The sequence below is a fragment of the Aythya ferina genome (assembly GCF_964211825.1).
Source record: "Aythya ferina genome assembly, chromosome: 11".
NCBI classification, from domain to species: domain Eukaryota; kingdom Metazoa; phylum Chordata; class Aves; order Anseriformes; family Anatidae; genus Aythya; species Aythya ferina.
This window is the reverse complement of record NC_140307.1, coordinates 10,785,656-11,057,006: the sequence shown is the minus strand read 5'-3', so window position 1 is coordinate 11,057,006 and position 271,351 is coordinate 10,785,656. Positions and strand designations below refer to the sequence as shown.

Genomic DNA, 271,351 nt, shown 5'->3' with positions numbered 1-271,351 from the left:
GGAGATGTGAGCTTCAGAGAAAATGGGGCAGCTGTTGGGGGGTGATCACTAGAGTTTGTGGCTTTGGGCCTCTTGGAGAAGTGTGGGAATGGGATAACCAAGGAGATGCCCGGTCCAGCTGCTAGAATCCCACTTCCCAGAGAAAGGATTTCACTGAATTTCCACTTAGTTCACAACCCTTTTTCCCCATGGGGTGGGAGCTGATGGTTCATGCACAGCATAGTTGTACTTCTCCCTGGAGAAGAGCCCTGTGAATTGGAGCTGCCATCCTTCCCCAGAGACCCCCATCCCCGGTGGTGATGGGAGCGTGGTGTGGCAGTGGCAGGGGGATGCTGCACACCTCTGGGCTGCTGGTGGGGTCATTGGCATACGGCTGGCTTTGCCTTTCCCCAGCACTCAGCATCCACAGAGAGGTCTTACGGGAAGCCTAAGGCCACAATGATAGCTCAAGCTTTTTTTTTTTTTTTTTTTTTTTTTCCTCTCTCCTTTCAATTTTCTGGGTATTTCTCCTATTTTCTGAGGACAATGGTGGTGCAGTCATGCCATTCTCCAGACACCTTCCATGGAACAGGTCTAGGGGTGAGTTTTAGGTGCAGAAGCCCACAGCCACGTGCCCAGGGCACTGCTCCTGCCGTGAGCACCCTGCCCACAGTTTGAGAGACATCTTTTATCAAGCTGCTTCTGCTTCGCCCTGTTTGCAGTGATGGATGAGGGTGAGTCACCCCATCCAGGCCACGGCAGGGAGTGGGGCGGTGGGAGCAGCCCCTCTTGTGCAAGCTGCCTCACCATTTCTTGCAGTGCTGGGAGCCAAGGCGGGGACAGCGTAGGGATATGCTTAGCCAGGGAGGTGGCTCTGGGGACACATCAGGAGCCCAGGAGGCCACCACAAGGGATTTGTGCGCAGGCTGTTGGGGCCAATGGGGTAGATGTGGCGTTTGCATCCAGGTGTCACCATGGCCATCCCCATTCCTGGTCCCAAGCATGGACATGGACACCTCAGCTGGGGCCAGGCAGTGGCTCTGTTGTGGTGCAGCCCATCTAACATCCCCTATCCAACATCCCAACACTGGAAGAGGTCTGGGTGTCAGAGGAAAAGGCCTCCCGTTGGCCAGCCCAAGGGAAACCTGCTGAGATCTCCCCAGCAGAGGGTGCCCACCAGGTAGGCAGCAGCATGGTGCCCATGGAGCCACAAAGGTGATCACCACGAAGGTGATGCGGGGCAGGCACTTGCGGCTGCTGTGGAGCCAAACACAAGAGGAAAAGGCCAGGCATCTCAGCACGTGAGACCTGCAAAACAAGACCAGCCAAGAGGCCAGGGCATGGCATGGCTCCTCTCCCCTCCCTGTGACTGCTGCCTGTCTCAGCTCCTGACTCGTGGCCGCCATCCACGGCAGGCTCATCCCAGCAGCTGGGCCTGGGCAGCAGGCTGGTCTCACCTCCGATGTGTGTCACGCCGTGCATCACGTCCCTGCCCGCCTGCTTCCTGGGGAGCGGTGCTGGGGACACGGGGAGCAGCTCTGACCCATCTCTTTCACCAGCCACAGCTCCTGCCAGGCCTGCTACTGCCTGGCCTTAGCAGCATGAGTACCTTCACTGGACAGGGAGTGGAGAAATGCCCCAAACTGCCTGGGTTGAAGTTTCTCCATCTCCCTTATCCAGAGATATGATAGACTTGGCTCACTCTCTACCAGCAAATGCAGACCCATGGGCCGGGGCTGCCTAGAATGCCAAAAGCTAAACAGGCCAACCTGGATTATTTCATGCTTCATCCTAGTGCAAAACCCTGAAAGCAAGAGCATGATCCTGTGCCAGTCCACACTGCTCAACAGGTATAAAAGCTCAAAGACTTGTCCTTGCACACATATGGCTAATTAGAAGGAGGCAAGAGCTACTGTGATCTTCACTTCCAAGGCCAGGATGCTGCTTGACCTGGCCCTGGCAAAAGCCAACCATTGCACCAAGATCTTCCTGTGCGGTTGGTTTGCTCCAAGGAGCATCAGGAGTGAGCTTGGTGGCCAGGCTGCAGCATGGGGTGAGGGGTTGGGATCAGGCTGCCAGTGGGTAGGATCATTGCTGGGTGCTGGGATGCAGCTACAGGCCAGGGATTAGTGTCTTGTGGTGGAGACACAGGAGGGCTAACAGGGAGATGGAGCCTTCATCCTCCCAGAAGGAGGTGACAAAGGCATGAGGCTTTGGGACACATTTCATCATGGATTTCACCACCACAGCTTGGATAACCCCTTCCTGGAGATAACAGCCCTTCCTGTCAGCTTGACGTAGCAAAGAGGGAGCTGCCCCTTTCCAAGCTTTGCTGGGGCTTGTTTACGATGCACTATGTGGTAATTAGCACTTTCAGCCCATGCTGCAATTTAGAGAGAAGCTTTCTCTCATAATCCCTGCTGTTAGAGGCCTAATTAAAGCGATATGCATTTTTCCATGGAACTCCTGTGTTTAGCATCACCACTCCAGCCCTGAAATTGATGAACAGAGCTGTGCTACCCCACCTAGGATTCAGGTCTGTGTCTGAGCACACACAAGCACTCTACACCCCATACCCTATCTGTGGGTAGAAGATCATCAGAATATCTGCATCCTCCATCCAGGCAAAAAGGCCAATAGCACATGGTGTGATAGGAAACCATTCCGAAGAGGTGGAAAGCCCTGAGGGCTGCTCTGCAGTGTGTGGGTAGAAGTATTGTAAGATAACTTGCAACCAACTGCTTGCTTAATATTTAAATAATAATAATCATCATCAATAGGATCAAGGTAGTCTGCAAGCAGAGAGAAGGTTGCCTTAGCTTAGACGCAACAAATAGCTGCAAATAGTGCTGACTGCAGCTGGAACTGGTACAGATTTCTGGAGGGACTGTCGAAAGGAAACTTCCCAAAGTTTACTGGGAGCTTAGTTTGTCCTTTTCCTGGTGGAGGAAAATTGAAAGGAATGTCCTAAATTCATTTTTCCTAGAGCAGATCTGGAAGAAGGAGGGAACACATGCTATAGGAACAGTGCTGCACAAAGCAACTCCCATGTGCTACATCAAGTTTATCCCTCTCAAGATATTTTATAAACCACGAGCTTGAAGAAACAATTAATATATGAATATTTTATTCTTATTCCTGGTTATTATCACCATGCAGAAATCAAAACTGTGGCATAAGTATATAGAAAATGGAAATGACATTATGACAGACCTCCCCCCTGCACACATCATCACCCTGATGGGTTTTTGGGCCTTCTGGCTGCAGGAAGGCTCTTACCTGGCCGTGTGGCTGGTTTTGCCCCTGCTGCTCCAGAACCTTTTCCATCCGTTGAAGACTGACTTCTGTCTGCCAGGAACAAATGCTGCAAAGAAAGCCTGTAAAAAGTTTTTGTGGATCTGTAGCTGGGACAGTCTCTCTATCTCCCTCTAGCCTTGAGCAGCAACATCTGCTGCATGGACATTGTGAGACTGTTCTGAGCGCTTCACATAGGCAACCTTGGGTGAGACACAGCCCTGAGATGGCCCAAAGCCTCCCAAACTAGCAGAGAGATGCAATTCCCTTAGTGCAAAGAGCTGCAGAAATCACCAGATTTCCAGACACCATGTTTTATGATGTCCTTGTTTCAGTTGCTTGTCCACAGACTACCCAAATCCAGAAGAAGCTGTGCTGTTTGCTTGGGGCTTTCAGGTAGATCTCTGTCAGGCCAGAACCCATCCCCTGCTCCTCTTCAGCTGACTCTCTTCCTGGGGACCTCAGGTGGCAGGACCAGATGCAATGCAGTGCTAAATCCACGTTGGGGTCCCATATCTGTTTTTTTCCAAAGTGCTTCTGCCATGCTCCAGACAGATGGGAAGAGCTGGTACATGGCTTAAATCTCCCTTCTCGTCACCTCCCAGGTGAGTCCATCCTCAGTCCCAAAAGCTGACCAAGGAACGCTGGCCACATGTGCGCCGATGACAGGGCTGGACTACTTTGAAGAAAACAGTGCTGGATTCAGGGTACAAATCCTTGCTCTCTGCTCTTTGCCATTTGGTGAGATCCCTCTGGGCCCTTCTTGTCATCCTACCATCATACCCTTGATGGAGCTACCCAGATGGTTTGCAACCCTACTCTGCATTTTGCTTTGGCTCCTCTGCAGCAGGATGCCCTGCTCCCTGGAAATCATTTTCAAGACAACAGGGGTGCCAAGCACTGGACACCCACTTCTGAAGCTGTCTCAGCATTTGGATTAATTGGGTTTAACTTGTTCAGGTCAGATTTAGGTGGCCATATCAGGATGAGAGAGGCTTCCATGGAGGTGCATGAGGGGAGTGGCAATGGTGTTTAGAAGATGAAGATCATTTTTGCATCCTGATGACAAGCTGGTTTCCTTTCTGCCCCTTTCTCCCTCCTCTTCATTGCCTGGTTTCTTGGTCTCCCATGGAAGAGGGGTCTCAAAACACTGCAGAGGAAGGAGCAGACCAACCTGAGGCCTGACACCTTTGCTGAGGATGGAGGAGAGCCAGTCCTATGCAACTGAGCATGACAGGGAGCAGTTCGCTAAGCCTGGGACGCTAATGACACCAAGTGGTAGTAGTGAACCTTCAGCCACATAGCTCTGAGCCAGCTCCTCCTCACGGGGCAGTCCCACAACTGAATAGAAACAAATGTCAGGGGTGACAGTGGCTTATCACCTTTTTTCTTCTCTCATTTCACACCCTTTTCCCACCTCTGCAGTCATGCCATGGCCACAGGGGTGGGGGAAGTCCAGGACACCTTCTATGAGCACTTTGCAGACACCCATCCTCTGAACTGCCTCTGATGCTGAGGGTCTGTGTGGGTTAGGGGCATCCCAGGGACCTGTCAAGCCAGTGGCCGCATTACACCTCTGCTCGTGGTGTGCAGAAGCAGCCAGCACTGCTCTGAGCAGGATCTGGAAAACACTGAGGCACAAGAGCCTGGAGAGCAGGAGTCCAAGCTGCAACATGGAGGAGTGGCAAGGGGAGCAAATGCAAAGCTGAAAAAAACTGAAAATAGTAATAGTAAAATGCTATTTTCCCTAGCCTGGGTGTAAGGGCTTAGCCCTGGAAAGTGATGACCTTGTAAGTGATGGGAACTTACACAGCTAAGTGGTGGAGCAGCAGGCCCAGTACTGGGCTATGCAGCCTTCATCCCCAGAGTTTTCAAGACCCAACAAGACAAAGCCCTGAGCAACCTGCTCTGACCCCAGAGCTGGCCCTCCTTTGAGCAGGTGGCTGGACTAGAGACCTGCTCAGGTCCTCACCAGCCCAAATTATCCTGTGCTCCTAGGATGGTGCCCAAGGCAGGCTTCTTTCTGTGCAACACAGGGCTCTGCGAGGCCAACACAGCTCCAGTGGTCTTACATGGCAGCTCAACGTGGCCTGGATCTCTGGATCCTCTACCCAACAGAGACCTCTTGTGTCTTGACCTGCAGCCCTGGTGCACTACGTATGAAGATGTATGCATCCTCTGCCACCTCATGCTCAAGAGATGAATAGGTCTGGCAAGAAGTACCTGTTCCTTCTAGCTGATCTGCATTCAGAGAGGCTCTGCTCAGACAACCACCTTTCCTAGGTGCACAGCACCTGAATCAGTATTCAAATACTTATATTACGTTAACTGGCAATACATTAAGCTCCCCAAATAATACATTAATTTCCCCTCAATTGAGTCTGTTTTGCCTGCAATAATAATTGCTAAGTGATCAATTCATCTTTATCTTGGGGTCTGGGGCAGACAGTGGACAGACAGACAGGTAAAACAGAGAGGTTCCTGCTGGGAGAGGGAGGCTCTCACCTTGGTATCTCATGGCAGGTTTCTGCTGTGACATCCAGAAACCTGCCTACCTTCCCCTGAGCCTCCCTGGGCAAGCTGTGAGCTGCAGTCCCACTCCGTAGCACATCATGAGACAGCTGAGCATCAGGTCAGGAATCCCATAAGGCTGTCACTCCATCACACTGCCATCTGAGAGGCATCTGGTCTGCTCCAGCGTCAAACACGATAAGCTATGTCATTATTTTTCCTTGCTCATAATTAGCTTATAAGACAAGGCTTTGATACAGCTAACGGTAGGCAAGCTGGGGGTCACCCACATCCCAGCACACAGCAACGAGCTTGGGGAAAAAATAAAAAATTAACTGAAGAAAGGTGCCTCCCAGAAAACATCTCCCTCAAGTACAAAATACCCTACTGTTGGGGTGTTTGATGGGGAGCTCCAAGTTTTGGAGACAATGCTGGGGGCAAAGCAGTCATAGGACATTTGGTTTTCACCTGCCAAAACCAACCTTGAAATAGCTGAGAGAACTCCAACAGCTCAAAAGCAGGGCTGTAAGTGGGAGAAAAGATGCTCTTTTATTGGTCTAAAACCTGTATTTGGTGTGCATTTGCTGGCAGGCTCATTTTCTGCAAACATGATCAGTGCAAATGCACCTGGACTGGTTGCACCCACAACAGGCTCCAAACCCCAAGACTGAAGATTCCTGCCATGGCTTTCCCCTCCCTCTGCACACATCAGCACATGCCCAGGGTGGCTAGGAACACTCATGATGAGAAGCTGCTCACAGCCTGCACTCTGAAGGACAGCAGAGGAACATAGTAAACCCTGGGGTTCTGCTCCAACCAGAAATCACCGTGATATAGGCAAAATGCTTTTTTGTTTTCACAGGAACATGCTAATAATTTCTCCAGCAAGGAGGGTTTATAGGGTGCTTCAGTAGCACAGTGCTGTAAAAACTTACCCACGCTCACACTTTTATCCAACAGCAGTGAGCATATCCTTTTGCCTTCTGGTTGCTGAGATCCAGGAGCCTCCCTCCATTCCCCATTCTTCCTTCACAAGCCATGGGGTCAACCTTTCCACCCCCAAATAAAGTCTAAGCTGCTGTTTGCAAAGAGCTAATTTTATTTGCAGGGTCACATCAGATATCAAGAAAGCAGAAAACATACAGGAAATATACAGGGTGGCTCTGCTTTTCATACAAGCAATCACTATTAACAGTATTACAGAAAGAATAAATAAAAAGTGATGTTGCTACAGTAACCCACAAGGATTATGATCTCCTCCGTTTGCCGTGCATGGCCAAGCCTACAGACTCCATCCTCCACTGCTCTGCTCCTTCAGTTTGAAAAATACTTCTCCAGCACCTTTGTCAAAAGCCCGGTCTCCTGCAAGAAAAGGTACAATAGTGAGCCACTGGTCCCATATGCAGCCTTCGTTGGCATCAACTGCCTGGGCAGCATGGGGCTTAGCAGCTGGATCACAGCTGACATAGGAGGTGAGCTGTGCTGACACTGAGACAGTCACTGCTGTGTTGGGTTTCATGGATGAGAGCGGCCGCAGTGCCCAATCCAGCAGGGAGCTACATGAGAAGGCAAAAAAACACACAAAACACAGCAGAGAGAAGTTGTAGATGGATTTTTGAGGGATTGCATACTGCCCAGAGCTACACAGAGCAGCATTTGTTTTCCACCCAGAGGAGCTCTCCCCCTACCCTGGAGTCATCTCATTCCACACACGGGTCTCACCGTGGTTGCCTCCAGAAGAAATATTGCCGTGCACACAAGGAGATGCCAGCCCTTCCCACCCCCACTGAGGATCCTCCCCTCCCAAAGATTTGTCACACATAGCACTGGGGCAGCACCAGGACCCCCCTGAGCACAAGCCTTGCCTATTGCATGTAGTTGAAAAGATTTAAAAAAATATATATATTGTTTGCAAGCCCCTTCTGCTCTGTGAGACTTCTTGCATCACTAACCATGAAATACATGCTCCTGCTTTGGGAAGGGACATCGTGGGATAAATCCCACTGGCAACAGGTAGGAAAAACAAAAATACTAAGCCCTGGGACTTGTTTAATGTTTAGAGGAGCCCCACAGAAAGGAAGAGCCGTTCTGCGAATGATTAGCAACAGCCTCAGGAAGGGAAAGGTCCACTTGTTTTTTCATTAAGTCTGCATTCCCTTGACAGCTATCCTGCTACAAAGGACAGCTTGTGCTGGAGCAGCAGAGCAACACGTAGCACGTCAGTTCTTGTCCTGCTGACCAGCAGGTCCCAGTGAAGGTGGAAGCATCTTGGCTTTTCTAAACCATGTCAAGATGGAAATGACAAACCCCAAGTAGAGGGCACATGGAAAGTTTCACGATAAAAAGCTCTTAAGCATCGTCTTAGGCAGGCAGCAAGCACTGCCTGCAGATCAGTTCAGGCACACACTGGCTGCTGACGCCAGGTGTCCAACAACAGCCAGAGTGAGGGAGAAAGCAGTAAAAGTGGCAGAAATTTGCACTGGCAATGCGTCACCCACAGGAGCAAGATGTATAGTCCCACAGAAAAGTGTAACAAGAGCAGTGCTCAAAGGCACCAAGGAGAAGTAACATCAACCAGCAGCTCTGAGGCAAGGACACCCCAGAGGGTGAGAAGGCAGGAGGAAGGCAGGAACTGAGTCCAGTGAGGTGCTCAGAGGTGGTCGAAAGACACAACCAAGTGTAACGCCTGCAAAGAGCAGGGTCCCTGCTGCCACCAGGATGGCTGGTACCCACCAGGTCAAGGCAGGAGAGGCAAGAGGTTCTGGGAAGAAACTGTGAGGGACAGGAGCCAGCAGCACACCAGGCACCTAAGCTGCAACACCACCTCTCACACAGCCACCAGAGGCATCAGAGCAATGAGGCAGACAGCTGGCAAGTGCCTGCTTCATGGAGAGCCAAATTGCTCTCCAGCAATGGAGCTTCGACACCCAGATCACACACCAAAGGTGAATGTTTAACAGTGGGTGCTAACCCTGGCCAGGACCTGCTTTTGAGCACTGAGAATGAGCACGGCCATAGCTGGCAGAGCACAGGCACCCCCAGCTGGCAGCCTAAGCCACAGGACCACTGTTTGAGGAAACATCCACCCAAGTGCATCCGTGACAGAGCAGTGACAGCACGACTTACCTACATGGAGGAGATCCACGAGGATCACACATCCAGCTCTCACATCTCAGTTAGCTAATGCAGCAAATACCCTCCACCTCCTCAAAGGCTCCCCAAGGCTGGTTGACGAAAAGTCCAGGATCTGCAGAGCTTTCTCCTCCCTTGCAGCTGCATCTAAGGAGCACAAGCTGTGACACCGCAGTGGACAGCACAATGTGAGGAGAGCAGGATGTCTTCGGCCACATCCAGCTTCTATCCCTCTCTATCCCACTGGGGCTAGTTCCCTAGGAGAGCCTCAGTTTACCTTAATCTGAAGGAATCAAGTCAGGAAGATGCTCAAATAAACCATTCAGGCTGACCTTCCTGCAGCTCTGCTCCACTTGTGCCTTCCCTACAAAAAAGGAAATAGGAGCAAGCACTGCCTAAACCTGGATGACAGAAGCAGCTTTACCTGTATTCACTGTTACTGGATAAGCTCCTCAAGCAAGCAGCTCAGTGGTACAGCACACACAGGACCCACCTAAGTGGATTTCATCCCTTCAAGGCTCTCCATTACTTCCTGCTGTGAATAGAAATGGCAAGACACCAGGGAAGCATACATGAGACAGCAAATGGGCAGAACCACATGGACCAAGCAATTCCATCTCCATGTTTTAAGAGAGGATCTGGGCTCGCTTTGCTCCCAGTGGCTTAATTTTCCACTAGGAGTTGGGTGAGCTCTCAGGCAAAAGCCACACCAAGGAGCTAAAAGAGCAGAATTAGGACCTGCTGACATAGCTGATGGAGCTTCCGCTGCAGACAGAGTACTTGCCTGCTGCCTGATACCCACTCTGTGGCAGAATAGTTCACACCTTCCCTCTGCAAACCAAGCTAACAACACTACATGCCCCTTCTGTAATGAGGCATCCTGAGCACAGCAACACAACCACCCCAGAAGGGGGAATCAGAAGCCCAAGACCTCTCTGTAGGGCAGACTTTTCCCTGTACATACAAAGCCATGTCCCTCTTCGCCTTTCTCTACAGAAAGCAAGGGGAGGCAGGATTTCCAGGTCCTTGCGGTGGCTGGGTAAGGAGAATTATTTCTTTATGAGAGCCGCAGTAGCCAGCTGTCCTCCTCTGCATCTAGGAGGACCCAGATGCTCATTAACAACCCCTGGGCTGGAGATCATGACATCCCCTCCTGCCCAGCTTCACATCCTTCCCAAACATTTGGGACCACTAGCCGCTGTCCAGCTGGACGCAAGCCTTGACAGATTTATCTGCTCCTTTGTGGCTGCTCTGGGGAAGTAATTTAAGGCAGGTTAAAGGGAGCAAGAGGGGAAATAAACCTATAGCAGCTGTACAGGTGTTCCCAGCAAGGCTGGCTGTTGCAGATTAACATCACGACCACCTCCCTGCTCTGGGCATCTCCTTCCATATTAGTCAATATTCACCTGATCAGCGAGGTCATATTTTCCTTGGTTCTCATCCAAAAGTCTTTCTTGCAAGAGGATTTTCAGGAGCTCGCGGGTGAGCAGTTCCATCATGTCCTCCAGCAAGGCTCTGAGCGAGGGACCAAAAACCATCGGCACTGCGGGCTCTTCGGGTGACTCCAGGCGCGGGGTGCCCGTGACGCTCTTCTTCCCCATGAAGTGTCCTGCAACACAATGCACTTGTGTGGCTACACAAAGGGCTGGAGGAGCAGCAGAGACTCCGGCTGAATGACATTAAGCTGTTATTTGCTACCGCATGCTGACACCCCTCTGTGAGATGCACCAAGCAACCCTAATGTCTAAAACAGCTGGATACAATGCAGAGAAACACGGAGATCCCAGGTCCTCGTTCCACACCAGACCTCAGGGGATTGAAATTACCACCCCCAGGAGATGTCACCTGCTTCACCAGGGAGCATCACCTCCGCCCTCAGGCTCTCCAGCCACCTTCTGTGGGCATGGACCAGATGTCCCATGCCACCACCTCAAATGACAGCGCGACCAGAGAGCCCCCAAAACCTCCTCGTGGACGGGAACCACCCCGGGCCCCCCCCCTGCACACCGCAGCCCCGCTCCCGACCCCTCACCCCCAGCCGCTCTGCCCCAGGGGGACCCGCGCTACCTGTGGCCCAGAGGTTGCCGCGGGGGTTGACCTTGATCTTGGCCGCCTGGCTGCGGTGCTCGGCGAAGTCGAGGTGCACGGCGGGCCCCAGCGCGGCTCCGCACAGCAGCAGCAGGAGGCAGCGCAGCGCCGCCATGGCCGCCTCGGCGGGACCCGCTCCCGCCTGGCGCCTCCGCTGCCGCCGCCCCGGTTTATATACCACGGGGGGCGGGGCCTCGCTGAGCCACGCCCCCTCCGCCCCAGCGCGTGGGCTTCTCGCCACGCCCACCCCAACCGTTGGGCTCCTCGCGCTCCCCCCTCAGCCGCCCGCTTCCCGCCCTCGGCGTCCCCTCAGCGGGGCGGCCCCTGCGGAGCCAGATCCCAGTTCCCCTGCTCAGCCTGTTACAACTAAAGTAGCAGCAGAAGACCTGATGCGTCTCAACAAACTGAGCTCCGAGTTTCCAATCGTTATCCCTACATGTCCACATATTTTCAAATCCCTATGCCCTGTCCCTGCTTCCACCTTCCACATATAGCCTGCGGACGTTGGAGCTCAGTCACAAGCTCCCAGCTTAGCCAAGACATCTCCCAGTACATTTTTACCTGGTTATTGGGATGGCTTTGGAAGGTTCTGTCTTTAAACCTACCAGCTCTCCTGAGTGCCTTTACCCTTTTGGTCTGTGGCCTCCTATGGGAAGCAGATCTGTTTCCCAAAGCAAAGGGTGGCTGCTTGCCTTTTTAAGTCACTTCAGGATCTTGAAGACCTTAGCACCACAGCCACACCTGCCATAAATTATCACATTCCCCCCAAAATTTGTCTTTTTTGCATGAATAGGATAGAGTTGTGCATACCCAGCAACACCATGGATGAGGTTGTGCACACCCTGCCATGCCAGGAGCTGTGACAGTAAGGGCCTGAAGCAGTGACTACTGAATACAGTGAAATCCACGTAAAACTTGGTCAAACAGGACCCTGAGACACAGACTGTGCTTGGTTTCCTCTGCAACCCACAGGGATTTTAAGGATCCTCCAGGTTCCTCACTCACACCGAGGTGTTCTCAGTGAATAGCAAGGTGCAAGAGCAACCTGTAAGAGCAAAGATAAGTTACAGTGCCAAGAGAACTCACCTGGCATGCTGAATTTTGAATTATTCCTCTTCTGTGCAGCACACAGAGACCAGTGCCAGGGAGCAAAAGGTCTGAAGGGATGGGGCTGAGCAGGACCCGTTAGACCCCTGAGGCCCAGTCCCACCAAGAGGGAAGCAATGCAGGCAGAGATGGCCACCAGGTTCGGACAAGAGCTCAGATCATCAGGCAGGTTCACAGCAAGGACACAAGTCTCAGGTCAACCTAGCAATAAGGCAGGGCTGAGATCAAGCCCAGAAGTCAGTCCATGGCCAGGCACTGCTGAGCTGGAGGTCAGCACCCCCACTACATAGCTTAAGAAGAGAATGAAGACCCAGGGCTGAGCTTAAATCAGTTCCTGGGGCCATGAGCCCAGGTGGGACCCATTAACATCTATCAGTGCCCTCAGGCAAAAAACCCACTACAGTCCCCTGAGAGATTCTGCCAAATTTGCAGCTTCACCACTTTGCAGGGAGGTGCTGGCTTGTGGGGGAGGAGATGCCTGAGATGACCCAGTTCTCCTGGGAGGTGGCACAGGGGAGGCTTATTAGCAATGCCCTTCTCGGGTTTTACTGCTGCTAAAGAGAAAAGGTCTTGGGGAGATTCATTCCTCTGCCACAGCAGGGGGTAGAGAGAAAACTGCAAATGTAGTTTTAATGTTACAAGAAGAAAAAAATAAATAAATAAACAAATGATATGAAATATTCCTGCACAAGGCATGCATGCTTCTCAATTGTGTGCATGTCCCAGGATGCCAGCTGGCTGGTCAGGAGGTGCAGGTTTCCCCAGAGGTGGCTTTGCTGTCCTTGTGGGCTCCCTTTCTGTCGGGGAGGTGTGCCGTGCTGAAGGGCCAGCAGGCCAGCTGGGAGACATGCCCTGCTCGTGGGTCCCATGCCAGTGTTGCTGGAGGCCCTGGGCAGCAGCAGGAATCTCGTGCCTCTTTCTCTCCATGCTCCTTCCCTGACCCTTTGCAGCCAGAGATCTCCTCTGGATGTTCTCCTCTGCCAGGTGAGCTGAGGGAAGAGCCAAAAAGCCTTCAGGCTGCTCTCCTGGTGTAGCTAGGTGGCTGTGCCCACAGCTTTGGCTCTGCTGTCCCATGTCACTCCTCACAAGCCTTGTGGGAAGCTCTCACTAGCATTTGGGCTGCCTGGAGTGATGTGATCCCTGTGATCCCACCCTGGTCTGATTTTAACTGGATACAGTACCAGAACTAACACAGAACTTTCCTCTGTTTTAACCAGCAGCTGCAGGCTGTTAACTGCTGTGTCACTGCACGCGAGCAGCAGCGGGTTAGAGCGAGATGAGGAGATACCTGTAGGATTACGGAGAATGAAGCCGGGGATGAAGTGATGCCAATTACAGAGAGGGCAGAGAAACGAGTCGTGGGCAATTACAGCACCTACCCAAGTGTGACGGGGTTAAGTCCTGCTCCTGCAGGGCAGCGCAGTGCTCCTGGGAGATTAACTGGGAGGGGAAGGCAGCCTGAGGGACAGGGACTGTCACCTGCCAAGCAGCAGGAATCTGCACAGCATTTCAAACAGGGTGAAGGCTTTTGTTCTGATCTGATTTTAACTCGATGCACAACCGAACTGACACAGATCTTTCCTCTTTTTCAGCCGGCATCTGCAGGTGTTATCTCAGCCAGGGTGTGAGAGGAGGAATGGATATTTCTGATCCCCACGCTACTGAGGAGGGACTGCAAGGCACGACATTTCTAGCCAGGCTTGGGAAAGGCTGGGAAAAGGAAAGTCGGGGAACAGCTGCTCAGGGGCTTGGTGCAGGCTGGACGTGGGAGTATGATTCGTGGCAGCATGGCGACCCAAACCCCTGTCCCCAGCCACCAGCCTGCTGCGGTTTGTGATACATTTTCTGCTGCTGCCTTCCTTCAGCTTTAGTGGGCAGAGCTGGGCTCCCCAGGGGCTGCACACCTCCCCGCTGCGCAGAGAGGCAGCCGCTGCTTGGTGGCAGTGGGGGCTGGAGCCTGCCGATGGGACAGGCTTCGTCTGGGCCCTGCTGGGACCTCAAGCACTTGGGCAGGAATTGTCACCCCAGTCCTCCTCCGTGGCTTGCTCTCTGCAACTCAACAGTTCACTTTACCAACTGCTACCAGCCGCCAAAGAAATCTTCCCAGCTAATATATTAAAAAAAAGGCAGTACAAATTCTATTTTAGAAATTGATTTTGCCAGCAAAGGTCACCACACTGGCTTCCGCAGGTGGTTGCCTGTCAGCCACCAGCTTCCTGCAAGTGCCTTGCAATGGAGCCGGGGTGGACAGAGGTGACTCAGCATACGCTGGACTTCTGATAGATGGCTTTGTCCGTGAGGCAGTGTGTCTGCAGAGATCTCACCATCCCCTTTCCCAGCAGGATTAACCCCTGGGACAGGGCTGGAGCCACCTCTCTGCAGCCTTACATGGACCCACAACCTCCAGGAGCTGTTCCGTCTCACCCAAAGCAGCCTAAAGGCTCTAAAGATCCTTCAGCTTGTGCCGTTGGCTCCCTCTGATGCCTCCAGTTGGAGGAAACAGAGATGGTCTGTTTTGCTCTCTATTTTTCCCTAATGATTCTCACTTGTGATTTATTTTCTCGATGGCTACTGACCACTGAAATGACATTTTCATAGCACAGTCTGTTACAACCCCAGCGTTCCAGATGGTAACACTTAACTCAGAACCCGTTGTTTTATAAATAGAGTTAAAATTATTTTTTCCCCCTGTGCACCATTTTATATTTATGTACATTTGAATTTCATCTTTTTTATTGCCCAGTCTCTTTGCACAGTTGGCCTTCATCCACACAACCCTGAAAAACTTTGTATCAGCACCGAACTTCAATATTTGCCTTCTTTTGCAGATCATTTTTGAATATGCTGAGCGCAGTCCCTGCACAGCTCCCTGGTGTTTTCTGCTACAGAAACAGATTGTTTCCTCCTACCTTTTGTTTCTTACCTTTTAGCAAACGATTTCTCCCTCTAAAGACCTTCCCTCCTATTCCACGTCTGCTTCCTTTCTTTAGGAGCCTCTGCTGACGAACTCTGCCAAACACCTTTGAGAAATGCAGGTGGATGATCCCAGTGGGCTCACTTGCCCACACACCTCCTGAATCCTTCAATGAGCTCCAAGCTTACTCTGACAAGAAGTCCTACTTCTTCCCAGCCCACAGATCTGGTTTATAGCCTGCAGATCCCTGTGGCTCCAGCCCAGCCATCTCTCTGTCCCCTGGTGCCATGGTGGGTTTTACAGGACAGGTATTCGCCACAGCTAATAGCTTGATGCTTTCAGGTTTGTGTCGCATCTGGGTCTTTGTTTGACTGTGTCCCAGGCCTGGGTCTGTTGTTATTCTCTCAATCACTGATTTCTTCTGCAGGTTCTTATACTGCTGGTGTCCAGAAGCTGATGGCAGCACAGTACACCTGGGGTGTCCCCTTCCTTATCAAAGAGCAATGTTTGTCTATGTAGGGCTGATGTGAGTACTAACAGACCTGTGAAACAGGCACTAGTGAAAAATCCTGCAGATGCACCAAAGACAAAGCAAGTTTTCGCCAGGGAAAGCACAGCTACCTTCCCATAGCTATGCAAAACAAATGTATCCAAAAACTGCACAGCTAAGAAGGCCTTGCTAACACTGAGCTAAGATCGGGCAAACTTAATAGACCAATCTGGAAATGCCATGGTTCGTAGGGTTTAAAGCAAGGTCCATTTTGTGTCTTCGCTATTGAATTACACTTTGATACTTTGGCATTGACTAATGCATCTCCCAGCGAGGTGGCCAGTCTGGCCTGGGAGGGACTCTGAGCTGGAGAGCTCCAGAAACACAGCGCAGATGCTCCCAGGCCCTGCAAATATCTACTGGGCAGGCAAATGCATACTCAAAACCGATGGCTCTAATAAAAAACAAAGAGTAAAGGCCTCAAATCCTCCTATATGTCTCTCTCAGAGCTCCTGGTGCCAATAAAACCCTTAGCAGCAGTGACATTCTTTCAGCTTCCTCTTCAATGCTTCTCCAAAGCCAGGTCAAATTTAAAGTCCTGTCGTATGCCCGAGGGTCTGTTTTGATGCATTTGTCTCTTATTTACAAAAGATTAAATCCCTCTGTTACATTCATTCTTCCACAGGCAACAACTGTTGTTTATAAAAGATAAATCTTGAAATCTCGCACATCTTGTTTTCAACTCTTTTTCAATTTTCATTTAAGCAGTAAATGAGTTGTGGTTTTCCCTGAGGTTTCCCACTCACTCCACACCCACTGGACATGGTACAAATAACGGCTTTGCAAGAAGACTTAGAAGAAAATCTTGTTTTCTTGCAGGCAAATCCAGGCCTAGCTCAGAAGTGTCCCAACCAGAATTACGTGGCAGAAGGCTGACATCCCTGTTTGAGTGAAGTGAGGCTTAGAGAAATTAAATTGAAGTTCATTTTCTCTGCATTATTTTTACTTTTGTCTCTCTGGAAACTAAAGCCCTGCAAGGCTGGTTTCTATAGGAGAATGAGAGATTGGAGAGGAAAAGCGATAGCAAGATACTCAGCAGAAAGTGCTCCAGGAAGTGCTTTTAAATTATTAAAGAGAATGAGCAGAAAAGTCAAGAGATGAGGAGCTCGGCAGAGAGAGCAAGAGGTAGTGAGTGTGTCTGTGCAGTCCTGGACCACAGGGGGTAATCTGTCCCTAATTAGGCAGCTGTCTGTGCAGAGATTTGATTTCCCCCAAGGTTTAGGGAGCTCTGCTAGATCAAGCATTCAGAAGACCTGCTGGAATTGAACACGTGCATGAACTGCCCTGTGAGCGGGACAGCTTCCACTGCTAACACACGATGTGCTCAGCCAGCAGGACCCACAGGCAGGCTGCGCACCGTGGTGAGATGGGACTGTGCACGAAGGAGCATTTGTTGCAGGACCTGAGGGGCAAGTGGGGCCAAGGACACAGCACCAGCAAAGCCACACGAGGGGCTCCTCATGGCTGGGCAGGCTACCAACAGTGGTGCAGCCACCTGGCTGTGGCTAAGGAGATCCAACAAGATCCGCCTTGCTCCTTCCCACACACTGACTCTGGATCTGCTGTATTCTGGTGGGTGAGCAAGCAGAGTGGCTGCGTGCCTAGGGCAGAAGGGACGGAAGTATTGCAAGGGAGGGCAGAAGGTAAAGGAGGCAGGAAGCTATTAAATTGGCCCAAGACGCAATGTAGGTGCTGTTTCTCTTTTCCCAGCAGCCGGAGCTGAGACATGCGGACCAGTCATCTACTACACATCAGCCAGCACCAGGATCTGCTGACACGGATGGGAACCGAAGGCTGTGCCTGTCTGGCATCACCCAGGCGCACCTGGCAGTCAGAGGACTGGAACCAGGACATTCCTCATCTGATTCAGCCACTGAGTCACCCATACCGTGTGGGTCTTCAGCTGGGGAGATGGACACATCTGCTCTGCGTTGGCACAGGAGCTACCTCTGAGTGACGAGCTCTGCCTAAGCCACCTCTCCTCACTTGGCACCTCTGCTTAGCCTGTCCCAGGAGCTGCACGGTGAGTTTGTGGTCACGCATTTCTCTAGCAGGAAGCTGTCTTCTAACCGTACACAAACAAGGCATTGCCTTGCAGTCTTCTCTGAAGAAATAAGGTTGACCTCTTCTGGTTATAAAGGCACTAAAACCACCATGAGATCACCAGGTCTTTCTAAAGAAAGCACGCAACCGATCACTACAAATCCAACCTCTAGAATCGCCCTGCTAAGCAATACGCAATGGCAGATCTAGATGAAAACAGGGCAAAGCTGATCACTGCTTAACCAACAACTGTGCATTCAAGCATCATAAACCTACAAAGACAGCCTTTGTCTCCAGGAGCTTCAATTTTCAGCATGTTACTCCTTACAGCTCACTTCCCATCCATCGTGCTTTCGCTTAAGCATTCAGCTTTGATTTGAAAAAAGAGTTCACCAACTGAATTCTAGCAGTGATCAAAAACACTCCAGCACTGCTTTGTTCTGATGAGGCAGCTCCTGCCCATGAAGGAATCTGTACATTGCAGACCTGTGCCCTGAACTGCGGATGTGAAGGAGCAGTAATTAGGCAATGACATTGTCTACCAGAAAACCTGCTCTGTTTGGCTGTAACCACAACAGAGCCTCTGGCAGTCTTAGACCTGGTGGATTTTTTTTTTTTATTATTATTATTATTTTTTATTTTTTTTTTGTCTTTATACACCAGACCTTTCAACACCCACATACTTTACAAACAAATCCTATTCCTGCTGTGACACAAAGGTCTCCGTGTTTCCTAAGCCACCTTGAGATCCTTAAGTCTCAAAGGCTTTGCTGCAACTGGCCAGGCAGCTTCACCTTTAAAAGAAGAATAAAACTGAAATAAAACACAAAGACACAGCAAGTCCTAGCAGCAAAACCCCTGGCTCTGTAGGAGCACAACAGCACTCACCAGACATTACAGCATTAGCACCCAGCTGAACCAGAGATCCTGCACGCTCCGTAGCTTTTCTGCTCAGCAAAGCAGAATAAGAGATGGGGACAGAGCCAGCAGCAACTCTTTGTCATCCTGCCCCCACGTTCCCAGTTTCCAGCCTGTGCAGGCTCCTTCCTGGCACCTTCCCTTCTCACAGCAGCAGGAGAGGCATTACACGGATGCGGGATGTGATGTGGGAGGCAGTGCGGGAGCCGGTGGGAGTTCGAGCTGTGAGTGGATTAACCGCTTATTTATCCTCGCTCTAATTAGAGTCAACACTTCATTTTATGACTGCAGATAACACAGAACCACATTGTCAGCTACGCTGAGCTGAAAACAGGCAGAACAGGGGCCAGAGGAGTAATTTCCCAAATGGCCCCCACAAGCACTGAAGCTGGGGACTGCAGTGGGAAATACTCCACCCTTACCCCAGCCACCCTGCGTGTTTGAAAATCTCCCTGCTCAATTACACTGTGTGGCAACATGTGAGAGCAAGGCTGGGAAAGGCACACCTTCCTGCGAGAGCCTGAGCGTGGCCTTGCGCCCACATTTGCAAGGAGCACGTCCTCAGCCACACTGACTGCTGACACCTGCTGCCAGCAGCCCGCATTGCCAGCGGGGTGACCATGCCACGAGCAGGACAGGTGCATTGGTATTGCCAAACAACTGAAGTGACCACCTATCTCTCGGAGCTGGGGTTCTGCAGATGCTCTTTCAGAGCTAACCCTTACATCCTCTACAATCAGAATTCCTTTGCATTTTAGCTTTTTTGTTATTGTTGTTGTTAAATTCTCAGTGACAGTAACACAACTGCTCCTGTGTGCTCAGGTTCTTGCAAAAGGTGTGAAAGTGAGAGGACTCAGGGAACAGCACCTGCAGCACTTTCAGCAGGCTTTCGCTGAGAGGTGTTGATTAGCAGACTTCAGAAAAGCTTGACTCCGTCCTTCATATGATACCAAGTTAAAACAATTTCTGCACAAAGCAATTCAAGCCAAAGGCAAACTGGGGAACAGAGCCTCAGCTTCAACGCTACCTGCAAATGCAGAAACATTGCTCCAAGTCCTCAGGAAGGTGCTCAGCAGCCCTCAGAGAGAGATTTTATGTTCCCTCACTGCTGCCTGGGTTTGACTTTGACAAAACATTCCCTCCCTCACTCCAGCATCTTGGACAAACTGTGTCCGAACTGTCTTCTCAAGGACTCCAATGCTGGAGTGGCAGATATAGATTTTTATTACTGGGTAACGTTAAGTTAGAAAAAACAAAGAGCCACAAGGCCCAAGGCTCAGTGCTAGTGGCTGGACCTTTTTGTAGACTCTTAGCACTGTCCCAAATATAAGATACTTCCTTGCTGCAGCCTACCCAGGGAACAAACCACGTGGTTAAACCAACTGTCTCTACTCATTTTGGGATACCACAGGTCAGCACAGCTACCGAGTGTTAAACAAATGGCCCCGTGGTCGTGGCTAACAGCACAATCCACCCCTAGAGGTGGCACAAGCCTAGCAAGCTACGTATGCAGGAATCTGAAAACAGACCATAAATGCCCTGTTGGGTTTTGTCCTTAACCTTCCTGACTGCTTTTACCCTACACAAGCTGTGTGTGTGACAGCAGTAATCATCTTCAGTGATCCCTGTTGCTGTGCAATCCTAGAGCAGTCATGAAGAAGGGGAAATAGAGGATGCAGTGAAATGCACCTGAAGTAAAACCTGCTTTGAACTCTCAGCAGGTTTTGTAAGATCGAAAAGAGAGCTGTTGATCCAGGGAGAGCACAAGTGGGGAGGAGACAGGCTTCTGCTGCCAGGGGAAGCTGTCTAGCAAGGCAACCGGTAAGTAAACTGCACACAGGGTCAGACAGCCTGAGCTGGAGGCAGCAATTGCAGCACGATCCCAGTGGCTGTTCTCATGAAGAGCTGCCCTAACAAAGGGAAAGTAAAGTCTTTCCATAAGTCAGTATAGATAGCACAGAGGTAAGTTATAAGTTATATGGTCACACACTCCGTGCCAAGCGGCACAAATTTGCTTAGAAGCAGATAAGTACTGAGCCTCTGCTTTATATCTCCTCGTCAGACTCTCCTCTGACACATCTATACAAGCAGGATCACTAACCAGACAGGGAAGCTCAGAAAACAAGCAATTGCATGTGGCAATGAGTGTTTTCTTCTTTAAAACCTCTGTGTAGTTGGGGTTCAGCCAGAAAGTAGCTTCCAGATGAGCTGTAAGACATGGCCAGCTGTGGAGACCCAAATCCTATTTCTAAAGTGTAAAAAAAAAAAAAAAAGCCTATTCCATCCTACTAAATCATCCCTGCTAAACAGCTATGGATATTTCCCATCACAAATCTTCTGTTACTTAGTGCTTATGCACAAAGTAATCCTTTGTCATCTTCTGCCCAAAAGACATCGCAGTCCTTAAGCAGATTATTTCAGTGTGATTTACAGGAACACAGAAAAGTTGAAGAGATCTACAGCTCAGGACTGCTTATTCTCCAAAAACAAATGAGAGGGGCAGCTGCCGATCTGTAACGAGGGGACAAGTCAGTTCACTGGGCTCTAGGAGTCAGTCTGCGATGGCAAAACCCAACCTCGCACAGGGAAGCTGGGCAATAACAACGAACATGGCGGGCTCATACTGGGCGAGATGCAAAATCTTTATTCCAGTTCTGAATTGGAAAAAAAAATCACCTCCACACATCACCATTTGACAGTTCAGTCAGCATGGGGAGAGGTCTTGCCCAGTGGAGGCACAGACTTAGAGGACACAGTCCTGTAGGCACTTGGAGAGGAAGCTCAGCTTCAAAGTACAAACACTGAACAGTTTGGCTTAAATTTTTAATATAAAAACTCACTAAAAATGCTAAAATGTGACAAACCATTGGAAATACTGTGACAAACATTTGCCCTTACGCAGTATAAAACAAAACAAACCCAAACTTGCAAGAAGCTTTGAAATGTATGTTTTCTTCTTCCTCCCGGCACATTGGACCATCACCTACTTAAAATGTTCCTCTACAAAATCCATGGCATCTTCGCTGCGTACTTCACTGCAACAGGCTACTCTCGATGGACCAGCACAAATAAACCCAGTAGAAAGAGGACTGCGTACTGCAAGAGAAAGCAGAAGAGACAAGAGTGTGCACTCACATCTAAAGATGCAGAAACAACAGCAAACATACAGGGCAAACAGCACTCTGCACACCAAGTTCTCATGAGGTAATTTTAGCTGGGGTGGAAGAAGTGGGGAAAAGATTAAAGAACTCTTACCTTAAATTTTGGATAATCATTCATTAAGATGGTCACTATTCCAATATAGGGCACAAATCTACAAAGACAGAAATAAGAAGGAGAGTATTCAAGGTTGCACACGGAATAGGCACTGCTCTGTACAAAGGAAGTGCTTGCTGTACAAGCATGTTTTGTATAGCTAGCTGTTATGGTTAAACATCTTGGGATTCTTCCTGCCAAGCAGGAAAGCCACAGCAGCAGGCACTGAGTGGATATGCAACCCCAGTGCGTGTTTTAGCCTCTGCCTTCTTCAGCAGAGGTGCAGAAGCAGGCTGCCTTCATTCCTGCCTGATGGGGTTCTTTACCTCTACTAACATAAGTGGTGATTTTTTCCTATCAACCCTTTAGGTTCTTGGCCCTCAAGAGCTCAATGGCACCTTGAAGCAATCAGACCTATTGAGGTACTGCTGGGAAAAAGGTTATCACCAGTGCTCCCTTGCTTGCATCTTCAAACAGGCTAGCTTTCCTGAGGGCCACTGTAAAAGGAGCAGAGGCCTGGCCAAAAGGCAGGTTCCCTTGGATCGAACAAGGCAAAGTCAATCAAATTGCTCATTATGCGTGGTGTGCTGCAAGGCAATTCAACCCAGTTCAGCAGTCACCACCTGCAGCTTGTCACTAGTCCTATTTCCCCAGCTCCTTTCAACACAGTAAATCCACATCCAGGTGCCAGCAGGCTCCTAACGCCAACCACTGGAAATAAAACATGGGTGTAATAGCAGCTTGTTTTCTGAAGAGGGAGGGAGGGATAATTAGTATCAGGTTTGCAAAGAATCGATTTAAAATAAACGAACAACAGTGGACCTGCCTTGGGATGGATGGATTTGGCACAAAAACAGTTTAGCTTGTAGAAACCTTATCGACTGCTATAGCAAAGAGCAAAATCTAAACAGCCCTGAGTCAGCTATCTAATCCCAATTATTCTAATACTCTTGATGGTTAACTGAAGTGACATGCTTATGCATGATCTGGAATATGAAAAAAGCTTAATGGTGAGGGGAGAGGGTTTGGTTTGGTTATTGTTTGTTTTTGTTTTAATTTTACTGCAGTTATCAGGAAGACCAAGTTCTGTCGATATTGTGAGTACTGAAGCTCTTTTGTCTAACTGAAGGAAGGTCCTCAGGAAAAAGGACAACTCTTAGACCAAAAGGCCAACCAAGCCATGGAGATTAGAAACAGGTGGTTGTTTCCTCCTGTGAGAAGGAGGAAAGAAATACTAAGCAAGCATGCTCTCGGGCCTCCATCAACTGATGATAACCTGTACCAATTGAGAACCTTATCTTGCACACAGGGGATTCCACATTAGAAAGTCAGATCTCACTTCCCTGGAAAGACTCTGACTTGCAAAACAATTTTGATAAAAATTCTCATCGTGCCTAAATGCCTGAGCATGCACTGCCTTTGCACTGGTGTCCATTCAACGTCAAAATCTCAGGATGCAGCTCACAGCTTGACACCTTCACTTAAACAAGCTCAGAACTGAATTACCTTCGTCTTTTAACTCTTGGTGGTACCTTTTGAAACAGTCACAAAAACCCAGCAGGGTGAGTTCAGGGAGAGCGGGATTAACAGCCGGCGTTGGGGAAGAGCAACGCAAAAAGCTGCAACTTCCTCAATTTCACTTACCCTCTTGCTCTTCCTACTACGTCCTTCTTCTCCAGCCAATGTTGCCCTCGTTTGTACAGCCCTCTGTCATCAACAGCATTATTGTCTCCCTTTGTCAAAAATTTGATGTCACCGTTTTGCCTAGCAAAGATAAGATGGACAGATAAATCAGAGAAAAAGAACTTTTCAAGAGCTGCTTTAGAACAAGCATGTTGAGACTAACATAAAGATAATAAAGCAATTGTGTTCTTGATGTTTGAGCAGGATGAAAGACGGAAACTCTTGAGCGCAGAGGAAAGAAGATTGTTTGAGGGGAAAAAAATGCAAATGGAAGAATGAATTCTGGCCCAAGCCAAGCTTTCCTGCAGAGTTTAAGATCAGAACCAGCAGGATGAGCCATTTCTAGTGAAGGTGCAGCTATTGTCTCTCTGTTTTTGACCCCTCTCATGTTGATGCTTCTTGTGCTTTATATACATATGTTGGACTCTGGGCTCGGCACTACCACCCAAAATGTGATTCTGGCGTTCAAGGGTATAGCTCTACTCAGTAGCAGTCAGAAGCAAGCTGAAGCTTAGAAATTATTAAGAAAGGGGGACAGAACAAAACAAACAATACCATTATGATACTGTATGAACTCACGATGTGCCTGCATCTTGAATGCTCTGTGTAGTTCTGAACCCCCTACATCCTTTTCTGAAATGAAGAGGAAAACTGGCAAAGGTTCAGAAATAGTTAACGAGGTCTGGAACCATTTCCATACAAGAAGCAACAGACCAGGACTCTTCAGCCTGGAACAGACAGGACTGATGAGAGATATGATGGTAGTCCAATTTAAATGAGCAACTATCAAGCAGCTTTTCACTGCCTCTTCTGATACAACACCTAGAGGACATCAAACAAAACTCAGAGGTAACAAGTTAAAACAAGTGAGAGAAGGTGCAATGCATAACTAACGCAGTGCAAACTAAACCACGTCTCTCTGTGGTGGGATAGTTTGGATGGCAAAAAATTACATCAGTTCAAAAAGTGACTAGATATCCCACGTAAAGGAGTAAGTGGGGCCATTAATACAGATCTATCACTTCTTGCTCGAAACCATAATTTGCAGAAAGCAGGGAAATCATCACTGCACACTCTCCAGTTTTTAGTTTGTCCTTAGGTGAATTAGTTAGCTTGTCAGAAACAGGATCCAGTGGTAGACAAACCTTTGCTCTGACCCGGAAACAGCTGCTGTTATGCTCTAGCCTTACACACCATGCTTTGCATACTTCCCCAGGCATTTCCATCCTGCTTTCTGGACACCTGGCAATGCTTGTGTCGAAGCAGCAGCTTGTGCCACTGCTCAGAGATCAGCTGGCCCCTGTCATCTCCCTGTGTCACCTGAAGGCAGATGCTGAGCGGCAGCATTCCTGTTGCTTGATTCTGTAGGCTTGCTCACATAAACAACAGATCAAATACAGCATGGGAAAGCACGCAGACCTTCAGAGCTCCTACCGTTTTCATCATTTCCGAATACCAATCTGTGTTACTTGACATGAGAAGCTTGGAAGGGAAAAAGAGGAGGGAAAAAAAGGACAGATCTCTCTTCAAAGCACATCTGGCTCCCAGTGTGGGAACAGCAAAAACCCTAGGAGCTTACAGATACGGTCTGGAAAAAGATGAAGATACCCAAAGGTGCAGATAATGTAGTTTCAATTCTGAAAACTAATGGTGTAGTAGCACAACATCTTACTGGAAAGGTTCAATGCTGCATCACGAACCAGTGTGAGAATCTCTCAGTAGGGCTGCTCTGCTGTCCGAAAGGTGAAGTGAAAGCTGGTCTGGCTTTCCTGCACCAAAACCACTAAGTACCTAACTTCGCAGACTCTGTGCTTAGTGATAACGAATGAACCCCATTTCACTCTGAACATGAAGAAAAGGCTAGCAAGTAAAAAAACATTTTTGCACTGAAACAATAGTGATGTGAACTGGAACCCAAGCTGCCGCAAAATCATGGGCAACAGGGTTGTCCTGTTTACCTTCATTTTGACACCCCCATTAGCTTTCACAGAGACTTTTCAGTTTTCATACTGTCCGTGACTACAGAAAGAAACTGGACTCTGTCTACTCGGAGGACATTCCTGAATTCGAAATTCTCACTGGAAAAATATTCTTCAATTAGTGAGCGAAGCAACTGATACCTTAGAGTATGAGCTGCTTTCGATGCCCAGCTTCAGGTCACAGTACTCATTTTTCAGTTTTATCTTTACTAACCCAAGGGTTTGTCTTATTTTAAAACGAAAGGAAAAATACAGGAGAATGGCTTGACTTCACAACATCTAGGACTGGTACTATGGTCCTGTTACATTTTAATTAAAAAAAAAAGGTGATGGATACCTTAATACCTAGTGCTGAGATAAAGCCAGGCAAAAAAAAAAAAAAAAAAAAGGTGGTGATTATCTGGAGAGAAACTGTCACACTGCATGTAGATTTCTGCTCCTCCTTCCCATACACTGAGAGCAGAGAGAGGACCCTGACTTTTCTCGCCTCTTCAATCATCAGCCCATGCAGCAGCACCAGAGCCCAGATGAGGCTCTGATGAGGGGAGAAGGAAAGTAGTGTTTCACCTAAAAGCGTTCCCAAGACATCTCAAAAAGTGCATGTGCAGCATTAGATACCAGATTTACTACATATAACGACCTTATTTTGATTTTTAAATTAATGGTATCAAAACCAGTACTCTGAAAAGTGACTAAACCATCGTTGCAAGTTTTGGGTGCAGAACAACTCGGTACAGCAAACAATCTGTTCTGTCAACTGGGGGAGATGTCACCCTCTCTCAGCCAAGATTTAAGCTGAACTATTCACATGCATGACGCTGTTTGAGCTCGAAATTGGGTCAGACATGTGGTCTGCACGTCCCAGTAGCTGTGGCTGCTACGAATGCTTGGGGAGAGAGAACCTCCCCATCCCATCAACCTCATCTGTCTACAGCAACCCTCAAATGCCACCTTTACATGTGATTCAGGTGATTCACTAAATCTATGAACAGATCTCTGAGCCCTGGTACAGCTCTAGTCCATCCATAATGCAGCAGGCATTTACTCAGCAGAAGCAGGTGTTGGGACACCACCCAGTTGTTGCCCTCTTCTCAGAGCTTGCTTGAATAAAGAGGGATTTGGTTCAAGGTTTGGTTTTCACCTGAATCCCTCACGGGGCTGGCTCATATCCCCCTGGACTGCCCCTGAAGGCTCACAACTGCAGAAAAAGCCTTGCATGGAAAACCAAACGGGAACGACATTGTTTTTCAGTCCTTCAGACACGCACCCTGCTAAACATTTTGAGAATGAAGAGTACACAGTGCAGCACATCTAGGAGCCCTGAGCATAGCAATGCAAAAATTCCTACAGAAACACCCTGCCCCTATACGAGAGCAGGAACCTGGACCAAAAAAGAAGCTTTGAAATAGTAGCGTATGCTACACACAAAATGCCCTTCTTCCATAAAGTTCTACCTCTACAAACAAGAGTCACTTCACACATACAAACCCAGCCACACCTAGAGGAGACAACACAGGAATTTGGGGTGGAAACCATGGCACAGGAGACATTAAGTGACACAGGGAGCTCAGGATACTAGTACAGACTCCCCAGCTTGTGAATTCTGCCAGCTGACCCTCATAAGGAAACCAGAGGCCAGATTTGGTCTGTCTGAAACTTCGATGTTACTTCCGGCAGCAGGATACCTGTTACTGAACTTTCACCATTCTTTTAGCCAAGGAGATGAGGAAAAATACAATTAATTAGATAACTGCAAAAGCCACCAAATTTGGACATACTTCTCATGAATTTTCAGGACACGATGGACTATAGGAATTTCCCTTCCTTCTATCCTAAAGACCACGATTTCTCCCACTCTGATTGGATCTTCAATTCGGTTTGTTAGGAACAGGAGATCTCCTCTGTGAAACGCAGGCTCCATGCTTCCACTGCAAAAGAGAAGAGGAGCAATTGAGCAATATTTAAACACTCAGAATCAGGCTTTGGAGTTTATAGTCTTTTAAGAAAGATCTTGCAAGGTTCTTAACTTGGACTCATTAGGAAAAGAGCACTGCCAGCAGCCAGCGTTAAGAACATACCAAATAGGAAAAGCCTTCTGCTCTCTTCATAGTAACTGGGCTGACGACAAGCAGCAGCAACTCTGCCTCTGAGCAATCAGCTCGAAGTGCTACACTGGCAGTACTACAGCGATGGGTAGCATTTTAAAGTTCATTTTTTCGTACAGGTAGATACATGATCTTTGTGAGCAAAGCACTGAAAACATACAGGCATTTATATTCCCATCTGGAACAAACAGACGGGTGTGCTAAAAATTTGTTATTGTGATTCATCACTTTGCTTAACTGCCTCATCCCAGGCACCGCTATTCAAGCTATTTTTCTCCTGTCTTGTAAATGGCAATTGTTACAAAATACTTAACCTTCTTAATTCCAAATAAATAATGCAGCACAAAAGGAAACAATGAACTTTAAAGTACTGGGTGTACTTCTGTTTTATCGCAAGACAGTGCAGAAGCTGCTCTTCAGAAGATAAGATCGCATTGCCGAAGAAGGGACGTGACCTAATGGCCCCCGTCCTACTCACTGGGAGGTGCGGGGCAGAATGTCTCCCCTGAACTTCACAGATCCGTCAGGAGTGCCACCTCCTTCAATTTGTATGAGTCTTGCTAAATGGCACGCCGCAATTAACGCTGATGTAGAAACGCACCGAAAGGCCAAGGCAGCGACAGAACATGACCTGTGCAATACGCACGCGGCGCCTGACAGTGCCAGCACCCAACAGCTGCCTGAGAACGCCAGCAACGGGAATTTGTCCCAGTAAGCAGGAGGACACAAATAACAGCGGTAGTACCCACGGCATCGTGCTTTTGTGAGGCAACGTGCAACATCTGAAACACATTCACTGACAGTGGTATCCCTTATTTTCAGCCACACATGTATGAGGGCATGGCTACAGCTCACTAGAAGGCCAGGGAAAAAAATGAGCAGCCGTGAAGGGACAGATAGTGGATACTCGTGAGGATGCAACACAACACTAACAACGCTCACTGGGTATTTTAGCAGCAAGCCTGCTCCCACTCAAAGATAAACTCCTCCTCACTGTAAGAGTTTATTTCCTGGCACCTCAAAGATTTCAACCTCTTTTTACATTAATCCAGACTTGTCACACACTTCAGCTACTCGTGTAGCAACAAGAGAGGCAGGCAGGAGGTAACTGCACTGCGATGTCCTGCTGCTACAGCCTGTACCAGGGGGACTGTCAGCCACCAGCCTCGCTGAGACGTGAGCTCCACCACAAACTCTGCTTTCATACAGCGGTGATGCCCCAAGCAGTGGCTCTGTCAGTGGTGCCAGGCTCCCTGCTCCAAGGCCTTCCTTCCCCACGTCTGCCTTCACCCACACTGCCGCGCATTTTTCCACAAGTTTCGGCAGAAGCGGCTGGGTGGAGCTCCTGCCATATGTCTTTGAAGTCCTCTGGTTTCTTCCGCATCTCCTTCCTGAGGGTTACCCCCGTAACACACACGTTTGCCGGCTGACAGAAGCAGAAAAGTAAGATGTTATTCTTACATCAGGCAACACGTTCTGCCTACCTCCTCCACAGAACGGCTGAGGTTGGAAGGGACTTCTGGATGCCACCTGGTCCAAACCCTGCTCAAGCAGGGACACCAAGAGCAGGTCGCCCAGGTCCACATCCACGTGGGTTTGAAGATCTAAGAAGATAGACTCCACAGCCTCTCTGGGCAACTGTGCCAGTGCTCAGTCACTCACACAGCACAGGAGTGCTTCCTGACGTTGAGAGGTCCTGACAGTGGGCACCACCAAGAAGATCCTGGCTCCAACCTCTCTGCAGCCTCCCTTTGGGTGTTACTTCTTCTCCCCTCTTAGAGAGGCTCTTGCCCAGCCAGGGCCTGGTGGCTGGGCTGCAGGCAGGGTCTGCTGCTGCCGTGTGTCTTTAGATCATGATCATGTCTTTAGATCCTCCAGGGGGGGCAGAGAGCCTGGAGCACCACCACCACGCCCATGACCACAACCACGACCACCCTGAGCAGGACCATACCCATGCCCACGGCCATGGCCATGACCACCACCGTGCCCACGACCATGACTGTGCCCATGACCACAACCATGAATGACCGTGACTGCAACCACCACCGTGCCCATGCCCATCACCACGACTGTGCCCACGACCACAACCACGAATGCTGGTGACTATCTCCATGGCCACGACCATCACCCCATGACCATGACCATGACCGCGACCACCCCCCCGCCGCCCAGGCCGCCTCCCGCAGCAGACCCGCGGCTGTACCTGAGCACCACCACGATGGGGCTCTCGCTGCCCGTCACCACCATCAGCCCCTTCCAGATCATCAGCGCGGACGAGACGATCATGCCGAAGTTCAGCACCTGGTAGTAGAGCTGGGGGAAAGGGGGAAGGGGAGGGGGCGAGAAGGGGCAGCGAGGTCAGCCCGGACCCCACCGCCGGCGCCCCCCATCCCATCCCATCCCATCCCATCCCATCCCATCCCATCCCATCCCATCCCATCCCATCCCATCCCATCCCATCCCATCCCATCCCATCCCGGCCCCGCACCTGCCGGCGGTTCATGCGGCGCACATCGTCCAAAAAGTCCAGCGACAGCATCGCCGCTGCCGCGCCGGGCCCCGCGCCCCTTCCGCTTCCCCCCGCCGCTTCCGATCCCGCCCCGTCGGGGGGAGGAGAGAGGGGGCGGCCCCGGGGCCTCCCCGGACGAGGCGGGGACGGGGGCGAGGCTCCCCCCGGCTCCCTCGGTCCCTCCGTCTCCGCCCCGCCGCCGCCAAGCAAGCACGGACCACTGTTGGATGCTTTTATTTGAAATACTTTGAAGTAAACATCGTAGCAAGGCACAAACGCCGCTGCGGATTAAATAGGTTATGTGATGGCTTGGGAGTGCCCCCCGCTATCGTTACTCTACGTAGGCTACCTCGTAAAACATTCCCTAGGCTAATGTACACAGTATCAAAAAATACAAAGAGTCCAAACTGTTCGTATCAAAACACATTGAGACAAGAAAGTGAGCGATTCGAATGCAATAAGATAAATAGTTCTTAAATTATTTAAACATTGTCATAGTAAACAATAACGAGCAGGATTCTGGCTCAACATAAAAAAAAAAATGGTACAGGAGATAATTATATTACACGAAGCATGTGTGTGCCAGGGGGACGAGCGAGGGAACAGCAGGGACAGAGTCAATATGACCACGGGGAAATAATCGCCTCCGAAGAACTGGATGACACCGAGCCGGGGGGAGAAGCGCTAGGGAAGGGCTAGGGAAGGAGCTTGAGCCCAAGGGTGAGTGGCAGCAGGGGCAGCCCAGCTCTGCCAGCACCTCTCTGGGGACTTCTCCCCACTGATGCCACCAGGACACGGGCATCTCAGCCACCCAGAGACACTACGGTCACAGGCAGCCCTGGGAGGAAGATTTTCTGCTCCAGGGACCACAACACCCCGTCCCCATTGCGCCTTCCTGGTGCAGAGGCGAAGTGCCATACCCACCCACTCTCACACTGGATGACAGTGATTGAAACTCTCTTTCAGGGTGAGTAAGATTTGTGACATTTCATTAAGTTACCTTTCGGAAAATAAGGTTGTTATTTAGGGCAGTAAAATAAACGGAAGCTGGGGTACAGCTTGAGCCTGTCCTGCGGAACACAGACAACCTCAGATCGGCCAAGGGCAGTTCTGAGGAGTGTGTTCTGCTGAGACAGCATTATGAATTAAAATGAGTATAACAAAGGCAGGATGGGAAGAGAAAAATAAGTCATAAATAGGAGAAGAAAGAAAGCGAGACAGGGAAGGCAAGGCAGGGGCTCTGGGCAGAGGCTGAGGCAGCGCACACTCAAAGGAGGAGAGCTCATCTTTAGGAAACTGCAGCTGCAGAAAGTGCTCCTTGATCCTCAGGAGTTGGACAAGCTCCAGCGAGGATTCTGGCCCTGCTTTCCCTTTTCACCTCTCTGATCTGGCAGAGAGTTAGTGCTTAGGATGAAATGGCAGGGTTTTTTCCTTTTTAAATTTCCCTTACAAATGGAAGTTAACGGAAAGCAATGTCCATCCCAAGAAATCAACAGAATATTTCAAAGATTTGCCCCATCCCCACCCAGTATTTTAAGTAAAAACCCCCAAACAAAAAACCCCAACAGACCAAAAGGGTTTTTGTTTCATTTTGTTTTTGTTTTTAAGTCTTAAGAGACTTTGAATGATTGTTCTGAGAGGTGCTATTAGGACCCTCCACACCACACGTCTGCCTGTGTTCACAAAGAGCTGAGTCAGTTTTGCACTCTTTGCATTTCAGGTTTTCTTCTTCCACCGTAGTGTTCATCTCGCCATTATACCCCTCATGTCCGTTCTCATTCATCTCTGCCTGTAACTTCTCCCTTTCCTCTTCTTCCTCCTCCTGCTCCTCCTCCTCTTCTTCTTCCTCCTCCTCCTCCTCCTCTTCCTCCTCATCTTTTACTTTGTGAACGATGAAGAGGTGTCTGTTCAGAGAGATGTGAGACGTGTAACACAAGCCGCAGAACAAGCACTGATACGTGGAGCTGTCTGTCTTGTGCTGAGGTATGTGTTCCTGAAACTCAGTACTGATGTCTGTTGCAAATCCACATTTAGCACATTTCCAATGCGCTTTCAGTTTTTTGGCTGACGGCGCGTCTGAACCTGCAGTGGTCTCTGCCTGACCCAGCTCATCCGTTGCCATCCTCTTTGGAGATCTTGCCTTAAAAAGTAAGATGGAAAACATTACATTATTGTTCAAAACCATGTAAGAATAAGTCTTAGCTTGCTAAATTCCACACATGCATTTGAAGACCTCTGAGAGCGAATGTATTTATGTCTTTTGTTACAAACTAAATAATGGCATGCCTATGGGCTCTTCTTGCATTGTCTTCCCTAACACCACCTAAACACCTCGGGGTTACTGCAATGCCTAGTCCATCCTCCATCCCAACACACAGGATCTCAGATGCTGTCCTGCAAAGTGAGATGGGAGCTCTGGGAGGGGCTGGCTGGGCAGAAACGTGATGCGAAGGTGAACTTGAACATTTTCCCCTCTACTCAGGCATTTTCTTTGTGCCATCTCTCATTAACTCATCCCCTCTGTCTTACAATCCCACAGCGTGCCTTTCCTCCCACAAGGATGGCTTGCTCACATATGTCCCTTCATGTGATTTTGTTATCTCCTTATCCAGCAGGATTGTGCAGTCTTTGTTTTACACACACTTAGGCTTGTATTTGCAGACACAACTAGAGCTGTACGAAGCAAACTGCCCTAGACACATCAGCTCTGCTTCGAGGAAGCAGCCAACAGCTCATGGAAGTGAGTTCCAGGTTTCCCTTTCACTATGCCTGTGACCACAATACAAATACAGCATAAATACAGAGGGGACTCAGTCTTGGTTACAGTCCCTCTGTGCTACGGTACTGATGAATGACAAACAGCAGTAATAAGGAAAACCTACTGCTATTTTTAAAGTAAACGGAACAAAGAAACCCAGCCAGGCAATCCTGCACTCCAAATCAACCCAAAATAAAATCAGTTGAATGTTTGCTGAAAAAAAAATTGCACAGTCCTACTTAGGAGGAACACCATTCTCTTATGTAACATACAGTAAAAAACAAACAAACAAACAAAAAAACGAGAGAAAGCAGAAAAATGCACCATGCTCATACACCTAAATGAAACAACACCATGGCAAGGGAAAATGAGGGTAAAAACAGACCCAAATTAGTTCTGGTTACAAAGCAGCCTGGAAAATGGTCAGTTAGAGACAGGGCCACACATTCAAAAATAATTGAAAAATGCAAAATACATTGCCCTTGTGCTGCCACAGCTCAGCTGCGCTTTCAGTTCATATCACAACACTTCTAGAAAGCAACAAACTGTATGGAGTTTACAGAAGAGGAGGGCAATCTGCCCAATGGATGTGAGAGGGCTTTACTGCCACAAGGCTGCAGCTCGACACAACACCCTGAGTGGACAGCTGCTTGCAAGGTACACTTTAACAAAAAAATAAGAATATCAGTTACTTCTGCTGCGTCTCTCTCTGGAGCTTTTGCTTTGGCCATCTGGGATAAGTCTGGGTTTTTGATGCCATGCATGAGGCTGATGTGATTCTCCAGCATGAATGGCTGAGGAAATGTCTGATTCTCATCTGTGCAGTACCTTGGAAACAAAAAAGGAAGAAAATTTATTAAGGGAGATGCCCAACTGTTCATTTCATCCTAACAGCTCTTCGTTACGTGCCAAACCAAGAGGTGTCATTGAAGACAGAAGCTGGTGAGTAACGTACTATTAGATTACCGAAAGAGGCAGCAAATCACCGTTTTAATAATAAAATATTATCCCTGACGAATCTAGAACAGTTTAGAGCTTACCACAGTAAGTATGAATGAGAACGAAAGTAGGACACACATTATTTACAGTACAGTACTTAATAAACACAGGGATGAGGGGAGATCAGGCCCACTGTGATACATGCCACACAAGCACAAGGTAAATAATCAAGATGGAAAAAGAATGGGAGAAAAACAGCTCTCAGTTGAGAGACCTCATGACTTGTGGAACACAGGGGAGCCCTGCAGCAAAACCAGGTCCTGCACCCAGAACTCCCACACACCGGTGCAGCATCACATCCACAAGACCATATTTACCACAGCGCGCTTAAAATTCTTACAAAACCTCTGCACTTCCTGCCTTGATAACAAGAATCTAGTCAGGAACACTCACAAATGCATCATTTACGCGTAACCGCACCTTAAAACTTGGAAGGCTTCAAGAGGTGCCGGAAACCACAGTGGCATTTCAAAAGGAGATGTGGAAGGGTTGAGCCAGCTATTCACCGGCCCTTCTGGGTGACCAAGGTCTACTGCAAGTAAGTGCCAGGTCTCGCAGGCACATAAACCACCCCTCTGCAGCACGGTCAAGCATGCAGAGTATTATGATTAGCAACTGGGACACCCAAGATGGACTTTGTGCTCTTCTGCAGGCTGCCAGCATGACATAGGGACGGTCCATAAGCTATGCATTGACCCAAGCAATGAGGCAAGTAATATCAGACTTCTCTGAAATGCACAAAATTGCAGCTGAAATGTAGGCAGCAGGGGATGAAAAGCAGCACATCGGAGATTAAGTGTCTCTGGGCAACAAAGACATTTTTAACAGCAGACAGGATGATTCCTACTGATCTTCCAGCTTCTCTACTGGATGGAAATTAAACAACTGTCAGTAACAATATGAAAATACAGAACTGCTCACTGAATATTTCTGTTTTTTAACAGGAACCGGTTGGATGATAAATCAATATTTAATAATGATGGAATTTTTCTCCCTCATGAAGGCAAGATGAGAGGTTAGTAAGTGGCATTTATCAAAAATAAACAAGTTGAAAATCAAGCATTCCAGACAGTTTGTACTTGAGACTGGGAAAACCAGAGCAAGTTCCGATAACAATAACCAAGTACACTATGAAAGAAAATACATAAAACATCAGAGTATCTTGCAACTTGTTTTAATTTGGAATTCTTTTCATGGGAAAAGATGGGAAAAGTTGCTAAAAGATGCTTTCCTAATTATTCCAGTGACAAACTTGGCATGAGGGTGTTTAATCAAAACCTCCAGCACTGATTTTGCCCGACAAAGTTAACAGAAGGCAGAGGCCTACGCATGGCCAAGGGAGAAGGGGAAATCACAGCTTGAAATGTTAGAAGTGAGAGGACAACTACAAGACAGCACAATGGAGTCTCCGAAATACTTGACTAATGGATTCAATAACAAACTTCACTTATACTTCCTGGCCTTCACGTGGAAATTCAGGAGTAGAGGATGATGTGAAGTTAAGGCATCAGGACTGATACAAAGTGCCTGGTAGGAAAAAGAAAAACAACAGCACCCAAGCAAAAAAGGAAAGCAGCAGCAGAGACGTGATGCCTTTGAGTGCAGAAAGGAGCCAAAGAGGAATTCAGAGAGATGAAGGAATCACAAGTGGTAGTAATGAAGGTGATTTTTATAACAGCACTCTGCACTACCTAAAAGGGATTGAGCCAGTTCAGAAACAGGTTTTGGAAAAGACCCAAGGGACGGAGAGTCTTCCGCATCTCCTGGTGTAGAAGCTGTTCTCGGGTCTAAGGCACACACGCATAAAGGCAGCTGGAGGAGACACCAAGGGCAGACAAAGACAGGGTATGTAGATAGGGAGGAACACGGCCACAGAGGCTTGGTAGAGATGCACTGAGGTCAACTAGCTGACAAAGGGAAGACCATCCAGAAGACCTTGGATCCAAATAAAAAGCAGCTGTTGGAGACTCTGGCATAAGATTTTCAAGGAAGAGACCTAATGTGAAGGGTGCTATGATTTCACTAAGTCTTCCACTAGAACAATTAAAGAGGACACAACCACTGTCCAGTTACGACTTCATCAGCAGATTTTGAGAAGGAGCAACTATGAACTTGAGAATTAAATACAACCACAATTCACTTGAATTCGTAGCTGCGTCTGATGTGAATATGGCATGACCACAAACCCTTGGGTAAACTATGGATCCACAACTGCATGCTGAGAAGTAACAGAAGAACTGGACTCTAGGGTCTGTACGAGCTAGTAGGTTGGCACACCCCAGGTTATTTGTATGCAAATCCTTCCTGGCTAGACCTTATTTTCATTTTGATTCTTATACACCCCACTTGGAAAACAACCGATCCAGAGAGAATAGATTTATACAAACCAAGAGCACAAAAAGACCATCTCCAAAGACTCCAAAGACCATCGTCCACAAACTTAAAGCAGAATGAATTCGGGGAGTACTGGGAGCCAATGTTTCATTTCCTCCAGAGGCTGCAAGTCACAGCGCAGTTACAGGAAATGGAAAATGTATAATTCCTGGCTGGAAAATGGGTTGGGAATTTACTCCTATCAGGCCCTGTGGTGATACCAATCCTTCATCCATTTTTAAAAAGCTACTGTGGCTCACTATGCAATCCACAGACAGAGTACATGAGAGATGTACTCTTCAGAATAGGCTTTTAGTAATTTAAGTGCAGTAAAGCAATAGCACACTCTTCAGAAACACTTGCATTAAGCCAAGATTTTAGTTTAAAAAAATCCTGTACCCTACGTCACTGCAAACTTCCCTTCATACACAAATGTACTTTAATTCCATGTTTTTTAGAAGGATATCTGAGAACCTGAGACAGGAATCAAGTCCGCATGATTGCTCACTGTATGACTTATTCTGCAACAGTAGATGAGAACAGTTGCAGAGGCAGTTTTGTAAGCACTGAGCTCTGTCCTTAACTGACATTGTATTCACAGTTAAAATATGTTCACCGGCAACAACTTTCATTCACTGCTGATTCACGTAGTTCCTCTGAGGTCTCCAAATCCATTTTCCAATTTTGAGGTGCATCTTCTGAAACAAACCCAGGAAGCTTAATTCTCCACCACCCTGCAGTTTGCGCAGTCAGTTCTGCCTGTGCAAAGTGGTGGCAAGACCTGGTGCCCTAGATTCATTAGCAGTTTACACACCTTTTTTCCAAGGGGAAGGCACGTGAGTGATGCACAATTACACAAGCCACAAAGCAGCAAAGGATTGGCCCCAGATTTTATCAGCTGTTCCACAAGGGCATGCAACATAATTCTCTTTGCACCTGCAGATCTCAAAATCAAACCTTACCCTAAGTTTCCAAAAGGTATTATGCAGTCCAAATCAAGGACTTACTTTAGCCACCAAGTCTCTCATGTCTAAAATAGTCTTCTCACTCTCTCTCAGTAATTTCTATCCTGGAGTAGATTGGAGCAGACACGATCTATTACAAATAGCTCGGAACTTGAAAGATTAGCCTGCTATTGAGTAGAAATTTGAAACGTGGTATTTAGTACGTACCAGCAAGTGTAAACTTTCTTTGCTGTGTCGTGATTATTGCGGATGTGTCTACGCAGACTGTTGGAGGCGTTAAATGAGCGTTCACACTGTCGACAGGGATACCTCTTCACAGACTACAGAAGAACAGAAACATCTTTTAGTAACAGGGAGACAAAAGGTACTGACTGGATTCTAACTTTCCCATGCTGTACATCTGGACCTTACCTCTCACGTGCAGAATATTGCTCTTCCACTATTAAAGATCACTGATATTTTGGGGTTTCACTTATACTCAGCCCAACAGTTAGTTAATTATAAAAAACAGAATTAGTTAAAGCATATGCTTTTTAAAATTAGTATTATTAAATGGGAATTGCATTAGATGTTTTTGCTGTGGGCTCATTTCATTACAAGACCCTCTGCAGAATTAATTCAGGGGAAGGTCCATTCTCACCCAGACAAAGGCAAGACCCCAGTGCGAAGTACACATCTGCCAAGTCTACCCTTCCCTTAGACTTTTTAAATAAATACAAGTATTTACTGAACTATTTGGCAAACCTATAGAATTCAAATGGCACTCTCACCCTGCCCTAATCTTCTTCTCTTGATATTTGTCAGGTGGGCAACCTAGCATTCCATTCCCCCAGTCAAGCTAGAAGGAATCAAAGACGATGATCCAGATTTTGACAGCCTCTTCTCATGGGACTCAAAACAGGGTGATTCAGTACATCAAACAAGAAGTCCTGATGCCAAAGTACTACAAAATCTGGCACACACGACATCTTGGCCTGTGTTCTGCAAGCAAGTTAAGAATTAACTTGACAGAACTAGGTCAAGGCAACACAAGGCCTGAGCTGGATAAAACCAACAAAATTGAGATTTACGGTTCCTATAACGATACCTCTGCGCACAGCATGTATCTGTTACAGGAGTCTTCCCCAATTAGATGTACCATGATATCTACCAAATAATAGTGTCACTAGAGAGGAACTGTATGTCCTTCTCCAGCTTTATTTAGATCCGACTGTTGAACCAGCAACTGGAGAAGACATGACTTTCCATCCGCTTACCCAAACAACAAAGCCTGGCATTAGATGTAGTGGGAGAAGGAACAAAAAAAACAATAAGGTACACAGGTTGTGCAGTATATGATCAAGGACAGAAAGTGTGCTTACAACAGGCTACCTTGTTCTTTCTCCTGGCTCTACTCTTATTCCTCAATGAGCTGGCAAACAGATTATCAGTTTCTTTTTGCCTCAAATATTAATGATTATCAGTCTGGCTTGCTAAAAATGTTGTTACCAAGCTAAAGTGTTTCATATGAGTCCTTACCCTTCCATGACTTCTCTTCATGTGGGACACGTAGGTTTCCCGATCAGGAATCCACTGTGAACACTCCTTGCAAGTCCAACCAGTTCTTCTCAGTCTGGACTTGGATTCGGGATTGTGTCCTTCCATCCTCATGTCCTTCCTCGGCAGAGATGAGTGGGACGTCCCATTGGCTACTGACAGCTCCTTTGGTAGGTTATGAACCTGGTTCCTCGATGACTTCTCAGACTTCTGGCGAAAGCTTAAAAGCTCCTCAGGATTCTGAGGGACTCCATGAACACCCTGGACAACAAAAATAATCAAATCAAACATAACATTAATATATAATTTGTATAATACACCTTTATCTATAAATAACTAACACCTATTATCTAAATAAATAATTTAAGCCCCCCTCCAAACACTATGTTAGTGTCTTACTCTTGTATATTGTCCCATTTCCCCTTGAAGCTGGCTGCAGCGCTTTCCCCAACAAGAGATTTTCCCAAGAAAGACGAAGCTTCTATTTATGCTTCCTGCGTGACAACAGCAGCTCCTTGGTGCTGTCTGTTTAACATTTTGGATGAGCTCTGAGAACTCTGGTTAAAAAGGGAAGATGTAATGAGAGAGAAATGCTAATTGTCATTATTTCAAGAGCCTAAGCTCTAAAAACACATTGCTTTGGTAAATGCTGAGCGAAATGTTTGCTGTTATCTTGGGGGCTCCAAAGCTGCTTGATCTTTGCTCAAGGGAAGGGAAGAGACAACCTCTCAGTTTCTCCAACCTTATTTTCTTTAATTCCACAATGCCTACTGCTATTTACATTTTCACAGTTCAAAACTTTGCTCCTGACAAATAAAAGCAAGCACAAAGCCAGAAACCAGCCTTATATGGAATATGTTTTCAGGCTCTTTGGTTGTTCAACAGGCCAAAATCCCTGTCCCCCAAAAAAAGTTGTTTTAACAAAGAAAATTGAACATAAAGAAAATAATCCAGAATTGAAGAGCTGTGGGAAAGCAAAAGGAAATAAAATAGCAACATACCAAAGAAACCTCAAGAAATTCCCCTAGGAACAACAACAGCTCATCCACACAAAAGGATAATTTAGAGGTTTAATTGTGCACAGTAATTAATAACGGGTAATGTTTCAACACACGAAGGCCCCAGGCCTTTGGAAGTCTTTCCTCGGGTTAGACACCAAACACAAACTTCAAAACACAAAATCTCATCTGAGAAGACTGCGCTTTGCACCTGATCCAGCTGCTGTCCGCAGAAGCTCCTTCACGAAATCGCAGGGCAATGGCAGCTGCTCCGCAGCATGGCCAGCTATTTAGGGTAACATGAACACTTCACCTTTATCCCCATCTGGAACTCTCAGGAGTGTTTTATGAGCAAGGAGTACATTAGCACCCATTACTCCATTCCTCCTGTTATTACACCACTGGAGGAAAAAGAAAGGAGCACAGAAAAGTGAACTGACTTCATTGCAGAATCAATAACAGGACCCAGACCTTCCAACTCCTCTCTTATCCTTTAACAACGGAAAGTCAGGAAAGATGAGAAGCCACACGGTTTCTTTGTTTTTCATGGGGGCACAGACCAGACAACACCTCCTACAAACGCTATACTGCATAAAGGACTGGGACCAAGTAGAAGTGATGGGTTAATGCAATTACTACCCTGCCACAGCCAAAAAGCCTTTTTCAATTAAAATCTCAAAGACACGTTGATGGCCAAATACAGTGGTTAAAATATTTTACAAGTTTTGCACCAGCACCCTGACATCGACAGTACACAAACTGCTGCAGGCAGGTCCCTGGGCCTGGCATCTGCAAATGAGCTGCAACAAGCTGAGTACTTCAACTCAAGCCCAGCCATCAGCATCGGGGCTGAATGCCTCTTTGAAGGTCCCAGCCTTAATCTCAACTCTGTTTCCCCAGCTATAATACAGGAAGATTAGCAATCATCAACTTCACAGGAGGGCTTCAAATTTTAATTCATTAACACATGCAAAGACTTTCCAGATTTGCACGTTAAAGGCAAAGGGGGAGAGAGCAAAGTAGTAGTTTTGAATGTTTTTCTCTTTTAGGAGCGAGCTAAGGAATTGTCTGACTATTTTAAGTGTAAGTATAAACAAAGTCACCAATTAAAAAAAAGTCACTGTTTTTTGCTAATCAAAGGGAAATAAGACTTTGCAAGCTCTTCCTTCCGAATGATACCAGCAAGTCTTCCAAGACAATTTTCCCTCCAGTGTTGTTAGATACTGTGCACAGAAATATACTGACTGAAACAACAGGAAAACGTGGTGCTCGCATTCATGGTATAATTGAATCTGCAAGCCCTCATATGCATCCTGCTAAAAATCACCACCAAATGGGCAATAACGTGCTTTTCATACACGTATCATAGAATCACACAATGGTTTGGGTTGCAAGGGACTCGAAGACCATCTGGTTCCAACCCCCTGCCATGGGCAGGGACCCCTCCCCAGCAGCCCAGGCTGCCCAAATCCCACCCAGCCTGGTCTTGGGCACTGCCAGGGATGGGGCACCCACAGCTTCTCTGGGCAGCCTGGGCGATGGCCTCACCACCCTCTGAGTGAAGAATTTCTTCCTTATATCTAATCTAAATCTACCCTTCCAGTTTAAAGCCGTTACCCCTTGTCTTATCCCAAAGAGTCCCCCCCAGCTCTCCTGCAGCCCCTTCAGGCACTGGCAGAAGCTGTGAGGTCTCCCCAGGGCCTTCTTTTTTTCAGGCCAAACACCCCCAGCTCCCTTAGCCTGGTTCCATAGAAGAGGGGCTCCAGCCTCTGACCACCCTCGTGGCCTCCTCTGACTTGCACCAATAGGTCCATGCCCTTACGCTGGGGCACTGGACCTAGACACTGAGCTGTTGACCAGAACTCTTTGAGTGCAACCATCCAGCCAGTTCCCTACCCACCGAATGGTCCATCCATCAAATCCATGTCTCTCCAACTTAGAGACAAAGATATCATGGAGGACAGTGCCAAATGCTTTACACAAGTCTGGGTAGATGATGTCAGTTGCTCTTCCCTTACCCACCAATGCTGTAACCCTGCTGTAGAAGGCCACCGGATTTGTCAGGCATGATTTGCACTCAGTGAAGTCATGTTGGCCGTCACGAATCACCTGTTTTCCATGTGTCTTAGCACAGTTTCCAGGAGGATCTGCTCTGTGGTCTTGCTGGGCACAGAGGTGAGACTGACTGGCCTGTAGTTCCTAGATCCTCCTTTTGTCCCGTTTTAAAAATGGGGGTTATGTTTCCCTCTTCCAGCCACCTGGAACTTCACTGGACTGCCACAACTTGTTAAACATGATGGACAGTGGCATAACAACTTCACCCATCAGTATAACCGAACTACGAATGGCTGTGAAATCACTGCATTGCTTATTGCAATATGAGCTATTACTGTGGGAGTGCAGATTTGGAGCACTCTCTGGACCACCACTTCCACCAAGTTTTTGGGCTCACCCAGAACTATCAATCTTCAGACCATCTCCTTGAGCATCCCATGCTGTGCCGGGCCTGCCATGGAGCGGTGCCAGCAGGGACACACAAAGCAGGGGACCCTAATCCCAAAGGCTGGCAACTCCAGGGCAATTATTTCTGCCTTGGTCATTCTCATCTCATGATCTGTTGTGATTCTGCAGGCAAGTGGAGCAGCTGGGGAAGTGGCCAAAGAGCCAAAGCTGCTCTTTTTTTTTTTTTTTTTCCCCTGTTTGAGTTCCAGAAAGAAAAGATCCAGCTTTTCTTATATAAACCCAGCAATACTGTGAGCAGAGAACACTTCTCCCTGCCTCCCAAGCAAAGATAAAGCTTCCTACCAAGCTTAATCACTTCCTTGGTTTAATATAGAATAGTTTAACAATCAAAAAGATTTACATGTAGAAAGTACGCCTTTGTCACAAAGCTAAATTAGATATAGATGAGAGTAACTGCCTGCAATATTACCAACTAATTGCTCAACTGGTGTATCCAGATAATACTGTAAGTTTTTGCAGTCTATTTTTCCACTATTGCTCAAGAACCTTCCACTTCTTCAACCAATTTCCTTTAACAGTTGACACAAACTCTCCGTGAACTCAAAACTAGGACCTCGTATCAGTAAGTGGTGGGAGTTACCTACCTTAACGTGCTGCATTAACTGCTGTTTCTGCATATAGACCTGCTGACACTGCGGACACTTAAACACGCCCACTAACAACTTGTTGGTATTCTGCTGAAAGTGCTCTTGGAGCAGCTTCTTCTTGTTAAAGACAGTCTCACAAGAACATTTGTAGATCACCCTGGAACAATTTAAAAAAGAAAACTCACTCTCTCTTCGTTAGTTATCTTGAGAAGACAGGGGAAGAAGTTATCTTGGCAAGTTAACTTCAAAAAGGGATGGGCTTCTAACGAGGGCTGCGCTCCCAATGTATTGTCAACATACACCCACGTGGACCACCAAACCATTAACTCAACTGGGAAGAATTACAAAATGCCCCAGGCACATACCACAGCCTGCTAAAAATAAGTTTACTTATATGCATATGTGTAACTACCTACACGTTTGTGTCAGTAAGTGCAGATGGAGGGGAGCAGACCCACAAGTATACTAGCTACACATTACTTTCAATCCTGCCTTTCCATGCTCCCTCCCTTACACATTTTTGGCACTAACTCAGGGCTTGATACAAAGTGGAAAAAACAGGAGGTTTCTCTCCAGTGATTTTTTGGGGCAACGCTGCATGGCACAGCTTTCTCTTCCTTTTGAGTGCCAGATTCAGCAGTTACCCTGGAGACACCTACCACAAGGTGCCACTCTGACTCCTGATGGACAAAGCATAACAATTAAGGTCCTTTTACAGATGTAAACAAAACCAGGAGCCCCAACTCCTCTCCTCCTACCCAAGCAGACTGCATTCCTATCAAGGAGAGCACCCTGTTGTTAGGAACAAACCTCTGCCAGCAGACAGTGGCAGCTATTTTTCTGATATGAGGACAGAAACCAAAAAAAATGAAAAAAATGGGATGGAAAGGGGGAGCTCTGGAACTACCCAGCAAAGGAAAAGAACGGGTAATAACAAAATACTCACTGAGTCGTCTTGTGAGGCTCTCCTGGGTGCTGGCTGGTCATGTGAGCCGTGGTGCTGTCTGCTGACTTGAAGGCCATTGGGCAAAAAGAACACTTGTGGAAGACTTCGCAGTGTTTCTCATGAATGTGCACTTTCAGCAATGCGAGGGTCATGAAGACATTGCCACAATGGATGCACCTGGGGGACACATGAAGAAGAAGCTAAGTTAAAGCTGCAATATTGCTTTCAAAAGGCACACACCAAGGGAAAGCAGCACAGAGGGAGGCAAGCACCAGGCTATGGCAGGTCCTCGTTTAGTCTCTTCAGTAACAGCGCAGAAGAATCAAGGAGGAATACGATACAGGAACTCACAAGCTGGGCAGATCTTACAAATTGGCAAGTGAATGCATCTATAAAAGAAGCCTTCGGAGACTACAATGATGCAGAAAGAACAAAGGAAGATATGGTAGAGCAAAACGCATCCCTGTATCTCTGAAAGCCAAGTCTTTTACAGCTGCAAATGAAGAACTGAAGTAGAAGCATCTGATGAGGTCTCCAGGTAGTAACAAGCATCATAAAGTTAATCCCCAGCACACTCACACACACAAAAGAAGAATATTCAGCTAAGAAATCTTCAGTAACCCTGTACAATTGCTTTTTCTCATACTACACTAAGCAACAGCAAATGATGACAGCAACAGCAAAGATACTGAAAACAGCAACAGAAACTGATTAGGCTCATTAAAATCATTAAGACCCAGGTGCTGTCTGGATATCGCTTGTCTGGGAGCTGGGGGGACGCTCTGGGAGGACTGCGACGAAGCAGCAGAGGTTGCAGGTGGAGCCGGAGGGTTCTTCTTGGCAGCCTAAAACAAAGCCCTGGGGCCAGGAGGAGGGCCAGGGTCACCCAGCACGCTCCTGTGACAGGCCTGCCCCGAGATAGCAACAACTGCCTGCAGCCACACTACATTTAGGCTTCAGTGCTCCTCCCAAGCATCCACCCTGCTGCTGGGAAGCCACACGCCGACCCTGCAGGGGCACGTGAGGATGCAGGCACCTGCCCTCGCCTGCGCCAGCTGCAGGGGTCACCATCCCCGTGGCAGCACCCAGTCTGGCCCAGGACCAGAATAGCTGCTGTTAAGAAGATTCAGTCAAAACGAGCCGTGGCAGAGCTCTGCTCGAGCCAAACGCTGCGCGTCCTGACCACAGCAATGAAGGAACTTCCCCGTGAGGAGCCTGACTGGGCACGTGTGGGACCAACTCTCGTGCTGGCAGGATACGAAAGGCACGTAAGGGGTAAATTCCTCCAGCGAGGCTGGAGTTAAGCTGCTTTGTGAATGTTTTTTTCCTTCGTTCTGAGGTTTGCTGTTTGCCCATGGTGCTGTTAGTGCTCGTGTGCTCACCAGCACCGCGGCACGAACGCCACACCAGCGGCACCGCCGCAGATGGACCCCAGCTATCTAGCAACTGGAAGAGCTCCAAGCCTGTATCAAAAACAAACAAGCTGCCTGATTATCCTTCCCTCCAAATGAGCCTCCCGACAGCGCTTAGGAAACCAGTCTGTGCTTTGAAGTTGTACTTCAAAAGCTCCTTAGGCAGAAGCCAGCCCAAAGGAGCCGAACCCTCTCCCCCAAAATACACACAGAAACGCTCTTTTCTGGAATTTACAGAGGGAAGCGGTGACAACAGCTGGTATCGTCCTTGGGAAAACACGAAAATGCTCTGCTCAAGTAGTTCTGCCTTCGAGCCTGATCCTCAATCATGTGAGCCAGGGAGAGAGGCTTCTATTGTAGTAACACCAAGAACCCTGTTATTAGGGAAGAATAAATTTCCAAGTACAAATGGGAGAAAAAGCACTAACCCTGCCAGTAAGCTCTAGCTGGTACACCCAGGAATATTCAACAGGCTTCTTCCACAAACACTTCCTGAATCAACATGAAACGGTTCTGCATTACGTTCAGTTTTGGCAAGCACTAAAGACTTCATAAAGAATTAGGGATGAAATAAGTTCTAACTTGGGGTCAAATGATCACAAGTTAATTTAATTTATAGTAAATGGAAGTTTAAACAAAAGCCACTTTGTAATCAAGCATCCCAGTGCCAGAAGGACAAACTTTGATAAAGTAAACTAATTAGCAGAGCAAAGTGGATGGAGGATGTCAGAGGCTTGCCATGTAATTTCTGTAAATTACAAATTCTGCTATCATATCCCAAGCACGGGGGAATAGCTTGCAAGAGAAGGCTCCAGGATAGCCTCAGGGCAGGGAAGGGTGGCGTACAAGTCTTGGAAAGAATCCTGTGAGAGGAGATAAGGCTACAAGATGTTGTTTTAACCTTCTGAGTATTTCCTACGCTTTCATCACCCAGCCCCTGAACATTCCCGGTGGCACCAAGAAGGAAAAGGGGTGCTACATGGTGCCACATCTGTGGGGACAGCTGGACAGTGCCTGGAAAGGGGGGGAGGTGACACTTGGAGCCAAGTGGAAAGCAGCATTTAGGACAGTCTCGTTAATTTTAATGCTAAACTGCAGAAGACCTTTCTCATCTTCAATGTAATCCACACTTAAAACTCAAATTCAACCAAACCTGCTCCAAACTTCATTGGATGCATTGGGATACCAGCAGAAAACAGAACAAGGATTGATCAGAAAAACAAAACCAAACATATGTATTAGAAATTCAAGAAAAATGGATATCTATCGTGAAGCAGCAAAAGCTGAGCTGACCCTGGAGAAGATTTAAAAGAAATCCTTGGCTTTTCAGTTCTGCAAGTAACAAAAACAAAAAGAAAGAACAGAAGTCCCTAAGTGACCACAGGACAGATGCCATGGATTATCTAGATATCGTTCCACAACTTGAATTTATTTCTTCTCTTTTCACCAATGGCAATGACATCAACCCAGCAGCATGGGCAGGAAGGGTAACAAGGATGGCACAGCCAGACGTTCACCTACTCAGTGGACTCAGTTTTCAGAAATGAACTTCAGAAGATATAATTAGAGAAGTTAAAGAAACTTAACTGCTAGAGAAACCGGTTAAAGCTCAAACACCATAAGTAGCATTCTCTAGCTCTGTCTTGTTTTAGATCTTCATTACTGTCCCTAGCACAGAAAGCAGATATTTGCTTATGACATCTGCAGATGGATGGAAGCTGGCATTGCTGACAGGCATTAAGGAGGCATCATAAAGATATTACTGCATACATCTGGAATGAATAATGTTTAAAAAAAACACAATGTCACACATTTAAGAATCAGGAGCAACCTCTGCTGTTGGTTGCTGTTGACTGTGAGCCCATTAATGGGAAACAGAAGAGAAAGGACTAGCACTGGATCCTTGCTAAGAGAACAAGCTCAGGCCAGAGTAACCCTGTGACCCATTACTGACCAGGGCATTTCCAGGGATGGGGATGCTACACAAGTGGCTCAGCACAATGAAGCTACGCCTAAATTTGGGATTCTCAAGTGCCAGTGAAGTACAAACAACTACATTAAAACCACAACTAGTCTTCTGATGTCTACTCCCATTCACATTTTTCCATCTCAGGGAAATGTTTGTTTGCTTTTTCCAGCATTCTTCCTTCATCCTTCTCACAAATTAATTCGTTTTTCGAACAGCCTCAGTATCAGAGCCATTTAATTTGCAATCGAATTAATTCTTCATTGTGGGCTGTGCACCCTCAGATCAGATCCCACATGAAAAAAACTATCTAATTAAATTCAGAATCAGCTGGATACGTCTCTTGTCTTCATGGTCGAAAGAAAACGCCCTTGAAAACTTAAGTGTGATTTTAGAAGCCACACAGTGGAAGCTTCCTGAATTTGTAATTTTAAAAGAACAGCTCCAAGAGCAGAAATTGCCCTATGCACTCTGAATTTCATAGTATTTAACGGTAATCAGAGAAAAAACAGGACTTTAAGGAATCTTGAAAGGTCACCTAGTCCATCATTCATCTCCTGAGCAAATCATCTGCATCTCAGCATGAGCTGTGTTGCAGCTGAGGTGATCTACACATACAAAGCAGGAAAGGCTTGTAGGGAAAAGTAATGTCTTTTATTAAAGCAATCAATTTGGCTGGAGAAAAGACAGCACAAGCACACATATACACCACCTTGGGAGCCTTCCTCCATTTCTCTCAGCTCATGAGAAGCATTTGCAGAGTTTCAGGGACATACAATAAAATAATCTGTACCTTTCCTGTGAAGGCACACATCCCTCAGTCCATTATAACTGACATATATATAAGTTCTACCCTTAAAGAGATTTAGAGGATTAAGTTCTGCAATCTTTTTGCTGTAAATATCAATCCTGAGAGGACCGTCTGCAACGCGAAGTTAATACAAGCATCTTTCAACTTAAAGCTGCCTCAAAATCATTTCTGTGCTCAGAAACCTCCCCTTAAATTCTTTTAGTCATTTCCCGTTCCAAATGTGTTTCGCCCCACTGAGAACCACGTGGTCCTGTGACACATCCCCTTTTGCTCCCACCACAAGCAAGACACATTTCCAAAGACCCAAATCCAACTTCCCCCTCCCTCTTGCCACCCCAGCGCAGAACTTGTGGAGCTGGCACAAACCTGAAGCCGACTTTGCGGGAGTAATGCAGGCAGTTCTCCTTGACGTGCGTCTGGAAGTAGGCAGAGCGGCAGACGGCCCCGCACTCTGGGCAGCAGTACGGGGACTTGTGAGCGTGGATCCTCTGGTGGGCGCAGTAGCTGCACTGGTTGGGCAGCATCATCTGGCACACTTGGCAAGTCTGATGGAAGAAAGGTTATGTTATTTATTTATTTATTCTCTATTTGCTTCCCCCCCCAGTTCATCCTAGGAATCTTTCAGGCTTAGGGGAAGCTCCAGCACATTCCCCTACCTACCTGGCATTAAGCCCTACGATGCACTGTGCACTGCCTTTGTCATCTTTTTCCACAACAAACCTAACAACTTTTCTAATTAGCCATTTCAAGTGAGCGTATCCATTCTAAAACCAAACCCATGTGATTTATTTCCCTTTTTTCTTCTACAAAAAGAAAACACCAACTTTCAGCTCTTAGCTCTGAAAACCTACGCAGCCACTGCCCTCATTTCAGCATTAGGACATCTGAGAAGGAAAGCACTTTCCTCAGCATGCCCACGTCCTGCACCCAAATCACCAAGAGCACAGACAAAGTCCCCTTACGCTGGCTCTGAATGCTTGCCACCGAACACAGCGCAGTGCTGCTGTGCCTTCCCTGCCAAAACCACACCTGTGTCTCCTGCAAAATTTCTTCTAACTGGACCAACTCTGAACTTTTAAAGAACACGAGCCATGTGTGCTATGATATCCTTATAGGTATTGCTTGATAACCTTGTATTGGAAATGATGCAAAGACGCTTTTTCTCCCTGTTTCCGTGCCTCGTACGAAATCCAGTTTTTTCTTTCTGCTGTTAGAAGGGCCTCACCTGATAGCAATACAGCTCTGCAGAACAAGCATCATTTACATGTACATGACACAGAGTTCAGTACTGTAACAGTATGTACGTGTGAACAGCCATAATAGATACCTACCTTCTGATCTGAGCCCTCTAGGAGCTTAAAGTCTCTTCTGTCATTAATAAACACATGCAAAATTATTCCTCTGCTCCTAACTCCAGCTCAAGAATGAGCTACAGCAAGCAGCTAATTATGCATTATCAAACTGGATAATTTAACTGCATCATTTCTTCCACTCCAGTTAAAGAAGGCTCTGAGGAAGGGAGTACATCTTTGTGGCCAAGTGAAGCTTTTAACATAGCACGTGTACACATAGCTGGGCCAGCCTAAGTCCTTCAGACTTCGCTGCTGGCAACCAGGGTAGAAAGCTGGAAGAGATTTGATAAAGTCTCTCTAAATCTGACAAAAAGTAAAATAAAACCAAATGCAGTGAGGGTCAGCAACGTTTTCTACACCATTGCTACTTCATGGAACATCTCTGATGCTCCAGTACGTAGTTAGAGAATTGTCAAAAGTACTGCAGGTATCAGAGAACATCATTTATAATAAAATGCACAGCTACAACAAATCCAAATTTTTTGTTTTGTTTTGGAGGGGGAAATAAAAGATTAGGCCCTTGAGGAAGGAGGAAACTTCAGAAGTTGTCAAGAAGTTGTCTGAAGACGTGATTTGAGATGTTACAAAATAAATTTAAAGCAGAAAAGATTTCCATAGGAAAGAGAAGAATGGCTGGAAGGAACTGTTTTGTAGAATCCCCACACAGACACCCAAACCTAAACCACATTCAAGGGCATTTTAGCCCTTCCCAAAATGCCCTAATTTCAGCAAGGAACAACAGCACTACTCAGTCATGGTCTGAACCCACAAAATATAAATGGCAATGGGAAAATGGGAAATTAAAATACCCCCAGGACCTCTAGGCAAGGAATATTTTAACTGCTGAGCTCAACCTTCAATTCTCCAAAGCGCTCTCAAATCACCAAAGAAGAGCTACAAGGAGAAACTGATGTTGAGGGCAGTCTCAGCTTTTTTTATTGTCTTTTACAGAATTTTTTCTAACCGGGTTTCAATTTGCAGTGAGAAGTGTCACTTTTTGGTGTTGCCAGAAGAGGACTCGTCAACTTTGACCCCACCTAGTATTTAAAGCAGACTCAGCACAAACACAAGCAGAAAGCACCTTTGCCCTCTTGTTGTAGCGAGAAATACTTCTCCACAAACCCAAAAAACTGCCTTGTTGAGGCTGATTAAATTTTGATTTTAAGGCAGCAAAGAGACAGCTTGGGGCTCACCTCTTGCATCCCAACGTGCTCTATCTGGCACCCCCAGAGGCTCCCTTGGCCCCTGGGCAACCAACACACAGAAAAACCTGATTCTTCACTGCCTGGAGTGCTTGTGCTTGATCTGAAACGTGCCCAAATCACCACTCTGCCTGCAGCATTCAAGGGGCTTTGTGGCTGGGCAGTGCTGCCTGGAGGTGTGCAGGCTACACACAGAAGCAGTGAGCTTCCCTACAATATGAAAGGCTGTCAACAACCCAAAATATGCTGACACAGGGTAGAAATGTTTGGGGGCCAGCTAGCAAGAGGCATCAACACTAACGGTTATCTTCCTCAGACCCTGCAACAGCAGGAAGGCTGCCAGAGAGTGCACATGCATGATAGGGAATAAAAAGCAAGAGTCTGGGGAGGATAAGGAGAAACGAATTTATTGCGACTATGGATGCCATGGCAGGAGCTGGAAGGATTCCCACACTGACACCATGCTGCAGAGTGGGGACAAAACAAAAAAACAACCAAGCCTCCGAGTTCAGATTGTCTCATGGAAGAGACGAGAATTTAGGGAGCAAACAGACAAAACGAAGAGCGATGAGTCACGGATGAATTAGTAAGAGTAATGAAAACTGTCATCTTTAACCAGCATTGCTGGTACTGTACTTGGGAAGAGTCAACACCGCTTTTCCCTCCCTGCTTCATCCAAGTTCTCCAAAGGACTCCAAAGCCACGAAGGTAAGGAAGATGTGCCCTCCAGATAGGTCAGTCTACCTGGATTTCCAAAAAGAGTTTTGCAATGCCCTTCTCTAAAGGCTTTCAAGGGAACTAGCTGCTAGGGCATACACAAAGATGACTTATGCATGGATAAATCACCGGTCAGAAGACAGAAATAAACAGCTCTTTCAAGGAGGAAGGGCTCTAGGAAAGGTCTGCTGGAATTTGGGCTCTTCAAAATACTCACAAAATATCTGGGAAGGGGAACAAACAGTAAAATGACAAGGAAGGCTGATGATAGCCTGGTTAACTCTGTGTACTATAAATAAGAACCAGTCACGAAGAACTGCAAAAAGACCACAGAGGACTGAGTATCCAGGTAAGCACACGGCAGGTTACGTTTGGCTATCGAATCAACGTGATGTGCATGGGAAAAGCAGTCAGCTTTACACATGGAGCAACAGCCTGCAAGCCAACCACTGCCACTACAGGAAGGAGACACTTCTGAGAAACCATCAGCAGTGATCTGCAGCAATTAAAAAAATAAATTAGATGTCAGGACTGAATAAAAAAAAAAAAAAAAAAAAGCAAAAACCAGCACAGGATGAGACAGAAAACATCTCCCCCCTGTACATAATGCCCACAGTTGACTCCTGTATGAATGGTGGTCACCTCCTTCGCTCCAAGGTACACAGTAATGCTGAAAAAGGTTCAGTGGAAGAAAATAAAACCGGTAACTAATGCCTTTAAGCTTATTCTCATCCTTTCCTTAAGGCCTGCAAAGGACTTGAGGCCAGAAATCCTGCCATTTAGCTGCCCAGAGGCAGTGCAGGAGCCAAGGGGCAGCCCTGTTTCAGCTCCCCACGTCCCTAAGGCTTCATCTTGGAGCCCAATTGGCGTTCTCTTTTGCAACGCTTCTGCTTTGTACGAGAAATTTTAACTTGGTTCCAGATGTCACATTTTTATCTCTCTCCTAGTTTTCCATGACTTTTCAAAGAAGTCTGGCAGCAATTTGAGACATTCATTAGTCAGTTATTTCTAAAGCGTGTTACCAGGATATGATTTTGAGTTGTGTAATGTCTGCGTTTCTCATATACTCCCATAACCTACACTTTAATCAAGAGTTATTTATTACAAGTTTTATTTAATTCTGGTTCGCCTGCCACACAGCATTCAGGCTTTTCTTTCAGAAGTCACAATCACACTCACAGAAAAGTGCTCAGAAGCTCAGGCACTTCAGAATACTTAATTTTATTCCCATTTCTATTTATTAACGTCTTCAGAAGGGAAAAAAAAACAACTAAAAAAAAACCTAAATATTCATTGAAGTAGAGTTAAGGTTAAAAAAACATGCTAGACCAACTCTTTCAGAGTGCTAACTGCAATCCTGAAGCCACAAAGGTATTCATAAAGCAGGAAACTTGAGGATAAAGCCCAGTTTTGCTGTGGGAAGTGTCTGCATAGAGACAGCATCATTGACCCTTCCACTTCATTAAAACAATTGACTAAATGACTGCCTCGCATTTGGTCCGTTTACAAGCATATTTTTGTCCAGCCCAGCTGTGCACAGCACACCGGATCAAAGTCAGAGCCATCTCCCTTCTCATACACTGGCAGCGCCGCAAAATCCCGGTGGGCAATCCTCCCGGTGGCTACAGACAAAGCCTGCAAGCAGCCAGGGCACCATCCCATTAACACCCCGCTGGAGGCTGAACCCGGGGCACGAAACCCTTCGCTTTCACTACTCCTGACACAAACCGAAAGGGAACCAGCTTCGGTGCAAGCAGAGACACTGCACATTGGGTTCAGACCCTCTGCTGCTACAGAGGGTTAAGGGATGCCGACAAAATTCATATCTATTTAACGAGAAGCCCCCAGACTCCTTGACACGACCGTTGTGTAGCTTCAGCTGAAAACATGGGGTCGTGCTGATTGCAAGGCATAGAACTGCGGCTACAAAAGAGGAAAAATTTCATAAGGCTAAAAACCTCTATGTTAAAAAAAAAATCATTAAGGACTCAGAGTGAAACAGTTAGAGGGGAAGAGAACTGGTATTTTTGGAACACAAGTGCACTTGTCCTTTACATATTCATATCAAAAATCCCCCACCAGAGGTGCCCTAAAGCCCCTGTCCTTCCCAAATCCAGCCTTTCAATAGCTTTTATTTTCCTGCCTTAGCAGAACTGAGGGGACAACCAACACTTCTGGCAGCCAAGGGACCGCAGGCAGTTTGAGCGGTGCAATGTAGATTAGCAGGATGTTTCTGCTATTAAAAAAAAAAAATTAGAAGGGAATTACCACTTCGTGTTAACCGTTAACTTTGCATTAGCTTTCACTTACTGCCTCACTGGGCTGCATGCCAGCAAGCTGCATCCTTCAGCACGGCTGGGTGGCACGCCGGCTCTGGCAGCCCGCAGCTCCAGCCCTCACCTTCAGCTCCACACCTCCTGCAGGCACAGCTTCTTGCCAGCCCACCCGTCTCTGAGCAAACCAGACGCCTGGAGGATGATTTTTAACTCGGATGGTCTCAAGTTTGTAACGGTGCTACGCAAAATTTTACCTCTGCGAGCAGAAGCGGCCAGCAGAGGATTTCTTCTGCAGTCTTTGTGATAGACAAACTGCATCCTTCCCCCTGGCTCTCTTTGAATAGGTATCATTTCATTAGCACGTTCAACTTAAAGATCTGAAAAGCTACAAGAGAAACCTGAAGTTATTAATTAAAAGAAAATTCTGGAACCAAACTGATACCCTGAGACCAAGGCATTCAAGTTTTGAAGGAACACGCAAGTCTAGCCCTAACGTGGACACTTTTAACCTCATTAACTCCGTACTCTCGCGGAGTACAAAGATACTTCTGTTTCCTTGGTTATAGCTGCCTGTTTTAACGTGTCAGCCCAGAGGGCCAACGCCACCACGGGAACCTGCTTGGCTGTCAGCCTAAAGGACTTAATTACAATTCAATGCGGAACTTCTCCATCTCTCCCCTCTTCGGCTCACTCTGGCTCACCCCCCTCTCCACCACGTCTGCTCTTTGTCGCATCCCACCTCTCCTGTTCACTCTCAGCAGTGCTCCTGCACCTTGTCCAGCACACAATGCTCCCAAACCCAGCATCCTTCTCACACCCTCCCAAGACTGACCCCTCCACACACACTCCTAAATATTCCCAAGACACCGGGGTGATTAAGCCCCAGTCAACTAAGGCGTTCAAGTAAAACCTGATTCCCTGGAAGTTAAGGCTCTTCAATAACCACAAAATACGTTCTTGTATTTGCAGCGAAGTGTGTAGCTCTAGGAATTGCCAGCTGTAGGGAACAAAGGAATTTCAATGCAAAATGAAGTTTCATGACACTATCCCACATGTAGACAATGCTGCATCAAACCAACCTAATTCTGAACGTTCTCAGAGCTTTTCTCCTGCTGTCAGCCCTAACTTTAAGAATTTCAGTTTCTACATCTTTTCTTCGGAGCTGCCAACCAACCACTCTGCCTCTCGTATTGCGACTCAAAACCTGAACTCCCAGTTGCTAAAACAACCCCTTACTGGATGACACTGGGCTTTCACATCCCCACTGTCAAGTCACCAGTACGTCCCCAAAGACTACATGGCACTTTTCCTTCTCCTTTCTCATGACAGTGACGTTAAAGCCCTCTGCTTGCCCTCCACCCTGCAGGGCAGATTTCGCAGAATTTCTAGGTTGGAAGAGACCTCAAGATCATCGAGTCCAACCTCTTTCTGCCCATCTAGTCTCTCAGCTCTGCTTCTTTCTTCTCACCCTGCATTTCCTCATGCTTTGTGTCCTATCACACACAGGAGGATGGCAGCTCACACACCATTTTTACTGTGATCTTCACCACATTGCTTTTTCACTGACTCCCTTCCTACTTCGCCAGCCAACTATTTGCTAATCCCAACTACAAGATCCCAGCCCTTCCACAGAAGGAAGGTTCGTAGGATCCCCTCCCTCCACCTGCAGGGCTTTGCCTGACCCAGCCCAGGACACCGTTTTACTCTTTGGGCATGTTGCTGGTTCACGGTCACCTTGGTGTCCCTCAGGACCCCCCAGGGCCTTCTCTGCTGGGCAGCTTCCCAGCTGGGTGCCCCAGCATGTCCTGGAGTTGGGTTTTGGCGGTGCTCCCCAGGGCAGGACTTTGTAGCTCTTGGTGAACCTCCTCGGGTTCCTGCCCTCCCACATCTCCAGCCTGCCCAGGTCCCTCTGGATGGCAGCAGTTTGGTGGCACCTGCAGAGGTGCTGAGGGTACACTGTACCCCATCACCCAGACTGCTAATGAAGCTGTTTGACAGGCCTGGACCCAGCCCTGACCCTTGCACGCTGCTAGTAACTGGCCTCCAACCAGCCTTTGCACTTGCACACCACCCCTCCAGGCCTGGCTCCGCATCCAGCTTCCAGCCCGCCGCGCTGGCTGCTGACCCAGCCCATACTTCACGGCTTTCCTAGGAGGTTCCTAAAGAGGACAGCAACAACAGCTGCACTGACATCAAGCTGGGCAGCACACACTGCTCCCTCCTCGTCTACCACGAGGGAAGGCCACCAGCCTGGCCAAGCAGGAGCCAGCAGCGTGCCCTTGCTGGGAAGGCGGCGAGCAGCGGTCTGGGCTGGAGGGAGGGGATGGATCCTGCCCTGCTCAGCTCTGGGGAGGCCGTGCCAGGAGCCCTGGGTCCTGTGCTGGGCTCCTCAACACAAGGGAAAGCTGGACAGACTGGGGAGAGTCCAGCAAAGGGCCATGGAGATGACAGAGGGGCTGAGCACCTCTCCTGGGAGAGGCTGGGAGCAGTGGGGATCAGGGGGAGCTTACCCGTGTCCGTACATAGCTGCAGGGTGTACAGAGGACTGAGGCAGGCTCTTAGCGGTGCCCAGTGCCAGGACAAGAGGCACCAGGCACAAACTGGAACATGGAATGAACATCAGAAGTGCTTTTTTACTGTGTGGGTGACCGAGCACTGGCACGGGCTGCCCAGAGAGGCTGTGGAGCCTCCCTCCCTGGAGATCTTCCAAAGCCATCTGGACACGGTCCTGGGCAACTTGTTCCAGGTGTCCCTGCTTGAGCAGGGGTTGGGGCAGATGGACCCTGAGGTGCCTCCAACCCAAACAATTCTGTGACTCTTTCAAGCAGATCCTTGAGGAGGCCTAAGTCTGCTCCCCTGAAATCCAGATCTGTGAACTTCTCCACACTTCCCCCTGCCCTCAGAATCCCGAGTGCTTTTGATTTTCACACATCCAACAAGCCCCTCATTGCCAGTGAATGTGAGATGCAGCAGAGCACTGGCAGCCCTTGCACTCGGGTCAGGAGGCTGGCACTGATGCTGTCCAGGGCTCTCCTGGCCTGCTCGTGCCCTCTGGTGCTGCAGATGTTTTGTGGACCTGCTCCTGTGAGCGTGAGGCTGCTGCCAGCTGCCTGTACAGGGCCTCGTCTGTTCTTCCTATTTTTTCTGCACAAACACCTGCAGTTCTTCGTGTACACTCCCCATGCTGCATGCATTGGTGCACGGGCACTCCAGAAGGGCACCTCCTCCTCCTCCTCCTTGTGCCCTTCCCTGCACCAGCAGGATTTGAGACCACCACCACCACCCAGCCCTTCTGCTCAGGACACTGTCAGCATCACTGGTGCCCATATGGAGGAACAACAAGGGAGCAGGAGCCTTCCCTTTTGGTGCCAGAAGCCCTCAGCTTCCAGCCTCACAGCTCCCACGCACCATCCCGCCAGGGACAGCCTGTGCCCCCGATCCCCTCCTCGCTCTCATGCTGGTTCCCCTGCATGCTGACCTCCATCCCCTGGGGGCTGTGGGACCAAATGAGGGTGGGATTGTCACCCTGTGTGGCAGCAGCCCACACGCTGATTTAAGCGGACCACAGAGCTGCACCCAAGCCTCCTTCCTCCCCAGCCTCTCCTCATCCCAGCGCACTGTTCTGGCCTCAGGGTACAGGCTCTGGCTCCTATCCTGCCACTCATCTCTTTGTCTGCGCTCCCAGCAGCCTCATTCCCTCCATGTGCTTTCACCATAACATCCTCCAACCCTTTGCTTCCATAAAATCCAGAGGGAAAACCTCCATATAAAAACAAACCAAACAAAGTCAGCCTTTGCTGGTACCTAGGAATTGCATTCATCGCAGTTGGCTTGGGAGAGGAAGAAAGCAGTACTCTACAGGGCCACGAGAATATTTATTGATTTTTAATCTTGTTTTCCAAATTAAAACACGAACATGCAGGAAAAAAAAAAAAAAAAAGGAAGAAAAAAACAGCAGAGATATAGCTGCTTTCTTACTTGCTACTTTACTGCTGAGAGCTTACCAGTGCAGCATGTGGTCCTACTAGCTTCTGGCAAGTTTTAGCCAATAAATTATAAAACATTGATTTAAAAGGGGGAAGGAAGAAGAAACAGAAAAGGCAGCCATAAAATTGCTTTTAAGTAACTCTAGTGTAGGTGGTGCATAAACAGGATACGTCATGTCTCACTGAAAAATCTTACTGGACAAATAAAGAACAGAAGAAGAAGAAAGAGAGGGGGAAGAACAAAAGCACAGAGGTGGAGGAAAATTCAGAGGTCCTTAGTTTACGTGTTGTACTTCAAGTCTTTGCTACCTCTGCGGATTTCGGATGGTAACATCAAAAAAAGAAAAAAAGCAAAGTAGGAAATGTCTCCGGTTACTACTAGATGGACAATTATGCCCAAGAGGGTCAGACAGTACTCCGAATTCTTGCACATTATTGTGCACTGTTCTGTCCTTGCCAAAAAAACCAAATAAGCTCTGTCTCAAAACCAGTTTGTAACCTTCGTTCGTTACTTCTAGGGGAAACCTCTTCCAGAATTCATTCCTCTGATGATGACAAACCAGCTCCTAATTTTCCATGTAAATCTATGAGTCTGTTCTCGCATCAGCGTTGCCCGTAGGTTTAAAAAGCTCCACTCTGTAAACATCACAGCGAACACAGAGCAGCCTCACACACCCGCTTTGTGAGGAAAAGCAGACCTATAATGAAAGCATGAGGATCTGCACGGGTTTTGTTCATCTGGAATTTGAGCTCAGTTCCGAAAAGGCTACAAGAACTGTCTGATGCTGACAAACTACAGGGGCTGATCCCTGAAGGGAAGCACTTTATTTCTGAAGATTGGATTTCTGGAAGGAAGCGCCACAACCCTCACCTTAATATTGTGTCTTGTGCGGTACTGAAGGAGACCCATCGTAACACTTCAGTTCTTTGCCAAGCTAAACTCATAAAGGTCTTTTAATTTCCCCTCGTAACATCATCTTTCCACTTCCCCAGTCGTCCAGCCTTCATTTATTCCAGCTTCTCCCTGATACATGCAGAACAATGCATGTTCCTCCCAGTAAGTAAGTGCTAGCAGCGACAGGGAGCGTTAACAAGACCCTGGCTGGTGCTGCAGGTTGACTCGAATCCCTCGCACAAAGTGGTTGTAAAGTGGTTGTTCAGAGCCTTCCTGCAACCAAACACATATCCTGCTTCTCAATTGCTTCACCCCATTCCTATGCAGTCCTCATGACCACCTAGGTCCTCCTGTAATACAGCCAGTTTTTCCCCCCGATGACTTCTAACTCTGTTGGTTCCACAAATTTCTCCAACACATCCAGCCTCCAAGGTCCTTAATACAAACATCAGCTAGGATGTTAGAGCTGGATACAGCCACCCCTCGGGCAGTGCTACAGGCAACCTGTCCCCCGTTGCAGTTCCCTCCTCTTTTACCTGATTCTGCTCCAACCTCTTAACTTTACTTCTTCAGTACAGCCATTCCTCACACAGCACTCCTGTCAGCCATTTCGCTGAACATCTGGACAATTAGGATCTACCTAGTTCTCCAATCCAAAAATAAATTGCAGAACATGCATATTGGATTAATTTGGCATAATCTAGCAACTATTTAATCAGACTCCCCCCCTCAAAAACACAACTTGCTCTAGAATATAACACTGCTGTAGACATACCAAACAGACCTGAAGTTACAAGACACATCTGCTTCCACCTCTGGAACATCTGGCTAGAGATAATACCTGCACGCAGCACGGCAGCCTGTGTGATCAAAATCCAACCTACCAGATATTCAAGCTCACACTGTTTTCTTCTTGTGATTCTGCAACAGAGGAGTAAATAAATCCTATCAAGTGATGATTGCAAAAATGGCCTCACAAGTCTCCAAAAAAAAAAAAAAAAAAAAAAAAAAAGTAAAAATAACTGAGATCCATTAATACAATCCAGTTAAAACACACATCCAGTAAGTCCTGTTCTATTTCTGAAATGGATTAACTCGTAACTCGCAATCCTATATCCTCGCTAAAAGCCAGAGAGCCCACCTTGCCATTTAGCTGCCTTCATCTTACACATATTCTATATGAAACGAAGTCCAGTCGGATTTCCCTGCTGTACTTTGAGTAACTGCAACCACGTAGCCACTGGAAGCCCAAAATGTAATATTACAGCCAAGCTCTCAATCATTTCTCTAAAGGTCTTTCCGCTCCACCTTCTCACTCCCAGCATCATCGCCTTCTCATCCCCGTAGTTGCTCCCAATCTCCTCCTGTCCTGACTGTCCGGGACCACATCCACATTCCTCTTCCCTTCTCCAAAACGACCAGGATCCACCGATGTCACTCACATTTTGGCCTCACCTAGGGAACTCATTTACCTGTTATCTGCCCCATTAACACGGACTTTACCCAAGGCCATTCAGAAAGATAAGACAGTATTTTCCAAACCACTGGCAGGAATAAGCACACATTTTGCCTTACTTTCCTTGTGAACAGATACAAGACACATGAAGATGTCTAACTAATTCAAACAGTCGCGGTAAGAAATTCCAATTAAAGTGAGAAGTCTTAGGTACGATACAGGATAAGTTTTCTCATGGAGTGAAGCCAGCTTAAGCTGCATCCCCTCTTCAATCCAATCACTCCTGCCTCTCGCTGCAGCTCACTTGTCCTTCAGTTATTTCACTGCAGCCTGAAACTGGGTAACTGTAAAGGATCATACTGAAAAAAATTAGCCTTCTACTTCTTTTCTTGAACAACCTTGTTGGATAAGACATCTTCCCTGCCTTCCAAACAAGGTGACATTCTTCTTCCATACCAAGCTAGAAAGCTTCTTATTTTCTTGTTTCTCGGGTTGTGCACACATTAGATGTGCATGTTTCATAGTTAATAATCCAGATTTAGTATCATTTCACACAAGAGCTCTAAAGAACACCAATCAAACATCAACCCAGCTTACTTTCCATTTGGGAAAGTCAAGGGGTCACCATCTTTTAGTACAGACCTGGGAACAGCAAATATGCCACTGCCACCCTTTGTCTTCAGCCACTGACCTTTCCCAAGAATTCCCTTTCCTGGGATAATCTGGAAGCAGGTACCTGAATAATCACTTCAGGCAACAACACAACGGGGACCTGCTCTGCTACAACCAAAGTTAAAGGGATTTTTTTTTCTGTTTCCTGAAGCTCTTTACAACATGTAAGCAAAGCCACAGCTTTACTTTGAAAATAGCAAGATACTCAGTCCCAGAATTCAGACACAAGCTCTTCTCCACGCATCCTGAGGAAGGCATAGAGCAAGATACTGAAAAACACCAAAAAATCCAAAATACTATAGTGTGATTTCTGCTAGCGTTAAGAAACGATGACAATGTTTCCCCATCCCAAAGACAGCTGTTTCTAAATCAACATCTCAGTAGGCTGAGAAGGATGTCAGGGACGAAAGCAGTACACAAGAGTTTTTGCTCAAATGCTTAAAATTACAACAAACACACAGTCCCTTGAGACATGGGGATGTGGTTCACGTCTGAGGTTGTCCACAACTGTTTATACCACCTCTGCATGTTGGCATCGTCCCACAACAGGAGCACGCTCCAGATCAAGCACGGGCACACAACTATGTGCTGAATTCACTGGAGCACACAATATGGAAATTGTGCCAGATTTAGGCTTCTACATTACCTGCAAGAGGGGAGAAAATATTTCAAGAGTATTTTGTGGCTGCTTCTACCACCTAAGAAAGTGTTTGTGAAACTAGCTGTTAGGTCATCTCCTGCTCCTACCAACGTTCCTCTTTTTTTTTTTTTTTCCTCTGAACTATGTGAGAGTAGAAACCTCAGAAACAAATGCAGAGCTGGTGGAATCCCTGCCCATGCGGGCTGGAATTAGCTGACCTCTAGGGTCCCTTCCAACCCAAACCATTCCATGATGTGTAAAACCTTCAGCTCCTCCCTGTCCCAGGGGCACTGTGTCAGCACCTTTTTGCCATGATGACTCAGAAGCTGAGTGTGGCACCCATCTCCTGCATGGACCCCCTCCAAGACCAGCTAATTTCGGACTGATTGCTGAAAGCCTTAGTGGTGACACAAAACACCTTGGGTACTGCCACAAGGCAAAGGGACATCTTCCATGTGCTACTGATAAATCTGGACACAAACAGCAATGGGCATACAGGCCCAAGTTCTTTTTTCCTTTAGAAATGTAACAGTTTTGCTGAAATGGATGTTCTGTGGGATGGGTTGGATTAGGTTGGGCATTAGGAGAAATGTCTTTACTGAAAAGGCTGCCCAGCTCTGGAACGGGCTGCCCAGGGACGTGGCTGAGTCACCACCTGCTGAGGTCTTCACGACACATGTAGCTGTAGAACTTCACAGCGTGGTTTATGGTGGGCTTGTCAGTACCAGGCTCGAGGTTGGACTTGGTGATTGCAGAGACCTTATCCAACCTGAATGATTCTGTGATTCTGGGAAGGATGCAGGGCACCACGGCGTAATGAGGAGTGGGGACAGGAGATGTGCTGAAAAGGGCCTCCCAACACAACACTGCAGCGAGGGTGAACACAGCCCTTCGAGTATAAGCAGGGGAAGACCAAACAGGGAGGAGAGGGCTTTGCAAGCTCTCACGTCCCCTCTTTTTCTAGTTTTTCAACAGCTATATTCGGAAAAGCACTTCAAAAAAAAGATCTCACATCTAGCAAACCTAACTCAAAGTGAGAGGCATAAACTTTTCTTGGTTAAGTTACAGAATAAATTATTTGATTACAGTCTAAAAATACTATCAGACATTTGTTCTCTCTTTAAGGAGCTCTTGAATTGATAATCCCACAACAAAAATAGGAAATTCATTTTTAATGCCACTGATTAACATTTTAGCTCACTTAGGAGCACCCGCTGTATCCCCTCACCTGAAGGCTTTTCATTCCAGACTGCTGACATTTCCTAGAAATGTATTATAGTCCCAAACCAAGTTATGGCATTGATAAGAGTGCAGTGCTTACTGGTCTGCCTCAGGTAAGAAATGTGATTACGTGGCCACGTCAATCCCTTCCGGCCTCGCTATTTTTCATGACACAACCATTCAGCCATAATCGATTTTTTGCTGCTGATGAATTTAAGAGAAAGATAACAAAGCATCTAAACGGGGCCACTGCATGCCCATGCTAGTAACCTAAATGCTCCTGGTGGACATTTAACAAGTAAAGGGAGGCTCTGGAGAATGTAGACACCGCAACAGCCGCAGCAGAAAATGGTGGTCAGACCCCAGAAGGTCACAGGGTGGCACGGTGTCCTCATTCACGGAGCTCATGGAGGAGAGCACAGGAAGTGGAGCTGGCAGCCAGATGGACGTGGAAAGTTTTCATTTCATGCAAAGAAGTAAGCAAAAAGGATTCCTCCTCCTGTTCAACTTTAGGACGGTTTATACTTAAACGGAATTGACCATATCCTCTAAAATAAATTAAAACCAAACAGCAACCACAACAAAAAACCCTACACACACACACACCAAAGTGTATCATCATGGTACGTAACAGAAAGCATCCCCTTCCTCTTCATCAGTAGATGCTGCTAACCTCTCAGCTAGTTCCATCCCAATATACGCTTTACCAGTTAAAAAACAAAAAGTTAAAAAACAGCACCAAAAGTTCGAAGTGTAATGCAAAGATTTTGGCACAAGTTCTAGGAAAGGTAAAATTAAGCTCTGTCAGGTTTCCTGTACCCAAGCCTAGAGCACAAAAGCCTGTTGAAGGCACTTCTCAGCACTTGATGTGCTTGCTGGTGATCTCTGATCTCCAACACCATCTTTCTTTGATGCTCGGAAGATCTCCATAGTCTCCCTCTGGCTCTTTTCTTGTCATCCCCATAATTAGACACTATCCACTCTTTACTGGCAAAGGGTAAAAAGAAGGTAAGCAAGCAATGCCAAGACATCCCTTCAGATGCACACATCCGGGCCCACACATATCCCAAATGTTCCCTGCAAGCACTTTTTTTTTTTTTTTTAAACAAAGCGACTCATTTGCCACTATGACACCTACTTCTTTCCCTAGAGGACAGTGTCTTTAAAGTCAGATTTAACTAACAACATTAAAATGATGACTTACCAGTCTCTCATTATCTTCTGAGGTTCTCTGGTAATGAGCCGCTAAAGCAACGTAATCCTGCGCCTGCTTGTTACATTCTAAACACTTGAGTCCTTGACGGATTAGTCGCAATGGGTCCGTGTACAGAGGCAAAGCGGGCTGAGTGTTTGTAGAAATTCCTACCCCGTTTCCTGAAGTAGCATTGGGTTTACGTGAAGGAGAGGGCGAGTGCAAAGTCTGAGGAGCCAAAGATGCTGAAGAGCTTGTAGAAGGTGAAAACATTTGGTCTAAGGAGATCGGTTTCATCAACAGCTGAGAACACTGCATGATAAATCCTTTGCTCTTATGATCTCTTGCATGTTTAAGCAAGCTACACTTATTAAAAAAAAGTAGCATAGTTGAACACTGAGTGCACATGACTTCAATGTGAACGCTTCGCCTACTATAGTGTTGAGTCAGGCTTTTCTCTAAGGCAAACGAATCCCCACATTCCAGGCAACAGTACCCAGAGGCAGGTAAATTAATACTGGTGTCAGGTGGAGGGCTAAGGTTGGGAGTATATATTGGCACCGGATTGGCACTGTGCAGTACTTTGTTAAATGCCTCCACAACGACAGGAGCAGCTTTCTTGACTTGATGCACCAGCGGCACCGACATTTGAGTCACCTGAGGCTGATTCCGCCTCTGCGCTGATGACTTCGCTGTAACAGAAGCAGCAACACTGTGCGGAACTAGGTTGAGATTTGCCAAGTGCACGGCTTTGGGAAGAAGGCTGGAGGTGGTCACGCTGGACGGCTGCACCACGATACTCTGCTGCTGCCTCTTGCTCAGCTGCTGCCCAGTGAAACCGACTTTTATGGCACCGCCGCTGCAGTTTGGCAGAGGAGATAAAGACACAGCAGATGTGCTGTTTGCAGCAAGATCTGTTTTCATACTGTCTGCGTAAGGGCTCGCTATGTTCGACAGCTGGATAGCCAAAGCAGCCCCATTTTTGGTTGAGTTCTTGCTAGCCTCGCTTTCCATAACTGCGCTAGTGTCAGGGGAAGGGAAGGATTTGATAAACTCTTCAGCAGATGAGGTTTCTGCAGGTGACTCTTCTAACGATTTACCCAGCTCATCATTTTCTGGCAAAATTCTAGTAACAGTTCTTTTGATTTCACCAGAGGATGTCTTGATAGTCTTTATTCTAACTTTGGGAATAGCTGGCGGAGAGCCGGCTGCCATGGAAGGCGAGCCTTTCCCACTGCTGTCACTGCACACGCTTCGAGGACTCTCAGGCTGCTTGCTGGCCTTCCTCACCACCTCTAAGGGGCTTCGCGGACTCTTTGGCGACTTGGGCATTTTTGGACTTCCCTTTGTCCCATCTTTAAAAGGACCAGGTTCCTTTGTAAGATTCGGCTGATCGCCTTTGGGAATACAGGCAACCTTTTTGGCCTGAAGAGCTACTAACGCAGCCACGCAGGATGACAACTTCGAATGAGTTGGCTTTAACCTCTGGCGAGGTGGTACTGACGAAGACATGTTCAGGTCGGGCACAGACCCTTTATCTTCTCCTAAATTATTGTGAGGGAGATCTCCAAACACCAAGCCTTCTCCAAGAAAGCTATTAGTATCTACCAAGTCCTTGCTTGACTCCACAAACCTCTCTGCTGCTTTGTCTTGGTCTCTCCTGTTCATTTCCAGCCTACTATCTGGCTGGAAGTGGATCTCCATCTTTTGATCCTTTTTACAGTACTGATCAAACATGCTTAATTCAGGCTCTGGCACCTTCCTAAAATGATCTAGTACTGAGGCTCCTGTTGGTATATACATGGAAGGCGGTGGAAAATACGGAGTTTGGGCATGTTTCAGTTTATCACCAATACTGTTCTCTTTGAACGCATCCTCTGGTTCAGGGCTGGAAATCGGGCTAAACTGACTAAATGTTGGCAAAGGCTCCGATTTGGACTGGTCCAATTTTTCAGAGTAACTTCTTGAGCTATCACCATTAATAAAAGTCGACTCAAACTTCCCATAACTATGCACTAAAGCATGAGCCTCTGATGGCAGATCAGAGCCACGAAACCCGTTGTGCAGCAGACCAGTCCCCAGGTGATTTCCCTCCTTCTCTGCTTCAAAGGACTCCTGGCGACTCGTGTTCTTCACTATTACACTCACGACAGGAGCATCGGAGGGAGGCAAAGAGTGGGACAAGGACACATTTTCATCTATACAGATTCCCGATGACTTCAGGTGATTCTCGTTCTCCTCCCCAGCTGACGGGATGGTCTCCTTGGCATCAAGGCTTGTCGGATCAGGGATGTCAAAAGCAGCCAAGAGGTCATCAAAGTCTGGGGTTTTCATGTCCCCCATGATGAAAGCTACAATTAAAAGCAAAATACGTTGTCAGTTGTTAAGGTGTAATTGCCAGAGGTGCCTTAGAAATTAAACTTATATTCACATTTTAAAGAAAAGGTACAGCATTGAAGAAGCCTCCAGGGCGGAGTGTAGCTGCACTCCACAGAAGTTCCCTAGGCCTCTAACCTTAGGTGTTGACCACACCAGAGGAACCTGGTGTGCTGACTCTAAGAGGAAATGTACAGAGGGTGGAGCAGAGTGGAGACACCATAGCCAGGCTCAGTGATAAGATGGGAACGTGAACGTACATCAGAACCGATAAGCTGCATATTTGCTACCCCGGGCCAACTGCCTGCCGTGTTTTAGACAAAATGCTGTCCTTTTGATGAACTTTGTCCATTCTAATACCAAAACACACCTCCATCCCAAAAGCTACTTGCCTCCAAGGTGTAACCACGCCTCTCTGGGAAACAGAAGTCTCTACAGAGTCACTTTATATCTTTTCATGCATTTGTAGCCAGATAGTGTTACTCACACTCTTGGTATTTGCACGTGCTTTACAGACAGTGAATTTATCACCAGCAATCCAAAGAACCTGTGCATCTGTTGCTCTAATAAATTGCACTACTCGTTAATCAAGCCATGGTAGTTCTCACTGAACATGACCAAACTCCTCAAGCGTGGCCGTGGTAGTTCATGGAACGCGACTAGATTAAGGGTGTGTTACGTTATTTGTGCATCTGTCATCGTGATGGTTCAGTACTCTGAGTGTGGCTGGACTTAGGATGAATTAAGCATTGTCCCCAATAAATTTACCCTTTAATGCAATAGGTATTATTTCTCTCAAGGACAAACTTTGTAAGATGTTGATGCAAATGACTCTTATGTGACAAAAAACACAAACTACCCAAAACACTAACGCAGCATGGCACAAAGGCTAGAAACATCTGCTGCAGACACTTCAACCTCCATTTCAACTACTCCAAGATTGACTTTAGACACACAAAGATATTTGCTCTGCGGGACCCACCTTTTTTTAAACACAGCTTGCTTGGCACAAAGATATGCAGGCCAAGCAAGCTCTCTAGGGAGAGGGAACCCCACTCTGACTCCTCCAGGCCCACCGGTGACCAGTATCAGTTCAAACTGCGGCCACCAGGCAATTTTCACCACACCGAGGGTCTCCCACTAGCATCAGTTCTCAGTTTTTGTCATCTTCACCCCTTCTGCCGTGCTGCTTTGGAGGGCAATCATGGGGAAGGAACCTCTTCTACCTGCACTGCTCCTGGACAATCAGCAAAAGCTCAGTTCCCATCCTGCTCAAGCCACAGGGACAGATGACAAATGACAGGAGCTGTTCATCTACAGTCCTGCAACACCACCTCTCCTCTCCAGGTTGTGTGCGGAGCTGCTCCTGCTGTTGCAAGCAAAGCAGTGGAAGATGGCATCCCCTTCACCTCTGGTCCAAACACAACCTTTTGAACGTCACCAAGCCCACACAGAAGATGTTGTTTCAACCTGATACCTCCAAGAACAACTGTCATCATGAAATTCAACTTAAAAGATTCAGAAGTACATTACTGTTTTTTTTTTTTCTTTTTTTTTTTTCTTTTTTTTTCTTTTTTTTTTTTGAGAGCTAATAATCTGAAGAATTCAGTCCTCCTTCAAGGCCAAAAAGCTAGAGGTAAATAGGTAGGCCAAGAGAAATAGGCCTGAAAACTGAGATGACTCCCTACGCAGGGCAATTTAAATAATACAAGTCTTCAGTAAATATTTCAGTACAGCCGCTCAAAGCAAACTGCAAACCAAGCAGGGGTTATTTGAAACTGGGGGCAATCCTTAATTATATAATGATGCCACCAAGCCCAAACTGCCCAAAGACAGAGTAAAGGATCAGATCTGAATCGTAACAAGAAGTGATGTTCCCAGCCAGCTCTCTTCACAAGCCCTCCAGAAGGGAGTGGAGCTTAGACACCAGCCACAGAGCCCTACGACAGCAATAATAAAGCTCTGATGAGATGCATGATGAGAACTGACAGCACAGAATTGCTTGAACATTTGTGCTCACTGCTGTATGGGTTTTGCCCCCACGTTTAACCGAAATGTTGGTGCAACAAATAGACTTCCCAAACATTTAATGAGCCATCATTTAACACGTTTCATTTGAAAGCAAACTGATGTATGCAGGGAGGAAAAGGCCCAAAGAGCACCAAGTAAACTTGCAGAGCACCAGTTCCTGCTTGGCAAGGAGCACCCACAGGCAAAGTCAGTCCCGCCACACTCACTTGACTTGGGCTGCATCCGTGCTGCCAAAGCCAGCAGGGAGTGAGAGAGAAGGAAGGAGTGGCAAGAGCCCAAAAGAAGGGGGAAGAGCTGAGAGCAGAGGTGCAGGCAGGGAGGAACAAGGACCTTGGGATGAGGCAGAGGGAGAGAAAGTAGCTGTTTGACACCTCCCCCACCAGGCTGGGAGCTGCTAATTGAAGGCTGCTTTTATTATTTGTGACTGGGTTAAAAAAGTTCATCAAATGCCACATTTAAAAGCAAACAAAACAGAACTCTTCCTGGCAGACTGCTGGTACAGGGAACCAGCATTTCTATTTCTAGAGCTGGGCCAGAAGAAATCACCGCAGCACAGAACAAGGCATACTGGTCTTCAAGCATTAGTTCAGCCATGCCTACAGACAAGCCCCGGAGGTGTTGCTTTGGTTAATCTACTCCAACACACTTCTGTGGAGATTTACTTGGCTTAAAAGTGGCTCGCTGTGGTTTAGCTTAAACTTGTTCTCATTCTTAAATTAAACCACAAATATGAATGTCCAGACAGGGCTCTGCAGTAATTTACAAGTCCCATCCCTCAGCCAGGTAGGGCAACGGTGCTTTGAGTTAAGTCCCCAAAGCCCAGAGGATTACCCATATGCTTCAAATCACCAGCACTTGATAATGAGTTTAGAAACATCACAGATTATTGCAGTTGGCAAGGAGCGCAGACCTGAAACCTCCCTTTCCTTTGGGTGGGAAAACTTGTGCCAGTTGGGCAGGAGCTAGGCATCGTTCAGCTGCTGAGATTCCTGGCACACAAATCCCTACGCGAGGAAGACATTTCGTTCCGTAACCTGGAACACCCAAGTTTTATATACAGAAAAATCAGCTTGCCAATCACTCGACCCTTCTCTTCTCGCCCCCAAATACCTATCCACATTTCTGGATGTGTATTTTAAAACACGAGGCAAAAATGAATCCAAGGTATCCGCAGCATTACAAAATAAGCTTTTCTTGGAAGAAACCCTGCATTTTCAGATTTCGTGTACGTCTTCAGGCCTATAAAAGACGAGTTCATGTTCTTTACTATTATGAGAAGAAGCCTCTATTCAAGCATTTCTACACAAAACTGCATCTTAAACTTGTCAAAGCTACAATTCCTTCAGAAAAGCAAAGTTGGACACAAATTCTGGAGAAGACTGCATAAACATCTTGCCAATGGAAGAGATTTTAAAAGACATAAATTTAAAACTTTGATTAGACACTACTTATTTCTGCTCTTAGATAACAAACGGGACAAGTATATTGACGAAATTCTGCCCAAACTTTCCAAGAACTGGCTTATGAGGAAAGCAGAAAATAGGGACTTCCATCCTTACTCCGTCCTTCCATTGCTAAAGACTTGCCTTAGAAACAAAGCTCAGAAGCCAAGTTTCTCTCTCTGGTTGCCTATAAAAGACATGGAGGTTGAAACTTCCAAAGCAACGGGTTAGATCAGTAACATACGGAGAGAACAAGGACTCACAGAGTAAAACACATGTATTTCACTGTGCAAAGCCAACCGCAGAACAGCGTGTTTCTCCAGGAGGCAGGGAACCTAGATGTCTCCATGCCATCCCCGCAAACTTGCTGCAGGCGCTATGGCAAAGCCTAGGGCCTTCTGCTCTGGCTTAAGCTTCCCAACTCCGCAGAGGTACCTCAGTACCCGGTGTCTCCCGCACACGTCCTGTACAAACCTTTCACCAGCAGCGTTATTCCTGCGGACTTTGGGAGATCCGCAGCGGCTCCTCTTCTCCAGACTTCCAACCAGCGCGTAGCATGCTGCTCGAGGAGGAAGTTCAGGCTTGCCACCTAACACGAGAGCACAATTACATGAGGCTGGGCGTCTCAAGACAATAAATATTCATACAGCTGCAAGACAACAGTTAGGTACAACGGAAAAACACCTCCTGCTGCAACGGCAGGCCCGGAAAAAAGCAGCTTTTTCCCGGAGCGGGCGCGGAGGCAGGCCGGGACTGCTTGCCAGGGGTTCGGCTGGGCTGTCAGGAGCGGGGAAGCGCGGGGAGCAGCCGCCAGCTGGCAGCGGGGCCGGCCAGGGGCTGTCAAGAGGCAGCGAGCCCAAAGCTCAGCGAACTCTGCCAGGCAGCGGGGGCTCCGGCCGGGGGGCTGCAACCCGCAGCCGGCACCGGGGGGCAGCGCTCAGGCCCCGCCACCCGACACAAAGGGCAGGCAGGCAGGCGGCCGCCCCCCCCCGCCCTTTCTCCCTTTCTCCCTCCGTCCCTCCCGTTCCTCCCCCAGCCCGGCCGCGCTGTCAGCCCGCCGCGGCCCAGCCCCGCGGCCCCGCACGTGGGCGAGCCCCGCCGAAGTTTGCTCGCCCGCCGGGGCCGGGCCGCGGAGGCCGGCCGGGAGCCGCCTCCTCCTCCTCCTCCTCCTCCTCCTCTCCTCACCGCCACCGCGGCTCCACGGTTGCCGGTGGTGGTGGTGGCGGTGGGGCCGCCCGCCCTGCCCTGCCCGCGGGGCGGCAGCAGCAGCGGCAGCGGGAGGCAGCCGCGGGGCTGGGCGGAGGGCGAGCGAGCAGCGCAGGGAGGGGAAGGGAAAAGAAGGGAAGGGAAGGGCAGGGCGGGCCCCGGCGCGGCCGGCCGGGCGGGCGGGCGGCACTCACCCGCACAGGCGGCTCCTCCGCCGGCCACCGAGCAGCCGCCGGGGCCCCGCGCAGGCCTCACCCCGCACCGGGCACCAACGGCCGCAACATGGCGGCGGCGGCGGCGGGCGGGGCCGGGGGCGGGGCGGGGCCGGGACGGGGCACGGCGAGACCGCCCCCCCCCTCCCCTCCGCACCCCCCCGCTCCACCGCCGCCACCGCCACCGGGCTGGGCCTACGGGGACGGGGCCGCGGCCGGGCCGGGCCCTGCTTGGCACCGGGAGCCCCCGCTCCGTGCTTGGGTCCCCGCACACACACGCGGCAGGCCCCGCTCTGAGGCGCTCCGTGCCTCCGCTCGCCCAAAATCCGGCTTCTGGGGCGGGCAGGGTGCTCGTCAGCTCCTGATTAACGCCGTGTGTTTTTTTTTTTTTTGTCCTTATTCTGCCCCAAAGTCGGCGGTCGCACGGTTTTATTTAGGGTTCTTGTCGGGTGAGTGGGGCTAGGCTTCGCGGCCGCCCACTCGCTTTTCAGAAATGTGAAAACCCAGGGCTGGGTTTTTCCCCAATCCTATGGAGCTTGCGTCGTCAGTCGTTAGGATTTATTGACTATTGGTTTTGATTGCTCGGTGACTTCCTGAACTGCTAGCACTTTTGGGGTACTCGTTTTCAAATCCTACAGTTAAAAAAAAAATAAAAAAAGGTTATTGTGATGGCTCATGCTCAGTGCTTTCCGTAGTTACAGATAGATTCAGAAGCACCAGATCACCAGTTAGCCCACACCTGGAGCGCTGGGTCCGGTGCTGGGTCCTCACCAGAAGAGAGCCAGAGGCGTACTTCACAGAACCACAGAATCACCTAGATTGGAAGAGACCACCAAGGTCACGGAGTCCAACCTCTGACCTAACACTAACCAGTCCTCCACTAAACCATATCACTAAGCTCTACATCAAAACGTCTTCTAAAGACCTCCAGGGATGGTGACTCCACCACCTCCTTGGGCAGGCTCCATCTGAGCATCGGGAAGCGCTCCTGTGCTGTGCAGGTGATGGGGCACTGGCCCAGGCTGCCCAGAGAGCCTGTGGGGTCTCCATCCATGGGGATCTTCAAAAACCACCTGGACGTGGTCCTGGGCATGCTCTTGAGTCACACAGCTTGAGCAGGGAGATTCAGCCAGATGACTTCCAGACGTGCCTCCAACCTCAACAAGTCTGAATCTGTGAAGCATTTGGTGTTAAGGTGTGACTGTGTCATTCTCCTTCTGTTGTAAATAAAAGCCAGAAATATTTATTGTGTTTGTCTTCCCTGTGACACAACCTTAGCATCTATATCGCATACTACATGTACAGTACTGATCATACAGCATTTGTTTCTCATCAGTTAAGTAATTTTGTTTTCCTTGTCCCCAGTCCAGTGGGTAATATATATACATATACTATATATAGACGTGTATATGTGTATATTATATGCAGACATATATGTTTGTGTACACCCATCGTTTCCCTTCCTTCATTTCTGAATTGATGTTAACACCTTTCTCCTTTAGGAGGTGACAGCCAGTCCCTTGAAACTAATGAAAGGGCAAAGGAAGTTGCGCTGAGAAAAGAGTTTCAGTATCACGACTGGTACCTATATTTTTAGCACGTCTTTTTCTCTATAAAAAGCTACTTGGGAGCTGTAAACTGTAACTGCTAAGATAGCTGACATTTCTTATACAATTTATGAAGACCTGCCACAGTCCTGAACACGTTGTGGCTTGCAGGGAAGCCACTGTAATTTGAGTGATTGTGCTAATTAAGAAATATAATGCCAATGGGAATTTAGCTCCTTCCCAAATGGATGAGGAGGAAAGGCAGCCATAGAGTGCCCGGCTGAGAGGCTAATTCCTCTCCATATGACAGCAGAAACCCAAAAAGTATTAAAAGGTGCTGCAGAGAGCAGCTTTCATGGGCACAGCTGTGCTCTGATGGCACCTGGATGGGACCTGTGCTCTGGTGGACCTGGATGGGCCTGTAACAGACAGCTCCTGCCCAAGGGAATCACGCTTCCCACTACAGCATGAGCTAGCTTTAGGAGCAGGATGAGGAGGAAGATTCAGAATGGGGTTTTTACCGCTCCCCACTCCATCCATTGGCCAAGGTGGGCTGACAAGTCAAGCAGTTATCCATCCCAGTTTTTTAGGGCAGGGAAGGAAACACTGTGTTGTCCAGCTATGTCTGAGAGCCTCGCTTTCAGCTTCTTCTCCTGCTTGAGGTTGTTTGAGCTTGCATTTGTCTGGGGGAGGTGGGTTCTTCCCAGGTGCAAGCTGTGTCAGAGGGTGTGTGTGTGCGTATGTAGGCAAACGGGCTGGCAAGCATGGTGAGACCCATTTTATTTATTCATAACAAACATAGCAAAGTCTTGAGCACTCATGCCTAGGCAACTGTCATTTTTCAATTCACCGATTAATTTGTTTCTGTCAGAGCGTGGTGTTATAGAGAATTACCTTGAGCTGGTTGCAAAACTTGTGTGTTACAAAATTGTAATTAATGTTTCAGAAACTCCAGGGAAGGTTTATTATTGGCAGGGTGAGAACGAATCCCCAGACACAAACATTTCTCTAAGATAACAGTGTAGCCTTCGGCATTATCTACGCACACACACACACACACACAAAAATCAGCGTAACTTAAATCAAGGTAATTAATTATACAGATGTCATCTGTATGCATTTGAAACCATTTACACCTTTCATTCTGGCTTTTTGGTCTCCCCAACTCCAAGGGCATGCCCCAAGCAGATTTTTCTCCCTATGACTTCTTGGCATGTACACCAATGAGCCAACATGACTGTTCAACAAAGAGCGCCCCGTACAAACACTGATCAACCACCAACATGGAAAATCTTGCCCTTGTTCCAGATCCATTCCTGCACCAAATCAAACAGAGCAAAGCTCTGTATCCCTGGGAGTTTGCAAACTGCAGTGAGAACCCTAATTCGGGTTCTCCCCCTTAGATTTTAGGATTATAGAACTGTTTTGTGCCCTGCCATTCTTCTGATTCCCATTTACTGGGAATTGAGGTTGGCTGATTTCTCACGAGGAGATTGTAGTCAAGGGCTGCTGGGATGGCATCGGTGCAACTCTCCCCTACCAGCTTTCACAGGAGCTATATCGAACCCGTTTTACTACTCAACAAGAAAACTGGAGGAATAACTTCCAGACAGCCTTCTTTACCCATGAGAGCTGCAGGCTCTGGTGCGGTACGAACATGCTCCAAGGCCTGGGCAGGCAAAGTCCCTTGCACAATCCTCTGTGCTGACAGCAGAGACAGCGCAAAGCCCTGCGCTCTGTGTGGCTGTGCCTCAGTGTTGCCAACACAACTGCTTGTGGGGCTCAACACCTGATTGCTGAACATGAACCGGGTGCAGAATGATCAGGGACAAGGCTGGCTTGAGCTGTTCTCACCTCTGTGCCCCCAGTGGAACAATGTGATGGCAGCTGAACCACTCTACAGACAAGAGAGAGCTGATCCAGACATTATAAACCTCTCTGGGGAAGAAATTAAACTTCGATACTTCCCCCATCATCTTTCATGTTGTGGTCGTGTGGGCAAAAATGAGGAGTGGGACATTGCAACCAGGTGGGAACCAGCCCTAGTGGGAGCTGCTGGGGCAGGAAGGCCAGACCAGCAGCATCCAGAGCTGCAGCCCACACCGCTCCTGGACTTTGCTGAAAAGTTTAACCAAAGCTTGAAAAAATGCAAAAAATAAAATAAAATAATAATAATTCTACAAGGACTCCCTGTCCTAAATTGCCCGTAGCATGCTCACAGCATTTTTAGTGCAGTTGTACCTAGAAAATCATTGCCAAGAAAGCTCAGAAAGTTGCTTTGCATGTTCACAGGCAGGAGAGAGCAATGTAGGTGCAGACGTGGGGATGCTCTGTGCTGCTGGTGTGGGATTTTCCCTGAAAGCAGCCAAGAGGATTTGTAGCTGGGCAATGCAACACCTTCAGCCTGTTCTTGCTTTTCAAGCATCGCCAGTTTCTAGGAATCCCAGGGGAGGCAGAAATCCTCCATGCTTGATCTCTCACGGAATCACAGGGTCACAGCATGGTTGAGCTTGGGGGCATCCCTGGGTCTAATCCCTGCTCCCCTGTCCAGGGCCACCTCCAGACATTTTTGGAAGATCCCCGTGGATGGAGACCCCATCTGTAACGCTGCTGGGTTCGGCACTGCCAGTCCCACGTGCTGTGGCAGGGCAGAGCTGCGTCAGCTTGGGGAGCCCAGCATGAGGCTCGGAGCTCCTCTGTAGGCCTTACCGAGAAAAACCTCGAGCAGAAGGCTGGTGTTAAGCAGCAATAATTACATCCCTGGAGAAGTCACAGCCTTCAGCAACCCCTCTCAGCCCTGTAGTACTTGCATGTGAGATGCAAAATCTGTTTCCTAAAAGTTGATCTTCACTTGCCAGTGGCTTTCTCCTCCTTCTTCTCCAAACCTTTGGTTTTGCAGTCCCAAGGGAGAGAAGGACCTTGGGAATTTATCTCCGTATCTTTCCATTCTCGTGTTGCTTTGTCCTTAAATTCAAACCTGATTTTAAGTGAGATTACTGGTGGTGTGTCTCATGTGTCCTGGAGGCTTTCGCTGCTTTGTTTAACAATAGAAGCTATCTTGTCTGTTTACAAGTCCATTATGAAAGAAGAAAGAAAAAAATAACACTGTGAATGAGGACACAGCATCTCATGAGTGGTGCAGGAGGCTGAGTACTTTTTGCTCAAACCAAGCTTTGGTAGGAAAATGAAGAAAGATATGAAGCTAAAAGGGGCTGTGACAAGCAGGTTTTTCAGAAAGAAAAAAATAAGAACAATTGTAGGATTTGTTGTGGTGATTTTATTTTATTTTATTTTATTTTATTTTATTTTATTTTATTTTATTTTATTTTATTTTATTTTATTTTATTTCATTTCATTTCATTTCATTTCATTTCATTTCATTTCATTTCATTGTTTTGTTTTATATTTTTAATGCTTTAAAAACACTAGGAACTGTGATGATAAGGAAGCATTGTACTAGCACAGTCAAAAGTCATCTGAAGATGTAGTTGTCTACAGTAGGCCTCTTTTGACCCCATTAACTGTGGACATTAGAGTATTTCATGTTCTTTTTTATCCTGTTAGGCATCCACTGGGCCATCAGTTACACAGTGCTGTCACTCAGGGTGCTAAGTGATGGGCTGTGGTTGCTGTGATATGTCAGTGAAAGACATTTAAGGGTAGGACAAACAAATGTCTCTGGCCTTCAAGAAACAATTTTCCAAAGGTTGAACTCACATTGACTCATTCCAGCGCAGCAGAGAGCTGTGCTAAGCGCTCTTATTGCAGTCTACCTGGAAGCAGAAGTGTTTCCTGCAAGAGAAAATTGTGGAGAGGAGCCAGGAATGAATAAGCTGCCTTATTTCATTGCTGAATTACGGGCCGGGGAGGGGGGGAGGGAATTAAAAACCACCTTTTCCAATGAAAGGGTCAAGCAGAATTCATTAAAACATTGATAGAGACAAAGAGTAAAATTACAATGGGGAAGACAGGGTAAAATTACAACCTATGGCTTTGAGGTAGGAAGGAAACAGGCAATAAATCAATTGGCCTGTGTGGGTGGTGGAGGTTTCTCAAGTCTTCCCCTGGAGCATTTTGCCATGTCGCATCTCTGCAGGTGACGAACTGAGCTGAAAGCAATCCTGGTGACTGTCCTTTCCATTCCTGTATCCCCTTTTCTCGGGGCGTCTCCTCCCAGGCTTCGTGGAGTCCTTTCTGAGCATCGGTGCTTTGCCATCTAACACCACTGCTACTAACATAGTTTCCTACAACCCCCCAGATTTAAGGCACTTTTCCAAGGGGAGGTGGAGAGGGCTGATCTGGTAGGTCCTATATCCAGCATCAGCACCCATTCCTCATGGCCGAAACACGCCTGTACTCAAAGCATGGTGAGGAGGGTCTGGAGTGGATGTTGGTCTCTTTTCAGACCCACCCTTCTGCATTTCTCCACAGTGGTCACCAGGGCAGGGAGCAGAAGCAATGTCCAGCCAGGCTTAGGCCTGTTTTGGGTCAGGCCCTGCAGAGTCAGGGCCGGCAAAATGTGGTGCACACCAAGAAAACACTTCAGGACAAGCACTACTGCAGGTTGCATGGGGACTGCTGGTGTCTGAGATAGTCCTTTTGATTCAGCCACTTGAAAGGAAGCCTCCAGAGCCTGCTGACGTGCTGTGGGATTGCAGTGCATTTGCTGATTTCCAGCTGGAGGAGCTGAGGTGCGTTGCCTCAGCTGACATCAAAGGGAAGAGCATTAAATAGGCTCTTGCTTTGTCTCACTGAGTGATAAGCATCCATCACCTGAGGTACTTTAAAGTCTGTCAGACTAAGTATGCAGACCACTGGGAGGGATCGATTTTATGCCTTCTATGAATTTTCTCTTTGTCTCAACAACCAAGAACCTTCCATTTTTCCTCATGGAGTACATTTTCCAGTGTTATTCTTGGTGTTGTCTATCACATCCTCAGTAGCGCTTTCCCAAAACAGTGCCAAGACTGGACCTCCAGATGAGATCTCACGTCTCCAATTTCCAGCTTTGACCCTACTGTTTCATGAGCAAGATGCACAGAAGAGTTGATGGTGCATGGGCACCCAAAATTCACTGAAATTTGAGCCCTGGGTGGGGTTGCTCCCTGCCCACAGTGCTGCTCCAGGGAGCTGGCTGCAGCTTGGTTCATCTTGCTGCTCCTCGTGATCTTGTGGGTCTCAGCAGTCTTGGGAGGGAATTCGGTGGCTCTGTTATATCAGCAATGCAATTGAAAGGATGATCTCAAGACTGGAAATGTTGAGTTAATAATTAGATTTCAGGCTTTCTTTAATTAACACAGGTGCCGGGGAGACTCTATTGAAAGAAGTATAGGAAGAGAAAGGATGAGAACTACACAGCAGCAGTGGGGCTTTGGGGAACAGCACAGGGAATGAAGGTATTAATTTAGCAGGAGCGGTGGTGGTTTAAGGACATAATGTGGCAAGGGCTGTCTGCCTTCTGAAGCCTTTTCCCTCCTCTCCCTTCAAGCACACCATAAGGATCGTCCAAAAGAGCCTGGTGGGGAGCAGCAGTCACACAGAAGCACGCGGATCCCGTCCATGCACCTCTGCAGACATGGCCAAGATCACAGCCTGTTAGGGTACGACCAAACTGTGGGCTTCCTCTGCTGTGCGATTCTCCAGTCTGGGAGGATTCAAACGGTCTCACTGAAGTTAGGTGCGAAATTAGGTGAGGAAACCAAACCTACTATCTGAATTTGCATAGTCAACGTGCATCAGAAACCCCCCATCAGCAGCAAGTGATCTGTCCTCCCAAAGCAGCTGCTCTGCGCTGTCTCTGACCTCTCAGGCATGATCCTCCAGGGACACCAACAAAATAACTTCGAAAGAGAGAATTACAACTTTTAGCAACAATATTTACAATTCATATATCCGTTGAACCCCAGGAATGCACCCGTTTTGCTGCCCATGCTCTTTGCTACATGAGCAAATGTTGCTCTTTGCAACACGCAGCGACGTCCACCGTCTCCTTCTCTTTGAAAGATGTCATCCTGGCTGTCCTACCTAATGTCCCCCTGCTCTCCAGGACCTCTTGTTCCTCTCAATCTAATGTGTTGACACAATGAAGTTACACTTTTTAGGAAAAACGTGAATCCCCATCCTACAGCTCTGGCAACCCCCTTGGTATCAGCACAAGCCCATCTGCCACTGACTACCATGAAAGACCCAGAGCAACATGAAGTTTTAGGTGGTACAGGCAGGGAATGGTGTACTTGCATTGGCCACATACCCATTTTTATCTTCACTTCGTCTCTTCCAGGAGAACATACGAAGGCAGGAGACTACAGCCAAGCATAATTTTGCAGCAATTTTTCTAGATTCCTCAAAGGACCCAGGGTAGAAGGCCACTCTGAAGATCCCCAGGCCAACCTCCTGCTCAAAGAGAGGCTGCTGACAGAGTGACAGCCTCTAGCTCAGAGCCTGATGCCTATGAGGTTTGTGACCCCATCCCTCACGGCAGTGCCTGCCTACACGAATACATTCATCGGCCCACACAGAGGCAGGGCTGGGGGGGTTCTCCAGTGAGAAGAGATTATTTCCTGACATTTCTGGTGTTGGAAATTGTCGTAGAATTGTAGAATGTCCTGAGTTGGAAGGGACCCAGAAGGGTCATTGAGTCCAACCCCTGGCTTCGCACAGGACCACCCAAATTCCTATAGTCTGTCAGTACACTGCTGCTCTCTGGAAAGCAACATGGCTATCAGGCCATCAGAAGCCCTCCCTATGTCACAGGGGTGCTTTTGGGATGCAAGGGAGTGACTTGGTAAAAATCAATGGCCTGGGCTGAAAAAAACAACAACAAAAAAAAGAGGAGAATATGCATCTAGAAGCACTCTCCCAGAGAACAGAGGGAAGGGCACTCCACAGTTACTTCTGCAGCTGTCTCTGGCTCATGAGCTACACTTCTTACTCAGCCTGTCGCTTCTGCATGCTGTGGTGAAGGCCCGTCTAGACTGGAGGTCGCACGCAGGGACCGTGCTGCGCTACTTGCTCATCGCAAGAGCTGCGTGCGCTCATGCGTGCATCCTAGCACAGGCTCACAGACAGAAGCCTCCAAGAAAGCAAGCCAGAAGACGGAGCCCCAGGCTGCACGTGTGGACACTGGTGCGCAGACGTACCGCAGGAGCACGTCGGAGCCATGGGTGCGAGCTCCTGGATGCTCATAATGAAAAATGCAGAAGGGCAGGTAACCGAGGGCATCCAGGCATGCACATCAGATCCTTGCCAGATGCCCAGGGGTCTCTGCTCTGCCAGCTCTCCTCTAGATCTCCAATGTGACAGTGCAGATATGTTTATCTTCTCCATGGTGTTCCCCCCCAAACTCAGCCCTAGGACTCTGCAAGTGAGCACCTGAGAAGATGCATAGGCCCTATACCTGGAGATAAAAGCAGTCATTGAAAAGGCACAAACAAAGGGCATTGTGACTGTTTTGCCATGTCTCCAGTCTTGAGAGGAGGCTGAAATAACCTTTATATAATCCCATTAGCATTTCCAGTGAAAACAACAGCATTTGAGGAGGGAGAACAATGTATTTTCTTATCATCCAGAAAGGCCAAAGGTATTTATCTGATTTAATATTTTATAATTGATATTAAGCAACACAGAAGGATCCGACAGGCAGGCTGGAGATGGCTGCAGCCCTGCAGTGACATGGCAGAAGCTGCCCTCTACTTTTCCAGTAATGTATTGCCCAGGTCGGGGCACAACAGCCCTCCTCTACAGACCCCACAGAAAAAAAAAAAAAAAAAAAAGGATTTCCCTCAAGCCCATTTGTGGCAAGGACCCAGATTCAGAGGCAGGCTCCTCCAAGCTCATACTGTCACCACGTAGCATTGTGCCAGCGTCACATCTCTGCATGAGGCAGTGCTCCAGCTGCTGGAATCCCAGGGGAAGAGAAATGCTTGGCCTGCCTGTGATCTGCCCTTCCCCTGGTCAGGTGTGGTCTGACAACCCTGGCCAAACTGCTGCGGAAGGGTGAGACAAAATAGAAAGCTGTGGAGAAGATGTGCTGCAGATTGGGGAGGATGAGAAAAGAGGCAGGGCACAGAGGTGGGGGGGCTCAGAAATAGGTGGTGATGCCCAGCAGGAACCAAGGCACACACCTGAACATCCAGCAACACTCTCCACAGTGATGGCTTTGCCTCCAAAGGTAGCAGCAGGTCAGGACCAGCACTGCTTCTCCAGGCCCACCAACTGCTCCATCAACTGCGTGACCTTCAAGCAGAGGCATTACAGTGGGTGCAAGTCGGCCCCACTGATGCACGAGATCGGCGGCCGCACAACACTTGGGTAAGTACCTCATATCTTTCATCTCCAGTAGGGAATGGAAATTAGGTTATTCTTTGCTGAAACATTCTGGAAAATCATAGCTGAAATCTCTCACTTGCCTCTTCCATCTGTTTATTTTTACCACTTAATAACACGTCTGTCTCGTCAACTATTTCTGACACCATGGCAAGAAAATCAAACTTGGTGAAGACAGCTTTATCAAAGAGACATTAGCTCATCGTTACTGCGTGACACCGCGTCAGTGCTTCTCGCATATATGAAGTCTGGTCTGTAATTTCAAAGAGAGTCTTCCATCTCTTTGAGGAGGTGATATGACCAATACATTTGAAATTGTTGATTACTATGCAAAAGGTTATCCAAACTGTGAAGATAAGAAGCAACTTCAAGCATTTCAAGGAGTCTCATTTGTTCAGTGATATGCTTTTCTCTTCACTGCCACATGATGTCACGGACCCAATTTCAAGCGATTAGTAACAATGGCAAAGCAGTCACTGAAATAATCTTTGATAGAGGAGAGACCTCTGTGACCATGTGAGGAGGCTGTGCTATCAATAATTTTATCACCATTGATGAAGTCTTCGTCTGCAGGCTTTACCATGCCACCAAACCTGCCCCTGCCTTTGCTTTCCAAAGAGGCATCACAGCACTCTGCAGAAGGATAGCTTGCCTGAATGCAGATCAGCCCTTTAAATTTGAGCAGTCCTGGGTTTATTGCCTTCATGGTGGATGACTTCACTCACCCTTTTTACTTAAAACCATCCTCCTGGCTTCATTACTGAACAATCTGCTTCTTGAGGAAGCCTGGAATGACTGAATCTGAACCATCTCACATTTCCAAATGAGCTGTTTCACCACCTTTCCCTTGTCTTCTAGACCTGATCTATTTTTATTTATTTTTATTTTAATTTCAAAACGAAGTTTCAGAACTAGTTGAGCTGAACCCATGTCCTTGTTTGCCTTCTGGACAGGCAGTAGGGATATTTCACAGTCTTGCATCTCCCAGCCTGCCTGTTGTTCAGAGACACCCAGAACACATATATTCTATTGGACATATGATCTGGTAGGAGAATCACAGAAGCGTTGGTTGGAAGGGACCTCGTCCAACCTCCTGCTCAAAGTAGGATGATTGCCAGTGTTAGGAGAGGAGAACACAGCCGTGGGTGTCAGCATGTGCAAGGCATGATGGATAAAGGCCATCTGGGACATGCTGCCTTTGAGAGTACCACCCGAATTCAGTGATTCAAGAGCTCCCCGCTAGTCCTGAGTCTGCTGTCTTTGATTACCATCTTGTGCACGGTCCTGCTGTGCCTTAAGAAGTCGACTGCCACTGCCTCATATTTCAGAAGTGAGCCTCGGCTCACAACCTACAACGGTGCTTTAGAAATAGAGAAGTTCCTCTATGGGACCAACTCAAGTCATTATCTTATTCAAGGCATGTTCACAGACGTGGTCAGTGGATCCCAGGCTCTCTCCTGTGCAGTTTTGATGAGTCCAGTAGGAAACAGCTCTTACCCAGAGCAAACGGGGATGAATCCAGGTGGGATTAGCAGCCGGTGAGGGGCTGTTCTAACCCAGAAACAGCCCACATTCTGCCCCAACTCCATGCTGCTTCTTGGATACGTGTCATTAATGCCCCGGTGGCATGGCTTGCTGATGTCTCAGCTACCCAAATGTGCCAGGAAGATCTGTTTGGCATGGGGACACGCTCCATAGAGCTGCTGATATGGAAGGCCCAAAGCTACCGGGCATGATATGTTCATCTGGATGAAGAGAGCTGGTGACCAGATGCAGCTCTTTCAGAGGCAGCTCCCATTGCCAACACATAGCAGCAGCAGCTCGCACCACCAGACGGGAATAGCTGGTGTCCTTGCCTGTCCCGAGACACGAACCCACTGCTTCTGCTCTCTTCTCATCCCTAACTTGGGAGTTTACAGGCATGATCAGCTCTTCAGGTGGAGAGAGAGCTGCCTTACACTTATCTCTCTGGCTGAGTCTGGAGAGTGGCTGATCTGGGACAAATCTACCCTTTCGTTGATCCATTCACAAAAAAAAGCCAGCTGAGACCAAACCCTGAAGAATCTGCTGCCTATGGAAGCACGCCAGGTTCGAGTATATATGCCAGCCCACACAAAACACAATTCTCAGCTGCGTGCTGGGCCAGTGATTTTCCAGCAACTAAATAAAACAGACAAAATGGCATTTCCCTGCTTTTTACTGCCTTGTTTTCTCACTCTGTTTGGGTGCATCTGCCTTGTTTTGTCAGGAACTGCCAAACATCAGCAGAAAAAAACCTGAGAACTGATCCCAGACAAACCATGTAGCACAGGACGAGCACATCAGGCTGTTGACCAAGGTGCTTCCCTTCAACACATTTGCATGAACAGAGGAAAAAAAAAAGTGAAAATTAATCCCCAAATTACTGAACATTTAGATGATGCTATTTTCACGAGTTTAATGACTGTTTAAAGCTTCAGTTCGCTTGTTAAAGAAAGCATAGCAGACTTTGGCAAAGGGAAGGCAGCTTTATTACCTACTAAAATGCTTCAAAATGCTATGCTCAAGTTGTTGTTCGTAGCCCCTGGGCACAGACTGGCCCAGAAACAGCTGCAGGCAGAGGGTGGTGGCCACAGTTATATGGAGGCATGGAAGCAGAGAAGGAATGTAACTGGAGCTGATTTGGGGTCCCACCTTGCCTGTAGCTGTGCAGCTAATGAAGGAGTCCAGCCTTCAGTGGGTCTCATAGTCCTTCTTGGAGAAACAGACCAAGTAATGGGGTGGTTTTCTCAGTAAAGGTAGCGTGAATTAGACAGGTGAGCCCACCCGTACTGCTCAGCTATAGGATCTGCCCAAGCTTTGACCCCCGTAAAGAAATGCAGTGGGATAGCATCACATTTCCAGGTCTCTAAGCTTGGAGCAATCACCAGCTACTTCAGGAAATGTACGAACAGGCATGGAAATCTACTCAGAATTGGTGGGGATGGAGGGATAACCTGAAATGACACAGAAAGATGGGTGGGATACGTGCTGCCAGGTGAGAAACAGATGCAGTAGGAGGAATGGCCACAGGCTGCAGGGTCAGTGCTGGGCCAGGATCAGGATAAGCAGAGGACAACCGTGACGGAACCACAGATTGAAGGGAAGACTTACTGGCACTAAACATTTATCCCACCACAGCATTTCATGTGTACGGTAGGGTACAGTATGGTAGGAATATAGAAACAGCTTCACCTTTTCCTACAATGAATCCAGGCCCACATGGGAGTGACCATCAGGCTGGCTGGGGATGACCCTGACCTCTGAGTGAAGGAGGTGCAGGACCCCCTCGAGGGTGAATGCAGAGTGCTGGCAAGACTGGAGAACAGGAGAGTTGCTGAGGGAGACAAGTCCCCGTCCTACAGTTGGCACCAGGACAGGAGGCCTGCTAAGCCTGGCCCTGCCACCTGCGGGCCACCCTTTACAAAGGAGGGGGATAACTCACGATGAATGCTGACATGATTTTATCTCTACATTTCATCTGACATTATTTCACAGAATCACAGAATCACAGAATTTCTAGGTGGGAAGAGACCTCAAGATCATCGAGTCCAACCTCTGACCTAACGCTAGCAGTCCCCACTAAACCATATCCCTAAGCTCTACATCTAAACGTCTTTTGAAGACTTCCAGGGATGGTGACTCCACCACTTCCCTGGGCAGCCTGTTCCACTGCCTCACAACCCTTTCAGTGAAGAAGTTCTTCCTAACATCTAGCCTAAAACTCCCCTGGCTCAACTTAAACCCATTCCCCCTCGTCCTGTCACCAGGCACGTGGGAGAACAGGCCAACCCCCAACTCGCTACAGCCTCCCTTGAGGTACCCATAGAGAGCGATAAGGTCGCCCCTGAGCCTCCTCTTCTCCAGGCTGAACAAGCCCAGCTCCCTCAGCTGCTCCTCATAGGACTTGTTCTCCAGGCCCCTCACCAGCTTCGTCGCCCTTCTCTGCACCCGCTCAAAGGGTCCATTAGGTAGGATTTCATCCTACCTAATGACATTTGATCCACTTGCTAAATCCACACTTCAGTATACTGTTACCTAAAGGAAGCAGTCCTCATGCATAAAATGCTAGAAGACACAGTTCAAAGCATAAAAAGCATTAGGGCAATATTAAATCACACGTCACACCCTGGCACTTAGAGGGAAAAACAAAGACCATTAACTTAGAGCCGCACGGAACTATGCATTCAAAAACACCAAGTGTTTTATTTAGAAAAAATAAACAGCCTTGCTTTGAATGAGATTAACATTCACATGAGACGACATCTGCCGTAATTACACGAGCCAGAGACACACTTTGCCCCACCGGTATAGAAGGGTGTGTATAATCCCTCCTTTTGAGTACTGTACTCCTCCTAAATGGCTCCACAGCAATTCCCACTGACCCGTCTTAAATTTCTGCTGGTGGTGATTTAATCTTTGGTTCTCCCCTCAATTAGTTTATTATTTTCTGGTTTAGTTTCTCTATCAGCCCATCTTATTTAAACTTCATCCTGTAATTTATTTTTTTTTGGAGCTTTACATTTTTTTCCTAGTAGGCTTTCTAGACTTCAGCCAGATGGGGCCTCTCTTCTTTCCCTTGGCTCTACTCACTGTGAGGAGAATAAAAGCCTCCTCTGTTCTCTTTGGACAGGCTTCCAGCATTTGTAGGATGGTTTATCTGGAAGAAGCATTTCATATTTTTCCATGCTGCAATAGGCAGTCCCCACTGTACACTGATATGCTGTTATCTTCACTGCTGAAGAAGAACCAAAACTCAGAAAATGTTCTCCCCAGTCCTCTTTTAGAACAAGACAGTGGAGAGAGCTCGGGCACTCTCCCCATCCCACCCCACCATCCTTGACTTCTCAAGAAGTCTTTGAGCTCCAAATTCCTCCTGCCACAGGATCACAATTGCCAGAAGGGTTGTCTGGAGCTCTCTGGTAGAGCTCCATGCTCCAAGCAAGGCCAACTTCCATCAGCTCACCAGCACCTTCTCCAGTCTGGAGTGGACCGTCTCCAGGGATGGAGATCCCACACCTCAACAGGGTCACTGGCCTCCGTGTGCTATTTGATTGTCCTCCCAGGACAATCCTTATTAAAGAAAAATTAGAGAAGCAGGCAGGGAGGAGACTGCAACCACACAAGCTGTGCCTCCTCACCTGTGTTCCTCCCTGGACAGCTGGTTCTCCAGAGAAAGTAGTGCTTCAGGCTGCCCACAGTGCATGCACACTGAGACAGGCACTTACAAAAGAAAACAAAACCTACCAAACAACAACATCAAAAAACAGTCGCAGTAATAACTATTTTTGAGGTTCTTCCTCCTCCATCCTGTTTTTTTCCATCTCCCACATGTAGAGCCTCTGCATCTGAGAGGAACTCAGGACCATGCAGAATCTAACACCCTTTTATGCCCCAATGTAACATGCTACAAGGGGCATGCAGAAATTTACCTGCCCAGGGGCTACTAACTGACGGAAAACCAGCCTTCACTGTAAACATGCACCTGACAGGACGTCTGAGCCTCCTTTTCCTAGCAAGCACTTTTCTTGCCTCGAGTATAAATACATTCTGTAGAAATATATAAACACATAATTTAAAACCTGCTTGGACACAAGCAGGATTTGGAAGGAAGGAAACCCCCCGTGCAACCCCAGGGGAAAGCTTACACATTCACACAGTTTTATCTGGGTCCCTTGGTCATTCCTTGTGTCCTTTGCACAAGCAGTAACAGCAGCTGTGGCCTTTGAGATGGTGCCTCTGCTGTAGCACAGGACTGTAGTGTTTGTGGGCTTCTCAACACAATTAATGCTGCAACGCTCGCTTTCAGGCACTTGCTTCACAAACTCCGATTCGCAGAAAACATCATCCCGTGCCCTTGACTGTGAGCACTGTTGGGTTCTGTCTGGAGATGTTATGGCTTGTCGGGTGGCTGGGTCCTCCGCCAGACGTGACAGCGACTCCTTGGCCTATAGCCTCATGTGGGACAGGGGTCGTTTCCAGCAGGCTTCAGGACCAGATGGGAGAAGCCTTTCCAAAAAAGCAGCCTTGGCCTCATTTGGACAGGGCGATTGCTGCGGCTGGGAAGCAGATAAATTCCGCCGTCTTTAGCACTTGAATAACTGCTACCTCTACAAGGCAGCCACCCCTCAGCTGAGCACACCAGCCTGCAGGGTCAAGGATTTGTTCCTGCCCGGGGGCCAGCCCGCAGCAATGCTGAGCAGAGCTCGCTCAGGCTGCTCTCATCATTCTCCTCTGGCTCACTGCTGGAGTTGGAGGGGTTGCTGCTGGGCAAGCTGTGGCCAGCGCCTGTCCTCAAGGATGCCTGCTGCCCTTTCGGGTCTGCCCAGGCGGGAGTGTTCTGGTACTTTGGCTGGGCATAGTTCCTCTGGCTGAAAAACTGCCCCAGCAGAGATTTTGGGAGGATTTTCTGAAGGCTTTCACAAGTCCTTTTCTTTGTGCTCAGCTGGGTGTAATGCAAATCCAACTGTAGGACCACATCCACCTAGAAGGGGAGAGCAAAAGACACGAGGTGATTCGGAGACTAAGACTTGAAGCACAGCTTTTTTGCTCAGTCAAAAATCCTGACGGACTCTGCTGGCTGTTCTGCAGGCTCACAGCCCCATGCTGTGGTGTGCTGGAGCAATGCTGCTGCAACAGAAGATGAGCTGCTGTGTATGCTTGTGGCATTCGAGGGCCTGAGCCATGGTTTCTGGATTTCAGGACCTCTCCTGAGATCATGCCACCTCACTTAAGACCTTATCAGTGCAGGAGAGCATCACCCCAGGGCGCTGGTGCAGGGGAGTTGGAGGGGACAGGGACTGTGCCCAGGCAAACTGCACCCACACAAGGAAGGCCATGACATCTGTCCTGGTCATGACGTCTGTCCTAGCCACAGTACAGCACTGCACACACAGAGGGAGGCGTGCAAGGGCAGGCATATGAATCACTTATATAAAACTCACATCACAGAGTAAAAAATGAGAGTTTAAAACAGCAATGCTCTGCAGGGATCCATTTGCAGTCTAGTACTACTTTAGATCTCTATAAAATATGGTGAAAAAAAAATCAGAAAATAGCAGATTCATGGCAGCCAAATCCCTGAACGTGAAACTCTAGCATGGGGCTGTGCCTGAGATGCCTGGCTGTACAAAGCAGGGAAATGTATCATGCAGCAAGGAGATTTTCCCTGTGTGCCTGGCAGGCAACACAGAGTCCAGCTCTCTTGTCTGCATTTAACAGCTTGGGAAGGGTTCAAGAAAAGAGCTCCAGGAACAATCAAGGGCTGAAAGAGCTGCCATATGCCGAGGCACGTACTGTTCTCAGCAAATGGAGCTCACTGTAGGCAGATCCACACAGCAGCTCGGGAGCAACGTTCAGGGTGAGCCTGCATGGAGCAGAGCAGATAAGCACCTGGCAAGATCCACTGGCTGGGTGATAGAGGGAGAAAAAAAATAAGGGCGAAAGCAGGTGCATGCTGCTATTTGCAAAGAGAGAATCTGTTGGAAGAGACAAGGCAGGCAACTAGCAATTCTGCCTTCTCATGGTCTTTAAATAGTTTGAGAGTCTTTTGAAGTGTGCCAGAGGCAGAGTTTGGCCCAGGTTTGGTAGTATCACTCTGACAGCAGGGGATGAACTCTCCTGCTGCTCAAGTTCCTGGCCAGCCTATGTGCCCATCTCTCAGGCAAGCACAATGCTTAGTGAGATATCCTTCACCCAAAACATTTGGGCTAATCCTGACCTCTGCGAGGTTGCTACAGGCAAGGAACAGCCTCTCTGGCCAGACAGCACAGAAGGACAGGATAAGCCAAGAGAAAGAAGTCAGCTTTTGTGCCCTGGAGACCAACAAGCTCCTCTAACATCAATATGGGCACTACACTGCAACACAGGAGGGTCTGAGCCCAGATGCTGGCCACTTTCTGCATGGAGCCAAGAGATGCATGGTCAGAGGGGCACAGCCAGTGGGGATGGGGAGTACCAGTTGTGTGAGGGAGCAAGGGAACAACAGAGATTTGCACATGGCAGCCCTCTACCTGAATTTTCTGTAGTCCACAGAGCTGGAAGATGCAGTCCTGCTCCTCCTGCTTGCACACAGATGCCAGCAGAGATTCCACTTGATCCGGGCGGCTCTCCTCCAGGTTGGCCACATCATCCACCTCCTGGGTCAGAAAGACAAAGGAAATGTAAGGAAATTTCAGTGTCAGCTTAGGCCTGGAGGAACAACTGCCCATCAAACATGATGCTTCTCTACATGGCAGGGACCAGGGCTGGCCTGTGCCCTTGCCACGGGCTAGGGGCAATGCTGCATACCCTAAGGGAAGTAGTACAGAGTGCAAACAGCAGAAATACAGAGATTTTACACACACGCCTTGTGGGAAAACCTAGCCAAACATCCCCTGAGGGCAGCAACAGGAAATCTGTGGTGTAATGGGATCTCCAGCAGTATAGATAGCAGCAACAGCCCATATCACAGCCACCTGTAGTGTAAGGGGTGTGTCGAGGAGGGAGGAAGAAGTTTTCTGAAGGCAGAGCTGGAGGAAGCTCTGAGCTGTGCTGGGTGCTGAGCTAGCCCCTGCCATCTACAGAACTGTCAATTCTTCCGTAATTACTCAAACTTTTTCCAGAACAGCTCCCTCTCTATGAGATCCTATTCAGTAACCATCGTCTCTTGGAGCCTCCCCTTTTGGCCTGCAAAAGGCCAAAGCAATTTGTTTCTGGCCAGAATACCGGGGGTGGAAGCTAAAATGTTGGATCCCAAATGCTGGCTGGGATCTACAGGCATCACAGTCACTTTTGCCTGCAATGTTGGCAGAACAGGAGTAAACAGCCCATCATCTGTCTGTTGCTGATCCAGCAGGTCGTCCAGAGGCAGGCTGAAGAAATAGCATTTATCTCAGGACAAAGCAAAGCCAAATCCCATCACTGCACTTGGCTACTCATTACTGGAAAGATAAACTGGAGGGTGTTTAGGAGAGATCAGGGCAGCAAATGGAGTTGCAGGAAGGGGGATGGCTGTGCCAACAAAGGGAGGACACAGCTCATAGGAGGATGGAACAGCTCTCCTGCTCAGGGAGCCTCCTCAAGGTTCCTTCAGCTGGAATGAACTGCATCTGAAACAGAAGACAGAGTGCAATGCAGAGCACCTTCTGCAGATGAACACTGCCCTCTCCTGCCCTCTCCTTCTTTGGCTCATCACATCAGGTATCTGCTTCGAGCTCCCTCAACTCAGCCACTGCTGTGCTGTGCTCAGCAGCTGGGTTAAGATAAACCTGGAGACCAAACAGAGGGACCAAGCGGAGCAGCCTGGAAGCCACCGATGCAGGGCTTCAGCAAGAGGACCACAAAAAGGAGCAGAGTGCTCCTACCGCACCCAGCCAGCTTCACCTCACCTGATGTTGCTGACATTGCACTGCGATGGAAGGACAGGGCAAGCATGCCTATGCTTTCAGTAGCATCTCTGGACTGTTACGAAGGTGCCAAAGTTATCTTTGAACCTTGCTGGACTTCCACAGACTTCCCCAGTGCATCCCCACATCCACAACCTCTGTCCACAAGTGCCTCCACTGGGATCCGTCAGCCTGTTGGAGCTGGGGTTGGGCCATGTTCCCTTCTTTCTCCTTGCATCCACAGATGTGCTGTGGATCAGATGACTTCGAAGTGCCTACTTTTGCAATTGCACTACCAGCCTTTGTGGTCACCATGAATCTTTGGCAATTAAGATCACAATTTGGTTCATGCCAGCAGGGCAGGGATGCTCAGATCTGTTCTAATGCACAAGACTCTTCTCCTGAACATCTATTGTCCTGCAACTTCAAGCCCCTTGTGGCTACGCTACCCTTTTTTTCAACCTAAGAAAAAAACAAATATTGCAGATGTGACTAGCAGGAATAAAAGACTCCAATGCAAGTTAAGACTTGGTGCATGAAAAGCCAAGCAGCACCAGGAATCTGGGATGGGGAGAACCACGCAGCCTCCCTGAACGGGACAAAGCCATTCCCTGGCATCGAACATCCAGATCAGATGTGCTGCTTCTCTCTGGCACAGACCGTGAGAGCAAATGAACCCAAACAAGGACCCAGTGCTCCAGCCTCAGCAACACTGAGCGCCAGAGAGGGCTTCACACAAACCTGGGAGCTCTTGGCAGAGCTCCTGCTCCCTGCTTTGGTTGCACCAATCATTGTGGACTGACCAGAGCAACTGAATCATTTCCCATCCTGTGCTTATTCTCGTGCTTGCTTCTGCCTGTGCACAGGACCTTGCACCTGCCAAGTAACAGCCTTGCTGTCAGATTGCACCTCCAGCTTATCCAAATCTTTCTAAAACCCAACCCTGTTTTTTCAGCACACTGCAGTGCTCCCCATGTTACGGGATCTGCACATTAAATAAGCTCGTGCTGTGGCACATCACTGATGTCATTAATGAAAACTGAAAGTAAAGCCGCAGCCCTGGTTTTCCAGAAGAAACATATTCAATCACCCTGAGAGTAGAAAAGTTTTCTGTGAAGTTTAAATGGAGCCTCCCATGCTTCAGCTTGTGCCCAGTGCCCCTGCTCCTGGCACTGGCACTGCTGACAAGCGCCTGGCTCCAGCCTCTCTGCAGCCTCCCCATGGGTGGTTATGGACATTGGTGAGCTCCCCCTGAGCAGTCCCCACTTCTCCAGGCTGAGCACTCCCGGCTCTCTCAGCCTCTCCTCACAGCAGAGATGCTCCAGGCCCTTCAGCTTCCCCGTGTCCTTCCTTGGCCCCCCAGAAGTACGCCTGTCTTCTGGTGAGGAGCCCAGCACCAGACCCAGCACTCCTGGCGCAGCCTCCCCAGTGCTGAGCAGAGGGGCAGGATCCCCTCCCTCCTCCTGCTGCCTCCTGCTCACCTTGGATCCCCAGGGCCTTCTCCTGCCAGGCTGCTTCCCAGCTGGGTGTCCACAGCACGTCCCTGGGCTGGGCTCGTTCTCCCCAGGGGCAGAATTTTGCACTTCTTGGTGAACCTCATCAGGTTGCTGCCAGCCCACCTCTGCAGCCTGCCCAGGTTCCCCTGGATGGTGCATCAGCCACTTCTCCCCGTTTTGTGTCACCAGCAAACTTGCTGGCAATATACTCTGACCTGTCATCCAGATCGTTAATAAGATTTAACATCTAATAAGATCGTTAATAAGATTTAACAGGACTGGCACCAGTGCTGATCCCTGGGGTACACCACTAGTGACTGGCCTCCCGTTTGAGTTCATGTCACTGATCACAACCTCTTGAACCTGGCAATTGAGTTTGTTTTCCATCCACTTATCTAGTCTGTTATCTCATCAGCGTTATCTCAGCATGTCTATGAGGAAGTTAGGTGAGAGACTGCTAAAAGCCTTTTGACAAAGGCTATCAGGTTATCAGGCATGGCTTCCCCTTGGTAGTCCACACTGTAGTCGACACTGGCTGATTCAAGTTGTACACCTTGTCCTTACTGTGTTCGGAAATGCCTTCCAGGATTATTTGCTCCATCACCTTCCCAGATCTTTACTCTTGCCCTTCTAAAAGACAGGAGGTACGCTGGCTTTCTTCCAAGCCTCAGGAACTTCCATTGACCACCATGAGCTGACAGTGGCCTCGCAGTGACATTTGCCAACTCCTTTAGCACTCATGGCATGGTTTATGTCCTAGTTTCTTTAAGTGCTCCATGATCTGATTCTCCTCTACCAGGGGAAAGTTCTCCTTGCCCCAGAGTTCCTCTCTGGTGTCTGGGAGTCCTGAAGGCCACTCTGAACAGTAAAGACTGAGGCAAAGAAGATACTGAGTACCTTGTCCTCTACCATGTCCTGTGTCACCAGGGTCTGTGACCCATTTAGCAGGAAGGCTGTATTTTACTTGCCTTCCTTTGCTGATGTAGAAGCCCTTCTTGTTGCCACCAGATTCAATTCCAGACAGCCTTTGGCTTTCCTAATACCATCTCTGAATCCATGTCTCTACAGTCCTCCTGTGCCATCTGCCCTTCCTTCTACCTCTCACATTCCTGCTTGTCATGTCTGAGCTCAGTTAGGAGCCCCTGGCACATCCATGCAGGCTTCCTGCAGCCTTTGCCTGCTCATTGGGATTCCTGAGCTTAGAGAAGGGAAAAAAAAAAAAAAAAAAAAAAAAACAGCAACAAAAAAACCACCCCACCAGCTCTGCTGGACCTCTCATTTCTCCTGGACTGCGTCTCACTGAAGATACCTCTTGAGCCTGGTGACCTTCAAGACATTCATCTGGGCAAGGAGTGACCTAGTCTCAAGGGATCAATTAAAGCCTTGACATACAAGACTCAGAGCTTCTCTGCCGACAGCAACTTGTTACCCACAAGTACATGCACTCTGCTAAATTCCCAGCCTCTGTAGCCTCCTGCGCCAATGACTTCCACAATCTAATTACAATGCACACAGGCAAGTATTTCCTTCCATTAGTCTCCTTTATCATTTCTGGCTGGCTAGGAGTCAGGAAATGGAGAAAAGAATTTTCTGAATTAATATTTATATTCCATTTGTAATTACTGACAAATGTTTCCCCATGATGGAATGTACTATTTAATGAGGATGATGCCCTGGAATTGGCAAGGCCAGAGTTTTGGTGGGCCCAGAGATTCAGATACTCTAAATAATATGGGGAGAAGGTGAATGGGGAGACCATTAGGTCAAACAGCTCCAGATCAAGTGACTTGACTTGAAAATATGGAGCTTCAACACAAAAGTTTAAAAAAGTAGGTATTTAAACAGTACAGAGGAAAAAAAAAATTGAATGTCCTAGCTCTCAGCATTACTCATTTCCACCTATGTCCTAAAATAGCTTCTCTCTCTGAGGAAGATGCAAGACAAGGGACAGGAAAGAACACTACCACTGGACAATTAAAGAAAATGAAACAATGCTAGAAAAGCCCATCATAATTATCTCTGACAAGCCCTACATCAAGCCCAAGCTCTCTGCTGAAATCACTTTGGTAGTCAGAATATGGCAAATGTTATAAAATCTGACATTTCCTCAGCCAAACCGCCCCCTGGACTCATCTCCCAGGGCTTAAAACATACACCTCACATCATGCCTGTGTTTGCCTGCCTTCAGCCTCCAGCTCCCGCATCTCAGCAGTGCGCTCAGACAGTCCTCTGGCTCCTCTCAGTGTCCCTGGCAAGCAAGGATGCAGCCAGAGTGCCCAAATCCCCAGAGGAGCCAGGTGTCCTCCTACACCCTGAATCTCTGGGTTGGTCCCCAGGGTGAGTGTGGGTGGCCTCAGGGTGGATGGTTGGCGTGCTTGATGAACTGCAAGGTGTGAGGATGTGCTGCCATGTCAGCAGACACCACTGGAGGTCAGTGTAGGCTAGCACCGCCATGGAGCAGACAGGGACAGGGATTTTACCACTCCAGCTTTCCTGGGTCCCCTTTTTGTCTCCCTGATCCCTCTTGCGCTAGTCTGGGATGCAGGAGCAAGCAGATGGGTCTCCTTTTTCCCACAAGCGCTGCTGTGGGATGGACACACGCACCCACACACAAAATTTTCAGGTGTGTTTTGGGAGTTCACATGGGGAAATGATGGTCTGGTTTTGTAAGGGGCAGGATCAGGCTCCAAACCTCCCACTGGACGCACTGCTCCGCATCAGTGACCACAACGTGCTTAGGGGCAGCATCCCTCCATGAGCAGCAAGGGCCAAAAGATCCACCACAGTCATGCTACACTTCAGCAAAGGGACTACAGAAAAATGAGGAAGATTGTTAGCAAAAAGGATCAGCAAGAGAATTAAATCCTTAGCAATAGCGTGGAGGCCACTGGAAAAGACCGTGCTGTGAGCATGGTCTGCTAGGAAAGGTGTGAGAAGGGGTATGAGGAAGCTGGTATAGATCAAACGGGAACAAGTCCATGAGAATATATCATTGCGTTGAGGTATTTTAGCACAGCGGGTTAAGACGGGATCATTCAGAAAGCCAGACCTGCTTCCAAACGCAGAAAACAGACAGGCTCTTCATCTCAATCAGATTAAATGCAATAATTTAATCAGGCAGGCCAGAAATCAGTCTGACGAGTAACTGGTTAAAGGCATTGAAACTGGCACTAAATCCTTTTCACAATGCATTAGGAGCAAGGCAGGCAGTCTGCCAACCACTGATGTGTGGAAGGAGCATTTAAAGAGCACAAAGCTCCTGCAGGGAGGCGGTGTCAGCAGTAACAGTGGCGGGGATCCTGTTTCAGATGGGTTCAGCCTTTTCCAGCCCTTGGGACTCCTTGGGCTCACCACAACCCTCCCTCCCCCTCCTGCCCCAGTGGGAATCAAGGGGAATGGGACCAGCATCTCCCCATTCGAGACTCACGGTGGGCTGGCGGAGCATGAGGTGGGCATCAGTGATGTGGGCCGGGGGCTCCTGCAGCTTGGCGCAGACAGACATCACATTGGAGAAAAGGTGTTGGAAGCGGAGCTCTGCCTGTGCCCCACAGGGGAATGTCACTGTTTCTCTCGGTGGCTCTGCAAGGGGAAGCAGAGTGGGGTCAGCATGCAGTTCCTCCAGTGATCCCGCTGCAGAGAGGTGCCTCTGAGGGGCACAGCGACCCCCCTGCTCCCTCCACCCCTGCACAGCTCACCGTGGCCACATCCCCAGCGCTCCACGGCTGCTCCCAGGGGGCAGATGGGGTCTGTCAGGGAGCGGGCTTCCTTCAGAGTGTGTTTGATCTCCATCACCTGCTTCCCAGTGACCAAGGGATCCCGGCCGATGTCTGGAGGAGACAATTTAGAGGCACAAGGGTCACTCCAGGTTCCTTATTTGCCACCCTGCCTTTCAGACCCAACATTAGCATCCTGGTCCTGCTGCCAGGTTATTAAAACTTTCCACGGGGCATGGCACAAAACTTGATTTTGGGGGCAGGGGAAGTGTGGGTGTTTATCCTCACTGTCCCCCTTGCTGGGACTTGGCTTCTGCTGATCTCTCTTCTCATCCCTGCTGCTGAAATGAATGGTTTCTAACTCGGGTTAAAAGCACTTCTTTACCTTCTAACACATCCTCCAGCATGTGTGTAACCTTCTTCTCCTGCAAAATATGTTTCTTCAAATATTTCATGAAGATCCCAGAGCTGAACTCCCCATCCTGCAACTCATAGGCTTCCGCATCTTCACACCTGTAAGGGTAATGATTCATCTTTACCTTTCTGCAATGGGGAGGAATCAGGGTTTGTTGGCTGAGCCTGAGTTAGCTCCTCAAGCAATGCTGCCAAGTGCTTGATGTTAGCCCCAGAGAGGATGAGAAGGGAATGGGATGGGAAGAAGTGGTGAAAGGGGACAGGAGAAAAGAGCACAACTTCTTTTGTCAGCCTGGCTGGGTGACAGCAGCTGAGCAGCCCCTAAGGCTAGCACTGGAGCAGTAAGCAACGCTCATCTTCATCTTGGGAGGCTTCTGGTGACCTGCTCATGGCACACATGCCTTGGGAATCAGGCTCAGGTCTAGAAGAACAGATGACAGGAGCTGATGCCACCTTCACAAGTAACCTGTAACTGATAAACAGGCTACCACTAGCAATGGCAGGAGGAAGAGAAGAAGTGTTCAAACGGGAAATGCTAGAGATAGGATAAGAGCCAGAGAAAACATAAGAAAAGCAGTCTCAAGCCTCCAAAGCCCCCAGGCATGAAGGTACGAAAACAGCTGGGAAAGTGCCAGCTCCTGCCAGGATTTGGTCCTGTGTCACAGTGTGGGCACAGCAAAATACACTTACGTGGCGTAGCCATAAACGATATTGCCCCAGGGCTCCAGCGGCTGTACCTGGGAGAGGGCACACTCTAGGTTGTACCTGTAAGAGATGAAAGTACCAGTCAGTGCTGAGAGCAACAGTGTGTGCCTGGAGGGGACAGCCAGTGTGCTCCACAAAATCCACCTGCTGTGGATGACAATAATATTAACACCCATGTCAAATATACTCATGTTACTTGGGCAGCAACTGAAACTAAAGCTAGGAGTCCTAAGAGCCCAAACCATGGGAAAATGAGCAGATAGGGTCACCTCTGAGCTATCTACACTGGTAACTGCTCTCTATCCTGCAAGTGAGCCTAGTGCTGTGGGTGCAACCATGCCTCCTCCCTTCTGAGGCTAGTTTTTCACAAATCCAAGCAGCAGCACACTGCAGAGAATGTGTGGGTTGCAAGGGACTGCTGGCTATGAAGGACTTGGAGGTGTGCACCAAAGCACAGCTTGTGGCTATGGCTTGACTGCCTGTCTCAGGGTTCTGGGGTGCTCCACAGCTCTTTTCCAGCCCCCACACATACCTTCTGCCCCAAGAAACCAAAGCGAATACATGGCCAGGTCTCACTGGGGGATGGGATCAGTACAGCTGGAAGCCCAGTATTGGTTCTGACACCAGGGTGAGCACAGGCCTGCTATTTTCAAAATCAGTTATATCTGAAGTGATAGTCCTGGTTTCCACCAAAATAGAATTCCTGGTAGCACTCTTGGCAAGCCTTACCTAGGAGCTCGCCCAAATCAAGACATATTGGAGAGCACAAGCACTGGTTGCTTCTGAGGTAGGAGGTCTACACCAGTGATTTGGAGCTGTTCCCAATCACACAGGGATAAAAGCCAGGCACAAAGATGGCATTATTTGGTGTTATTCAATTCCAGCATAGCTTGCTGGGGCTGAAGCTGGCATGCTAAAGAGAGCAGAAGGGATCGTTGTATTGCCAGCAGCCAGTGAGTTACCTACTGCTGGCGGCACAGCCTGTAGAAGATGTTCAATGGCAGTATTCATCTGGCTCGTATAAGTTTTCTAAAGATGATCAAAAGAGAAAATGTTGAAAAGGAGATACACTTCTAAATATGAACACTGAATGGAGAGATTTATCTGCCTCCCAGGTGCTCCTAAATGAATACAGAAATCTGGGATGCTGGGTCCAAGAAGAAATGAGACAGCACATCCCAAAATAAGCCTGTTGTCCACATGCTGGGAACATCCACCTGAGGCTGCACAGACAAAAGTTGATGCAAACCTTTTGTGATGGCATCAGCAGGCATCCACAGCTCCAGATGCAGCTGGTGCATGCAGCAGAAGTTCTGGCCATGGTTCCCTGCCCCATGAGAAGACAAAGTTTTTTTCCAGACCATGACTAAGCACAGGAAGATGTCTGACATCAGAGAAGGTGGCAGAGCTTCCTCCTGCCTCAGGCCCTATAGAGGCTCATTCACACAGCACTTCTCATACAACCCAGTTCTGATTTGCACCCCAGACAGAAGACAGTGTCCTCCTCCTGTCCTAAGCAACACACTCTAGAAACCTTCATAAATCAGGGAATTCCTGGAAGAGGCAATCGCATCCACCCTAAATGAACACATAAATGTACTAGGTTACACACAGGCTCCTTGTTCCTGGTTCGTTCTGTGCTGAAGCTGAACATCTGCCACCACTTGGCAAAGGACCGTGTATTTCTCATCGCCTTGGCATTCCTGATGCCGACATATGGGGCGAAGAGATACTCCGCGTGAGATCCCTCTTAGCACACACACGGCTCCTCCTGCTTCACGGACAGCTGGGCAAGCCACCAAAAGACAACAGCTATCTGCAATTCACAACATCAGTTTAACCAAAAGGGTGTTGGGAAAGGGGGCCCTGGGAGCCCTGTTTTACTGAGTGCTGTAAACACACGCATCTATGAAATCCAGATGCTTTGCTGAGCTGAAGCAGTGACTTCTTAAGAAAAACAAGCTGGGCAGAGAGCTTCTGCCACAATTCCCTGTGAGCCCAGGGATAACACCTTCTGCACTAAGTGCTGCGCTTGCTGTGGGAAAGGGTAGAAAAGAAGTGTGAGATTGGGGGAGGAAGAGAGAAAAACAGCCACATCACCACGCCTAAACATCAGAGCAGATCTCACATCGCATCCTTTTCCCAAAGCACCGTACGAATTCACGAAGCACATAAACAGCCAGCGACACCAAGGATGGAGGTATCAGCCCTAAATCCACTTCATGTGTTGTTGCTGTTTGTGTTAGAAACCCCAATGCAGCACTGCCCTGCTCTTTCCAGGTGGAGCATTTGACATTTGGGTGAGTTCCTGGCCTAACCTCCGCCCTCGGATTTGGCAGGAGCTGGGCTGATGATTCAGCAGTGCCCCTCAGCAAGGGCTCTCAGCAGCACAGGGCAGGGAATCAAGGCGCTGTGCTCCTGCCGTGTGCTGGCAGAGGCAGTGAGACAGCAGGAGGAGAGGGATGCTTCGCCACAGGGCTTTTGGGGCATGTATCCAGGGACAGCAAGCTCTATCAGTGGTGGCAACTCAGAGCTGCACAATGCAGGGTAAGTCCCAGTGCAACCAGCTTGCAAGCTATTCAAAGCAAGTGTTCCCAGCTCTGCAGCTAAAAGATGTCAAAGACCTAATGTCTTTCCAGGGGCTAGCAGTTCTTTTGGGACAGTGCTATCAAAATCTTTACTGTCTTTCCAATGCTCAGTGCAGGAACCACAGAAGGAAGAGGGAGAATTTTCTGCCTTTGACCTCCAGGTCCTTTCTGTCCTGTAAATCTACCTCAGGAGCCCCAAATAAATGAAACTATCACGGCTTCTACTGGCTAAGCCTAACTACCTCTGTTGGAAATGGGCAAGTAGTAACTTTCTGCAGCCCACAAGATGCATGATGGAGATGTGCAGGCCAAGGCAGGATGATAGGTTTTCTACACTGAGAAGAAAAAAGCTGATTCCTGACCTCAGCAGCAGCCTTGGTCCCACTTAACATGACGACTTCAGAAGCCTTTAAGGCCAGTAAAATCAAGTGGCATGGCTTAAAATACTTTTCACATTGTGTTGCCTCTTCTTACTGAGATCTTAACAAAAACACAGCCGAGAGAAAGAGATGAGCTAAATGGCCCCAGGCTGAGCATGCGGGGCAACTCAGTGAGATGACAGGGGGACACTGCTACAGCCTGCCTGGCTGGGTGGGTCAGTGCAGGTGGCTGAGACATAAAAGGCCAACCCGTACTATAGCTACGCTGAGTTTCAGCTATGACTTTATGCCAAAGTGCAGCCAGCCCTTTGCAGACTGCAGCTGACCTGCCTGAATAGCCTCTATTTGTCAGGCTTTGTCATTCCCCTTCTCTCCAGCACATCTCAGACAGGATCTGATGCTTACAAAACCACATCTAGCACGTGACTGACTGTGCTTCCCGGGAGACCCTGCAAGACCTGACAGCCTTACTGATTTTATGACACAGACGGATAACCTTTCACAGAGCCCTCAGCAGTGCAACAGAGGACAAACATCTCACGTGGCTGTGCAGGAGCCCATTGCTGAAGGGCGGATGAGGCTGGCAGCTGTTTCCCCAAGCCCTCGAGATGCCACAATCTGCCTGCCCCACTGAGGAAGGGAGAAGAGCACCCTACCATTTCCTGCAGGTGTCCAGCAGGATGAGGTTCAGGGCCGTCTGCTGCTGCTGCATCTTCTGGAGGATCCTCTGCACGCTGATGCAGTTCTCAGGGGCATACGGTTGTGGAGCATCGATGGGGACCATGTAGTTCCTCCCCAGATGTTCATAGCCATGCCCAGCATAGTAGAATATAGCTGGAAACAAGGAGAGGAGAGGATGAGTCACGGTGCAAACCTGTAGGCTTGTAACCAGCTTCCCATGGCCATCTTTCACCTCCCACGCTGAGGGATACTGGCATGGGACAGACTTACACCAGGAGCACTTACAGGCAGAGAACTTAAGCCATGTTGGCCTCACAGTTTCAGCTTTTTCCAAATCCATTCCCTTCAGCAGAGCTGACAGTAGCCCTAAGAAGCTCTCTTGTACTTGTGGTTTCCAGCAGTTCTTCAGGAGACACCAAAGTCGCTGGGTATACATTAGCTAAACTGTAACCATTTGTGCTACAACATCCAGGCTTGGATGCTAAAATGTAATTATTTGTGCTACAACACATTAACAACCTTTTAAGTAAGAAACACCACAGCTTCCTAGTTTTGGAGGAGAGACTATCAGCACCTTAGGTGATGGGAAACACTCCTCTGGTTTGAAAAGTCAGCCTGCATTTATACAACTATGAGCCAGTGGAAAATGAGATTTAGAAAGACAGAGAGATGAGTTCTCCAGATGTCCGGATCATGTAAACCATGGACTTCAACAATCTCAAGCCAGATACCAGCCCTGTAAGGTGGGAGAGGAGTCAGATGTCTCATCCAGACATCTGTGGGAAGTCCAACATCCAATGCGAATTTTGGTTTTGAGTTTTACTCTTGAGCATATGAAACATAACAATGGTTTCTGCCTTTACAAGAGAACATGGGAACATCCAGCTTGGAAAGCCAGCACTGAGGAAGGTGACACAGCCAAAGCTGGTGCTTCTCCAGCCCCTGCACACGTGCTGAGGGATGGGCTCTCCTTCTGCCCTGGGACCCCCAGCTGGGCTGTAGCTTCCCAAAAAGAAGCTGCGCAGTGGCTGTGTGCCCCTCCCCAGCACTGATAAAACTGCTTGTGGGATGCTGTCGAAAGACAGCTTGGGGAACTGAAATCTGCTAAAAATAGCTCCACGAGGTGACGCAAACAGTTGCACTACCGCAATTGAGGGACAGTGAAGAATGAGGTCAGAAATGGGAACAAGCAGCTAAGAGGCAAAAGTAAGAGAAATTCATAAGCCAGATTCACTGCCAAAGCCCACGCTTCATTAGGTAACCTTTCCTCTATTTCCCTTCCCCTCTTCCTGCCCCTGTAGTTTGCAGGAAATTCACTTTGATCTCTGATGCTGGAAGGGGTGCAATGAGTGGGGCAGGAGCTGAAGGACTGAAAGCATGATCTCATCGTATGGAGGCCTAAAGTCAGCAGGGGTTTCCATTCTCAGGGTACGATGGAAAGTTACTCAAATAGATGTTTTCACAGATGCCCACAAGGTTTGGGTTCCTCTTCTTATGGATTGCCAGCCTGAGACAGAGGGCTCTGACTTGCAGAAGTTTTAAACTTTCACAATTCACAAATCAAAGCCACAAAAGCCTGCTCCAAAAAAAGAGTATAAAATGGGAAGCATTCTGGAAAAATCAGATGCAGGCATTTCAGGCTTGGACTCCAAAGTAGTCAAGCACTTCTGGCTTTTGTCTGTCTGCCTCCATTTCTGCACATAAAATGGAAGTGATGACATCCTTTACCTGACAGTGTCACCAACGCTTGGAAAGACCTGAAATATTACAGAAAAGCCCACAAGAGATCATTAAATCATTAAATCCCCTAACTTTGGGGGTCCTGTTTTGCACCCTGAATACACTGTTGAATGCTCCCTGTGCTATATAAACCACAAAGACTTGAGTTCAAACAGAAAGACAGGTTCTTTACATCAGCTGAACAACTTTGCTGCAAATCTTTCTTAGACTTAATCTCTCGTCCTGAACAGGAACGTCAACATTTTGCCTAGAGGGGGAAAAGGTGTTGTTTTTGTTTTGCTGTTTTTTGTTTTTGTTTTCCCTGAGTTACATTTCAGTGCTCTTCCCACATCTTGTGAGTCAAAACTGCTGAACAGAGACAAGCTTCCGAGTACCAAATTAAAAAGGGGAAGCTCCAGGCACTGCTTATAATACAGGAAATGTCAGCATGATGCTTAATTAACGCATGACAGCTTATTCCTAGTATTTCGCTTGTAACTTTCTGCTCTTATTGCATTTCCGACATTATTTTTTTGACTCAGGACTTTTTAGGACGCTTGAAATAACCACTAGGGAGATTCCTTGTTTATCCGAGGACTATATAATTAGACTATTCAGGGGATGTCTGGGGCCTTCAAAATCACCATTTCTAAGAGGAGGTCTGGAGAAAAAGCAGCCAGATGAGCCACCACCTCCATGCAGTGAATTAGAGAAGCCTTTGAATCACCTCAAACATCCAGACATATGATACCTCTGTGCCTAACAATGAAGCCTGGTTTTGTTCTGGGATGGAGAAATCTCAGATGAGGCTCAATAACAAAAAAGCACAAAGTCCAGCACTCAGGCAGGTAACACCAGGCCGTGCTTTGTCTGGGGCTGAGCGCTGACTGACCAGCAACCCTGGAGATAAGGACCTGGGGTCACAGCAGACACCCTGATAATGATGAGCCAGCACCTGGGAACAGAGCTATGTTAGGAGACAGAGCACCAGCAGGGCAAGGGAAGTTCTCAGCACTCTCCTTGGCCCTAAGAAGACCCCACTTAGGTCCTGTGTCCAGTTTTAGGGACTTCAGTTCAAGAAGAAGGTGGAGAAGCTAGAAAAAGGGCAGTGGGAGCTACTGAGATGCTGGGGTCCAGGGCCTGGGAAGAAAGCAAGGAGAGATGGGGTGGGATGGTGATGTGGAGGTGAAGGGAGGGTCTAACAAGAGCCTGCAACTGCTGTAGGAGCAATTAAAGAGACAGCAAAGCCCAGCTCTCCTCATCAGCACAGGCCATATAAAACAGGGCAACCTCAGCTCCAGAGGGTCAGAAACAACTTCCCAGGAGGAGGTCTGCCCTGAAATGGGCAGGTGGAGAGGTGAGGTCTCCAAAAAAGAAAACACCCACAGGTAGAGGCACTGAGATGTCTCTGTGCAGATGTCTCTGTGCATGTCCAACACACCCACGTGGATGTACAGGATCGGTTCCCACATGGGCACCCCTGGGATCTTAGAAGTTCTAACAGGCTACCTAGATTGTGACTGGAACTGCAGCCTCACCACCATCATCCACCATGTACGAGTTGCATGAAACCTGAATTTCTCAATCATTTCTAGGTGTTTATCCTGGAGCTAGTGCCTTGAAAGATGGCAGTTGTTGAAGGAGTTGTTGACTTCCTTGTAAATATGCATTAACAAGACAAGGTAATTTAAAGGATTTGTGCTTCACCTGTTTTTTTAATCTCATGCAAGAAAACAGATGAAAAACTACTGGCAGATGCATCACAGCGAGATGCAGCACAGTTCAGGTGGAGAAGCCCTGGGGCAATCAGCAGGCAGACTGACCCAACACCCCACCCTAAGCCTGGATGCCACCCATTTACTGCAAGAGTCTTCCACTCAAACACAGTGCTGGGACCAGCCTGTGCCAAGGTTCACTGCCTCAGAATAATAGCAGACCACTCAGCTTAGAAAGCTGTAAAGAAAACTACTATTTGAAGCAGGCTATGCCTAGCAAACACTTGAGGATTATCAAGGTTCAGTAATTCAGCTGTTAATGCTTTCCTTGCCAGTGCACAAAATCAATTTTGCCAGGAAGGATCAATGGCCACAAATGCAGAAAAGCACTAGAAGTTTAAATAAGGCATGACAGCATGAAAGGTTCGCCATTTCCAAATCTTTTTCTTCTCCATTGCTTACGAAAACAGGGGAATTGCCATGGAAAATAATGCCGTTTGGTCCTCGCTTGCTACAGATACCAGGTAGGAATGGCAGTGCCTTACACAGACATGGAAAAAGCACAGCACCTCCCCAGGGAGGACACTAGCCCAGGAGAGGCAAAGCCTGAGGTGCAAGGGGATTTCAGAGAGCAACCACAAAAGGAAGCTGCAGGTGAAGTCATAGGAATACACTGTCATCAGATGACACACGGCTGGAGCAGCAATAACTGCATGATGCCTTTCCCTGCCAGCTCAGCCTCCTTGAGTGACTCAGTGCCTCCCGGAACAAGGTAGCTTTGCAATGTTTCCATCTGTGGCCTCGTCCCTATCCATTGCACAACCTCCCAGCCTCACACCGAGTGCTGGAATTGGCCTGTGTTGACTTTTGCTGTCTCAATACCCTGGTTCGCCATGCAGCTGAAAGGGTGGTGACGATAAGCACTTTCTGAAGCAGGCTGTGCCTCATGCTGAGGTTTCAAAGGAAAAAAAAAAAAAAAAAAAAAAAACATCTGCCAGGTGTTTTGGGGGTATCCATCAGGCTGGAAGACCCTTAGAAACCTCACAGAAGCTACTTCTCACCACCAAAATCTGAACACCTGCTTTAAGACCCACAAGATCTGCTCTTTGGTTTTATGTTTAAGGAACATTTCCCGTTGAAGCCCAGCCCCAAAGCCATCTGCAGCTGGGAATACACGCTTCTGCAAAAAAGGCTGTCAGAGGCTCAAGCTGGACCATGAGGAATGAGAAACAAGCAAAATGTGGCCAGCTGTAGCCATCACAGATCAACAGGAGCTCCTGTCCTGGAAAAGGGCCAAGTGGGGCAATCAACAATCTCCTGAATTTTAAAACACTCTCTCCCAACCCCAACTGGAAGCACTAACTCCCCAAAACATCAGCAGAAAACCATGCTAATTGAGCCACAGGGTAGCCATGTGACAGTGAAAAACCTGTTCTGCTTGCCTGTAACCTAGACAAAACGTTTACCTGAAGAGAAAAGGTATTTTTTTTATTATTATTTTTTTGCTCCTCCCTTGTATCAACCACTGCTACGTGTACACAAACTGATGCCTTACCATAGACTCCTTTTCCCAGGAGCTGCAGGAACCGACTGACTGCTGTCACCATCTCAGCCTTGTTCAGGTCCAGAAGAGAGACAACTTGGAAGCCCAGCTGCTTCAGAAGAACGCTCAGCTCAAACACATCTGTGACGGGAGCCATCAGGTTTGGATGATGCTGGTAGCGGTTGTTGCCCACTAAAAGTGCTATCTTGCCTGTAGCTAACAGAAACACCAAGTGAAAAAGCTGTAAGCACACAGCAGGTGGCAAGGTCTCACTTCCTTCGGCTGGTGTGAGGGCAGGGGAAATCTTTCTCACTTTTAGGCAGGAAGGTTAGACCTTACCCTGTCACGAGCCTGGAGTGCCCTCCAAAAAGCCCTCAGCCTTCTGAATACTTTGGCAAAACGTGCAAGGCATCATTTTGAAAGAAAGACCAGAAAAGTTTCCAGGTGGAAAGCAAAACCGCAGGAGTGGAGGAGGATCTGCACTACTGAGGTTATTTGGCACCAGCCCTACTGTGACTGTTTCGCATGCTGGCGGTACCTGGGAGGGGGAAGCTCTGAGCCAGAGGTCCTTTCCCCCCACAGGACTGAAGGAGGGAAAGCCAAGGCTCTTGCTTTCATTTTAGCCCCCAGCTTCCCCTGTAGGAAAATCAGATTGGCTTTCAGCAGCTCTGGGAGCATGGAGCTTTGCTCTGGTCCAAGGAGGTATTTCAAAGAAGGGAAAAGGCGTTGTGTGACCCAGACTTCATAAAGTCATTTGGCAAGCGCAGAGGTTGAGATTGGGTTACTCATTAGGAATAATCTTACTCCACTGGCTGAGACTGATCAGGTCTTGGCAGGGAAAAAGACTCTCATCCTGTGCCTCACAGCTCTGATCCAGAAAGCTCAGAGCCAGCGGAGCCTGTGACGATGTGGCCATAAAGGCTTGAAATGGCCTCTGCAAGAAAAGCACCCCTATGCCCTGCCCTCCCATGCACCCTGGAGCTTGCCTTTTAATCAAGGGAATAATTGCTCAGGAAGAAATGATGACAGCACTCACCAAAAAACTTCTCTGAATGACAGGAACCTGGAAAAGAGAGAGGGGAACGATAAGCCAGTGCTCAGCACTCAGCATCCCAGTGCCAGCCCCCACAACAGGTCTGAAACCTGTTCCTGTGGCCCCTGGCAATGCAAAGCTGGATCATGCGGTGCATCTGCATCTCATCCACATCTGTAGAAGTAAAACAGGCTGCTCCTTGGGCAAGTTTTTCACTGTCTGCTTGGTAACCTTGAAGACACTTGTCTGCAGATTTCAGGAGCCTGCCTGAGCTGGCCTTTGGGAGGGACCTGAAACCCCATGTCAGCAGCAAACGGGAACGGCAAGTGGTTGGAGTTGAAAGGTAGGGCATGTCGGAAAGGAGGGTGCCTGTGTGTGAGCAGCCAGGAAGCAAAGCTGAGAGAAGGAGCAGGCAGGAGAGCCAGCGTGGAGGAGCTGCTGCCTATCAGGACATCTGTGCTGCTTGGACCAGCTCTGCCCGGACTGCTGTGCTTCCCAAAATGCCGGTGCTGCTCCCTCGCTGCAGTGAAAGGAAAGGAAACAGAATGACTCCAGGAAGAAACTCAGTCAACATAAGCCTCAGGACTGAAAGCTGCTCCCCGCAAGCGGGAAGGAAGCTGGCTGTTTGCTCTTGGTGGTGATAATATTCCCAGCACCTTCAACACCCTGGTTTGTCTCTTCCTGCCTTTCAGCAGTTCCAGCTCAGGAAGGCCACCCCAAAATGTGACTCACTTTCACATCAGCTCCCCTGTCTGAGCACTGCACTTTGTGGGTGCTGGTGTGCCTGTGGGGAGTCCATGCAGGAATCCCACCCCTCAGTGCTCCCAGCATGCAGTCTCTGAAAATCATCATTACCCTGACAGCTCCACATTTCCCTATTTAAAAAAAAAAAAAAAAAAAAATCCAGCACAGGAGAAAAGCCTGGAACTCTATAAGCTCTAAATGAAGAAAGGGCATATTTTTAATTGCATAAATCTTATGAGTCTGGAAGACCTTTAGCACCTGAACACACAGTGATGACAGTGCTGGTAATGCTCCAGGGATGCCTGGACATCCATCAGAGCAAGCCTATTTGTCCTTTTCTGCCCTCTGACAGAGCTACCTGTTGCGTTTTAAAGCTACTCAGCCATAGCATTTTGAACCCAACCCAGTCTGATGTCCCTTTCATGCTGACTGTTACTCCTGGGTGCTGTTTTTGCCAGATGCAAGAAGGCAGGGAGAATACACAAGGCTCTGATTATACAGGACCAGTTTGCTCCCTGGAGAGGTTTTAAAGACAGCCTGTAAGGCCAGATGAGAAGTTTATAGCATAGAAAAATCTCTAGATGGAGTAAAGAGCCCACAAAGCTATTTCTGATTCACTGCAAAGGCAGAAGGCCAAAGCAGCCATCACACTGGAGGTGGAGCATGCCCGAGGCTCCGGGGATCCATCTTCTCCCCAGGATCCATCAGGTCACACAGCACGTGCTGCATCAGCCCCGGGCTGCTAGCCCGATGGGGCTGAACCTTCCTGAAATAAACACCATCCTCTCCAGCTCCACGCGTCTGAGCACATCGCTTCGTCTTGGCAAGGCTGTGAATCAGTTTTAGTGAAGGGCCCCGTTGCAATTTGTTGCGGGATCTACTAAACCAGCACCTCGGCAAGGCAAGAAAAACTGCAGTGAGCACCAGAGAGTGCACCCTAATGTGGCTGTTTTCCTACCATCCACAGGACACAGCAGCATCCCAAGCCGCGGTACAGCCAGGCAGACAGAATGCTGTTTTTTTTCTTTTACAGTTGCTACTTCCCTCGCCAAATCTGAACCCCGTTATCAAGAGGTCCCATTTATCATGGGGAGGCCGATGCCTGCATTCCCAGCTCAGTAGGGTTTACGCAGCTCTGCTGAGATCATCCAGTATATCCAGAGTGTGAAATTGTGCTCTGCAGGCTGCTCCTGTGACAGCTGCCACAGGACTGCCAGGACACTCCAGGGTTTCTGCAGAGCCCCATACTGCCTCTCCACTCTGAAGTGTCTCATGTTCCGCTCCCCATGTAAGTGTTATTTAAAACCAGTGGTCTTTTTTTTGTGTTACTAAAAGTCTGTTCAAGCTGGAGAAAGGTGAGAGTGGCAGAGCCATGCACCCTACTTCTCCTAATCCCACACCCCTCAGCGCAGCTTCCCCTGCACAAAGTGAGCCCCGGGGTAACACCCTGGCACTGGCCTCCTTCTCCACTGGCATGGCATTTCCAGGCAAGAGCACTAAAATCCTGTAATTACTTCTCAAGGTAGGAGATGATTTGCAGCAAAGCAGATGTGGGTTGGCTCTGCTCACCTATGTGAATGTCCACTGCGTTGGTCCAGTGCTCTCCGTGGCTATTGGAGGCACAGCAGAGGTACGTGCCGGAGTCACTCACTTTGGCATGGGAGATCTAGACAGATCAAAAGTTAAATCACATTATTTATGGTGACAGTTTGCACCCTCTCAACAGTATCTGACAAATGCACCCTTGTTTCTGGAATAAAATATTTTTGTAGCTACATGTATTTCCTGCAACCTCATTTATCGCCTCAGAAAGATATCTAAGATATCTTTTCCATGACTTTTGTCTTCCTAAGAAGCTCAGTAAGGCCACACAGTAATGTTTGCTGCAAACCCCAACTTCTAGAGAGCAAGAATGCTCTGCCCAGATGCCCTCTTTTCTTTATCCAGCAGCCCTAAAACGCTGTGTCATGGCCATACTCTGCCCCATGAACCACACTAGCAGGACAGCACATGGCCAACATCAGAAGGTTGCCCATTTTTTCTCTTAGGTGGCATTTTCTAGATATCCATCACGCCCATTGCTCTATTCTAGCAAGTTTCTAATTCATATCCATCCCTCCTGAAGCAGGACAAGAATGCCAGCAGTTCTGGCTGGCAAGGACCTCTGCAGCTCTCCAGCCCAGCCTAGCCTCCTGCCCAGAGAGGAACTAAAGGCACAAGCGGGTCAAAGCAGCTGTGGCTCTGTCTAGACATGTCTTGAAAACCTCTGAGGACAGAGATCTTGTGGCCTCTCTGTGTACAGGCTGCACCACTGCACCCACCCCAGAATGAAGAATCTATTCCTAGTCCCCACGCTGAACTTCCCTGGGAAAAGTTCTGTTGGAGGCCACTGTCCCCTGTAACACCACCTAGGAAGAGCTTGGCTCTTGTTACCATGCTTTAAGTGATGCCCCAGGAGGAAATCCACCTTTCTCGCACAGAAGACAGCACTGACTAGACAGCACATTCAGCCAGTGACCAACCACAAAACCAGACCTTTTTCTGACTCCCTGACTCTTTCCTGTTGTAACTAACCACTTTTCCTTCTAGCTTTCCTGCAGGCAGACACTGTTCCTGCAGCTCCATCACTTTACACCTACAGCCCCCTGCATGTACATACAATAGCTGTTCTTGGGCCACTGCAAAAAAGCACAAGAGGCCTGCTGAGAGCCCTCAATGCCAGCACAAGGCATCAGTCTCTTATTTCTTACAGAAACATCCACAGCTTTGAAAGAAGCCCATAAAATGTATTCCCTCTTCAACCATAATCCTTCAGTCAGGACTATCAAAGCAACAGGCGTAATCTGTGGACTGCAGGGAAACACAGCTGAGCATGAGGTTGTTTCTCAAGGGCTGAAGAGAGGGGGAGGACAGGCAAGCAGAGACTGCTTTCTGACCCCATTCACCTGATCACACAGATCAAAGTATGCCTGAGCCTTTACACACAGGTAAGAGCCAGGCTTAAGGACTGTGACCTGTCCTATCAAGGATGACAACAGCACAGGATTTTCAGAAGTCTCTCCAAGGCTTCTGAAGCTCTCTCACACTCACTGTCCCGTCAGGATTCTCCCATCACCCAGCCCAGTAGCCAAGGTTTCTGAACCATCCTGAGGTAACATTACCCAGAGCTTTTTTTTCTTCTGGTGTTCCAGCACGTTCCCATTGCAGTACCACTGGTAGCTGGGGGCTGGGACCCCCATGGCAGCACACTGCAGCAGTAGTGGCTTCCCAACCTCCACCTTCTGCTCAGTGGGGTTGAGGATGATGACCGGTTCTCCTTGCCAGAGCTGAGGGAGCAGTCCTATGAAGCAGGAACACAAAATTGGTTCCCCATCCATGAGAAGAGAAAACAATGGTATTTTTGTACCCTGCAGTCTGTGTGCATTGCCAGAGAAGTGAACATTTTCCATCCGCACCAAGAGATGCCATCCCGTGGCACGGCTGTAGTTGCAGCATCACCGCTGCACCCTTCTGCAGGGAATCCTTGAGAGCAACACCCACAACAGAACATGACACACCAAAGCCCTGCCTCATGCTTCCCAGTCCTAAACATGCCCTGATTCCTGGTGATGCTCACCCTTTCCTGTCAAGGGTGCAGCCAACACCCAGAGGTATTTTTGCCAGATTGCCTCTTCTAGTTCCTCTGTCCAATGCAAAACAACGCACACCCAGTATAATGTCCCTCTGATAAACCCATGACGAGTAATCAACAGGAGGAGTAGGTAAATACAGCTGGGGTTATTGGGACCACGACAGGGACCTGAAACATCCATAGCATGGACACAGGAGTCTGGCTAAGACCTGCATGCTCACATCACTGGGGCGATCTTTCTGTATAGTGATTTTCAAGCTGGGAGGACACACTGTCCCAGGAAGCACAGAGTGATGACTGTAGTGATGGCTGGCAGTATCTGTGCAAAGCAGAAAACAGAGAAAAGCTACGAGACATGATAGTACCTCTGGCAACACACGGATGGACCTCCACCTTCACCCAGTCAGAGAAGACGGCGTTTCTGTAGCGGTCATTGACTCTGCAGGTGTAGAGTTGGGTCTGCTGTGCAGTGATGGGCAAGTCTTGCTTGGTAGCACCAGGAATCTGGAGGCAGACAGACTAAAGGGAAAACACAAGTGGTGGGCAGCGAGTTGCCACTCACTGCTGGCAGCAGAAGGGACCAGCAGGCTCCTGCTAAAAGCAGGCAAAGCAGGAATCCCTCGTTTTGTCACCTCCTCCCGCCACAGGGATACAAGGAGAAGGATGTTTTCTATGGCACTCCCCATGGCACCTGCTGAAGCCCTTAGCATGGTCACGTAACTGCATGCTGCTCCCCCTCCTCCTTTCTGTCTTAGCCTCCTGCCTCCCACCCAGTCTGCCCACAAAGGGCTATCTCCACCATGCTGCGGGGCAGGGAGCAAGCCTGGCACAAGGACTGGAGTAATCTCTGCTCACAGCATTACCTGGCGCTGACAAAACCACTGGTACTGTAGCGACGTACGAGCCTCAGCTCTGCACCGCAGCGTGAAGGAATACCCGACGGGGACGGAGACGGAGACCGGCTGCTCGGTGATCACAATGGCTACGGAGAAAGAGGAGTGAGTCTGAAACAGGAGCACGGCCACAACCCGGGAGGCACTGTGTGGGTCACTTTTTCTCCTTCCGAGGAGAAACCCTCCAGCACAACCCATGGCACTCAACCACTCACAACAGGAGCGAGGCCCCGAGTGCAGACAGGGCCTACTGAGGAAGGGAAGCTTTGAAAAACGAGGATGCTTGACCTCCCGCGGGTTGCCACGCTGTTTTAAAGGCAGCTTCTGCGAGCTTAAACGCAGGCAGCAGCACCCTGCGGTGCACGCTTTGTGCCGCAGCTGGGTGAGCAGCACCTTGGGTGCAGATCACCCAACCTATGACCCCAGCATCGCCGCTACCAACGTGCTGCTGGCTGCGAAACACACACCAACACCCCGAGCTGCAAGGGTGACCCGCGAGGCTCCGTGCCCAGCGCCGCTCACCTGGCTGCATCGCTCTACCGGCGCCTCGTCCCCCGCACCGCACCAGCCCCGGCCGCCCTCTGCAGCCGCCGGCCCGGCAGGCGGCTCCTGGCCCCGCCGAGCACCTGCGGAGGGGAGAAGCAGCGGCACGAGGTGGGCAGGCGGCCCCCGGACCCCCCCCCCGGTCCCCCGGCCCGGCCCCGGGCGGCGTGGCGGAGCCCCAGCCGCCCGCTCTCCCCGCTCCCCTCGACGGCGGCGGCTTCCCCGAGCCGAGCCGAGCCGAGCCGTGCCGCGGGGCTCTCACCTGCCGGCATGGTGACCTCCGAGGAGCCGCCGTCCTCGGGGGGCAGCGCCGGGCTCAGGCTCCCCGAGCCGGCCGGGCTCCCGCGGGCCCTGCGGAGAGGCGGAGGCGCTCACCGGGGGGTGCTCGCCCCGCCGCGGCCCCCGAGCTCCTCCGGGGGCCACCCGGGGGTCTCCCCGCTGCGGGCTGGGGACGCGGGGACGCGGCCCCGCACTCACCTGCCGCCGGCCCCGCCGCCCGGGGAAGGCCCTGCCGGCCCCCACAGCCGCACTTCCGCGCCGCCGGGCCCGCCCCGCAGCCCCGCTCCGAAAGCGAAACGGAGCCCGGCGGCTCCGCCCGGGGCCGGGGCTGCCCACGGGTGTCCTCATCCCGTGCCCGCGGGTGTCCTCGCCCCGTCCCCACGGGTGTCCTCGCCCCGTCCCCTCAGCTGTCCTCGCCCCATCCGTTCAGCTGTCCCCATCCCCAACCCCTCCGTTGTCCGCACCGCGTCCCCTCCGTTGTCCCCGTCCCCTCCCCGTTGTCCCCACGGGTGTCTTCACCCGTCCCTCTGCCGACTCTCGCTTCCATCTCCAGCCCCACTCTTGCTTCCATCCCCATCCCCACCGTCTCCCCCGGCACCATCCCCACGGCCACCCCCAGCCCCTCTCCCCTCATCCCCACGGCTGGCCCCACCTCTGTCCCCAAGGCCACCGCCCGGGGGCTCATGGTGGTACCCCAGCCGTGCTGTCCCCGCTCCTTCAGCTGGGAAAAGTGTGGCGAGACCCAGCCTGCACTGACGACAACCTCCTGGGCTGTTTCCGCCACGAAATTCCCCCGCCGCCTGGGCTGGCTATCACGAGGGCTCCAGGGGAAGTGTGGCTGGGCCAGCCCTCACAGAGGTTGCACAAGACCCTTCGGGACAGGGCAGAAAGCCGACAGATGGGGACAACTGGGAACAGCCTGGCCCCACAGCCCAGCCCCGCAGGGCCGGTGCTGTGAGCTCTGGAGTCTGGGCTGGGAACTGGCCCTACTCATGGTCTCCGAGTTATTTGCTTTTCTACTCAAAGCCCAAACTTAACCTTTCTGGTGAAGGAAAAGTGTGAAATTGCTCCCCTGGTTCCTGAAATCTCCCTCTTTGGCCATGGAAATGGGTCTGAGGGTTCATTAATAAAGCAGCCAATTGATTTAGGAGTTAATTTCAGAGAGGCCTTCTGAGACCAGAACACTTGTGCCTGTCGGATTTCTATCGCAAACAGTCCGTTATAGCAGGATGAGAGATCCTTGAGCCCTTCTAGAGCTACAGCTTAATGAAATGAATTACACTCGGATGCAGGCTGTACTTGGAGAAGCAGAATGTAAGAATTGTTATCGCTGTGCTGTGATTTTTATTTACACACTTAGGACAAAAGGCAGAATCTCCTCTGCCGCCAGTATCTTGGGTGAGGCTGCAAATGCATCCAGAACAATGAAATAAAAAGGATTCGCCATCGTTATATTTCGTTACAATTAATTTTGCTACATGGCCCTGTGGCACAACCAAGTCATGGTTAGTTGCTCTCCCTTGCAGCACAATGCGGCGGTGTTACAGAAGGTACATGAGGCGTGGTGAAGGTGATGTGAGGTCTGGAGTGGCCTCTGTAAGAAGAGACTCATTAAACCAAAACTCTTCACCTTTCAAAAGACTGGGCCAAATGGAAAGGAGCTGGAGCTGAACCTGAGCTCTGTGCAATTGTGAATGGAGAGAACACAGGGGGACATGGGGGTGGCTGTAATTCCCAACAAATTTGTTACTCTGTGATGTGACCACGCAGGGAATGTGACACAAAACCAATGGGGATGAAACAGGTCTGGGCTCAGGACCAGCATGGACAAATTCCCACCAGCAGACAAATTCCCCCTGCGTCTCTCCCTCAGCTCTTGCCACAAGCACCTTCACTAGCAGTATGGAAGGGTGCAGGTGGATGTCTGGATGGCAGGGGGAAGCTGTTACGGCTGAGAGAAAAGGGATGGAGAGAGGGCATGGAGGAGAGGAGCTTGGGCACAAGGGGGTCCACCACCATGTGCTTACCTGGGGAAGGGACAAAGCTGAGCCATGTCTCTCCAGGGAGGGGACTCTTCCTGCTGCTTTTCTCTTAAAAAGGATGGGGGTGCAGTTTGCAGAAAAAAGATAAAACCAACAGAATTGGTGGATGAAAGAAGGATGCTCTCCCTCCACACATATTTAGAAATATACCCTACATGTTTAAAATACAGATATTAATGTATTGCAAATGAAGGTTCTGTCTGAGCGTGTTCCGGTAGCTCTGTCACATCTCTCATGCAGAGTCAACATAAATACAGCACGGGCAGCTAATAACAGTGATCATTACATTAACCTGAACACTTTCCGTGAGCTAAAAATGACACTTCTGATTGATGCAGTGTCTTTTCAATCAGCTAGAGGTTGCTGCATTCCCCATAGATCACTTCTTTGGGTTTCAGGGCTAACATCCTCTATTATAAGCCTAGTCTGTTCTGCTTGTCCTTGGGTCATTAAAAGCCCTGCCATGGCACATTCTGCATGAATATTTGGTCAAGAATATGTTTTTTTCTGCATGCCAATGGTGTAGTTTGTTGACATTGTGCTGGAGAGCAGGAAGAAACCTGTTATTTTAGAAAGGGAGGAACCCATGTGTGTGTGTGCAGGATGGAAAAGGGAAGGATATACTGTGTGAGAGGAGTGAGAAAACATCTGTGACACATGCTGTGAGTCAGCGCTGGATTTGCAGGCAGAGGACGAAAGCTTTGCTAACAAGGCTTGAAGCCTTGTGGCTGACTGGCTTAGACTTCAAAAACTAAATGCTGCGAGAGCGAGTTTCCAAGTGGAGACAGGAGCAGAGGGCACTGTCACTCTGCAAACAGAATGACTGGAGAGCAAATGCTGCAAGAGAAAGCTCTGTCTCAGCAGGGTGACTGGCACAGGAACCATACAGAGCCTGAAAGGGCAGAGAAATACACATTCACCATGTGTCTAGGGGAAGGCTTAAACACTGCAGCAGGATCCATCCCACCACACTTAAGTTGCTAGGTGTTAAACCTGCTTCCGCCACCCAGGTTTCCGTTTGCTAGTGGGGTGAGGTGCAGAACCACAGTATAACTGGGGTGAGAAGGAGCACCTCCAGGTCTCTGATCCAGCCCCTCACTCCAAGCAGGACCTGTATCTGTTGGCCAGCATCTTGTCCCATCCACATTTAACAATCTCCAAGGATGGAGATCGCTTACCTCTTGGCCCCTGTTGCATTGTTTGATCCCCCTGATGGGGCAATTTATTTATTTATTTTTCCTTAACATCTAATCTGAATTTTCCTCCTTGCAGCTTGTTTTTGTTGCCTCTCAGTCTATCACTCTGGACCTCTGGGAAGTGGCTGGCTCTGTTTGGTCTGTGCCCACTCAAGAGGTACTGAACACAGCAAGAAGGTCTCCATTTAGACCTCTGATTAAGATGTAAGCCTAGTTCCCTCCAGCTCTCCTTGTATGGCATGCGCCTGAAATCCCTTAATTGCCTTGGTGGTCTTCACTGGACTCACTCCAGTATATCAATGTCTTTCCTGTATTGGAGAGTCTGAAACTGGACACAGTTTCATCCCCAACACAAAGACTCACCTGTTCTGCACACCCTTCTCAAGATGAGTGTCTATTCTATCAGGGCAACACCCTGAAAGATAGAGCTCAGTGTGATGGCACAGTAAAATGACATGTGTAATTCATATCATGGGACTTAAGTCCAGGATTCCTGAAGTTGTGGGACCTGAAAGTCCTCCTTTCAGAAAAAAAAAAAAATGGGGATAGGAGAATGACACATTGGGCGTCTCATCCTAGCATCCTGCCTGTCACATCGGGCAGCAGCTGAAGCACAGCACAGGGTGTGAGACTCGTGCACGCACACAGCAAATATTCTTCTTTCATAGCTTGAACACTTCTTTAAGCTTTTAAAAGCAAAGTTAGTATCTTTGTCCTGAGGAAATCTCAAGAAATTTGCCTTCCATAGACTTGTCCTTTTTTTTTTTTTTTACCCCCCACTAACATTCAGCAGCCACAGCAATGTGTGGAAGCAGCTTAATGCCAAGGTGCATAAGGAAGCACCTCTCTTTTACTGACTAACTCCTGCTAACTTCACTTGATGCCCGTGGTCTTATTTTGATAGACACTCTCTCCTTGGCTCTTGGGACCGTGCGTACCTCTGTCATATACACCTCAGTTGTTCCTTCCAGGCTGAGGAGCCCCAGTCTATGCAAGTGTTCTCCAAGCGGCAGTCAGTTCTGCTCTCTGATCATCCTTCCTGCCCTTCTGTGAGTTGTTGTGTTCTTTGGTTGGTTGGTTGGTTGATTGGTTTTGGTTTTGGTTTGGTTTGGATTTTGTTTGTTTGTTTGTTTGTTTTCCTCTTCTTTTCAGGTCTGCTATATTCTGTTTGAGATGGATTCTTCCTGAGTGGCAGATCCCACCACTGCCTATGGAAAATGCCTGTCATTGCTTCCTCTGTGAATCATGTAACATTTGTCATCACAGACTTTCATCTGTTATTTTATTGCCTGGTGAGATCTTCAGTCAGCCCTCTCAGACTTCCTTTCTCCCCATATTTCCTAGGAACAACTCCAAAAGTCTGATGGGGTCCATCTCCTTTGCATTTGCCAAGACCAAGTATCCTCTCTGGTGTCACACATCCAGCTATTCACATGTTTGATAGCACAGTTACCTGTTACAGAGATCTGCAAAAAGCAAACTCCAGTATCTACATCTGAAATGACACAAGGCTCCTTCCAAAACACTGCCCAAATGCAAGATAGTCCTGAGATCTGAGCTAAGAAATGTATTTCACCACGGCTTGAGTGGAGACCTGCAACTCTTCTATGAGAGAAAAATTCACCTGGAGGTCCTGGCTTTGGATCTGGTGTTGTCTGCAAGTGCTGCTCTACTGGACTGCATGTCTGGATTCCCTACATACTCCGTGCAACCTTCTCCCCCCACCTTGGCCTACAGGTGTCCCACCCTCCCCACTATGCAGGCTTGGGCATCTGCTGGGCTTGATAACTTCCTTGGTGGCCGTCAGTTTCTCCACATGCGTATCTGGCTCAAGTTGTAACCTCAGTTGTAATCTCCCTTTCCACTTGGCTCAAGGTTTGATATACCAGTGACAAAAGGCATCTGAGGACCAGACTGTGTTATATCAACCCGCTGTTGCTGCACATCGATGTTGTGGCTTCATGTCCAGGTGTCACCCAGCACCTTTGCTGTTTTTAGTGTCCTTTCTGGGGTTCCTGATCTGGGCCTCTTGACTTCTCCCTTCCGTGTGCCATGCACGCTGATACTGTGTTTCCATCATAAACCTCTGGAAAAGTAAACTGTCCATGGGACTCCAGAACAGGATAACAGAGCCATAACTTGTCTGCCTGAATAAACCAGCCAGGAGACCTGAGCCTGGTTCCTTTCCCCACAAGTGTGGGAAAACTCAGGGTAGTAAGAGAATAAAAGGGGCTGTTTGCACCTAAACCAGAGTGGTCAGTACGCTTATCTGGCCATGCCCTGTGCCTCATCAGTGCAGTCCAGCCTGGCTTCTAAATAAACTCCTTTTCCAACTATTCATCTGGCTGAGGGGCTCTCTATTCTGTGTGGATGGGCGCATACAGGGGACTGAGTGCCAACAGTAAGTCACACTCCGTGTAACAAGGATGTGCCCAGATGAACTGTAGGTACACGTATCAGAGACCTGCTTGTGTGTGTGCATGTCTCAGTGGGAGGCAATGGGAAAAAGAGGGTGCAGGTGCCAGCTCCTGGCACACTGAGTGCATGAGCTCAGGTCCTGGAGGGATCCAGGTGTATAGCTGGCACACTGTCATGCTGGTCCCTATCCGAGGTCACCTTCCAAACCCCAGTGTTTGCTGGGGATGAGGAGCTGGGGATGTCCTGCACAGCCATCACCTGCCTCGCTGCTTGCTGTCACACTCATTCTCTCCTGCCCGGGCAGGGATCAGCTCAAAGCCTGTTGTCTTTCCCAATCCGGACCACTCTGCCATGATCTCGTCTCTTTTGCAGCAATGCCTGCTGTTGTTTTCTCCTTGCAGGCTCCGGGCACACCGCCGTGGGCAGCCCGCACAGCAGAGCTGTGCCATCCATCAATCCCGCTCCGCAGGGATGCAGTGTCACCGGCAACGCGCCTGCGGCGCTCAGCACAGCCGCTTGACAGGCAAGATGAAGGTGGAACAAGAGGAAATCCAATTCTATTACAGGTTACGTTTTCATCTGGCGTTAAATCACTCTCACTAATCTTTCGCCGTGTGTGCCCACCTCTTACAGCCCTGTTTCATGCTGTCCTCTTCGAGGAGACCGAATAAATACCAGCACCTTGGGAACCTGGGGGGTAAAACAGCTGCCAGAGTGCAAAACACTCCCGGGACTGACCCCAGGCCAACAATCACAGCACCACACAAAGATTGTGCCTTTGAAACTCCAAGGCGTTTCACAGCCGATCCCGAGCTACCTTTGGGAACCCTCAACCCCTCAAACTGACCACCACGCTGCGAATTACGATTAAAAACCTGTCGTGGGGACCCGGGGCTGGCTGTGGGGGGGGAGAGGCCCCCAACGTCACGACTCCACGACTGACAGCGCCATGTGCGGGGCGCCTATAAATGCCGGCGGTGATTGACAGGGCCGGCAGCGGCGGCGGCGGCGGCCAAGGGCAGGGGCAGCCGCAGCCCGGCCGCCGCCATGGGCTCGCCGCGCCGGGCCCTCGGTAACTCGTACGCCGGTAACGGGAGGCTGTCACCGCCGCTCCGGCCGGGCAGTGTGGAGGGAGCGGAGGAGGCCGAGAACGCAGCCTGGGCTTCTCGGCCCAACCGGCGTAGTTACCTGCTGAGCATCCGGCCCCAGAACAGGTGAGGGCGGTGGGGGGCGGCGAGGAGGGGGTGCCGCAGGGGGCTCTGCTCGCCCCGTCGGGGGTCTTTAGTCGTGGGCTGGGGACGAGGAGGAGCGCAGTGGGCACCGCTGGGGTGTGCCCGCTGAGTGCTGGGCATGGCATCGCTGCCTGCGGACAGGCTTCCAAGGAGACGGTGGGGAACCAAAACGACTGATTTGGGAGCTGGGAGGTGAAATCCAGCTGTGTTAAAAGGTGGAGCACCAGTGCGGAAGGCCAGGCTCTTGTCCCGGGCAGCGGGCGGCCGTCCAGCCCGCAGCCAGGGGCACACCCGGGTGGCGAGCGGCTGGAGGCTGCCGGGCGCTGCTGAGGGTGAAGGCAGCGCAGAGCTGGGAGTGCCGTGTCCGCATGCCCCGGGGGGCCCTGCCAGGGTTACAGCAGGATAGCAGAGGCCAGCTGGATCGATGAGAACCCAGGCGCATCCCAAAAGCGATGTGGCGTGTGTTCGCTCCTCGCTTCCCTGCGGGTGTATTTCTGTGGCTGTTGCTGGGGCAGGGACGGTCAGCATCGTGCATCTTCTTATAACGGGGCCGAGTGGACTTTCATGCTGTGAAATGGTGACAGACATGAGCTTCTGTGTTTTTCTTCTTCTTTTTTTTTTTTTTTTTTTTTTTAATTTTTATTTTTTATTTAAACCTCAGAATATTTGAGGTTAAACTTGCCTGCAGGATACTGCCCTGCCCTTTCTGGCTTCATAGTAGTGAAACTGCTGGTGTTATCTACACCAGACTCCATGCAAGGGGCCCGCTGTGCGGGTGCCTTATCTTATTGCCAAAAAGGCATTTCTACTATGTAGATACGGGCTGAGCAGTGACGAGAACTACATTCCTGGGTTAGAAATGGCCTCAGGCAGGAGGTCTGTGGTAGGAATGAGGCTTTGTTCTCAGGGGAGAAGGTATGATAAACATGTTGCTAACTCGGACTGGCTGAGGTTAGTGAATGCAAGGCAACGTGCCAGTGAAGGCGAAGGTGTTGGTTACAGCATTAGTTGTTCGAAATAAAGCCTTTAAATTACTTTGAATTTGCTATGAGTACTCTTCAACCTGTAAGCTCTTGAATTGAGTGTGCATCTTTCTTATCGACGATTTATAAATAATCCATTTCCAGCATGTCAAGGGTTGATGCCTCAAATAATCTGAGATTTGTGAAAATAAATAGAGCACCGAAAGAGATGGAAATGTGCTGCCTGGCAGTCAGATGTTAAAGCTGGGGTAATGCCAAAGTTAAGTTGCCTTAATTCAGTTCCTTTGTGCTTGTATTGTAGTGTGCAATCTAATTGCAATCTGGCTGTGTACCCTAGCATCTTCAGTACCAAGAAATACACATGCAGTATTCAAAACCAACCTGTGACCTCAGACCATGCTTAATGCTGCAAAGGAAATGTGTAATTGAGTCCAGTACCTCCATTCTACAGATTAAAGGTAGAGTCTTTAATAAGATGTTGAGGCCTTTTGCCTAGAGCTTGATTCTCTATTCATCCCCCCCGCACCCTCCCAGTATGTTCAAATTGCACCTTTAATCTGTTTAGCCATAAGGGAGGGTTCAGCAGTCCTCAACTAATACTTCCAGTGTTCCCAGCTGGCTTCCCCAGATCCCAGAGATTTTGCTCGAGGCCATTGAGGAAGATGCAGAGTGATGTGGGCGAGCCTGGCATCTCCGGGATGTGTTGACTGTGCTGCTCAAGCACAGCAATACCGCTCCCTGACTGCAAAGCTCCTAGCCCTGAACACCTTGACATTGCCATGCGAGCACTGTGTATTGACAGCACCCCAGTTTCCATATGTAGGAGCCTTATGCTTTTGCAGAAAAAGTGACACTGCTGCAAAGATCAAATTGGCAATGGATTTGTTTTCCACAAATTGTCCAATTCCTTTTTCAACCCATTCAAGGACTGGGTCATCAAAGCCTATGGCAAGGTAATTTCATTTTGCCATTTAACTTCAGTGGCTGTCCCTTCTGTTATAAGGAGCAGTGAATAGATATTTGCTAAATAGCAAAACTGACCTTTCCCTGTATTTGTGACATCTTCCAGTTTCTCTAATGAACAGGGGAAGAGTAATATAGAAGTCTTGCTCCCTGCACAGCCTAGAGTATGTCTACAAGTGCAGAAGATTTGAGCCAGGCTGTGTGGAAACTTGCTGTGAAACTGCATCGCTGTCTATGATGCAGGGCAAGGGTTTGAATGAAGTGGGGCTTTTTGTCCTGTAATTAAATAACGTATCATAACAATTCTGGAAAGCGAGTGAGTAGGAATGATGTAGCGAGGAGGCTTTCAGAAAGCAATTATGAATTTAATTAAATCCGGGAACATCTGGAGAGCTTGCCTGGGAGAACTTGAAAAGCAAGATGAGTGACGTGCAGAACAGCAGATAACATTCAGCAGTTTTCTTTAATGCAGAATGTATTTGAATTTGGTGGGTTTGAAGCTGATGAGCATGGGACGAGTGGTGCAGATACAGAATTGCAGTGGGAGGCTGTTTTGGTGGTTGGAGAGCAGAAATGGATACAATGATCCAAAGAAAGTATGTGTTTTTTTTTTTCTCTATTGCTGCCTCTGTATGTATTTGTGGAGTGTTTAGCTGAAATACTTGCCTGCTCTCATCACCAGTTCCCAAAGGAAAAGACTAGAGAGAGTAGTGACATGATGAGGAAATCTTTGTGAAAATAAACTGAGGTTAGGGACAACTCATGAAAAAGTTTCACCAGCATACTTCTATTAATGAGCCATGTAGAGAATAGCCTAGATGGTCTCAGTTGGCTTCCCTAAGCCCATAGTAGGAAAGTGATGTGTAAATTGAAGAATTCCTATTTGGAAACTGGTATGTGCTTTTCCATTTTTTAACTTGGAGAAATCGATGGGGTGATGCTACAGAGTTCCAAAGAACAGAGGTGTTGAGAATTGCTATATTCATGGACTGTCCTGAGTTGGCAGAGACACACAAGGATCATTGAGTCTAACTCCTGGCTCCACACAGGACCACCCAAAAATCAGACCACGTGGCTGAGTGTTGTCCAAATGCTTTTTGAACTCCAGCACACTCAGTGCCTTGACCACTGCCCTGGGGAGCCTGTCCCAGTGCCTGACCACCCTCTCTGTGAAGAACCTCTTCCTGACACCCCAGCCTGACCCTGCCCCGTCCCAGCTCCATGCTGTTCCCTCGGGTCCTATCGCTGTCCCCAGAGAGCAGAGCTCAGCACAAGCTACTCCGCTTCCCTCGGGAGGAAGCTTCAGGCCACCACGAGGCCTCCCTTCAGCCTTCTCTAGGCTGAACAAACCAAGGGACTTCAGTTGCTCCTCGTACACCTTGCCCTCCAGACCTTTCACCATTTTTGTTGCGCTCTTTGGAGCACTCTCTAATTTTGCGGCACCTCAAGCTGCACACAGCTCTCAAGGTGAGGCTGCACCAGTGCAGAGCAGGAAAATCACTGCCCTTGACCGACCAGCAGTGCAGTGCCTCATGCACCCCATGATAAAGAATATCATCCCTTTATTAAAGAGAGTATCTAGGATATTTACCTTTTGTGCACTTGAGAACTGGTCTTTAAGAGGAGTCTTTCCCTTTGAACAGACAGTTCAGAGACCATCAATTACTGGCTCTCCTCTGTCTTTTAATTTATCTGATAACGGGCAATGAAGAGCAGCAGGTATGGTGACTTGCCTTGCCCTCGCAGCCACCAAGTGGTTTTGTTTTTGTCATGTTTTTAAACTCTTACGTCTTAAAGCAGTGGACTATAATTACTTTACAAAGTGAGAGGAAAAGCTGCCAGTCCTGTCCAGGATCTGCCTTAGCTGCATTCATGACTTCAGAAAGTCTCTATTAGTGTCCTTTTTGTAAGAACTAGCCGACTTTGGAAGACATCTAGTGCGGAGATACTTTTTTTTTTTTCATAAAAACTTATGACAAAGGTTTCATTTGAGTGCTAGGCTGACTCTTCTGTTGGATATGATCAGTACCTCTCATCTAGTGCGGATGTCTGCTACTAGGTCTTGTTAAAGCATTGCCTCCTTGCTTAAATATCTTTCTGCTGTCATAGCTTCGTCATACGCAGCTATTTATAGAGTATAGTGACATTCCCTCTGATCTTTTCTTGGACAGCTGTTTCTGGCTGTGGTGGCAGTTGAGTTTAAGAGGGTGCCTTGCCGTCATTTTTCTATGTACCCGGCTTTTCTGGCTAAGAATGGTTCCCTATCTTGTATCTCTTCCTTTGCATGTAATAACAAATTAAGGTGAAAAGAGCTGTTACTATAATAAAGTGAGCTGAAAACGCAGGGCTGCTTAGCTCCTGAAATGCATGGTTAGCTGTCTTAGTTCAGAGGAATTCCCTCTTCAGCAGCTGGGCATCTGTAACTTCTTGTGAGACCTCGCTTTTGGCAGTCATCTGTATAAATTCCTGATAGGAAACCAACTGTGGCTTCGGAGGGAATTTGGTGCATCTCTTGTCTAACAGAAGTGTCCCAGATTTTGAAGGACGCTCATCCAATACTTGCTCAAAAGACAAAAACGAAGGCATTAATGGGCTGATCTGCAGTCTGTAGGCTCCTGAGGGTAGAGGTGTCTTTTTCCTGTAGGTACGGCTGTATGTGCAGTCATGCCTGGTTTGATTGGGCTCCTTGACAACTGTATGCTATGAATAATAATCCCAAGCTGTGTTTTCTTCAGTCCTTTTTAAGGTGTCCTGTCCTCGTCTGGTAGAAAGTTAGGTAATGCTGGTGTGTAGACTGATAAGATGATAACCAAAAGTGAAAGATCACGACGTGGAGCTGAACAAACAGTGTCCTTCAAGAGCAGTGCTCGAATTTAAAATAGATCACAGGTATGAATTTTGCTCTTCTCCGGAAGCCTCATAAATGGAGACATTTCCCAGACCTGCAATCCCCTTTCATTGCGTAGAGGGGGGGTTGCAAGAGAGGCAGATTCCAGGAGAAGAAATTAAAATCTGCTCCATCCTCGCCCTGTCTCAGCTAGGGAAGGAAGGGCCTGGATGAATGAGGCTGTTATTTCACACTGTCTCTCACCTCTTATAGCATCAGCAGGTTTGAGAAGGGGAAGATGGAAGAGCTTTTTGTCCATTCTTGTTTCTTGATGTCTTTCTTCTAGCTGTAAAGTTAATTTGGATAATAAAGACAGTGATACTTCGGAGTTAAAATACACAAATCTAAAGCATCTCCTGAGTGTTACAGCAGTTGATACGGGAACATGTAACTCAATTTATTGTTTTCCACCTTCCCTGTTAATGAAATCTAGCTCTGAATTGTAACATTCCAGTCCATGTTCATTTGTCTTGGAGTAAATTACTTGCAGAAAAATACCATATTTCTCCAGCTCTAACATCGATTTATTCTGTGACCTTGACAAGTAAAGACTCAATACATCCATTTTCCAGTCTGTAAAATAACAACGTGTCTTGTACAACTCCACAGCACTCACAGCTAGTTTATCACAAGGTAGCTGATAATTACTGCCACAGTGTATGAAACACAAACACACTTTTTCCGTGTGTGCATGAAGTGCTTGATAAGAAGTGAGACACATGGCAGGAAAGAAGCCTTAAGCATAACCACATGTACATGAAAGCTTCGTTGTTGTCTTTCAAAAATCAGAAATGCTTGGCTACTGACAGCTGAGAAAACATTCAGAGTGGCTTGTGTTTGCCTCAAGTAGTATTAACCTTGGAGGCAGAGAAGTTCATGTGAAATCTTATCCTTAGGAGACTGCATGTGCAAAACATACCCAGTAATATCACGGGTCAGAGTAGCAGTGGGAGGGAGCATCTGCACGGGACTGTCAGAGCAGTCCCTGTGTCCTGGGGGTGTTCTGCCCCGTTCTCCGTGGGTTCTTACACAGAGTTTTCTGCAATGCTATTTCCTTCAGAACATAACTCGGAGGTCTTGGGCTTGCTGTCATTGAGGCATTTCTCTGTTCACGTGTTGCACTGGACAGCTAGTGCAGCTCAATCTTCGTGCTGTAGAAGAGCACTGAAATGTATTAGTGACTGTTGCAGGTCGAGTCCATGTCCACGTGAGGACGAAGCTACTGCAAGGCATATTTCAGTGTCTCTTGAACTCCTGTTGACATCCATGTGAGGACCTGAGCTGGAAGGAGAATGCTTTCTTCACTCCCAGATAAAGAAACAGAGAAATGAGGATTTTGTGCAGTGACTGCATGAGAGGGATTAGAAAAGATACTGGATTTAAAGTCTGTTTTTAAAGCAATTAACTTGTCCTCCCCTGTGAGGTGATGTACCAGACTAGGCCATCAATTTGAGCAAAACTTTTAGCGACTAGGAAGTGAGTGGTGTTGAGTTCTACCTCCTGCCCTTGCAGCAAGACTGAAATTTGGCAAGTGCATGAAAAATGGGGGAGACAGTCTTCATTTCTGAAGGAAATTACAAGCAGGTGAAGGGCTAAAACTTATGAGAGGGTGATAAATGTCCAAAGTTTGAAAGCATCTCATGAAAGGAAATTTAAGAAGAGCTGAGGCTGAGCAGCGGGGTGTAGTTCTCATGGGCTGGTGCAACAGCAGTTAATAACCAAACCTGCACTTTTGGGGCTAGTTTTTACCAAGCTGTCTCTTACCTCATAGCCTGCAGAGACTTTCCTGACTTTCCTCCCACAAGCATTGGGCATGCACAGAGCAGACCTCTCCAATCTAAGCATCCAGAGCCCCCTTTCTCCAGCGGAGAGAAACCAGTGCCTTTAGACCTTGATTCGTATCTCAGGATAAGCTAAGCTGCTGCCTTTATCCTACATCCCTCAAGCTTGCTCAGAGGAGATATATCCGCTGTAGATGCTGCATTTAATTAGCAGAATCCTGCACTGTGTACACTAACAAGTCTCTGGAGAGCTGAGGATACGGACAGCCCAATCCCAAGGCGTATCAAGCTAGGCGTGCTGGGGCATCTGTTGTGCCTTGCACAGGAGTCCCGCATTTCCAAGTTAATAGGTTTGGTTTAGACTCTTATGTAGTTATGCTGGTGCAGCTCTGTGTGGGTATGCTGTAAACTTAATTAAAATGAAGAGAAACGCCAGCTGCCTGCAGGCAGGGCTGTTGTAGCTGGAGCTTTTAGAATTTGATCTTACTCTCTCTGGGCTTAAATCTCTAGTCTGTGACAAAAAAAAAAAAAAAAAAAAAAAAAAAAAGTTTGCTTAGTTCCTTAGCATATTGGGGTTAAACTTTAGTTAATGCCTGTGCTCTTAATGGTGGTGTCTTTCTTTTTTTTTGATAGTATTAGGGCTCCTCAAGAGACCATCAGTCCAATATTTAGCATAATGTTTCAGGACATGCAGTGAATAAAGCCTGGGCTGTGTGCTGTACGCTGGGAATTAAAAGTGCTGACGGTGTTCACTGCTTGATCACGTACGTGAGCAGAAGGGGGTTGTGTCACAGGCACCCTTCATTCTGACTCTTGCCTCTTGAATGATTTGCTTTACGTTGGAGACAAGACACCTCCCTGTCTGTCTTGTGCAAGAAAGCATGACTGAAACACTGCTTCTGCTAATGATAGCACTCTCCAGCAGGCATTTTAGGATCTACCCTCCTGGCTCCTCAAGCAGTGCCTGTGTCCTTTATGTTTCTGGAGGTCAAAAGGAGATGGTTTCCCTTTTAGTGGGTATGCAAAACATTTTTGGGTTCCTTTACTGTTGGAAAGCAGCTCAGAGGAATTGGAGGTCTCTTAAAGCGTTGGGCTGGGCAGGAATGGTGAAGGCAAAGCGATGTGCTGGTCAGTAAGGCAGGTAATGCCAGGGCCTTGTAGTGCTGGAAAGGGCTTGGAGCTCAAAGGGATGCCCCAGGTGCTGGGACTCAACTGGAAAAGCCAAAGGCTGAAGTTCCTCAGACTTCTCCCATGGGCCAACCCACTGCACACAAGATGGATCAGGCAGCTGATCGTCGACCTGTTTTGGTTAGTGTTTGATGCTTTTCCAGCCAGATAGCTCCTGATCCACTCATCGTCTGGTGGCATGAGCAGTACTGGCACTGGGAAGAGATCAGGGTCATGCGGCTGGGGGTGGAGAGGGTGAAGCTGCTGCTGAAAGGGCAAGTGCCACCCGTGTTTGTTGGGTTAGAGCCGCTCCTGAGTGGCTGCCTAAAACTTCCTCTGTCTGATCTGTCCTTGCTCCCCTGATCTGAGCAAAAGGAGTCAGTGAGCTCTTCAGGAGGCTGCTCTTCTTCTAGTAAGAGTCTCTACACACGCAATTAAAGTGACTTGCATGTTAGTTCTTCATCCACAGGTGGAAGTGCTGCAGGGTTGGCAGTAGCAGTTCCCAGAGGCCTTCTGTAGTCATTTTTAGGACAAGACTGAGTTCTGCTGACTTCTGTGCAACAGGGACATGTGCAGAGCCCAGATGTGGTAATTTGGGCAGGAGACCTGGAGGTGTTCACCTTTCTTAGCTCTTCATGCTGTCCACCATCAGAAGGCACAGCGGTTTGGTTGTTCAGTAGTGCTCCAGCGTCCCAGGCTGGTAAGGTCTGATGCCTTACAACCCAAAGGGCATGTCCACACTCCAGTCACCTCTGAGGCCATGTGGCGAGGTTGTAGTAGACAAAATGATTGTGTATTTCAGTGTGATTAAGTCAGGGAGCTTGCGTGCTGCAGGCTGGCTGGTACCTACTTTTAGACTTCTGGTTCTTATGTAGATGAACCCAGGGCACAGTCTGATGAACCACTCCTGGCTGCTGTTGGTCTGTGCTGAGTTTATTTCCTAATAAGCAAGGGCTGCTGCTGCCACAAAATGACAGTGTGGGTAATTTGGCTGCGGATGTGAGCCCCTGAAGACACTCCTCTGGGAGAGCTGGTGGCTGTTGGTAAGTAACTCATCTGGGTGTCTTGGGTAGGGTTTGGTGTTGGATTTCATTCCCTGAAATGGCTGATTTTATACAATGCTCCTGCAAAGAAGACATAACCTGTAGATTCCTGAAAAGTCTGTATTTTATTATAGTTCTTGTTTGTTTGTTTTGTTGGTTTTTTTTTTTTTTTTTTTTTTTTTTGGCCAGCCCTTAGTGATTTGGCTGACAATCCAGAAAGCAGTGTATGGTGACCGGAGCATTTTCAGCTTCTCCAAAACCCTGGTACCTCTGTCCTTGGGAGGATGGAGGTGACCAGCTCAGGCCACCTGTTTGTGGGCAGACAAGTGGCTTTGCAGCAGGCTGTACTCTTGAGGGCCACTTACCTGGGTGGAGCTGCCTGCTTCGAGCACAACGCTGCAGATGGTGCATGGAAGGCTCAGGTGCTGCTTCTTGGAAACCTACTTGTATAAATGTCCTGACACTTATTCTCTGCAGTTAATGAATGTTTCATTTTTACAGCCTTTGATTTCAATTTACAACGTGGCTTGCTCGTCCTGGCAGTCAGCCTGAGTAAGGCAGCTGTACCTTCTTTTAATAGGAACTATGACCTGTGCAAAACAACTCACATTAATACGTCTCTGTAACGGTTTATTTCAGCTCCTTTCCATGCTTTTTTATCTAATGGTTTTTATGCTGTTTTTTGCTTAGCTTATCAAGCAGCAGATTCTCTCTCTCCAGTTTAGGAAGGTAAAACTACATTGCATTAAACTTCTCTGACCAAACACTTTGCTGAATCTGGCTGCACACGATTAATCCGTAATGCTTTAGTACTAACTAAAGAGAGCCCTGGAGTGGTCTAACAGTCTTATTCTGCATGAATGCATCCCTAATACTTGCCTGAACTGCGGACAGCAAAGTGAATGTTCATTGTAATTCCTGTGATAAGGTGCAAGAAATATTCGTATTCCCTGGCCAAAGAGGATGGGTGTACAGTTTGTTCAGCTACTTCTTGATATTAAAGTGAGACTTCCATACAGAGACATTACAAATTAGATGTTCCTGCCCTGACACTTTCAAAGAAGGAATTTTCTTATTTCCTCATCACCCTCTGCCTTAGCATGAGGATCCTCTTTCATTTGGACTCTGCCATGAAATGCACTTGTACAGCTGGACTTTGGCAAAAGAACACATTTGGAAGTCAGTGGGCATTCCTGGTTTGCTGCAGAAGCAAGTAAAGGATTGACTGTGGATGGAAAGGCCTCTCCAGAATACCCCTGTAGCTGTGGGATTGTTAACCAAAAGGTCAGGAAAAGAAAACTGTGAAGAAGAAGAAAACACTTCTCAGATCTTGTTTTCCTGCAGACTACTTTTGTATGGAAATCCCTCTTTAATGTAAAAAGGCTACTGAATTGCCGGTGTCCTCTTCCTAGTCTACAGGGCTTTTTCTGCAGCAAAGATGCCGCTTCAGGAAGGCTCAGAGGAAGAGTGGCTGCTGCCTTGTATCAGATTTCTTGAATGCTCTGAATTACTGGTTTAGAAAGCAATTTGAATTGGACAAGTCTCGTTGCAGCTGGAATGAGTCAGCTGAGAGCCCCACAGTGCTGCAGTCTCTAAAATCCGCCTGTGACTAATACAATGGTTTCTTTGAAAGATTAAAGAGACTTTCCAGGGCTCTCTGCCAAGTGAGCATTGGGCAAGTCTCGTCTGATTCATCTACTGTGCCTGTGGAGTCCCCAGCTTCTGGTGATGCTGCTTTCCTAGAGCATTCAGTAGCCTTTGCTGTATTTCTCCTGACTCTGGGATTTGCACTGAAAGGACCAGGCTTACTCGCAGTGCTGCAGTGGCATGGTGCTGGGATTAAACTTGGTCCTGAGCGTGTCACTCTGTGTGTGCACATCACCTTTTATTTTTTAAGATGCTGATCCTGTTGCTCTCTTGCTGGGGTGTGAAATGGTCATTGATGCTTGGGACATTCTAACTTCACTATGTGGATCTAAAAGGCATTTACTGGTCTAGGGACAGCAATCCTTAATGAAAAGGCCATCAAACCCCAACAGTAACTGCCTTGGCACTGGATTTTCTGCCTTGCTCTTTGGAAACGGGAATTATTTTTCTCTTGGGTTTGGGGTATGGAAAGGTTTCTCTGCTTTGGCACCCACAGCCCTTTTGTGGCTACGTGGTCGGGTAGAGAGTTGCTTGCCAGGACCAGTCCTTGGTTTGATTTCTGCAGAAAGGAGTCCAAGCTGTGGCATCAGCTTTTTACCCTCTGTCCCACAAGTGTGTTTGGATATAGCCAATGCTCATAACCCTTGCTCAGTAGATGAGTCGAGTTTGCAACAGCCCTAGCTGCTGCCCCCTTCCCTTCCCCTTGCCCAATGTGAAGTGCCTGGGAGCTGGGTGAGGCTCGCGCGGCACCAGCTGTTTGCTGTCCGGGGCTTCAGCTCCCTGCATCTCTCATAAACTGATGCTGGTGGGAAGCCAGAGTGAAAATCGCAGCACTGCAAACTCCAGGTAAGTTTTCTGGGTGGATGAAACAAGCAGTTGCTGTGGCTGGAGCTGTTCTGGCACCTTCAACCGTGCGTGCAGCTCATTCCATGCTGCAGTGCCTGTCAGCGCACCTGCCCTTGCTGGGTTCATGCTAAGTGTGGATTTTGTTTTCTCCTGAAGCAGACTGCTTCCCCAGCAGGTAGAGCATGAGTAGCAACAGTGCCAGCATTCTGCCTGTGAGCTGGGGGCTGCTTGTGAGGCTGGGGTCTTCCTCATGGAGCCCTCACTATGTGCTGAGAGCCCTTCTGCTCGTGGTGGAGCTGTGTCAGGAATGATCTGGGGGTTTGTTCCACCTCTTGCATGTCTTTAGAAGCTGATCATTTGTTTAAGGAATGTGTCTTCCACTGCTGAAAATGATGTAAGTAGAGCTGCTGGGTACCAGTTACATTGCAATACTTGCTGTTTCTCCTAAGGTACTGGTGCTTGAGAACTTGGGGTCCTCTCTTCCAGTGTAAATATGTAGTGTGTTAATTGTAGAGGAGAAAATGAAAGAAATTCTTCCCTTCCAAGAGAGCCAGAGTACTATCCACATGAAGATCCAAGTTGGAATTAAATTCTTTCCCTTTTTTTAAGGAAGTCCAAATCTTCTGAAGCCTCTCTTGGTGACGCTCCAACAGGGTTGGCTGTAGGAATACATTGATTTAGTGCCACCCCCAAATAGTATTTAAATGACTGGAGAATCTATGATTCATTTTCATGAGCTTCACAGGTGGTACTGGCTATCTGGATAGTTCTGGCTACTTGGTTGGCCCAGCCTGAACTTTGGGGTCAGTGCATGGACTCATGGGGTACATAGCATGAGTGCCTACCCACAGTAGCAGATGTCAGCTTAGGATATAATTCCTGAGCTCAGAAGGGTACAAGCCAGGTTCAAGTGCCACATGTTCAGAAGCCACATTCAATTCACACTTGGCCTGAAATTGCAATGTAAAATCTTCACAAATGAAATAAAATCCCAGTAAAGAGCACAACGCTTGGAATGCTGATAGTGCAGTATCAGGACTGTGAAGCTAATTTTGTTAGTGTCTTAGTTTGAGCCTGCTGGCTGATCAAAGAAATGCTCAAGTGTAATCCAGAACTAAAATGATTCTTGACATTCATTACCCTGATAGCTTCATATACAAAGGGGTTGTCTCCCAAATGACACTTTAAATTGACAGAATCATCTTAGGAGTGAAAAAACAGTCAAATACCATGCCTCTTGACTTGACTTTTAAAAATCCTACTGTAGGGATGATGGGAGGGAAGGAGGGCATTTATAGCAAGAACACAGCACAGACATATTTCTGAGATGAGATAGGAAGGGGACCCTTTGATTTCTTTCTAGTACTTTGATCTCTAAGAAATGCTTCTTGAATCTTCCAGGAGCACCTTCTGCGCAATCATTTCTCAGCTGACGGAAGAAACCCAGCCACTATTTGAAACCACTATCAAATCCCGTTCTGTGTCCGAGGACTCTGATGCTAAATTCACGTGCATAGTGACAGGTAACAGTGTCTTCAGTGAATAACCTGGTCCTGCCTCCCTTGCTGGACTTGTGCTAGTTAAACTCTAGAGCAAGCGGTAACAAGGCAGCACATAACAAGCCCAATGTTGTCAGGCTGCCAAGTAAAGATTCAGCGATTGCATGATGATTGCAGATGATTTCAGCTTTAATTTAACGGGGGAAGGTGGGGAAACAGTTGAGATTGTAAAGAAGCAAAGGCATAACCTAACATCTCAAGCAGAGCAGATTAAAGACCAAAAAATGTAATATGATGATTACTTCTTGGGCCAGTGACATTTTAGCGTCCTAATCTCTGCTTTTTTCCTAATCCTGGACCCCTTAATTTAGGAATGTGCAGTTCTAAAGACTAAATCTGTTATACTGGAGCCACCTTCAGCTCTGGTTGCTGGCTGTAAATCTGCATCGGTGACAAACATGTATACCTGTTAATGTCTGAAATAAAGACCAGTTTCTACCCAGTAAGCTAAAATCTAACCCTGAGCAGGAATGGTTTAGGCCAATAAGAGGAGAAAAGGGGGAGACTGAAAAAAGAGGGTCGTATGGTGATGGGGCATGGCAACGCACTGGTATAAAGGCATGCAACTCCTTTGCTGGTGAGCATTTGTCTTTTAAATATAGAGATGATAAAATCTCCTTTTTTTCATAGTATTTATCTGTTTATGACACTGATCCTTCCTGGTATTGCATATGTTACTTATCCAGACAGTTTACTCAGGGAGAGAACAAGCTTGTAAGTTCTGGAAGGAGGAGGTTATCTCTAATGAGCCTCTTAGTCACAAGTACCACAACTTGGTTGAGATTCAGGGGATCTAGTTTGCCATTACAAAGATGCCGTAATACAAATAAGCTGTATACAAAGGAGAGCATACTGAAGCACTTCTCTGAAAGACGCCTGCTTTGAATTCTTGGCTCTTCTCGTATGATACACTTGTTTTACAGGTCTGACTTTCTGAACTTGCAAGGCTACAACTGGTACATTTACTTCATTAATGCTTAACTTTAGCAGACCACTTCCTGCTTCTGTGGTAAAACTGGGCTGCTAGGGATGCCTCCAAGCCATGCCCTTCAGTGCTTCATTAGAAGGGCTTTCCGATTGAAGTTATTTAAAAGGAGAAGCTTTACATATTGTGCAGTGGCATGTAACTCATCATTTTGCAAGCCAAGAGTATCACAGGTCAAAAGCTGAGTGATGTTTGGATGCGTTATGAAATCCTGAGTAATAGCAGATACAGTTCTCTCCTCCTCCTCTCCTGAAAGCGGGGAGGTGTGCGAACCCAGGGCATGCCTGCTTCCTGTAGGGACATGCAATAGCACTGCTTTACCTTTCAGGATTTCTTGTCCCTTTTAAAATGCCTAGTCCGGGCTTAAGTCTCCACCAGCTGTGTTTTGGGGTGGACAGCCCCAAAGTCTAGATAATACTTTCAGCTCCATGTGGGCCCTGTCAAGGTGAGAGGTGCATGTGTGCAGCTGAGCTCTAGTTCAGCTCTAGTTATGCTGGAAGTTGGCTGTCAGGGTAGGAAGTGCACTGTGCATTTGAGGCCAACAATCTGGGTGTGATTTTAGGAGGAGAGGGGAGAGATACTTCAGTCAGCCTTCTAAGCGCCACGTCCATATCCTTCACAGCATCTCTCCTAGAATAGCTGGAGAAACCCTTCACTGTGCAGGAGACGTGCTGCCAAGGAATAACTGCGTCTGCTTGTACCCACTGGCAATACATCTACAGACAGACATGGTCTTTCTCCTGTCTGTAGCCTTTCCTGTGGTCTGCCCATGCTCTCTGCAGGCAGGAAGCTGCCTTCCTGCTTTGGCTGACCTGCTGGTGCTACGTAGCACAACCTGACGTGTTACACCAAGTAGAAAACTTGACCTGATGCTTGTCTCACTTCCTAATACAGTGAAAGAAAGCATCAAATGAACATCTTCATCATGTAACCTATTGCAGTATTTTTACACCGAATAAATTAGACTGGGGAGTATCTTTATGCATTTAAATGAAGAGATGCCCTTCGCAAGGTAGGAATTTTCACAGAATAGCCCTCAAGCAGCTTGGACCACCTGTCCCACTTTGAGTGTGTTGCATGTGGGCTGCTCATCTTGGGATGTTTTTGGGACAGAGGGGCATGAGGTGGAAATCAAACTCCTGTTGTAACGTCTAAGCAGGAGTTCAGATGTCTCCCCTGCCACGATGTTTACATTCAACGGGGAGATACTACAGGGGGAAAGGAAGTGGCGATTGCATCCCTGGCCAGTGACCAGTGTGGAAACAGCTCAGTCCCACTGCTGTGGCTGGAGTCCAGGGACACTTTGGTTCATAGCCTTACAGGAGGCAAAGGGCAGACTGTCAGCTGCTCCTGTTGTGACTCTCAAGCCCCATACACAGATACATGACCTACAATAACATCTTAATATTTTTTGCTGCTTCTCAACTGATAACGAGTTCCAGGGCAGTCCCACATCTGGGAATACCAGAGACTCGCTGGTCACGTCCTAGGAGGGCAGTGTTTGAAGAATCAGCCTCCAAATTTGCTGGGGGCTGCAAGCAAGGAAATAAGTCTGAGGCAGACTTCCTGATGCTCTTGGGTGGTCACACAACCCCTCCTTTCCTCCTGCTGTCTGGTTCTCCAGCTCTGTTCTGCCTGCTACCAGAGCGCCTAACAAGTCTGACTTGATTGTTTTGGGTCAAATCATGCATCAGTTATGACATATTCTCAATTTTTTTAGACAAAATGAGTTCAGCCTTTATTCTCTGAGAATAAAGGGAACAGCAACGCTTCCTTTTGTTGTGTGATTTCTTGCAGAGCACTTTGCTTCTCTGCACCAAGTGGTTTCCTTGGTGGGTCTGGTTGGACTTCAGGACCTCAGGGGTCTCATCCTGCAGATCCTTTCCTATCAGTACCCATTGGGTGCTTCTCTTTAGAGAGTGCCCTTTACTGCAGGTAGCGCTACAAGGATTTTACAACTTTTTAGTTATACTCTGTAGAGTGTATAGGGAAGGGTGATGCATGGTGATGAAGTGCAGGGGCTTGGATGAGGGGGCCTGGGTCTGTAATTGCGTGTTAGGAAGTGAGGCAGTGACTGCCCCCAGCCAAGGCTGTTACCTTGGAGTAACCAAGTACCAGGTTACCTTGCTGACCTTGCTGCCCAAATCAATAGCTCAGGAGCTCGTTCCCATGATTCATTTCATGGGTCAGTGCTTGTGCTGAACAAGTGCCTGACCTGGATAATTCTCCCGTGCTCTGCGGATGCTAGATCAATGCTGGCACCTGTGCTGTGGCACTTGTGCAGGGTGGCCCATCCCTGGAGGGGGTGGGAACGAAGCAAAGTGCCCGGAATCGGTGTGATTTCATCACAGAGCTATGGGGAGGAAAGTGCCCTGCCTGCAGCTTGGGGAGGAGGGCTGGAGTGCAGTGGGTGAGGGGTGTCATGAGCATCAGGGATTTCAACTTGCTGCATCTGTGGGAGCCCTCCTAGGGAAACTTCTGTCTCATGAGAGGAAAGTGCTTGGATCAAGAATGTATGGAGAGGCACGGGGGCTCTGAAGAGAGGTGGATGGGTGGGTCTGGGGAAGGGGTAGGTGATGAGCAGAGGTGGGAGATGCAATGCCTGGGTTTGGGGCAGCCAGCAAGATAAAATAAGGGGGAGCAAGTGGCACTCACAGGCTAGGGGCATGGAGAGGTTCTTGGTGAGAGTCTGTCCCCCTGTCAGCATTACTGGAAGTCTCCCAGCCTTGGGCAGGGGAGATGGGGATCTTTAAATTCATGAAGCCAGAAAGAACCAGATCTTACTGTGACTTGTCCTCTCCAAACTGCCTGAAGCCCCCAAACAGCTTCTGCAGAGCAGAAACAGAAAACCAAGGTTACGTGCAATTGTTTCCAAACTCTTTTCACCTTCCCAAGTTTCAGAAGCTTAACTTCCCCCTCCTCTGCCCTGTAAAATAATAATAAAAAAAATTGCTTTAAACATGCTCTCTGAGTGATTTTGGATGGCTGATTCAAGAGATGTTTTGGATAAGGTCACAAAAGCTTTGAAGGCTTCCCAGAATTTTAACAGCTTCGGGAAAAAGAGTGTTTGATCTAAACTTGGCAATTTCTCCATGAAAAAAATCCCTGCTTAGAAGGTCTTCCAGGCCGTGCAGCGCAGGGCCTGGCTGTCACGCTGCAGCAATGCCGCCGGAAGACACACTTCCCAAAAGCTTCTGCTGGGCCTGAAGACACCCGGGGAACGCGGCGGGAGCCTGCCCTCCTCCCCGGGAATGCGCGGCACCTTTCTGTCTGTAAGTGCGGGTGCTTGCTGGTGAATGCAGCAGACCAGCTGCTGGCAAATCCCTCTGAGCACCAGCTGCCTGGGGGCTGCGAGAGGGACAGGCTTGGGGAGGGAGAGTGCCGGGTTTGTGAATGGCTGCTCTGTCCCCAAACGGGCTGCTTGCAGCCGCCGCCGCGCCGTGGATGGATGCTGCAGCTGCTGGCATGACCGGCGGTGCAAAGCACCTACCGGGGGCAAAGCCTACCCTAAATTTATTAGCTTGTCAGACTGCAGATGGATGCCTGTGCCTGCAATGCCAGCAGCAGCTCCCCTCCCCAGTATTAGGCTCCCCGGCGTGCCCATCTCACCATCCCCTGCTCGACTCCTGTTACAGCCCCTGGGGAGGGACGGCTGGCGGTCACAGGCAGGCAGCCGGGCTCTGCTGTTCCCAAATGCTCGACTGGGCTGCGTATTGGGTTGGGAAACCTTTCAGCCTGCGGGTTTCCAACCAGTGCTTGCCTGTAGCTCCATTTTGCTGCCAGCTGGGGTGTTCAGTGGGGGCTGGTCCCTCGCTTTGTGGGCTGGCAGGGTGGTAGCTCCTGGTGGGGAGCAGGTAGCCTTGTGTATGCAAGTGCAATGAGCCAAAGAGAGTTTAGGCTTAGCAGAAGGAAAAGCCTTTCATCGAGGCACTGTGCAGCTATAGAAATTACTGTTCTTTCCGGCAGATGTCAGCTGGGAATGGGAATCAGATGCAGAGGCCACGGGGGGACATCACAGGACTTCTTGGAAATGGTACTCTTGCAGTTCCCAGAATGAGGTGCTGTGGTGGCTGTTCACACAACATTAGGAAAACCTACCTGCCAGCTAGCTATGCTAATAGCCATGGGGCCTCCTGAAAGTCTTGTGTGCCAGACAGCCCTTGGGAAGGGTAGGGTTGCCCTGGATGAAGTGTGAGCTGTGTATGAAAACGATTTTGTTCCTTGTCCCTGGAACAGAAAGGGAAGAAACCACCATGGGCTTGTTCAGTCCATGGTCCTGCTGCCAAGTGTAGTCAGCAGCTAATATTTATGGAAAATATAAGCAGCAGGGTCAATCCGTGGTGATTTCTTTGCTAGGATACTCATGTGGCTTCCTGCGGTTGGCAGCTTAGGGTTCATTCACTTCAACCACACGTCTGTGAGGGTCTAGGGGAGAGTTTTGCATGAAGGGCTTTGAGGAGAGAGTCATGACTTGGCTCCCTGCAGAAGAGGAGGGAGCATTAACCAGCACAAACCAAATGAAAACCAGAGCTGCTGATGGCAGCAGCGAAGGGTGAATGAGGCAGCAAAGGGTGTGAGAGATATAAGGGTGGTGAGGGTGGAAAGGGATGCCAGAGGCAGTGCAGTGTGAGAGACCTCAGTGAGGAAAGGAAGAGAACAGAGTAAAACCTGGGCTGTGGGAATGACTGTGTCATGGGGATGGCTGTTGTTCTCGTCTGATAGCAGAGCAGGAAAGGAAAACTCTTCCAAGAGTACTTCCACAGCCTTGTTCTGGTCGGAGCAGGATAAGGCCTTGGAAAGGCCAGAAGACGGTGGAGAGCCCTGATGAGCGAGGGGATGGGAACGGAGCGTGTTGGAAAGCGGATGGTGGGGAAAACAGATGATGAATGGGGAGGAGATTTGGTATGTCCTGATTTAGCTCTTTCTGGTCAAAGGCATTTTGAGTCAGCCAACACCAGAGCCAATTCATGCTGATGAGTCCTTGCTCCTGCTTTTTGCTCCTGCTATGGGACCTTCTTTGTGGTAACAGACGTAAGCTGGGCTCAGGCATTGCTGCAGGTTCACAGCTCCTCTGGCTGGTGCAAACAAGAGGCTCCTCACCCTGGAGATCAAAAGTGTCCTGGCCAGCCCTGAAATCTGTGTGCTAGCCATTGGGAAGTGTCCAGGTGGCCACTTGCTCAAGCAGTTTTCCCCTGAAAAATGTGCTGCTCCTACTCCAAGCTAGCACTGCGGTGGGTGGGAGGTGCTGGCAGTGGCCAGCTCAGGTCTGCCTGTGCTGATCCACTGCCGCCGAGCGCGGTGGGGAAGGTGGCTGAGCGCCCAGCTCGCTGGCCAGCCGGTCACACACGTCCTGATGTCATTCCACGGAAAAGGCAGGTGACATCTGCTGTCAAGTGACATTTGTAGGACACCAAGCTGGCTGTGATGCAATCAAGGTTGCTTCTGTTCAATGGAAACTTTTGGATCAGTTTACGGGCTGTGACACTTCGCAAAATGTTGAGGGCTTCACGGAGGGGCGAGTGCCTGTTTTCTAACATTAGCCTTAATCTCATCAAAACATGCCTCTTCCCCTAAAAGCAACAGTGCGCTCACCGTCTGCTCCCAGCCAGTGTTACAGGAGATGGCCATGTGATTCACTCGCCTCTGTTCAGGAATGAAGTGTTGGGATTTTTTCCTCAAAAATAGACCTATTCCTAGGAGCGATAAAAGACTTGGATAAGCCCATCTGTTTTCCACTCACAATACTTTTTCTGCTGTGCGATTTAAAGAATGTGATAAGCCCAGAATAACACATACCCTGTCCTGCCAGAGCGCTTTGTTTTGCTGATGATTCCTTGTCCCTGCAGGAGCAGACTTGCTATGTGGCTGGTTGCAGTGTTCCTCATGCTGCTGTCCCTCTGTCTCCTCTGCAGGGTACCCGCAGCCAGAGGTGACATGGTACAAGGATGATGAAGAGATGGACCGCTACTGTGGCTTACCTAAGTATGAGATTTTCCGCCATGGAAATCGCCACACCCTGCAGCTGTACAAGTGAGTAAGGAACTGGAGAGTAGTTGGATTTGCTGGTGGGAGCTCGTTTTGGTGACTTGGAGAAGCCGGCTGTCAGCAGCGATCCCCCCAGTGCCAGTGCTCCCCACTGCAGTGTTCCCAGCCAGCCCTTCCCAGTCAGCTCTTCTCTCTGGTGACTCCCAGATCACATCAGGATGAGCTCTGTTACTGCACCCAGGGATAGCAGCCATGCTGGAAGCAAGAGGAAGGTCGGGAGAAATTCCCCTCCCTGGAGCCTTCCAGTGCTGTAACAGTGTGTGCTGTTGCTGCAAGAGACGGGAGCAGAGTGTTAGGACTAACGCCAGGTGAGCAAAGGGAAAGCACTGGCTACATCCAGGAGGATGATGATGGTTCAGGGATCAGGCAGGATAAGGACAAAAGCAGTTCATACAAGTGTCCTGAGCAAGGACAAAAGAGGGAAAAGGGCTGTAGCCCTGCCCTAGGAGGGCCTTTCCTAACTTCCACTGAGAGGACAGGGAAGGGAAGGGCTGCTTTGGCACTGTACTGGAAGAGTCGAGGGCCTCCTTTATTCAGCCCAGGCTACCCGCTTCCTTTAGATTTAGACAAGGACTGTGTTTCTGGAGAGCCAGGAACATGTTCTCAGCTAGCAGAGACCTGTTGCAGCTTGAGTCCTGGATTTGGGATGTCAGACAAGAGACCTGTATTGCTGATAGTCCTGTGATCCTTGGGATTCCAGCATGGGCTTTTCTGCCGCTCCAGGTTTCCATGTGGTGCAGTTCTTGCAGGAGTGGTCCAGGAGTTCCAGGGGGTGAAGGCAGAGGTGTGCATGTACTTGTGCCTGCCAAGTTAGGTGGGAAGGCTCTGGTAAGGTGGCAGGACAGAGGAAGAGCAAGAATGTAAGAAGCAAAGTTAGTCTGTGAAAATCTGAGAGGAGAAGATCTTGTGGAAGAATGTGGCTGAGAACAGTCAGAAAGCTTGGTGCTGGCCGTTCCTCCTTCATCTCAGCCCTCTGTTAGCAGAGTTACAGCCCAAAGGGCACTGGGCACTGGTTTACATCTGGGTTGTTTATCTGTTAGTGCTGAGAGAAGGCAGAGCCAGCCCACCGCAAGACCCACTGCAGGCGCCGTGGGCCAACATCTGCATCTTCTGGCCCCTCTGTGGCACGAAGTGGGAGAGGGCATGTGTGTGTACACAGCTGCAGTGCTTGGGGAGGATGGGCAGGTCTCATGCACAGCTTTTGGTTTCCAGGTGCCGAGAGGAAGATGCAGGCATTTACCAGGCCTCAGCTAGAAATAACAAAGGCATCGTGTCCTGCTCAGGTGTGCTGGAAGTGGGAACTATGACGGAGTTCAAAATCCATCAGAAGTGGTTTGCCAAAATTAAGAGAAAAGCTGAAGAAAAACTGCGAGAGATAGAACAGAGCAAGAAACGAGGGAAAGAGAATGTGGAGGTGGAGAATGTGCAGGGAATGAGCCCCGATCGGCTCCAAAGAAAGCGGAGGCTGGCCAGGGATCTGAATCTCCGGTCAGGAGCCTCTCCATGGGAGAAAGAGGATGCGGCAAAAGTGCATGTCGGTGATTCTCAGTCCAGATTCCATGAGGCTGAGCTGAAGGAACAGTCAGTAAACACGATGACTGGCTTACCAAACAAACTGGTAGCACCTTTGAAAGCAGAGGTGACCACCAATGGAGATGCTTGTTTGGAAAGTGCAGAAGAGAATGGGAATGGCTTTCTCGCGTACATCTACGAGACGGTGGAAGACCTAGTGGCTAAGCCAATGGCCAAAGACTCTGCAGCTAAAAAGAAAAAGAAAGTGGAGGATGCTCCAGCACCAAAGCAGGAAGTTTCAAAGCGAGAGGAAAGTGGGAGAGACAGGACAAAACCCTCAACAAATCCAAGGTTTGCCCCTCCCGTCCCCTTACGCAGGAGTGCACATCTGAGGGTGGCAAACGATCAAGAAGCGGAAAATACTCCAAAGATCAAAGAGTCTGGGAAAGCTGTGAATCAGGACAGTAAAATTAATGGTGATGTGCACTTCTCTTTGAAAGAGATGTATTTTGATAATCAAGTGAACGCAGCAGCGGAGAAGGAGGAGGCAGGAGCCAAGGAAGAGGCTGCGAGAGAGGCTGCCCTGCAGCCCGCGGGTGTCAGCAGGCAGACAGAGGGTGCTTCGCCATCCTCAGAGGTGTCAAAGGCAGGACCTGCACCACCCAAGGGAAGGAAGAGCCAGCACACAGCACAGAAGTCGGAGGGACATAAAGCCGTCAGTCCAGAGGTAACTAGAACAAATCTCAGCCAACGTGGTTGTGGTGCAGCATCAGCCCTGGGAGGCTGCCTGCACCCCAAGGGAGCTGCTGCTGCAGCTTCGCAGGTCTCCTCCAGCAAAAACACCCAGGAAACTGTCTGGGCTTTGTGTGCCCAAGTGGCAGAGCTTCCAGCTGAGCACCCCATCTCCGAATAAATGTCAGACGAGGTGGCGAGGAGAGATGTACGTCAGGCCCTGCGGCTGGACAGCTGGTCGGTGAGCGGCCTGGGGCGTGCTGCGAGCTCTCCAGTTTAATCGGCAGCCTGACCTCATGCAGAATGCTTCCAAATCAGTTAAGCAGGGAGCTGTGAATGGCTATTTATAGCTGGGGGTGGATGCCTTGTGTGTACGTGAGACTGATGACATCTGTTCAGTTTAGCAGTTGAGCCTGAGCTTCAGCCGGTGTTTAATGAGCCCCCCATGCAAATGAGCGCAGCGTGCCAGGTATGCCACGTGAGCTGTGCCAGGCAGGGCATTGAATTTTGTTTACAGTGCAACATGTATACAGTAGATCTGGGCTATTTTTTGGCTCTCCCCTGTTGGAAAAACTCTCTTGCAAGACTCATTGTGGTGGCCATGCAGAGCCAGGGCACCGCACCTGCTCCTGACCCTCAGTACATCTTTTAGTCAACTTCTATTTTTGTCACTTAACCACTTAACCTGAAGCATTTTCCATGAAAATATTAGACTGGAGGCTACCAGTTTTTTGCTTGTTTTTTTTTTGTTTTGTGTTCTTTTTTAAAATTTGATGAAGCCTTCTGAGGTAAAGGGTTCTCTGAGTCCAATTTGCAGATGCCATCAGAATCTGGTGTTCAAGCAAGGGTAGGTGCACACTCTCAGTACAGACCAAGGCTGTCGGATGATGCTTTCCGGGTGTAGCACGTCTCCCTCAGTAGGTAACGCAGTACGTTTGGATGTGGGGACATCCATGATACAGAAAGTGGGACTGCCGGCTGCTCCAGTAAAAAAAAAAAAAAATTCCTCTCTTCCTCTTATAGATTTCTTTAACCATAGACAGGAGCACTCTTTATTCTCAGAAATATGCTGCTTTATGCAGTGAATTGAGTGTCTGGGTCCTGGACTCAAAGCAGTGAAGCCCACTTTAACCCATTGGCATCACATATTGCTGCATTAATTATTGCTCTGTGTGTAAGCCCATGGAAAAGCAATTCTTTTTCTCTCTCTTCTGCATTATTCTGCCCCTTGCTCTTAAGGAGGGTGGAACTTTGTGTACGGCAGCCAGGCTGTCATCCCTCAGCTTTTGACAATACATCAAGGTATTTTCCTCTTCAAAAACCCACTCACAGAGGAAACCTGTAACTTGACAGCTAGTGTGCTTTTTGAGCAGACAAAAAGCTTTTGATTTGAATTTGAATGCTTCAGCTAGTTAGTGTTGCTGGGGGAAGTACTGAGGCTTTTGTGTGACCAAATAAGCCATTTTAAAACCCTTTGAAGCTGACTCCAAGTGTGCTTGAGAATATTTATGCTCTCCAGGACACAGATTGCTTTTTATTTTATTTTTTAAATCTTTCCCGCAACCCAGACAGGGCCTTAGCAGTGTTTTCCTGGTCTTGGGACCTATCTGGTCCTTGTGCTCAGGACTTCTCTTTGAGCTGGATTTATCTGTAGCAGAGGAACTTTATAAAATGCCAGCCACTAGCCAGGCTCTGAACATCCACATGCACAAGGGCAGAGGCAAAACTGGGTTTGAATGAAAACCACCCTTGCAGTAGTTCTTGTATAATTTTGAAAATGGTGTTTTTATCACATTTCTTTGACAAGCCCCTAGTTTAGGTGTTTCACAGTTGCTTTAGGAGAGGTGCTTTTCTAAAAAGCCCCCAGCAAGTTCTTCTGAATGAGCTTTAGTTCCTGTGCCTCCATGCCCCAAAAGATGGGCAGCCAAAGAGATGCCTCCCTTGGCAACACTGTGGCACAGAGCTCTCTCTGAACGTCCATCTGTGAACCTTGTTTTCCCCAAACTTCCTCGGTGTGCCGTGGTCCTTCGCACTCTTTGCAGTTGAATAGATGGACTGGGGCTGTGCAGTGACCATTCCTGTCCTTTTTTGTGGCACTGAGGACCAAAAACTGCAGTCCTACGTATGAAGTGCCACAACCCTCTTTACCCATGGACCTCATTTTGGAGGCTTAAAACTCCTTCAGGAGAAAAACTTGAGCAGTGGATCCTCTGGGATGTCCTGCCTGCAGCCCCTCTTGATAGGGGAAAGGAAAACTGTTGTGTGACTGCCCCATTCCCACGCAGATGTCCTGATGCTGCTAGCTGAGCACCAAACAGGCACAGCATATATCAGCGGTATCACTACCTCCCCTGAACCTTATCCTACAGAAACAGGTAGTGTCCCTTGGCTGGAAGATTTCACCAAATCTGCTCGCGATAAAGCTCAGCCATCGCAGTGGGCAGCTTGCTGAAATGTCTGCTAGTGTGCAGCTGCAGTCGGAAACATTTGAGCTTCCCGAATGTCAAAGAAACAGGATGGTCAAATAGCACAGATAACGTCAGGGTGTACAATTTCGCTATAAATCATTTAGGCAGCCTCATCCAGATACTGTGTGACATGCCGATCGCCCCATCTTCAGAGTGGAGATTGCAGATATAGTGTCAGGGGAGTACTGACTCTTAAAAAAGAGCATGAATTTTATACAAGGTCTTAGCAATGGCTGTTGAAAATGGGAAAGTGTTGCTCCTTGGGAAAGTGTGGTGTTGGAGGAGCTTGTATTTAAAGCCACTGAGTGACTTAGAGGAGCAGATCCCCTGCCTCTTGGTTGTACTGCTGTGTCTTGAAAGGCAGCAGAGTTGGAGCTGACAGTGAAAAACCACTTTGTGCAGTGTGACATGGTGCTGTGGGACTCACTACCATGGGATGATGGTGAAGCAGCAAGGCCCTGGATGAGTATCAGCGGTACCAGGTTTGCACAGTTAAGATTCAGCATTCAAGCAGAGGCTGGGCAGTGTTACATGGTACAGATGGACCATAAGCACCACTGAGCAGACCCAGGCAGTAAAATAATGTTTCCCATTTTCTTCTTTGACTAGGTTGCAGGAGCAGTGGGACGGTCTGCTAGTGACCTAAAACATCCAGTGTCTGGCCCAACAGTAGATACCGGTCAGCAAGCCAACAAGTTAGAGGAGCTCAAGAAGGAGACTCCGGTTTGCCAGGACAGCAGGGGGGCTGGAAAAAGGACAAACCCCAGGCTGAGGCCTCAGGAGCCACCAAAGCCACCACCACCAGACCACACACAGCCCCACAAGGAGCAACCTCCCTCTAGGAAACAGTCAGAAGGACATTCCCATACTCCTGAGGGCAGAGAGGCCCGGCAAGGACTGTCAAATCAAGATGTTAAGAGCCAAGGTAATAAAGAGCCATTGCCAAAGAAATTGAGTCCTCCAGAGCCTGGAGAAAATACTCCTCGTGAGCAAAATGCACATCAGACTATGGTAAAGGATGGGAAGAGCAAAGAGACGGGTTTAGAGCCATCCGGGAGTGAGCCCTGTGCAGAGGCAAGAGGCAGCAGTGTAGCAGAGTCATCCCCTGTGGTGGGAGGGACACATCGGGGGCTTCGGGAGGCTGAAACCCCAGCTCCTGCTTCAGGACGAGTGGACAAGGAAGAATCATCCCCTGTAGTGGGAGGGACACCTTTGGGGCTTCAGGAGGCTGAAACCCCAGCTCCTGCTTCAGTAAGAGTGGCTGAAGAAGAATCATCCCCTGTGGTAGGAGGGAAAACTCTGGGACTTCGGGAGACTGAAACCCCAGCTCCTGCTTCAGGACGAGTGGCCAGGGAAGTGTTGTCCCCTGTGGTAGGAGGGACACCTCAGGGGCTTTGGGAGGCTGAAACACCGGCTCCTGCTTCAGTACAAGTGGCCAAAGAAGAGTCGTCCCCTGTGGTGGGAGGGACACCTCAGGGGCTTTGGGAGGCTGAAGAACCAGCTCCTGCTTCAGGACGAGTGGCCGAAGAAAGGCCAATCCCCCCTCTTGCAGCAGGGACGTTGGTGGCACAGGAGGCACTGCCTGCAGCTCACAGCAATAAAGGGAAGGAGCCTGCTGCAGGGGAGGCCCTGTCTGGAGCCCAGCTGCTGCCTCCTGCGAGCAAAGCCACAGAAACCAAAAAGGCAGATGGATCTGCACCACAGGAGGAGTTTCCAGAAAGTTCTTCAGGGCAGGAGAGTGCCAAACAGGTGCCTGTACTACCTCAGAGGAAGGAAGGAGCAGAGCAAACAGCTGCAGCTCCAAAGCAGGAGCCAGCAGCACCTTCGGGCACTTTTGAAAGAGGCACTGAGGTTCAGCCACAAGCACCACTGGTCCTGCCAAGCCCCGAGAAACCTCAGGAAATGACTTTGGAGGAGAAGATGCAACACAAAAACCTTGTTTCCTCCTTGAAGAGCTACCTACTGCTGCTTTTAAAAATGTCAGATAGCAGCAACAGTGACACAAAAGAAGATGCTGAGCCCAGGGCTGAGGAGCAGCCCACTGCAGAGGAGGCTGCGCTCCCAGAGATAGGCATTGCAGGCCTGAGCCCCCGCACCTCAAGGAGAGTTTTGGAAAAGGTACAAAACAACCAGCTCTTCCAGACAGCAGAGAATTTGCCTCTGACTCCCAGGACAACCAGGCGGATCACAGGCCTGATTCAGGAGGAATTTGTTACCAGCAAAGAGATGCTGGCTTGCAGGCCTGTGCCGCCAAAGAGACGTACAAAGGTGGCTCCCGAAGCGGAGGGGTCATCCCAGCTCTCTGTGCCATCCATCGTGGTGGGCAGTGTGCCAGCAGCAGGAGCGGGACAGCCTCCTAATACTGCTCCCATTTTGCCTCCAGTGAGCCCTGAGAAAGAGAGTCCTAGTGACCCTTTGGCTGCACTACCTTGTGCCACACCAGAGGAGCTTGCTTCCGGGGCCCGCCGCAAAATATACCTGCCAAAAATGAAGCAAGCTGGGGAGGAAGAGGAGGCAACCCCAGAGAGCCAAGGGCATGCAAGAAGCCCTACTGTTTCACCACGGCAATCCAGGAAGAGTGCAGCCCTGCTGCAGACACCTGCCCTGGCTCCATCCCCTCCAACAGAGCAACGCTCCCCAACCCTCATGAGGAAGATGGCCACGTTGGAGGTTCCTAAGCTGTATGATGAACCTGCAGGTGACAGCAGCAATGATCCCGAAGTCCCTGAAGATGCTAAGCTAGAAGGGCAGCCAGCAGAATCCAAGAAAGCAAATAACCCATTTAAAGGTAAGGAAAGAGGTAATCCCCGTGAAGCAGATTTCCCTGTTGCCTATGAAGGGAGCCTGGCCAACCAAGCTGGTGAGAGCCAGCTGGGGACATGTGAGTTCTGTGCATTTGCAGGGTTTTCAACATTGTCTTTTGTCCGTGTGAAAGCCCAAAGTGTGCTCCAAGTATTTGAAAAGTCAGATGTAGCTGGGTAAGATGGGCCAGATGCTCATCTGCCCGAGCACAAGAGATGCACAAGCACATCTGCTGTAGATAAACTGCTGGCGTCCACCATTCCCTACCACAGTTAGCACAGAGGAGGCAGAGGAAGGCCAGAGACAGTAGTGCTGAGAATGGCTGTCTCCACAGCCTGGACTTCCCAACCCAAGGGAATGACAGAACTAACTCTCTTGTTTTTGGCCAGCATGCCCTGTTCCTCATGGTGCCTCGTGCTGCTCAAGGCTCCAGTGGGTGTAAGCAGGGTAAGCACACACCTTTTCCACCTCTGTGGTCAATGCTGATGTGTTTCCTGGTGGCAATGACTTAGAAAAGGCTTAATCCTGGTGTTGAGGTGCTTGCAGGAGCCAGGTGATAGCCTCGCTGAAATCAGCACTCGTAGAATCTGAATCACTTAGGTTGGAAAAGACCTCTAAAATCATAAAGTCCAGTTCTTGCAAAAGTAGGGCTAACCTTACTGAATGCCTACCATAGAGGATATGTTTCCTCCTACATTGCCTACTGTTCTTCTGCTTTGCCTCTGGCCAAGCCCCACTAGGCACTGCAGTGCTGTGCCGTTGAGAACATTTGTACCTCTTACTTCCCATCGTATTTAGAGCTCTGAGACCTTCTCTGGGAAGGCAACGTTGTACCAGGCGGCACTGTGCTGATGTACTTGTGATACCCACCACCTAAGTCCAACGCAGCAGCACTGGGGTAGGCTGGCCTGTCCCCAGAGCTGCATCCAGCATTGTGTGTCTCACCATCAATCTCTTTGCACCCTGTCCTTAGCTCCACAGGTGATTCGTAAGATCAGGGCTGAACAATTTTCCGATGCATCAGGAAACCTGAAACTTTGGTGCCAGTTCTTCAATATTTTGAGTGATTCTAAGCTGATGTGGTACAAGGACGAGATCCCTGTAGCAGAAGCACAAAGGAGGTAACCTGCTAGCTCCACGTCATTGTAGTCCCTGTGCATAGCCCTGGGTTCATGTGTTAAATCCAGCTCTGGCCACTGTTTACTGTGGTAAAGATGCCCCTTTTCTTAAGGCTGCATGGGAAGCTCATTGCATGGCACGGTACGTTGTGAACATCATTTGCTCAGTGCCCTGGGAGGGAGGATTGCTCAGACAGGGAATTGCTGCCCTACTTGTCCTACTGATGCTTCATCTAGAGTCTGGCTCAACGGCTGATGCTTTGATTCATGGAGCCCAGGGGAGGGCAGGGGCTGATCCAGACCTTGGAGAGGGCAGGGAAAGTGTTGTGCCCGTCTCAGAGCTTGAAAGCTGGGAGCAAACTACAGAACTGGGACCCCAACTGATACAGGGGAGGGCTGGTAGCTGTGCTGGGAGGGCCTGCACACTGCACTTCCATGCAACCAACACTGGCAAGCACCAAAGGAGAAAAAAGTAGCTCTGGTTTTGCTCTCTCTATCCCTTGGCACTGCCCTTGCACAGGAAAAAAACTTGTGTGTGGCTTGTATCTGGGATGCTCTTTAGGGTGTGTTACAGAGAACAGCTTGTGCTCAAGCCCAGGTGAGCTCTAGCTTGTGTGGGAACATCATCCACATTGGATGAGATTTGCCTGATGCCTCTAAGAGTCGTGTGAGTGAGGATCCTTTAAAATGGGCAGGCAGAAAGAGATGCTTCTGGGGCACCAGTGATGTCCTGTGGCAAATACTTGAGCTGAGGCAGGTGTACTAGGAGTGTCCATTTCCTTCTAGCTGAACAGTGTGGCCAGCTGAGCCGTGGGTCTCGGGAGGAAGATCCCTCCTTCCTCTGCAACCTGTCATCCCCTTGCCAGTTCACACTGGCCATGCAAGGCAGAAATTGGCTTTTGGTTCCTGTGGGGACTGGTCTGCCTGGTGTGCTGCCACCTTGGCCAGGAGATGCCAGCCCAAAGCTTGGTTCTGCAGGTTCATGATTTATTGGTTCCTTGGAAAGGGAGAGTCTGCAGGATGGGGAGTAGTGTTTGCCTTCACTCCTGAATGGCTGAAAATGTAGGAGGAAGCTGAACACCTCTGTGTTTGACTTCCAGCTATCTCACCCAGACAAGCATTTATTAGTCAGCTAAAGCCCTGACCAAGCCAGACTCAGAGGCAACCACCTTTATCAACATGTAGCCCAACCCTGGCCAGAGTTTGCAGGGCTTGCCTGGGAGATGTGCACGTCCGTGAGTATGAAGGGCCAGCCTCCTGATGCCATGAGGTGCCAGGGGAGCAGCTAGGATGCTCCTGCCTTCCTGCATGCCCACCGGCTGGCTTCCTTTCCAGCCCTCTGCCCTCCCTCCAAAGCCAGCACAGTGCCCACCGCAGCGCCCTGGCTGGTGACAGGGCTCCAGGTGTCCCCATGCACTGCCCGAGGCTGACACCTTGCTCTGATTTCTTCCAGTGCTGGTGATGAGGGCCAGGCAGCCTTGGCCATCGTGCAGGCATCCCAGAAGGACTGCGGAGTCTACCGCTGTGTGATCAGCAATGAGTACGGCACTGACTCCACTGATTTCCTGCTCAGCCCAGAAGGTGAGGAGCCTTCAGCAGCCTGGTGGGCTCTTACAGCTGCCAGGGTGTGCGGTGGGGTGGCACGGCGAGCCACAGGGAGGGTTTGGTGCTGGGCTGCAGAGAGGGAGCTCTGCAAGCTGCCTTGGCAAGGTGCATCTGCCTCCATGTGCTGCCTCTGTGAGCAAATCGTGCCTTCCTCCTTGCCATCCCCCCGTGTGGAAGTGCGTGGGCCGTGAGGCAGGATGGGATCCTGGCTGAACCCTGACTCCTCTCCTGCTTTGTGTCTCCTCCAGTGCTGTCAGGATTCATCTTGCGGGAAGAGATCGAAGGTAAGGGTGATGTGCTGACAAGCTGCTGCCCCCACCTCCCTGCCGTGCTGTGGTGTGGGCAGGACGTGCCTGCGTGGTCCCTTCTCACCAGCTCTTCCCTCCACCAGTCGGCGAGGAGATTGAGATGACGCCCATGGTGTTCGCAAAGGGCTTGGCTGACGCAGGCTACTGGGGGGATAAGTTCTTTGGGCGTGTGGTGAGTGAGGACATGGAAGTGGGTGCTGGCTTCCTGCGCAAGGCCTGCCGTGCCAGAGCCATCTATGGCCTAGAGCCCATCTTCGAGTCCGGCCACACCTGTGTCATCAAAGTGCACAATTTTATTGTCTTTGGGACCAAGAATGAGAACAGCCTCATTGAGAAGAACTATGATATCACCATACAGGTGAGCATTGCAGGCTGGCATTTGTGGGGAGACCCCACTTTTTCCCCATCTGTTGGCACCACGGTCCCCAGCGCTATGCCTGCTTTCTTTATTTCCTTCCAGTTTTTGAACGCTTTGGATGGGTCAAGCCATATCCCTGTGGGCTTCAGCCCTTCTCTCTGAGCAATGCAGAGCTGCTCAGAGCTTTCCTGTCACCTGTCCTTTGACTGCTGGGATAGGGGAACAACTGGGAGTGGGCCCAAGGGATGCTTTTCCAGGAGGGGGGTCCCAGGGCTTTGTTGCAGGCTGATTGGCACAAGGAGGGACAGGGCCCTGACTCTCCTGCTTGAATCTCCAGGAATGTAAAATCCAGAACTCTAGCCGTGAGTACTGCAAGATCTTTGCTGCTGAGGCACGAGCCGTCCCTGATTTTGGAGCAGTGCCTGAGTAAGTAGGGTGCTGCAGCCCCTTGGGCTTGACGGTGGGGCAGAGCTCCTTGGGAGACGGTGGGAGGGTTCTCCATGGGGCACCGGGGACATACCAGAGGGCAGCAACTTCTTCTCCTACACTCAAACAGGAGAGATTTGGGGGGAAGGCAAAAGCCAGAGACTGATGTGTGGATCTCCGTTTGCTGAGCTGTGTGTTACCACACAGGATAATTCCTCTGTACCTGATTTACCGACCGGCCAACAACATCCCTTACGCCACGATGGAGGAGGACCTGGGTGGGCCCTGTGAGCAGTACTGTGTCACCGAGAGAGATGGCAGCTTGGTGGCACGAGGCACCTCGGAGATTGTGCTCAAATGCTGTGCCTTCCAGCACTGGGTATACCAGTGGACGAATGGAAACATCCTTGTGACTGACATGGAAGGTAAAGGGATATTCCCACCCAATTCCCGTGGCCCTTCACCACTTGTGTGCTTGCAAAAGGAGGAGAACTACCCCCAGCCTTGCCCTCCTGACTGTTTCCCTATGTGCCTTGGAGCCCTGCTTAAAGGGTGATGAGCTGCCCTTGGCTCCGGTGCCCATCCTTGCCTGGGCAGGGGCTGGTTGTCCTCCCTTTCCTTGCAGGTGTGGGCTGGAAGATGACCAACGTGCGGATAGCTACCAACCTCAAAGGGTGAGTGACTCTCCAGATGTGGGGTGGCGTGGGGCATGATAGTAAGCGCCATCCGGTGGGACGTCTCCGAGCACGAGGTGAGGCTGAGTGTGGCTGTGTTGGCAGGTACCAGGGGCTGAAGGAAAGCTGCTTCCCCTCCCTGTTGGAGCAATTCGCGGCCACTCACCAGTGCAACCATTACTGCAACATCCTGGGCCTGAAGACTCTGGAGCCAGCCAAACCCAAGGGCTCCAAGAGCCCCTCCACAGGCAGGAAATCAGCCCAGTCCAGCCCCCAGCTTCCGAAGAAGGGGATGGCGAGTCCCCAGGGCACCCGGAAGGCTACTGTGAGCCCCAGGAGCTCCCGGAGAGCAGTGGAAGCAGGGGAGGCCCAAGCAGCCTCCAAACTCAGGTCTGGAGAGGGCAGCGGGTCTGGTTGCCCACAGTAGCCGGAGCTGCGGCCGTGGGGACCCCCACTCCGCCCACCAGCCCAAGCAGCCGGAGGGCAGCGTGCGACCACGTGCTGCAGCTGCTCTCATCCCTTTGCTCCTGCCCCGGCTCCTCACGTTTGTGTTGTGTGATGTGTGCTAGCGCAAGCCACTCAACTGGCTTCGCAGCAGGGCCGGCACAGCTGAGGGCATTGCGGCTCCCACCCATGGGCCCCCTCTCACAGACCTCTCTGCAGAAGATGCGTGGGGCCATGCACGCCCCTGCGCCGGTACTTGGTTTCCACTCCTGCCTTGTTCCATTTGGCTTGTTTGAACTGGTGCATTCAAGACGTGGGCCGTCAGACCAGCTCCCTCGGGCTTTGCCTATGCTGTGCCCCATTCCTGGCAGTGCTCCCCTGAGCTGACCAGGAGTGTAGGCTCTCCTCCTGGCTCCCAGCTCTTTTCTGCTCCCCCAGCACATGTCACCACTCCTCTCCCTCTTCATGTCCTCCGTAAAGCCCAGACAGTGCTCAGTGTCAGGGGTGTGAACCAAACCAGAGCCCGACCGGTCCTTTGCATGCTGATTTAAATTGTTTTGCTGCAGCGGGGTTTAGTGGTGAGCTGCAGCACTTGTGCTTGCCTGCTGCTATTGCTTGGGGCTCTGGGGTGCGGGCCAGCCCCGTGGCGGGGTGCTGGTGTCGGTGCCAGCAGCCGCACGGGGTGGGAGCTGCACCCCTCTCCTGGCTTCCATGGCTGGGTGGATGCTGAGGGCGGTGGTGCTGCTACAGGTAAGGATGCTCTACCTCAGATGGGGCGCCCAGGAGCGGGGCATTGCTGGCCACGTGTGGTTAGTGTCACCCCCGCTTGGCGCAGTTACCCCAGTGGCAGCATCTGCCCCTGTCTCTGCTGCCCTGGTGCCACACAGAGGCCAGTTCTGAGCCCCAGGGCCGCCTGCTCTGGCCATGGTGGGAGGCATCGATGGGTGGGCAGCGGTGCTCCTGCTGCGAAGTAAAGCCCCCCACAGTGGGACAAGACTCCTTTGTCTCATCCCATCACCTTCCCTAGGGCTCTGGAAAGGCGTGCTGGGTGACAGCGCTGCCACACCTAAGCATGGGGAGGGCGGTGGCACCCGAAACGGTGACTCGCTGCAGCCTGGCAGAGGAGAGAAGGGACTGGGCTGGGAGCAGGGGTGTGCCCCGGTGCCCTGGTGCTGTCGTCAGATCATTGTAAAATAATGGTGTACATACATGGCCGCCTTGGCAAATGGGTGTGCTCGAGTGCAATAAAGTGAGAAGGACTGGCCTGTTCCCCGGTGCTGTGGTCGCTATGGAAAAGATGAACCCAAGCATGGCGGGACGGGGAGGCTTGTCTGGGGAAGGCAGGAAACAGCTTCAGCCGACAGCTTTACCCCATCCACGCCGGCTGTGGGGAGAGGAGAGGGGCTGGGCCCTGAAGCTGGCACCTGGTGGAGGCTCAATTTGCAAGGTTTGCAGCAAAAAACAGCTATGGCGAGCTTCAGTCATGGGATACGTACAGCCTGAGGTTTATTTTGGAGCAGTTCCCCTGTGTCCAAGGAGCCAACACCCAGGGCTGCGGGTTGCAAGGTGCATGATGCTGTCTTTCATCACTGGAGTGGACAGGACCAGACACACACGTCCACGCTGTTTTTTTTCGTGCCTCTGGGACAGGTGTGTGCGGACCCTGGTGTTCCTTTGAGCTGGCAGCAGCCTGTGAGTTTCAGGGTTCACCACGTGCAGGATGTGTGGTTGTAGTGCCCACAGCACTGCATCAGCCATAGCTCACTCTCTGCCTGGCCATCCCAGATGCCAGTGAAGGAGAGTGTCCCGTTCTCCAGCATCGTGCTGAAAGGAAAGAGAGGCACGGTCAGGCCTAGAGCCACCCTTCCACCCCCATCCCCAAACTGATGGTTCAGAGGCTCACGCTGGGCTCCTCATCCTCCCAGAGAGAGCCAGAGAGCTGGCTTGCTGGGTGCCGACTGTGCACAGCTGCTGAAGGGCGAAGGAGATGGGACATGCGTGCAAGCTACATGAGCCAGTCCCATCCCAGCCCTGTCTGCCACCCCCATGCACATGGGTCCCCAGGCAAGACCCTACAGGTCCAGACCCTCTCCATGGCCCGGCCGCACACCTACCTAGCGAAGAGTTGCTTGCAGCACGTGTATATGGGGTAGCTGGTAGAGGTGAAGTTGGCAGTGCCGAAGAAGGTCACGCAGTCGCTCACCTCCGTTGGCGTGTACATGAGGCCTGGGGGACAAGGCCTGGTGGTTTGGTCTCTGGGGGACCACACACTCAAATCCCACACCCTGACCATGCATGCACCACATCCTCCCAGCTGGCTGCAGACAGTGGGAGCTCCTCACAATGCCTCAAAGTCCACCCTTGAAATATCCCAACTGCAGCCCAGGTGAGGGTGAGGAGCCCCAGCAGTGCCATGGGATTTGGGGGACCCTGAGAAACTGCCACAGGGGGGAGAGAGCAGAGGGTTTAGAGGCCCTGTCAGAGCCGTGGGGGTGGCCCCCGGCCTTCCCACACCTGCACCAGCATTTGTAGGGGCGTTCAGCCCTTTGCCTGTTCTCCCCAGGGACCCACCTGCCAGGCAGGAGTTGAGCATGGAGACGCAGATGCCGGTGAGCAGGGCTCGCAGCACGACGGAGGCAAAGTCGCTCTTGCGGTGGGGAACAAGGGAGGCTGTGGGGACAAAGCAGAGAGCAGGGCAAGTCAGATCCTTGCTCTGCTTCTGGACCCCGGTCGGGGACACAGAAAGAAGAGACATGTCCCAGGTCCCCATCTGGCTCTGCCATCCAGTGCCCTGCCCAACCATGCTGGTGTAGCATCGTGTTTGGTGGTCCTGGCCACAGCCCAGCCTGTCTGCCCAGCCTGTGGTGGGGGTGGAAGTCCCATTTCTTAGCTGCGTGCTATCAGAGGCTGAACGCTGAGGCTTGAAGGCAGCAAATTCCTGCCGCCCACAGGTCCCATTGCCCCACGCCCAAGCACCCAGGACGTGGGTCACACTCACTCAGGCCTCCCAGCATGATCCCGATGGAGCTGAGGTTGGCAAATCCACAGAGTGCAAAGGTGGTGATGGTCTCGGCACGCTCCTGCAGGGCACAAAGGCAGGGGACAGTCACCCTGAACCAGCCCCACAGTGCCCTGTGCTGAGCTCCATGGTGTAGCTCCCAGCTCAGCCAGCCAGGGTGGAGATAAGTCCCCCCCCCAATCCTTTCTCCTTCAGTGGGTCCTTCGGGATGACCCCAAACCCAGTAGTGAGTGGACATTCAAGTCTAGTTGGCTGTGGGTGTCCTCCCATCCCCCAAACCATCACCCCCCTGCTCTGCCAGGCCCCGTGCCCTGTTTCAGCTGGCTCCATTAGTGCCCTATGCCCAGCGGGGTTGGCAGTTGCCCTCACAGATATCCACTGCTTCTGGCCCCCGTTCCACTCCTCCAGGCCGTCCAGCCGATTCTTCTTGTACGTGGCCAGCTGCTGGTACGCCACGAACTCATTCAGGAAGATCTTGGTCCCCAGGAGCTCGGCCACCAGTGGCGAGTCTGCCCAGTCTGCCCCCATGAGAAAGGCCACGGGCATGAGGACGTAGGAGCAGATCATCTGGGAAGAGCGCGCCAGGAAGGAGCACCGCAGAGCTGAGCCCCTGCGTAGCCCCCAGCTTGGGCACCCGCCGCCAGCATTCACCAAGCACCAGCAAAGTGAACGCTAGACAAGGGGGGGTCTTGGCAGCCCACTGAGGCAGCGGGCGAAGGTGGGGATGGGCAGGGGATTCGGGGATACCTGAAAGGAGAGGTCTTTGATGTTCACCATCTCCCCGAACCACAGCAAGGCAGCGTTGATGAACTCCAGCACGGCCAAGAAGGCGATGAGGTTGGCCGCGATGTTGGCCACAAGCCCCACCGAGGCAGCAGCCCCACTACTAGCAGCTTCCAGGATGTTCTGCTCTTCCCTGGGAGAAAAAAGACCCAGACAGGCTCATGTGGCCAGGCAACACCACTGTGAGGTTGGTCCTGCTCTGTGGATGTACTGCGCTGTCTGCACACCACAGGGGTCTCCCAACCTTCTGCCACCTGCCATACCCCAATTGCTCCCGCAACTTCCCTGCTGTGGCAGGATGTGTGCGACCCCACCGCCCCATCCCGCTGCTCCCACTCACCCGCTGGCGATGTGGACGCTTTCCTTGCCCTTGAACTTGGACTCTTCCACTTCGGGGTAGACCAGTTTGGACATAGCGAGGGCACAGGGCGCAGCCATCACGGAGGCTGCAATCAGCGATGCTGCATCTATCTGCAACAGGCAGACCATGGGCTCAGGCGCTGCAGCTCCGTGCAAGGCTGCACAGGGCTGCCCCAGGACATGGCCAGCAAGGGCCAGCAACACCTGGAGCAGTGCCAGGCTCTCCGGTTGCTCAGGGTTGGAAAATGTCTCTGCATTTCCCATCTTGGCCATTGAGGAGGCATAGGTCTGGATGGAGACATTGCTGGAGCCACAGCAATCATAACCTCACATGCTAATCTCTGGCTGTCTGACTTAACCTTGATGATTTTTGTCCCCTCCCTTTCCCTTTCTGTCATTATCATTATCAGAGCAATAAGTTGTGCAACATTGTGAACTTCCACCCCCACCGAACAGCCGAGCTCCTAGCAGGAGCAGAGTATTACCGTAACAGCCTCATCTCACCCCTCCCCTGCCCTCTGCGCGGCAATTTATAATTTCTCTGTCCTTTCACCCGTGGCTCCCTCCTTAAGTAGCCTAATTAATGTTTAAATAGCAGTAGCTCAGCCAGAAGGTCAAGGGGAAGGTTTATTCCCCAGTACGGAGCACTGATGAGGCCACATCTGGACACAATGTCCATCTCTGAGACAATGATGAACTGGGGAGAGCATTCCTGGCTGCGGCACAGGACAGCCGAGGAGATGCTGGAGGAGCTGGGCTTGTTCAGCTGGGAGAAAGGAGGGCTGAGCGGGGGGAGCTGCAGTCCCCAGATACTTAAAAGGGGGCTGAAGGAAAGACACTTCCCAGAGGTCCCTGGTGAAAGGCTGAGAAGCACAGTACAGGTTACAGTGGAGGAATTCCTGCTGGACATGTGGAAAAATTTGTTCCCAGTGAATTGGGGCTTCTTGGGCAGACCAGAGAGGTGGGGAGGATCTCCACCATGGAGATGTTCACCGCTAACCTGGATGAGCATCCCGCTCAGGCTCTGCCATTACCCAGTCTGGGCAAGAGGGTGGACCAGAGACCTCCAAAGGGGTCTTCCAGGCTAAATCATTCCCTGATTCAATAAGATCTACCCTGATTGCTGTGGAAGGGTCCCTGGCAGAGCTCTGGGGTTTTGGCAAGGCCAGCAGAGGTGAGGTGAGACTGGGCATGGAGACCCCTGGCCCGTTATGGAAGAGGACCACAGTGGGTCCTTTTCCCCCACAAGCTGAGGGCAGTTCTGGCATGTCAGAACCCCTGAGCAGGGAAAACGTGGCTTGTATCTGGCCATGCACTCACCCCAAAAGATATATAGGCTCCCATCACGCTGCCTGCAATGGTGGAAAAGCCCCCAGTCATCACAGCATGGATTTCTGAATAGGTCATGTCTGCAAGGTACGGGCGGATGAGCAGTGGGGCTTCAGTCTGTGTGAAAGAAAAGCCTCTGTTGTCACCATGCAGGGCTGTAGGTCTCCTGGGAAGGAAGGAGAAGACCCTTCCTCTGGGGCAGCCTCAGCTGCAAGGACTGAGGGGCTGGATCTCCTCCCCAGAGCCTTACCTGTCCCACAAAAATGTTCCCTGCCACACTCAGGGTCTCAGTAGGGGTGGTGCCCATTGAGAACTGAAGCATCCAGGAGATCTGGAGACAGACAAGGCCACGGTGTTTCCAAAGGCTCCTGACACCCCACCACCCACCCTGTGAAGCAAAGCACTATCTGGTCCTCCAGCCTGCCCTTGCCAAGCAGCATGGTGGTGGTCTCCAGAAGTGCCCAAAGACCAGGTAGCACCATCAACCCCAGGGCTGGGCTTTCTCAGGAAGATGTGCATGAAAGAGGGGTCGCGATAGACGTGTCTATCATTTTAGCAGAACAAGTCAAACCAAATTAGTACCATCCCAATTTTCCAGGGACATCCATCAACTTTTCATTGGGGCTGCAGAAACCACCAGGTCCTTCTCCTTTCCACCACCATCACAGAGCTAGACACAAGTCCCTACCTTCAGGATGAGCCACTGCATGGCACCGAGGTAATAGAGGATGGACATCACACAGCTGAAGAAAACAACGATGGGCAGAGTCTGCAGACAAGATACCAGGGTGCAGGATTAAAGGGGAGTTGAGCAGCACATCTAAGTACACTTGGGGACCAGGCTCCCCTGCCACATGGGCTGGGCATGGTGTTGCATATCCAGCCCACACTATTGGGGTGCCACAACACTGGGCGAGCCCAGCAGGAGGGACAGGAACCCGTATAAATTCCCCATGGCTCTGAGGAGGTCCATGGATGGGCACAAAGCTAAGGGAGACCCATCCTTGAGCTGGTTGAGCTCTGGACAAGGCCAGAAGAAAACCAGGCTCTGCCTCTCCCTCCCCACATCCCGTTCCCCAAGCTGACCTGAAAGGCAAAGACTTCTTCAACGAGCGTGTTCCCAAAGACAAAGACGGAGCCAGCTTTGGTGTAGCCCAGGAAGATCTGCAATTGAGGACGTCATATGGTAAGAGGGAGATCTCCATGAGCTCTTCCCCTGACATCTGTCTTCTGCCTAGCAGGTGACTGCCCCTCAATCCCACAGCCAGATTCATTGCCCCAGCAGATAAAGACCCCGTGATACCTAGGCTGGGGATAGTGGTGGGGTGTCCCTGAGGCACGGGGCACTACTCCAGCCTGCAAGGGACACTGTGCCAAAGGGCCTGGGCTGTGCCACAAAACCAGGAAAGAGCTGGCTTTTCTCCAGTCTCAACAAGAATGCTGGCGTGCATTCCCTGCCGTTCCTCCAGCCCATGCCACGCTCGGCTCTACTTACTGGTCGCAATGGGAGCTACCTGGAGGGCTTAAGCATGGGACAGGGTGAGCAGAAACAGTACCTGGATCTGGTCACCCAGCCACCGGAAAGCTTGGATGCCAGGGGTTGTTCGGAGGATGAAGAGGCCAATTAAGAATTCCAAGGCAATACCCCAGAAAACAGCTCTCCAGGACACCTGGGGACCAAGAGTAGAATGAGGACCAAAGCGTTACCAAAGCCTACAGACTTACCTCTCTGGCTTCCTGCCCTTTCAGTGGCTCTTGGGTGGTGGTCAGGGGGATGCTATTTGTCAGGAATCCCCTCAGAAACCTACAAACATAGGCTGGTGATAGAGGGAGAAGACAAGTTGGTGGGAGTCAGGAAATGGCTGGTGAAATGCAACCTGCCAGGCTTGCCAGGGAGGAGAAGGGCAGTGGAGACCTTCTTGTGGTAGTACAGACCCCCTAGAGCAAAATTGCTGGTTCACTAACACTTTGGAGGAAGGGGATGGAGGGATTGCCCAAAGCATTGAAAAGGGCTGGGTTGGAAACCCCTGGGACTTCAATCACTTCTGCCCCTTCACCCACAGGCACCTGAAGCTCAGGCATGGCTCTGGTGCTGGGTCTCTGGGTATGCTCCAGTGTGAAAGACACTGTGGAAAACAGGATGGGGGGACCACGGGGGAGCCCTGGGTCGGGCAGCAGGCAGGAGAGCAGTCTGGTGGCTTTGGGGCTGCAGCCATCCACCCTGGGCTCTGCTCCCCAGGCTGTGGCCAGCTCTGCCCAGGGGCTCTGCTGGGCTTTTGTGTTCTACAGGGAGCCTAGGGACTTCTCCCCTGCTCCAGCCATGGGCCATCAGGGGATGATAATGGGAAAGAAGCATTTGTTCCCCACATCCTCCTCAGCTCTCAGTGCTGGGTGGCCACCTCTGGTGAGGCCACGCCACACCTGAAACACATACTGCGCTGTGGTGCTTGGAGAAGATGAACAGAAACAGCAAAATAAAGCAGAAGCCAGCTAATGAGATGAGCTGCTCTGGGTTTCTGGCGGTGTCCAAAGCCAGCCACGTGACCAGGCCGCCCAGGAGGACCACGCTCAGCAGCCTGCAAAGTAAATCCCAGACTGTCACAGAGAGGAAGCCCCCATGAAGGCAGGAGCTAACTGTGTGGGAGATGTCACCCTACAGGTGGTGCATCTGAGGAAACCCGGGTCTCAGATGCAGATGAGGGGTACAGCTAGCCATCAGGCTACTGAGGTAGAGAGGTGGTGGCAAGCCATTTCTGCCACGGCTTCTACATGGCAGGGCCATGCCTCACCACCCATGAGGTGCCTGCACAACACTAGGGCACATGCCCAGTGCCACCAGCTATCGGTCACGCCAGCCCTGCTCTGGCCGGACAACCACAGGATAGGGGACCCAGGCTCTGGGGAGATGCAGCCCTGTCTCCTCCTCACTCACCATTTCAGCCATCGCCAGGATTTTTGGAAGCATTTCTGAACAGGGCTGAGGAGCTGCAATACCTTTGCCCCACAGTACTTCTTGAAGAGGCTCCATAGCATGAAGAAGACAACCACAGCAGTTATGATGAGCAAGGCAAGGGCTCGCTGGAAGTTGAGCCAACAGGCCGCAATGAGGTAGCACAGGTAGGCTGGAGAAGGCACGTATGGGGTCAGAAACATCAGAACCATAGGGATTCACAATGCTAATTGTGGCAAACAGGTCTGTTTCCTCAAAACATCCTTCCCTGACCACCCCTGAGGTTCTTGTCTATGCATGGGGGGGGGTTAGGTAGCACCACCTGAGCAGCCAGGCTCCTTGGTGACAGCATCTCAGCTGTGTGGGTGCACACAGAGTGAGCAGAGGCAGAGAAAACTCTTTGTGTAGGTGGAGAAAGGGGAGGACAGTGAGATGCGGGGAGCTCTCATGGACAGGAGCAGCGAGGTGAGGAGGACTTGGACAATGGGGCTGGTGAGGATAGACACAACCTCCATGTGGGCAGGGGTGCCTGTTGCTCGGAGGCTGGGGGCACAGCCATCCCAGGGGATGTGGAGCTGGGGTCTCAGTGCTGGGAAGTCCTCACCTACTCCAAAGATCCCCCAGAAGACCATCCGCAGTGTCTTGGCATGAGCCTTGCAGAAGCGCTTTGCCTTGGATGCTGGCTGCAGAGCCTTCCTGGGGAGAGTCACACACCAGAGACACGAGAGGTGCAGATTTATCCTGAAGATCAGCCCAATTTCGGACTCACTGTGACCACTGGAAATACTTCACATGCATGAATCTACGGGAGTTATCCTACCTGCAGTATGAGGAGACTCTCCCTTTCCCTTCTCCTCGCCTTTCCTCCTTGCTCCCACCACGTGGACCATCATGGTTCTCCTCATGGAGTCCCTCCTCACCCTGGAAAACATTGTTAGCTGGAGCACCCCAAGCAGCTCCTGTGGCCCAGTGGGAGGGGAAGTGGGTGATTTACCGGAGATTCAAAAGCTGGGTTGTCTATGCCCTTCTCAAGGCTGTCCAGGGATATCCGGTTTTCTTCCATCTCCAGGTGCGCCATTGCCTCACCGCATTAGAGAAACAGCACGGCGAGGGACCAGCTGCCCAGGGAGAGAAAGCTGGGATCAGCTCTGGGAAGGACAAATATCTGACCCCTGTCGACAGTTTGGGGTCTCTGAGGAGAACACCCTTAGAAGTTAGCATTCAGAGCAGCTCCTGCACCAGCAAAGCACCAGATCATCCCGTGGGGTCCTCAAGCCACAGGGCTGGTGCGCAGGCTTGCTTGTTCTCCTGTAACTATGGGAGGGTCCTTGTTCTTCCATGTTTCCAAACAATTACAGGAGAAAATTTGACACCAGCAGTGCTGCAGGGAGAGCTAGCACCCCTCCTCCAAGGTGCAGAAGATGTTGGCAAAAATGTTGTGGGGGGTTGCGAAAAATAAGAGTGGTCGCATGTCCCATCAGGAGCTCTTGGAGCACCCATGTCCTTCAGTTGAGGATAAGGAAGGTCTTTTCCTGTCGGTAACTAGTACAGCACAGGAGTGATGGGTAGGAGTAAACTGTGATTTGCATGGGGACCAGTCCTAAAGGAAGATTTTACTGGGAGAACTGGTCCAGCAAAGCTAGAAGAACCAGTGTTCCCACCAGTGCAGGGCTCCTTGCAGCATCTCGTTCAGGCACCCTCCCGCTACCTCTGCCTGGAGAAGGACAGGAGACTCCTCTCTGTGCAGAGGAGTCACAGAGAAGGCGGAGGGTGGCTGCAGGAGCACTCTTGCATGAGGACATAGGGAATGGTGAGGAGCCCTTGCTCTGAAGGTCTGAGTGTCAGGACAGCAAGGACAGGGTGGAGAGGGCAGGCTCACGCTTCCCATGGCACAAGGATCGGGCTCCACCAAGGACAGCAGGCCCCCTCCAGCCCAGGGACCCCCCAGCACCTCCCAGTCCCAGGGTCTGGGGACCCCCTCAGGTCTTCCCCAATGCTCCCAGCCCACCCCCAGAGCCGCAAGGCACTTGCACCCCGAGGCAGGGGGGCTCAGTGACCACCTCCCCTCCAACCCCCCATGGCTCTGCTGCTTTTTATTTTGCTGAGGCCTCCTTGGCCACCCTCCTCCCTGGGGTGGTGCCAGGTGAGCAGGGAGACAATCGACGCCCCCCTCCCATGCCCCCTGTGCCCCCCATGTGGGGCCACGGTGCTCCCCATGGCCCCTGCCCAGCTGTGGGACCCCACAGCCACACGCAGGGCCCTTGTCCTTGTCCCCCACCCCAGTCCCTGTGCCCACTGGGCCCCAGCGCTCACCCGCCAGCCCCGCAGCTCCGGCCTGGTGCCGTGCAGTTACGGATTAACAGCTCAGTCCAAAGAGCTGGGTCAACCCATAGTGAGCGATAGCTCGATAGCTCGGCTCCTCCCGGGCTCACGCCCTGGCACCCAGCCCTGGCTGCACCATGAGCAGCAAGGGTGCTGGAGGAACACGGCTGCACCCTGAGGGTGCTGGAGGAACACGGCTGCACCCTGAGGGTGCTGGAGGAGCACGGCTGCGGCCTGAGGGTGCTGGAGGAGCATGGCTGCACTGTGTAGGTGCTGGAGGAGCACTGCGGGGCAGCCACGGCTGCACCCAAACCCCAGCGGTGCTCCCATCCCAGCAGGACGCTTTGCGGGAAGCAAGCTGGAAGAAGAAATACCTGGAAAAAAAATAAAATAAATAATAAATCTAAAAGGGTGTTAAGCAGAAGGGGCCCCTCCCGGCCCCGCCCCCCCACACTTAAGAGGGCGCCCGGCGAGCTGAGTGCGCAGAGCCCCGGTAGCGCGCCGTGATCGTATAGTGGTTAGTACTCTGCGTTGTGGCCGCAGCAACCTCGGTTCGAATCCGAGTCACGGCATCGCCCCGGCGGTACCACGGCACACGGGCTCCGAATTTTTTTCTTTTTTTTTTGCCCTTATTCCCCTCCTTCCCCGCACGTCCCATCGCACTCCCCCGTGGCACGGACGCCTCGCGGGCCCGTCCCGCTCGCTTCCACCATTTTCGCTCAGCGCAGCCCCCCGGTGGAAGCGCGGCCTCGGGGGCTGGAGCCAGGACGCCCCCGGACCCCGACAGTGCTCGGCAGCTGCGGCAGGACCCCCGGGAGCCTTTCCCGACCCCGGCCCGGCCCCGCAGCCCCCGTCGAGGCGGCGGAGAGAGCCGGGGAGGGCAGCGGAGGGGTGAGGGGAACGAGCGAAAATTGTGCAAAAAGAGGGCTAAAAGTATACGAGGCGACACGAAGGGCGGGCTAGAGCATGTTGATGAACGAGGGGAGTAAGGGCAAAAAAAAAAAAAAAAATTCGGAGCCCGTGTGCCGTGGTACCGCCGGGGCGATGCCGTGACTCGGATTCGAACCGAGGTTGCTGCGGCCACAACGCAGAGTACTAACCACTATACGATCACGGCGCGCTACCGGGGCTCTGGGCACCGAGCTCGCCGGGCGCGCTGTTAAGTGCAGGGGGCGCTGAGCTCACGGCGGGGCGGGGCGGGCCGACGGGCGTTGCCATGGCGACACGGGGAGGGGAGGGGAGGGGGAGGCCCCCTCCTCCGCTCGGCCGTGTGCGCATGCGCGCACCCCGCGGCTCTGCCCTCAGTGCTGTGAGGGCCGCTGGTGGTGGTGTTCAAGGAGGCTCTCACGTTGTTTTCGCATCCATAACATCCACCGAGTTCTGGTTGAATTGAATAAAACCCCTCCGTCCGGTTCTGATTGAATTTAATAAAACCCCTCTGTCGAGTTCTGGTTGAATTTAGTAAAATCAAGGCTCACGGCAAAGGAGCTCTGCATCAGCTCCTGTCACTCTGTGCCCATATATCAAAAGGGCTCGGAGGTGTGAAGGGAGGTGGAACGGCCCTTTTGTGCCCCCCCTTTGCCCGTGCCCATCTCCTCCTTCCCTCAGCCTCCACTTTAACATGCCCCGGGCCCTGGTGCCTGTGCTGGTCCCTCAGCAGCACTGTGAACCACTGTGTCTACACATCAAACCTGGGGGCTGGTGCATGAGGGGCTCTCCGGTGGCATCTCTGCCTGCCCCATGTGTCTGGGTGGCTTTTGGGCACCTCCTGCCCCAGTGCTGCCTCTCAGCTCCCCTTGTCTGCACCCAAAGATTTCCAGTCTGTCCCTCCCGCAGGGCTACAGGGTGCTCCTGCTCATCTGCAGCCACCCTTGTCACCATCTGCATCCTCATGCTGGGCCCGGAGTGGGTGCAGCAATTTCCATGTTGGACCAGCATAACTGTAGTGGGGAAGAAGCAACCAAAGGAGAAGGTGGGATGCTGTGGAGGTGCAGAGCATCTCTGGCAGGATGTGCTGTTTGCACCTGGTGGGGATGGGGGACCTACAGCAGTGCACGCAGCGAGCAGGGGATTCCTCCTTCCTGAGCGTGGTGTCCACCAAGGTCTTGATCCCAATTCTCAGCCTAAGCTGGGTGCTCTCCCAGCTGCATGCTGGGCGCTGCTCACCCGGCGTGCGTGGTGCTGGTTGCTCTGCAGGCAGGCAGGAGGTGGCGGGGCTCGTGCTTCGGATGCTCGGCCGTCAGAATCACAATGACCTCAGCTGCTGGAACAGACACCACCAAGATAAACACTGTGGTGATAAGGAGGAATCGGCCAAACATGGAAGTGAGCAGGGAGGTGGCGAGTGGATGTGGAGATAAGCACCAGGGATGTGGAGATAAGCATAAGGAGGTGTGAAGCTGCTGCCACCCATCAGTGGCAGTGGTGGCCCTGTCCCAGCACAGCTTCCTGCCCATGGGATGCCTTCCCCAGTGGGATTTGGATGTGAGCACTCCTAATAAAATCATGCCGAGTTTTCAGGGCCTCAACAGTTTTTTTACTGTGTGTTTTTGTCCACAGGATGTTGCTGATCTCCCTGATCTGTCCTGCCAAGGCATTAAGGGAAAAGGGGTGTGTGGTATGGGGGGACTGTCTATCTGCTGGGTGACCTGGTCCCTGTGGCCTCTGCTCAGCACCTGGGCAGCATGCTTGCTCCAGGCAGGCTCCTGAGCTCTGCCCATCCTCTGTGTCCCTCGGTGGCTTTCCTCCAAGCCATCTGATGCCTGTGGGTTGTGTTGGATAGGATTTTAGAGGTGCCTTCAATGTCGAATGCTGGTGCAGCCAGGCAGAGCACTGCCGGGCCCAGACGTTGCCACTCCATGGCACAAACATAAATCTTCCAGCTGGCACAGGAACAAAAGCAATTCATCACCGTACGGCTGTCTCAGCTGCTGTGCCCCTAGAGCGGCCTCTCCAGCTGCTCCCTCACTGGGGCAGCCCCCACCTGCTTTCCCCACCTCGGGGAGGCAGAGCCTTCCCCACCACTGCCTCTCTCAGTCCTCATCCTTCCTCAGATCCCTAAAACATCCCCAGGAGTGATGTTGGTGCCCAGGGAAGCAGGAGGGATGGACAGTGCTGCAAGGAAGAACTCCAGTTTTCCCGGTGATATAGAACCGTGCACTGATGCAGGCCATCACTATCGTACTCACAGGCCGTAAATGCAGCTTAAAATTTGCTCGGCTGCTGAAAGCCCTCCCCCTTTCCTGAGGAAATCAGAGCATCTCCACTGACTGATATCATCTACTCCTATATTCCGTATTCATATTCCTAACAGACACTGCCAGACCAATGCAGGGTGCAGCAGCAAGGAGAAAGGTCTGGGATGATTTTGGAGGCAAAGGTTAAGGTGGGATTTGGGAGGTGAAGGAAAGCACCTCTGTGAGCTGTGTGAGCAGTACAAGCACCCTGACGTGGTTCTGTCCCCACCATCCAACTCCCCATCTTTTTCTAGCTCGTAAGATGCGTGCCGAGAACTGAAGGAGAAGGACTCAGGCTTTTCTTGATAGGAATTTTCAGCTGTGGTTTCCATGAGAGGCCTTATGAGCCCACAACAGTGCATGAGATATTCTTCTGGGTCTTCTCCTGACCCTGACTAAAAAGAGCTTTTTCCAGTTTAACAGTGCTACATAGGGCAGGCAAATAGGCTACATCAGACTGATTTTGTGCTTTGCTCTGTTCTGGGATCTCCTTCCTCGGCTCTGATCTCCACAGATCAAGGCAAATGGCCCCCAAAATGCATGGAGTAGGGATTCCCCAAAGCTGTTGCTTCTGACCTGCAGGGAGAACAAAGCTCCTTGAGCCCTTTAGCAGTGGGTCCAGCCTCCAGCAGGAGCTGGGATGTGGTGACAGCATCACAGAGGAAGGTGAGCTGCCCCACAGCCCCACAGAAATGCTGTCCCGTGTCCGTATGTGCCCTGCCTGGCTCCAGCTGCCAGCCTGAGCTCTCACTCTGCCTTTGTCTGCACCACAAGCGGAGCCTCCTCCTGCAGCAGGGATTTACAGCCTGCACACAGCCACCTCTCAACCCTTCTTTGTGATGCTGAGCGGGCAGAAAACAGGCAGGCAGCACTGCCAGGCAGCCCGCCCAGTCCACCTCTCCTCACCACTTGCACTCCCCTCTGAATTCACCTTCATTTTCTACTTTCTACCCCTTTTGGAGACGTGGGGCTGGGCTGGTGGCAAAACCACCTGTATGGGGGAATGGCCCCTGGTTTGTTCCTGTGCACCGTTTCCATCCTCCTGATGGCTGGTGACAGCCCTTTTAAGAGATACAGGGGGGATACCAGGGTGGTTCGCAGCCCGTAGGCAATGTAAAGCCAGTGAGAGCACCTGTCTGGGAAGGACTCAGCCCTGTGAGCGTGGCCATCGCAGCTGGATTAATCAAACCCACCATTAACACTTTCCTGGGGGGCACAGGTCCCCTGCCAGCCCCCAAGCACTGGCCTCCAAGCGGCACGTCACTTTGATTGACCTGCAGATGCTTGGCTCCTTAGTTTGCCCTGCCTCAGATCGATGAGTGCAGGCGGCTCCAATCAATTCCACTTTACTGCTTGCTATCGGGTTCAGATCTGCACTCTCCCAGCTGGTCCCAGCTTCCTTTGTTTGCTCAGGAGAGGAATTTGGGTAGCTCACCCCATTTGGAAGCTGCTGTGCCCTTGCAAGGCCAAGCCCCACAGACGCAGATGTTCCTCCCTGCCCTCCCCACTGGCCCTCGGGACCCGGTGCTGAAGGGGGTGAATTTGTGCTGTGACTTGGAGCCCTGAAAGCATCAGCCTGGCTGGGGAGCCTGAAAGCAGGTAGCTGGATGAGGCCATGAGATCTGCATAATATTATATGGTTGTTGCCACCAAGCCGGCATCTGGCATGAGGTTTCCCTGCCACGAGCCTGGTTTTGCTGGGGAAATACCAAAGGCAGCTGCAGAGAGGTCCTGCGGCTTTGCTCGCGATCCCCAGGAGCACCGAATGTGGCTGCAACTCTCAGGGGCTTGAGCCCATGCACAGTCATTTTAAAGGAAAAAAAAAAAAATAAAGCCCAAAGAGTTTGCACAGGGGATGTTTGGAAATTTCCCTCAATCCCGTACCTGGCATTTGTGGTGAGAGAGGCATTTCTCACACTGTGCATAAGTCCTGAAGTCATTTTTCTCTCGTCTCTGTCACCCAGCTCTCTTGTTGGCCAGTTTCCAGGGTGCAGCGCCTGGATTTGTGGAAATGAAGCTCCCACGGCTCTCCACACCTTGTCAAGTGTTAATGAAATAATGGATCACAGCAAGGAGCAGTTGTGATGCTCACGGCCACGGATGTGCGGGGGGCTGTCGGTGCTGAGAGCAGAGGCAGAGAAGGCGCTTGGTGCCGCTGGGGCCAGACCAATGCATTTCACAGGCAGATGTCTGTCAACAAGTTGTCGACTCTTCTTTTGGTCAATTAGCATGGTTTCAATTATATTATCAACTGCATAACAATTTATTTGACAGAAAGGTTGGGGAGATGCGAAAAACATCTGCCAGAATTTGCCCTGCTTGGTAAAAGAGCATGCTTTGGGCATACTCAGCCTGTCTGGACACAGCAACCAAGCGGCCCAAACACACTTACTTACCCGGGTCTGCATCACTTGTAGATGCAGAGATGTCCTAGCTAATGATGCTTGGGAGGAGAAAAATGTCACATCGTATAAAGGACTTGGCATGGGCCCCTGTTCTCCATTGCCTTCCCCATGCAAATCGCTCAGTTTGGGCTCTCACCACCCCTGTGGAACTCAGTGCAGTGCACTGGGGCGAGCAGAGGCTGCAGAGCACCCAGTGCAGAGCATCCCTTCTGTGCCAGCTCGCTCCCTGCCCTCCCTGGGCACCCTTAATAATTTACATTTAATAATTTAAAGCAATATATATATATGTATATATTTTTATATATAAAGCGCCTATCACTGTGTTGATAAACACTCTTTGGAACCACTCCAATGGCAGGGGTAAGAACAGAGTTGGCCTGAGGAGTACCTCAGCACTTCTGTTTCCAACCATTTCTTAAGGCTGGACTCTTTTCAAGTTTCAGAGACAGAAATACATGTCAGTTATAAATATATCATGCCAGTTTGGGGGGAGGTGGGGGCAAATTTAGAATGGGTAAAGGGGAGGGAGAAAGGACGAAGGCCTCTTACATTTCCAGTACTGCAAACAACAGTTTTGACCTCACGCAATGAGTCAGTGGACTTTTAAATAGTCTTATCCAAACAAAATCTATTCTAAAATGTCTCCTCTAAATACAAAGACTTTCTTTCTGTGGATTTGAAGGATTTCTTTCCGTGGATGTGTCTGGTCTTGTTCCTAAACCACGCAGCATCTGCAGCAGCCCATGGAGGGAGGGTCACTGTGCACAGTCTCCTCCTCGTGCTTCTCTCTCAACTACCTCTCTCTCCCCACTCAGCCAAGCTGTGCAGCTCTCTGCCCTGTGCCCCTGCTCGTCTCATTTCCATGCTGAAGTCCCAGTCCATCACACACCCCGCGTGCAGAAACCTTAACTCATCCTGTCACCCTTCTCTGCACATTTTCCTATTCTGCTGCGTCCTTGGGATGGGGGGAGCAGGACCACACATAGCCCTTGAGCATGGGTAGCTGGGACTGCCCCAGAGGATGGTGGCACCTCTGATGTTGTCTCTACCTTTTCCTAACCTTTCCTATCAGTTTTGATTGAGACGTTTTGCAGTTCTGGCCTCTGCTGATTGCTGAGGGTACATTTTCACAGATGTCAGTGCTTCTGGTCTCAGAACCCATCCCTTTAGATACCTAGGCCAGGCTTGGTTTCTCCATGTGTGCCACATCGCTGGCACTGGCTTTCATCTTGTTTAATTGCCAGGTTGCTCAGGCTCTTAAAAGTCCTCCTGCAATTCTTAGCACTCATCCACAGTATCCAGAACAATTTACTATTATTAGCAGATTTTGTCACTTCTCCACTGATCTCTCATCAAACAATCAGCTTGTAGAAATGCAGGTGACCTCTCAGTTGGACCTCCCTCAGGTGCCCACTGCTTTTTCCATGAAAGCCACCAGCTTTGGAAGAAAGAAACTCCCTTTAAAAGAGCTGTGCTGACTCTTTCCCAGGATGTCATATTTATCCATCTGTCCCCTAACGATGCCAGTTTCCTACTCCTTATGCCAGTTTTTGTTCATTTGCAGAGAACAGATGTGTCATTTATCAGTCCGTGGCTCCCTGGCTGCCTCCTTGGAAGCATTTTTAGCATCACAGTCTCCACCTCCCAGTCCTCATGTCCCCTGCTGTGCCCAGACCTCAGGGGAAGCTGTGCATGGCCAGCAGCTGTAACATCCTCTTGGTCCATCTTGGTTTGTGTAGGGTGCTCCCACGGAGAGAAGGGGCTGCAGATGCTACAGGCATTTCTAAGCTCCCGGAGAAGGCTGTGCGGTTTTTATTCAAAGCTGCTGAAGAAGCACCTGAAGATTCAAGGGGCTGCAGGCTTCCCTGCACGCCAGGGGAGATACTGGTGTCAGGGGTAGCAGCTGACCCAGTACCTGACTCAGGTGACATGGTAGCGAGTGTCAAATGTCCAATTCAGCCCCCACTTCACCTGTGGGTGAGACTTCTTCTGGCACCTCCTCCAGAGCATGCAGGAGCAGAGATGTCACCTGAGTCACCAAAATCCACAGTCATGAGTGGGGCACCAAACCCGGGAAGATGGATGAGGGCTGAGGACACATGCAGCTCTCCAGAGGGCTGGAATGAGCCTGGAAGACTTTGCCTGGCTTTTTCTTCCTGGCTCTTGCTCCAACCTGCCTGGGAAGTGTTTACCCAGGAGGAAGGGCCATGCTGTGAGCTCCAGCCCAATGACAACAGAGAAGAGCTCCTGGACCCTCCTGAGATGGAGGTAGATGGTGCAAGATAGAGGCTGGCAGCAGAGCTCCTGCAGGTGGACATCCTTCCCTGAGGTCCATACAGGCCACTGCAGGCAGCCTTCTGTCTCACGCATTCATGCAGCCTGTAAGTGGGCCAAAAATCACTTCTGCACAGCCAGGGCATTTTCTCCTCCCAGCTACAAATAGTGGCCCCACCGCCATCCTTCCCTGGGGCTAAGGGGGCCGAGGGCAGCACAAGCATCCCGCTGGGGGCCACTTGCCACGACTGCACAGGAAAGCAGATGAAATGTTGAGTCTGGCACACAAGCGTGCTCCCTGGTCCTCTCCCATCTGCCAGTCCCCACACGAGCAATGCTACGTGACAGCCATCTGTCACGCCAATGTGCCCGGCCGTGGGGACTTGCAGGCAGAATGGCATCGGGGCCACGGATGTGGCACCAGAGCCAGCCTCTACGGTGCAGGCATCAAGCCCGGGTTCCAACATGCATCAGAGACGACGGATATTAACATTTGGGGATTGGAGCAACACCAGCTGCAGCGAGAGACGCAGATGGAGCTCGGCTTTGGCAGTGCGAATGCAGAAATCTGTCGCTGCTTCTTCAAACCTGAAATGTGCTGCTGTGAATGGAGAGATGTCGCTAGTGTCTCGTCGCGACTGCAGAAAAGATATGAGCAGCACACGCCTGTGCTGAGCCTTGTGGGGTATAAAAAGTGCACTTGGTCAGCCCCTGACTGCCCTTTAAATCTCTCCAAGCACAAAGATGCCTCCCAAGGGGGCTCTCACCCTTCACCCTGCTGCCCTGTGTTGCTGTCTGGGCGGTCTCGGCTCTTCCCTTAGGAAAGGGAACATAACGTCATGCTCAAATCTGAAGGCTCAGCTGTGTCTTGGGATATTCCTCCTTGATGCCCCTCCAGGTGAGAGCAGGATGCCCCACAGGGCTGAGACACGAGAATGGGCCTGCCTTGTGCCCGGTGGCCACCTGCCAAAAGGTATTCGGAAGAAAATCAGCCCCTGCAAATGGTGAGGAGGTGCTGGAGCCATCGGTGTGCTCAGACTGCAGACCTTCCACCCCTAGCATGGCCACAATGCAGCTCACCAAGCAGGGAGCGATGGGAGGGATGCGACAGCCCGGGATGGGAGGGAAGGACCTCTGCAATTCCTCCAGAATGTCAGTAATTAAAAAAAAAAAAAAAAAAAAAAAAAAAAAAAAAAAACATCACAGAGAGCTAGATCCCTCCTTGGTCACTTCTCAGGGGATGCGGAGCATGTGTTTTCCAGGCCTGAGGATTTACGAGAGCCGTCGCTGACAGATGTTGCTGAACGCTCTCCCTGGCTCCTGGCAGCCCGTGGAGGTACTCTCAGTCTCACGTGCCGCCGAGCCCTGCATCCCGCTTCTTTCCCAACGCCGGCCGGACAGATTTATTGAGAACCTCAGCCTGTTCTGCATTTTAATAACAACTCCATCATCTCCATCTGCCAGGATTTAGCTTGCTGCTGCTAGGGTGTAAATGCTGCCTCGGTATTCGCTCCGCTCCTGGCAGAGCTTTTCTCCTCCTGAAGTCTTTTCCCTCCTGCATTCCCCACTACGAGATTTCTGTTTTACTTCTGAGCACAGCCTCTGAGCTGCGTCCCCGTCGGGATTTGGGGACGGCAGTTTGCGGGTGTCGGGGCTGCGGGCGAGCAGGGCCGGTGCTGCGTGGGGGCGGCCACCCCAAAGGCTGCGAGCCCAGGGAGCTGCCGGGGCGGCGGGGGGAGCCTGGGGGAGCCTGGGGGCGCCGAGCGAGCCCGTTCCGCCTGCGGGGAGCCGGGGGGGAGCCGGGGGGGAGCGGGGCGGGCCCGGGCCGGGCGCCGCGGAGGGCGGTCCCGGGCGCAGGGGGGAGCGGGGCGGGCCCCGGGGGAGGCGGGCCGGGAGCGGGGGGAAGCCGGGGCCGGGCGGCGGGGGAGTGTTCGGGGGGGATACGGGCACGCAGCTCGGCGCCCCGCTCGGAGCAGCCGGCGCCGCGGCTCCGGCAGGTGGCACTGGCCGCCTCCCTCGGCCGCCTCCCCCGCTCTTCCCCCCCGCCCGGCCCGGGCTCCGCCGCCGCGCTCAGTCCGCCGGCGCCGATGCTGCTGAGCGGAGCGGCGGCCGGCTCGGAGCGCGGCGCCGGGGCCGGGGCCGGGACCGGGACCGGGACCGGAGCCGGAGCCGGGACCGGAGCCGGGACCGGAGCCGCTCCGCAGTGCGTGGGCACCATGGCCCGCTGGCTCCGCGAGCACCTGGGCTTCCGCAGCGCCAAGCCCGCACCGCCCGCACCGCCCAAGCCCGACTACCGCGCCGGGCCCCCCCAGCCGCCCCCGCCGCCGGGAGGCGCCGCCGAGCCGCTGGCCGCCGCCCAGCCCGACATCGTGGCCGCCTACCGCCTGCAGAAGGAGCGCGACTTCGAGGACCCCTACAGCGGGGCGCCGCCGAGCGCCGCCCCCGACGGGCCCCGCTACGTCTCGCCCAAGCACCGGCTCATCAAGGTGGAGGCGGCCGAGAAAGCCCCCGCCGGCCCCGCGCCTCCCCCCGCCGCCCCCGGCTCGCCCCCCGCCGGCCCCGAGCCGCCCGACGAGCCGCCGCAGGAGGTGAGTGAGTGAGTGGCCCCCGGGGGGGGGCTCCGGGGCTGCTCCTGGGGCTCCCACCGCTGGGGGGGCTCTGCCGCCTCCCCCCTTTATGCCCCCGGTGCTCGGTGCAACGCGGAGCCGACGAGCTCACGGCGGCCCCACGCGGCTCGGGACGCTTCCAGAGATCCCTGACGGCCGCCCCGAGCCTCCTCCTGCCCCGCGTGTGCCTGCCTCGGTGAGCCTGCCGGGGCCTGCCCGGGCTGTGCCAGCTGCAGCCGGGCTCCTCGGAGCTGCTTTGTCAGGAGGCGCCCGTTGCCTCTTTGTCTGACGCCTCCGAGCTGCGAGCCCGGGGTGAGAGCAGCGCTGGGTGCTGCCCGTGCTTCCCACCCCGGGAGCGGGCAGCCCCAAAAAGTCCTCGCCAGGCAAGGGACAGGGGCAGGGAGAGGCTGCCTGGAGCCGTATGGCATCGGGACCCCTCCGAGGGGGCAAACCCCAAAGGGCCTTGGCCATCCCCGGCCTCCTCACGGGACCCCGCCGATGGAGGCAGGAGGGCACCGAGCGCCCGTCAGCGCCGCAGCCTGCAAGATGGGGCTTGTCAAGTGAACTCGGCGAGATTGCAGATCTGGCTGATGGAGGGAGTTGTTGATACAATCATCGCAGACGCGGGCTTGGCGTTGCCTGACGTGCGGAGGAAACACACACGCCGAGCGAAATCCGCTCGGGAGTGTTTTCACGCAGATGAAGAGCTCGTGGCTGGCGGATCTCTGGAAGTTGCTGTTAACGAGCGAGCGCTGCTGGGAGGTTTGCAGAGGGGCCGTTCGGTTCCCTGGTTCTCCAAGCTCCCTGCTGCGGGCAGTGGAGGAGGAAGAGGAGAGGAGGAGGGCCCTGGCAGAGGGCACTGAAGGTGCTGTTGCAGGGATTTGTTTTGCTGAGGCAGGCTCCTGGCACCTAGATGATTTTGAAAAGGACCAGGGGAAGGCTATGCTTCTTGGAGGGACTCGGGCTGTGGTTTGTGCAGGGCTGAGCAGGAGCTGTGTGGGGCAGGGACTGCTGGCCAGTCCAGCCATGGCTGGCTCGGGCTCCCTGGGCATCAGAGCACTGGGGTGAAGCTGGAGAGCTCAGCCAAGAGCCAAGATCTGGGGGGTGTTTGGGGAAGCCCAGCTAACAGTGGGAGGCTGAAGAAGACCCTTCACTGTATCGGTGTCAGGCAGCGATTAGGTTATCTCCCAGTCTCATGCATGCCTCTGTGGGGAGGAGGTTTCTAATTCTTCGGGGCTTCGGTAGGGGGATGGACGACAAAGGCAGAGCTCCAAAGGCTGGGTAAGACGGAGGTAAGGTAGGATTGTTTGATAGGGCATGCAGCCACCCATTGAAACAATTTCCCTGGAGGAGCGGGGCAGTGTCCACCACATGGGGCACTTCTGCAGGGCTCGGGAACCCTTTCTGGCTCCCATCTGCTGGCCTTGAAGTGGGGCTGGGTGGTGGGAGGATTCCCTGGTCCCGGCAAGGGCGTGATGCTCACGGTGGTCCTTTCTGGAGGTGGTCCAGGGCAGGGGGATGGAGGGTGCCTGCATGATACTTGCTCTTGGTGACAACGTCAAAGTGTCCTGGAGCAGGGAAGGCACGTCAGGGCTGGGAGGGAGCCCTGATGAGCTCTTTACCCCAAAATGGGGTTGTGGTGGGCTCGGTGCTCCCGCTCTCAGAAGGAGGTGATGAGCCCTGTTCCCAGCTCTGTTCCATGTCTGCAGTGGGAAGCGGGACTCCAGACAGTGCTCGCGTGCGGGTCCTGAGTTGTGGTGATGTTGAAGGTGAAGGGAGAAGTTTAACTATAGGTACAGGCAAGTCTGTGCTGGAGCAGAGAGATTTTTTGTCGAGTTACACTAAAAAGCACGCTAATAAGATGTGCAGCCCTTCCAAGCAGGAAGGACAAGGAGGGACGGAAGAGGAAGGAGCAGCTGCTGGCTTGTGGTGGTTTGGGCATGGGGACCATGTTCCCTGGGAGCCCTGTGCCTGTGTAGTGCCGTGCCTTCCCTTGCTGGAGAACTGAAGAAGGGGCAGGAATGTCTTGGCAGCAGCATCCCTCCTGCCCTGGCCATGGGTATGTGCTATGTGACTTGCTGTCATCAGGTAAATCATCAGGTCGTGCTGCCTTACGTGGGGTTTGCAGCATCTCGTGGGGACGTGCTTAGGGTCTTGTGGGGACATGCTTAGCTCTGCAGCAGCTCCCTTTCCATTACAGAAGCTTGCTGGAGGTGGCAGGGAGGGAGGAGGTCCTTCAGCAGTCCTTCCCCTACAGCAGCGGGCAGTGGGCTGAGACCACTCACCTGTGCAAGGGGGACCCTTGAGATGTCTTCTGTGCCACATGTGGAAGAGACACAAGGAACAAGGTCACCGGGGCTCCCTTTGATGCACGTGGGTGAGGTTCAGCCTCTTCTCAGTGAAGAGACCTCCTTCATGAGAGTGTGGGGACACCGTGCAGAGGTGTCCTTGGGGCTGGGGTTGTTTCTCTGCGCTGTTGCTCCACACGTGGCTTTACCCATGTCAGGGCCGGAGCCTTGCTGCAATGTTGCTTTGTGTCGTGCCTGTTGGGACTGGCTGCTGGCTCTTGCAGTTGCCCCGTGCTGCTGGGTGCAGGCCAGACCCTCTGCAGAGCACTGGGAGCCTGTCCTGCTCAGTGACACCTTAGGATCTTCCTCAGGATCTGCCTCTCTTTGAGCCACTGCACACCGGTGGGGATGGGGACAGGGCTGTGCGGCGCAGGGATGCGTGGCCTCGGGTGCTGCCTGCGTTTTGCCAGCGTTCAGTGGCAGCGTGGTTAGGGTCAGACCCAAAGTCTGGGGCTCCAGATGCGACGTTTGTGCTCAGAGGGCAGGGTCAGCACCGTGGGGTGTGGGAACGGCTGGCCAGGAAGCTCCTGGGCGTGTGTCTTTCCTGAGAGAACCTCCCCGAACTGAGTCATCCTGCAAGATGCTGTGCTGTCCGCCCCGGGCTCCCTCCTCCTCCTGTGCCCTGGGTGCAGCCATGTCCGGCTCCTCAGGCGGGGAATCCGACCCTTCTTGGACAGCCGGCTTTTGGCTTACCTAAAAGTGTGGCTTTGGCACCCACTAAAAACTGAGCAGCCTTTGGGAAAAGGTCCTGGGGGTAAAACTGGGGAAATCCTGCACCCAAAGGAGAGAATGAGCTGGGTTAAATCAGAGCTCAGAGTGCCTCCAGTGTGAAACATGGGGATTTGCTGGGGAACTGCAAACACATGTCATCTCCAGCCACTTGTTTATAAAGCGAAGGACCTGCCCGGGTGTCCTCTGGCTGGAGACAGAGCTCTGCATGAAGTGGAGCGCCTTGTTATGGCAAAAGGCAGTGGCAGGTAGGGCGTTTGTAGGTGAGGTAGTGCAGAGCCTCAAGTCTGCCCCGGGATTTCGGTGTCTGAGCCATGATCTCCCTCTTGGAGAGCTGCTGCCTGTCCCCTTCCCTGGTGTGCTGTGTAAAAACTGTCTTAACGCTAGAACCTGGCCCTTACCCTTAATTTTAGTTTGTTTTCCTTTCATACAGTGGGCATAAATAATAGAGTGAGACTAGCCTCAGTGCGGCAGCGGGGATCTGGGTGTTTATTACCATGGAAGATTAATGCATGAAATGTACTCCTGAGTACAGAGAGGACGTGTTGGAGGGTCCAAGTGCTGATTTGCCCGGCTGTTCTCCAAAGGATTGCTTTGGAGAACAAGAGCACCAAGAGCTGTCCCGTGGCATTGGCTTTGCAGGCCAGGCATGCCCTTTGCACCAGAATTGTTTCAAACACAGCGAAGGCTTCAGCATATACATGGGAGGGAGCAAGTGTGCATCGGGGCTTCTTGCTCTGCAGCCCCGCACCGTTCGTGACGTCCGGTGCTTGGATTAGGAAATGTCAAAGATGCAGTTTCCCAGGCAACCCTAATTCGCCCCCACGTGCCAGTGCGTTGGGATACAGTCAGTAGCTGCATGGTTGCTGCCATCCATCCTCCAAGAGCTCTGCCTCGCTCTCAGCACTGGGTGTGCAGTGCTCCCCTCCAGCCTTGGCGCCTGCGCTGCATTGCTGCTTGCTTGGTGTTGCACCCCGAGTGTGCCTGCTGCTGCGTGTGGTTTGCAGTTCCCTTCTCAGCTTTTCCATGCCTTGCCTCTTTGCCATAGTGCCTGACCATTTCCAATATGAAAGTGTTTATATTCTCAGTACTCCATGGGCTCGACTCTTACCCAGAGGTATCTTTGAGGTAGTGGAGGAATAAAGCCAGTGTAGCAAGAAAAAACACCAAGCCCAGGGAAAATGGGGACTCAAGCACCTGATCAGGGCTGTTAGCTCTGTGCATGACCACATCTCACCTGCACAGAGCCATCTAATTGCTGCTGAGCATCTCTGCAGCCCCTTGCAAGCAAAACACTCAGTTTTATGATGCTTGGGCTCTCGGCAGAGATGCTTTGGATTAGACCCCACAGTCCTCTAGACCCAGAGCTTGTCCCTCCCTGCCCAGGAGGCCAGACCCAGGCACCCAGGAGGTGCAGAAAGGGTTTTCCTCCTGCTGAGAAGAGTAAACGCTGAGTGCAGAGGAGCCTCTTGGCTGCAAAGCCACTGTGCTGGCGCCCTGTCTTGTCTGAAGCTGCTCTGCTCATGGGGTGGGAGAGGGAGGGTCCAGGACTGGTGCCAGCAGCAAGCCAGGTGTCTGTCTTTCTAGTAAAACACATCTAGGAAATGGGCTTTGTGGCAGGTCTTAATGCAGGCGGGTTTGGTTGAGGACAGGAGGAACGAGCAGGCAGCCCCTTCCTGACCCTGGGAGAATCAGCCAGCTGCATTCACAGCCCTGCAGCCACCTCGGAGCCAGGAGAGCCCTTTGTAAAGGGTGAGCATTGAGCTCTGAAAGCACAAAACCAGGCAGACGTGGGCACTCGGTTGCTCCTTGGTGTGCCTGGCATGGCGAGCCCCTGCCCCTGCACATGTCGGGATGCGAGTCTGCGTGTTGGTGCCTCCCTTGGCACTAGTGCCTGTGCCGATGAGCTGTCACCGGCTCGGGGCTGTGCTCTGCAGAAGTCCCTGCAGCAGCGTGGCAGGGTTTTTGTGGCTTTCCAGGACATGCGCTCAGCCTGCGGGATGCTCTGTGGAGTGGCGGGCACCAACCTGCTCGGTATTGCCCAGGCAGCAGCCGACTTGCAGGCTTGAGCCCCTCTCTGCCTTGCAGAGGATGAGGGTGTCCAGAAAACAGCTCTTTGAGGGGCTTCTCGCAGGCGAGTGTTAACACAAACCAGGATTTCAGCAGCAGCGCCAGCTTGCATTCGGGTTTCATGCGGACGCCCCTAGCCCTTGCTGGGGAGGGAGGGCAGCTCCAGCAGACGAGCAGCTGCACAAGCCACTGGCAGCTCAGATTTCCCTGGGTGGTTTTGCCTTAGTGGTGGTGAGCAAAAGGCTGCAGCCCTTGGGCTCGGTATTGCCCCTGGATCCCACGGGGCCCTGCAAACCTACATCACCCTTGGCTGAGGGAGGCGAAAGCAGCCACAGCAGATTTCCTGGCTGTTCCTGGAGCCCCGACGTGGCATGCTGGCACTGGGCCCTGCCTGCAGACGTTTTGCTCTTTCCATCTTACCCGGAGAAGCTGATGCTCTGAGCAGACATCTGCTGCTGCTGCTTTCACACCAGTGCTGAGCAGTGTGGGCATTGTCTCGCCACCACATCTGAACCCTCGGCCGTGCATCCACCCAGGGTGTCTGCAAGCCCTGGGGCTGGCCGTCTTTGCTCTGGGGATGATGCTCTGCTGTTTGAGCCTCATTATGGCAGGGCTGGGCTGTGAGAGCTGCCTTGGGGTGAGGGAGAGCTGCTCAGGAAGCCCACAGCCCGCCAGAGGAGGCAGGTAGGTGATAGAGGAGCGGCCTCGTTCCTCCTGCAGCCTGGAGAGATGCAAAGGCTCCAGGCAGCACAGAGGTGTTTACAGCTCCAGTTCCTGTCCCCTTTTCCTGCTGTGTTTTGTTGCTCGGGGCTATTGTCAGATGCTTTTCACAGGAAGGAGGAAGAGGGGTTTTGTTTTAAACCCATTACAGGAGCCTGAGGTTAATTTGCAAGAAGCAGCCCAGGTCAGCACCACTGGCTCTGCCTGGGGCAGCGAGGTGCAGTGACGCTGGGCTTGTGGGGACCAAGGCCGGGATGGGTTTTGGCTGCTGCCACACTGTGCTCGGGTTCATGCTGCAGGAGCTCAGCACAGCCAGCAGTGTGGTCAGCAAACCTTGCTGGATGTCCCGGCACAGCAACAGACAAGATGCTTGGGTGTGCTCAGACCCATCTAGAAATACCTCCTTGGCCCTATTTTAGCCCCAGATGCTGGGGCTCAAGGTGGTGTGTGCAGCTCCTGGCTTGTTACGGGCTGTGGCACTGTGTGATGGGAGCGTTCCTGCTGGGAAGCTGCTGAGATGCTTGGGCAGGAGTGTGGCTCTGGGGACTGGTGGGGACCGAGCTCCAGGTCGTCCCTCCTGTCTACCACAGGATTGTCTCTCTGTTGTCTGCTCATAAGGACAAACCTTGGTGTGTTTTTTTTTTTTTAATTCTTTATTTTCCTTGAGATATTGTACCTGAGAGGCTCTTGGTGCTGTTTTCTGCTGCCTCCTGGTTGCGTGGAGGAGTCCCATCCTGTATCACTTGGGACGAGTGGAGATGCTACAGGGTCCTGCGAGAGGAATGGAGACGGAGCCTCAGGCTGTTTGTAACCCTTTTGTTACGAAACGTCTCCAAAGGAGCCTGCAGGAGCCCTGGAAAACAACCAGTGAGCTCCCAGTTGTGCCAGCTGACACCCCTGTACTGGGGTCTGGCCTGCTTTGGACGAGAAAACGCGGCTGTGCGCGGGGAGCTGATGTCAGTGCCTTCAGAGAGGACCTTGCTGGGGCATCCGCTCAGGCGCCGGCGGCTTTGCTGGTGCCAAGCCGCTGCTAACGGAGGAGGCTGGGCCGCCTTCTGCTCTGCTTGGCTCCGGCCCAGCTTTTGGGACAAAGGCTGGAGCGTTTCCACCGCTGAGAGCCTCGCGCGGGCGCCTGGAAAGCTGCCGGCTGCCAGCACCTGCTCGGCAGAGCTCTGGTGCTGCGAAGCCCTCTCAGTGCCCCTGTTCCAAAAGAGGATGCGAAAGGGGCAAGCGAGGGCTGGCAGCAGCCACGTCCCAGGCCCCCAGTGCTGGTGCTCTTTGCCGTGGTTGTGCTGGCGATCCTGGGCTCCTGCTTGCTTCACTCCCTCTCCCAGGACTCATGGCGTGAAGGCACATCCGACCCGCTTCCCTTTGGGGCTTGGGGTCCCGGGTGCCTCTCTGGCTTCTCCTAGCAGAGCTCGTGGTGAGGTGTGGTGTCTGAAGGGGATTCAGCTGATCCCTGCACCCCCTAAACTTTTGGTTTCTTCCCCTTTTCCAGCTGGCTGTCCTGGAGGACTATGCAGACCCCTTTGATGCTGCACAGGTGGCCGGTAGCCAGGCAGGGCTGGAGAAGGTGACGGAGAACGATGGATATATGGAGCCCTACGAAGCCCAGAAGATGATGGCTGGTAAGGTGGAAAGCTTTGTGCAGAGGCCACTGTGCTCTTTGTAGCTTGGGTCCCTGCTGCTGTGAACTTGGTGGCCGCTGTGCTCTGTTCCTTACAGCTTGTGGTAGCACCAGGTCGCCCAGACAAGGCTTCTGAGGGCTGGCTGGCAAACCTGTGTGATTGCTGCAGTGGTGCAACAGCGACTCTGCAGCCAAATTTTCACAGGTCCATGCACGTGGGATGGGCAGAGCGCTTGCAAAGGCTACCCAAGCATTAAAGGCACCTCGATGCTTCTGCTTGTGGTGCTGCCTGTGAGGCTGAGCCAGGAGAGACATGACATTCGATGCATCTGGCATAAAACAAGACAGATGTGGGAGCTGTTTAATTTGGTTATGACGGGTCCAGAGCATGCCGTTGTCTGCTGCAGCAGCAGGGTCCCCAGCGGGCTTGTTTATGGCTTGAAAGCAGGTGAGGTGAGAGCACTCGTTCCCAAAGGCATTGCTCTTACTGCTGCAGCGCATGCAGGGCGGCTGTGCTGGCGTGTCTGCTCCAGGCTCTGGCTCTGCTTTGTAGTCCCGTGGTTTTCCTGGAGCAAATGGTTTCTGGAAAGCTCACGCGGCTTTTGGAGGAGACTGTTGCTTTTTTGGAAAAATCAGCAAGCGACAAAGAGTCTTGTGTCTGCAGAGAGGCTTCAGTTTTGCTCAGGGGAAGGGCATTCTGTTAAACCAGTCACGCTGGATGATCAGGGGAGAAAGGCAGCCTTGCTGCTTGTGGGGACTCATTTCCTGGGGCGGTCTGTCCCCATGGACCCCGCTTTGCAGGGAGATACTGCATCATGGGGAGAGAAGGCATCCTGGTGCTGGGGACCACGCAGGACCCAGCAGCTCTGCTGCTTGTGGCAGGCACTTGCTGCAGGTTTGGGGTCTGCTCCACCACCAGTGCTCTCCGTGTTGCCCTTGGGTGAAACTAAGCCCTGGGGGATCGTGGTCAGGTGAAAAATCTGTGGTTCTTTCCCTCTTCTGCTAGAGATCCGCCAGAAGGGCCTACGGGAGGCTCCATCCCGGCCGCTGCACCTCTACGACACCCCCTATGAGCCCGTGGCTGGGGGGCTGGAGGCAGACAGCGACCGCCCCGCCTGCCCCCGGCCCAGGGAGTCCCGGCTGCCCGAGGACGACGAGCGGCCTCCAGAGGAGTACGACCAGCCCTGGGAGTGGAAGAAGGAGAGGATCTCCAAAGCCTTCGCAGGTGAGCCAGGACGTAGTAGCTGTGTAGTGTTTTGCAAGGGGGAAGATGGGTCCTTGGTGTGCCTTTGTGGGGTTGGCAGTGTCAGCCTCCCTGTTCCCATGGCTTGGGGAGCGCTCCTTGACTCATGGTGGCTACTGCTGTTCAACAGGGCTTGGGGGGAGTGGTGATGGAGCTGCCTCGGCAGGCTGTCCACTGCTCATCTCCTGCTGTTGTGCCCCTTACTGCCTGATCTGCACCTCTGGTGCAAGCTGACCCCTGTTTCCCACCCCAAATTGCATGGCTGGGGCTCTATGCTCAGCTCAGGCAGAGCCCTCCTTCTTTGGGACTCCCTTTGTATGGACAGGACCTGGACGCTCCCCCAGGAGCCTTCGGCCCTGCAGACGTCCAGCCTCCCGACCTATTTATCCGTGTTGCAGGATCGATTGTGTTTGTGTTTGTTAATGAGGAAATCCATGCTGTGCATTAGTGCTGGCTCCTCCGCCGGCGCTGGCTAATTGCCACGCTCTTATCTAGGATGCATTTTAATTGCAGCACGGTGTGTCTGCACTGCTGCCAGCATGCACGAGGCGCTCGAGACGGTTTTTGTTGGTGCTGCGCGGGGATGGAGGTGAAGAGGTGTGGAGATTTGGGCTTGGGAGTGACTCCTCACCTTGTGGGTGAATGCACGTGCCAGGCTGGATGTGGTAGTGTCTGGTTGTGCCTACGGGAGGCCAGGGCTTGGGTCCCAGCACAGTAGTGCCAAGATTTCAGCTTCTTGGGCTCTGCTGTGGATCCCTGGGCTGGGTTTGTGTGGAGGGGTCTGCACTGCTCCCAGAGCAGGTCCTGCTGTGGCTTCTGGAGTGTTTCTCCTTTCCTGAGAAGCTGGGAGCTCTCTGCTGGCCCCTCTGCGAGCCCCCTGATGGGCACCTGGTGCCAGCATGAGGCTAATCCATGGCGAGAAGAGTCTGCACCCCCTTCTCTGCCGCTGCTGCAGCCTGCCTGCAGCCCCACAGCCATGGACAGCAGCTTGTCCTCTGGTGGCCTGGCTGTCCCCAGGAGCTCTGCTGGGGTACTGGGTGCCCCCGTGGGTGTCCCAGCAAGCCTTGGCTGGTGTAGGGCCCCTGGGAATTCCGACCTTAGATCTTCACCCTCCCGGCTGCTGTCCTTCTCCCTGGGCTTGGTGTTGCTGACTTTTTTTTTTCTAAGCCCTCTCTTTCTCTCTCTTTCTCTTTCTCTCTCTTTCCACTCTCCCCACCCTCCCCCCTCCCCTCATCCAGTTGAAATCAAGGTCATTAAAGACCTGCCGTGGCCACCGCCGGTGGGACAGCTCGACAGTGGTGAGACCCCCCCGGACGGTGAGGCTGGTGCCCCCGGCCCCCCGCAGCACAGCCAGCAGAACTATGAAGACGCCAACGGTGGGTTTTGCATGACAGTGGGGTGTCCGGGGTAGGCTGTGGCCCGTGCCCACCACAACCCTGCCCTGCTGCCTGCCAGCACCGGGACATTGCCACGCTGGAGCTTGTCTAGACCTGGCAGGGCTGCCTGCGGATGGATGCTGCCGGGTCTGTGCTGAGCAGTGCAGATCCGCCCTCCTCCTCCTCCTCCTCTTCCTCTTTCTTCTCCTCCACATTTCCCCAGCTCCTCCTGGCCCCTTGCTTGTCCTGCGCAGGATGCCAGACCTTTGTCCTTGACTCTTCTGTGGCTCCTCCAGTTACCTGATACCTCCTTGCACACGGTAGTTGAGCTGCACCAGGGGATTATCCGGTGGCAGAGCTATTATCGTCTGTTTTGTTCTCTCCTCTTTGCCTCCAAATTCCCATCTGACGGCTGCTTTTACGTTTTTGACAACTGCTGAGCGTTTAGCTGATGTTTTCTTGTGACTCTTAATACCCAGGTCACTTACAGGCATGGTAACCACTAATTCAGATCCAACCGCTGAAGTTTGGGGTTGCTTTTTTCCCCAAGTGCATCACTTCATCATTTAGCACTGCTCTGTTTCGTCTTCTTTCTTTATTGCCTTGCTGCTCAATGGCAGGGGATCCCTTTGGATTCCTGGCTCTCGCTTTTGCTGTCCTGAACAGCTATATCTCCCAAGGCACACTTTGTCATCTCAGGTTCGCCTTGCAGCGAAGCCCTTTCTGCACATACTGAAGGGCAGAGCCCCCGGCAAATCCCCCTTGGACTCTGCTGGTTGTCTCGCTTATGAAAACCAAGGATTGCTGTTTCTCTTTTGACCCATATTAATTTTTAAGGACCTTGCTCTTACGCTGTGGTAGATTAGTTTTGTTTTTTTTTCCAACAGCATCAGGTAAGGGGCTTCTGTCAAAAACCCACCTGGGCTTTCAGGGCCGGCCTTGTTCATGTGCCACCGCTCTTGCGGAGAGCTGGGATGGATCTGTGAGATGTGACTGCTCTGCAAACTGACGGCTGTGCCCCGTTGTGCCGTGCCCGCCTGCGCGTCACTAACGCTGCTCCTGACAGGCACTGCGACGTGCCAGGTGCAGATGTCTGATTTCCTTATCTGCAATTACCCAGGTCCCCGCAGAGCTTTGTAAAAAAAAACGTATGGCTTTTGCTAAGTTCCCAGGTGGGTTTGAGCACGAGGTTGCACGTGACTGCTGATTTTGCTGCGCGCGGTAGGGATGCCCCAGAGCAGCGCGGCTGATCTGCCAGTGCCAGGTCCCAGCACTGTCCCAAATGCTCTCTTAGGGATGCTACGGGCTGAAGTAATCCCCAAAAAAGAAAGGTCTAATGGAAACTTCCCGCTCCTCTTTGTACAATAAATGCAGGTGTCATGAAGAATTAATTTCTTTGCTGCACAGCCTCTGCTCTTACCCCATCATTTTTTATCCCCGCAGTCACTCTGACACGCACCCTGCTCCTGATGAACACATCAGTTTGTCATTTTTCCTGGCTTTAGCAACACAAATTCTCGTTTTTATTTTGATTTGCTTTGTTGTGTTAAGTTTATCTTGCCAGAGTTTTGTGTTATTCTCTATTTTGCCTGTCTGGGGGTGAATTGAACTTCTTGAAGGATGTCTTCTTACTCCTAGGGGCTTGTTTTTAATATCCTGTTTAATCATGTGCATGCTTCTGCTGCTGTCTGACAGGTGCAATGTATTCCTTCTGAGCCTCTAATATGATGACTTGTGCAGCCAGCAAACACTTCAGTGTTTTGATTGCCTGGCTTTTTAACAATTGTCCCAATTTTTTAAGGTGATGAGTTGAAATTGAAGTCTGGTTGTTATGGGCAGGAGCAAACCTCTGCAGCAGCACGGCTTGCCGAGCCGTCACACTGGGCACTTCGGCCCTGAGCAACTCCCGGGGGAATTTAAGCCATGCTAAGTTGTCATGGAGGGCTAGCAAAACCATCCCAAACACCCCCACCAAGCAGCCAGGGCATCCCATGGGCCGGGGTCCTGCTTGTGCTGGAGCTCGGCCACCCCCAGGGTGTCTGTGCCTCTGCAGCAGCAGCCACCAGCAGCCTTGCATCAGGGCAGCTCTGACGGATCGATAAGTAATTTGTGCGAGGGGGCTCTCCTTGCAGGGGAGCAATAATGAACTCTCTGGAGGAGGGAGAAACAATATTATTAATGCTGAAATCATCCTGCACGGAAATAACATTCAGTGGGAGGCTGGGTCCCCAGGGCACGTCTCGGTTAATCCCTTGCTGGGCGGCGAGCGCTGGAGCACTGCTGTTCGTCGCTGTGCAGGGTCGTGTCAGGGAGGCATCTCTCAGAGGAAACATCACCCTTCCCCTCCAGGGACTTTTTTTTCCACCACAACAGAGGTGGAAATGTGTCCCTTGTTTTCAAACTGCCTGCCTCCCCTTTAAGCTCCATCTTCCCCACTCCTTTTTATGCAAGATTGGAGAGCCTCTCAGTACTAATTCTCTTGATGGAAACGCCTAATTGTATGCCGCAGCCACTGAATCTCTGGTTACATTAGCTACACCTCTCTGTGTTTATGAAACCTCCCTGAAAAATATATCTAGGGGCTCAGGAGCCCAGTCTGCACCAAGTCCTGATTGCACTTAAGGTGGATGCACTTAAGCATCCCCAGACGCCACGGGGAGCTGCCCTGCCCCTTTTTTAGAGCAGGGGATCGGGGCAGTGAGAGGGGACCCGGTGATGTGATGTCTCTGGCCACCTCCACAGCCTCCTGCTGTGTGGGGAAAGCTGCCAGCACGGTGGGTTTGTTATTAGTCCAGCCCGTCAGCCTGTCCCCACCGCCGCTGTGATGTCCATCTGTCTTGCAGGGCCGTCGGAGGGACTGGGGTACGGCCGCACCTCGCCCTGCAGGGAGGAGAAGGCCAGGGCTGGCCTCAGACATGGCACCAGCAGCCTCAAGAGCACCAAGACGCTGAGCGCGGAGCCTGGTCCCTTCCTTGGGGAGAGGATTGACCCTGCCCTGCCCCTGGAGAGCCAGTGGTGAGTCCTGCCTGCCCTCCCCCTATCCACGCTGTGATGCTGCAGGGTGGCTGCAGACCTGCTTCATGCCCTTGCCTTTTACCCTGGTACCACGTTTTTCCCACCTGCTGCTTGTCCCTTCTGCCCTCCTCTGAGTCCTGCTGTCCCCTTGTGTCCTCCGTGTCCCCCAGGCTGCCCCATTGTGAACCCAGCAGCCCTTTGTCCCCCAGCCCCAGCGTTGCCACCCGCATCCTTTACTCCCAGCACTGCGGCTGGCATCGCTGCTGCCCGGGGCTCGGCCGTGCCCAGGGTGTGCACACAGCTGGTCCCACTCCTGCCTGCAGCTGGTACCACGGGGCCATCAGCCGGACGGACGCCGAGACGCTGCTGAGGCTCTGCAAGGAGGCGAGCTACTTGGTGCGCAACAGCGAGACCAGCAAGAACGACTTCTCCCTCTCCTTGAAGTGAGTGAGTCCGGCTGCAGGGCGGGCACACATTTGGGGCCACGCTGCTCTTGTACCTGCAGCAAAGGTGACACTGAGTGTAAACGCTTGGGAGAGGGCACCCAGAGTAAGGTGACTGCCTGCAGCAAGCCCACCCCAGAAATACTGTGCCTGGGTTGATGGTTGCAGGCTCCCCATAGGCTGTGCTCAGCCACCAGAGGTGGCTAGGCGATGCGGAAGGTGAGCCTTGGGCTTTGGGTGGTGGCTCACATCCGAATTTGTACCTGTATGGTGCTGTTTCACATGTGGGGGCACACACCAACTGGCTGCTGGCATGCCCGTGCCCCCACTGCTGTGGGTGCTTGGCACCTGTGGGTGGGCGCATGGCTTTGTGCTGGGGTGCCCATGTGAGTGGGGGCCTGCGCCGTGGGGAGAGGGGGTGGCTCGGACACAACAGTGGGGCAGTTTCTGCATTTCTTTGTGGGATGGCACAGGCTCTTGACATTTGGTTTGGTGTCTGGCAGAAGCATCTCTCGGGAAGACTTTCAGAGCTAGAGGCAGGCTGCTTCTCCCTTGGCAGTGCTAGTAATCCCTCAGACGGATAAAATGATGGGCCTTATTACTCACTTGAATGTGTCTGATTACAGCTTCCAGCTCTGGCTTTTTGCTACCCCCTTTCGTTTTATGAGAAAATAAAGTCTCAGCCACATGGTGGGGAGGGCATTGCGCTGCTTTGGTTTCTCAGCAGGGAATCCTCACCCCCCACAGCACAGCTTGGTTTCAGCTTGGGTTTTGGAGGGTAATGTTAGCACCTTCCCCGAGTTTTGCAGCTTCCCTGAGAAACAAAACTGCATGAAGCATTGAGGTATGTGCCCAGAGCAACTCACTTGGCTCTTTTGGGAGTGCTGGGGCAGCCTGAACTCCCCCAAAACAAAGCTGTTCTTGTCCAGCAAATGATGATGGATTAGCAAATACCTTCTTGCCCTTCTGCAGGATGAGTATATTAGCTCTCTTCCTGGCAAGCATGAGAAAAGTATTTATTGAGCGCTTCAGTCATCTCTGCCCAACAGCAGCCCACATATCCCTATGCTTTTCTCAATGTACGTTAAGTTTTCCCAGTGGTCTCTGTACCTGCATTTCTCCCTGGCGATTTCAGCCTCCCCCATTTATTTCCCAGTGCCACAATTGTGAATTAAATTGCTCCATCTCTCCAGTTTTTATGCTTTACTGCTGCCTTCAACACCAAAGTAGGGCAGATGTTTAGCTGAAAAAGAATAATTCTTCCTTCTGCAGTTGTAGCTTTTAGGTCAGACATCAAGCTTTTTGGAAGAGCTCCCTGTTTTCTTTTATTTGTTAGAATTTTTACTGACGTTTTAATTTTCTCAATCATTTTTTCTTGCCTTGGATTGTGAGCTCCTTTGAAGCAACAGCTTCTAGTGGTCAGCGAGTTGTGTTTGAGAGGCGGTGTTGGGGTTGGTGGGGCTTCTTCCCTTTCCAGTGTGGAAAGCACTGATACTGTGCATTTCTCCCTTCTCATTACCTCTCTACAAGCCAGTCATCCCTTTTTTTTTTCTTTTTTTTTTTTTTTCTCTTCCCCCCTCGCTTTTAGTTCTTCCTACCCATCCTTAGCCTCATGGCAAAAATGGCCAAGTCCTCTTCTCAAATGGTGTGGGTGGGTAGGATGTGGCTTTGTAGCACTGTGCTTCTGCCCGCAGGAGACTGCACCCCATCCAAGAGCCGCTCAGTTGACATCCACCAGCCATGCTTGCAGAGAGCACACAGCCTCAGGAACATGATTTTTACTGTGCTGCCTTTCTCTATAGAGCCTTTTAAAGGAAAATCCCTAGGGATGCTTTTTATATAGCTGTAAGCTGGTTGCCTACATCTCTCTCTCTTTTTTTTTTTTTTTTCTCTCTCTCTTTTTTTTTTTTTTTTTTTTTTTTTTTTTTTTTTTTTTTTGAGGAAGGAGGAGCAGCTGAGGAGATGGTCTGAAAGGAGAGCTCAGTGCTGACCTCCAGTCCTTTTGTGCTGCCTTAAAGGAAAATATGCACAATAGAGAGCAGCAGGAGCATGTCAGGTAGCGGGGAGGTTTAACCCTACCATGACAAGCCTGGCTGGGCCACCCCATGCTGCCTGTCATGGGCAGGGCTGTGCTGCCTTAAACGCTTGAAGGACAACTGCCCCGTGGCTCGTGCCTCCACGAGAGGGGCTGAAGCCATACTGCAGAGACCCAGGGAATGATTTGGGCACAACCCAGCCTGCTCTACCTCTTCTCCTGCTCTGGACCTGGCTCTAATTCTGCACTGGACTCCTACGGAGTGCAGCACCTGTGGGCAGCTGTGTGCCCCCCCCCGTGCGGTGCAGCCCCCACAGCCCCACTGCTGGGATGTGGGACCACCTAGGTCTGCAGGCAGGGTGCTCCCAGCAGCACGGCAGCCCGCCCCCCCCAGCCCAATCCCTGGCAGGGAGCCACGCCGCCGCTTCCTCTGCCGTCCCCAGGGGTCCGGCTCCCTGCTGATCAGCGCCTAAATGGATTGCAAACCCATTCCACTAATGCAGCCGCTCTGTCCATTACGGGCACCGTCTCCTGCCGGGGGGATGGGACTGGCCTGCGCGGAGCTGGAAGCGGCTCAGCATTGCTGATGAGGTCCTGTCTGCTTTTAAGTCATCAATATTTTGCCGTAATGTGCATTCCAGACGCTGCAGACAGGCTGTGGCTCTCCTCGGAGACGCAAATTAATAGCAACAGGGCCATTAGCCCGTCACTTGGAATCAGCGCTCGTGGCAGTATCTGCCTGCGCAGCCGCGCATGGCTCGGTGCCCGTGCTGTGCCGGGAAATGGCCTCGCTACGCTGAGCAGGTTTTATGGAGCCTGCAGTGGTGGTATGGAGCTGGGGGGGGCCTGGCCACTGCCCAAAGGAGAAAATCTTGCCTTGCCACAGTAAGGCTGGCCAGTGCAGCAGTCCGGCTCCTCCTGGCACAGCTGCTGCGTGAGCCAGGGCGGTTGTAAAAGGGGTTTTGCCACAGGTTAAAGGGTTAAAAGGCTGTCTCTGCGTCACCCTGTGGCTGCAGGGATGGGCTGCCCAGCTCAGGGGAAGGAGCTGGTGTAGGGGGTGACGGCCAGCTGCCTCCCCTAACCCTGCCTTCATCTCTCCTTGCAGGAGCAGCCAGGGCTTCATGCACATGAAGCTGTCCCGGACCCAAGAGAACAAGTACGTGCTGGGTCAGCACAGCCCACCGTTCGACAGCGTGCCGGAGATCATTCATCACTACGCCAGCCGCAAGCTGCCCATCAAGGGGGCCGAGCACATGTCCTTGCTTTACCCGGTGGCTATCCGCACCCTATAGTCCTCACCCTGCACAAGCCGGGCTCGAGGCTGGGTGGACCCAAAGCTGGCCCGTCTGCAGGGCCGAGCGCTGCGGTGCCGAGGATGGGCTCTGGATCAGCGAGCTGGGCACGGATGGTGCTATCGGGGGGTCGCAGCAGCTGGACCCCTCATCCAGCTCCCTCCTACGGTGGTTCCTGTGTGCTGGTTTGCCTGCTGGGATGATGGCAGGGGGGCCCAGCACGAGGACCCGAGCAGGGCTGGCCGCCTGCTGCCCTCGCCCCCTCCGGGAAGAGCTTGGGAAGCAAGGACTGGAACTGGGGCCTTGGAGAGGACCTGGGGGGAGCAAGGTGTGGGAAAAGGGGGATAAAGCATCCCAAGATGTGTCCTGAGGGTGCCTGGTTCTGCCCACGTCCTGCGAGGGAGAGGACAGCCCTGTGCCCACAGGAGAGGAGGCTGGTGCTGTCCCTGGCGGGGGCACAGGGTGTGAGTAAGGCCCCGGGGGCAGGTGCTCGGTACTGGTACTCACTGCCATCATTTGCCAAATGTATATAGTGACCGGTCTCGGCCGCACGTGCAGCACCACTGCCTAATAAAGCGGTGCATGGTCGTCTCCTGCTCCGTGGTGTCCCTGTGCCCTTGCCCTGCCACCTGGGTGGGTGACCTGTGCAGCACTGTGCCGTGCAAAACAGCAGGGAGGGGGGTTTTATTAAGCAAAATTACTTGTTTGTCGTTTTTTTTTTGCTCCCTCACACACAGAGGCCCACATACCCAGCTTACTCTCTTACATAGGGAACCAGGGACACTACTGATCTTGTCCTGGCAATGCCTTTGAGGTCCTTTGTGGGCAGCAACGAGCTGATTTGGAACTTAACTGTTACGCCCTGCAGAGGGGGATGCTCTTTGGGATCTTGTGCCTCCTTGTTTTGTTTCACCCCTTGTAGTTAGGCAAAACATGTGAATTTCACAGGTTTGTTCTCTGGGCATTTAGTAACTCCAGTCCTGTTCTTCATCTTCCTGGCACCTTGTCTCTGGGCCAGTTTGTTGACTTAGTGTGGGCTCTGGGGTTTTCTGGACTTGGCCCGTAGCTGGGGAATTGCTGTCCCATCACAGTTTGGGGCTGCTCTAGGGGCATTGCATGGGACTGGCATGCTCCCTGGAGCCTGCAGAAGCTGTGGTGGTTTGTTCCTGGCTGTTCAGCCACCCTCGCTCCCTAAAAGGCTGTGGTTTGAGCTCATCAAGCGCTCGGTGTCTCCTTCCAGCAGTGCTTGGCTGCTGGCAGCCCCTGCTGCCTCTCCCCAGCCTTTTCCAGTCAGGACGGAATTTTGGCTAAAGGGTTTTTTCTCCTGGCCCTGCCTCTGTGGGGGCTGGCAAGCACCAGAGCCCACAGAAAGGGCTGGAGGGGCCGAATACATCTGCAGAGATGCTCATAGATGCCCTTGCTGCATTTAAAAGGTGTCAAGGGGCCCTTAGCAGTCCTGCTGTGTGCTGATGGCCCCAGCACAGTGCTTGTCCCTAGGGGGGATTGCCTTCTGTGACTGTGGCAAGGGAAGCAGAGGCCACCTGAGTCTGTGCATGCAGGGAACAAAGGCACAGGAGAGCCTCACCGTGAGTTTTTTTTTTTCTCTTTTCTTTTTTTTTTTTTTTTTTTTCCTCAAGAAATGATGGCAAAGAGCAAACAGCGTGGTGGTGAAATCCCACCCACACAGCCTGGCTGTGTCTTGGGGGTGTCCCTGCCAAGCGCACAGCAGCTTCTGTGATTATTTCTCTGGAGCTGGTTTAAACAAAGGGCAAGGTGTGACAAAACAAGGGTTCAATGGACACTCGTGGGCATGTAGGTCCTGGCACTCCCCCGCCATCATTTGCCTCTGGGGACTTCTGGTTCTTGTTTCAAAAGGCTGATCAGGGTGGAGGATTTTGTCTGTGGTGTTTGCCTGTTGGGCTGAAGGGGGATGCTGGGGATGCCCCCCTGAGCTGCAGGGGAGGAGGTGACCTGTACAACCACCCCAGTAATTCACATCAGGCAAGGAAGCAGCTCAAATGGGGCCTGGCACCTACTCCTGATGCTGTGGAGGTGAAATTGGCCTCCCAGGACCTGGGAAGGGGAAGAGCAGACACATTTTTTTTTGTGCTCAAGTCCAGCTAATGTCTCTAATGCAGTTGGTGCTGTTGCCTCTCGTCTGTTGGCTGGGTACCTCTGAGATGCGTCTCACTCCATCTTCCTTACCACACCGCTATGGGTAGCTGGGAATGGAAATTACATCCCTCCTCAGCCCTCTTTTCTTCTTGTTGAAGCCCAGCTTTTCTAGCATCTCCTTGTACACCATGTTCTCCGGTTGCCATCCCAGTGACCCTCTGCAGGCCCCCCTCTGTACTGAGGGCCTGGAACTGTGTGCAGTGTCCAGACACACTCAGCAGTACAAAGCAAAGGGGACTACCTTCAACCTGCTACACTCACAGGATAACTCGCATTGGAAGGGACTTCTGGAGGTCTTTAAGTCCACCTTCCAAGCAGGGTTAGCTTTGAGGTCAGGCCAGAGTCAAAGGATATTTTAGAGAGAAGCAGAACTTCCCTAGGCCCAACGAGGCTTTTCCCCCTTAGTAAAGGAGATTCTATAGGGAAGGGTGTGCAGAACAGAGAGACGCAACAAAGAGTCAGCCTGCAGCTTGACATCGGGTCAGAGGATGGACCTGAGCTTCTCAAAGCAAGCAGCTCCATGCAGGTCCTGTACATTTTGGGTCTGACCTGGGGATTCCCACAGGAAGTACATTGCTCTGGGCTTAACTCTGGGTCGGGCCAATGTGTTCCGTCCTCTGATGGGAGCTGAACTTCAGGGACTCCCCAGAAAATTTAGATGGACTGAATCCCTCTTCAGCTGGTACTGTAGTGCTACATTTGCCCTCCTGTGGCTGAAATGAGTGGTGTTTGGAAATAAAAGTGGGAAAGGCATGTAACGGAGATGACAGGGGATTCCCATTCATGAGTATGCTCATGTCCAGGGTGGACAAAGGCATGAGAAGCCTGATGTGGCTCTGAGATTAACCCCACTGAGGGCATGAAGGTGGAGCAAGGACCTTCCTTTGTAGCAATTCCCACCCCACTTGTTGTCCCAATCCCCCGTGCCCTCCCAGCTGCCTGTTCCCCATCCCTCCTCCCTGTCAGCGAAACAGCTCTGTCATTCATTGCCTGATCTCTAGTCCCTTGCTAAGCCCTCCGTAATCGCCAAGCTGTTTTAGCGTGCTGCAGGCCCCGATAGTGAAAGAAGTTTGTTTTGTAATTGGATTAGTGCTGCTGGGAGCATGCTCTTGCACGGTGGTCGGGTCAGAGCTGGCACAGCCCCCGAGCCCTGTGCTGCTCCGCCTGGTTTTGGGCCAGCTCAGGGCTGCGCTCGCTCCTGCACAAAACTGTGCTGGCCAAAAGGCAGGCTTGCAGAAGGAAGGCAGCCCGAAGGGGTGAAAGGCTGATTCAGGGCAGAAGCCCCTTTAAACCCAAGTCTAGTGATTAGTTTAAACCCCAGCCCTCCCAGCAACGCCTGCATCACTTGAATATCACTGAAAACAGTGCCCAGTATTGTTTCCAGCCACAGCAGTCTCCAGTGCTGCAGGAGAAGGATCAAATAACCCCAAAGCTCAGCTGCCAAAGTTTATAGCAAAGTGGAGAAAATTGTTCCTGATCCCTGCAGGCTACCAGCAAAACGTGCGGTGTAGCACATACGTAGCACACACATGCATGTGGCACACACATGGCCCAGCTGAATGCCTTCTTTCAAATCTTCTTGTGGAGACCAACTTATTTGACACAAGGGGCAAGTTTCAGCTCCCAGTTCAGAGACCACCCTTGCTCAGTCCTTTTGGTGTACTTCCCCAGCATCATCTCAAAGCGGTTACTTGCTCCTGGTGCCCTGTTTAAAAATTGTTGAAAAATATCTGTGCTTGGATGCCTCCACCTAATTTTAAGTCTACGCTTGTGATGAGTTCTGCCCTTTTCCTTGCACAATTTTGGAGAGATGTCTCCAAAACAGCATGCTTGGGCAGATCTTTTGGTGAGGTCTTCCCAGTGCCTCACAACTGACGCAGCAGCGCCCCTCCTGAAAACTTACCTTCACTCCCCCCTGAACTGTTTGCTATTTGTATTAGTGGGGTCACTCTGAGATGGGCGGTGGAGAAGTGCTAGAAATATCTCTGCTCAGAGACACTACTGTTAATATAACCCATTGTTTACTTAATTAGCTGGTTCCTCTGCTGTAACCATACCCATCACTTCCATCATCGGAAACTGGCTCCTATTGAGTGGCAAATCAAACTTTAACTCCAACCAGCCTACACGTGCTGCATCTTCTTGTCTAAGAAGTCAATTATGAAAGAAAAATCGTTATATTAAACTGATGCAATGTTTCTGTGAGAAATTCTGTTTCCATTTGCCTGTCTATCTTGAAGGATTTCCTTCAGAACGTGGTCAGAGCCTCACAAGGTTACAAAAGCCTATATATGTTTTAATCTCCCTTTTTCCTATCCTGGATGTGGGAGGCACATTAGCTCAATTTCTTTGCTATTTGAGCTCTAACCAGGTAATCCTAAATCTGGTCCACATTCACAGTGAGATGACCTTGCTGCTTTCCTCCTTGCTCTCACGCAGCACCTCCTGGTTGAGCCTCATCTCATGCATTTGAAGTGTGTCCTCATCTGGTGGTTGTGCCTCAGGCACTCTCTCCATCACATCTTGTTCAGCCTGATGACCTACAAGTCTTTCATTTCCAGGATAAATTTATGCATACTGAATTTTTCTCTGTTAAATGGCAGTGCACAGCAAGTCCTGATTGGTGTCTGTGTAGGACCGATGGCTTTGCACATGCGTGTCCTCTCTCACTGTTCATGTTCGGGGTGGGCTTGCTGTGCGGGTACAGTGCTCTGTGATTTACTGCCCATGTGCAGCATTATGGCTTCTCTGCGCATGCACAGCATGTCCTGATTTACTGCGCGCATTAAGGGCTGCCTCTCTGCACATTCACAGCATGTCTGGTTTTAGTGCCTGTGCTCAGTGTGCTCTCTCTGGCCATGCTTATAGTATGTGCTGATTTACAGGGCAGGGTCTTGCACCTCTTTGCCTCATGTAGAGTACCTTGACTTGCTGCTCACACGTGCCGCTGCCTCTCTCCAAGGCTGCCTGATTTGCCACTTGTGCACAGGGCAGTCTCAGATTTACAGCCCGTGCGATGGGAAGCTACTCCATGTGGTGTAGTATGGCCTCCATGTGTTCATGACATCCAAACTTATCACGTGTGTTAGTGACGGGTCCTGGTTTCCCATGCATGTGCTGTGTAGTCCCTGTGCAGGCACAGTGCAGCGCTACTTGCTCTGTGTGTGCAAGCACTATCACTGTGACCTGACATCTGAGCACCCCAGCTAGCAATTTATGGTAAAGTCTGGGCTCTGTGCTGCACGCAATTCCTTTTTCCTTCCACACACATGGTCTGTCTGAGACATCTCTGCCCATGACCATCTGCCCTGCCCCTCTCCTAATCATGTCTTACAAGGGCTGAGGTGCAACCTTGCACCACCACCCTTGGCTGCCCTGGCTGATGGCCTGCTCTGGAAATCATGGGCTGCAAAGGTGTTAAAAGTCCTGCCAGAGGTAGTGGAGGGTGTCTGGTGGGCAGATGTCTGGCAGGTGTCATTTGACCAGAGCTTCAGGTGCCACTCAGATTGCAGCTCCAGGAACTGAAGGCTTTCCAAGAGGATGTTTGTGGGCTGTCAATGACTTCCTCTACAGACCTGTTGGCTTGGTAGAGCAAAAGGGGAAAACTGTCCTGTCAGAGATACCAGAAGTGCTTCAGAGAGCAGAGGGGACCATGCAACGTCCAGCAACCCAGAGGAGACTGCTGTCACTCGAAAAAAATTGCAGAACATTCCTATCCAGGCTTACACTAAGGAAAGTGAGGAAGTTGTGACCCACAGCTACGACCTGTGACAGCCCATGAAGGAAACATGGGAGAGGCAGGATCTCCTGTCACTCGCCCTGGGAAGGTTTTCGTCCCTGGATGCGGTACTGGCAGCCAGAGGGCAACTGTTGGGGATGTTGAGGAGGGGTAGAAGCTGAGACTCCTCCAATTTGTTGTAGGAAAGGTGTTTTCTGTTTTTGTTTGTTTGTTTGTTTTCCCCAGAGGGTGCAGGATGCTAAAAAGCATCTTGCCCTGTTCTGCTGTGACTTGTAGCTGAGCTCTCAGATGCCGCATTGGAAGCAGTCCAGGTGGGATGAGGAAGGGCTGGGGAGTGCATCACCCACACAGTGAGGGCTCTTGCCCTTGCATTTGACTTCCAACCTTTCCCACAGTGCTTCCTGCACATCATTTAGCTGAGCAGGCAAACGAGTAAGCACAAGGACGTCACCCAGCCTTCTCCCCAGCACCGACCCCAAACTGCTCCATTCAGCCAAAGGCCCTTCCCAAAGCCCATGGTTCAGAGCTGCCTCATGCTTTGCAGCTGTGGCACTGCTGGTAATTCACACTGGCAGCTGCTGCTCCTGCTATCAGTGCTGTGATAATTGTCCCCGCGGGCTGGTCCCGCTCAGGGCCATTAGCAGCAAGATCCTTCTTTTATCATCATACGTCTTGTTCTTGTCTTGGCAGCTACAGTAAATATCTGCCTGTTCCTGAGGCTGAACGCCTGTGAGGACACACGGTCAGGTCACCCTGCGGTGGGTGCTGATTTTTACATGGTTGCAGCTTTCTTGGGGTGCGAAGCAGCAGCGTACACCTGTGGGTTACTGCAGGAATGGACTGGAGTCTCCTGCAGTGGTTCCTGGCGGTGACATCCCTGCATCGTGCCCTTGCTCCAGCTCTGCCAGCTGCTCATCTGCTCAGAGCTGGGGGGAGTGGGGCAGGCGATCCCCCCCCCGATGGCAGAGGCGATGCTGATTTCCATTTAGATAGAAGAATTTCAATCTCAGCTTGACGTCTGCCTCGCGACTCAAGGCCCAAATTTCCAATTTGCTTCCTCACACGCCGCCAGATGCTCCCTGCTGGGAACTGAAGCATGGCAGAGGCACCGGGAGCCCCGCAAAGGTGGACGGCCAGGTGCGTGAATGCGCCCAGCGATGGATACTCAGCCCCTTGGGGCAGCTATTGTGAGGGGAAGCAAAACCAGCAGGTGCCTCAAAAAAAAAAAAAAAAAAAAAAAAAAAAAAAAAAAACAAGGAAGAAATTGGGGCACGGAGGGGCTGCCTCACAGGGGGGGTCACACTTTTGGTCGCCTCGTCTACCCCAGCCCTGCGGCTGCGCGGGCGGGAGGCCGTGGGCTGAGGCGCTGCTGCCCCCTGGCGGCCGCGGGCGGGCGGTGCCGCAGGGCGGGCCGGGGCCAGGCGGCTGCACGGGGCCGCCATGTCGGGAGCGGCGCTGGGCAAAGCGGCGGCGGCGGCAGCGGCGGCGGCGAGGCCGCGGAGGAAGGTGCTGAGCGCGGAGGAGGCGGAGCTGTTCGAGCTGGCGCAGGCGGCGGGCAGCGGGCTGGACCCGGAGGTGTTCAAGTGAGCGGCGGGGCGGGCGGTGCGGGGCACGGCGGAGCATCCCCACCCGGTGCGGTGCTCCCCCGGGTGCGGTGCTCCCCCCGGTGCCCCGCGCTGACGGCCGCCCCGCAGGGTGCTGCTGGACCTGCTGCGCATGAACGTGGCGCCGCTCGCCGTCTTCCAGGTGCTCAAGTCCATGTGCGCCGGGCAGCGGCTGCCGGCGGCCAGCGAGAGCGGAGCCCCCGCCGCGCCGGCGCCGCTCCCCGCCGACAGCCGAGGTAAAGCAGCGGGGGAACGGGGAGCGGGGAGCGGGCAGGGGGGCGGCGGGCCCTGACCTCTCTGCGTCTCTCCCGCACAGAGCCCCCGCAGGACCCGCTCGCCTTCGCCTCCGCCCTGCGGCTGCCGCGGCCCTCCGGTGTCCGCCCGCCCGCTGCCTCCTCCTCCTCCTGCTGCCGCCCGCTGCCCCGCTGCCTCTCCGCGCCGCCCGCCGGCCGCGCCGCGGGCTCGGCGCCGGGGGCTCGCCCCCTCGGGCCTTCGGCAGCCCCGGGGCGCGGGGTGAGGGCCGGGCGGCAGGGCCCGAGGCTGCTGCTGGCGGCGCGGCCGGGCGGCGGGGCCGGGCCCCGGGGGCCGCCTCCAACGCGGGAGGCTCGCGGCGCCCGCTCCGTGTGAGGTGGAGGGGCCCGAGCTGCCGCAGCGCCGGGGTTTGCCCCCTGTCCGTGCTCCCTCCGGGGAGCGACCCGGAGTGGGTGTCAGGAGAAGGGGCCTGGTGTGCTAGGAAGCGCTGTGCTGCTTCGTCTGCTCCATCCACGTGTAGCAGCACCGCAGCTCGTGCTGGTTCCCGTGCCCAAAATGAACGTTTTTTATTAGTGGGGGTGTGACGTGGAATTGGGAGGCTGCGTGGAGCTGTCACCTGTAGCAGCGACTGCTTTGGAATATAATCATTCTTACTGCTCTGACCTCAGAGGTCAGCAATAAATGTAGCCCCGAAGCTGTGCCATATGCTTTCCAAGCCAGTTCTAATAAAACTTGATTCCCTCTACTTTCCTGAAGTGGCTTTTGGCTGGTAGCGTGACACATCTGTGGGTTACTTCCGAAAGGTTACTTTGAAAGGGCTAACTAAAATAAGTCTGCTGTCACTAAGCTTAAATTTGCCGTGCAGGAGAACTCTCGCTTCTTTTGAGCTTAGGAATGTAGTAAAAGGGGGCAGTGGCCAAAACAGAGTGGTTTCATGGATGTTTGGCATGGTTGACAAGAACAAAACTGTATGCTGAAAGATAGGTTTGCTTCACACCTCAGGATTGCAGTGCCTCTAACAGGGGTTTGATGGTTGCTGAGTGGGAGTGTGGAAATAGATGAGGTCAAGCTGAATTTTATTGTGTTCTGTTCTCCTTTCCTCTCAGTGTTTCAGGGTGAAAACTCCACTGTAGCTGATGAGGACATGTTGACCCGTGAAGAATTCTGTAGTAAAACTGAAAAAGAAAACTTTTGCCAGCAGCCACTGTTTTGGGAACACAGAGCGATGGAAAAAAGAAAATCTTGTCTGTCAGTGTAGGTGATGAGTAAGGCTTGAGGGCAAGCAAGGTTCTTCTCCTGTCATGATACCATACCGCAACTTGGTCTAGTCTCACTGCTGAGACTGCCTGGGTGATAGGGAGTGCTTATTCTGTACAGCAGCTGGCTGTGCTTGCAGGCCTGTATATCTAATGGCATGTCCTACAGAGGGCAGATCTGAAAGGCAAGTTTCACTTGAGTATCTTCAAGCAGTCAGTTTCAGGGTAAGATTGGTTATGCACCTTCACAGTAGCAGAGCCTGCTACTTCTAATGTGTATTTCCACATGGTAAATGGCTGCAGTTCGCCTCATTGAGCAGCTGGGGGTAGCATGGAGGCTGAGGAAGTTTACTAAAGCCTTAACCGGAATTTGGGTGTGCAGGTAATGTCCTGGACTCCCAGGACCTGATGGTTCCTCTTTCTTGCTGAAAGAGGTGTTCTTGATTAAAAGTTTACTGGTGAGAGGATATGAATGGTAAAGAGAACAGACTCGCGTATGAGATTTTTAATTATGCACAGAGGAAAAAGACACCTGGCTATTTTTCTTGAGCAAAGTAAGAGGGGCACAGCACTTGGATATTTTAAGAAAGCCCCATCTTGCTGTTCCTTGCCACATTGAGAGAAAATGTCTCAAAATAAGAGAGTAGCAATTCTGAACAAATGATGCTTTAAATCCTGCTCTCTTGTTCTCGTTTGGTGCTTCAGGTGTGGTGGGCCCTGCAAACTGTGAAGGAACTTTGCGTGATGTGTTTGTTCCTGTTTGTCTGTTAATCTGGAGTAGCTTTTCTTCTCTTGTAATGCTGTTTACGTAGTACTTTCCATAAAAAAATGAACAAAACAACCAGTTTCTTCTAATACTGGGCCACTGCCACAAGCTACTTCTAGCTAGTTGTAGGCCAGCTCCAGTTTGAAGTGGTTAGGTGGTGACTCTTCTCTTAACAAGCATTAAATTCCTCAAGAGGAAGTCAGAAACCCTATGGTAGAGTTGATCTGCCCTCAGCAGTTGTCTCCTACCACTAGAGGTAGTGCAAACATGTTAAAGAGCCTCAGTTTCTAGGACTTAACATCAGTCTTGGGGTCTTAAATCAGTTTTCCTTTCATCAGTCCAGGATGTTCATTCTGCATCTTTAAGCAGAGCGTCTCCTGGTCCAAGACATGCCCAAGCCTGACTGCATTCTTGCCTCAGGCCCCTGATGCTGCCAGTCCTTGGGCTTTTTTATATCTTATTGCTGCTTTATTTCACATTTCTGCTTTATTTCACGAGTCTAACACAGGTCTTCAGGGCTACATAATACACCGATCACTGGATCATATGTGGCTTACTTGGACAGGAGGATCATTCCCGTTAAGCCACAATTTTAATGTTTGCCCAGGTACCTGCAGAGTGTATCAGTCCAATGCTGGCCTTGGATTTTCACTGAGCTGGTGCTTAGTACTGGTGGTAGAGATGAGCTTTGGCCTCCTCTCACAACACGTTCATCCCTGGCCCGATGCTGATGGGCAGTGCTGTGCTTCTTTGCCAGAAGGTTTGGTCTTCCCAGTTGTGTCAGGTGTGGTTTTTATTTATTATTATTTTTTTTTTTTTCTGGAAATTTTTGCTGCATTAGGGCTCATAGCAGTCGCTAACTTTGAAGATTTCTCTTTTTAGTTTGTCGGCTCAAGTGACTTTGTCATCACCCAGTGCTTCCTGATGTTGAACAGTGGCTAATGTCCTTGTGAATAAATTCACCGCTGAAATCTAAATCTCCGGACATTCTTTGGGCAGAACTTTACATCTGATAGTGTTTTATCACAATCTTAGTCCTTCATCCTCACTTCTGTGAGTATAAGAAGTGCCAGTGAGATCTCATTAACACTGAGAAGAGCGCGTGTTTTTTTTCCTAGACCTCCTTGTGAAGGTTTACTTCTGTCCCTTCTCAGATGAGAGATGTTTGTGCTTGCTGTGACTCAGTCAAGGAGGGGCTGTGCTAGTGGAATGCCTAGCCTGACTGAAGATGGTCCTCAAGTGCAAGCTAACAGTCTTGTGCCACCGTAACTGCAGTTTTGTACAACTCTGCCTATCTTAGGTCTGATACCACAGTGCAGTGTAGACACCTGGAGCAATGTGCATGGAGTGCTGGAGGAAGATGTGTGGGGTTCTTGGTTGAAGGTCATGAAAACAGATTTCCAGAGAGAGGTCTCAGTTTGTGGGAGCTGGTAATGCAGTAAAGCAGAACAGGACCATAAGTGCCAGCCTTGTTTGTGTTTCCCTTGACCACACCAGGCTGTATTAGGGTTCGAACTATCTGCATGTCAAGGCAGCAGCTCTTAGGGGAAAGTGTGTTGCTGACATACAAATCCCATTAAAATCAATGTGTCTTCAGGCTAATTTTCTCTCCTTAAATTGGAGAAGCAAATAGTTAGCTCAAACTGAAGAGGAGGAGGAATCAGGCTTACTCATTCATTGAACTCTCTGGTTCTGAACACAGTCCATCATCAGTTCAGGAGTTGGGGTAAGTGTTAACAGGGTGACTGGGGGTATCCTCTGGGCTGCATCCATTCTGCAGGGGTTTTTGGTTTGCCTTGCCTTCTTTCCCTTTAGGAGCTGCCATGGGGAAGGGGAACCAAAGCTGTATCTGCTGTTGGCCCTGCCATCTCTTGTTGGAAGATGCTGCTTATTTTTGAGAAGAGGATGGCGTGGCTTCTGCGCAGGACAAGGCGTTTGGAGATGGGAGATGCCCCCTCTGCATAGCTGGGACTTGCCTGCTGACGCAGCCAGAGCTCCTTGCGCTGATGCAGAGAGCAGCAATTGTTGTACACAAGCTTGCCAAGCTGCTTTGCACAGCGTCGTTCAGCTCTGCATATCTGCTCTTTCTCCTGTGCTTCCTTCTTTGTCAGAAGACAGACAAGTGGCTGAAGTAATCCAGGTCTCACTAAACATTAGCTGAGTCTGCTTTCTTCAAGTTTCATCAGTAACAGTGAGATATCGGCTTAAGCTTCTCAGCTCATCGTGATGCAGGGAGGTTTTTTAAAGCAGTTAAAAAAAGACTGTTACTCTGATAAGCATTGCTGGGAGTAGGGGTGGGAAAGCACATCACTTTCGTCTCCTCACCCCTGTAGTTATTTTGGCTTTTTATACAGCTAAAGCTCTTAAGCAGCAGGGAATCATAGAAATGACTTTATATTGTGTTTTCCATAGAATATAGCAGTGGCGTTCTGCACAGAGTTGTTTGTTGGTAACAACTCATAACTGCCTCAGAATTACTGTCTGACTATTCGACCAGCCATCTGGCATGCTTAGCTAGAGACAGCTTCATGCAAGCTGCATTCCAAAGTGGTTGTCGCGATAATTGATTTGGGAGAGGAAGAGCTTATTTTAAAAGGAAGGGGTGTTCTTTGGGCAATTTCTTCCCATAAATGCAAGGGAGAGTTGTGCACGCCCATTAGGACAGTGGTGTTGGGTTTAGTTTAGACTAGGCATTTGTATAATTTGCTGTTGTGCACTTAAATATGGCTTCATGTATTGGTTCCATGCTTGCTTTTCCTGTCAGCCCACCTCACCCTCGAGCCACTGGTGATTTGTGTGCAGTTTTCTACCCCTCTATTACCATACATTTGCCAATGCCCTGCTCTTTTTTTTTTTTTTTTCCTAGACAAGTCAATGTTCTTTGACAGTCCTCCTCTTTTCACTTCCAATATCTTTTCCACATTTTCTCACTCTCCAGCCCAAATGCCTTGTGTGAAGTTCCTTTCCAGGGCTTTGCCCCAACTAATTTTTTGTACCAAATGATTTGTTAACATAAGCCTGCTTTTCATTGTGCTCTTGCCTGGTTTATGGATTTTTGCATGGCACCAGTGCAATCTCCTAGTCTGCGCAGGAGATAGAGTGCTTTCCTGATTAACAAGTGATTAAGAAACTTCTCAGCTTTTTGCTTTCTTGGCTGGTTAAAAAATGTAGTTCCTATTCTCTACCAGGGAGCTACCAAATCTTCGCATGACCAAAATGCAGATGATAGTGAAGTGGTTATCCTTAGTTGCAGAAACAGAACACACAGCTTTTATTTTCTTTTCCTTGTCCTGCAAGTAACTTACAGAAAGTCTAGGCTGTTGGCTGCAACACTCTAAACCTGATGTAGACCTAGTCTTGAAACGATAGGTGGCTTTGTTATGTAGAGCAAAATATTTTTGTGGAAATAACGTGCTCTCAAAACTGAAGTGTAGACTTTATATTTCTCATTTTATTGAATCTTGTGGGTGGGAAAAATCTGTTCTGGATGCTGCAACTCAGCATCCAGTACTGAGTAATGAAGTTGAATACCTAACCTGATTCAAGTGAACAGGCATGTTAGAGAAGAGAGGCTGTAAGTTCTGTGCAGGTGATATGGGGGCCTGTGTAGGTTGCAGATTATTTTGTGTTCTCTTCTTTCTACACATTCTCGTTTGTAAGGTAAGTGTGGAATCGTGTGCTTTCACATGTAGGTGTGAAAGAGAGAAAGCATGTGTTCAAATAATGATCCACTGCTCCATTTGCCTTAATGCATACCTAAGGTCTTAAAAAATGACTTTTCTGCATTTGAAAACTTATTTTTCCTCTTCCTCTGTTTCAGAACTAGTTGGATGGATTTGTTGAAGCACCTTTTGCCAGTTGTACCTGGCCTCCTGACTGTGTTTCCTCAGGGAGGCTGCTTTAGCTGGGGTGATGTTTTAGCCAGCGTGCCTCGTTGTGTACGAGCTGTTACAAATACCTCGACAGCTTTGGAGGCCTTGAGAACCTGCCAGTTTGTGTGGTGAAGGACTGAGAATGAGAGCCATAAGTGCTTTGAAGAGTGAGGTCTAGCTGCGGCTGAGATTTTATTTCAAATTTCATCACTTCCTAATCGTGAAAAAAGTCCCATCACTGTGCCAGCCACCAGTGGGTGGGCAGAAGTTTAGTCCTTCTGGTAACCACGTCATGATTGCAAGATTCCAATCTTACAAGCTGTTCTTTTCATCCAGACTTGAGTCTTTGTTCATCCTGGAAGGCCAGCTGGCTTACAGTGCCTAATGTAAGCCCTACTGAGAGACAGAAACAGGATTGTGGAGAATTTAAATCTACTCTAGCCCATAGTCGTTGCCCATACGCTCTAAAGAAGGTGCTAGAGGTTGTTGCAGCCCTGACATGCTAATCCTCCTGGACTGCATTACAAATAAAGGTACTCACAGCAGCAGCTGATGGCTTCTCCTTTTTCATGACAGAGGGAAGAAATTTTGCAGTTCCTGTTACTGCTCAGAAGTGGGAAAGGACCCCCTGAGGAAGGTAGAAGATTGAGGAGAGAGTAGGCTGTAGGAGAAGAACTTTATATTTCTAATTCTGAAAGCGTATTTGGGGTTCCTTTCCTAAGTTTGTTTGGTCTTTGCTTGCCTTGTGCTATAATCAAAGATAGTATTTCTTCTCTCTGCCTCTTAAAACTGTCTCTTTCTGCCCTGCAGGCTCCTCTCTTGGTATCTGGTAAAGGTTTGGAGTGGTGGTGGTCTCGTAGAGGTAGCTGTAGCATATTTTACTGCATTTTTGTTAGAGGTGTTTGGTATTAATGTGTTCAGTGAGCAGCCTATGCACAACTTGCACTGGCACTAGCAGTCAGAGGTAGGCAATGCACAAACATCCATTCCTCTCAAACTGTGTAAGGTTCTTGAGGAGGTGCAGATGTAACCGCTGCTTCTGGGGTCATCTTTGGGCAGAGAGAAATCCCTCTTTTGACTTGACTCTTGCATCTGTAACTGCTTGGGCTACAGTTGTTCTGGGACAGCCAGACACCTACAACAAGACCAGGGCATCTTGTGTCAGCGAGGTAAATAGCAGTGGAATCCTTTTGCTAGTCCATACTGCTTGAATTGCAGAGGGTAAACTTCTTGTGCTTTGCACTAGTGGACCCTTATATTCCTGATAGTGGAAGTTCACAAACCATGTCTGTTGCTGCACGCTTGATGAGCTGCTCTTGTCCAATGCGCAGGTCTAGAGATGATGCTTCCAAAAATACAGGTGACTTTTATGGTGTTGGAAGTAACTGGTTTGTTTTAGTGTGATTTCAAGGCTATGAGGATGGAGGGCATGTTTTATCTGAGCATAGCTTTTCTTTACAGAGTGAATCTTTCTCCCCAAGTCATTTCAGCTAGGTCAGAAGATCAAGGACCTGACTCCTGGTAGCACTTAATGGTACAGTTGTCTGTATGTGCACATGGTTAGAGCTATCGTACACAGGCTGGGAACCTGCACTCTCAGTTGATATATGCATGTGAGGAAGAGGAGAACACCCATATAGAGACGTACTGGACTGCTAAAAGCATCATGGTGAACTCTAATGCTTTGTTTGAGATGTTAAGAGACTTTTCTCTTAAATACTGTGAGATCATGTATTGCCTTTGTGCAATTTGTTTGTTTTCATAGACAATACTTGCATTAGTAAAACTGCTGAAGTGCTTACAAGCTTGAGCTTTACAAAGAAAATCTGCAAGGCTGGTTGGCTGGCTTGGGCTGATGACTTGGCAGATCACTAGCGTGGTTTACAATAATAGGTTGTTTGTTTTTTTTTTAAGAACACCTGATTTGGCTGGGATAAGTGAATGTATTTCTTTTTCTAACCTAGTTTGTCAAATTTTACAGATGTGAAGGGGCTACATACTCTTACCTAGAAGTTCACAGGTTGTCCTTCCAGTACTGTGAGGCATGAATTTGTAGTATAGATGGGAGTGCTGTTTTCAGACAGTTACTCCAAGGAGAGACAGGTCAGTTTGGTAAGTAAAACAGACACATCTCCAGTGTGTGCCCTGTTGGCAGCACAGATCCAAGGTGATCCAGATGGCCATGGAGACTCTTGTGTGAGGAGTAGCTATTGGCATTCTGCAGTTTGCTCTGTCGTGATTACTAAGATGTCGCTCTCCATTTTAATTGCATGCGTGTAATTATAGGTACTCAGGGAAAAACAGCTCACTGGATTTCTTGTGTTTTGTTTGCTCCTTACTATGTTCGTGTTTAGCAGTGCTTCTTGGTGCTTGCTATCTTTAATAAAAACCGTGACTATCTTGAGCCCTTCTACATAATTTCTTTGTTCTTTATTTTTTCTTTCCTAATGCAAATATTACTTCTCATCTGAAGTAATTCTCTCTGCCAGGAAGCATCAGTCTTCCTCACTTTTCCCTTGCAGTCACTTGTTTGCAGCACATCTTAGTCTGTCAGTCTTTCTCCTGTGGCTGAATCTGGCAGGGTGGACTGTATGCCCCTTGCTTCATTCAACTTGTACCTTTCTACCCATTGTCGTCTCTGCTGTCATATTGCACTGTAGAGATGGTCAGTTGCACCTACAGAAGGGCAGCTCTGTTATCTTCTGAACCCGGTAAGAAAATCTGAGAGTAACTGATTTTGTGTAGGCGTCTGAATTCCTGGATACTCCAGAAAATGACAGGAAACCCAAACTTGCCCGTCAAATCACAAGTGAGGTTTTCTGATCCGACACTGACTGCAGGCTTTAGAAAGAGGTGGGCAGTGGCACATCAGTTCACTTATCCCAGCCTGGAGGTGTTACGTGCTCTTCATGTTTTTGAATTGCTGTTTGCAGTGCCAAATTCCTGTGCCAAATGAAAGCAGGTATTTAAAGAACAAAGTGGCTGGTTACTTTGTATGTTAAAACTAATAATGCTCCTACTGCAACTTATTTTGTTCTTGTGGCCCTGATTTCACAAACTTGCTTTCTGTGTTGGATGCTGGATACACTTGCGACATCTAATACAATTTTGCCTTTAGCATGATTTCTTAAACACTTGCAGCTTAAATGCTGTATGGGTGACACAGGACTGACACTAATGTATGTATTTCATTCATTCAGGGAGAAATAAAACCAGTTCTGCTGTCAGTGGGACCCAGGTGATAGCAGAAAGGAGCAGCAGGGAAGGATCTGCCCAGAGGATGCCTCGGCAACCAAGTGCAAGCCGGCTGCAGAAATCAGGAGCACCTGGAAAGAGCAGTGGAGGCAACAGTAACTAGGACCTTGGCACTGATGTATTTTGATGCTTTAAGATGTATAAAAATTGTGTTGTGTGTATTAATCATTACAAACACGATTTGTAACACATGGAATGTGGTGTTGTTTCTTATTTCCAAAAATTCTGCTGGCAACTGCTGTGGTTTGACCCAGCAGGCAGCACAGCACTACACAGCCATTTGCTCACCCTTCTCCCACCTGCAGTGGGATGGGGGGAGAGATTAAGGGGCGGGGGGGTAGTAAAAATCTTGTGGTTGAAATAAAGACAGTTTAATAGGACAGAAAATAAATAAATAATATGTACAAAACAAGTGCTGCATGATATGGTTGTTCACCACGCACTTACCAATCAGTACCCATCAGTACCCATGTTTGGCTGATTTAAGAGACGAGAATTAAGTACCGAGCTAGGTCATATATTGTCAAAGGAAGAGCCTTACAATGATTGTAGCTTGCACTGGAAACCTCACTGTCCGATGGGAGTATGTTCTTGTTCTTTAACTGATTCACTCCAATTCACTCCATGTGCATGCTCAGGTGAGTTTTAGCATCTTAATCTAAAAAGCACTTTGACCCCTCATGTAGTGTAATCATGTAACATTTAGTTTCTCTAATAACAGTAAAGTGATTTTTTTAAGTTACAGAACCCTTTGCCTAATGAGCCAGGTTAAATGAGGGCATTGTGCTAGACAAAGGGAGAGAATAGCTTCATCACTTTACAGTAAGATACATGCAAGTAGCTAAAACAGGTAAGTGGATTTGTTAGTGTTAAGTGTTGTCATTCATCATTCCAGGGCCTATCCAGGCAGTGCGTGTACTTGCTATGGCCTAAATAGCTCAGGAGCTGTTAGTGAATTCCATTTCCCTAATTAGGAGAAAGTGCCTCCATTCTTGGTGGGGGATGGATAATGTTTGCAAGAGTCATGGAGATCTCATGAATGTTTTGGAGTATCTGTCAGTCCAGCACAGTTAAGGGGTTTTGCTAGTGTTGGTATATGTGTGAAAAACTCTGTTGGAGAAGTAGCTGTGGAAGTCATGAGTCTGCAACCCGTCTGTGGAGATCAGAACTTTTCAAGGGTAGGAGTTAGAAATGGGAGTGAATTAGTTAATATCTTGCAGTAATACGTTTTGAAGGACACCCAAGTGAGAGTTTATGAGCTTTTTCATCGCTGGCAAGGTCTGGGTATTTCCTGCTGTGATCTTGCAAGAAAGTTCACCTATTCCCACCCTCACACCCCCAAGAAAAAACATCTGAAACAACCACGCTGCCTAGTAGAGGCAAATGCATTAGTTATCCTAGTTGAATTTGCTGGTAAAAGAGAGCAGATGAAGGGCTGCTTTTTCCCTGGAATATGAGTGAGCAGGCTTGAGATGTGACTCAAACTCTGTGAAGTACGTTGACCACCTTTGAGAATAAACAGTACCTAACAACAGCGGTTTTGCCTGCATGGTCACTGCTTCCTCTCTCTTTAGTTCCATGTCTGCATTTTTTCTATTTATCCTGCTGCAGCTCAGGGTACCTCCTGTGTTGTTCCTACCCACCTGCTTCCAGGCTTCTACAACATCCTCCTACTGCATTCTCCTCAGTCTTGTGGATCATCACTTTTCCTTTCCTGATGTCCATTTTTCCCAAGTAGACTCTCCTGTTCTCCTTTCCATGCTATCAAGCTGAATAAAGAGTGCAGTGTATTCCTTTGTATCCTGTTTCTTCAAATCTTTTGCAAAGGTGAGGCACAGTGACTCCCTGTTGTGGGGGACAGCTTGACCTGTTGTCTGGGGGAGTGTGCTGCTTGCTGGAGACCCAGACCTGGGGTGTTTTGGAGGAACTACTAAAGTTCACCCAACCCTATTGACTTAGGAAGGGAAATTTGTCCAGAGGCCAGTTATATATAATAAGAAGCACTGCAGTTGCCTAGGTCTTACCTCCAGTGCAGCAGGCTGTGATGGTGACATGGTGATGGTGATCATATATTTTTCAGAGTCACCATTGCTTTTTTCCATTTCAACAGTATTCAGTACTTAATCAGGTGTATGTGTTACACACTGATGAGTCACTGAGTTTCTGTGCAAAGTGTTTTTTGGCATTTTTCCACTGCCTGTATGAGCGCTGTTGGCTTTAGTATGCAGTGAATGTTGTCTTTTCCAAATATGAGTGAAAACCTTCAGACGAAGGATAGTGAGAGACCTGAGTGAAAATGAGGGACAAAGTTCTCCCAGGGAATGTAAGGACATCCTCAAAGGCTGAAAAGAACAAGGAAGAATTCATATGGAGAAAAAAACAAACAAACAAACAAACAAAAAAAAAAAACAGGACTTATCAATCCCTACATAAAGGACTGGGGAAAAAGGGTTTTTATCATGGAGCAGAGTGGCGCAGCGGAAGCGTGCTGGGCCCATAACCCAGAGGTCGATGGATCGAAACCATCCTCTGCTAATGCCTTTTTTTTCCCTTTGTTTCCTTATTAGATTTTTTCTTTCATTATTATACGATTTTTTTCTGTTGAGTGGTGGATTTGTGTGTGTGTGTTTTTCTTTTATTTATTTATGTATTTAGAACTGTCACCCTGAGCTGCTTTCCCCATGCGCCCTGGGTTGCACGGTGCTGGCCCTTCCAGTGCGTTCTCTATCTCTGTCAGCTGCCGGCCGAGGGCAGACGAGACCGGGAGAGGAAGAAGGAACAGAAAAGAAATAAGATTAACCTCTGGCCCGTACGGGGATCGAACCCGCGACCTTGGCGTTATTAGCACCACGCTCTAACCAACTGAGCTAACCGGCCGTGTCGGAATGGGTTCCTTTAGGCGCCGCTTTCAGGCCTTTTCCAGGCGCTGCCCCTATACGGGATGCTCCTGGCTGGGCTGCAGCCACTTCTGTCGTCCGGGCAATTAAAAGAAGGAAACAAAACATATAGCAGAGGATGGTTTCGATCCATCGACCTCTGGGTTATGGGCCCAGCACGCTTCCGCTGCGCCACTCTGCTCCCATAGCACTGTAAGGTGTAGTTGCACCTCCACCTTCCTGTGGTAGCTGCTGCTCTCACGGCACAGCCCAGGGGGCTCTGCCAGGGGCAGGGATACATTCCACTAGACCGGGTTGCTCAAAGTTGCTCACAAATTTTGGTTTTGCAGAAATAGCAGTTTGAAGAGTTACCTGTTTAGTTGCTTTTGGAAAAACAACAACAACCTTCCACCCTCCCCCCCCCAAAAAAAAAAAAACAAACCACCACACACATACAAAGGGAACAATAAACCTGGATTACTCAGCACATCACACACCTTGTATCCACCTTAAAGCACCTCAGTGTGTTCACAACAGCTCCATGTGTGCAGAAGGAAGACACCTCAACAGTGCTGCAGTTTGGCTCCTCATCCTGAAGGAGAAGCTGGGACTGTTGCCCACATGGCTCCCCTGGTATGAAGCCTGTTTGGCCTTGTGGTGGGTTTTTGGAAAAAAAAAAAAAAAAAAAGCTCCCTCCTTCCCTGCTCTCACAGGTCACTTCCAATGTGTGCAAGGAAGTGGGGGGGACCTTGTGAGGGGTTAATGTTATACAACATCTGTGGTATGACAGACACAAAAGTTGCCGACCTTATCAAGATGATCTATGCTTCAGGCATCTTGTGAAATTTCACAGCTGAACTTGGTTGCTAGCATCGGGTCAGTGGGGTAACAGACCTTTTTCTGGAGCCAAAGATAGACCCTTCACAAGCCACATCTATGGCCTTTTAATGTAATTTCTCCTCTCTCCAGTCCACCCCCTCCCCATACACCCATGCCAGTTCCATATCTAAAACTCATTTCTCCCCAAATGTCCCTGCTCAAACATGTGGCTGTTCAGCACAAAGAAGTACAGAATCATAGAACTCTTTGGGTGGGAAGGGACCTTTAAAGATCATCTAGTCCGTCCCTCTGCCATTGGCAGGGACATGTTTCCCTACATCAGGCTGCCCAAAGCCCCATCCAACCTGGTCTTGAATGCTTCCAGGGATGGGTCATCTACCTGGACAACCTATTGTGCCTCACCACCCTCTGAGTGAAGAATTTCTTCCTAACATCTGATCTAAATCTACCCCCTTTTAGCTTAATAATTCTTATCCCTTGTTCTATCACTACATGCCCTTGTAAAAAGTCTCTCCCCATCTTTCTTACAGCCCCCCTTTAAGTATTGAATAGTCTCCCCAGAGCCTTCTCTTCTCCGAGTTGAACAACCCCAACTCTCTCAGCCTTTTTTTTTTTTTTTTCAGGAGAGGAGCCCCATCCTCCTGATCATTTTTGTGGCCTTTCTCTGGACCTGCTTGAACAGGTTCATGTCTTTCTTGTGCTGGGGACCCCAGGGCTGAGCGCAGTACTCCAGGTGGGGTGTCACAAGAGCAGACCAATAAGGGAGAATCACCTCCTTTGACCCTCTGGCCATGCTTGTTTTTATGCAGCCCAGGATACCATTGGCTTTTTGCTAGTATGCTCTCAATCCATTCATCTTTCAGTCTGTACTGATGTTTGGGATTGCCTAACCCAGGTGTATCACCTTGCACTTTGACTTGTTAAACTTGTTGAGGTTCACAGGGGCCCACTTCTCAAGCCTGTCCAGGTCCCTCTGGATGGCCTCCCTTCCTTCTACCATGTCAACTGCAACACTAATTTTGTTGTTTGCAAACATGCTGAGGGGTGCACTTGATCCCATTGTCTATGTCACTAATAATGATATTAAACAGCACAAGACCCAGTACAGATCTCTGAGGAACACCATTCATCACTGACCTCCACTTGGACACAAAGCCATTGACCACAACTCTCTGGAAGTGGCCATCCAGCCAGTTTCTTATCCACCAAATGGTCCACCCTTCAAATCTGTATCTCTCAAATTCAGAGAAAATAATGTTTTGTAGGACACATCCTGATGCCTGCTTACCTATGCAGACACCTCAATAGATAATGTCTGTTCTCCTAAGCTTGCTTGCTCTCTTTGGGCATTTCCTAATACTCCTTCTGCTCCTTTACCCTCAGACTGTTGAGTCCAGGCAACATGGAAACAAGGATACAGAGAAGAGGTATGAACTCACATTTGCAACCCACGTGTCCACTGTCAGCAGTCCTTCAACCCTCTGCAGTGCCTTCCCAATGGCAGGACCTGATGCCAGAGCTGTTAAAGCCCTTGTGGGAGATGGTGTCTTAAAGGCCCACAGGAAACCACAATTCTTGCCTCAAGTGCAAGTTCTAAGCCATGGTGAGGCCCTGTCCAGTGTATCTTCCACCAAGCACTTTGCCAGGGTGTTCCTCCAATATTTTGACACACAGGCAAGTCATCTGCAGGCACCCTTGCATCTACAGCCTTGTCCCTCCCATTGCACAGCCTAACAGCACAGGGAAGTCCTCCTTCTCAAGGGGTCCCTTTTAAGACAAGTCTTCCTGGAGGTGCCTCTGCTTTATCACTCCACTGCTGCACCCCAAAATGCTGTTTTCCTTCATAACCATATTCCCACACTGCACGGATGGGGCTGGAGTTGCACCATCATTTGCTCTCTGATATGGTTGTGAGCTGTTCTGGAGTAATTCTCCCTGGCATTGGTTTGCAACTCTGTGACATAGCAATACTCATTTCTGATTGCCTGTGGGGATCACCACGGGGATTTTCAAAAGCCATCTGGAGGTCCTGGGCAAGCAGTTACAGGTGACCCTGCTTAAGCAGGTGGGTTGAATCAGATGACCTTAAGAGGTCCCTTCCAACCTCAGCCACTGAGTGATTCTAAGATCTCATGCAGCAGGATCCCTAACCACCTCCCATGCAGTCAGAGAAATACCACAGTTGTGTGTTATCCTCCCCCCAACTCCCCAGAGGGCTATAGGGCCACGGACACTGGATTCAGTTTCTTGATACTCTTCTGGAGTAATAGCTGGAGTCCTTTTGGGTTACACCACAGTGCTTAAATATTCCTTAACTATGCTGCAATATAGGCATGATCTGAAACCTCCTTGGCTGCCTGAAATCCACAGGGTTATCTGCTCCACTAGTCTGGCAGATATATCACAGATTTATGGGAAAGTCACACTGTTTTGCACTAGAAGCAAAACAGGATGATGTAGGACTTTTATAGCACTGCTAGATATTTGTCTTCAAGCAACCAAATCAAGTTTCTTTCAGCTGTTCAACCAAATTACCCCTTAAATGCTGATGACTGTGCTGATTAGATTGTCATTGACTTTGATGGGGGTGTGGGTGTTGACTTACCTATAGATATTTACGGTCAAATATCATAATCTTGATCTGAATCCCAGCCATATATCCAGTCATCTGAATCTCTCTATTTCATTTTTACTCTCTGTTGGAATGAAATTATGTCCATGGGACAAGCAATCTTTTGGCATATTCTTCCTAAAAACATGCAATTTTGTTTTCTGACTTTGATGGTACTATGCTACCCATTAGTTTTATGTATCTTGGAGTCATGTGTTCTTATGACAGTGATTTATTTTATACATACTTTAAACTGAACAGTGTGTAGAAAAAGGGCAATAGACCTAAACATACTGTAATTAATATTCTGAATTTATGGCTTATTTCTGTAGTCTCTGTAATGTTTTGAACAGTTACATTAAACATAGCATTTATTCAGTACATAGAGAATGTACATTTCCTAATTATTAAAAAAAAAAAAAAAAAAAAAAAAAAAGATAAAATGTCCAAACTCCTTATAGACTTTGAGGAAAACATTAATTCTTTGATTTTATTCTTTCAAGTGCAAACAATTTTTAGAAAATAAGCGCGTCTATCTGGGCAGATTCATCTTGCTGAACTGTCTCTTTCCAAACGTCTTCCTCAGAGCATGCTTTACCTCTTTGTTTCGTAAGCTGTAGATGATTGGGTTCAGCATAGGAGTTACTACTGTGTAAGAAAGAGCCACCAGTTTCCTGCTCTTTACCAAGAGTCTGGACTTTGGCTTTAAATGTATCAAGCCAGTTGTGCAGTAGAACAGTGTCACCACCACCAGGTGAGCAATGCAGGTGAAGAAAGCCTTGCGCCTTCCTTCAGAAGATGGCATTTGGAGGATGGCATGGATTATCTGGATGTAAGACGCTGCTATCAAGACAAATGGGATCAAAACAATTAAAACAGTGGCAATGAACACAAGAAGCTCGAATAAGTATGTGTCTGAACAGACCAGATCTAGAACAGGAGCAATATCGCAAAAGAAATGCTTAATCTCCTTTGAGCCACAAAAGGGGTAGCTAAATAGCCAGCCAGTGAGTCCCACAGAAAGTGGAATACCAGCAATCCAGCATGCTATGACCATATGAAGACACACTCTCCTGTTCATTGTGGTGGTGTAGTGCAAGGGATGGCATATAGCCACATATCGATCATATGCCATGGCACCTAAGAGGAAACACTCAGAAGTGACAAAGAATATGACAAAGTAAAGTTGCAGGGCACAAGCAGAAAAGGAGATGACCTTTCTCTCCAACAGCAAATCCACAAGCATCTTGGGTACTATGTTTAATGTAAAGCAAATTTCAATTAAAGCCAAGTTTTTGAGAAAATAGTACATGGGAGTATGCAAGGCAGGGTCAGTGGTTGCAACTAAAATGATGAGAAAGTTCCCTGTCATTGTGATTAGGAACATCAGGAGGATTCCCTCAAAGAGGAAGACCTGAAGAGTGGCAAGGTGCGAGAACCCCTGCAAGGTGAAGTATGTCTGGTTTTTGAGACCCAGTTCTTCGTCTGCTTCCATGTGAAAGAACAACCCAGCCTGTATCAGCCAATAAAAAAGACATGAAGAAGAAAAATCTTTATAGGGATGAAGATAAAATAGTGAGTGTGTCTGAAACCTGTTCCATAAACTAAGTGGGATGAACAAATACAGATGGGCACATAACATTTTGAGAAGCACTCTAAAAAAAGTAAAATATCATAAAAGTAAGGTAATAAGAAAAACAGTGAGCTTAAGTGCAGAAGAGCTAGGATTTTCATTACTGTTTTCCTACTTTCCTTTTTAATTAAGCTAAAATATTGCCACATCTACATCAATTCAACCAGTATTTTCTCAAACATGATTTCATCAGTAGTTCATGTATTTTATTTTCTGCTTGTGAAATGTGAGTTTATTTCCTACTGAACTACAATCTAATTAAATTCTCTGCTTTACTTTTGGAAAAAAATATTTTCCCTTATTTTCACACATAAATACATACATATGCATAACTACATTTCAAATAAATAAAGGACAATAAAATTGTTGATGGTACAGCCATACTTTTGATAGCTTGAAAAATGGACAGAATGTATACTTTTGGTCTCATCACTGCTAAAATATAAAACAATGACCTGCTAAATTTTTTTTTTTTAAACAACAACAACAAAAAAAATCTATCATTGCTCTTTATTCAGCTGTACTATCAATTGTTTATGAATTCAGTATTCTAAGAAACTTTCCTGTTTCAGTTCAGTTCAGCTCCTGTATCAGCAGCAGCTACAGGAACTGCAGAAAGCAATATTAGCTGAGAAAGATCCTACCTGACAGCTTGAACTTAAGGCACTGTCTGACATGCACTTTGATCATCAGCACTGTTTGATCTTCTTAGGTTTCTTCACAGTAAACTGGAGTTATAAATCTGCATTCTTATAAAACAGTCCCTTTCAGGATGTTACCATGTTGACCTGTGTTCCCTCTGATCATTTTAGTGGCCCTATTTTGAACTCTCTTCAAATTATCCATCTCTTTCATGTGCTGAGGGACTCCAAAATGGGACTTCCTTCTCCACAGGTGGCCTCACACATGCAAAGCAGAGGGAAATGGGTGCTTCCCTCAACCAGCTGGCTGGCTCTTGCTAACACAGGTGGATACGTGGTTATTCCTCTCCACTGCAGGGATACCCTGCTGGCTGATGTTCAGCTTTCCATACATCAGGACTCACACATCCCTTTCTGCAGAACTACTTCCCAGACTGTCAGTGCCAATCTGATTCATCACTTGTGCCAGAGCCATGACTTGGCATTTATCTTCATGACATTCCTGTGTATGAACCTTTTCTCCTATTCCAAAACTGCTGGCATCTGGAACTCCCCAGGATGTTCTCCTACATCACATCTTCCCAGTCAGTGATGGAGATGTGAAGAAATGTTAGTCTCAGTATCAGTCCAGGAAGAATGCCTCTTACAGCCAACTACCACCTAGACTCATATTGTTGAACGTACCTGTGAAAGCTTGATGGTCCAGACAAGTTTCTTTTTTTTTTTTTTCCACTCACCTATTAGTTTTTTCATCCAGTTTCTATCTTCCCAATTTGGCTACAAGGCTATAGTGTCAAGAATTGTTGAAGTCATTAAATGACATCCACCACTTTCCCCTGTGGTCAGTCATCTCATCACTATCACACCCACTCTGTGCCAGTCATCTCAGTGTGATGGTCAGGCATGACTTATTTTTGGTAAATCTGTGCAGTAACAAATCCCTTCTTTCCCTTCATTTTCTTGGACATGGCTTCCAGGAAGATTTGCTCCATATTCTTCCCTTGGGCCTGAGGTGAAACTGACATTCCTCAGATCTTCCTTCTTGGCTTCTTGGCTTACTTGAAGATGGACACTTTATTTATTTATTTATTTATTTTCTGTCACTGGGAAACTCCCCAATGAACTTGACCTGTCAAAGACGACAAGTAGTAATCTGGTAATGACATCAGCCACTTCCCTCAGCACCCTCCACTGCATCCAGTCCCATGGACTTTGACGGGTTCAGCTTACTGAAGTACTCTGTAACCCGATTGTCCTCTGCTATGGGTAGCACCTCCCTTTTCCAAATTGAGCAACTACTTTGTTTCTTTAAAAAATATTCTTTTTCAGAGAAAAAAATTCTGTCTTCTTACAAGGTATTTTACTGAATGATCAAGAAAAACTCTTGTGTTATTTCTGCAAACATCTGTATGACAAAACAGCAGCTGAGAAACCCATTTAAATTTCCCTTATAATCTAAGAACAGGAAAGAGAACTCTCAGATGTTCTTTTTGTTCATCCTTTGGAAGTAATATCTCTCTTACATCTCAGTCAGTCTTAAATAATATGTAAATATAAAAATATTTAGTTATATATATATAATAAATATGGCTCAGACATTGTATGCATTGCAAATATCTAGAGTTTTTAGATGCATGACATTCTGCCCTTTAAAAACAAATTATTTTTTCTTGAGCCATCTATATTAATACAATTTTTGTTGACAGTTTGTTACCAAAAAGTCCAGAAAATATCAATATACCTCAATTTTCATGAGAAGCCATCTAGAGCTTGTGATATGACGCCTTTGTTCATGAGTTCAGATACTGGGATACCTTCTTCTGCCTTTTGGGCAACACTTCAAGTCTGTAAACAGTTTCATGTAGGATCCTGAAGAGACAGTGAGGTTTCACTGTTTTGAACTACATTTTATCTTATATTGCTTTCTGAGGTCGCAACTCCTCTCTGGATTCATTACCAAGTATACTCAGAAGACAAAACACCTCCCTTGGTATTGCAGCTGACAAAGAACAATTTAAATTAATGAAAGTTATTATTTTTTAATTTTAAATGCACAGAAGCAGTAAGTTTGTTAAGGGAGATACAGAGCAATTTGAAGATGGCCGACTCCTCCAGCTGTCCTGTCCCAGGACTTTTTCTGCCCAGCCCCTGATGCCCAGCCTGGTGCCCGGACACCCTGAGCTCTCTGCCCAGGCTGGGCGATGTGGCTGCTGCTTTCCCCTTTTCAGGTTCAGCTGGTAGCAAAGCTGAATGTTGTGCCACAGATCCACACAGAAACACCCAGATAGACACAGGACACTGACATGACAGGCCAGAATGGCTGCCCTAGTCAAGGGCTGCCTTCAACAACAAAAAGGACTCTTGTAAATGTAGACACCAAGAGTCAAGACCCTTCCTCCTCTGGCTGGTAGAGATAGAAGTTCACTAGTGAAGGCACACACAGAGCACTCTCCAAGTTCACAAGCACACATGCATTTACAGATCTGTAAATGAGTACCTGGCACAGCCCCTCTGTCCACCCAGCACCCCTGCCCAGACCCCTGGGCCCCTTTACCCCTTTCACAGATCACCTTTTGGTGGCCAGTCCCGCCTGAAGTTCACTGCAGATGCACACACTCACACAGCTGTCCCTCAGGCACACCATGTTCCTGAGTGCCAGCACAGACCCCTACCCAGACCCAAGGCCCCTCCTAATTGCTGGCTGGTCCAGCTTAAAGTTTGCTGGTGAATACACACACACAGCCCATGCATACCAGGTTGGGGATGATACAGACACAGTCTGCCTGCAGCAGGCACACAGGGTATGACCTGTGGCCCTGTTCCAGCCACTAGTGAGAAGTCCGTGCTCACACCAGTGCCCTGAGTAGCTGCTTTGGGAACAAACACCACTCCCGCCCCATGGCTGGGAGTAAAAGACTCACATTCACTCCAACTACTGACGCTAGGACCTCGGTCACTCCAGCAGCGGGCACCATAGGGCAAAGGTGCACCTTGTGTGGCTCCAGTTGCTGGTAGCCAGTCCACTCACACTGGTCCCTCCCAGCAGCTGGCACTCCAGGCTCAAAGACTGTAGGACCCTTCCAATTCCTGATGTTAGGATCCCCACTTGCTCCAGCAGATGGCACCAATTCCACTTGCACACACACACACAAGTCCAACCAGTGACTGCTGCTGAGACATCCTCACTCGCTCCAGCAGCTGGAGTGCCTGTCCTTCCTTGACCTGACTGTACTTAGGGTCATGCAGAGTTTTTGTTACAGATGTATAAATATTAATTAGCTTTCTGGATAAACACAATAGTAAATGAAGTGATATAGACATTTCTGGCCCTGGTTAATTTGACCTATCTATGTGACAGCTAGATGTCACTGAGTTCTTGAATTAGGAACTCTGATGATATATATTACCCAGACATATAAACCAGACATATAAAATAGATCAGATGAACGACTTTCATACAGATTTTTCTCACTTTCTTCATTTGTAGTTGAGGAAGACCAGACAACTATCTTGGATATAGACATCCACACCACAGATATAAGAAATAAAAGTAATCTAGAATATAACATTAGCAAACAACTCGTCAATCCACTAATCCACTACAGAGTTTCATCTTATTATGAACTGAATTTTAGCTGTATCAAATGAAAAAAAAAAAAAAAAAAAAAAAGACAAGCAGGCTGACGAGAAGATATAACAGAATCATGGAATCATACAGTGGCCCAGGTTGGAAGGGAGCTCAAAAATCATCTAGTTTCAACCCATTTGCCTTGGACAGGGATGTGCAAATTTGCTGAGGGTGCAGACTTTGTTGTTTTGGTGGATGCTGAAATTCAGAATCTGGCATCACCTGCAGTAGCAGCTTCTATAAGTAGACCTCTCCGAATTTTGCAGTTTACTGAAATAACAGTGACTACATCTTGGTTCATCTCATGTTAGCTTCTTCTGCTATGATAAAACCTCATAAGTGTGCAGGGATCTTCAGAACTGTTGTTCATTCCACAGAAGATAAAGGGCAGGGTCAATCTCATGGCAAAGGCATACGAGCTACTGCACTTTCATCTACACTAGGCAGCCTTATGCAAATGGTGGCAAACACAGCTTGGGCAGAAGGGTATAGCTAACCCTGGATTTCTCCAGTGTAAATAAGTGCAGATGCAAAGACTCCCTTTATATAGACATTCTCATTTCTTAGGTGTGATTCATCCCATCCTTAAGTAGAAATCTGAAATAATCTTCTCTAATAATAACATCCTTATTTCATTTGCTAAAATTTCTTTCATATAATCCAATATATTCTGTACATTGCTTTAGAATCCCACTCCTTCTGCTTATCTCCCCCTTCAACCATGTGTGTTTTGGGAATAATTATAGATGCCAGAATAGTATATTTTTCTAACAAAGTTTTAACCTGGGAAGATACAATTTGGGTTTTAGATGGGAGAGAAACTAATATACTATGAATGTGACAAATTTCTTTCTCACTTTTCTGAAATGTTTTCCTCTGACAACAGAAACAAAAGTACTAATCAAGGTATAAATGGACAGCAAAATCAGAAATTGTTTAACTGAAATATTTATTGTGGAATTTAACGGTCCTGCAATGTGAATTGATACTCCTATTTAACTTAAGAAATATGAATAGAACTGATGAGATAGAAAGCTGTAATTTTACTGTATGTGCTGGAAAATTGAAATCTACATCTTAAGAGTTCTTTTTTATTGGGGAGAAGGCTGTTTCCTGTTGAAATCTGGATATTGCGAAACTTTCTAAACAAGGAAATAATAAATAAATAAATAAATAAAAGGAAGAAGAAGTAAAGAAGAAGTAAAGAAAGATAATTGATGTCATGGAAAAGTTTTAGAAAAATATCCATAATGATATGTCTTAGGTGGGCTGGTGAGGACTTTGGAGTAGCCCAAGCCTTTGCAATCAGGATAAAGATATCAGATGTGTAGTCAGAGACCAGGTTATCCTGTTTCCTGAAGAAGATGGTCCCAAGGGAATTGCTAACAGTATGAGATAGATGGTTCTAGAAAACCGTGTCCTGTCTGCTTGGCCTAGCATGTTCATTAACAAGGCAGGAATGGTGTCCTTGGGGTAAGCTGGCTGTCTAGAAGCCAATGGAAAGTGTTCCTGGAGGATATTCAGATATCAGACACCCAACATCTTCTGGTGGAACATTGTTAGAATTTTAACAAAGACATGTGCAAGATCCTTCACCTGGGATAACATGACCAAAGAGCCCCGTACACCTTTTCTGAAAGGGACCTGGGGGTCCTGATGGACAACAAGCTGTGTATGAGTCAGCAGTGTGCTGCTCCAGCAGCAAAGGCAAATTAGATCCTGGGCTGCATCCAAAGGGGCATTGCTTGCAGAGACAGAAATGCTGTCATTTCACTCAGCAATTGTCAGGCTGCACCGGGAGTACTGCATCTAGTTCTGGTTCCCACAATTCAGAAAAGATGCAGACAGACTGAAGAAGATCCAAAAGGGGACCATGAAGATGATCAGAGGGCTGGAAAACCAACCTTCCTTCCTTCCTTCCTTCCTTCCTTCCTTCCTTCCTTCCTTCCTTCCTTCCTTCCTTCCTTCCTTCCTTCCTTCCTTCCTTCCTTCCTTCCTTCCTTCCTTCCTTCCTTCCTTCCTTCCTTCCTTCCTTCCTCCCTCCCTCCCTCCCTCCCTCCCTCCCTCCCTCCCTCCCTCCTTCCCTCTCTTTCTCCCTCCCTCTCTTCCTCTCTTCCTCCCTCCCTCCCTTCCTTCCTTCCTCCCTCCCTCCCTCCCTTCCTTTCTTTTCTTTCTTTCCTTCCTCCCTCCCTCCCTCCCTCCCTCCCTTCCGTCTCCCACCAGAGATTTAATACTGGCCTGAGATGTCTTTTCTGAACTGTCTGCAGATTCTGAGCTTTCTCAGCTAAGACATACTTATTGTCTGTAAAAGATGAGTTACAAATCAGCCTAACTTGAAATATTCCATCTTCCATTCTGTTTATGATTTGCAAGCTGTGCCTTTATAGAATCGTAGAATATCAGAGTTGGAAGGGACCCACAAGAATTATTGAGTCCAACACCTGGTCCCCAAAGGGCCATCAAAAAATAAATAGATCATGTGTCTGAGAGCATTGTCCAAATATTTATAGAATTCTGGTAGGCTCTGGGCCATGACCACTGCCCTGGGGAGCCTGTTCCATTGCCCGACTGCCCTCTTGGTGAAGAGTATTCTCCTGATATCCAACCTGAACCTCCCCTGTCATTCTGTGGTGAAATAGATCAGATTTCACTTGTCTCAGAAGTTATTATCTGATGCATGCATCCCTAAGATTTGTGAATGCAGGCCCAAGGACATTGTGGACAGACATTTCTCCTTACTTCTAGACAGTGACAGAGGCCTGGAACTGCAGTTTTTGAGCACCCACATCATAACATGTATGCATTTTGCTCTGAAAACAACACTCTCTAGTGGAGTGGAACTCATAACCTGGTCTCAGACAAATAAAATGTTTACAATGGCCCCTTGAAAGAGTCATTTCCAGAGGTGAATTGAACATCCCATTGGGGACCCATGTAGAATTGTCATGGCAGTTCATTGAGGAACATTGGGTGAGCTGGGCACCTCTGAGGTGGGTGGATCTGGGTGAGCAGTACTTCAGGGAATTGGTCAAGGCTTTGGGATGGGGTAGAGGATATGATGCAAAATGGGAACTTAGTGGAGCTGGGTGGTAGGACTGGGACAACTGGGACCTGCAAGTTGTTATAGGGTAATACCACATCACCTGGAAGAAGATAGTCTAGCCATCCATTTCTGGAAAGCTAGGGGAATGGTCTGTGGCAAGTGGAAGTTTAGGGGTTGCAGGGGCAGTCTACAAAGCATCACTGAAATACTGGGGTCTGGTGGGGTGGGAAACTGGTCTGGGGCAGGCAAAGCTCTATATGGAGAAGCTGGCTACCATCTCTGTGAGGCTGGACTGCTGGGGACCTGCAGGTTAGGCTAGAGGTGTAGCAGGAAAACTGAGTCTGAGGGCTCTGTTTCAGGACTGATCAGCAGTGTTTGAGGCTGAGGAGCATAGGGGAGGAGGGTAGTCCCACAGCTGGGACAGCAGTGATGTGTAGGCCAGACAGATACCAGCTGTGTGGGTGTAGGAGATGTGGGACAGGAGTCACAGTGATTGTAGTTGAAGAGGAGTATCATTGGGCCATACTGTGACAGGGAGGTCTGTCCCTTTCACAGACCCTTGGCTACTTTTTCCTGCAGCAGCAGGGCAAGCAGGAAGAGACCTTTGCTCAGACACCTTTACTGTGCTGCCTTTGCACTCTCCAGGATCCTGGGAGTGCAGAGGCAATCTCCTCTTCATGCTCCATGCTGATCAGAAAGAAACCTCAGGCAGGCAAGGGCTGCAAAGGTTGAGCATCCTTTCTCCTTTCTTTTGGCAGGACACGTCACAGGGGCTGCTTCATGAAAGCATTTTTTCCTTCCTTTCTTTGCCTGTAACCATGCTGTTTTTCTGCTCTAATCAGCTCCTCCCCGGAGGGCCATTAGGATTTCCCATAACAGCTCTATTTCTAATAGCCTCAGAAGGCCCCATTAAAACTTCAGGAAACTTTACTCCTGTGTTTGCCCTTCACACTCTGTAAATATTACCTAATGGCTTATTAAACCAAGCAAATAATAAGTTTCCCCCTACCCCTCCTCAACTTTCTGTACTATCATTAGGGAGTTAATAGGAAAAATCATATTTGAGGAAGAGTTTTTCTAGACTTGATGTTTTCAATAGTCACATGACACAATAGCACATTTCTTGTTATAAAACAAGCCTAATGACATTGAATTATAAGGTTCCAAATGAACTTAATAAATGTCCATTTCCAGCAGGGGCTGACACTGTCAAAATTAACCTTAACATTATATTTGTGGTCAAGCATCTTGTGGACTGTGTGCCTTCAACTGTATCTCTCAGAAGACGCGATGTTATCAGGGATGTCCCTGTTGACATCTCCTTCTATAGCAGAAACAACACTACATTGCAAAGTCTGTAACAGCTCCAATTTCCTCCAGTGCTGTTCTGTATAATCACCTGCACACTCAGTTGAGATGAAAAATACATTTCTGTACCAAAACTCATGATTACTATAAAATTATTAAAATGGGATACTATTTTACAACACTGATTGTAAGATATATGAACAAAATGATCCCTGTCTGCATTGCTAGACAGAGGACACATGAATCAATACATATATATGAACACCTAATATGACAGAGAGAAGATTAGAGAGGGGAATTAGTGATGATACATGCACAAGAATTAAACAGACAAATATTAGGTAGTACAAATATTAATATGATGGAAGAAAAATGTTTAATAGGTAGACAGGTAGGTAAATAGACATTTGTATAAATAGAGAAAAATGCAAAAGAAAAACCAGTTGATATTTAGCCAGATAAAGTATTAAGAATAAAAACATATCATGTACACAGAGATATTTTTCTTTCAACAAATGAAAAATATAATTATAGAAGCATAGGGAATATTTGTAAGATTCTGCTAAGTTTTAGAAAATCATTCTGGGCAACAAAATTAATGGATTAAAGTTCAAGAGAGATACTGATGTTCATTATTTTTTAATATTTTTAATTTCCAAATATATTTTTTTCTTTTAGATGTGGGCCAATACGTATATTGTAAATAAAAGGTTAATTTTAAAATATTAAATGGATATGAACAAGCTATAACATTTTGTTTCAGGATGAGTGACAGCAAGTGATCATAGCCCAAATTAAAATGGGGAATGATCTGCCTTGTCAAGAGACACAAAAATGAACAGGCGGATAGACTAGATAACCCCTTAAGGTCATTGCCAAGCTGTTTTCTCTAGCATGGCTATAAATGTAGCCCACACAAGGGAACTTTTATGAGCTTGTATTACTACTAGTAGAAATTAGAGATTTTCCTGGTATTTTCAGGAGGATTGAAATATTTTCTTCTTCTTATGTTCTTCCTCTGACCTGAGGATGAATATAGGACAAAGGACTTGCCTTGCCTGAACTGAGAGGAAAATACAATGGGATGTCTGCAGTGATCAAGCCAGCTATGGTCTTGGGCAGGATGGTAGAGAACTAGAGCAGGTCTTCAAGAACTAAGTCAAGATTCCCAGTGAATGAGAGTATAACACAATCAGAACAGTGGTGAGGACATTTCTAGTCATGGTCATCATATAAGTTAATAAATGCAATAGGAAAAGAGGAATGAACAGTTCAGATACATTCCCCAATCCAAAGACATTTAATTCTGTCATGCATTATTGATTTCCTTTCTTGTCTTTTGCCATGCGGTAGAAATTTTAAGCATTAAATTGTAATATAATCAATGAATAAAGTACTGTTTACTTATAATTCAATGGTGTGGAAAGAAGGGGAGCTGAAAAGAGACTATGTTGGTGGCATTATGCTGTGTAGCTGTGTTCTCTGTGATCACAGTTAAGGGAGAAGGACTGCCTTGCCTGTTGGGGCTTGGCTATGAGTAGATGATGAACTATTCCTTTTTGTTCACACTTCCTCTAAGTCAAAGAAAAATAGATGTAAATTATGTACTAATCACATAAGTTGAAGGCCATGATGCTCATGTATCTGAGGCCATGCTGCTCAGATACAAGCAACACCAGAATTTGTGTTGAACTTATAAATAAGCAGACAGAAAACAAAAGCACAAACCATATTTCACTTTAATGAACACTCCTTCTGGCAAGCCAGAACAAGTTTCAGACAGAAAGTATCAAGTTCAATGAGTTAAACAATCCCCTCACATAACTTTCTTTCAGCCTATGTGAAAAGGGAAATAAAACAAAGCTACTGCAGATGGCTGGCAATGTTTCAAGTTATCATTTCTGTTTTAAACAGGGCAAGTTACTTGCTAGTTGCAAAAGAGAACTTTGTTTTGAGAGAAAGAAAATCAAATCAAGTCTAGACTTGAACCCAGTCTCTCCAATCAGTGGGAAGGAGAATTCCAGGAGACAGTTTCTGTCTCGCAATCATAAGGTACTAACTAGTTTTGCAACTCATTTCACCTCCCCCTTTTTTTCTTTTATTTTTTTTTAATGGGAAAAAGTTCCAGGCTATCACTTTTCCTTTGACCGAGGAGGAAAACTTTTTTTTTTCTAAGGTAGTGACTTTTCATATTTATGGACATAAATTATAATGCTGGGGGATGATTATAACTTTATAATGAAGATATCCACTTTCTGAATATTCCTGTTCTTAGTCAGGTTTACTTAGTTGTTTACAAGACCAGAAGTACAATCACAATAATTTATTTTGATATGCTGAGTAAAAAAGGCTTGATATTGAATGGATTTAACAGTAAAGTTAAAAAACCTTCACATCCCTAACAAGGCCATCCCTGTTGGTAAGAATGAGGTCCAGGAGTGCCCCCTGCCTCGTTGGCTCCTCCACCACCTGCGTCAGAAAATTGTCCTCAAAGCATTGTAGGAACCGTTTGGACTGCTCGTGCCTGGCTGAGTTGCTTACCCAGCAGATGTCTGGGTAATTGAAGTCCCCCATGAGGACCAGCGTTCGTGATCATGAGGCTACTAGCAGCTGCTCGTAGAAGGCCTCATCGACTTCCTCCTCCTGATCTAGAAACCTGTAGTAGACCCCCACCACCATGTCTCCCATACCAGCCCACCCCTTTATTCTTACCCACAAGCTCTCCACCTGTCCAGAGCTCAGAAGTTTTTCCCTGTCACTGTTGAAGACAGTAGTGATGACTTCCCCCAGCCCTTCTCTGTCACTTTTAGCTCCCTTCCCTTCCCCCATCAAACCTAGTTTAAAGCCCTGGTAATCAGCCCAGAGAGCTTGCTCCCCAACACACTTGTGCCCCATTTGCCCAGTCCTGGTCCCCGGTCCTGGTCCCCAGATTTTTGTGCCAGGAACGTGATTCCACAGAGCCTTCAAGCCTTTCTGTAGCTTTAAAGATGCTGAAATGGTCCCTGGCTTAAGAAGAACTAGTTCCCCGCCTGGCACTAGGAATCATTGCTTAGGGCTAAAAGCTGAGGCTCTGGTCTGTTACGTGAACAGCCAGGGAGACTCAGCCTCCCTTCTCTGTTGAGTTCAGTGCTGCCTAGCCTTAACATTTTCAGTACTCAGTAGCATACCCCAGGCTCTTGTATTTTGAGAGGGATTGTACTCCCCTTACATCATATGGGAATCCCATTTTTCTGTCTCAAGGGTGAATGGTGTAAGGCACTTGTAAATCATTGCAGATTGTCGATGTTGTCCATTGCCATGTAAATTAAGGCCATGCAAGTACCTTCTACTGTTTCTTCTTCCCTTTCATTTGTTGTATGATTTCTACCAAATATTACATATTTGGTGAAATGCCTTAAAACAACATTACTTTTTAATTAACAGGTTTTTTGTTTGTTTGTTTGTTTGTTTTTTCTCTAGGTCTGCCAGTAGCTGACAAAGTAGAAAGGTGTGCTTCTCTCTCTTTCTTGTATAGAGTTAGAGGCAATGCCTGATATCTGGCCAAGATGGACAAAGGAGAAGGACAAGGACAAAGCCTGGGAGGAGGACTATGAGCCTTCAGCATGAGAGACCCCCAGAGGGACCACCGGGGACTGATACGCATGCACCAGTGGAAGGGTTCAAAATACGGGAACTAATTATAATAACCCTGCCTTTTCTAGAAGTAGTAATGAACATGTATTAGCCTAGGAGCATAAAAAGCAGCTGCCCGATGTAACGTGTGTGCGTGTTGGAGGAGCCCAGACTCCCCGTGCATCCAGTGCTCTTTACTTGACTTTTATTAACCCCATAAACAAATCTCATAAAGCTAAGTTGACTTGGAATTTGTAACAGTATGATGAAAAATATTGCACTCCAAGTTGGGAAGGGGAGAGGAAAATGTTAATGTATACGTGAGAATTGTACTCAAACAGCTGACTACACCTTTGCATACACCTTTTAAGGGAAAACTTTAAACCTGAGAAGCAACAGGCAGTTTTCTACGTTTCCTGCTATGATACTGGTATATATGATATACCAGTATAGTCTGCTGCAGGCTGAAAAGTAGCCTGTGCCTCAGGTACCGTTTTATGCCTTTGCTTTTGTTATTATATCCCTGTAAGTCTTCAAAAGGGAAATGAAATTATCCTACCCAGAAGAAACACCATCCAGAAGACACTTGAGTTGTTAGGGCCTGAATTCTCACTGAAACCAAAGGCAGGGATCTTACTGACCTGGAGAAAGGGGCTTTAATCTATCTGGGCTTGTTTACTCCTGAAGGAGCGTGAAGGAGATGCGTGTCCTTGTATGTGAAGAGGAGGTGAAGGAACGGCTAGTGCAAGAAATACGCAAATCCATTGCGCCAGACTAATAGGTGGTTGTCTCCGAGCTGGGAGACTGCAACAGAATCACAGAATGATCTAGGTTGGAAGAGACCTCCAAGATCACCAAGTCCAACCTCTGACCTAACACTAACCAGTCCTCCACTAAACCACATCACTAAATATCTAAATGTCTTTTAAAGACAACCAGGGATGGAGACTCAACCACTTCCCTGGGCAGCCTATTCCAATGCCTAACAGCCCTTTCAATAAAGAAGTTCTTCCTAACATCCAACCTAAACCTCCCCTGGCACAACTTTAGGCCATTTCTCCTTGTCCTGTCACCAGGCATGGGGGAGAACAGACCAACCCCCACCTTGCTCCAGCCTCCTTTAAGGTACCCGTAGAGTGCGATAAGGTCGCCCCTGAGCCTCCTCTTCTCCTGAACAAACAAGCTGAACAAACCCAGCTCCCTCAGCCTCTCCTCGTAGGACTTGTTCTCCAGACCCCTCACCAGCTTCGTTGCCCTTCTCTGGACTCTCTCAAGCACCTCCATGTTCTTCCTGTAGTGAGGGGCCCAAAACTGAACACAGTACTCGAGGCATGGCCTCACCAGAGCCAAGTACAAGGGGACAATCACTTCCCTAGTCCTGATGGTCACACTGCTTCTTACACAAGCCAGGACGCTGTTGGCCTTCTTGGCCACCTGAGCACACTGCTGGCTCATTCAGCCGACTATCAACCGATACTCCCAGGTCCTTCTCTGCCAGGCAGCTTTCTAACCCCTCATCTCCCAGCCTGTAGTGCTGCTTGGGGTTGTTGTGCCCCAGCTGCAGGACCCAGCACTTGGCCTTGTTGAACTTGATACAGTTGGCCTCAGCCCATCAGTCTAGCCTATCCAGATCCTCCTGCAGAGCCTTCCTACCCTTGAGCAGATTGACACACTGTTCCAGTGTGCGACCACCCTATCGGTGAAGAACCTCTTCCTGATGTCTAGCCTAAACTTCCCCTGCCTCAGCTTGACACCATTCCCATGGGTCCTATCACTGGCGATTAAGGAGAATGGATCAACACCTGCCCCTCCACTCCCCCTCATAAGGAAGCTGTAGACCGCGATAGTGGAGTGAGTCCAGTGGAAGAACACAAGAACACCAGGGTGATTAGTGGTCGGACACACCTGGAGGACAAGGAGAGGCTGGAAGACTGTTTTCTTTCATCCTTAGGAAAGGAAGTCTCATGGATCTTGTTGCTGTCTACTACTATGTGGTGTGGCATAGGTGTAGAGAAAATGGAGGCCAATACTTCTCAGAGGAGCACAGTGATAAGATGAGAGGTGATCTATGCAAGTCAAAACATGGAAAATTTGAACTGGTTACTAGGGAATACTTCTTCACCTTTAGGGTATTTGGACAACTGAACTAGTTGCCCAGAGAGTTTGCTTAAATATCCTTGAAATTGTTGAAAACTTTACTGGACAAGACACAGTGCATTTGGCTTGTTTTGATCAGGGGAAGGAGAGTAAGCTTGCAGAGGTTCTACGTGTCTACAAAACTACTCTGAACATACTGGGTTTTTCAAACCCAAGACCGATCTGGAGCTGAGCTGCCAGGAGCTTTATAAAGGAAATGTAAAAGCCACATTCCTAGAAAGATGCATCTTTGTGATTTAAAAGTTCCTGTAGGATTTACACTCCCACATTTGAATTTCTTGAACTAGAATTGAACATGTTATTTTTGTAAGCAGCTGAAACTTTTCCATAAGATTGAAAATTAAGCTTAAGATGTGAATTTTATTTTATTTTATTTTTTTTGACTATGTGGCTAAAAACTCCTTATCTGTGAAATTACAATAAAAATAAAACATCAAAAATCATTACAGATCATAACAAATAGAACACGTACTTGATTTCACAAATTTCAATATTTGAAGGAGATTTAGGAAATGCAGTGACCCAAACACTGCAACCAGCTGAGGTTGTCATCTGTTTCCATTTTTTTTCTTTAGTTTTGCAGGTGACTCATATATGCATTCTGTTCAGGGAGTACTTAGTTCTTTGTTCTGCAACTCAGCACGGAATCACAAAGCTACTCTCAAGAGACTGATGAAAGCAGTAGGAAATTTATTTCCCCTATGATGGGTATTTTGTACATTCTGAAAATGATTAAAAAAAAAAAAAAAAAGCCAAACAAACAAACAAACAAAAACACTTTTTGTTTGTTTTTCCTCATCAGAAATTCCTAGTAGAGTTTGCAAAGCTTCTTCCTTGTGTCTTACTTGAATATATGGAAGTCTTTTTCATCATGGCCACACTATTAATCTCTCATCTAGAAAAATAAGGTATGAAATAAAATAGTAGGACAAAAATTTTTAGTCTTTGAATTCAGAATAGGTTGTTTTGTCCTCAGCTTTGTTTTCTGGCTTTCCCATTCCGTCATGGTTGGAGGGCTCTACTACAGTCAGAAAAATACTGGTTGGTGGTGATGTGAGGCTTGTGCAGAAGAAAAAAAAAAAAAGGCAAAAAAAAAAAGCAATTTATACAGTTGGAAAAATAGGCAAGCTTCAGCATGCAAAGACTTTTATTTGCATTTATATTTGAGCAAGTGTTTTCCCCCCATGCCTGAAAAACAAAAATAAAAACCAAACAAACAAACAAACAAAGAACTTTGGGACTTACTCCACCCTGGAAAACAAAACAAAACATACAAACAAACAAAAATTTGGCACATCTGTTTTCCTTTGACTGGATGTGTTTCTCCATTCACTGGAGAAAAGATTAGTCAGCATCTGTGACACAGAAGGAAAATGTTAGACATAGAAGAAAAAAATATCATTAAAGGAGTAGAAGAAAGTGATTAGATCACCTGTAGTTAACTGAGAATAACAGGCAGAATCAGAGGGCATTGTGGGACACACCTTAAAGGAGTGATATTTTTCCCCAGATGGGTTTCAGTGAGAAACCCTTCTCTGCTTAAAGGCGGCAAATAACATTTAAGAAATTGAAGCGTTTGTATTTCATAGAGAATAACACCTCTAACTCTTCAAAGGCAGGTAACTGACTAACATTTTGATAAATGTAGAATAGTATTAAATCCAAGGTTTCAAATATATATTATTCAAACGATAATGCTAAACGTATTTTTAGCCAAATATGATCAGTTTTTTAGAGTGGGTGCATATATGCAGAAATTACCTTAAGCTACATGCTTACATTCTTTTATTATGAAATCATTTTAAAAGTGTTTTGTTAGTTTATTGTTTTCATGCTAAAAGAATAAGCTATGTGTAAAATAGTATGAGAAAGAGAGTGACTGGGTTGGAGATATATCATAATGACTTCTAACAACTACTTATTTTCGGTAAAAGTATGTAGTGGAATAACCAAGAAAGGCTATGAAATGTATCTATATGTGTTGTAACCTTTACAAGAAATATTTTGGAAGTAATAATTTTTCCATTGTTTACATTCATCAGTATTAATCATGCTACATTCAATACACAGAGAAAAATTCTCAGCTTGCAGAATTTGCAGTCTGTACTTTAAGTTAGAAATACTTGTGCTTATCTGCCCCAGCAAAATAATTTTGGGACTTTGCTTTTTATTGTATATGTGAAGGAATTATCCATAGTGCTAAGCAAACTTACTTGAGACAGAAAAAAGTGAGAGCATTTGCTTGCTCACTTGTATTTTAAAAGACTAGAGATACTGACTGTACTGATCATTAATGTCTTAGTGGGCCAGTATGATCAGCTTTCAGTGTGATGAGCAAATTTGGCTAAGAACTTGCACTAGCTAATTTGGCTCCTACAAACTCACTGTTGCTCCACCACAGTATTGTAGGAGATCAGATGCCGGCTTTTGTTCCATTCATGTGTTGCTACTCAATGAAAAGAAGTTGTTCAGGCAAAATATAAAATTCAATAACAGAAACAGCTTGTGATCACATGCTAAGGCATCATCTTCTTTTATTGACAGCAATGTACAAAAGAAATGTTGCTTACTGTATGGAACCTTGGAGCACCTTCCAATCTTCATTTTTGATTTTTAAAAAAATTGAAATTGCTCATTTTTAAAGACCAAAGAACTATCTGGAAGAAATAGTAACCATTAGAAATGGGAAAGTTAAAATTGGCTTAAAGAAATGTAGGCACAATAGTAAAAAGAAAGCATCAAGAGTGATTCACATTGTGAATCTTTATGAATTATGAAGTTTTATTGATGAGATTAAAGGTTATAGTAGGGAGTTACAGATGGGCAGAACTGAAATATTAATGTAGCTGAAGGTGAAGAAGCAGCAATGTTTCATATTTTACATATTGTCCTTACATATTCTTCCATATTATGCACAGATGGAAGTTTTTATTTTAATATTTAATCTCTGTAAAAATTTTCACTCTTCTTTGTTTTTGTTCTAGACAGAAATTAGAAGACTGCACTATAGTTACTTTTGTTTGTGTTAAATTCTTGTGTTTGTATTCAGCTTTTATGTTTGGTTGCATATACATGTACAGTGTTTTGTTCTTTCCTGCATTTGCTTGTATTAAAATAGTACAGAAACAGATAAGTATTGTAATACAGCATTTCTCACACTGTGAAACCTTGACATTTTGCTTTTGCTTCCTATTTTTCTAGCAATGCTGAACCGCACAGAGGTCAGTGAGTTCATCCTTTTGGGCCTCACCGATATCCAAGGTCTACAATACTTTTTCTTCATCTCCTTCCTGTTGCTCTACCTAACTAGTCTTCTGGGAAATGGTGTCATTGTGACCATGGTGATATCTGAGCCACAGCTCCACACACCGATGTACTTCTTCTTGGGGAACCTTTCCTGCCTGGACATTTTTTACTCTACAGTTACTGTTCCCAAGATGCTGACTGGTTTTCTCTTTGGGCATCAGCCCATTTCTTTTGCTGGGTGCTTAGCCCAGCTCTACTTCTTCCACTTTCTGGGCAGTACTGAGGCTGTGCTTCTGGCCACCATGGCTTATGACCGCTATGTGGCCATTTGCAACCCACTGTGCTACACCCTTGTCATGAGTCAACGGACTTGTCTGCTGCTGGCTGTGGCCAGCTGGTCCATTGGTTTTGTACATGCCATGATGCATTCAATTATGACCTGTCAACTGAGTTTCTGTGGGCATAACCAAATTCATCACTTTTTCTGTGATATCAAGCCACTGTTGAATTTGGCTTGTAGTAGTACCAGCCTCAACATGATCCTCCTTAATGTTGTCACCACATCTATTGCTCTAGGCCCATTCATTCTCATAGTCCTTTCCTACCTATACATCATCTCCTTCCTCTTCCAGAAAGTCCAGTCTCAGGAAGGAAGATGGAAGCCCTTCTCCACCTGTGCCTCTCACTTTACTGTTGTGGCGCTACTGTACATACCATTATTCTTCAATTATACACCTCCATCCTTGAGCAGCTCCTCTATAACGGACATGCAGGTGTCTGTCATGTACAGTGCCATCACCCCAGCTCTGAACCCCTTGATCTACACTCTTAGGAACCAGGAGGTGAGATATGCCCTGAATAGAACATTAGGGAGAAAACTCTCCTGGTGGAAAGTGACCAAAAGAGGAACAAAATTCAGAATGTAGTTACTCCACCATTCATATTTACAAGAGAAGAGATCAAGAGGATGCTGTATTACAAGAGACTAAAAAATCACTCATTATCTCATGTAGTTCAGCACATTACAGTTTAATTGCTTAGATGTAAATCAGGGGAGATATTCAAGGCTTTGGTGTTTATTCTGTCAGTGTAGGTGTCTTATTGTAGCCCATCTAGTCTCCAGCATCCAATACAGAAGCATGTTTGTCTCTTGCAGGATATGAGCCAAAGCTGACAGTCCCATTCAGTAGTCCTGGATAATACAAAGTCTTATATTATTACTTGATGGTTCTGATTAGGAAGCTCACACTCTGTATATCCCTAGAGAGCTAGTATGTGTTACATTTTGGGTGTTGCATAGCCTGAGAATTTTGCCAACATTTGACTTGAGTCAGCTCTTTTTGGGGGGTCCATATCTTTTCATTAAGTATAAGGGGAGCCTTACTAATGAACTTGTATTTAAATGTATGCTTAAAAATGGAGATGAGGATGAAGTGTACATTTTTAGACAACTACATCAAGACCTTTCACTTGAATTCCACCCTCTTGACTGTCTTCTACTCTTCTGTCCATCTTACTTACTCCTGACTGTGCTAAATACTTTTGTCAAGATTTCTGAAGATGCTGACCACCAACTTCTAAAAAAGGCATCATGAACAAGGCAGACATTCTTGCTGTCATAACACTGAACACATCACACTGAACAGTCAGCTAGGAATTCCGCACCCACTCTGAGCACTCAGATGCTCCTTCCAGCACTCTTGGATTTTAAGAACAACTGTGCCTGAGGCAGACAGAAGATTTGACAAGCTTTTTATATACACTCAGAAGAAATGATATGTTGTAGCATAATGTTTTGTGACAATGTAGGAAGATACAAGATAAATTTAAACACCAGCTTTACTGCAATGCAGGGTGAATAGGAATGAGCAGGAATCAGGTATACAGCTATACAGCTAACACCAGCACTCAGACTGAGCCTTTTTTATTTTTTATTTTTTATTTTTTTATTTTTATTTATTTATTTTTATTTTAATTTTTTTATTAGCTAGAATATTGCAAAGGAACTGTTTCCCTCCCTGCAAGACCTGCCTGGTGTTCAGTTCTGCACTGAAAGAAACTGTAAATCTACACTGAGCTTGCAAAGGGTATATGTGTACTGTCTTTGAGAACAAAGCAGAGAGAGATCTCTGCTACCAACTTGGTGTGCAAACTGGCATTTGCCCCAAAAATGGTAGTTTGCACCTCACGGAATGAACTGCCTGTAATCACATGGCATATGGTTAGATCTCTTTTGGGTCCCATCTTGTATGCAGCCATTTAGCACAACCCCAAAAATGTTGATGTTCTTATTTAAAATTTTCAGTTCAAAAAAAGGGAGTTTTGTTTTGGCTGTTATCTCTGCCCTGTGTCCCTGGAGGTAGCATGAAGAAAGGACAGGTGTTTGATAATGCTGTTGAAAACAAATGTGGGAGATTCTTACTGGTTATGTAAGAACTCAGTGCCCTGTGATAGGAATGGAATTAAAGAGTGATACAGTGTAAGGTAGTCTATTCTTCTTTTTGTAAAAGGGTAGAGGAACAAAAGCGAAGTTTGGAACCATATATTTTTTTCATGGACTAGTTTTCACCTACTGGAACTTTCTATTTTGTTTTTGCTGATGGTATGTAATGAGTATATACTCATGCTAAAGCATTTGGAAAACTGAATTTCAACTGCATCTTACAAACAAACTATATGAATCTTCATCACCAAACTGAGCCTGTGGTTATTGCTATTGTGTTGAGACTAGAAGACTACCCAAACCTTTACAAAAGTCCACACTGAACGCCCATGGACTTAGAATTGTATAATCATAGAATGGTACCCAAACATTGGTCAATGACAAGAACAAATGAGAACACTGTTGCGTTATAATCAATGGATATTGATTTATCTGCTGTATCTCATGTAGCCAACTTCAAATTTGATGAATTTAAAGAGATTCTTAGAGCTGTTGTCAAGTGTGTGTTAAGAGTAGCTGCATCCAGCATATTCCTGCAGTCCTGGATAGGTGAGTGGAATGATTGCTCTTTATCCTGTGGTGGTTTTGCCCTGCTGGGCAGCTAAACTCCACCACAACTACTCTCTCACTCCTCCTTCTTGAAGGAAAAAAGGGGAGAAAATACAATGAAAAGAGCTTAAGGGTTGACACAGTTGGGAGACCACCCATCAATTACCATCACAGACAAAACAGATTCAGCATAGGGATATTAATATAATTTATTACCTATAACAAGCAGACTAGAACAGTGTATAAATCAAAGCAAATGAAAAAACCTTCCCCCCATCTGCCGTCTCCTACATCCTCCCCCTGAGTGGTGCAGGGGAAGGGGGGCTGCAGTCAGCCTGTAACATCTCTGTCGCTCCATGGTTGCTCTGTTCCTCTGCTCCAATGTGCGGTCCTTCCCACAGGATGCCATCCTTCACAAACTGATCCTGTGTGGGCTCCCCGCAGGCTGTATCTCTTCAAGAAATGCTCCAGTACGGGTTTGTACCACAGGGTCCATCCATCAGGAGCAAACTGCTCCAACATGGGTCTCCCAAGGGTGGCAGCTCCTCTCCACAGGCTGCAGCTCTGTCCTGGAGCCTGCTCCTGCAGGGGTTCTTCATGGGCTGCAGCCTCCTTCAGGCCACATCCACCTGCTGCACCATGGGGTCCTCCATAGGCTGCAGCATGGGGAACTGCTCTGCTGTGGTACCCATGGGCTGCAGGGAGACAGCCTGCTCCACCATGGGTCTCTCCACAGGCCACAGTGGAACTTCTGCTCTGTGCCTGGAGCACCTCCTGCCCTCCTTCTGTGCAGACCTTGGTGTATATAGAGCTATTTCTTACTCCTCTCTCCCAGCTGCTGTTGCACAGCAGTTTTATTTTTCCCTTTCTTAAATCTGCTCTCACAAAGGTGTAACCAACATTGCTTACTGGCTCGACTCTGTCCAGCAACAGATCTCTTTTTGAGCTGCCTGGAACCGGCATCTAACACAGGGCAGCTTCCGTATTCTTCTCACAAAGGCCACTAGCCGCCCCTCCAGCCCCACTGCTACTAAGCCCTTGCCATATAAACCGAATACATATCCCTGTTCCCATGCCCTGCTAGTAGTGAGCCTGAACATGAGTTCCCGATAGGTGCATGTACACACACACACAGAGCCACAAATGGATCAATACGGGTAGAAGGAGACTATATTTTATAAGTCTCCACATAACACAGAGAGCATGAATGTGGATGTCTACTAACAGAATATCCCCTTCATGAGTTTATCTGTCTACTAGACCTTTGGTCTCTCCAGTTTTGTTCTCTCAGGCCCTTGATGTTTTTGTTGTCTGGCATCCAGAGCCACAGTACCTTTGGCAGCTGGACTTTGGACTAATGGGCTTTCCACATCTTGTTTTCTGACCTTGGTCCCTCTAGTCTTAGACCTGTAATATTCCGTCTCTCCAGAATCTGTTTTTTCAGGTGTCTTTTCCTGATCAATGTCTTTATGTTTACTACCAAATCACTCACACATATGCATATGCACATGTAAAAAGGAAAAACTTGAGGCAAGACATAGACAATTTGTCTCAAGGCAGGACATTGTGCAAAGAGGTTGGAGCCAGGCTCTTTCTAGTGATGCCCAGTGACAGGACAATAGGCAATTGGCATAAACTGAAACACAGGAGGCTCTGTCTGAACATTAAGGAAATCTTCTTTACTGTGTGTGTGACTGAGCAATGTAACAGGTTGCCCAGAGAAGTTGTGGAGTCTTCCTCCTTGGAGACATTCAAAAGCCATCTGCCTATGGTCCTGGGCAACTGGCTCTAGTTGGTCCTTCTTGAGTACAGGGGTTGGACCAGGTGACCTTCAGAGATCCCTTCTAAACTTGACAATTCTGTAATTCTGTGAAAGGAAAGCAGTTTAATAAAAAGGCAGGACAGACTGTGGTAACTCTGTACAGTGGTTGACCAGACAAGTGCACATGACCTTTTATTTGCTCATTTTCCTGTGTTTATCTCCCTTTACCTTCCTTTGGCCGTTTCCCTAAACAAACTGTAATAAATCCTGTAATATCCCCAATTCTTTTAATTCCAGACTTTCCATCCATCCCCAGGCTTTCCAAATTCTATACTCCCTTATGCTATAGTCCCCTTTATTTTGCATAGCACTTGGGAAAGTTCATGGGACTATGGCTCAGTCATTCACCTTCGATAGTATTAGGGATGACTGATTCAGAAGGATCAGGTTGTCAGCATTCTCCACCCTGTCATTGTTCCTCTGATCACAGTCTGTCTCTGTGACATTAGCCAGATATCCTTATTGTGTACTTATCAGCTTCAGTTTATACATAGTTTATCCTTGCATTTGGAGAGAAGTGATGGATCTGGAGACCTTATAGATACTGATTTTTTCCGAGAGAACTTTTTTTAATGCTCTCTTCAGTTCCTGATTCCTCAGACAGTAAATGAAGGGGTTTAAGATGGGAGTGACAATAGTATACACAGCTGACACAAGCTTATTCAAGTCATAAGGATCGATCTTCTTGGGCCGAGCATACATAAAGAGGGCAGCTGAGAAGAAAATGGTGACCACAGTTAGGTGGGAAGCACAGGTGGAGAAAGCTTTCTTCTTACTTTGGGTGGTGGGGATATGCAGAATTGTCGTGATAATTAATAGGTAGGAGACAATAGTGACAGAGAGAGGAACAAGCAGGATGAATAAAGCCAACATAAAGTCCACTGTCTCTGCCACCGACATATCAGTGCAGGCGAGGTTTAGCACAGGGCTGATATCACAGAAAAAATGGTTAATTACCTGGGGACCACAAAACTCCAACTGAGAGATGAAGGAGATCTTGATCAAAGATACAGTGAACCCACTGAACCAGGAGAGAGCTATCAGGTATATGCACATTTGGTATGTCATGATGACCAGGTAGCGCAATGGTTGACAGATAGCCACATAGCGATCATATGCCATGGCAGAGAGAAGGACACATTCAGTGCACATGAAGGAGCTGAAGAAAAAGAGCTGGGTCATGCATCCCACAAAGGAAATACTTCTGTCTTCAGCAATGAAATTTGCCAAGAGTTTGGGGATAGTAACTGAGATGTACCAGACCTCAATGAAGGAGAGATGACCAAGAAAAAAATACATGGGTTTGTAGAGCTCATGGTTTGTTTTGATTAACAAAATGATGACCACATTCTCCATAACAGTTAAAATGTATGTCAGTAGTAGTACTATGAAGAACAATACCTTCAAGTCCATTAGGGCTGGGAATCCTAGCAAGAGGAACATGTTGATCTGGGTAGAATTCTCTTCCATAAAGAGAAGTGCAGAGCTGAGCCTTGGAGATCAAATACAGAACAGGAAAGGGGAAAAAAAAATAAGGGGAAAAAAAAAAAAAAAAGAAAAAAGAAGAAAAAAAAAGAGCAGGATATGGAAAAGAGGCTTGAAAATTAAATGCTTATTTCTGAAAAAGTTAAACAAATGTTCTTATCCCTAGATAGGATTTGTGTGATTAAGCTTTAGATGACTACTGTGTAGGTTTCTCTTTCAGTCAATGAAAAGAAACAGGCAGCTTATCTGACCTTAGGATAAGATAAACTTCATCAAAAGTGCAGGTTGAGTAATAACAAGGAAAATGTAGATGACTAGTCCAGCTGTAAGCATCCATGCAGAAACCATTTAAAGTACATTCTGATGAATCTTGCCCCTAATTCCTGAATTCATTTTAATTCTATTTTATGAAAAAATTATTCAAATTTTCAAAAGCATTAATGAGAGAGAGATAAATTAATCATCTTGTCAATTGTATTCAGGCATCTCAGAACTGTGATCTTGAAGTTACTGGAACAAAAGACCTAGTCATCCCATATCATTATTTTTTTTCCTGTTAAAACAGTTTGCATGTAGAATACTTATTTTTTTGAAATATGAAGACAGAAGAATTGGCACATTTCTATAAGATAATGTTGAAAATATATTGATGGAACATTTCCTGGGAAAGTAAGAAATTCAAAAGAGTTTATTTCATCTCTAGAAGAAAAAAAAAATAAAGAGGATACAGAAATTTTAGTTTGTGGATAGTAACCACATTTTTTAAATTTTATTTTCTTAATATTATTTTTTTATTTTTTTATTTTTTTTTTTTCATGAGAACTTTCAGTATGAGCCTGTGAGATGCTTGAGGAAAAATAATTTTGATGAAGGACATTTTTTGCTAATTAAAAAGAAAAAAATGGTTAAAATAATTTGAATTAAAATCTCTCACTAGTTTACAGGTCTGAATCACAAAACCCTATCAGACTTTATCCTGCAAACCCACCATTGTAATCTATATACACCCACAGAACATGTAACACTTTATGTTGTGATAGATGCATCTTTTATGTCTAATTTTGGATCCATTTAATTCATTTTAAAAGCTGATTTTTCTCCCCATTAACTGAATTGTATGATTTCTCAATGATTAGCTAAAATTTAGATACTTACACTTTTCAGATCAAGCCAATTGCCTTTAAAAAGAACTCAAGAACAATAATCTTATTAGCAGCTGTAGTCATTTTATTGTCATCAATTTATGCTTTGAAAGTTCAGAGCACCACCTGGACCCTGTTAAGTCAAAAACTGCTGAAAGAATGTATTTGGCACTAAAACCTGAATTGAAATAATTGCTATTGACTTATAAATTAATGACTTATATAAGTAATAAATTTATAAATATGATTTATAATTGTTTCAAAGCACTACCTCATTATTATTAAAATTAAAGCATTGATATTATTGCTCTTTTCAGTTCACAGTTTTGCTTGAATATAAATACAGTATAAACATATATAAAAACGTAACTTGTATGAATAAAAATCACAAAACAGGATTTAGCATTTTTCTGTAAAGATGATCACCAATACAACTTGTCTTACTTATGCCTGGTATGAATATATATACACCACTTCTCCAAAATTAACTCATTGGGTGCAAAAACTTACAAGACTGAGACTTGAGGATGTTCACAAATAAGACTGAAGACCAAAATTTGAGGCTGAAAATCAGACAATCAACTGCAAAGCGGTCCCATTGTTTGATGCATCTCTAGATTTTGTGTTCTCTTTTAGTCCTTGAAGTCATGTATGGAGGAGAAATCAGAAGTGTCTTTAAGTAGCCATGGTTCTATAAATTTAAGTGAATTTCTGACAGTTTAGACCTGGCTGTGACTGCTTTTTGTATACAGGAGCATAATTCTACACAGTGGCCTTTGAGACCTTGTCAGAAAGTTTTCAGATCGTTCCCAAATGATTCTGTCTCTGGATAGATGACTGCAGGTTGTTGTTTTTTCTTTTTTTTTTTTCTTTTTTCTCCCCAGCCATGTTAAACACTTCTTTCATGTCTTTAAGTAATTTCAGGTGGCCAAATAGTTGTTGCATGGGTTGGAAAAGAATAATCCTGGATCAATGATGGGCCATGAACATCAGATCCCTGTATTGCTTTACATTTCTTTCAAAATGTGATCACATTATCTGAGTTGCAGACAGATAACAAGGGCTTCATATGTGCTTGAGGGAGGCAGTAAGGGCCAGAGAATGATGGTATCCAACCAACAAGAATAAACTCTCTCACAAGGCCTGCACAGATTTCTTGCACTGTGCAGAAGCAGGATGGACGCTGTGGCTCAAAATCCAAACCCAGTGTAAACTCCAACAACTGTTATTGCTACTTCTTCTCTTGTATCTAAGAAAGGAGAAAAGCACTGGGAACAAAGATGAGAGGAAACCAGATCCCACGGAACAAGACTTCAGTGTCTTAATTCACAGAATGTAGAATAAAGATTTTCTAATGTGGTGAATGCAGTTCCAGTTACAGTGTAGCTGACCAAAGCTGTAGGCATCATTGGGCTTTTCATGCATCTATGCCTAACATCTTGCCACAATGCACTTCTGGGACAGCTGCACAGGACTGACATATAATACAGGATATGTGAGAATATTTTGCCCTTTTATGGAGACCTAAAGCATCTGAATTTTACTAGACTTTACTAGTATAAGGACCTTAACTAAGACCTCTGAAGTAAGTAAGCAAGCTCTGGTGTGGCCTGAATCACTCCCTAGGGCCCACTGACTGTTTTGTCTAGATCTCATAGAATCAGAGAATCACAGAATATCCTAAATTGGAGGGCATCCACAAGGATCATTGAGTCCAGCTCCCAACTCCACACAGGAGCACCCAAATATCAAACCGTATATCTGAGAGCCTTGTCCAAATGTTTCTTGAAGCAGGCTTGGTGTCACTTTCATGGGGAGCCTGTTTCAGTGCCTGAACACCAGCTGTTTCCTCAGATCTTGTCACTGGTCACCAGAGAGAAGAAATCAGTGCCTGCCCCTCCACTCTCATCATGAGAATGCTGTAAGATGTGATGAGGTCTCCCCTCAGTCTCTTCTTGAGGCTGAACAATCCAATTTACTCCAATCAGTCCTCGTATGTCTTCTCCTCTAGACTTGTCATCATCCTTGTTGCCCTCCTTTGGACATTTTCTAATCGTTTTATGTGCTTCTTATATCATGGTGCCTAAAACTGCACACAGTAGTCGAGGTAAGGATGCATCAGTGTAGAGTAGGGTGAGACAATCACTTCCTCAACTGGCTAGCAATGCTGTGCCTGACGCACCCCAGGATATGGTTGGCCTTTTTGGCTGCCAGGGCACATTTGTGATTCATATACAGCTTGCCACTAACCAGAACTCCCAATCTCTTTCTGTGAGGCTGCTTTCCAGCCTCTTGCCCATCAGTTTGTACATAGATCCAGGGTTGCCCTGTCCCAGGTGCAGAATCCAGCACTTCTCTTGTGAAACTTCATGTGGTTGGTTATTGCTCAGCCCTCTAAATTGTCAAGATGTCTCTGCAAGACCTCTCTACTCTTGATGGAGTCAACAGCTCCTTGCAATTTAATGTCTGCACTCTTACTAAGTACACATTCGATTTTTTTGCATCCAGATCATTTATAAGAATAATGAAGAGAACTGGCCCCAAGATGGAGCCCTGAAGACCCCCACTATTGATTGGCCACCATCCTGATGCAACTCCATTTACTATAACCTTTTGAGCCTGACCTGTCAGCCAACTGTGCACCCTTCATATTATGTATTTATCGAGTTGTACAATGGACATTTTGTCCAGAAGAATACTACAAGAAACAGTATCAAAAGTTTTACTGAAAAAGAAAAAGATTATATCAACTGGTTTCCCTTGGTTTCCCTTGGTAAACACTGTTACATAAAACAAAAAATGAGTTAGCTAAATAGCACTTTCCCCTAGTGATCTTGAGTTGGCAATGACCAATGACTGTGCTGTCTGTTAAGTGTTTTTCAATAACTCCCAACATAATCTTCTCTGTAATTTTACCAGGCACTGAAGTGAGACTGACAGACCTGTAATTACCAGGGTCTTCTTTCTCGCCCTTCTTGAAAATTAGGGCAAAGTTTGCCAGCTTCCAGTCAACTAGGACTTCTCTAGATTCCCAAGACTGTTGAAAAATAATTGATAGATATCTCATGATGATATCGATCAGCTCTTTGAGCACCCTGGGCTGAATTCCATCTGACCCCATAGACTTACATGCATCCAGCTGGAGCAGCAAATCCCATACGTGTCTGGAGTTGGCTGGGAGTTTATTGTTCCTGCAGTCAGTCCTCCATATCAGGGCTGTCTGGGTCCCAGGGCTCATCATTGCTGTTGAAGACACAGGTAAAGAAGGCATTGAATGTCTGCTTTGTCTATATCCCTACTTCTGAGGTGAATACCCTCATCAAATAATGGAGCAATATTCTCTCTGGTCCTCCTTTTGCAGTTAACATACTTCAAAAAGTCCTTTTTGTTGGTCAGCTTCAACTTTAATTGAGCTTTGGCTGCACAAATTATTTCCCTACAATGGTGAGCAGCAATGTTGTAATCCTCTCATGTCACCTGACCTCATTTACTGTGGCCATATGCTGTCTTCTTCCATCAAAACTCTAGAAGATCCTTGCTCAGCCAACCTGGCATTCTGTCCTGCCTGCTTGACTTCTGACATTTTGGAGTCCTCTTTTCCTGTACTCTTATGAGGTAGTACTTTAAAAGTGACCTGTGCTGATGGATCCCAGCACCTTCAAAAGCAAATTCCCAGGGGACCATACTAACTAGTTCCCTGGGCAACCGCAAGCCTGCTCTCCCTATATCCAGGGTTGAAGATTTGGTGGTAGTTTTCCTCCTATCACCTAATATTTTAAATTAGACTACTTCATGGTCACTATGGACAAGATGGCCACCAATCACCACTTCATCAACGAGACCCTTTCTGTTAAAAATCTCAAAAACGGACCCACCACTGTCCAAAGCTGAGACAATACGCGATGTTAATTGTGCCTCTGTGATAGCATAATTGAGAAAGGGGGGAAAAAGAAAAAAGTTGTGCAACAGAATCTGGGAGAGAGGAATGAGGAAAAGTAAAGAGAAGCAACGCTGCAGACATCAAGATCAATGAATAAGGAAGGGAAGGTGATACTCCAGGTCTGGAGAAGAACTTGCCCTGTAGCCCAGTGGACAGTGGAGGAACAGGCTGTCCCCCTGCAGCCTGTGTAGCAGACCATGGTGGAGCAGGTAGATACGGCCCAAAGGACATTGCAGACCACTGTTAGCCATCAGAGGAGCAGGCTCTGGGCCAGAACGGCAATCCCAGGAGAGGAGCTCCTGGTGGAGCACTCCTGAAGGGCTGCACACTTTGTAAGGAGCATGTTAGAGTGGTTCTTGAAGAACTGCGTTCTGTTGGAAGGTCACATTGGATCAGTTTGGGAAAGACTGAATCCCATGGCTAATATCCCATCCCACAGCTTCCGCTGTCAGGGTCTGTCTCCACACAGGTTGTCTCCACGCTTTTTCCATGGAAGCAGCTGAGATGGCAGGTGAGCAGATACCGTTCTGTGTGTCAAGATATGCCGTATGGCAGTGTGAGGCCAAGGTGCAGGAAGGTGCGTCCTTATCCGTGGGCTTCGAGCAGTCAAGGGGCCAGGAAGCGTGTCAGCAGGTGGCAATTTGGGCTGCTGGTGCAGGTCCCTTGTGCAGCGGCTTTGGGTGCAGCCTGTCCTTGAGAGTGGCAGGGAAGTGGTGCTCATTGTCCAGAGCACTTGATGATGCCATCAGAGCTGGCCGGAGCAGGTAGTTGTGGCCGAGTGGTGAAGGCGATGGACTAGAAATCCATTGGGGTTTCCCCGCGCAGGTTCGAATCCTGCCAACTACGGCATGCAGTCCCCTTTTGGTCTGCCTGCAGTGACCGTGCTGCTGCCACGGGATGCAGGCCCCCAGGGGCCCAGGCACAGCCGTGTTCCTCCAGCTGCACAGGGCCTTGCCAGGGAACACAGCAGCTCCCCCTTGCTCACTTTGAGTACTTGTCCTCGCCTCCGCCCCAAAAGTGCCCGGATGGGCAAGTAATGCTGATGCCATTTACCGGGCAGGCAAGAAGTGGACACAGAAAGAGCCACAGAAAGGGCCACTGATGTCCAGGGGCTGCAGAAGAAGTCCTTCTGTGAGCAGAGTGGCCTCACCCTGAAGGGAAGACACCTCCTAGCTCTGAGAGCAGTGGATCCTCATGGATCTTGCCTAAAGGCCATGGGGTCCGAACAGCTGACCCTCTCTCTCCCCAGCCTTTGCACACACAGGAACAACCTTTCCCAGGGGTCTTTCCCAAATTTGGTGTAAAGCTGCGATGCTGAGGAGTGCGGAATATCCTGTGTGCTTCTCCTCTGAGGAGGAACAGCAAATGCAAAAGGACGTGTGGTGGGATCTTTGGCATCCATCAGACTACTCCCGTCTGTCTCAGGTGCTGACCCGTGTGCTAGAAAAGAGCAGGAGGCTTCAGAGAGGCCTTCTTTTGGTCCCATGGCCAGCTGCTCTGGCAGCAAAGGCCCTGGGAGGAAGAGGGGCTGATACTGGTAGCCTGGCTGTGTTTGCAGAAGCGGGAAGGGATAGGACAAGGGATAATACCCTGAGGTATTATCACAAGGAGAGTGCCCCGAGAAGGAGAGTGTGTGACAGGCCCAGGCTGGTACCTGCCTTGTCCCCTGCAGTTGTCCCACTGACGGTCACAGAGCCGCAAAGGGCTAAGGGACAGCTCAAAGGCTCTGCCCTGAGCTATACCCAGTGCAGAAGGCAGGCAGTCTCCAGCAGCACTCCTTCTGTGCCCAGCCCTGTGTGTTGTGTTTGACCTTTATCTTGTGTGCCTGCATGCTGTGTGCCGGGGCGTGTAGACGGGCCAGGGAAGCAGCAGGCAGAGGCAGAAACATGCAGGCCGGAGCATGGCCCCCTGAGCCCCCACAACAGGCTCTCCCTGCGCTTCAGGGCTGGGGCAGACGGCTTTCCCTGTATGCCTGTCAGGCCCCAGCCCGGCGGTGGGCAGAGCCCTGCAGCGGTCAGGCAGCAGCGAGCGCTGGACTGCAACAGGCAGTCAGAGGAGCCCTGCTCTGCGGGGGAGCGCAGCACAGGCAGGGACAGGGCGCTGTCTGTGAGGGGGCGCAGCCCCATCACGGGGCAGCGTGATTTGCACACATGGTGGCGGCCCTGGTGAGCTGTGTGGAGAGCAGGTGGTGGGAGCCTGCAAAGCAGGCAGGCAGGTGCCCCATTGCTGCGGGTTTGGCTCAGGGCACCGCAGGCAGGGCTGGGCGAGGTGGGGGCAACAGGTCTGGGGGAGAGCAGAGTGGCGCAGCGGAAGCGTGCTGGGCCCATAACCCAGAGGTCGATGGATCGAAACCATCCTCTGCTACAGCCTTTACTTGCAGGCTCCTGTGCCAAGCTTTTGTGGATCTAAACCATCCTCTGCTACAGCCTTTACTTGCAGGCTCCTGTGCCAAGCTTTTGTGCCTCTGCTGCCGTTCGGTCCTCTCTCGTGCCGTGGCTGGGGCTGTTATGGCTGTTGCACTCCCTTTGCTCTGCACCCTTCCCCTTTGCTTTCTTGCCAGTCAGCACTCCAAAAGGGCCCCTGAGCAGCGCAGGCTGCTGTGGAGCAGCAGACACACCACAGACTAACTCTTTCCACTGGAAACACAGCAGGCAAAACCTGCCCTCTCCCATGTCTACCCGTGTGGGCAGGTGGCTGGAAGGAGGAGGCCCCTGCAGGGGTGGTGAGCTGCAGGAGCCTCGGGGAGGCATGCAGCCAGATGCGTTGGTGGTATAGTGGTGAGCATAGCTGCCTTCCAAGCAGTTGACCCGGGTTCGATTCCCGGCCAACGCACACCAGCTTTTCTTCAGCCAGGCAGCAGCAGCAGCCGAGTGTCGGGTTCCAAAACCACCCAGTTTCTGTGCTGACATTTGAATGCAAGGTGCTCTGGGGCACCGAGCCTTCCTTGCCTCCCCAGAGCATGGTGCTCATGCTGGATTCCTCTCCCAGGGCACCCCCATGACCGGGGTGCTGCAGAGAAGTGCTGAAGCAGTTTAGTGCTGCAGCAGATGGATGGCTGTCCTTTAAGGCTCAAAGGCCTGTCTGGCTGTCTGAAGTCACACCAACTTGACTGAATTTGCTCTCTTCATCCTCCTCTGTATTCGGCATCTCTGCAGAGTTGGCTGGTAAAAATGGTGTTTCTTGAGCTTCAGAGGGTATGCTGGTGTGTACAACGCCAGTGTTCGGAGCACAGCGTTCTTTCCTCTGAGGTTGGCTTTAAAATACTCTCCTGCACAATCGTAGCCAGGACTGCGCATCTCGGCATCCCATCCAGGCTGCGTGCAGAGCCACTGTCATACTATACTGAGCCTCGGTCATTTTGGAGACCTTCTGAATATACCTGGAAGTGGATGCCACAAAGTTCCTGGGAAGAAGGAAGTGAGGTACACACTCCGCTCTCTGGAGATACCACTCTGACGCCTTTCCAGGCACATTCCTTTGAATCCAGATCCCCGACCTGTCCCTGTCCTTCCCCGTCCACAGAAGTACAGCAAAGAACAGAAGCCATGCGTACGTGTCTGCGGTAGGAGGGCTCCAACCTCACGTCCATCCTGTGATCACCAGGATGGACACTCATTTCTCTAAGAAATTTCCACCTTTCTGTTGCACACCTGTTTATGCTAATTGCTGTGGAATGAGGTCAGGGAAGTCCATATAGCCGTGGCAGTGCACCAAGCGTGGGGAATGACTGGCAGGCATGGGAGAGGGCAGGTTTTGCCTGCTGTGTTTCCAGTGGAAAGAGTTAGGATGTGAGGAGAGAGGGCACCTGAGTGCCATGAGAGGAAGAAGGCATTGCACGTTGTGCAACGCATAGGAAGGTGTGTTGTGTGTTGTGTCATCGTGGCAGCTCTTTGTTTTGTTGAACCTCGTGCTATGCCCCATCCCTTGCTCAGGGCAGGGCCACAGCACACATCCAGGAGGTCCCATGGTGTAATGGTGAGCACTCTGGACTCTGAATCCAGCAATCTGAGTTCAAATCTCAGTGGGACCTCTACTCTGACTTTTATTCCAATCTTCCAAGTTCTTGCCTTCCTCCCTACCCTGTGTTACCAGCCCCAGAGCACCGGTATCAGTGCCCCTCCTCCTACCCTGGGCCCCACTGCCCGCAGTCTCTTGCTTATGGAAACCTGTCACGTGCTCGGGTAGAGGAGACTGTTGAAACCCATGGCCCGTGGCAACTTGGTCATCTCCAGAGACTTCACAACATCCAAGAACGGTACATTGCCATCTTTGACCACTCTCAGATCAGTAGTAGAGGGTTACTGTGCAATGCTTTCCTTGAGGAGTGAGGAGCTAATGGAGGCAGGAAGAGAACAGACCACCACGAGTCTCCAGCTGTGCTGCACAAGGTCTTTAATGAGAACGAGAAAATGCAGTGGAGCAGTACAGAGACCAAGAAGATCGTTTGCAGGGTTCAGGGAGGCAGAGAGAATGGCCCATCCATCTCAGGGATGTCTGCCCCAAATGGGATGATCCACGCGCTTCAGCAGTTGAAGCGGCAGAGTGGGGAAGGCAGACACAGCCCTGACCCCCCCAGACCAAGGGAGCCCCCAGAAGAGATGGGAACCCCCCCAGTGCTGAGGGAGCTGCCAACAGCAGCTGACAGAGAGGATCCCACGGCGGTGCTCTGAGGGAAGGAGGAGAGGATGGGGCCTGGCAGGGTCACCATGACCGGGGAGGCCTCAATGAACACCGTCGAGTCAGCGCACCGGGCGATACACGGCTCACTGCAGCTGCTGGCAAGTGGGGTTGGGCCAGAGGCACCGCAGGAGGATGGGACACAGGGTCTGCAGCAAGACATCTCTCGTCGAGGGAGGCGAAGCTGAAACACAGAGTAGCAGGGAGGGAACACACACCCCAATGTCAGCCTTTGTCATCTCCAAAACAGAAGTGGCTGCACTGAAGATTGGGCAGGATGCACCGGCTTATTTGGTACGGGTCCCTCTCTTTTCAGGCACTTAATTCTTGCAGAGAGATATCCCTGCAGCTGAGCCCCATCAATCTCCCTCTGCTAGAGAGGTCCCCACAGTCCCCAGCTCTCCAAATCCACCCCTTCAAAAGGGAAAGAAGTCACAGGCCCGAACCATCTGTATTGCAGTGCCAATCTGAGGCAGCCCAAGTACCAAACGGGTCGCCAGTGTGACAGCAATGGGGCCCTCAGGGAGAGCTGGAGCGAGCGCAGGCTTACCTCGTTCCTCAAGGAAAGGGAGAGAGAAGAGAAGTGGATGCAGAGCCTGCAGCAGCATGGTCTTTTATGCTGCATCCCAGAGCCCCACGGGAACAGAAACATTCCTTGCTCATGAAGCATCAAAACACCTCATAGTTGCTTCCTTCAGAGGCCTTGGTGGTGGTTAAGAGCTTGCTTCTTTCATCTGCCAGCTTTTGTTCCTGCCTCATACCACCCAACACTGAAATGATATATCTGTGTCCCAGCTCCTAAGACCAATTACGACAGAGGTCTTAGCCTGCCGGTGCGGGATTGTGTGTTTCCGTCATACAAACGTCCTTTGGAGTATCATCCACTTTGTGGTGAGCATGGCCACTAGTCACGGTGATACCCAGCCACAGAGGACACAAGAAGTCAACACAAGGGCATTCAGTGCCAAGATTTGATCTAATTCTGTGAGACATTTCTCCCTGTGGTTTGTCAAAGATATGCAGGAGACCTTGGACTAAGGGCAGGTAGACAATCAAGGCAGCACACGTGGAGGAGACATGGGCCATGTTTCCAAGACGTTTCAGCAAGGATGGAGTGTTCTGAAGTAGAGGAAGTCTCCTGAAGGCAGAGGAGAGGACATCAAGGTCATTGTTGACACTTGTCATGCTCTGACAGAGCCCAAAGACAAAGTTCAATGAAAGCAGAGTCAAAGGGAGGAAGGGTACACCTGAGGCCAATGCAGTTCTCTCTCAAGAGGTCTCTGAAGCAGTGAGACCTTTCTCTGTGCCTTCACAGAAATGCAGCAGGTCAAGGCATAGGAACGCGATGCAAGAGATGCCCGCGTCCTTCCCTGAAGTTGACCCACTCTCCAATTGACCTGGTTTCCTCAACACATTTGTCCCACTGGCCAGAGGTCTGCCTGGCCTGCTTTTGAGGCGAGGCTTGCAGCAAGGAGCCTAAACTGGAATTGTCTTTGTTCGGGGCCAGGGATGGAGCAGCCCCTTCCATGCATTTCCACGTATAAAGTGAGTGGGGATCTGCCTCCCAGCACACCTGACAGTCATCCCGATGTGGAAGAGCTGGGAAAATCCCTGAGCTGCAGGCAAACATGAGTCACCCAGCTGTGGACAGCAGTGGACATGGCTTTTCGGCCTTAGGCGTGCCAGGAATAGCAGAGCTCTTAGCTTCACTCCTACCTACGTGCTGCTTTCCTTACCAAGGGAGTTTCCAAGGGGCTCTGTACCCTTCCTGAAACACCAGGTGCTTTTACGCATTCTTGTGCTGCTGCCTCCCAAGGCATTGCCTTTGTGTGGCTGGTCTGGGGCCCATCTGATACAGTGCACGCCAGAGTACTCAGGGTCTGAAGGACCCTCTGGAGATCCTTTGGGCTGAAGTTCCGGCCTCAGCTGGCCAAATATCCCATTTATCTCAGGGGGTTCTGGGCCTTATCTGGTTGCCATCTGAACACTGCATCCCCCTCAGGTCGCAGGCTCTTGGTAGCTCTTCCAGGGCTCCACCATGCCCACTGTGACCTGTTTTCTCCAAAGGACAGCTGGCAATTTCCTTGTGGCAGCTTGTGAGCATTGCTTCTCTCTTTGCCCATGTGATGAGACAGGAAGGGATCAGGATGTGAGAGGGAGGGATAGGAAAATCACCCAGCTGGGGCTTAAGGCACTTTGAGCACTTGCAAATAGGCAAGGAAGTGCCTACAAGGCAGCATTATGAAGAAATTGCACATATCCTTTCCAGAAAGGATGGGGTGCTTCTTTTAGAGGACCAGAATACTGATGCACGCAGGATGGGGAATAAACAAGATGAGCTAGAGATGTGTGTGTGTAAGGTGTCTGGCTGTGCAGGAGTTAACTTTCCCCACAGCAGCCCATATAGCGTTGTGTTCTGCACTTGTAGCTAGAACAGCACTGATATGGCACCAGTGTTTTGTCTACTGCTGAGCAGTGCCATCAGAACTCTCTCCATGCCATCAGAACTCTCTCCAATCCACCCTAAGGCCAGTAGGCAGGGGGTCGGCAAGAGCTGGGGAGGCGGCCTTGGCAGAACAGCCAATCTGAAGTGACCAAAGGGATATTCCCTACCATATGATGTCAGACTCGGCAAGAAAAGCCGCGCAGGAAAGGAGAAGGCGGTGCTCTCATTAGGAACACATCTGTCCACCCACGCGACCACTATGCATTTTGAGACCCCGCTTCCCAAGATGTGGCCCAACATAACTTCCCGATGGGAAGTAGTGTATAATTGTTTTCTCTCTCTTTGCTTCCGTACAGCATTTGCTTGTTTTGTCTTCTGGGGTATGTTCTTGGTTGTTGTTGTGTTTAGTTTTGGTTTTGAAGCAGTGTGATCAAAGCAATGCCCACGTTCTTCCCTAAAGGTGACCCACAATCAAATGTCCGTGTGCTGCTCAGCAGCTTCATCCCATTGGCCAGAGGTCTGGCTGGGCTGCTTTTGAGGACAGGCTCATGGCATGAGGGCAAATCAGCCTCCCAGCGCACCTGGCAGTCATCCTGACGAGGAAGAGCTGGGAAAATCCCAGAACTGCAGGCAAACATGAGTCACCAAGCTGCAGACAGAGTGGACTCGGTGTTCTGGCCTCAGTCATGCCGGGAACAGGAGAGCTCCTACCCCATTCCACCCAAAGTGCTTCTTTCTTCACCAAAGGCATTTCCAAGGGTCGTTGTACCATTCCTGAAACAACGGGTGCTTTTGCACATTCTTGAGCTGCTGACTTCCAAGGAATTACCTTTGTGCGGCTGGTCCATGGCTCATATGACTTGTGAGACCTAGACTTGAAAGGACCTTTGGATGTGAGCCACTCCAACCCCTCCGACCGCCTCCCCAGAGCATGGTGCTGCGTGGTTTCTCTCCCAGGGACGAGCACCCCCATGACGAGGGTGCTGAGAAGTGCTGAAGCAGTTTGGTGCTACAACAGGTGGATGGCTGTCCTTTATGCCTCAAAGACTCATAGGCCTGCCCGGGTGTTCTGAAGTCACACCAACTCGAGTGTATTTGCTCTCTTCGTCCTCCTCTATATTTGGTATCTCCGTGGTGCTGGATGATCTAAGGTGGGGTTTCCTCAGCTTCAGAGAGTATGCTGGTGTGTACAACGCCAGTGTTCGGAGCACAGCGTTCTTTCCTCTGAGGTTGGCTTTGAAATGCTCTTTTGCACAATCGTAGCCAGGACTGCGCATCTCGGCATCCCTGTGTCCCCAGGCTGCGTGCAGAGCCACTGCCATACTATACAGAGCCTCGGTCATTTTGGAGACCTTCTGAATATAACTGGAAGTGGATGCCACAAAGTTCCTGGGAAGAAGGAAGTGAGGTACACACTCTGCTCTCTGGAGACACTACTCTGCCACCTTTCCAGGCACATTCCTTTGAATCCAGATTCCCAACCTGTCCCTGTCCTTTCCCTTCCACAAGATTACAGCAAAGAGCAGAAGCCATGTGTATGTGTCAGCAGTAGGATATGGGAGCTCATTTTGGAAGCCTGTGGAATCTGCTAGACACAGAAATAAAGTAGCTAGCAGAAAAATGCAAGATAAGGTACAAGACAAGTAGCACAAGGTCGAAGAAGAAGTAACAATTGATGAGTTGAGAAAACAACCAGCACGAGAGGTCCTCATGACAATAAATCAACGAGCAGAATAAGAGCGTGATAGTCGCGTGAACACTACTATAGCCACCAAAGAGCTAGCTTACCTGGTAGCATAAGCAGCATGTGTAAAGATGCTAAGGGTATAAATGTAAGAATGTATACTCAATAAATGCTTCGGTTGCACACCAGCCTGGAGTTGTGTGATCAATTCCCTTCAGTAGGAGGGCTCCAACCTCACGTCCATCCTGTGATCACCAGGATGGAGAGTCGTACTCCGTTTGTCTAAGACGTTCCACCTTTCTGTTGCACACCTGTTTATGCTAGTTGCTGTGGAATGAGGTCAGGGAAGTCCATATAGCCGTGGCAGTGCACCAAGCGTGGGGAATGACTGGCAGGCATGGGAGAGGGCAGGTTTTGCCTGCTGTGTTTCCAGTGGAAAGAGTTAGGATGTGAGGAGAGAGGGCACCTGAGTGCCATGAGAGGAAGAAGGCATTGCACGTTGTGCAACGCATAGGAAGGTGTGTTGTGTGTTGTGTCATCGTGGCAGCTCTTTGTTTTGTTGAACCTCGTGCTATGCCCCATCCCTTGCTCAGGGCAGGGCCACAGCACACATCCAGGAGGTCCCATGGTGTAATGGTGAGCACTCTGGACTCTGAATCCAGCAATCTGAGTTCAAATCTCAGTGGGACCTCTACTCTGACTTTTATTCCAATCTTCCAAGTTCTTGCCTTCCTCCCTACCCTGTGTTACCAGCCCCAGAGCACCGGTATCAGTGCCCCTCCTCCTACCCTGGGCCCCACTGCCCGCAGTCTCTTGCTTATGGAAATCTGTCACGTGCTCGGGTAGAGGAGACTGTTGAAACCCATGGCCCGTGGCAACTTGGTCATCTCCAAAGACTTCACAACATCCAAGAACATTGAGATCTTTGACCACTCTCAGATCAGTAGTAGAGGGTTACTGTGCAATGCTTTCCTCGAGGAGTGAGGAGCTAATGGAGGCAGGAAGAGAACAGACCACCACGAGTCTCCAGCTGTGCTGCACAAGGTCTTTAATGAGAACGAGAAAATGCAGTGGAGCAGTACAGAGACCAAGAAGATCGTTTGCAGGGTTCAGGGAGGCAGAGAGAACGGCCCATCCATCTCAGGGATGTCTGCCCCAAATGGGATGATCCACGCGCTTCAGCAGTTGAAGCGGCAGAGTGGGGAAGGCAGACACAGCCCTGACCCCCCCAGACCAAGGGAGCCCCCAGAAGAGATGGGAACCCCCCCAGTGCTGAGGGAGCTGCCAACAGCAGCTGACAGAGAGGATCCCACGGCGGTGCTCTGAGGGAAGGAGGAGAGGATGGGGCCTGGCAGGGTCACCACGACCGGGGAGGCCTCAATGAACACCGTTGAGTCAGCGCACCGGGCGATACACGGCTCACTGCAGCTGCTGGCAAGTGGGGTTGGGCCAGAGGCACCGCAGGAGGATGGGACACAGGGTCTGCAGCAAGACATCTCTCGTCGAGGGAGGCGAAGCTGAAACACAGAGTAGCAGGGAGGGAACACACACCCCAAGGTCAGCCTTTGTCATCTCCAAAACAGAAGTGGCTGCACTGAAGATTGGGCAGGATGCACCGGCTTATTTGGTACGGGTCCCTCTCTTTTCAGGCACTTAATTCTTGCAGAGAGATATCCCTGCAGCTGAGCCCCATCAATCTCCCTCTGCTAGAGAGGTCCCCACAGTCCCCAGCTCTCCAAATCCACCCCTTCAAAAGGGAAAGAAGTCACAGGCCCGAACCATCTGTATTGCAGTGCCAATCTGAGGCAGCCCAAGTACCAAACGGGTCGCCAGTGTGACAGCAATGGGGCCCTCAGGGAGAGCTGGAGCGAGCGCAGGCTTACCTCGTTCCTCAAGGAAAGGGAGAGAGAAGAGAAGTGGATGCAGAGCCTGCAGCAGCATGGTCTTTTATGCTGCATCCCAGAGCCCCACGGGAACAGAAACATTCCTTGCTCATGAAGCATCAAAACACCTCATAGTTGCTTCCTTCAGAGGCCTTGGTGGTGGTTAAGAGCTTGCTTCTTTCATCTGCCAGCTTTTGTTCCTGCCTCATACCACCCAACACTGAAATGATATATCTGTGTCCCAGCTCCTAAGACCAATTACGACAGAGGTCTTAGCCTGCCGGTGCGGGATTGTGTGTTTCCGTCATACAAACGTCCTTTGGAGTATCATCCACTTTGTGGTGAGCATGGCCACTAGTCACGGTGATACCCAGCCACAGAGGACACAAGAAGTCAACACAAGGGCATTCAGTGCCAAGATTTGATCTAATTCTGTGAGACATTTCTCCCTGTGGTTTGTCAAAGATATGCAGGAGACCTTGGACTAAGGGCAGGTAGACAATCAAGGCAGCACACGTGGAGGAGACATGGGCCATGTTTCCAAGACGTTTCAGCAAGGATGGAGTGTTCTGAAGTAGAGGAAGTCTCCTGAAGGCAGAGGAGAGGACATCAAGGTCATTGTTGACACTTGTCATGCTCTGACAGAGCCCAAAGACAAAGTTCAATGAAAGCAGAGTCAAAGGGAGGAAGGGTACACCTGAGGCCAATGCAGTTCTCTCTCAAGAGGTCTCTGAAGCAGTGAGACCTTTCTCTGTGCCTTCACAGAAATGCAGCAGGTCAAGGCATAGGAACGCGATGCAAGAGATGCCCGCGTCCTTCCCTGAAGTTGACCCACTCTCCAATTGACCTGGTTTCCTCAACACATTTGTCCCACTGGCCAGAGGTCTGCCTGGCCTGCTTTTGAGGCGAGGCTTGCAGCAAGGAGCCTAAACTGGAATTGTCTTTGTTCGGGGCCAGGGATGGAGCAGCCCCTTCCATGCATTTCCACGTATAAAGTGAGTGGGGATCTGCCTCCCAGCACACCTGACAGTCATCCCGATGTGGAAGAGCTGGGAAAATCCCTGAGCTGCAGGCAAACATGAGTCACCCAGCTGTGGACAGCAGTGGACATGGCTTTTCGGCCTTAGGCGTGCCAGGAATAGCAGAGCTCTTAGCTTCACTCCTACCTACGTGCTGCTTTCCTTACCAAGGGAGTTTCCAAGGGGCTCTGTACCCTTCCTGAAACACCAGGTGCTTTTACGCATTCTTGTGCTGCTGCCTCCCAAGGCATTGCCTTTGTGTGGCTGGTCTGGGGCCCATCTGATACAGTGCACGCCAGAGTACTCAGGGTCTGAAGGACCCTCTGGAGATCCTTTGGGCTGAAGTTCCGGCCTCAGCTGGCCAAATATCCCATTTATCTCAGGGGGTTCTGGGCCTTATCTGGTTGCCATCTGAACACTGCATCCCCCTCAGGTCGCAGGCTCTTGGTAGCTCTTCCAGGGCTCCACCATGCCCACTGTGACCTGTTTTCTCCAAAGGACAGCTGGCAATTTCCTTGTGGCAGCTTGTGAGCATTGCTTCTCTCTTTGCCCATGTGATGAGACAGGAAGGGATCAGGATGTGAGAGGGAGGGATAGGAAAATCACCCAGCTGGGGCTTAAGGCACTTTGAGCACTTGCAAATAGGCAAGGAAGTGCCTACAAGGCAGCATTATGAAGAAATTGCACATATCCTTTCCAGAAAGGATGGGGTGCTTCTTTTAGAGGACCAGAATACTGATGCACGCAGGATGGGGAATAAACAAGATGAGCTAGAGATGTGTGTGTGTAAGGTGTCTGGCTGTGCAGGAGTTAACTTTCCCCACAGCAGCCCATATAGCGTTGTGTTCTGCACTTGTAGCTAGAACAGCACTGATATGGCACCAGTGTTTTGTCTACTGCTGAGCAGTGCCATCAGAACTCTCTCCATGCCATCAGAACTCTCTCCAATCCACCCTAAGGCCAGTAGGCAGGGGGTCGGCAAGAGCTGGGGAGGCGGCCTTGGCAGAACAGCCAATCTGAAGTGACCAAAGGGATATTCCCTACCATATGATGTCAGACTCGGCAAGAAAAGCCGCGCAGGAAAGGAGAAGGCGGTGCTCTCATTAGGAACACATCTGTCCACCCACGCGACCACTATGCATTTTGAGACCCCGCTTCCCAAGATGTGGCCCAACATAACTTCCCGATGGGAAGTAGTGTATAATTGTTTTCTCTCTCTTTGCTTCCGTACAGCATTTGCTTGTTTTGTCTTCTGGGGTATGTTCTTGGTTGTTGTTGTGTTTAGTTTTGGTTTTGAAGCAGTGTGATCAAAGCAATGCCCACGTTCTTCCCTAAAGGTGACCCACAATCAAATGTCCGTGTGCTGCTCAGCAGCTTCATCCCATTGGCCAGAGGTCTGGCTGGGCTGCTTTTGAGGACAGGCTCATGGCATGAGGGCAAATCAGCCTCCCAGCGCACCTGGCAGTCATCCTGATGAGGAAGAGCTGGGAAAATCCCAGAACTGCAGGCAAACATGAGTCACCAAGCTGCAGACAGAGTGGACTCGGTGTTCTGGCCTCAGTCATGCCGGGAACAGGAGAGCTCCTACCCCATTCCACCCAAAGTGCTTCTTTCTTCACCAAAGGCATTTCCAAGGGTCGTTGTACCATTCCTGAAACAACGGGTGCTTTTGCACATTCTTGAGCTGCTGACTTCCAAGGAATTACCTTTGTGCGGCTGGTCCATGGCTCATATGACTTGTGAGACCTAGACTTGAAAGGACCTTTGGATGTGAGCCACTCCAACCCCTCCGACCGCCTCCCCAGAGCATGGTGCTGCGTGGTTTCTCTCCCAGGGACGAGCACCCCCATGACGAGGGTGCTGAGAAGTGCTGAAGCAGTTTGGTGCTACAACAGGTGGATGGCTGTCCTTTATGCCTCAAAGACTCATAGGCCTGCCCGGGTGTTCTGAAGTCACACCAACTCGAGTGTATTTGCTCTCTTCGTCCTCCTCTATATTTGGTATCTCCGTGGTGCTGGATGATCTAAGGTGGGGTTTCCTCAGCTTCAGAGAGTATGCTGGTGTGTACAACGCCAGTGTTCGGAGCACAGCGTTCTTTCCTCTGAGGTTGGCTTTGAAATGCTCTTTTGCACAATCGTAGCCAGGACTGCGCATCTCGGCATCCCTGTGTCCCCAGGCTGCGTGCAGAGCCACTGCCATACTATACAGAGCCTCGGTCATTTTGGAGACCTTCTGAATATAACTGGAAGTGGATGCCACAAAGTTCCTGGGAAGAAGGAAGTGAGGTACACACTCTGCTCTCTGGAGACACTACTCTGCCACCTTTCCAGGCACATTCCTTTGAATCCAGATCCCCAACCTGTCCCTGTCCTTTCCCTTCCACAAGATTACAGCAAAGAGCAGAAGCCATGTGTATGTGTCAGCAGTAGGATATGGGAGCTCATTTTGGAAGCCTGTGGAATCTGCTAGACACAGAAATAAAGTAGCTAGCAGAAAAATGCAAGATAAGGTACAAGACAAGTAGCACAAGGTCGAAGAAGAAGTAACAATTGATGAGTTGAGAAAACAACCAGCACGAGAGGTCCTCATGACAATAAATCAACGAGCAGAATAAGAGCGTGATAGTCGCGTGAACACTACTATAGCCACCAAAGAGCTAGCTTACCTGGTAGCATAAGCAGCATGTGTAAAGATGCTAAGGGTATAAATGTAAGAATGTATACTCAATAAATGCTTCGGTTGCACACCAGCCTGGAGTTGTGTGATCAATTCCCTTCAGTAGGAGGGCTCCAACCTCACGTCCATCCTGTGATCACCAGGATGGAGAGTCGTACTCCGTTTGTCTAAGACGTTCCACCTTTCTGTTGCACACCTGTTTATGCTAGTTGCTGTGGAATGAGGTCAGGGAAGTCCATATAGCCGTGGCAGTGCACCAAGCGTGGGGAATGACTGGCAGGCATGGGAGAGGGCAGGTTTTGCCTGCTGTGTTTCCAGTGGAAAGAGTTAGGATGTGAGGAGAGAGGGCACCTGAGTGCCATGAGAGGAAGAAGGCATTGCACGTTGTGCAACGCATAGGAAGGTGTGTTGTGTGTTGTGTCATCGTGGCAGCTCTTTGTTTTGTTGAACCTCGTGCTATGCCCCATCCCTTGCTCAGGGCAGGGCCACAGCACATGTCCAGGAGGTCCCATGGTGTAATGGTGAGCACTCTGGACTCTGAATCCAGCAATCTGAGTTCAAATCTCAGTGGGACCTCTACTCTGACTTTTATTCCAATCTTCCAAGTTCTTGCCTTCCTCCCTACCCTGTGTTACCAGCCCCAGAGCACCGGTATCAGTGCCCCTCCTCCTACCCTGGGCCCCACTGCCCGCAGTCTCTTGCTTATGGAAACCTGTCACGTGCTCGGGTAGAGGAGACTGTTGAAACCCATGGCCCGTGGCAACTTGGTCATCTCCAGAGACTTCACAACATCCAAGAACGGTACATTGCCATCTTTGACCACTCTCAGATCAGTAGTAGAGGGTTACTGTGCAATGCTTTCCTTGAGGAGTGAGGAGCTAATGGAGGCAGGAAGAGAACAGACCACCACGAGTCTCCAGCTGTGCTGCACAAGGTCTTTAATGAGAATGAGAAAATGCAGTGGAGCAGTACAGAGACCAAGAAGAAAGTCTGCAGGGTTCAGGGAGGCAGAGAGAACGGCCCATCCATCTCAGGGATGTCTGCCCCAAATGGGATGATCCACGTGCTTCAGCAGTTGAAGCGGCAGAGTGGGGAAGGCAGACACAGCCCTGACCCCCCCAGACCAAGGGAGCCCCCAGAAGAGATGGGAACCCCCCCAGTGCTGAGGGAGCTGCCAACAGCAGCTGACAGAGAGGATCCTACGGCGGTGCTCTGAGGGAAGGAGGTGAGGATGGGGCCCGGCAGAGTCACCACGACCGGGGAGGGCTGGATGGCAACCGTCGAGTCAGCGCACCGGGCGACACACGGCTCACTGCAGCTGCTGGCAAGTGGGGTTGGGCCAGAGGCACCGCAGGAGGATGGGACACAGGGTCTGCAGCAAGACATCTCTCGTCGAGGGAGGTGAAGCTGAAACACAGAGTAGCAGGGAGGGGACACACACCCCAAAGTCAGCCTTTGTCATCTCCAAAACAGAAATGGCTGCACTGAAGATTGGGCAGGATGCACCGGGCTATTTGATACGGGTCCATCTCTTTTCAGGCACGTAATTCTTGCAGAGAGACATCCCTGCAGCTGAGCCCCATCAATCTAACCCTGCTAGAGAGGTCCCCACAGTCCCCAGCTCTCCAAATCCACCCCTTCAAAACGGAGAGGTCACAGGCCCGAACCATCTGTATTGCAGTGCCAATCTGAGGCAGCCCAAGTACCAAACGGAGTCGCCAGTGTGACAGCAATGGGGCCCTCAGGGAGAGCTGGAGCGAGCGCAGGCTTACCTCGTTCCTCAAGGAAAGGGAGAGAGAAGAGAAGTGGATGCAGAGCCTGCAGCAGCATGGTCTTTTATGCTGCATCCCAGAGCCCCACGGGAACAGAAACATTCCTTGCTCATGAAGCATCAAAACACCTCATAGTTGCTTCCTTCAGAGGCCTTGGTGGTGGTTAAGAGCTTGCTTCTTTCATCTGCCAGCTTTTGTTCCTGCCTCATACCACCCAACACTGAAATGATATATCTGTGTCCCAGGCTCCTAAGACCAATTGTGACAGAGGTCTTAGCCTGCCGGTGCGGGATTGTGTGTTTCCGTCATACAAACGTCCTTTGGAGTATCATCCACTTTGTGGTGAGCATGGCCACTAGTCACGGTGATACCCAGCCACAGAGGACACAAGAAGTCAACACAAGGGCATTCAGTGCCAAGATTTGATCTAATTCTGTGAGACATTTCTCCCTGTGGTTTGTCAAAGATATGCAGGAGACCATGGAGTATGGTCAGGTAGAAGTTCAAGATACAACCGGTGGAGGAGACATGGGCCAGAGGTCTGCCTGACCTGCTTTTGAGGTGAGGCTTGCGGCAAGGAGATGAATCCTGATTTCATTTTTTCCTGGACCAGGGATGGAGCAGCCCCTTCCATGCTTTTCCACGTATAAAGTGACTGGGGATATGCCTCCCATCACACCTGACAGTCATCCTGATGTGGAAGAGCTGGGAAAATCCCTGAGCTTCAGGCAAACATGAGTCACCCAGCTGTGGACAGCAGTGGACATGGCTTTTCAGCCTCTGATGTGCCAGAAATTACAGAGGTCCTCCCAATGTGCTGCTTTCCTCACCAAGGGTGTTTCCAGGGGGCTTTCTTTTTTTCTTTTCCTTTTCATTCCTGAAACACCAGGTGCTTTTATGCATTCCCGTGCTGCTGCCTCCCAAGGCATTGCCTTTGTGTGGCTGGTCCAGTGTCCGCATTACTCGTGTTGGACTGGAAAGTACCTTTGGAGGTGAGCCACTCCAACCCCCTGTGCACTGCAGGCTCACCTAGATGAGGTTTCTCAGGTGGGACTCATCACCCTTTCTAGACCTTGCCCACCTCAAGGACTTCTCAGGTGCGTCCTGGCCCTAGATGCACTTCATTGGTACTTTAATTTCCCCTGCTGACTGGTTCAGCTGATGGCTGCTTTTATAAGGTAAGAGGCAGGAAACCACCTAAGAGGAACACTTTCACCTGAGAAGGGGCTTGCATGCTGGACCCCTCTGCCAGCCAGGGGCTCTCCAAGCTGACCTTCCCTGGCAAGCGAGCTGGCAACCAGGAAGGAACTGGCAGAGAGGATGCCAGCAGTGTTGAGCAGATCTCAGGGTCTGGAGATTGAGAGGAAATAAATACTGGAATTAAGCATGAAGCCTCCCTCCAGGATTGGCCGGGAAAACCCGTGCTGGGACACACTTCCTCTCATCCTTTCAGCACTGCTGCACAGGAGACTTTTCTAGTCACTGGTAAGCAAGGATAACCAGGGCAGGTGGCGTTCAGTGCACGTACGCGTCCTCATACTCACTGTGGTGCCAATGAGCACGTTCAGACCCCGTGTCTCATGGAGATCAAACTAGAATTAGCTGTGGGCTTTCACACCCAGATGAAAGAACAAAAAAAGCTCACAAAAGCTCTTCAAACAACAGCCCCATCTCCTGTGTATAACCAACACCACCCAAAAACAAACAACAAACCAAGAAGCACAAGGACAATATTTGATCCCAGGCCCTACTTTGGAATTTTCACAGGGAATCAAAGGCATGAGGGCATTTCCTGAGATGAGGTCCTACCCCAGGAGGTGGGACACCTTAGGTGTGGAAGCCCAACAGCACAGCCCTCAGAGGAGCATGTACAGGAGGACAGGCTTGGCCTGAGTGTACTCTAGTTGGGCAAAGGGCAGAGGAAAGAAGCTGCTCGGGAGTGGGACTCGATCTCACGCCTCCCAGGGAGACTGCATCCTGAATGTTTGTCCCTGCCTCCTGTCCACAGTCCTGCTCCCATCCCTGAACCTTCCCAGAGCCAGCCTGCCTCCTTCAACCTCCACCAGGCAGGGTTGTAGGGTGCACACTTGCCCTCCTTGCAACATGGGCCACTGCCAGGCCACTGCAGCACCTTCGGGTACGTGGGAGCACAGGGAGGAAGAGTCCCTGGCACAGGGGCAGCACACTGCTAACGCTTCTCCCTAAGGCCGAGGCAATCCTGCACAGCGGCAACCAAAGGAGGTGCCAGCAAGTGATGGCTCTGCACATTCAACGTGCTGCCAAGGGGCTCAAGGCACACATGTACTCTTCCCCTGACTCCCTGCATTCCCTCCAGAGCCTGTGGAAATACAGAACCAACCACTTGGCCAACAGGGCTGTTTCATGGCCTGTTCACTGGGGGAGCACGGGTGCTTCTTTGTGCCCTAAACGGGCCCAGCCAGCTGGCTACAGAGGGCTCTATGACATAAAGCCCTAGGGGGAAGGCTGTGACAGTCTCATGGTGTCAGTGCATAGGAAAAGGCTTGGAGAGTCAACGAGAAGTGACAGGGCATGGGCCGAGTGCTGAGCAATGACTGAGATCCAGTGTCACAGGGATGAGGCTCATTTGCAGCCCATGCAGCAGAAGAGGAGAATGCAACTCTATCTTAGACTTGAGGCTTCAAGTCTTTCTTTCTTCTTTCTTGCGGCTTTGCGGTGGAACAGGCTGTCCCCCTGCAGCCTGTGTAGCAGACCATGGTGGAGCAGGTAGATACGGCCCGAAGGACATTGCAGACCACTGTTAGCCATCAGAGGAGCAGACTCTGGGCCAGAACGGCAATCCCAGGAGAGGAGCTCCTGGTGGAGCACTCCTGAAGGGCTGCACACTTTGTAAGGAGCATGTTGGAGTGGTTCTTGAAGAACTGCGTTCTGTTGGAAGGTCACATTGGATCAGTTTGGGAAAGACTGCATCCCATGGCTAATATCCCATCCCACAGCTTCCACTGTCAGGGTCTGTCTCCACACAGGTTGTCTCCACGCTTTTTCCATGGAAGCAGCTGAGATGGCAGGTGAGCAGATACGGTTCTGTGTGTCAGGATATGCCGTATGGCAGTGTGAGGCCAAGGTGCAGGAAGGTGCGTCCTTATCCGTGGGCTTCGAGCAGTCAAGGGGCCAGGAAGCGTGTCAGCAGGTGGCAATTTGGGCTGCTGGTGCAGGTCCCTTGTGCAGCGGCTTTAGGTGCAGCCTGTCCTTGAGAGTGGCAGGGAAGTGGTGCTCATTGTCCAGAGCACTTGATGATGCCATCAGAGCTGGCCGGAGCAGGTAGTTGTGGCCGAGTGGTGAAGGCGATGGACTAGAAATCCATTGGGGTTTCCCCGCGCAGGTTCGAATCCTGCCAACTACGGCATGCAGTCCCCTTTTGGTCTGCCTGCAGTGACCGTGCTGCTGCCACGGGATGCAGGCCCCCAGGGGCCCAGGCACAGCCGTGTTCCTCCAGCTGCACAGGGCCTTGCCAGGGAACACAGCAGCTCCCCCTTGCTCACTTTGAGTACTTGTCCTCGCCTCCGCCCCAAAAGTGCCCGGATGGGCAAGTAATGCTGATGCCATTTACCGGGCAGGCAAGAAGTGGACACAGAAAGAGCCACAGAAAGGGCCACTGATGTCCAGGGGCTGCAGAAGAAGTCCTTCTGTGAGCAGAGTGGCCTCACCCTGAAGGGAAGACACCTCCTAGCTCTGAGAGCAGTGGATCCTCATGGATCTTGCCTAAAAGCCATGGGGTCCGAACAGCTGACCCTCTCTCTCCCCAGCCTTTGCACACACAGGAACAACCTTTCCCAGGGGTCTTTCCCAAATTTCCAAATGCAGGTACCTGGTTTGTCCCCTGCAGTTGTCCCACTGACAGTCACGGATCAGCAAAGCTCTAAGGGGCAGCTCAAAGGCTCTGCCCCGAGCTATACGCACTGCAGAAGGCAGGCAGTCTCCAGCAGCACTCTTTGACCTCCCATCTGCATACCTAGGCATCTGTGTCCTGTTTTTTTTTTTTTGTTGTTGTTTGTTTGTTTGTTTGTTTGTTTTCTGTATGTCTGTCTGCTGTGTGCCAGGGCACGTGGACAGGCCGGAGAAGCAGTACGCAGAGGCAGAAACATACAGGCCTGAGCACGGGCACCTCAGCCCTTGGCTCTCATGACAGCGTCTACCTGCAGAGCCTGCCCAGCACCTTCCCAGGAGGGCTGGCAGCAGCTAAGGCTGGCCCTCAGGCAGGCTGGGTGGATGGCCCTGCCCTGCCCTGCCCTGCCCTGCCCTTGGAGGCTGGGAGCCACCACCCGACAGCAGAGCTGCGAGGGTCAGGCCTCGCTTCAGGGCTCGGGGAGAGGGCTTTCCGTGTGTGCCTGGCAGGCCCCAGCCCGGTGGTGGGCACAGCCCTGCAGCTGTCAGGGAGCAGCGAGGGCTGGGCTGCGTCAGGAGGTCGGAGGAGCCCTGCTCGGTGGGGGTGACTTGCGGAGAACGGGCTCCAGTCAGTAAGACTGTAAAGCAAGTATGTTTATTCAGCACTGGGCAGCATGCGGGGTAGTCCCACCACAGTCGTGTGCACCTGACACGGCAACTTGCCTTGGTTATATGCAGTAAAGGGTTTACATATACATGAAGTTTCACAATACGCCTATACATATTAATAACCTGTCCCCGCTTCGTATTAAAATTAGTTCCAATGAGTCATTTCCATAAATTCCTTCCGTCTGTGTTTGCGCAGTGTATCCTGGTGGTGGTCGTCGGGGGTCGTGGGGATGAAGGTTGGTGACTCTTCCTCGTCACCACTAGCTTACCTCTTGTCTTTGTGCAGACTCGGTTGCTCCTTGGCTCTTGTCCATCCACAGGACCAGTCTCTACTAGCTTCTTAAGACAGGCTCACCCTCTTATCAGGAGACTGGCCTTGGTAAGGGACCCAAGGCTTCTTGCTTTAGTTAATTTGCACAATGCACCATAGTTAGCAAAGACACTAAGTAGCACTAAGTAGTTTAATGCCATCAGCGCCCTAGAATCATGGAATGTCCCGAGTTGGAAGGGACCCATAAGGATCATCAAGTCCAACTCCTGGCACCCCACAGGTCTATCCAAACGTTTAGACCGTGTTACTAAGTGCACAGTCCAATCGCTTCTTAAATTCAGACAGGCTTGGTGCAGTGACTACTTCCCTGGGCAGCCTGTTCCAGTGTGCAACCACCCTCTCGGTGAAGAACCTCTTCCTGATGTCCAGCCTAAACTTCCCCTGCCTCAGCTTAAGACCGTTCCTGCGGGTCCTATCACTGGTGTTTACGGACAATAGGTCACCTGCCTCTCCACTCCCCCTCGCGAGGAAGTTGTAGACCACGATGAGGTCCCCCCTCAGCCTCCTCTTCTCCGGGCTGAACAGGCCCAGTGATTGCTCAGCTTCTCCTAACTCCGTCTCTCAGGGGAGCACAGCACAGGCAGGGGCAGGGCGCTGTCTGTGAGGGGGCGCAGCCCCATCACGGGGCAGCGTGATTTGCACACATGGTGGCGGCCCTGGTGAGCTGTGTGGAGAGCAGGTGGTGGGAGCCTGCAAAGCAGGCAGGCAGGTGCCCCATTGCTGCGGGTTTGGCTCAGGGCACCGCAGGCAGGGCTGGGCGAAGTGGGGGCAGCAGGTCTGGGGGAGAGCAGAGTGGCGCAGCGGAAGCGTGCTGGGCCCATAACCCAGAGGTCGATGGATCGAAACCATCCTCTGCTACAGCCTTTACTTGCAGGCTCCTGTGCCAAGCTTTTGTGCCTCTGCTGCCGTTCGGTCCTCTCTCGTGCCGTGGCTGGGGCTGTTATGGCTGTTGCACTCCCTTTGCTCTGCACCCTTCCCCTTTGCTTTCTTGCCAGTCAGCACTCCAAAAGGGCCCCTGAGCAGCGCAGGCTGCTGTGGAGCAGCAGACACACCACAGACTAACTCTTTCCACTGGAAACACAGCAGGCAAAACCTGCCCTCTCCCATGTCTACCCGTGTGGGCAGGTGGCTGGAAGGAGGAGGCCCCTGCAGGGGTGGTGAGCTGCAGGAGCCTCGGGGAGGCATGCAGCCAGATGCGTTGGTGGTATAGTGGTGAGCATAGCTGCCTTCCAAGCAGTTGACCCGGGTTCGATTCCCGGCCAACGCACACCAGCTTTTCTTCAGCCAGGCAGCAGCAGCAGCCGTGTGTCGGGCTCCAAAACCACCCAGTTTCTGTGCTGACATTTGAATGCAAGGTGCTCTGGGGCACCGAGCCTTCCTTGCCTCCCCAGAGCATGGTGCTCATGCTGGATTCCTCTCCCAGGGCACCCCCATGACCGGGGTGCTGCAGAGAAGTGCTGAAGCAGTTTAGTGCTGCAGCAGATGGATGGCTGTCCTTTAAGGCTCAAAGGCCTGTCTGGCTGTCTGAAGTCACACCAACTTGACTGAATTTGCTCTCTTCATCCTCCTCTGTATTCGGCATCTCTACAGAGCTGGCTGGTCAAAGGTGGGGATTCCTCAACTTCAGATAGTACACTGGTGAGTACAACACCAGTGTTCAGAGCAAATCGTTCTTTCCTTTGAGCGATAGAAAGATACTGTGTGTGGCATTTAGTGCATTTACACTGGTGTGCACTGCATTCTGCTGCCTCGAGAGAACACCTCTGAAAAGAGGCTGGCTCTCTCTCCTTTATCACACCTGCCCAGCCTACCTTCCCCACATATTTAAACACATGGATAAGAGGCCCGCTGAGCCTTCTCTTCTGCAGGCGAAGCAGTCCCTGCTCTCACAGCCTGCCCTTTCATCAGTCACGACGGAACCACAGCATGGCTGAGCTTGGCAGGGTGTCCGCAGGACATCTTGTCTGTCTCTTCCCGGGGACATATTCACTGCCCTGAGTGAAGGCACCTTCACCCTCCTCTCTTTCCAGTAGAAACAGGCCAGCTTTCCTTGCAATGCTTTCCTTGAGGAGTGAGGAGCTAATGGAGGCAGGAAGAGAACAGACCACCACACGTCTCCAGCTGTGCTGCACAAGGTCTTTAATGAGAATGAGGAAAGGCAGTGGGGCAGTACAGAGACCAAGAAGAAAGTCTGCAGGGTTCAGGGAGGCAGAGAGAACGGCCCATCCATCTCAGGGATGTCTGCCCCAAATGGGATGATCCACACACTTCAGCATTTGAAGCGGCAGAGTGGGGAAGGCAGACACAGCCCTGACCCCCCCAGACCAAGGGAGCCCCCAGAAGAGATGGGAACCCCCCCAGTGCTGAGGGAGCTGCCAACAGCAGCTGACAGAGAGGATCCCACAGCGGTGCTCTGAGGGAAGGAGGTGAGGATGGGGCCCGGCAGAGTCACCACGACCGGGGAGGCCTCAATGAACACCGTCGAATCAGCGCACCGGGCGACACATGGCTCACTGCAGCTGCTGGCAAGTGGGGTTGGGCCAGAGGCACCGCAGGGGGACGGGACACAGGGTCTGCAGCAAGACATCTCTCGTCGAGGGAGGCGAAGCTGAAACACAGAGTAGCAGGGAGGGAACACACACCCCAAGGTCAGCCTTTGTCATCTCCAAAACAGAAGTGGCTGCACTGAAGATTGGGCAGGATGCACCGGCTTATTTGGTAAGAGTCCGTCTCTTTTCAGGCACTTAATTCTTGCAGAGAGACATCCCTGCAGCTGAGCCCCATCAATCTAACCCTGCTAGAGAGGTCCCCACAGTCCCCAGCTCTCCAAATCCACCCCTTCAAAAGGGAAAGAAGTCACAGGCCTGAACCATCTGTATTGCAGTGCCAATCTGAGGCAGCCCAAGTACCAAACGGAGTCGCCAGTGTGACAGCAATGGGGCCCTCAGGGAGAACTGGAGCGAGCGCAGGCTTACCTCGTTCCTCAAGGAAAGGGAGAGAGAAGAGAAGTGGATGCAGAGCCTGCAGCAGCATGGTCTTTTATGCTGCATCCCAGAGCCCCACGGGAACAGAAACATTCCTTGCTCATGAAGCATCAAAACACCTCATAGTTGCTTCCTTCAGAGGCCTTGGTGGTGGTTAAGAGCTTGCTTCTTTCATCTGCCAGCTTTTGTTCCTGCCTCATACCACCCAACACTGAAATGATATATCTGTGTCCCAGCTCCTAAGACCAAATGTGACAGAGGTCTTAGCCTGCCGGTGCGGGATTGTGTGTTTCCGTCATACAAACGTCCTTTGGAGTATCATCCACTTTGTGGTGAGCATGGCCACTAGTCACGGTGATACCCAGCCACAGAGGACACAAGAAGTCAACACAAGGGCATTCAGTGCCAAGATTTGATCTAATTCTGTGAGACATTTCTCCCTGTGGTTTGTCAAAGATATGCAGGAGACCTTGGACTAAGGGCAGGTAGACGATCAAGGCAGCACACGTGGAGGAGACATGGGCCATGTTTCCAAGACGTTTCAGCAAGGATGGAGTGTTCTGAAGTAGAGGAAGTCTCCTGAAGGCAGAGGAGAGGACATCAAGGTCATTGTTGACACTTGTCATGCTCTGACAGAGCCCAAAGACAAAGTTCAATGAAAGCAGAGTCAAAGGGAGGAAGGGTACACCTGAGGCCAATGCAGTTCTCTCTCAAGAGGTCTCTGAAGCAGTGAGACCTTTCTCTGTGCCTTCACAGAAATGCAGCAGGTCAAGGCATAGGAACGCGATGCAAGAGATGCCCGCGTCCTTCCCTGAAGTTGACCCACTCTCCAATTGACCTGGTTTCCTCAACACATTTGTCCCACTGGCCAGAGGTCTGCCTGGCCTGCTTTTGAGGCGAGGCTTGCAGCAAGGAGCCTAAACTGGAATTGTCTTTGTTCGGGGCCAGGGATGGAGCAGCCCCTTCCATGCATTTCCACGTATAAAGTGAGTGGGGATCTGCCTCCCAGCACACCTGACAGTCATCCCGATGTGGAAGAGCTGGGAAAATCCCTGAGCTGCAGGCAAACATGAGTCACCCAGCTGTGGACAGCAGTGGACATGGCTTTTCGGCCTTAGGCGTGCCAGGAATAGCAGAGCTCTTAGCTTCACTCCTACCTACGTGCTGCTTTCCTTACCAAGGGAGTTTCCAAGGGGCTCTGTACCCTTCCCGAAACACCAGGTGCTTTTACGCATTCTTGTGCTGCTGCCTCCCAAGGCATTCCCTTTGTGTGGCTGGTCTGGGGCCCATCTGATACAGTGCACGCCAGAGTACTCAGGGTCTGAAGGACCCTCTGGAGATCCTTTGGGCTGAAGTTCCGGCCTCAGCTGGCCAAATATCCCATTTATCTCAGGGGGTTCTGGGCCTTATCTGGTTGCCATCTGAACACTGCATCCCCCTCAGGTCGCGGGCTCTTGGTAGCTCTTCCAGGGCTCCACCATGCCCACTGTGACCTGTTTTCTCCAAAGGACAGCTGGCAATTTCCTTGTGGCAGCTTGTGAGCATTGCTTCTCTCTTTGCCCATGTGATGAGACAGGAAGGGATCAGGATGTGAGAGGGAGGGATAGGAAAATCACCCAGCTGGGGCTTAAGGCACTTTGAGCACTTGCAAATAGGCAAGGAAGTGCCTACAAGGCAGCATTATGAAGAAATTGCACATATCCTTTCCAGAAAGGATGGGGTGCTTCTTTTAGAGGACCAGAATACTGATGCACGCAGGATGGGGAATAAACAAGATGAGCTAGAGATGTGTGTGTGTAAGGTGTCTGGCTGTGCAGGAGTTAACTTTCCCCACAGCAGCCCATATAGCGTTGTGTTCTGCACTTGTAGCTAGAACAGCACTGATATGGCACCAGTGTTTTGTCTACTGCTGAGCAGTGCCATCAGAACTCTCTCCATGCCATCAGAACTCTCTCCAATCCACCCTAAGGCCAGTAGGCAGGGGGTCGGCAAGAGCTGGGGAGGCGGCCTTGGCAGAACAGCCAATCTGAAGTGACCAAAGGGATATTCCCTACCATATGATGTCAGACTCGGCAAGAAAAGCCGCGCAGGAAAGGAGAAGGCGGTGCTCTCATTAGGAACACATCTGTCCACCCACGCGACCACTATGCATTTTGAGACCCCGCTTCCCAAGATGTGGCCCAACATAACTTCCCGATGGGAAGTAGTATATAATTGTTTTCTCTCTCTTTGCTTCCGTACAGCATTTGCTTGTTTTGTCTTCTGGGGTATGTTCTTGGTTGTTGTTGTGTTTAGTTTTGGTTTTGAAGCAGTGTGATCAAAGCAATGCCCACGTTCTTCCCTAAAGGTGACCCACAATCAAATGTCCGTGTGCTGCTCAGCAGCTTCATCCCATTGGCCAGAGGTCTGGCTGGGCTGCTTTTGAGGACAGGCTCATGGCATGAGTGCAAATCAGCCTCCCAGCGCACCTGGCAGTCATCCTGACGAGGAAGAGCTGGGAAAATCCCAGAACTGCAGGCAAACATGAGTCACCAAGCTGCAGACAGAGTGGACTCGGTGTTCTGGCCTCAGTCATGCCGGGAACAGGAGAGCTCCTACCCCATTCCACCCAAAGTGCTTCTTTCTTCACCAAAGGCATTTCCAAGGGTCGTTGTACCATTCCTGAAACAACGGGTGCTTTTGCACATTCTTGAGCTGCTGACTTCCAAGGAATTACCTTTGTGCGGCTGGTCCATGGCTCATATGACTTGTGAGACCTAGACTTGAAAGGACCTTTGGATGTGAGCCACTCCAACCCCTCCGACCGCCTCCCCAGAGCATGGTGCTGCGTGGTTTCTCTCCCAGGGACGAGCACCCCCATGACGAGGGTGCTGAGAAGTGCTGAAGCAGTTTGGTGCTACAACAGGTGGATGGCTGTCCTTTATGCCTCAAAGACTCATAGGCCTGCCCGGGTGTTCTGAAGTCACACCAACTCGAGTGTATTTGCTCTCTTCGTCCTCCTCTATATTTGGTATCTCCGTGGTGCTGGATGATCTAAGGTGGGGTTTCCTCAGCTTCAGAGAGTATGCTGGTGTGTACAACGCCAGTGTTCGGAGCACAGCGTTCTTTCCTCTGAGGTTGGCTTTGAAATGCTCTTTTGCACAATCGTAGCCAGGACGGCGCATCTCGGCATCCCTGTGTCCCCAGGCTGCGTGCAGAGCCACTGCCATACTATACAGAGCCTCGGTCATTTTGGAGACCTTCTGAATATAACTGGAAGTGGATGCCACAAAGTTCCTGGGAAGAAGGAAGTGAGGTACACACTCTGCTCTCTGGAGACACTACTCTGCCACCTTTCCAGGCACATTCCTTTGAATCCAGATCCCCAACCTGTCCCTGTCCTTTCCCTTCCACAAGATTACAGCAAAGAGCAGAAGCCATGTGTATGTGTCAGCAGTAGGATATGGGAGCTCATTTTGGAAGCCTGTGGAATCTGCTAGACACAGAAATAAAGTAGCTAGCAGAAAAATGCAAGATAAGGTACAAGACAAGTAGCACAAGGTCGAAGAAGAAGTAACAATTGATGAGTTGAGAAAACAACCAGCACGAGAGGTCCTCATGACAATAAATCAACGAGCAGAATAAGAGCGTGATAGTCGCGTGAACACTACTATAGCCACCAAAGAGCTAGCTTACCTGGTAGCATAAGCAGCATGTGTAAAGATGCTAAGGGTATAAATGTAAGAATGTATACTCAATAAATGCTTCGGTTGCACACCAGCCTGGAGTTGTGTGATCAATTCCCTTCAGTAGGAGGGCTCCAACCTCACGTCCATCCTGTGATCACCAGGATGGAGAGTCGTACTCCGTTTGTCTAAGACGTTCCACCTTTCTGTTGCA

The 271,351-nt window shown here is 49.6% G+C and overlaps 11 protein-coding genes and 1 long non-coding RNA gene across 22 annotated transcripts; 5 read left to right on the top strand and 7 right to left on the bottom strand.

Annotated features, from left to right (window-relative positions):
• Positions 1-6,863: 6,863 nt before the first annotated feature.
• On the bottom strand, positions 6,864-11,150 carry NMB (neuromedin B). 3 transcript variants are annotated; one of them, XR_014696657.1, is made up of 5 exons: positions 10,984-11,150; positions 10,323-10,525; positions 9,410-9,451; positions 9,194-9,280; positions 8,940-9,077 (listed from the first exon to the last, which is right to left on the bottom strand). XR_014696657.1 is itself a non-coding variant. In XM_084531689.1 (3 exons), the coding sequence occupies exons 1-3, from the start codon at positions 11,117-11,119 to the stop codon at positions 7,099-7,101; spliced, it is 402 nt and encodes a 133-aa protein (XP_084387815.1). In that variant the 5' UTR covers positions 11,120-11,143; the 3' UTR covers positions 6,864-7,098. The 3 variants fall into 3 exon arrangements, 2 of the variants coding, with proteins under 2 accessions (XP_084387815.1, XP_084387816.1); XM_084531689.1 differs by lacking the exons at positions 8,940-9,077; positions 9,194-9,280; positions 9,410-9,451 and adding an exon at positions 6,864-7,146 and having other exon boundaries at positions 10,323-10,540; positions 10,984-11,143; XM_084531690.1 differs by lacking the exons at positions 8,940-9,077; positions 9,194-9,280; positions 9,410-9,451 and adding an exon at positions 6,864-7,146 and having other exon boundaries at positions 10,984-11,143.
• A 1,380-nt stretch (positions 11,151-12,530) lies between these two features.
• LOC311442880 lies at positions 12,531-14,077 on the top strand. The gene is made up of 2 exons (XR_014696934.1): positions 12,531-13,095; positions 13,704-14,077. It is a non-coding gene; the product is annotated as an uncharacterized lncRNA (long non-coding RNA).
• Positions 14,078-21,157: 7,080 nt separating this feature from the next.
• SEC11A (SEC11 homolog A, signal peptidase complex subunit) lies at positions 21,158-30,169 on the bottom strand. The gene is made up of 6 exons (XM_084532329.1): positions 30,047-30,169; positions 29,762-29,871; positions 27,232-27,381; positions 23,436-23,555; positions 21,792-21,849; positions 21,158-21,632 (listed from the first exon to the last, which is right to left on the bottom strand). The coding sequence occupies exons 1-6, from the start codon at positions 30,095-30,097 to the stop codon at positions 21,582-21,584; spliced, it is 540 nt and encodes a 179-aa protein (XP_084388455.1). The 5' UTR covers positions 30,098-30,169; the 3' UTR covers positions 21,158-21,581.
• A 116-nt stretch (positions 30,170-30,285) lies between these two features.
• On the bottom strand, positions 30,286-70,927 carry ZNF592 (zinc finger protein 592). Of its 3 annotated transcripts, none has more exons than XM_084532326.1 (10): positions 70,800-70,927; positions 69,874-69,988; positions 63,563-65,901; positions 48,308-48,486; positions 43,753-43,929; positions 42,804-42,963; positions 38,681-38,959; positions 37,370-37,482; positions 33,518-33,653; positions 30,286-32,207 (listed from the first exon to the last, which is right to left on the bottom strand). In XM_084532326.1, the coding sequence occupies exons 3-10, from the start codon at positions 65,891-65,893 to the stop codon at positions 31,671-31,673; spliced, it is 3,912 nt and encodes a 1,303-aa protein (XP_084388452.1). In that variant the 5' UTR covers positions 65,894-65,901; positions 69,874-69,988; positions 70,800-70,927; the 3' UTR covers positions 30,286-31,670. The 3 variants fall into 3 exon arrangements, with proteins under 3 accessions (XP_084388452.1, XP_084388453.1, XP_084388454.1); XM_084532327.1 differs by lacking the exon at positions 70,800-70,927 and adding an exon at positions 70,084-70,360; XM_084532328.1 differs by lacking the exon at positions 33,518-33,653.
• Positions 70,928-84,889: 13,962 nt separating this feature from the next.
• LOC311442938 (mucosa-associated lymphoid tissue lymphoma translocation protein 1-like) lies at positions 84,890-112,905 on the bottom strand. 3 transcript variants are annotated; one of them, XM_084532691.1, is made up of 16 exons: positions 112,802-112,905; positions 112,133-112,221; positions 111,850-111,953; positions 111,298-111,416; positions 110,800-110,953; positions 109,965-110,143; positions 108,373-108,469; positions 106,063-106,089; positions 105,039-105,242; positions 100,025-100,202; positions 96,386-96,460; positions 95,667-95,794; positions 95,264-95,395; positions 94,996-95,147; positions 88,720-88,845; positions 84,890-87,191 (listed from the first exon to the last, which is right to left on the bottom strand). In XM_084532691.1, the coding sequence occupies exons 1-16, from the start codon at positions 112,832-112,834 to the stop codon at positions 86,862-86,864; spliced, it is 2,127 nt and encodes a 708-aa protein (XP_084388817.1). In that variant the 5' UTR covers positions 112,835-112,905; the 3' UTR covers positions 84,890-86,861. The 3 variants fall into 3 exon arrangements, with proteins under 3 accessions (XP_084388817.1, XP_084388818.1, XP_084388819.1); XM_084532692.1 differs by lacking the exon at positions 112,802-112,905 and adding an exon at positions 112,348-112,496; XM_084532693.1 differs by lacking the exons at positions 111,850-111,953; positions 112,802-112,905 and adding an exon at positions 112,348-112,469.
• A 5,868-nt stretch (positions 112,906-118,773) lies between these two features.
• Positions 118,774-152,659, top strand: ALPK3 (alpha kinase 3; the record flags this gene model as incomplete). Its single annotated transcript, XM_084531936.1, is given in 15 exon segments — positions 118,774-118,806; positions 118,808-119,019; positions 128,552-128,590; positions 131,756-131,877; positions 138,811-138,928; positions 140,156-141,182; positions 144,265-146,443; positions 147,431-147,578; positions 149,029-149,156; positions 149,429-149,464; positions 149,572-149,846; positions 150,184-150,272; positions 150,480-150,697; positions 150,898-150,946; positions 151,052-152,659. Coding segments are annotated over 15 exon segments (4,995 nt in total). The 3' UTR covers positions 151,374-152,659.
• A 215-nt stretch (positions 152,660-152,874) lies between these two features.
• LOC311442574 (sodium/nucleoside cotransporter 1-like) lies at positions 152,875-162,426 on the bottom strand. Of its 2 annotated transcripts, none has more exons than XM_084531937.1 (18): positions 162,145-162,426; positions 160,826-160,949; positions 160,652-160,752; positions 160,436-160,527; positions 159,814-160,003; positions 159,316-159,457; positions 158,438-158,551; positions 157,968-158,045; positions 157,570-157,650; positions 157,132-157,212; positions 156,873-156,998; positions 155,533-155,663; positions 155,157-155,325; positions 154,779-154,976; positions 154,389-154,470; positions 153,962-154,060; positions 153,505-153,616; positions 152,875-153,214 (listed from the first exon to the last, which is right to left on the bottom strand). In XM_084531937.1, the coding sequence occupies exons 2-18, from the start codon at positions 160,907-160,909 to the stop codon at positions 153,097-153,099; spliced, it is 1,998 nt and encodes a 665-aa protein (XP_084388063.1). In that variant the 5' UTR covers positions 160,910-160,949; positions 162,145-162,426; the 3' UTR covers positions 152,875-153,096. The 2 variants fall into 2 exon arrangements, with proteins under 2 accessions (XP_084388063.1, XP_084388064.1); XM_084531938.1 differs by having other exon boundaries at positions 160,436-160,523; positions 162,145-162,187.
• A 9,582-nt stretch (positions 162,427-172,008) lies between these two features.
• On the top strand, positions 172,009-190,169 carry SHF (Src homology 2 domain containing F). 2 transcript variants are annotated; one of them, XM_084531935.1, is made up of 7 exons: positions 172,009-172,656; positions 180,040-180,169; positions 181,175-181,393; positions 182,650-182,787; positions 185,631-185,802; positions 186,126-186,245; positions 189,386-190,169. In XM_084531935.1, the coding sequence occupies exons 1-7, from the start codon at positions 172,156-172,158 to the stop codon at positions 189,570-189,572; spliced, it is 1,467 nt and encodes a 488-aa protein (XP_084388061.1). In that variant the 5' UTR covers positions 172,009-172,155; the 3' UTR covers positions 189,573-190,169. The 2 variants fall into 2 exon arrangements, with proteins under 2 accessions (XP_084388061.1, XP_084388060.1); XM_084531934.1 differs by lacking the exon at positions 182,650-182,787 and having other exon boundaries at positions 172,024-172,656.
• Positions 190,170-196,902: 6,733 nt separating this feature from the next.
• Positions 196,903-206,682, top strand: LOC311442571 (mitotic-spindle organizing protein 2B-like). Of its 2 annotated transcripts, none has more exons than XM_084531933.1 (3): positions 196,903-197,069; positions 197,181-197,326; positions 206,437-206,682. In XM_084531933.1, exons 1-3 carry the CDS (start codon positions 196,927-196,929, stop codon positions 206,592-206,594), a joined length of 447 nt encoding a protein of 148 aa, XP_084388059.1. In that variant the 5' UTR covers positions 196,903-196,926; the 3' UTR covers positions 206,595-206,682. The 2 variants fall into 2 exon arrangements, with proteins under 2 accessions (XP_084388059.1, XP_084388058.1); XM_084531932.1 differs by having other exon boundaries at positions 197,407-206,682.
• A 6,668-nt stretch (positions 206,683-213,350) lies between these two features.
• On the bottom strand, positions 213,351-218,128 carry LOC311442669 (olfactory receptor 10A7-like; the record flags this gene model as incomplete). Its single annotated transcript, XM_084532172.1, has 3 exons — positions 218,014-218,128; positions 216,834-217,091; positions 213,351-216,221 (listed from the first exon to the last, which is right to left on the bottom strand). Exon 3 carries the CDS (start codon positions 214,458-214,460, stop codon positions 213,351-213,353), a length of 1,110 nt encoding a protein of 369 aa, XP_084388298.1. The 5' UTR covers positions 214,461-216,221; positions 216,834-217,091; positions 218,014-218,128.
• A 12,211-nt stretch (positions 218,129-230,339) lies between these two features.
• LOC311442511 (olfactory receptor 12D2-like) lies at positions 230,340-234,978 on the top strand. Of its 2 annotated transcripts, XM_084531794.1 has the most exons (3): positions 230,340-230,459; positions 232,042-232,928; positions 234,074-234,978. In XM_084531794.1, the coding sequence occupies exons 2-3, from the start codon at positions 232,044-232,046 to the stop codon at positions 234,137-234,139; spliced, it is 951 nt and encodes a 316-aa protein (XP_084387920.1). In that variant the 5' UTR covers positions 230,340-230,459; positions 232,042-232,043; the 3' UTR covers positions 234,140-234,978. The 2 variants fall into 2 exon arrangements, with proteins under 2 accessions (XP_084387920.1, XP_084387919.1); XM_084531793.1 differs by lacking the exon at positions 234,074-234,978 and having other exon boundaries at positions 232,042-234,053.
• A 2,417-nt stretch (positions 234,979-237,395) lies between these two features.
• On the bottom strand, positions 237,396-238,022 carry LOC311442668 (olfactory receptor 6B1-like; the record flags this gene model as incomplete). Its single annotated transcript, XM_084532171.1, has 1 exon — positions 237,396-238,022. One exon carries the CDS (start codon positions 238,020-238,022, stop codon positions 237,396-237,398), a length of 627 nt encoding a protein of 208 aa, XP_084388297.1.
• Positions 238,023-271,351: the final 33,329 nt, after the last annotated feature.

Bases quoted from the DNA above. Each gene is read 5' to 3' on its own strand.
- LOC311442938 (XM_084532691.1), bottom strand. From the start codon at position 112,834: ATGAGCCCCCGGGCGGTGGCCTTGGGGACAGAG. The intron at 111,954-112,132 runs GTGAGAGCCCCG...TCCCCTCCGCAG, and splicing joins GGAGGTCACCATGCCGGCAG to GTGCTCGGCGGGGCCAGGAG. The intron at 87,192-88,719 runs GTAGAGGGCTGC...CTCCCCTTCTAG, and splicing joins GTGGACTACAGAAAATTCAG to GTGGATGTGGTCCTACAGTT.
- LOC311442574 (XM_084531937.1), bottom strand. From the start codon at position 160,909: ATGGCGCACCTGGAGATGGAAGAAAACCGGATATCCCTGGACAGCCTT. The intron at 155,664-156,872 runs GTGAGTGCATGG...TGCCTGTTGCAG, and splicing joins GAGCCTATATATCTTTTGGG to ATAGATGCAGCATCGCTGAT. The intron at 155,326-155,532 runs GTGAGTGGGAGC...TTTTTCTCCCAG, and splicing joins AGCGTCCACATCGCCAGCGG to GGAAGAGCAGAACATCCTGG.
- ZNF592 (XM_084532326.1), bottom strand. From the start codon at position 65,893: ATGGGGGACATGAAAACCCCAGACTTTGATGACCTCTTGGCTGCTTTT. The intron at 42,964-43,752 runs GTGAGTATTTTG...AAATTGTTCCAG, and splicing joins GAGCCTCACAAGACGACTCA to GGTGATCTACAAATGTTCTT. The intron at 32,208-33,517 runs GTAACTGATATT...TTACTTTTTAAG, and splicing joins CAGAGAGAGACGCAGCAGAA to GCAAGATCTCCAAAGAGGAT.
- NMB (XM_084531689.1), bottom strand. From the start codon at position 11,119: ATGGCGGCGCTGCGCTGCCTCCTGCTGCTGCTGTGCGGAGCCGCGCTG. The intron at 10,541-10,983 runs GTAGCGCGGGTC...TAGCCACACAAG, and splicing joins CGGCAACCTCTGGGCCACAG to TGCATTGTGTTGCAGGACAC. The intron at 7,147-10,322 runs GTGAATATTGAC...CTTTTCTTGCAG, and splicing joins AATATGACCTCGCTGATCAG to GAGACCGGGCTTTTGACAAA.
- LOC311442571 (XM_084531932.1), top strand. From the start codon at position 196,927: ATGTCGGGAGCGGCGCTGGGCAAAGCGGCGGCGGCGGCAGCGGCGGCG. The intron at 197,070-197,180 runs GTGAGCGGCGGG...GCCGCCCCGCAG, and splicing joins CTGGACCCGGAGGTGTTCAA to GGTGCTGCTGGACCTGCTGC. The intron at 197,327-197,406 runs GTAAAGCAGCGG...TCTCCCGCACAG, and splicing joins GCTCCCCGCCGACAGCCGAG to AGCCCCCGCAGGACCCGCTC.
- SHF (XM_084531935.1), top strand. From the start codon at position 172,156: ATGCTGCTGAGCGGAGCGGCGGCCGGCTCGGAGCGCGGCGCCGGGGCC. The intron at 182,788-185,630 runs GTGGGTTTTGCA...TCTGTCTTGCAG, and splicing joins GAACTATGAAGACGCCAACG to GGCCGTCGGAGGGACTGGGG. The intron at 186,246-189,385 runs GTGAGTGAGTCC...CTCTCCTTGCAG, and splicing joins GACTTCTCCCTCTCCTTGAA to GAGCAGCCAGGGCTTCATGC.
- LOC311442511 (XM_084531793.1), top strand. From the start codon at position 232,044: ATGCTGAACCGCACAGAGGTCAGTGAGTTCATCCTTTTGGGCCTCACC.
- SEC11A (XM_084532329.1), bottom strand. From the start codon at position 30,097: ATGCTGTCGCTGGACTTTTTGGACGATGTGCGCCGCATGAACCGCCGG. The intron at 21,850-23,435 runs GTAAGTGAAATT...CTGTCTTTGTAG, and splicing joins GTAGTAGGAAGAGCAAGAGG to ATTTGTGCCCTATATTGGAA. The intron at 21,633-21,791 runs GTAAGAGTTCTT...TTTCTCTTGCAG, and splicing joins ATGATTATCCAAAATTTAAG to TACGCAGTCCTCTTTCTACT.